Source organism: Castanea sativa, chromosome 11 (genome assembly GCF_040712315.1).
Source record: "Castanea sativa cultivar Marrone di Chiusa Pesio chromosome 11, ASM4071231v1".
NCBI lineage: Eukaryota > Viridiplantae > Streptophyta > Magnoliopsida > Fagales > Fagaceae > Castanea > Castanea sativa.
Window position 1 is genome coordinate 57,878,511 of NC_134023.1, and position 254,893 is coordinate 58,133,403.

At 37.0% G+C, this 254,893-nt stretch overlaps 15 protein-coding genes, 1 long non-coding RNA gene and 4 pseudogenes across 23 annotated transcripts; 6 read left to right on the forward strand and 14 right to left on the reverse strand.

Annotated features, from left to right (window-relative positions):
* Window positions 1-4,697: 4,697 nt before the first annotated feature.
* On the reverse strand, window positions 4,698-5,892 carry LOC142616791 (F-box/kelch-repeat protein At3g23880-like; annotated as a pseudogene).
* A 6,667-nt stretch (window positions 5,893-12,559) lies between these two features.
* On the reverse strand, window positions 12,560-21,643 carry LOC142617460 (F-box/kelch-repeat protein At3g06240-like). Its single transcript, XM_075790334.1, has 7 exons — window positions 20,435-21,643; window positions 15,627-15,834; window positions 15,420-15,512; window positions 14,000-14,101; window positions 13,477-13,911; window positions 13,325-13,390; window positions 12,560-12,810 (listed from the first exon to the last, which is right to left on the reverse strand). The coding sequence occupies exons 1-6, from the start codon at window positions 21,580-21,582 to the stop codon at window positions 13,376-13,378; spliced, it is 2,001 nt and encodes a 666-aa protein (XP_075646449.1). The 5' UTR covers window positions 21,583-21,643; the 3' UTR covers window positions 12,560-12,810; window positions 13,325-13,375.
* An 8,645-nt stretch (window positions 21,644-30,288) lies between these two features.
* LOC142616792 (uncharacterized) lies at window positions 30,289-31,644 on the forward strand. Its single transcript, XM_075789571.1, has 2 exons — window positions 30,289-31,002; window positions 31,348-31,644. The coding sequence occupies exons 1-2, from the start codon at window positions 30,289-30,291 to the stop codon at window positions 31,642-31,644; spliced, it is 1,011 nt and encodes a 336-aa protein (XP_075645686.1).
* A 9,619-nt stretch (window positions 31,645-41,263) lies between these two features.
* LOC142615472 (putative LRR receptor-like serine/threonine-protein kinase At3g47570) lies at window positions 41,264-45,875 on the reverse strand. Of its 3 annotated transcripts, none has more exons than XM_075788210.1 (3): window positions 43,081-45,875; window positions 42,444-42,726; window positions 41,264-41,572 (listed from the first exon to the last, which is right to left on the reverse strand). In XM_075788210.1, exons 1-3 carry the CDS (start codon window positions 45,767-45,769, stop codon window positions 41,518-41,520), a joined length of 3,027 nt encoding a protein of 1,008 aa, XP_075644325.1. In that variant the 5' UTR covers window positions 45,770-45,875; the 3' UTR covers window positions 41,264-41,517. The 3 variants fall into 3 exon arrangements, with proteins under 3 accessions (XP_075644325.1, XP_075644324.1, XP_075644327.1); XM_075788209.1 differs by having other exon boundaries at window positions 42,444-42,864; XM_075788212.1 differs by lacking the exon at window positions 41,264-41,572 and having other exon boundaries at window positions 42,477-42,671.
* An 8,305-nt stretch (window positions 45,876-54,180) lies between these two features.
* Window positions 54,181-59,050, reverse strand: LOC142617570 (F-box/kelch-repeat protein At3g06240-like; annotated as a pseudogene).
* A 7,010-nt stretch (window positions 59,051-66,060) lies between these two features.
* On the reverse strand, window positions 66,061-66,560 carry LOC142616793 (uncharacterized). Its single transcript, XM_075789572.1, has 2 exons — window positions 66,286-66,560; window positions 66,061-66,244 (listed from the first exon to the last, which is right to left on the reverse strand). The coding sequence occupies exons 1-2, from the start codon at window positions 66,558-66,560 to the stop codon at window positions 66,061-66,063; spliced, it is 459 nt and encodes a 152-aa protein (XP_075645687.1).
* A 2,450-nt stretch (window positions 66,561-69,010) lies between these two features.
* Window positions 69,011-89,702, forward strand: LOC142617226 (uncharacterized). Its single transcript, XR_012840940.1, has 3 exons — window positions 69,011-69,213; window positions 70,506-76,881; window positions 89,289-89,702. It is a non-coding gene; the product is annotated as an uncharacterized LOC142617226 (long non-coding RNA).
* On the forward strand, window positions 76,899-80,606 carry LOC142617225 (uncharacterized). The gene is made up of 4 exons (XM_075789996.1): window positions 76,899-79,004; window positions 79,095-79,265; window positions 79,370-79,815; window positions 79,899-80,606. The coding sequence occupies exons 1-4, from the start codon at window positions 78,206-78,208 to the stop codon at window positions 80,412-80,414; spliced, it is 1,932 nt and encodes a 643-aa protein (XP_075646111.1). The 5' UTR covers window positions 76,899-78,205; the 3' UTR covers window positions 80,415-80,606.
* An 11,483-nt stretch (window positions 89,703-101,185) lies between the features above and the next one.
* Window positions 101,186-103,831, forward strand: LOC142617583 (DEAD-box ATP-dependent RNA helicase 21-like). Its single transcript, XM_075790488.1, has one exon. The coding sequence runs from the start codon at window positions 101,433-101,435 to the stop codon at window positions 103,503-103,505; it is 2,073 nt and encodes a 690-aa protein (XP_075646603.1). The 5' UTR covers window positions 101,186-101,432; the 3' UTR covers window positions 103,506-103,831.
* A 2,177-nt stretch (window positions 103,832-106,008) lies between these two features.
* Window positions 106,009-109,921, reverse strand: LOC142617740 (F-box/kelch-repeat protein At3g23880-like). Its single transcript, XM_075790695.1, has 2 exons — window positions 108,740-109,921; window positions 106,009-106,486 (listed from the first exon to the last, which is right to left on the reverse strand). The coding sequence occupies exons 1-2, from the start codon at window positions 109,903-109,905 to the stop codon at window positions 106,075-106,077; spliced, it is 1,578 nt and encodes a 525-aa protein (XP_075646810.1). The 5' UTR covers window positions 109,906-109,921; the 3' UTR covers window positions 106,009-106,074.
* A 5,153-nt stretch (window positions 109,922-115,074) lies between these two features.
* On the reverse strand, window positions 115,075-119,927 carry LOC142617812 (F-box protein At3g07870-like). The gene is made up of 3 exons (XM_075790772.1): window positions 118,626-119,927; window positions 115,416-115,645; window positions 115,075-115,295 (listed from the first exon to the last, which is right to left on the reverse strand). The coding sequence occupies exons 1-3, from the start codon at window positions 119,825-119,827 to the stop codon at window positions 115,279-115,281; spliced, it is 1,449 nt and encodes a 482-aa protein (XP_075646887.1). The 5' UTR covers window positions 119,828-119,927; the 3' UTR covers window positions 115,075-115,278.
* Window positions 119,928-123,603: 3,676 nt separating this feature from the next.
* Window positions 123,604-128,866, reverse strand: LOC142615593 (F-box protein At3g07870-like; annotated as a pseudogene).
* Window positions 128,867-133,187: 4,321 nt separating this feature from the next.
* On the reverse strand, window positions 133,188-134,998 carry LOC142617813 (F-box protein At3g07870-like). Of its 2 annotated transcripts, none has more exons than XM_075790774.1 (2): window positions 133,735-134,998; window positions 133,188-133,588 (listed from the first exon to the last, which is right to left on the reverse strand). In XM_075790774.1, the coding sequence occupies exons 1-2, from the start codon at window positions 134,889-134,891 to the stop codon at window positions 133,579-133,581; spliced, it is 1,167 nt and encodes a 388-aa protein (XP_075646889.1). In that variant the 5' UTR covers window positions 134,892-134,998; the 3' UTR covers window positions 133,188-133,578. The 2 variants fall into 2 exon arrangements, with proteins under 2 accessions (XP_075646889.1, XP_075646888.1); XM_075790773.1 differs by having other exon boundaries at window positions 133,188-133,661.
* A 14,647-nt stretch (window positions 134,999-149,645) lies between these two features.
* On the reverse strand, window positions 149,646-153,779 carry LOC142616794 (F-box protein CPR1-like; annotated as a pseudogene).
* Window positions 153,780-167,526: 13,747 nt separating this feature from the next.
* On the reverse strand, window positions 167,527-172,822 carry LOC142615315 (F-box/kelch-repeat protein At3g06240-like). The gene is made up of 4 exons (XM_075788052.1): window positions 171,645-172,822; window positions 168,213-168,543; window positions 167,925-168,047; window positions 167,527-167,802 (listed from the first exon to the last, which is right to left on the reverse strand). The coding sequence occupies exons 1-4, from the start codon at window positions 172,784-172,786 to the stop codon at window positions 167,719-167,721; spliced, it is 1,680 nt and encodes a 559-aa protein (XP_075644167.1). The 5' UTR covers window positions 172,787-172,822; the 3' UTR covers window positions 167,527-167,718.
* Window positions 172,823-179,342: 6,520 nt separating this feature from the next.
* LOC142614869 (F-box/kelch-repeat protein At3g23880-like) lies at window positions 179,343-185,241 on the reverse strand. Its single transcript, XM_075787513.1, has 2 exons — window positions 184,005-185,241; window positions 179,343-179,695 (listed from the first exon to the last, which is right to left on the reverse strand). Exon 1 carries the CDS (start codon window positions 185,189-185,191, stop codon window positions 184,034-184,036), a length of 1,158 nt encoding a protein of 385 aa, XP_075643628.1. The 5' UTR covers window positions 185,192-185,241; the 3' UTR covers window positions 179,343-179,695; window positions 184,005-184,033.
* A 6,215-nt stretch (window positions 185,242-191,456) lies between these two features.
* Window positions 191,457-195,847, forward strand: LOC142617523 (anaphase-promoting complex subunit 1-like). 4 transcript variants are annotated; one of them, XM_075790416.1, is made up of 7 exons: window positions 191,457-191,608; window positions 191,713-191,785; window positions 191,949-192,007; window positions 192,119-192,195; window positions 193,380-193,465; window positions 193,550-193,645; window positions 194,088-194,225. In XM_075790416.1, exons 1-5 carry the CDS (start codon window positions 191,586-191,588, stop codon window positions 193,382-193,384), a joined length of 237 nt encoding a protein of 78 aa, XP_075646531.1. In that variant the 5' UTR covers window positions 191,457-191,585; the 3' UTR covers window positions 193,385-193,465; window positions 193,550-193,645; window positions 194,088-194,225. The 4 variants fall into 4 exon arrangements, with proteins under 4 accessions (XP_075646531.1, XP_075646530.1, XP_075646529.1 ...); XM_075790415.1 differs by having other exon boundaries at window positions 193,400-193,465; window positions 194,057-194,173; XM_075790414.1 differs by having other exon boundaries at window positions 191,458-191,608; window positions 193,400-193,465.
* LOC142617524 (anaphase-promoting complex subunit 1-like) lies at window positions 195,817-201,100 on the forward strand. The gene is made up of 9 exons (XM_075790417.1): window positions 195,817-196,028; window positions 197,574-197,672; window positions 197,983-198,123; window positions 199,391-199,484; window positions 199,569-199,651; window positions 199,823-199,876; window positions 200,018-200,094; window positions 200,228-200,349; window positions 200,439-201,100. Exons 3-7 carry the CDS (start codon window positions 197,989-197,991, stop codon window positions 200,081-200,083), a joined length of 432 nt encoding a protein of 143 aa, XP_075646532.1. The 5' UTR covers window positions 195,817-196,028; window positions 197,574-197,672; window positions 197,983-197,988; the 3' UTR covers window positions 200,084-200,094; window positions 200,228-200,349; window positions 200,439-201,100.
* A 19,542-nt stretch (window positions 201,101-220,642) lies between these two features.
* LOC142615084 (F-box/kelch-repeat protein At3g23880-like) lies at window positions 220,643-226,532 on the reverse strand. 2 transcript variants are annotated; one of them, XM_075787771.1, is made up of 2 exons: window positions 225,228-226,532; window positions 220,643-221,002 (listed from the first exon to the last, which is right to left on the reverse strand). In XM_075787771.1, the coding sequence occupies exons 1-2, from the start codon at window positions 226,406-226,408 to the stop codon at window positions 220,954-220,956; spliced, it is 1,230 nt and encodes a 409-aa protein (XP_075643886.1). In that variant the 5' UTR covers window positions 226,409-226,532; the 3' UTR covers window positions 220,643-220,953. The 2 variants fall into 2 exon arrangements, with proteins under 2 accessions (XP_075643886.1, XP_075643887.1); XM_075787772.1 differs by having other exon boundaries at window positions 220,643-221,007.
* Window positions 226,533-235,243: 8,711 nt separating this feature from the next.
* LOC142616795 (putative F-box protein At4g22165) lies at window positions 235,244-237,460 on the reverse strand. Its single transcript, XM_075789574.1, has 3 exons — window positions 237,456-237,460; window positions 236,795-236,823; window positions 235,244-236,445 (listed from the first exon to the last, which is right to left on the reverse strand). Exons 1-3 carry the CDS (start codon window positions 237,458-237,460, stop codon window positions 235,244-235,246), a joined length of 1,236 nt encoding a protein of 411 aa, XP_075645689.1.
* Window positions 237,461-254,893: the final 17,433 nt, after the last annotated feature.

The following is a 254,893-nucleotide window of genomic DNA, read 5'->3' on the forward strand; positions in this document are numbered from 1 at the left end:
ATGAATTTGACATCCAGATAGCCCCACAAAATATCATATTAGGAAACAACCCATCATTGAAATCATCATAATCAAAATTTTAAAACAAATAATAGTAAATAAATAAAAAGGCAAATAAGGTCTTACATTCGAACTACCACACTAACTGTCCATTGAGTTTTAGAAATATCTCTTGGACAAGAAGTGGAATAGTCTGGTCAAAAGTTAATATTATTTCACAACTTTTTTATATCAAGAATAAGAGAGAATGCTTAAAATCTTTTGGTCCAAACTTGTCCAAAATTAAGAGATCATAATGTGATGGAGTAAAGAGACACAATCATGTTTGTGGTTTCAACAAGCAAGTGGTATGAACTAAAGTTCATGTTCTCATATTACATAAACCATCATATGTTTGATTGGAGTGAGAAGGGAAAGGACAGAAAAAGGGGTAGGAGAGGGGGATATAATCTCCCTAAAATAGATAGAAAAGAAGGGGAAATTGGATGTGAATTAAAGATGAGTAATAAGCCTTTTATCCAAGTTATTGTCAGTTATTATTATTTTCTTTCTACTACAAATTATCATTTCTTATATAGTACCAGTATAAATAATAATTCTCTTGGAATGTATCTTTTATTTCCTTTCACTTTTCCTCCCAACTAAATAAAGCAAAGCTATATTCGTTTTCCATCATTCTACTTTTCTATCCCTTCAACCAAACACACATCAAGAAAAATACAAATATTTTCTTTCCAGTAAGATGATTACAACAAGTTGTTCAAATACATAAGAATACAAATGAAAACATGATTACAACAGGGTTTTTTGTATTTTTTTTTTTTAGTACAACAAGTTGTTAAAATACACATGAAACAAATATGAAAATTTCCAAGTTCAGCAATAAGTCATAACCTTTTCAGATTATTATTTATTAGTTACAAAATATAAATTGCTCCACACTGAATGATTGTTGTGCTAAACCCACAATTTATATTTCTTACCTACAACACAAAGATAAAATTGATTAGTATCTTATTTATAAAAAATAACAATTTCAAACATAATTCAAAAACCACAATAACTTTGCTTCTCCTATAAATTAATTGCACATTTTATCACTATCAAACAAGTCCAACATTATTAATTGCATAATTCATTACTATCAAACAAGATATATGATATTTAACTCAAGACATAACTAAGCATATTTATTAATGTAAAATGAATTTATTATTGTGAGACATAATTATCCATCCTTCATTTATTAACCAAGCATATTTATTGCAAAAAATTTAATACTTGGACATATATATTGTAAGACAACTTTATTATAAGATATTCATTATTAACAATTTTAATGAAATACTAATTATCCACTTTTCTCAGCAAAAAAAAAAAAAAGTATCCACTATACTAATAGTAAGATACTACTGTATCCAAAAAAAAAAAAAGTAAGATACTAAAAATATGGTCACTTCTCTATAACCCCTTCCAATTGAACAACCATTTAGACGAGAAGTGGCCCAAAATCAAAATAATCATATAGTGAATTACCTACAAGAATGAACACTCAGTGTTGGTAAAAGCGAGGAGTGCACTTAAACGCAAAGACCTCTTGGAGGCTTGGTGCAAAGCGGATGCATGCTTGATTAAAGTGAAGCAAACATTTTCAAAGAATAATTCTTAAAGAGAAATGCAACAATCAAATTATCATATAAATTGAAATAAAAAATTTCATATAACATAAAAATTGCAATCAAGTCATTTTATTTTATTTTTATCAGCAAGATATGAATACTTCACTTCCATGTAATATCCTTTCTTAAATCTCAGATGCCCATAATTTCCTATGACTATTGAATAATATTAGTTAATGTTTTCATACTTTTTTTTTTTTGCATGAATAAGGTAAGAATATGAGGACGTAGTAATATGGTAATTGGTACTAAGCAAATATCCAATAGGGGGAAAAAAATTAGAAGAAGAAGCTGGGCAGGTTACTATTTCAAGGAGAAAAAAATCGAGAAAAAATAAAAATAACAGTAGAGAAGAACGAGGTTTTGGGTTTCAAGACAAGTCACACTCAATTTTTTTTTTTATAAGTTACATTAAATATATGCCAAATCAATGGTTTATATCAATAATGTCAAGATCCTATAGTTTTACTCTAGTTTTGGTTTATTTTTTGAGAAATATAAATAAATAAAGAAACACCGAAAATCACGCCTAAAGAGTACTTCTTTGAATGAGCCTAACTTTTGAGGCAAAAACGGTGGAGCCTTAGGACTTCTCGCTTTGAGCTTAAGCACGCTTTTTCCAACATTGTGAACAATGTCATTATCCTTCAAAAATCCTTCTATAATTCTTGACCAAAAGGCAGAAATTTTTTTTTTTTACAGAAATACTACACTCTAAAAAAATTCAGTAGCAAATGACCTTCAAAATGAAGGATGTTAATTCACCACTTGCCACCACAGTATAATGAACTAGTGAATTTAAATAACAATCCCACACATAATCAGTGTCCCAACAAAATGCCAAGTAGAAAAACTGAACATAACCCGTAATCCACTACAAAAGTACTACTTCGATATAAGAATAGAAAATGAAATATAGAGCTCCTAAGCAAGACAAACAAACCAATCAAAGAAACTTTTGTATACACTAGATTGTAGCAAAGGAAAAAAAAAACTGAGAGAGAAAAAGAAAAGCATACCCTTCTCCCTTTCTTTTTCTATACCTGTTTAACTCTTATAGTACACCATAAAATGGGAATACAAAATACTACTTAACCAATTAGTCACTCACTCACGAAATGGTTGAGGAGAAACTGGAACAGTGACCTTGAGAAATGAGAATCATGCATAACTATATCAAATAAAAATCATATCCAATAAAACAAATTTACAATATATAATATGGAAACCCATAAAATTACCAGATCCATAGATAAAATAGAGAATACGATCAAAACCTACATCCGAATGCTCAATTTTAAAACTTGCAATTCTAGTAGATCATCCAAATCCACCCAAAATTGAAATTGAAGAACCCAAATTGATGTTTTGTATCAAAAACAAGAAGCAGCTAGACTCAATAATAAAATTTCCAATATCTGAACAACGGATTCAAACTCAAAACAAAAATCAATGAAAAGATTCATATAAGTTAAAAGGACCAAATAATGTTGTAGATAACCAAATATTGGTACACATTACTCAAAATATTCACAATCAAACCCACCAAAACCCAACATTCAAAGTCCAAATTTGAATGAATAATTACTGCAAGGACAGATAAATAACACATTAGATTTTTATTAACAAACCAAAATGAATGCTCCTATTAACAAAAAATCTGTATGTTTAGACATAGAATCAATCACTACATAACCGGTTACCCAAGGTGAAGAGCCACTTCTACTTCACTATTCACTAAAGCCGTGTTTTCTTCAATTTTCAATGTGTTTGGAAATGACAATTGATATTCAGAAAATAAACGCATACTCTTTGTTTATAATTTTTTTAAAATGCTCTTAACACATCTCAAGGCACATTAATAACCTAGAAGCATCAATTTATGCTGGTAGGACAATGTTTTCAAAAATAAAATAAGGGAAAACATTCTCCATTATCTTCTGACTTTTTATGAATTTTTCTTCACTGATTGACCTAAGTTCCTACCATCAAATAAATAGAAAATATCCCTCAAATTGATTTTCTTTCCTGTGATATAAATGAAACAAACAAAGCCAAGGTGCAATTAGTTCTAGTACAAGAAGTCCCTGCCTAGAAACAAAATTAGGAAGTAATGAACATATATAAAAAAATATTAGCAAGAGGAAACAGAAAAACTGTCAAACTATGTTAACTCTTAAGGATAAATGAGTATGTTATGAATTTTAACCAAACAAAAAAGATTAAGCCAACATGTCCAAAGAACATAAGAGACCCACATGACTTGATAAAAGCTACATGAACTTTATCATTATACGCTGCTGGCAGCAACAACAACTAAAAAATAAAGACTTGTAAGAGGCAGGGAAGGCTAGTTCCAACCACAAAGTATAGGTTCAGGCCAAACATTTTGAAAAATTTTATCTATGTAACTGCAGGTAGTGTCATGACATCTTGTTATGGGTTTAGAGTTGGAACTAGAGTCAACGATATAATTTAAATATAGTATTCAAGGTCCTCTCATAAACAACCATCAGGAATACCTAAAATTATAGGTCATTTTCTGATAATGTATTTTGCATCAATGTAAAGTCATGAAACGGAAATAGAAAAACACATTTTTAGATTGAATGCAAAGCAATGTCACGTACAGAACACAGTATCAGAAGGCAATGATAGACATATCAGAAAAGCCATAGCAATACTAAAGAAATGGAAAGAGTAAAACACATTTTCAGATTGAATATGGATTAGATTTGACAAGGTCAGCATATAGAAAAAGATAATAACATTAGTCTTTAATTAATAATTATTGCTTCCATCTTGCAAATATTTAATCCCATCATCAACCACAACCACAAGATAGAATTTAATAATTGTGACCAATCTTGTTAGCCATTCAAAAACAAATTAATATCCAAAAGCATTATATTGAGGTTTGAAAGTTAATGATTACTTATATCCACAAAACAATACCGATATATACAAAGAATAAATAGAAGGAAAGTAAATGATAGAATTTTGAGTTGAATTATGATTTTACCTGCATTTCCTCTTCCGGGTCACTCCCCTTTGAGAAACTGCATCATTTGGTTTGTCAAGTAAGACAAGGTTCTCCAGATAATTATTAGCACAATAATCTATTGTTGCCCCATACATCTCCAACTTCTTAACTTCTCGATTCTTTGGGTCATATGAAGCCAACCCAACAGAAAGCGCTCTTGCTGTTGTCACTAACATTTGACCACTCTTCCGGAAACCTAATACCCTCGTGATTCCTCCAGTAAGATTAACATTGCAAAGTTTAGTCCAAGAATCAACAATGCCATACTTTCTCATCACCCAAATGGAACAAACATCATAGCACTTATTCCCCTGATATAATAAAGCATGACATAATATAAAAAGTGCTCCCCTGATCACTGAAGTGTCCAACGCATATGAATGTATCATCCCTACTGGCAACGACATCACACGAAAAGCCTCATTACTTAAATCAAAGGACAGAACTGATGGACGAATCCTCGGTCCACAGCCATTGGCCAAATCATTCACCGTATAATGGACAGCCCCATTTAAAAATGCTGCTGGGAAACAACCGAAATCAAATATGATTCGAGGCGGAAAAGGAACTCTAGTACTAGTTATTCTCCAAGAACCCTCCTTAAGAGAATAAACCTCAACCAAAGTTGGCTTGCCTTCAGACTGATCATTTTGATCAGTATGTTGAAAATCAATTGTCACCACCTTATAATCATTGGATTGTGAATCAAACCCGAATGTAGAACGACAATAATGGTGGCCGCGTATGAGCGTAAGGGAAGAACTGGGAAGGGTGATACATTTTCTAATAGAAGGATTCCAAAGAACATAATGGTCTTGCATATAAAGTCAGAAAAAGCCATTCACGTAGCCAATTAACTTAGAGAAACTGGTTGATGAAAACTCAATATTCTGAAATGGGTTTAACAAGGAGTCATCGTTATTGTCATCGTGAATGAAATTGTAGCTCTCTACTACCTTGGATTCAGAAGCGGTGCAGCTCCTAACAACTAGTGTGTTGGAGTTGGGAACAAGTGAAAGTGATCGAGTGAGGTGGGAATTGATGAAGGAAGAGGCTGTGATCAGAGAGTTCCATGATTTGGAAACGCACCTGAATCGAATTAGGGATTTGACAGGCAGTCTGTTCAGAATCTCTTGAACCACTTCTTTTGGGAGATGGTCAGACATTGCTTTCTCTTTCACCCAAATTGAAAAAAAATTGTAAAACTAAAATGGATTCTGAACAGAGAACTTTGACTTCTTCAGCTCTTCAAGACACTGTCACTTTCATTTTATCCCTATATTTATAGTTCGGTTCAGGAAAAATATGTGAATGTGTGCGTTTTTTTTGCTTTGCTTTTGTTTGACTAAGTAGACAGAATGTATTTTGTTCAGTTTCCGGTCTGGTGAGCTAGTGTGCTAAAGCTAAAGCCTACTAGTGTTCTTTTTTATGATTTATCCTAAAATATTTTCTTCCAAATTACAGTAAACTCATGATTATAGATATCTTTTTGTTTGGCTTCCGTAGTTCACCTCAACTTCCCATTAAAAATAGAAAGAAAAAAATAATAATAAAAACAAACACATCAAAATGGGGAAAGGAATGGAACCACCACCTAAGGTGGTGGCCGTGCAAGCTTGAGGTGAAATCGGCAATGGAGTTTGGTAAACTCGTGTTTCAAAAAGATGTTATATAACTAAATGAGTTTTGTTGGGGGGGTTTTCAGTAAATTTACAAAAACAAAACATTTGAGCAAAAATAAATGCCAAGTTTTACATTTCTTTTTTTTTTTTTTTAGGTAACTGATAGTATAAATCATTGAACCAGGGAAAAAAAACATATTAACAAAAGAAGGGAATGAACCTTCTCTTTCCATTTTCCCAAGGCAAAAATCTAGAATAGAATATATATGGGAATCATTCAATCTATTGTCCTTACCTGTTGTCGAATATCCTATCCAATGGAGAAATTTTTGACAATATTTTTCTCAACCTTTTGAGTAAATCACCCAAGATAAAACATAAATATATATATATATATGGTCACTCTAAACATGGTGGAGAGAGAAAATTTCTCTAGGTACAAGCTAATAATATGTTTATAAGATAATTTAACATATGTTATTTTTGGAGAAAATTACACTTTGCACCCTATACTTTTTAAATGTACGTTTTGCATCATAAATTATGCCTCTTGTTACACTTTACACACCAACGTTAAGTTTGCTGTTAATTTGAACAGACATTCAAAGTTTAGGATGCAAAGTATAATAAGAAATATAGTTGGGGGTGGTAAAGTGTAATTTTTGCTTTGTTTTTATGGAATTGAAAAGAGGAGCAATTACCACTTTTCACACGGTGTTATACTTTTCCATCCAAGTTAATGACGAACTTAGTATCAAAGAGTAAAGTGTAACAAAGATCATAGTTTAAAGTGCAAAACATGCATTCGAAAAGTTTAGGGTTTAAAGTGTAATTAGGGGTATAGTTAAGGTGGTAAATTTTTTTTTTACATTTAATAAAGTATTTACGTCATATATATATTAATATATCATTGTGTGGGCCTTTTTTGCAAGTGTTGGGCTGGACCGCCTATTGCTACACTAGGCCCAAAGTTTTCTTCTAGATTGAAGAGTCGGGACCAGTCCAAGAGCAAACCTTCCTGGTCCGGCTTGTGCGCAAACAATGCCCTTTGGTAATCAGATCTTTACAGCAGGCAGAACTATCATGTTAACTACAACAGGCAGATATAATAAAAATAATAGGAATTTAAGCAATATAGTCAGTGGGCCTTGATGAATAGTGGCCGTTTTACACTATGGTATCAAAATAATGAGCATTAGATAAAGAGTAATGAACGTATTAGAGAAAAACAAATGTCAGCCTGCCGCGACAAGCTATTCTGTGGAGCTTGCGTCAGGAAAGGGAACCACTCCTTCAACGCGACTAATTTCTCTAAGGAGGAAATTAGCTACTTTGAAAGAACGGACCTAAGTGACTTGGGTTGAATGAAGTTTCCTCCCTTTTGTTACCAAAGAGCATGGGTTGGACGGGAAGAGGAGGATTAACCCATTTGGTACATGTCGATCATTCTATTAGCTTCATTTTTTTTTTTTCCCTCTCCCTCTATTTCTTTTTAATCTTTTTTTTTCTAGTTCCCCTGTTTTCGTGATTCTAGCCCCTTTTTCCTCCCCAAGTTGTCGTCCCCTTAGCTGTGCATTGTAGGGCTCCTTATATAGGGCTAGTCGTGCTTGGATTTTTACCATTTTAGCCTTTAACCATTTTTGTCTAGCATGGGTTCCTTTGCCGACCATCACTGACTGGTCAGTCACCCAGCCAATGCCATTCCGCCTCAGTCAGAGAAGGCTTTTTCGTTTTGTTTGCTCCTTCTGGCATTCTTACCTACCATGGTGTGAATACTCTCCTTCCCTCTATCTCTCATGGCATGTACCTAGTGGTTCCCACTCAACCTTGCCTCTTTTGGGTCGTATGCCTTCCCAACAGGACATTGCTTTGAAGAAACGGGCCTAAGTGACTTAGGTTGAATGAAGTTTCCTCCCCTTTGTTACCAAAGAGCATGAGTTGGAAGGGGAGAGGAGGATTAACCCATTTGGTACATGCCGATCATTCTATTAGCTTCGTTTTTTTTTCATTTCCCTCTCCCTCTGTTTCTTTTTAACCTTCTTTTCTTTTTTTTTTTTTCTTTTTTTTCCTAGTTCCCCTGTTTTCGTGATTCTAGCCCCTTTTTCCTCCCCAAGTTGCCGTCCCCTTAGCCGTGCACTGTAGGGCTCCTTATATAGGGCTAGTCATGCTTGACTTTTTACCATTTTAGCCTTTAGCTGTTTTTGTCTGGCATGGGTTCCTTTGCCGACCATCACTGACTGGTCAGTCACCCAGCCAGTGCCTTTCCACCTCAGTCAAAGAAGGCTTTTTCGTTTTGTTTGCTCCTTCTGGCATTCTTACCTGCCATGGTGCGAATACTCTCCTTCCCTCTATCTCTCACAACATGCACCTAGTAGTTCCCACTCAACATTGCCTATTTTGAGTCGTATGCCTTCCCAGCAAGACATGGCTTCCAAAAGGGTTTGAGCAAGAAACACAAAAATGGGTTTTCCCCCTCCCCACCGCCAGACCATACCCCCTTACCTCTGACCCATAACCTCACCATTTCTTGTATTGCCTGGGCACAAGCTGGTGGTGCCTGGGCCTTGTGCGTGTCTTGCCTCCATGCTTATTCAAATTTCACCTGCTGCTCATCTGTCGCAGTCTGAAGGTCAAACTGCTCAGTCTGCTGCTCGTTTTTTGACTTCTTTTGGTGTGGGCTGTTTTCGCCTGACTCATCATTTATGGCTACATCATCTAAGGGCTAGGCCATGCTTGTTCATGGGCCATTCCAAGCCTTTGTTCCTAACCCATGTTACTTGCTTCCTGCCAGACAATTCTGTTATGTCTGCCGTGAGGCCTACTTAACTTGAGCCTACTGAGCCATTTTAGACATTTTCTGTTTATTCTTTCTCTGAGGGCCTAATGATCTCACTGGGCCCTTTGCTACTTGCGGGCTCCCATTGTCTTGCCTGCTTCCACTTGGGTGTCCTTAGCCTGCTTACTCTCTTGGGCGTCCTTGGCCCTTTTTCAATTCTATATTTCCCATGAGTTTTTACTAACTTCTTGGGCTTCCTTGACCCAAGTATTTCTCACCTTTTTCTTGGGGCTCATGGTTTTTCCACGGTCCCTTACTTTCTTTACTTGCACTACTTTGGACCTACTGTAGCAGCCGTGACCCATTCTCACTTTTTCCATATCCATACAGCCCATGAGTTTGTTGTTACTTTCTTCCGGGCCTTTCTAAGCCCACTTACTTCCACAGGATCCATTTATCTACTCCTTAGACTCGTTATCAGTTATTCCTGCCACTTGCTTAATGGCATTTTCACAATATTTTCTTTTGCCCATGACTTTGGGCCTTCCTTCCTGCTGGGCTCGTAAAAAATGAGCATCTACAAACATTAATAAAAATTAAAGGATTCTTAACCCTTAAGTCCTAACCATGAAATCCACAATTATGGTTTTTTCTAAAAAGAAAAAATAAATAAAGTTTGTATCTCTATTTTTTTTAATATAAAAAAAATTATATTAAAAATATTTACTAATATTTTTCTTCGATGTCTCATAAATTTATTTGGTTCAATGAGCAATTATGGCATAGGAGTAATTACTAATTAGAGGAAAAAAAAGTGCTTTCATAATTTATAATTTTTTCCATTATGAAATACATTAAATACTCTTCTCAAAAAATAAATAAATAAATAAATGCACTTTATATGAATGAGTTAGGTATGGTATAAAAGTAATTTTAGGAAACAAAAATGATATATTAGTCATAACCAGTAGGCCATTATTTAAATTTTTATATTTTTACCAAAAATAGAAGAAAGAAAAGGAATTTTTGGAAAGTCAAGAGAGCCATGATCTGTCCTAGCACCCCCCCCCCCCCCTCCCTCTTTCTGTCCCTGAATGTATTTAGAGAGAAGAAAGACAAGTGCTTTGGAGATGATAATAGAATATATATATATATATATATTGTAAGGTTGAATTTATTTAACCATGTGTTGGCTTTATTCCATGTCAAATTTGCTTATAATTCAGCATTTAGAAACCTTGTATTTAGGTGGAAATTATGTAAGGGTTGTGTGTGATAAAGTGTGAAGAATTGATCAAGAGTGTGTGTCAAAGAGGCAACTCGCGACTGGCCACCCGTCGGAATCAGGCACACATGTGGAGCATGCAGGAAGTTGAAGGGTCAAGATAGTTGGATCACTACAGGACAAAAAGCACAGTCTGACCATTCTGTTTTCTGGCGACTAAAACTCACGACTCATTGACTCACCAAAACATCATGTTATGCAGAAAAATGACTTTTTACATTCCTTTTCATACCCTACTATAAATACCCTTATACCCACGAAATGTAAAGAGCTTCTAGAGAGAATTTTGAGAGAGAAACCCTAGAGAAAAACAAGATTGACTCATTCACAATCTTACACATTTGATTCTCCAAATTTCTCTACTCTCACCCTCTCCATTGTCATACCTTTGAGAGGATCTTTAGCCAAATCCTTACCTCACCACATTCATAGCTGTGAGAATTTTTTTTGGTGCTTGAGAAGCAGTTTAAGAGAGAACCAATTCATTTCGTTGATACAATAGGCTAATTGCGGGATCTGGTAAGCTAGAGAAGACAAAATTTGGCGTAACCCTATTGGAGCAAGAAGCTTAGAGGGCTCAGGTGCATCAGATAGATTAGGCTTAGAGGGTCTATTGTTATTCATGTATCCCAACTGATTTTCTAGTGGATCATTTTACCGCTTGAGGGTGGCAAAGAGGTTTTTCACTAAATACTTTGGTTTCCTCTTCGATAACACGTGCTGGTGTTATCTTATGTTTGATTCTCTCTATCCCTTACTCTTTACTGTTAGTTACTGCTGATTTGTGATTAAAATATGGCTTAGAGTAGTTTGCATATTTGGATATAGCTTATATTTATCTTTCCGCACATATATTGTTTGAATATAAGCTTGTAAAGTAAAATTTGAATTTGAGGTCTAAACATTCACAAGTGTTTTATACACTAAGTGAGTTTTCATATATATATATTCTATCATCACCTCTTTGAAATGAGGAAAATCTGCATGGGTAAGATGATTACACAATTTGGGACATTTTTACCATCCCACCCAAGTCACAGAGAGAGGAGAGAAAAAGTGGTTGTAAATATAAAATGACTTATGCCATTTACTCAAGTCAATGTTAGAAAATTTTTTTCACTGCAATTTATCATCTATATATGTAATTATATATTAATAGGCAACATTTAGAGAAAGTTCAATTAGAATCTGAAATTAGAATCTAATTTTGCACTATATGTCTCAATTTATATGGGATCCACACCATAATTATCTACTTAAATTTTTTAATTTTTATGTCAAATGAGTTAATGGGTGAAAAATACTAAAAATCTAACATTAATGAACTATAAAATTATAAAAAAAAAATTAATCACATATACTCAATAAAAAATTAATCACAACAAAAATTACCACACATTTATCTTATTAAAAATTAGAAAAAAATGATTATATATAGTATTAAATTTAAGTAAAAATTTTAATATATGACTAATTACGTTTACGTTTGAAAAAAATAATTTGACTAATTTTTAATATTTTAATGATAAAAATTGTGTTTAATTTAAAATTTATCTATGCGTATACATGTATTACAACTACTAACATACTATTTTTTTGTAATTTGACTAATTATTTATATTTTTATAATAAAAATTGTGTTTAATTTTAAATACATCTATGCATTTACATGAGTTACATGCTAGTTTATTACATAATAGAAGCATCACAATAATTCTCGACAAATTATTAGTTATGTCCTTTCATTTTTTGTCTAAGTAACACAATTGCAAATACTAAACAATAATCAAACAATTAAACTTAAAACACAGCTATAGCTTATAGCTGCGTTTACTATAGCCGCGTTTACACGTGCGGCCTTCTCAACGTGACCATCGGTCAAACAAGTCTATAGTTGTGTTTTTTTAAACATGGCTATAGGCGGAGTCCTATAGCTGCATTTTTAAAAACATGGCTATAGACCTTGTTTGTGCTGCATTTAGAACCCACGACTATAGGTAATGTTTTGGCCACATTTTAAAAACCCAACTATAAACTTGTGTTGTGCTCCATTTAGGACCCACAACTGTAGGTAGAGTTTTGACTGCGTTTTCAAACCGCGGCTAAATCCTCCTACATATTTTGTCTATAGCTGCGTTTTTTTTTTTTTTTCGTTGCTAAATCACAATTCCTGCCCAAATTTTCATGCATCACAAACAACTAAATTTTCATTGCCAAAACAGCTGAACCAAATAACTATATACATGCATCAACAAACTTTGCATGCTCCCAAAACGGCTGAACCAAATATATACATAACCAAATATACATCACAGCTGAACCAACAAGTTTACAAGTGCCCCGTACATTTCAGCTATCTTGACATCTTTTACTTTCAAAATCACCAACAGATGAGGGGGGTGCATCTGCATAGAATGAGTAGAGAATTTTAAATTACATTTAAAAAAGAGAACCACAGTACTTAGAGTAGAGAATTTGCTTAAAACATTATGCATACCTTTCTGGAACAATTTTAACATCAAAGATAAGCACCAGTTCAATAAATACTTGAAAGAAATGCATGAAAAGAGCACAAAATAATTAAAGGAAACCATCATGAAAGCTAATCACATGCATAGATTGAGTATATCTTAATGAATGAATGCACAATTGACCACAACCAAGCACCAATAATATGAAGCACTCCCCCTCCAAGATGATATGTGATGCATGAAGTTCATAAAATTATAAACTCACAATACTCATCAAGCTTATATCATAAATTCATTGAGATTCATGTAACACAGCAAACAAACTATAGAAATTTAAAAATAATGAGCACCAAGCACTAAATAAAAATTTTAAAATAATGACATCTCTCACTACTTGTAAGGTTTGGAAAAACATGACAGTGTATATGTTTAGAAAATTTTGTTTTACCTAAGGATTACAATTTCATTCCCATTATTTCTGTACCACAGAGAGTCCCCATCAAGCATTGCCACCCTGAATATATTAAAGGCATCGAATTAATATCACATAACAATGCATTGCAAAAAGTTGTGTTTTGCTAAATAACATTTGTTTGCTACCTGAGAAGGATTAAAATCACGCATATGTGAGCTAAGTTTGGCGAACATTTCTCTCATGTGCGTCAACACTTCAGCCATTTGCTGTTTGTGCCTTGCTTTTGCTTGGGAGAGTTGCTCTTCATGCCTCACCTTAGATTGAGCTAGTTGCTCTTCATGCCTCGCCTTAAATTGAGCTATTTGCTCTCTAAGGGAAGTCTCCAACTCCGAAATCCTTTGGGTCGTTCCGCTTGACGACGGTGAAGTTGATGTAAACCGTGAAAGGTTTGTGGCACTTCTTCCTGATGGGGTTCGTCCAAAACCAACCCCACGTACACGTCCAGCGTGCTCTAGACCGATTGCCCGAGCATACGCATCGTCTTTGGACGAGAGGATTCCACCACCAAGCTCTCCTTGTAGTCGCATGCCGTCTTCATTCAAAAGTTCTCTCATCCTCGCCTGTTTTCCCACAAGAACCAAATAACATATTACACACCATAAACAACACACACAAAATACACTATAATTCGATTCAAATTGTGCTTACAATGTTCTCCTCTGCTTGGGGAGTAACAGCAGCCCCATCTTTGGTAGAGTATACTTTCTCATACACATCTGCATGCTCTACTGGCACCCCTTTAGATTTCGCCTACATCATGAACGGAATCCATACAATAAACACAATTGCTCTCATAATTGTCATGTTTATCATTTGCATTGACTAAGGCGTTCATGAATTCTAAGTTTATAACTACCACTAGCAAGAAAGTTTAAAATTATTTTCAACATTCAGTGTGATTCAGAAGCATAAAATCAACTTATGTTATACATGATGAAAGTAAATTAGGTAGTAATTATACATCAAAGTAAATTATAGAGAAATGCTAACAAATGCCCTTAAAGCAATGATTAACAATCCTTTTAACGAATGCCCTTATTGGAATTCTAATTCTTGAGGCTTCTCAAAATGGAAATTCCGATGAAAGTTTTAGGCTTTCGAGAGTATTATAGGAAGTTAATATCGAAGAAGAAAGACGCTACTTAACTTTACAACGACATCGGATAAAGAGATTTGTCAAGTTAAAGCCATGTTTTTTCTTTTTTCTTTTTCTTTTTTGGCGAATTAAAGCCATGTGAGATAAGGCAAAGTTCAGTAAAGATATTGGTCCCTGCCCCAACCTCTTTGCGGCAATGTTGTTTCACATTTGCTGATTATAAACATAAAAAAAAAACAACTGTTTCTCATGTGTTTGTAGTCATATTTTCTTATTTCAAAGATTGTAAGAATATAATAAACAAGTTGCAATTTAAATTCTCAATTTTGGTCCCAACTTATACGAGTTTATAAACTAAAGCCTTAAATCCTTGAATATATAAGATGCAATTATAGTTGAACTAAAGCCTCAAAATGACCCATTTAGGCCATTGTAATGGATTAAAAGCAATTTACTTTACACAAACTAAAGGCTAAAGGTGTGAGCACATAGAATAGGAAGGCTTTTCATAATGAGTCAACATACATTGCTATCATAGTCCATCAATTTGAACCTAACTATTTGCCACGTTCTTCCATAATTATTCATTTTGTGATGCTTAGGGCCTATTTGGTTAGCTGGAAAAAAAAAAACACTATTTTTTGTTTTCATTTTCAGTTTTTAGTGGGTCCTACCACTAAAAATGATTTAGTTTTAACATTTGTATTCATTTTTCATTTTCAGTATTCTAAAAGTTGGATTTGAATACAAAAGTTTGAAAACGCGTTATATATATGTCAGTGGAGTTCTTTCTTCCCTCACAAAGGGATGTGGGTCTCATTTGGGACCCATAAATGGAGCCCACACCTCTTATGAGAGGAGAAATAATTCCTTTCACGATTATATAGAACACAATCATTGTATAGAACTATGGGGTAATTGATAGGCAAAATATACTAACATGGGCTTTTGATTAATTAGAAGCCATCTTACCATTACATTAGAGATTTGTGCAAAACTTTTGGGCCCAGACCTTGCTATCCCCTTTTGTTTACCACAACTCTCCTTGTTCTTCTCACTTAATGTCTGCGACCACATTACCGTAAAAAAGAAAAAAAGAACAAAACATCACTTAGGGAATAATCACTGCTGAGGGCTAAACTAAGATGATGATGAGATAGATGAAGAAAGTAGCAGTACCTTTGTTACTATCATAACCTGGTTACTCAATTGTTGAACAACCTGTAAGGCCTGTGATTTTAAAGACGCCATTTCTAACTTTAGAGTGGAAATTTCCATCACTTTTGCTTTTAAAATGGCTATATCATGCTCTAGATGTAACATTTTCTTTTCGAGTTCACGGCTTGTTTCTTTATCTCGTCTCTCTTCCTCTGATACCAGCATTAAACTATGCCAAGACAAATGAATTGTAAGAAATATGATATTTAAATCAAGACAATAATAACTAAGCATATTAATTTAATGTAAGAAAAATTCACTATTGTTAGACAGAATTATTCATCCTTCATTTACTAAGCAAGCATATTTATAGCAAAACATATAATAACCGAATATATATATATTGTAAAAGAAAATCATGCAAAGCTGTCTCAAATAAAAACCATATCCAATAAGGCAATTTCTAATCCACAACCATAAACCATATCCAATAAGGCAATTTATAATCCACATTATAAATAAATATATAACCGATAAAATCACCCCATCCATTGATAAAACCAAGCATGCAATCGAAACCCATATCCAAAAGCTCAAATTTGAAATTTGTTATCCTAATAGATCGTCTAAATTAACCCAAAATTGCAATTGAAGAACCCAAATTGAAGTTTTGTATCCCAAACAACAAGCTAGAACCAATATAAATTTACCAATATCTGAATAGTGGATTCCAACTCAGAAAACATCAATGAATAGGATTCATATTTATTATTTAAAAGGACCAAATAATGTTATAGATAACCAAATATCGGCTCACATTGCTAAAAACATCCATAATCAAACCCACCAAAACAGCAATGCATTATTAATACGTACAAGACTCTGACACCCAACCCCCATTTCTGAATGGCTTACAAACTGTCTTCCAGTTTTTGATTATTCAATTGGTACAAGTGGAAGGGGGAATTAGAACCACGGTTCTCCTTATAAAGGAGACAAGGCAGTGCCACTGAGCTACAAGGCTCTTGGCCACAAACTGTCTTCCAGTTGAACAAATGAAATTTGACACCATCCCCTAACCCACCACACAAATAATCCCATTTTAATTTCTCAAGACGATGAGAAACACTTACTAGAATGGGGAATATAGATAGGTAAACTAGATAGTGTGCTCTTTATCAAGGTGATTCTGCCTCCTTTCGATAAATAGAAATTTTCCCACCCTGCTTACCTTCTCCCCCTTTTTTTTCCAAAATTGGATATGGGACTAAGGTTTTTTTGCTATTGGTGTTGTTGAAATCAAATAAAAATAAAATAAAACTACATTATTTTAGTGTCACTAATGGCATAATCTCAAACAGCAACGAACATAAGGGCCAAATTAATAGTGATTGCAAACTTAGAAGTATGAAATTGAAATTAAAAAATAAAAAATTCAGAGACCAAAATAACAATTGACCCAAACTTAGAAGGTGTAATTTGAACTTTAACCTAAATAATTATAAAAAAATACCATTATTCTTTTCATGAGAGCCAATGTCATTCACATCAATAACAATTACTTCCAAATTTGCAACTATCCTTATACAGAGGTTTATTCACGCCCCTTAATAACCTCAATCCAGAAAAAAGTGAGCAGCACCAAAAACAAAAATAATTAAAGGGACATAATGACATATAACCAATCAGGTTTTTATTAGCAAACCAGAACAAATGCTCTTATTAACAAGACAACTATATGTTTGGACATAAAATGAACCACCAAATAACTGTTTTAAGCAACCTAAGGTCACAGTGACAAAGAACCACTTCTACTTCACTATTCACCAACGCTGTGTTTTCTTCAATTTTCAATTTGCTTGGAAACGATAGTTGATATTCAGAAAATAAATGCATTGATAATCTTCATTTATTATAAACCTTTTCTTAATGCATCTCAAGGCACATTAATAACCTAGAGGTTCCATGTTACACTAGTAGGACAATGTTTTCAAGAATAAAATAAGGGAAACCATTCTCCATTATTTTCTGACATTTTAAACCTATATTGCACGATTGACCTAAGTTCCTACCATCAAATGAATAGAAAACAAATTCCCGAATTCATTTTCTTTCCCTTGATTATACAAGAAACAAACAAAGCCAAAGTGCAATAACAGTCCATTAGTTCCAGTACAAGAATTCCCTGTCCAGAAACAAAATTAGAAAGTAATGAACAATTGAACATATATACAACAATATCAGCTAGAGGAAGCAGAGAAAGTGTCAAATAATGTTAACTCTTAAGGATATATCATACTTTGTTGTGCATACATTTGAAATTAGTATATTATGAATTTTAACCAAACAAAAATGCTTCTTTCAACATGTCCAAAGTTTATAAGGGACCAACATCACTTGTTAAAAAGTTACTCGAACTTTACCATGACACAAACACGGTGCTGGCAGCAACCACTAAAGACTCATAAGAGGCAAGGGAAGGCTAGTTCCAACCACAAAGTATGGGTTCAGGCCAAACATTTAAATGTTCTTTTTAACCACATAACTGCAGGAAGTGTCATGATGCTTGTTATGGGATTATCTCAATGATATAACTTAAATATAGTATGCAAGGTCCTCTCATAATGACCATCAGGAATACCTCAAATCATATGTCAATTTCTAATACTGTTTTCTGTATATGATTTTTTTTTTTTTTTGATAAAGTAATAAAAATAAATAAATCAGAAAAAAGAGTCATTCAAGAATACAGGAAGTATACTGGGCATTTTGTACATGACATATTGTTTTGCATCAATGTAAATTCATTAAACAGAAATAGTAAAACACGTTTTTAGATTGAATGCAAAACATGTCATGAATGAAACTCAGTATCAGAAGGCAATGACAGACATATAAGAAAAATCATAGCAAGCCTAATGAAACAGAAAGAGTAAAACACATTTTCAGCATATAAAAAAATATAATAACTTCAGTCTTTCATTCATATTTATGAAAGATTATTGCTGAAGTGTTTTGAGTGGGTTTTGTGGAAACAAAGCTCTATAATGACTACAAGTTTGAGAATTTTTTTAATGTTAAATGTCACTTAAATTCCAAAAACAAAATTTATGGTGTTAATATCAAGGATTTTCACCATATTAGCTTGGTTGGAAATGTCTATATGCTCATGGCAAAGGTGTTGGCTAATCTCTTTACCTAATCCAAAAAAAAAAAAAAACAAAAACAAAAAAGGTGTTGGCTAATCACTTAAATGAACAAAAGGTGTCTTGTGTTAGACCCAAATGCTTTCAATAAAGTTTGAAAAATCCCTTATTTGGTGTTTATTTCCAATAACTGTCTTTGAAAGCAAACTTGATGGCAATGCTTTTAGAGTAATTTGTAGGCTATACACTGAAATGAGATGTGATTATGTTAACTAGGGCTATTTCATATATCTGTTAGACAGACTCAAATTTGGTGAAAGTAGGAAGTGGGTTTGGATTTCTATTTGGACAATTCAGTTTTCAATCATGGTATATAGAACCACAATTTTCTTTTCTAATAGTTCAAGAGGACTGAGACAATGAGGCCCTTTCTCCATGCTTCTTTTAATTTTGGTTATGGGAGTCAATGATATGATGTTACGCAAGGCTGTGGAGGGTGGGAACTTGGCTGCATTTCAAATTGAAGGAGAAAGTGAAGGGTTTATGGAAAGCTCTCCTCTTTTGTTTGCTCATGATACAATATTATTTGTGATGTAAATGCTGATCAACTTGGCTATATCTGATGTTTTCCTTCTCTGTTTGGAAGCAGTCTCAAAATTAAGGGTTAACCTAAGTAGAACAGAGCTTGAACCAACAGGATAAGCGGAGTGTGTAATGAAGCTAGGCTTAGTTTTGGGTTTTAGGGTGGTGACTCTACCTACAGTATATTTGGGATTACTCCAGGTTTGTCCTTTATGACACAACCAGTTGGGAAAGCAATCATTGAAAAGGTAGAAAAGAAACTAGCAATTTGGAAGAAGCAATATTTATCAAAAGGAAGAATGATCACTCTTATCAGAAGTACATTTATCTACACCACCAATGTGGGTAAATAATCTTTTCCATATCAACACATAACCAAAAATAAATAAATGCAGTGCTGAAGATAATTCTATATCATCTATTCAGCTAAACAAAACAGTACTTATTTTTGGCAAACCCCATATTTATTACGTTTTTACAACAAACCTTGGGGTTGCCACTAGGGTCATGCCAATGCAACTCCCATGCTCCATACTCTGTGATACATTTAATCAATTAAAACCATAACAAAATGTCATGACTCTACCTGCAGTTACATGGTTCTAAAAACTTTTAAATGTTTGGTCTCATCTCTTTATATTTTTATAGTTTCATCGTATACTTTGTTGAATGTACAATGGTGCAAAATAACATGTCATGTACAAAACACAAAAATCAGAAGGCAACGGCTGATCATCTCAGAAAAATCTAAGCAAGTCTAATGAAACAGGAAGTGTAAAACACATTTTGATATTGAATATGGATTAGTTGTGACAAGTTCAGCGTATAGAAAAAGATAATAACATCAGTATTTCATTTATATTTACTGTTTCCAGCTTGCAAATGTTTAAGCTCATCATCAATGACAACCACAAAATTGCATTTAACAGTTCTGACCACTCTTTATAGCAAGTCGATAAGAGATCAAGATCCAAAAGCAGTATATTAAGATCTGAAGATGTTTACTTACATCCACACAACATTTTCTAGCATATGCCAAGAATAAGATAGAACTGAGGAAAGTAAATGCTGAAATTTTGAGTTGAATCAAGCTTATTATACCTGTATTTCCTCTTCCTGCTCACTCTCCTTTTGGGAACTTTGTCATTCGGTTTGTCGAGTAAGACTAGATTCTCCATATAATTATCAACCCAAATTTTGAATCCCCTCCTACAAATTCCCAAATTCTTAACTTGTCTGCTCTTAGGATCATATGAAGAGATCTCAGAGTTAATTGGTGTTACTGTCTCCACTAATATGTTACCATTCTTCAGAAGACCTAATAGAAGTCCTCCATTGCAATCAACAGTGAACTGTTTAGTCCAAGAATCAACAACACCATACTCTTTCATCACCCAAATGGAACAGCACTTCATATTGTTCTCAAGAGTATCATGACATAAAAGAGAAAGCAATCCCCCAATTACTGAGGTACGAACATAATCACTCGTACTGAATGCACCATTTGGCACAGATATCACGCGAAAAACCTCATCACCCAAGTCAAATGACAAAACTAACGGACACGACTTATTGTCCATATCCTTCACTAAAAAATGGACAGCCCCATTTACAGAAGTTGCTGGCTCCCACACAACAAAACTAAACCCGGGTGATAAAGAGTTGCCAGCCCTTGTTATTCTCCAAGAGCCCTCATTAAGAGAGTAAATCTCAACCACAGGTATTTTGGCTGCTTCAGACGTTTTAGTTCCATCTTGAAATACAATCCTCACCACCTTATAATCATTAGTCCGCGGATCAAACCCGATTGCATTACGACTCGCTGTCTTGACAGTAATGCAGGGTTTTGGAAGGGTTATATATTTTCTAATAGAGGGATTCCAAAGAATATAGCGCTCTCGTTCATATAGACTGAACAATCCATTCACGGAACCGATTAAATTAAAATGGAATAAAAATTGACACGTTAGTGGGAAATCAATGTGTTGAATTTGATCAGATGAGGAGTCAATGGTATCGTCAATTAATTTGTAGTACTCTAAATGGGGAAACAGTTTATCAACGCGTTGCCTAAAAATTAATTTGTTGGAGGAAAGTGAAAGTGATCGAGTGAGATGGGAATTGATGAAGGCAGAGGATGTGATTAGAGATTTCCATGATTTAGAAACGCACCTGAATCGAATTAGGGATTTGACGGGGAGTCTTTGCAGAATTTCCAGAACCACTTCCTCCGGGAGATAGTCTGACATTCCTAACCCTAACCCAATTTCAAGCTTTTTCTGAAATTTTCGATTTCAATTTCAAGCTAATTTCGTTTTTGCATTGTTCTGCTTTGTTATAATCAAACAAATTAGCGCCAAGATTTTTAACTTTTATCTCAAAAATTGGGGGCAAGACTCCCGCCATTGAAAGTTGAAAACCCTCTAACGTACACAGTTATTTATTTTATTTTATTTTTATATCCCCATCTATGCATCATTTATAAGGTTGAGACTGTGTATGGATACCACTTATTTTGTTGAAATTAAAAAAATTATTGCTGAAAGTACTGTATATAAAAGTAAAAATTAGTTGAAATAGGTCATGAATAATGTCAAAAAGTGCAATGGAATCCATGAATAGTAGTAAAAATAAGTTGAATAGTGAAATAATTTTAATTTTTAATCTTAACTCAAACGCACACTTAGCGTGCTCTTGGCTCTAACTTAAAAATGCAGTTTATTTTTGCTACTATTTATGAGCCTACTGTACTTTTTGATACTATTTGTGAATTTTACTGAACTATTTCAACTAACTTTTACCTTTATCTACAGTATTTTCAGCAAATTAATTTTAGTTTTAACAAAATAAGTGAATCTCAAACAAACTTTTAGTATGTACTCACCCTGAATAAATTAGAGTAAGATAAACCGAATGAATCAAAGTGGATTAAGTTCAACTGAACTGGACCAAATTGGACAAAATTGAACCAAATTGGAGTAATCAATTGTATTGGACCAAATTGGACCGAAATGGGTATGTTATCTTTATTCTTGAAGCTGATGAAAATGACATGTGTTTCTATAAGTAAGAGTGGAATTGGGCTCTTCAACCTTGTCTTGAAAACTACATATATATATATATATATATATATATATATATATATATATATATAGTACTTTTAACAAAAAAAATTCAATTTCAACAAAATAAACGAATCTCAAACACATGTATCTCTTGGCCATCACAAGGGATACATGTGTTACTGTATGCTCACTAAACTGTCTTAATTGGTTTTTGAAATATAAAATTGATTAAACTTTCTTGTTGGAAGATGTTTTTGAAAGCTTAAAATGTTGTTTGGATCTTTGGTTGAGTAGCTTGCTTGATTGCATTCATTTCTGTCTTTTTTTATTGCATTTATTTCTATGTTTTTCCTCTCTTTGAAAACCTGTTTTTATCAAGCTCGACAGCTTCTCGACAGATCTTGACAGATTACTATCTATCGAGACCCTTGTACTTCTTTTCTTGATAGATCTTAATGCATTTTCTATCCATTGAAGCTTTTTGGAATTTGTCTCGATAGCTTCTCGATAGATTCTTGATCCATCGAGAAAGGTTCTGCCTGGCTGATAGCTTCTCAATAGCTGTTCAATCCATCGAGGCACTTTTGTCGTCGACAGATTCTCGACAGCACCTCCACAGATTCTCGACAGCACCTCGAGAGATTTATCTATCGAGAATTAGTGATCAAAAGAATCTCGATAGATCCTCGATCTATCGAGACACGTTTTCGTTAAACAGCTTCAGTGCGAAATCTGTTTCATTTCTCTCATTTTCTCTTCGACGAAAACATTTCTTTTTCTCTCCCAAACTCTTTTCCCTCAACCCCTTCATCTTCCCCACTTGGATTTCGGCCTAAACATTGCATTTGCCCTCTTGTATGCTTCTTCCCCATAGGTTTTAGGTTTTCTTGAAATTGTTGGGGTTTTTGAAAATCTTTGAGTATTTTGTGAAAATTTTGGGTTGAGTTTTGCTTATGTGATGTCATATGCTCATGCATTGCATTACATTTGCATTTTCACAATATTTCATGCATTATAGATGTGTGTTTATACGTTGAAACTTGTGTGTTGTTAGGATTGGATTGGGTTGAACCCATGATGCAATTTTCTTTGTATGTCACATGCTCATGCATACGTACCTTTTCATTTCCATTTTTTGGTACTTTCTGTTGATGGTGCTTTTCTGTCTATCTGTTTGTCTCTCTCTCTCAAATAGTTTTCTCATAGCACCCAAGCGCAAATCTGCTTCGTCCCGGAACCCTCTTCGTTCCGGGGCATCTTCTTTTGATCCTACTCCTCTTCACGTTCGGTTCCATGATAAGAAGGCCTAAAAGGACTTCTCTGAGAACTTCTCCAGACATGGTGTTCATTCGAAGCGCCGTGTGATTCTATTGGATTTTTTCGATACTACTTTACCCACTGTCATTCACAGTAGGGGATGGGAGTCTCTATGTGAGATACTCGTGATTTGTCCCATCGTGATCATTCACGAGGTCTACTCCAACATGTATGGTTTCGATACCTCTATACCTCAATTTGCTACACGCATTGGAGGTACACGTATCCTAGTCACCCCGGAGATCGTTTTCGAGATACTACACGTTCTGAGGTTATCACATCCTAATTACCCTTCATGTCCATATTTGAGGATTGTTTCCAAAGACAAACTTCTGTCTCTCTTTTGTGAGACACCTTCATGGGGTGATTGTCGAAACACCTCATGCTCGGGCTTTGCAAAAGGTCCGAGGTTCCTTAATATGGTGATGACATTTGTTCTCCATCCCTTGTCTCACTATAACTCCATTACAAAGTCTCATGCTTAGTTTTTGCTTTCCCTCATTGAGGACCTTACTATAGACTTTTCCTCTCATTTCATTCTCTCCCTTATAGATGTCTATAAGGATACGACGACCCATAATAAGCTTATCTTTCCTTCTACTTTCACAAGGATCATCTACCATTTCTCTGCTCCTTATTCTGAGTCTTCTCACTTCACTGTCATGGGTGCCATCAGCGTGGCGTCTGTTCAATGGAGTAAGGCCCAACTTCAACTAAAGTGGTCGCGGACCGAGACAGTGACTCCTCCAGCCCATTCCGATCCATCCACCTCTACTCCTTCTTCTTCTTCTACAGGTGGTGTGACATTTGAGGCCATCATGGCGCAACTTGAGAGCATGGATCCTCGCCTTGATACACTCACTACTAAGTTGTATCAGGTGAACACCCGTGTTAGTCGTATCGCATGACGACAAGCTTGCATTGGTGGCTTCACCGCATCTCCATCTCCCTCTCCACCTTCACAGGCTTCAGAGGACGAGGATGATGATGATGGTTCCAGTGATGATGATGATGAAGAGGATGAGGATGCTAGCTATTCCGGAGATGAGGAGATGAAAACTTCTCAGTGACTTGCCCTTTGTCATTCGTGACAAAAAGGGGAAGTAGTTTTGGTATGAGAGTAGTCATGTACTTAGGGTGAGAGTTAGCATAGAAATTTTTTATTAGAGAGAGTGTTTTAGTTTTTTTAGGGATGTAGTGAGGATTTATGTATCTTTTCTTTTCTTTCTTTTTGTACATCAGTCTTGTGACCATTTAGTGATAGCAAACATTGTACTTATATATCTTTTATATATATGATGATGTTGTTATCATTTCACCGATCTCTTCATGTGTTGTTTCTTTTCTCTCTTTATACACATGTTTCTTATTATGTATGTAATCTTATATTTCTGTTTCACACTAAGATGTCTTGATGAGTTTTGTTTAAAGTGTTTCAGGAAGATAGGTTGTCAAAATCTATATTGCCATGAACTCTCTTTCAAGAGTTTGTGTTAGGATTAGATTTTATTGTATTTAACAAGTGATTTTGAGTTTAGTGATTTATGACTTCTCTCATACTTCATTTGTTTGTTATGGTTTTGTCACGGATTGCCAAAGAGGGAGATTGTTGGACATATGTGGAACTTGTTAGAACATATGTCATGTAGAATTAGCTAATCTTTTTACAAAACACACTTTACTTGTAATTGGGTAGATCTATGATGTGTTTAATACTTCAAGGAATAAGAGTTCAAGTCCAATATTAAAGTCATGCAAGTCTGTCCAAGAAACAAGTGAAGAAGTGATGTTCATTAAAGGTTGACAAATAGCTCGACAGATGTATCTATCGAGATTTAATGTTTAATTCTTGACAGCTCTCAACAAAAGCTATATCTATCGAGAATTACAAAATTTAGATTTTCAGATCTGTTTTTCACGCATATACAAACTATATGTGTAGGATTTCTTTTCTCACAACCCTAGACATATATAAAGATTATTTTAAGAGCTGTAAAAGGTGATGCAACTTGATGGAAAGTGATCATTCACTAAAATTGTGACCGGAGACAATTACCTTAGGTCATCTTCTTTGTAGAAGTTACTGCGTTTATGCGCTAAGGGTTTTATAACCAATGAGCTTCTTGATCTTCATCGTTTGGATGAACTGAAGAGCTTTTTAGCCAATATCTTTCTCAAGTTGGTGTGTTAGTCACATACTGGGATCTGTGCATCAATTGATTAGTCACATATTTGGAGTTGTGCATTGAAAGGAGAGATTGTCACTACATTGCAAGTCCAATTGTGTATTAGGGTAAGGGTTCAACTGTAAATTGGTATTAGGTACTGGAATTCCTTTTACTTGTAACTGCTTGTTTTGATAATAGTAAATTCTCAGGAATAGTAACCTTAAATTCACTTGGTGGGGTTTTGCCTGGTGGTTTTTCCAATTCGTAAACAAATCACATGTGTCAAATTTTTTTTCCGCTGCATTTAACTTAGTTGGTGATTTGTTCGTGCTACCACGCTTATTGCATGTAATTGAATCTAATTAATTAACTTGGCTAATTAATTGATTAATTTACCAAAAAGGTCAATACGTTATTGGCCTATCATTAACCAAATCCAAGGGCATCTTCCTTTGGGCATAGGTATCACTTTACCAAATTTAGAAACATTTACCATCGGCAACAACTAGATTATTGGATCTATACCTATTTCAATATCTAGTGCCTCGAATTTACATATACTAAATTTGGCCAGGAATAAACTAACTGGAAAAGTTCATTCTTTAGAGAAGCTAAATAGAGTAAGGTTGTTTTCCATTGCTGAAAACCAACTTGGAAATGGAGGAGCAAATGACTTGAGTTTTCTCTATTCTTTGTCAAATGCTACCAACCTAAGTGATTTGGAGATAAATACCAACAACTTTGGGGGGGAGTTGCCTAAATGTATTGGCAACATCTCAACTACTCTTAACTTTTCTATTTGAATGATAATAAAATTTCTGGAAATATTCCTAGTGTGATAGGGAATCTGATCAACCTGGAGTATATAGAAATGTGGAACAATAAATTTTCAGGTAACATTTCCTCTATACTTGGAAACCTTCAGAAATTACAATTTTTGGATTATCTCAAAACAATTTCATTGGAAACATTCCATCCTCTCTTGAAAATTTAACAAATTTGTTGGAGTTGTATTTGGGAGACAATGATCTTCAGCGAAGCATCCCTTCAAGTCTAAGTTAATGCCAAAATTTTGATAACTTTTCATCTTCCCCAGAGCAATCTTAGCAGTATTATATCCTCGCAAGTTATTGGTTTCTCATTTTCACCAAATAGCCTTGACTTGTCTAGAAACCAATTCACCAGTGTCCTTCCCATGGAAATAGGAAATTTGAAAAATTTAGAACATTTGGATATTTCTGAAAACTTGTTGTTTGGTGAAATTCTTGCAACTCTTAAAAGTTGTGTAAAGCTAGAATTTCTAGCCATGAGAAGAAATTTCTTCCAAGGGGATGTTCCTTCATCTTTGGAGTTGTTAAGAGGCCTTACACATTTTGACCTTTTTGACAATAAGTTTTTTGGAAAGATTCCAAAATTTTTGGAGACCTTTGATTTCTTGCAATTATTAAATCTATCATACAACCATTTTGATGGTGAGGTACCAACAAATGGGGTTTTCAAGAATGCAAGCGCAATTTTGCTTAAGGGAAATGATGAGCTTTGTGAGGGCATACCAAAATTTCAACTTCCTAAATGCAAAACAAAAAATTCAAAAATAGAAAGTTGACTCTTACATTGAAGTTAATAATAATTTCTAGACTCTTCGGGCTTAATTATTGGAGCAAATTCGGTCTTATCATTTAAATTTCTTAGTTCTTTAGGAGAAAAAAGGAAAGAAAATACCTCAAGTGATTCAATAAATTTGCTTGTGAATGTATCTTACCAAGGTCTCTTAAATGCAATTGGTAGATTCTCTTCTGCTAATTTAATTGGTGTGAGTAGTTTTGGGTCAGTGTATAAAGGTATTCTTGATTAGTATAAGCATACTATTGCTATCAAGGTAATGAACTTAGGGTGTCATGGAGCTTCCAAAAGTTTCAAAGCTAAGTGTGAGGCTCTAAGAAACATTAGATACCGAAATCTTGTAAAGGTGCTCACAGCATGTTCAAGTATTGGCTATCAAGGTCACGATTTTAAGGCATTGGCATACAAGTTCTTAGAAAATGGAAATCTAGATGAGTGATTACATCCAACTCCAAGAAAAAATGAGGCTCTTGTGAAACAAAGGAAGCTAAGTCTTCTTCAAAGATTGAATATTGCCATTGATATTGCTAGTGCATTGGATTATCTTCATAATCATTGTGGCAACCAATTGTTCATTGTGACCTCAAACTTAGTAATGTTTTTCCTGATAAGGAAATGATTGGACATGTAAGTGACTTTGGCTTGGCAAGATTCCTTCATGATATCATCCACAATTCTTCTACTAATCAATCAAGCTCCATTAGGGTTAAAGGAACTGTTGGTTATACTCCTCCAGGTAAATATAATTTACATTTATAAAATTTAATTGCTTTTCTTTTTCCTATATTTTCTACCATAAAAGATATAAAGCATTATAACAAATTTTCTAGATATCCTTTTTTTTCTTGATTTTTATTTTATGCCATTGAAAAAGTGTGTGTGTGTGTGTGTACTGCAATATAGGTTATGTGCACTTGTAGAGTATGGTATGGGAAACGCGGTATCAACATATGACGATGTTTATAGTTACGGTTTATTATTATTCGAGATGTTCACTAGAAAAAGGCCCATCAATGACATTTTCCATGATAGCTTAAATCTTCGTGACTATGTCAAAGCAAATCTCCCAAAAAGAATAATTGACATTATAGTTCCTATTCTTCTCCCAAAAAGACAAGAGGGTAAAAGAAGGATGAATGACACTTGTAATGAGAATCAAAATGGGAGTCTCAAAATTCAAGAATGCTTGACTTTGATACTTGGAATTGGAATTGCTTGTTCCAAAGAATGTCCAAGAAAAAGAATGAACATCAGTGTTGTTGTAGTCAAGTTGCATTCAATTTGGCAAAGCCTTCTTAGAATTGTATACACAGACAATGAGTTCAAGCAACAGGTAATTTTCCTTTTTTAATTTTTAATCTTTTGTAGATATAATTCGGTAAAGGCCAGTCCAAATATAATAGGGAAGAGGGAATCATCTTGCGATTAGAAAGCCACAGGCCTTCGTGTTAATATTTTTGTTAATCTATCAAAAATGAGAAGATTGGAGCCACTTGCAATTTAAGAAGCTCATCCTGCTATACATAGGATTGGAAATGAGCCCTGTAGGGATAAAGGGTCCATAAGTCTATATTGGGTCATGGGCCCTGTTCGAGGACGTCTATTAGTCCGAGGACCAGGAGATAACATGGAGGAAGTATAAATCAGAGCATCACGGATAGTCTTTTAATGGAAAGACTTGGGAAAGTAGTTTGAGGAGGAGTGCCTCCTCGGCTAAATAAGGGAGAGGTCAGAGGGATTGGTCTACCCTTAAGGGCAACATTTCGAAGGGTTCTAGATAAGGATAAATATCAGGGAAGCAAAGTACAAAAGGAAGCTAAGAAATATCTAACGGAAAGCTACTACCACCACATTGAATGCTCTGCAACTAACCCTCTGGCCGCATTAATGTGGAGGTCATGCTTGAACAGTGGTAAGCAGCCTTACAGCTATTCCCAAAGACTTCAGGAATGTGCTGATGGGACAAGAATCAAAGCCAACAGCTTGACCTACACGTGGAGGGTGGAGATGAGGAAAAGAGGGGTATATATGGGAGAGGAAGTCCCCTTACGGGGGAGGATCGAAAAAGAGAGGAAAAAATACTATAGCATAAGGAACAGGACTTGTAATCAAAATCAAAAGAAGCATATATATGATTTAGTCTTCTTGGACTATGCCAAGGATGATTTACTTCATGCAAAACAATCATATTCTTGTTTTCTTTTCATCTGGGCTCACTATAGTTATCTTCTGATTCATTAAAACCTAGTTTTCCAGCCCACTCTTTACAAATTCATTGTATTGGGATCTTTGGGCCTAAATCTTTTTCCCTTTAGGCTTAGGAACCAAATCAAGTCCTTACAATTGGCGCTGTCTGTGGGAAATACTTGAGCTTTAGTGAAAACAACACTGAATCATGGTGGGCTCAGGGCTAAATTGGGAGGAGTCTGTTGGGTGCCAGCATCAAGTTCAGTTTCTCAATCTTGGGCAAAGGAGGGACTGGGAAGTTAGTGTCCATACCATACATACCAGTAGGAGCCAGTCTAGGAGTGGAAGCCACATCTTTCATGAGGCAACTACCAAAAACATGCAATTGGAGATTGATCGTTTAAGAAGAAGGTTGCGCCAAGAGTGGCATATAGGAACTCCTTCAAGTTCTAACCATTTTTTTGATGATGATAATGATCATACCTACCGGCACAGGTCAAGGACTCCTCCTAGTGAATCTTTCTCCTATGACGAGGAGCATCATGATAGGTAGGGGAGGAGAAGTCTGTCACGTAAAGGCTTGGGCAACAATGTCATGAGTAAGGCTCTGAATCAGATCTCCAAGTCACCTTTTACCCAGAGAATTGAAGGAGCGAGGCTTCCCCGGCGATTTACTCAGCCAATGTTTACCATATACAATGGTAGAACGGACCCTGTGGAGCACAAAAGCCATTTCAACCAAAGAATGACCGTTCATTCTAAGAACGAGACTTTAATGTGCAAGGTCTTTCCATCTAGTTTAGGGCCTGTGTCAATGAAGTGGTTTAATGGCTTGAAGGAGGGATCTATTCACTCTTTTAAGGAGCTTACGAGGGCTTTTGGTTCTTGGTTTGTAACTTGTAGTAGGGTTCCTCGGTCTTTGGACTCCTTGCTGTCTATGGCCATACAAGAGGAAGAAACCTTAAAGATATACTCTAACCGATACTGGGAGATGTTTAATGAAATTGATGGAAATTTCGATGACGTAGCTATAAGAACGTTTAAGGTTGGCCTGCCTGCTAAGCACGATTTGAGGAAATCGTTGACAGGGAAACCAGTTAGTAATGTGTGTCAGCTCATGGACCGCATTGATAAGTATAAGCGAGTAGAAGAGAACCAACAACTAGGTAAAGGCAAGACTAAGGTGGTCCCTCAAGATAGAAGGGACTTCAGGTTGGACAAGTATAATAGTAATTGTCATCGGCGGGATTTTTTTGAGCAATTCGGGGCTGCTGCTGCTCAAGTGGCTAACACTGTGTTCCAAGAACCAGTGCATCAAATCTTAGAAAAAATTAAGAATGAGCCATATTTTCAATGGCCAAATAAGATGGGAGAAGACTCCACAAGGCGCAACCAAAGCCTTCATTGCCAGTACCACTAAGAGCAAAGGCATACAACAGAGGACTATAGAACTTTGTGGAATCACCTGGAGCAACTAGTCCGAGGTGGCAAGTTAAAACAATTTTTGTATCACCCCAATAGACATAGAGGCCAGGTAGGGTTAGAATCTTAGAAAGACGCTTCTTCAAAACCACCTCTGGGTACAATCAATGTTATTCTTGCCGCCCTGGGAAGGACTAGTTCTCACTTCTCTAGGATACTATCCATAGCTCAGCCACTTACGGAGGACTTATCCCCTGAGTCGGAGAGGAGTAAGATGAAGGTCCAACCAGCGCTGTGTTTCTCTGATGAGGACAAGGTTGGTACCTTGCAGCCGCACAATGATGCACTGGTGGTTACCTTTAGGATAAGGGGGTATGATGTGAAGCGATTGTTGGTTGACCAAGGCAATGGGGCAGAGATTATGTACCTTGATTTGTATAAGGGGCTGAAGCTGAAACTAGGGGATTTGACCGGTTATGATTCACCCTTGGTAGGTTTTGATGGGAAGGTGGTTATACCAAAGGGCTAGATCAAACTACCAGTCCAAGTAGGGTTAGAGGTAGTAGAGGTGAACTTCATTGTAGTGAATGCTTACTCTCCTTACACTGCCATCGTGGCAAGACCTTAGCTACATGTCATAGGAGTCGTCTCTTCCACTTTACATTTGAAGGTGAAATATCCATCTGGTGAGCAGGTTGAAGAATTGATTAGGAGCCAGTCTATGGCTAGGTAGTGTTTAATCTCTGCTATTAGGCATCAGGCTGAATGTGAGCCCTTGGCCTCTACCGAGCGAGGCTTATAGTAATCAAGGAAGCTAGTGTTATTTATAGATATGGTAGTAGGGGTGAAGTGTGAGGAATTAGAAAAGGTTGTTATAGGTGATGATGGGGAGAAGTTCTTCCAGGTCGGAGCACAGCTGCCTCTTCGGGAGAAGGAAGAACTAGTGGCATTTCTTAGAAAGAATATTGATGTGTTTGCATGGAGTGCTTACGAGGCTCCTCGAGTGAGCCAGAATTTCATTTGCCACCATTTAAATGTCAACCCGGCGGCCATCCCCAGAAAGCAACCACCTCGGCGCTTGTCTAAGGAGCATTCTGATGGTATCAAGGACGAGGTGATCAAGTTTAAGCAGGCTGAGGCTATTAAAAATATTTTTTACCCCGATTGGCTGGCTAACACAGTGATGGTAAAGAAAAAGAATGGAAAATGGCGAGTGTGTGTAGATTTCACATATTTGAACAAGGCTTGCCCCCAAGGACCCCTTTCCCATGCCTCGTATAGATTAAATGGTAGATGCCACTATAGGCCATCCTCGAATGAGCTTTTTAGATGCTTTCCAAGGATACCATAAAATACCCTTGGCTTTGGATGATCAAGAGAAAACAACTTTTGTTACTCTTACTTTTGGTTTGAAGAACGCCGGATCCACCTATTAAAGGATCATGACCAGAATGTTTGAGCCACAACTATTGAGATCTATATAGATGATATGGTGGTAAAGAGCAAGTTAGAATTTGAGCACATTGGTGACTTCAGAAACATCTTTGGAATATTGAGGAAACACAAGCTGTGCCTTAATGCCTCTAAATGTTCTTTTGGTGTTGGTTCAGGAAAGTTTTTGGGATACATGGTCACTCAACGTGGAATTGAGGTCAATCTTGATCAGATTAGAGCGATCAATAGTTTGCAGCCACCTTGGAACCCTCAAGAGTTCCAAAGATTAATGGGGATGACTGTTGCCTTGAACCGATTTATCTCTCGGTCAACCAAAAGGTGCGGACCTTTCTTCCAATTGTTGAGTAGATGGAAGGGATTTGAGTGGATCGAGGAGTGCGCCTTGGCCTTTCAACAGTTGAAGGAATACCTCTCTCGACCACCCATCATGTCCAAGCCCGAGGAGGACGAGATCATGTTTGCTTACATTGCTGTAGCTCTCCATGCAGTTAGCCTAGTACTGATACGAGTTGATGATGGGGTTCAGAGGCTAGTCTCTTATGTAAGCAAGTCCCTACATGAAGCAGAGGTCCGATATCTACCACTGGAAAAAACCATATTAGCAGTAGTGCATGCAACACGTAAGCTCCCCCATAACTTCTAAGCTCACACGGTGGTGGTGTTGACTCAACTTCCTCTTCAATCCCTACTTCAGAGAGCCGATTACATGGGGAGGATTGCTAAGTGGGGTACAATTCTAGGGGCCTTTGATATCAAGTATATACTTCTCACCTCTGTTAAAGGTCAAGTTCTTGCCGACTTGGTGGCCGAGTTTGCTAAACCTTCTATAGAAGAAGAAGGGGAGAAGTAGAACATGGATGAAAAATCAGTTGGAGTGATCTCTTTACAAGAACCTTTATCTTGGAGGGTATATGTTAATGGTGCTACCAACCAAAGAAGATCCGGCGTGGGGCTGGTTATAGTATCTCCTGAAGGGATTTTTATTGAGAAATCCTTGAGGTTAGATTTCTTAGCCATGAATAACGAGGCTGAGTATAAGGCCTTGCTAGTGGGAATGACTATGGTTTAGAAGATGGAAGGAAAGTTGGAAGTGTTTTTAGATTCTAGGCTAGTTATTGGACAGGTAGGGGTGAATTAGAAGCTGGGGATCCAAGGATGCAAGAGTACTTGAGTCAGGTCAGACATTTACGATCAGGGTTTAAGTCTTTCATCTTACAACAAATCCCTAGAAGTAGAAATACTCATGCAGATTCTCTTGCCATGCTTGCAACCTCCTCGGTTCAAAGTTTGCCTCAAGCCATCCTGGTTGAAGATTTGTGTAAACTTGCTGAGGTAAGGAAGGACATGGTTCAGGTTCATCAAATTAGGGTGAGACCTAGTTGGATGGACCCAATTGTTATGTACCTCAAGGATGACATCTTACCCAAGGAGAAATGAGAGGCTGATAAGGTGCGAAGAAAAGCTCATCGTTTTTGGTTGTCCGAGGATAAAAAATTGTATAAGTGCTCTTTCTCTGGACCGTACTTGCTATGTATACATCCCGAGGCAGTAGAACCCCTTTTGGAAGAGGTGCACGAAGGGATTTATGGGAGTCATACAGGTGGTAGATCTCTATCTCATAAAGCCCTCACTCAAGGGTACTAGTGGCCAAGTATGCAAAAGGAAGCGCAAGAGTATGTGAAGAAGTGTGACCAGTGCTAGAGATTTGCCCCAACCATTCATCAGCCTGGGGGAGTCCTTAACCCTCTTTCTACTTTCTAGCCTTTTGCTCAATGGGGCTTAGATATTGTAGGACCTTTTCCTAAAGCAGCTGGAGACAAGAAATGGCTTTTGGTTGGCACTGACTACTTCACCAAATGGGTTGAAACTGAGCCCCTTAGAGACATAGATGCTAAGAGATTCGTGTGGAAAAATATTGTCACTCAGTTTGGGATTCCCTACACCCTTATCTCAGATAATGGGCTTCACTTTGATAGCAAGGCTTTCAAGAGGTACTGTTGCGAAATGGGCATTAAGAACAGATATTCAACTCCGGCTTACCCCCAGGGAAATGCGCAGGCCGAGGCTGTGAACAAAATTATAGTCAATAGACTCAAAAAGAGGTTGGACAATGCCAAGGGCAAATGGGTGGAAAAACTACCCAACGTTCTCTGGACATATAAAACTACCCCTTGTAGGTCCACAAGCGAGACTCCTTTCTCTCTGACTTATGGGGCTGAGGCTGTAATCCCCCTGGAGACTAGATTCCTAACACTGAGAACGTGTTTGTTTACTCTGGACAGTAATAAGGGGTTACTAGAGAAGAGCTTGGATCTAATTGAAAAGCGAAGAGAAGATGTCATGGTTCAATTGACATATTATCAACAAAAGCTTAAGTAAGGGTATGACTCAAATGTGAAGTTAAGACCATTAGCCCCTGGAAATTTGGTATTGCAAAAGGTTTTGGGTACTGCAAAGAACCCAGCATGGGGAAAGTTAGGACCCAATTGGGAAGGGTCATACCATATCACCTCGGTAGCTGGGATAGGAGCGTATATCTTGAAAGGTCTAGACGAAAAAATTATACCATGCCTCTAGAATGTAAATAACCTACGAAGGTATTTCTATTAATAAAAGGTATTTTTGCCATGTTTTATTTATGACATTATTTGTTGTACTCATTTTTTATTTAAGTGTTAAACAGAACCTTAGTCATGCTTGGCTCCTCGGACCACATACCTTGGGTAAATTAATACTTCTTATCATTTCTCTAAATGTTAAACAGAACCTTGGTCATGTCTGGCTCCTCGGACCACATACCTTGGGTAAATTAATACTTCTTATCATTTCTCTAAGTGTTAAACAAAACCTTGGTCATGTCTGGCTCCTCGATCCACATAGCTTGGGTAAATTAATACTTCTTATCATTTCTCCAAGTGTTAAACAGAACCTTGATTATGCCTGGCTCCTCGGACCATATATTTCTCTAAGTGTTAAACAGAACATTGGTCATGCCTGGCTTCTCGGACCACATACCTTGGGTAAATTAATACTTCTTTTTATTTTTCTAAGTGTTAAACAGAACCTTGGTCATGCTTGGCTCCTCGGACCACATACCTTGGGTAAATTAATACTTCTTATCATTTCTCTAAGTGTTAAACAGAACCTTGGTCATGCCTGGCTCCTCGGACCACATACTTTGGGTAAATTAATACTTCTTTTTATTTCTTTAAGTGTTAAACGGAACCTCGGCCATGTCAGGTTTCTTGAACCACAGGCGTTGAGGGAATTAGTAATTAGCCCAGCTATGACGGATAAGCCAAGCATTTGCAAGTAATTAGTCTAATTATGCCACACATGAGCATCACTTAAAGCATTTGTGAGTGTATCCATGATCAGATCATGAGCTGGGAGTCCTCTGCAATTCCTTAAATCTGTTGCTAAGGGGTAGGGTATGTAAAACTATGGATGGTACGTAGGGTCCTTTAAGTGGGCTATGTTTAAGGTATGGTTTTAAAGTTAATAGTCTATTTTGTTAAGATTATGAGCCTGGTTGGTCCTGCCAGATCTGTTGTTGATTGTATGGGATGTGGCAGCTATATTACCCTGATATCAGAATCAGGTTATATTTTGTTTGTGTATTAACTAAGTGTAAAAAGTATTTCTTCTAAGTTAAAAGTCACCTCTTGTTGAAAAATTTAAGCTTGGAAAGCTTCATTTATCCTGTGATTAATTATTTAAAGGATGATTATGCTGTCACTTGCACCAAAGATCATCAAAGTTAAATATGTGAGTGTGTGTTAAGTCAGATGCTATCACCCTTTATTCTTAAACTAATTAAGTGTAAAGAAGAACATAGGAAATGTCAAAATTTGCACAAAACATCTATAATAAAAAAATTTAATTGCCATTAGATTAGACCTTGAGAAAGGCAAAATGATTACAAGAGATGAAGGTTTCAGAAACAACAGTTAAAAAAAAAAAGACAATTGCTCCAAGAATTACTTAAGCTTAATTACAAGTTTATCTTTCGCTAAGGTCTTAGAAGGCTGGTCAGAAGTTTTTGTTGAAGAAGCAGGTTCTTTACCCTTGAGGTCCTCCTTGGTGGGCATAGGTAGAGTAGCAAGGACGAGCTTCATAGTGTGGGAGGCCTCTTTCTCCTTGGAAGGGTCCTTGGGGGCAACTGGAGGTTGAGTGACATCACGGGCCACTTCCTTGGTTGTATCAGCTACTTTTCCAGTGACCTCAGGCTGCTCGGCCTCCTTAGACGGATTGCCAGAAGAAGGGGGGACCTTGGTTGGGCTGTTCTTGCCAGTATCTTCTTCCTTGGAGGCAGCATCAGCTTTGGGACAGAGAAGCTGGAAACCTGAATGGCAAGAGGGTAGTACACACTCTCTGCTCTCTTTAGGGTAGAGGAGGCCTCAACCCCAGCTTGGTTGAGGGCCTCATTCCACACTTAGAGGCAATAGTATCTACATACCTCCAAGACCTCAGCCCCAAGGGCCTTATCGGTCTCTGCCACCCCTGCTTTATACCCATCTCGCTCAGCTTGGTCCTTGGCCTTCTCGGCCTCCTCCTTGGCCTTCTCAGCCTCTTCCAATATCTTCTTTAGGGGCCTTTATTTAATCTTTCGCTGTGACAAGTTCATCCTCAGCCTAGCGGAGCTTCTTGCGCTGAGCCTCCGCCTGCCTCTCCACCCCTTCTAAAGCGGCCTAGGCGCTCTTCTTTTCCCTCTCGGCCTTGGTTAGCTTGGTATTGAGCTCTTGCAACCTTTTCTTTACTACCTCGAAGGCCTTCACGGTAGCAATGCGCTTAGACTCCTCCTCCTTCATTGATCTATGAGAGTTGACGACTATCTACTCAGCTCTGTCGGTAGCTTGGACGGCCTTTTTTAGGAAATAAAGAAAAAGTAAAGAAACATCCAGGTTGGTGAAGTCAAGTATAAAAAATATATAATTAAAAAAAAAAACAAGTATATACAATGATAATAAAATAAAAAGGGTAGTTAGTAGTCTTACCAGTGCTAGGTCCTTCTTCAAAGTAAGAAAGACCTCATGCTTCCTCATTGCCTTCAGGTCGGCCATGTCCCCGGGCAGTAATAAAGCCTGCTCCACAGCATCGGCCACATAATCAGCTTTCCCTTGCTAGAAATCCTTGATGGAGGCATCGGCAGTTAAAGCAGCTTCATCCAACACCATGGTAGGAGACCACGCCGGAGCGGCTACCTGAGCCTTGGTTCTCTTCTCCACTACCGTTTGTGTTGTCTTGGCATGTTTGGCTCCCTTTTGGGGCTTGGCCTCTTTGAAGGAATGACTTTTTCCTCCCTCCACCACCTCCTTACCTTTAGGCTGATCCATTTTCCTTTTGTGATCAGCAGGGTTGGGACGTTAGGCTTGGGTGGGTAGAGGGGCGGGAAGTTTAGTCTGGACAACTTTCTCCGACTCTTGGCCTCCTGCCTAGGCCTCCATCAGGTTCTGGAGACTTGATCTGGTCCTACGTTAGATTTGCATTGCTTCCGGGATGGCAGGGTCTTCTTATGAGTGGCTAACTTGTGCTGAGGGTAGAAGGCTAAGGTCACTGACCGGGCTTTCCGAAGAGCAGGGTAGGTTAAAAACTTTAAAATCGTCTTTGAAATCCGAGATGTCAACTATTTCTTCTTCTTCTTTGATAATAGGCTGGGAAGAGGTGGCTTCTTTGGCCATATACTAAGATGGCAAGGTCACTTCAAATAAACCTTGTGGAATGAGACCAGTGGTGAAAAACCCGGAGCAGCAACACTTATCAGGGGCAAGCGTGGGTCTTTCGCTTTGATCACGTTCTTCGGCGCTTGAAAATTGGACGAGAGGGGTTTGTAGCCCAGGATGAGGTGGGTTGCCCTCAATTGACTGTCGCTGTGAACGAAGACCTCGGCTTTGAGTATATTGTCTAGGTCTGACTGGTTGACAAGATTTAGGTTGGGAATAGGGGCTTGCTTATCTACAAAGCCATTAGAAAAGAAACTGTCAGAAAAATGACATGATTCAAAGAAAAATTCAAACTGCACACACAAATAAAAAGAAACAAGTGCAAAGAATATTAGAGAGAAAAGGGGGTGACATTAGAGTAATAAACCTAGACCAAAGAACCCTACTTGGTATCCCATCTCTCGTCGGGCAATGGAGGCCATCGTGCCACTTCTCTTAGATGATTAGAAAATCTTTATTCATGCCTTTGTTGGAATCAGGGAGGCATGAGATTAGCTTAACCTCAAGAACCCTAGTATTTAAATAATACCCCTGCCCTTTTAAGAGGTGGAGGTTGTAAATCCAGTTGACATCGTGGTGGGTGAGGTTCAAGCCCATCCTCTCATTGAGGGCGTCTACACTACCTTGGATCCTAAACATGTTTGGAGCACACTGGGTGGGGGAGAGATGGTGAGCTATTAGGTAATCCCTAGTGACTCTACCTATGGAGATTCTCATCCCTACCTCTATAAAGGCAATCATAGGGATTACCACTTCTCCCTCTTGCCTCATAGCATGCCACTGCCCTTGTTTACAATATCTAATGGAAACCCTTGAGGGAATTCGGTATTGGGTTTTAAAATCTTCTATACCCTCTAGGGTGTTCACCAAGTAAGCAAATCTCCCCATATATGTAAAAGGGTTAAGAGAATTAAGTGGCCGAGGTGAAATTATACGAGTCGAGGAAAGGAACAGGGTTTAACTACAAAGAATGATAGAAGGGATTGGAAAAAGAAAGAAGGAAAAAGTCACTAGAGGCTACTTACGGAAATGTATAAAGTCTCCTCGGACTAGCTCTTGAGTTTGGAAAGTGCAAAAGTGAGATATGTGAGGTTTCTAAATAGTATTTATAAGAAAGAGAAAAGCGGGCAGGATAATTCCCGCCCAAGTTCCAAATAGAATCCTTAATCATTGGATCTTCATCGTGTTGTAAAACGTGGGAGACATGGAACTGCATAAATTTAATATAGGCACACCTCAGATGCCGAAGCGTCAGGGACGTGCGTTGGGCAATGGAAAAGGAATTTGCGTGGACAAGAAATGACGTGTGATAAGAGGAGGATAATGATAATAATATCAAGATCTCATTCTTTTCTGAGGAGCAAAAGATGGTAATTTTGAGGGGCTATTGTAGGGATAAAGGGCCCATAAGTGTATATTGGGCCATTGGCCTTGTTCGAGGACGTCTATTAGTCCGAGGACCAGGAGATAACAAGGAAGAAGTACAAATCAGAGCGTCACAGACAGTCTTTTAATGGAAAGACTTGTGAAGATAGTTTGAGGAGGAGTGCCTCCTCGGCTAAATAAGGCAAAGGTTAGAGGAATTGGCCTACCCTTAAGGGCAACATTTCGAAGGGTTCTATTGATAAGGATAAACATTAGGGAAGCAAAGGACAATAGGAAGCTAAGAAATATCTAAGGGAGAGCTACTACCACCACATTGAATGCTCTGCAGCTAACCCTCTGGCCGCATTAATGTGGAGGCGATGCCTGAACAGTGGTAAGCAGCCTTACAACTACTCCCAAAGACTTTAGGATGGTACTGATGGGACAAGGATCAAAGCCAACAGCTTGACCTACACGTGGATGATGGAGATGAGAAAAAGAGGGATATATAAGGGAGAGGAAGTCCCCTTACGGGGGAGGATCGAAAAAGAGAGGAAAAAATACTATAGTATAAGGAACAGGACTTGTAATTCAAATCAAAAGAAGATTTGGTCTTATATATATAAAAGATTTAGTCACCTTGGACGATTTACTTCGTGCAAAACAATCACATTCATGTTTTCTTTTCATCTGGGCTCACTATAGTTATCTTCTGATTCATTAAAGCCTAGTTTTCCAATCCACTCTTTACAAATTCATTATATTGGGCTTTTTGGGCCTAAATCCTTTTTCCTTTAGGCTTGGGAACCAAATCAAGTCCTTACAAGCCCAGTCATTCTGCTAAACATATATATATATATATATATATATATATATATATATATATATATATATATATAATCCAAAATGGACCAAAAATTCATTTTCATTTGGTTGATCTCCACTACCGGATTGATCGTGATCACAAGGAATTGGCTTATATTCTATTACTGTAGACAGAGGTCTCATTATTGACATAAACTTAAATTATTGCTAGATGTAATGAATTTCTGACACAGACATGTAAAGACTACTAAGTCAAATAATCTATTGTAGAAACATTGCTTTTTTATATTCTAAATATCTTTCAAGTAAATAGATTGCCAATTCCATAATAATTGAATGAGATGGGACTTCATATTCCCACACAGATTAGCCTTAAAAGGTTAAAAAAAAAAATATTGATACTAAAATTACTAAGTTGTAGGTAATGAATTAAAGAATGTCATTTTTTTTTATGACTATGCATAATAAAAATTGTCTAGAGTACATAACACACCAAGCATTGAAAAAGAATATTGTGTAATGGGTATATGTATTGAAAAAGAATTGTCTCTCAAAATTTTGTTAAAATACAATTTAGTCCCTCAAAATTTTCGTGAGTTGTTAATTTGGCCTGTGCAACTTTTTAATCTACATTAGGTCATATGCAACGTTTCAAAAGCTGAGATTATCTAATTGAAATTTTCTGTCCTGGCAGCCTGTTATCAATTTTATTTTGCAGAGTTTTGTTATCAATTTTATTCAAAATCGGATGGAGCATGTGGATTTTGGGCAGCAGGGAGAAACTTTATTATATAATTTATAAACTATAACATCATAATTTATAACATTCATCACCAACAGACCCAGTTGATTCTCAAAAAAAAAAAAACAAAGCAGCAACAGACCCAGTTAGTTGTGGAGACTGAGAATGACTTACAATATATTACTGGGGACACTAACTTGATACAAGAAAAAAAAAAGTGCTGAATTAAAAAACTAGGGTGCTACAAATTATTTGCTCCGAATCCAATGTTACAAATCATAAACTTGGCAAACTATGATGGCAACCTCCATGATAAGTCATCAGCCATGTGCACCTGTGCATCTCCGCTGAAAGAAGATAAATTCCAATATAGTAATAAGCTTTGGATTTCAAATAATGATGATGTGGTGAGTGAGGTCTTTCCAATCAGTAAAAAAAAAGGAAAAAAAAGAAGAAGATAATTATTAACTCATTACCTACAACTTAATTTGTAAATTAAATATTAACTTTTATTTTACCTTAAGAAAATTCATGGTACAAGAAAACAAATTCGTGCAATTATATCAAATCTCAACTCATTTTATATTTATGGAATTGGCAATCCATTTATTTAGGAGATTTAGAATTAACACGTTAAAAAAAAGATTTAGAATTATAAACAAGCAAGATGTGGATTTTAGTTAGCTCAACTGATAAAGTTTATTTTCTAATCATTATAGAGTGGGTGCCATAAGTTCTATAAAAAAAAAAGCAAGAAATTAATTTATTTTATTTTTCTTTTGAGAAAAAGATCATTGTTCAACAAATTAGTTAACTTTGTGATCTCCCTCGTTCCAATAGTGGAAATCACCCAAATGACAAAGCAATTTAGGCCGCTTTGGATTTTTTTGTTCTTGAAATTTTTTTAAACAAGCTATATATTTAAAGGACAAAAGACACATTTAGGTATTAATTGGGCTCATTCCTAATCCTATGTAGTATGTATAGCTGAATGACCATATCAATTTTTAAGTGGCTTCATTCTTCTCAGTTTTGCTAGGAGAAAAAAAAAAAGCACTAATATGAAAGAACGTGGCCTTCTAAATTCTAATCGATCACTATATGATTCCTTATCCCCATCTTCCCATAAACATTTGGAGTTGCCTCGTTAAGTTATATCATGTGGTCTGGGTGGATACATTACCAAATTCTATATCCCAATGAGAAAACAAAATTTACCTGTAGCTTGAAGTCGCGCGTTGCGTTGCGTTGTGTATGCTAGTTTTAAGAATGTTTTGTCGAATTTTATGCAGCTCAACTGCAACAACATTGATATTCATTCTTTCTCTTGGATATTGTGTGGAACAAGCAACTCCAATTTCAAGTATCGAAATCAAGCATTCTTGAATGTTGAAACTTCCATTTGGATCCTCATTTCGAGTGTCATTCCTTGTCTCTTCCTCTTGTCTTTCCCAAAGAAGAAAAGGATCTACAATGTCAATGATATGTTCGGGCAAAGCTGCTTTAACAAAGTCATGAAGGTTTAAATTATCTTGGTAAATACTATCAGTTGGCCTTTTTCCTGTGAACATCTCTAATAATAATATGCTATAATTATAGACATCACCATATATTGAAACTTCATTTCCCATACCATACTCTGCAATTGCAAAAAGAAAAAAAAAATTATAATATAGGCATGTTTTCATACAATTAAAAGTGGGGAAAGAAAAAAATCTAACAACTTTTAAAGATTATACCATATTCTATTTTCCAGATATAATACATCCTTACTAAAACTTTCTTTTCATGCTTGAAATAATAGTAAGGAACCATGGGAGAGAAGGGAAAAAAAACTTAAGAATTAAATATATACCTGGAGGAGTATAACCAATTGTTCCTCTAACCCCAATGGAACTTGATTGATTAGTAGAACAATCCTGGGTAGCATCATGAAGGAATTTTGCCACGCCAAAGTCACCTACATGTCCAACCATTTCATCATCGAGAAGAATATTGCTTGGCTTGAGGTCACAATGAACAATTGGTGTCTGGCAATGATAATGAAGATAATCCAATGCACTAGCAACATCAATGGCGATATTCAGTCTTTGGAGAGGACTCAACTTCCTTGGTTCCTCAAGAGCCTCATTTGTTCTTGGAGTTGGATGTAACCACTCATCTAGGTTGCCATTTCCTAAGAACTCATATACCAAAGCTTTAAAATCACGACCTTGATAATCAATACCGGAACATGTTGTGAGTACCTTTACAAGATTTCGATGTCTGATGTTTCTTAGAATTTCACACTCGGCCACGAAACTTTTGGAAGCTCCATGACGCAAAAGGTTAAGCACCTTGATGGCAACCGTATGTCTACCTTGATCAAGAATTCCTTTATAAACGGACCCAAAGCTACCCACACCAATTAAATTAGTAGAAGAGAATCCATTGGTTGCATTTAGGAGACTTTGGTAAGATACATTCAAATTTGAATCACTTGAGGTACTTCCATTCCTTTTCTTTAGTAAAGAATAAAGAAATAGAAGCAACAAAATCAAAGTTACTCCAAAAAGCCCAGAAGCTGTTGAGATTATTATCTTCAAGGTAAGAGTCATCTTCCTCTTCTTGGAATTTAAGTATTTGCATTTAGGAAGTTGAAACTCAGGTATGCCTCCACAGAGTTTACCATTTGCCTTAAGCAAAGTTGCACTCACGTTTTTGAAAACTCCCTTTGTTGGTACCTCACCCTCAAACTGGTTGTAAGAGAGATTCAATATTTGCAAATCCCAAAACTCCAAAAATTTTGGAATATTACCAGACAAATTATTGTTCGATACATCTAGAACTTTAATACCTCTCAATAATTCCAAAGATGAAGGAATGACTCCTTGGAAGAAGTTTCTTCTCATGGCTAGAAATTCTAGCGTCACACAACTTCCAAGAGTTGTTGGGATTGTACCAAACATCATGTTTTCAGAAATGTCTAATTGTTCTAAATTTTTTAAATTTCCTACTTCTATGGGAAGGACACCTGTCAATTGGTTGGCTTTCAAGTCTAGAATAATGAGGGAGACTGAGAGAGCAATAACTTCCGAGGCTATGGTACCACTAAGATTGTTATTATTAAGATCAAATCTTAGCAAATTTTGGCACTGACCTAGACTTAAAGGGATGCTGCCTTGAAGGTTATTATTTCTTAAATTCAAAATTATCAGAGCTGTTAAATTTCCAAGGGAGGATGGAATGTTTCCAGAAAATTTGTTTTGGGATAAATCTAAATATTGTAACTTATGAAGAATTCCAATTTCAAAGGGAATATTACCTGATAATTTATTGTTCCAAGTCCGCAAGTCCTCCAAGTTGATTAGATTTCCTATCTCAGCAGGAATGTTTTCTGATATTTTATTATTGTCTAGATAAAAAGCGGAAAGAATAGTTGAGAAGTTGCCAATGCATTTAGGCAACTTCCCCCTAAAGTTGTTGCTATTTATTTCCAAAAAGGTGAGATAAGTAGTATTTGTCAAAGAACAGAGAAAATTCAAGTCATCTGTTTCCCCACTTCCAAGATGGTTGAGGAAAAGGCTTAAAAATGTCAATCTATTTAGCTTCTCCAAAGAAGGAACTTTTCCACTTAGTTCATTAATTCCCATTTCAAATCTATCTAGATTTGTGGCATTAGATATTGAAACAGGGATAGATCCAGTAAATTGGTTGGCAGCAAAGATAAATACTTCAATATTTGGTAGAGTGATACCAACGTCGAATGGAAGAGACCCCTGGATTTGATTTCCAGCTACAGCAAAAGTCAATAAAGAAGAGAGATTGTACATTGAGCGAGGAATGGTTCCAGAAAACCTATTAACCTCCACACTAATAGCTGAAAGTTTCATCAATTGACCAAAAGAATTAGGGATACTCCCACCCAAATTATTATAATATGCAGAAAAAGATTTTAAAAATGATAAGTTCCCGAAAAAAGGTGAGACAGTTCCTGTAAGATTATTCATATTAATAGAAAAGAGTTGGAGTTTTGTCAAGGAGGTAAGCGTAGTAGGAATTTCTCCTACCAATTGGTTATAACCAAAATGAAGGGCGACAAGGTTGTTGCAACCAGATAGATTGCTCGGAATTTCCCCCTGTATTGTGTTATTTTGCAGTTCTAAGACTTGCAATCTAGTCAAACGACCAATTTCTGGAGGGATTTCTTTATGAAGTGTGTTGTTTTTTAGGCTTAGATTCCTTAAAAAACTTAAATTCCCAACATATGGAGATATAGAGCCTACCAGTTCTAGAGATTGCAAGTTCAATACGGTGACCCTTTGGTGTCGGCGGCCACATGTAACCCCTTGCCATTGACAAAAGTGGATGCTGTCATTCCAAGAGCTCATAACCCTAAAAGGATCATGGATTATCTTGGCTTTGAACTCAAGCAGTGCCAAACGGTCCGTCTCATTATTCCCGCTGACCACTGAGGTGACAAATATGCCCAGGCACCAAAGAAGAACAAAAGCGTGCATGGAAAAAGATGAAGATGGAGCTGAACTCATTTGCAAAAGCCCCATGCACTATCTTTGAAGGAACTTAGTTTAGCTAAACGTTCTGGTGATTATATTTTGAAGGAAAAAGATTAGTTTACAAACAAGCAACTGTGTATGTAGTCCAGAGAGAGGGCTGATTTGGCTGTGTAGCACCTTAAGAACAAGCAAATATATAGCACGGGCAAGGAGAAAATTGGTGCAAGAATTTCAGTGTTCGGACCCACTCCAAAATTGCAAGAATAACTAGAGGGTAATATTCAGGAAGCATATTGAAAAAAGTGTAAAGGACACTTTCCCCAATTTTTTTTTTTTTTTTTTGGATGGTGGGAGAGTGAGATTTCTTAGTTAGAAATATCACCAAACGCCAGCTAAGCTATAAGGTTTTTAACTTTGCACAATTGTAAAGTTTGCATTTAGATTCAAACATAGCAATTTTTGTCTAACTTTTAAGGGCATACACCGGTAAAACCCAGCTTTTTATAATGAAAACTTTGCAGCCGATTCTTATTTTTATCAATTTAATGAAAATTTTATTTTATTTTGTTTGTTTTTTTATTTTTATTTTTGAATTTGTATCTAGACTCACACCTTCACCATTTTGTTATATATATATATATATATATATATATATATATGGAAGTATTGTCCTGGCTTTAAATTAGAGTATTTCATATTCCATATTTATGAGACACCTTGAAAATTTCATAAACCTATGGTGTGGTGAAATAAATATGAGACTTCAAAGTTTATGTCACGTCCCAACACAATAAGTACTCCACCACCAGGGTACTTTCATGGTGTCATTTGTATTAGTTAAGGGTGGATATTGAAATTATTAATACTTAATAGTGACAAATTACAATACATCATTTTATTTTTTTGTCAGCATTTTTTAGCTCTTATAATTGTGGTAAATTACAATAGACCATTATTATTATTAATATTATTATCGTATATTAATTTTACCATAACACGGTATTCCAATCCAAAAAAAAAAAAAAAATTGTTTGCCACAACACATTTCTACTAATTACTTTCTTCTTCTTTTTTCCTTTTGGTTTTACATAAATCAATATAAATAAGTTGCCAATATTATTTGCAAAACAAATTTTTAAAAAATAATAGCATATCAATCCAAAATAAAATATGTGTCATCATTTCCCCAAACCTCAAGAGAGGGGATGAATGCAAATATCCCAAATTGGTATCAAGTCGCTACTATTTGTTACAATAGTTATTACTATCATTTTTTAATGGAACCCAGCATGAAAGAATTAACGGTGTAAATGTTCTCATTTTATTAATTCAATTATATATATATATATATATATATATATATATTCTCATTTTTGCGGCAAACTGTTGGTCAAAGATAAACTAAATAATAAATGTTATTTTTATACATCTCAACATATACTATATAATATAAAAAATAATAACAATAACAAAAACTAAATGACAAATTATTCTTTTTATAATAGATAACAAAGAACATGTTCCAAACGTTTAACCATAAAACCCATAACATCTTCTCTTTCTATATAGTGGAAAGAAAAAATATTATTGTATTCATACACCCCAAAACTCTCTAAATTAATGCAAATGAAAATGAGATTGTTTTTGGAAGAAAAGTACCTTTTATTAAGGATATATATATATATAACCAAAGATAGTTGTGCGTAAGTTTGTTTCTCCCACGTTGCTTAAAAGAATGTGTTGTATGAAGTTACCAAGACTTTTTAGTAGAATTTGTGGCGTGACTTTATGTGAAATCACATTTCCCTCGCTTTTATGTGAGTGTGGGTTTTCTTCTTAAAAAAAATTAATATGAAAATGAATATAATTTGTAGACTTCAATCACATTATAAATGAATATTTGAATTACCTTTAAAAAAAGTTCCTTGATATGAAAATGAATATAATTGGTGGGTTTCAATCACGTTATGAATGAATATTTAAACTGATTTTTTGTAATTTGTGACATTTTAGTTTGTCAACTCCATATAATAAAGTTATAATATTTTTATAAAAATATATTTTGAATGTTCCTAAAATTATTGAGATATATATGTTGCAAAATAATGAATAATAAAAGAAAAAAAATGATACACTAACACTTAATGAGCATTTATACTTGAAAAAAAAAATTGAGGAGGGCCATTACCTCAAATATTCACTCATTATTTAGAAATTTTAAAAATAAAATAGAGGGAGAGGGAGCAATTTTGAAAAAGACAAGGAGGGTTAAAGATTCAAAATTGATTGCCTTATTCTAGCTCTAACCAAACACGATTTCAGAGTGAAAATAACAAGATGATATTAGGCATTACAACTGTCACAACTACCGTCATCTAAAAGTGCTGGTGCCTTTCAACATTAAAATTAAATTAAAATGGACCACTAGCTTTTGTAAAAGTCGCATGGTGGGGGTAGACTATGAACTGCAGAGTTAATACGGCATGCAAAAGATAGATATATATTTAATGTCAACCTATCGAAAGAAAAAATTGTCACAAATTTTATGATCTAAGACATGTTGATTGATGAGTTTATGAGAGTTTTCTTTAAATATTTTTATAGGAAATGTAGGGATACAAATTTTTTCTCAACTTGTTATTATAGTAAGTTTTATTATTTTTGAATATCTTTACAATTTAAAATGAGATTTTTCATATTTAATATCATTCAAATAAAGGTTTTTAATAAAATATCATTTAAATAATATTTAAAAATTTTATAATATTATTTTTTATTAAAATATTTTCTTAATATTTGAATTTTACATGAAATTCATTTTTATCATTAAATATTGAAAATTGAAGGAGCATAATTTTTTTTTCAATAGTTAAGAGATAAAAAAAAAATTAAGTGAAAAAGTGTAAAATTTTAATTAATTTAGATGTGAAAATCGAATTTTTTAAAATTTTATGGACAAAAAATGAATGCAAACTTTAGAGATGAAAACAATATTTTTAGCCAAAAATTTATATTTTATAAATATTATAAATAAAAACTATCTAATGGATATTTAAATAAGAAAAGTGTCACTTAAAATTATCACGTTGAACCTCAAACTGTATCAACTGTCAACTATCAAGTTGCTCTTGTTACAACGATTTTTACTATCATATTTTGTTTTTATAGATAATATTTCGAATTTATAGTGTTTGGTGTTCATTCTATGATAATTACTTTTTATTATTAGGTCAAAATACTCATTAGTTATTTTTATCATTTTTGAATAATGGAGTCGGGCATGAAAGCAAAGCTGTGAACGTAGTCTCATTTCTGCGGCTAAACTACTCAAGCGTACCCAGTTGGTCTAATGGTCCTCAACTTTCTAAAAATCCAGAGCTGGTTTGTAGCCATAAGTTTAGTCCTCTGCCTTCATCCTTACGCATTTTTCATCTAATCAAGATATTTTTGTAAATCTGTAGGGGAGTTGGTATAGCAAGACAGGTCTTCTTTGTCATGTCGTAAGGATAATAATACGCTAGGTGGGGAGTTATTGTCAATGTCACTGTCTCACGGATGCAGAGAGGATGATCTAGATATGTTTGAATTTGAAATCTTTGCCACCAAAATTTCAATGGTCCTTGCTAAGTTTTCCTGCATTAAACATGAAAGGTTATTATGAAGAAAGAGATTTGAGAGCAGGGGTTTACATCATAGTGCCAAGTGATGGGGACGAGCGTGATAAATTGGGGGAAAATGGGAAGAAATAAATAGCTAGCTGAGGGGATAAGGTAAAAACTAAAAGGTGGAAAAAAATAAATATGACCAAATCAGTGAAGAAAAATATGTGGAATAAAAGAAAAATAAATATGACACTTGTAGATTTAGAAGGTATAGAACCTCTCAGATCTCACGAGAGTAACTCACAAATCTTCCAAGAGTCTTCAAAACATAGTTGGAGTTTTCATTTTATACTTAGGAATGTTGGATTGAAACCCTAAACGTTTTTGTGGGCTTGGGCCTAATTTAAATTCTGTAGAAATTATTTTTTTGTGATTTTCGATCGGTCAAGCCTAATCTTCGATTAATCGAGCTTCACTGAAATTTAATTCTTTTTCCTGCAGCTTGAATATTTTTGAGACTTGACATAAAATACTTTGAGCAATGTCTAACACTTATTCTAGACATGTTTTTGTCTTCGGTTTGCCAACATATACAAATTAGGACTCTAAACATTTAATTCTAAATCTTTAAAACCTAACATTGCAATCTTTAAGGATAGTATGCATACAGTTCTTGCATGGGAGCTTCAACTTTGGGTAGGCGTGGAGTTGTGAAAAATATTCTCCTAACATTAGTCATCCACTAATTAATATTGTTTCCACTTTGGTTACATATAATAATAATAATAATAATAATAGTCTCTACCTTAAAATGATTAAGATTTTCTTGAGCAAAAAATCTCGGACCCACACACTTTGACATAATTTAGATACATGACAAGGGAAAAATAGGTTTTCTTTTTTAGTAAATATTAGTGGTGGGCTTGTATATAAATGATATGGTCCAATCACACATTTACAAATATGTAAATCATTAAAGTGTGAACAAATGTGTGTCAATAGAAGAGGTGTTTTCTTAAGATATCCTAGGGAAAAAGAAGAAGAAACATTTTTACTTTGGATTCCATACTTTTTGTTTAAACCTCAAATTTCAAGGTCACGCCTAACTATGTTGAATTTATGGTGGGAGTTGGTAGGAATTTTGCTGTCATTAGAAAGAATTATTTATAGAGGCGAGCTAAAAGTCATAGATTGAGATATGTATTGAAGAATTGAAACAAATTGGAGTAATGAATTGTATAGGACCAAACTGGACGGAAATGGTTGTATGTTATCTTTGTTGTTGAAGGTGATGAAAATGACATGTGTTTCTCCAAGTAGGAGTGGAATTGGGCTCTTCAACCTTATCTTGAAAACTTATATATATAATGGATGGAAAGAAAAAGTTGATATGATCGTTGGTGTCGGCTAGGCTCAACATAACTGTAGGAATAATGAATGATAAGCTTTAGCTTAAGATATTTTATGTGTAACCATTTTGGTCCAATTCTCTCTCTCTCTCTCTCTCTCTCTCAGAAATGAAATATACAAGTCACTATTGCTTATGCAACACGATTTTTTTTTTTTTTTTATATATTTCTATTCAACTTCCAATTTTTTTTATTTATTATTTCTTTGTGTTTCTCAAGGGTGAAGAAAGAAACTGAATCATGCATAGTGTGTAAAACAGAGCATGAAATAGATAATCAAGTGTGAGTATTTTGAGAAATGATTAACTAAAATAAAAAGACAGTTTTTTTCATAAAATAAACAACAATTTTTACATAAGTTGGTGTGAATGCCCTTATAGTATAATTTATTAAACAAGAAAAAGAACAAATTACTAAAGAAAGGAATTAGAGCCTTCATTTTCCACTTCCTCAAGGCAAAAATCTGGAGAAATTACATTTTTAACTCCCTAAATTATAGTCCATATTACACTTTGCACTATAAACTTTTCATATGCACGTTTTGCACCCTAAATTATAACATTTGTTACACTTTGCTCCCGACGTTAAGCTTGCTGTTAACTTGAATGGAAATCCAAAATTTATGGTGTAAAGTGTAATCATAAGTTTAATTTAGAGTGATAAAGTGTAACTTATTTTTTGTTTTTAAAGCATTGGGAAGAGGTCAATTAAGTCTTTTAGCGTAATGTCATACTTTTCCATCCAAGTTAACAATAATATTAATGTCAAGGTGCAAAGTGTAACAAGAATCATAGTTTAGAGTGCAAACCGTGCATTCAAAAAGTTTAGGATGCAAAGTGTAATTAAGAATATAGTTTAGGGTAGTAAAATGTCATTTTCCCCAAAAATCTAGAATAGAATAGGTGATAATCATTGCATCTATAGTCCTTACATGTTGTCTTTTATCCCTTTTCAAGAGAGAAATAATATTTTCCACTACTTATTTAATAATGTTACAGGTATGATAATTTTCATAGTATTTTTCATAGCAGTTGAGTTGGTGAATTTTTTATAGTTCTCATATGGATTCGTGACTAACATCACTTTATCACCTTATCACTTCAGCAATTGTGAAATTTTTTGTGAATTTATGCTTTTTGCAACTTTATTTTCACAATTGTTGATTTTTTTAAAAGGAAATTTTGTTATAGTTTGTTGTGATTTGAACATCACTTTCACCTTGGTCTAGCACTAAAACCACTTTTATTGTGAAACCAAACCCATGCTAATAAGAAAAACTAGAAATTACAAGTCAGATTTCATTTTATTCAATATAAATTATGAAAAAATATCAATATATCATCCACATCAATAAATTGTGAAAAATGTTATAATAGAAGTTTTGTATGAAGCATTATTATTTGATAAAACAATCTAAAATAGTTTCTAACCTCACCGACTCTTGCTCCACTCCATGTGCAAGTGCATGGGCTATGTTGTTTCCCTTCTTTCGTGTATGTCTATATGACCACTTGAAGCACTTCATCTCCTCATTAATATCGTCTATAACTAGTCCCTTTGAGTGATCTTCCCGTTTTGTTAAGAGCCACTGTTATGGTTTTCAATTCTCTTCCAGGACAATCCCTGATACACCTATTTCTTTCGCAAAGATCAGAGCATTGCTCTCTTCCTGCTGCCATAGCCTCCACTGCTTTTGCATCTTCCACATTGGTGTGCCTTTCACTAAGAGCTACAATCATTTAGCCTTCACTGTTTCGAATAATCACCCCAAAGCCAGCTTTGTTTTCATCTTTGAAGATGGCCCATCAAAGTTGGCCCCATAGACTCCATTTCCAATGGAGCTTCCCACATTGTGTTTGTTTGTTATTCCTGCTTAACTTTTCATTGACTTGGGGTTTCATTTGTCAGGTTTTGATTCTCACACATCCATTATTCCACATCTCTTTGTTCACATCCGCTTGATATGTTAAAGAGTGGTTTTTAAATCAATTACGGATGTGTGAAATAATGGATCTGAACTAGTGTGAAAGAATATTTTTTCTTTTCTTGCCCCTTGCAACTCATTTTCATGCTTCTAGATTATCCAAGCTATTATGACAAAGAGCTCTAACCGATCTGAAGAGTTTACACTTACTTCTTCCATGCGTAACTTCTTGTTCTTGTGTCCACTTATGCCCCCCTCTAGCTTCTGCATTCCTTCTCCTTTATCAACATAGAATACACACTTTGATTATGTAGCTACCACTTAGAGTCATCATCCAAATCTATTTAGCTTCAGGTAACCTATAGCTCAATGGAATTTCCTTTATTGCTTTTCATCTATGTCAATGTGGCATGAAGATGTAGTCTATCAATCTTCGATTCTACTCTGCTGCTATGTTCATCTATGATCAATCAGTGAGCTCACTACAGCTTCGGGGTGGACCTTTATTGGTGAGACTAGCATATAAGGCATTGGGGTGGGGAGCTATTTGTCACTCCTCACTTTCCTTCCATCACCCATCTCATACCTATACTGAGCACCATTCGGGGCCCCAAAGATAATTCTCCAAGCATATGAACTAGCTCCATTCATATTCGCCTCCATAAATTTGCTTGTTAGAAAATATCTAGCTTTATTTACTCTATAAAGAAGTGAACGGCTATCACTCATTAAAACTGCCACCCTATTTGCTAGTAAAGCTAAATTAAACTCACGAAGTGCTTTAAATCCAATTCCCGCTTGTGACTTGGGTGCCCACATTTTGTCCCATCTAAACTAGTGCATTTTCCTTTCTCTGTCCATATGAATCCACTAGAATTTTCACATCTTAGAAATCAAGTCTTGCATAATTCCTCTGAGAGCCTAAAACTGAAACAACTCATAGGGTATGGAAAATGACAAAGGCCACTATCTTGATTAGTATCTCTTTCTTGGCTTGAAAGAGTAGCTTCTCTTTCCACTTTTAAAGCTTCTTCGTTACCCTTTCTTGTATTTCAACAAACACTTTTTTACCTCTTACTACCCTCATTGAATTTGAAGATAAAAATATATTAAAAAAAAAAAAAAACAAACAAACAAACAAACGCTTTTTTACTTTTTAAATTTTTATCTTCAAATTCAATGAGGGTAGTAAGAGGTGTTTTTCATATTGATTCAGTGCTCTCAAACACCTAGCAAGGTTATGATTACATCCTGACTCTCAACTAATATATTTACACTTAAAAATATATATTTTCTTCTCACAGATTACTATATATTACCTGAGGCCTCTTTATATTGTCTGAAGATATCATGGATTTCTATGTACTTATCCGTGGTGGCGGATGCTCAGGTTCTCCATTTAACAAAAATAAGTAGCAATAGAGACACGTTCCTTTACAGTTGATATCCATTATTCATGAAAAAACCCATGCTTCTTATCAATTTTTCAAGAAACACATCACCTTTCAAGAAACCTATCTAAAATAATATCCTCTCATAACGCATAATTTACTAAATTCATTGAAAACTTCTTTTTTTCTCCTTCTAAACTTACAAAAAAAATACCTTTTCATATCAATCACAAATTTTACGAGTGTCAAATCAAGACCATAATTTCCCAATAATAACAAAATATGAAGAAAAAATCTCATTCCCCCCGCAAGGTCACATTTCCTGACCTGCAGAAGAGGATCCTTGTTGTACTTGTGTTGAACTTTGATCTCCAGCACCACTAGACATGTCCCCAGCCTAAAAAATAAGATAAAGAACTCCAATCAACATTATAACAGAACTCTAAATACTGCATAAAGTAATGCATTTACATTTAAAAAATGAAATATATTTATAACAAAAGCACAATGAAGTAATAACCTGGCCCCGGAATTGTTGAATCAAAAATACCACTTTTGATTTTATAGTGTCCATTCTCTCCAATTGTGATTTTAAAGAGGTCATTTTCTCCATCTTCTGTTGTAATATTGTCTCTTCTTCAGCCTATAATATAAGATAAATAACTCCAATTAACAATATAAGTTGACTCTATATACTGCATAAAGTAATACATTTACATCAAAAAATATATAATATATTAATAACAAAAGCACACCGAAGTAATAAACTGGCCCCTTAATTCTTGAATTATAAAGACCAATTCTGATTTTACAGTATCCATTTTCTCCACTTTTGATATTAAAGTGGCTATTTTATCCATCCGCTGCTGTAGTATTGTCTCTTGTTGACGTAACAATGCCTCTTGTTGCTGACATGCTCCCTCATCATGTATCATTGCCTCTTGTAGAGTCATTAGTATTGTCTCTAGTTGATGTAGTATTGTTTCGTGTTGATGTAGTATTGGCTGTAGTAGCTGGCACAAGCTCTCTTCTCCTTGTATTGCCTTTTGTAGCAGGCGTACTCTCTCCTCTTCATCTAAAGTCAACCTGGAAATTTGGTAGCAATAAATACACTAAAAGGCTTGGATGGTTGAAATACAAAAAATGATTTGAACAATTAGTAAAACCAACAAATATCAAATTAGAAAGCAACCCATTATAGAAAATCCACACAATCAATCATTTAAACAAGAGAAAAAGGAAGTTATGAAGATGTCTACATTTTCAAATTTCTTGCATATTAAGCTGCGAAATTACAAACATAGGAAGGAATGAGGTGGATAACTTTACCCATTCCAAATGTTTTGGGCATGAAGAAGAATCAAATTTAAGCGTGAATGACCTCTATCTGAAAAAAAGTGAAGTCAGAGAGAGAATCCTCTAAATCCTTCGGGCATGAAGAGTCATCAAATAGAAGCTTTACTAAAGAAAAAAAGAGATACAAAACCCTGCTAGAAAATAACTAGAACCCCAAATCCCAAACACTAACATAAACACACGTCTCTATCAACTTAATAAATCTCAAAAACCCAATGAAACCAAGCCAAAATAATTGATAAAAGAGGAAAGAAAACCTGGGAAAAAAAGGTACCTGAAAAGCATATAAAGATTTGGAAAATCAAAATAATGTCAATAAACAATATTAGGAATAAAGCCATGTGAAATCAATAAAAAAAGAAAAAAGAAAAATGTGGATTAAAGAGAGTGGTGGATTGGCTTTCGTACCTTTTGTTTTGGGGACCAAAATTTTAAGAAAAGCACCAAGAAGCAGTGCAATTTTATTTATTTTTTTCCTTTTTTTCTTTTTTAAAATCAAGGAAACTCTTCAAGCAACCCCTCTTGAGTAAACCCCGGATACACAACCTTGCCCATAAGAACTGTGTATCGGGTAATCTCGAGCCTAGATCTATAGTTTGGGGGGGAGGGGAATGGGGAGGGGGAAGGAGGTGAGGTTTGAGCCAGAGATATCAGGCACCACAAAGGATGGCACTACCGCTATGCTATCACTTAAACCCTGTGCAATGTAACAATTAAGAGAATAGTAACATGAAAAGTTTGGCTACCAAAGATTGTGGCCAGAGACTAAGTGTTAGTAAACAATGAAACAAAAAAAAAGGTTATTACTGAAGAGGCTTGAGTGGGTTTTGTGGAAATGGAGCTCTATAATGACTAAAAGTTTGAGAAATCTTTAATGCTTATGTCACTTAAATTCCAAAAGTGAATGCTAGGTGTCTTCTGTTAGACCCAAATACTTTCATTAAAGGTTGGAAAATCCCTTATTTGTTGTTTATTTCAAATAAATGTCTTTGAAAGCAAACTCGATGGCAGTGTTTTTAGAGTAATTTGTAAACTGTACACTGAAATGATATGTGATTATTTTAACTAGGGCTATTTCATATATCTGTTAGATGGACTCAATTTTGGTGAAGGAGGAAGTGGATTTGGTTTTCTATTTGGACAATTCGGTTGTCAACCATGGTAAATAGAAACACACTTTTCTTTTCTAATAGTTCAAGAGGACCAAGACAATGAAACCCTTTCTCCATGCTTCTTTTAATTTTGGTTTTGGAAGTACATAATAGGATGTTACACAATGCTGTGAAGGGTGGGTACTTAGCTGCATTTCAAGTTGAGGGGGGAAATGAAGGGGTTATGGACAGCTTTCCCCTTTTGTTTGCTCATGATACAATTTTGTGACGTAAATTCTGATCAACTCGGCTCTATATGATGTTTTCCTTCTCTGTTTTGAAGCAGTCTCAGAATTAAGGGTTAATCTAAGTAAAACAGAGCTTGGACCAACAGGAGAAGTGGAGTGTGTAATGAACCTAGGCTTGGTTTTCAGTTTTAGGGTAGTGACTCTACCTACGGTATATTTGGGATTACTCCAGATTTGTCCTTCACGACACAACCAGTTAGGAAAGAAATCATTGAAAAGGTAAAAAATAAACTAGCAAGTTGGAATAAGCAATATTTATCAAAAGGAGGAATGATCACCCTAATCAAAAGTACATTTATCTAGACTACCAATGTGGATAAATAATCTTTTACATATCAACACACAACCAAAATAAATAAATGCAGTGCTGTAGCTAATTCTATATCATCTATTCAGCTAAACAACACAATACTTATTTTTGGGCAAACCCCATATTTATTACATCTTTGCAACAAAACTTGGGGCTGTCACTAGGGGCCACCCCGATGCAACTCCCACACTCAATACAATGTGATACATTTAATCAATCCACTAACAAAATGTCATGACTCTAGCTACAGTTACATGGTTCTAAAAACTTTTAAATGTTTGGCTCATCTCTTTTTATTTTTATAGTTTCATCTTATACTTTGTTGAATGTACAACAGTGCAAAATAACATGTCAGGTACAAAACACAAAATCAGAAGGCAATGGCTGATCATATCAGAAAAATCTAAGCAAGTCTAACGAAACAGTAAGTGTAAAACACATTTTGATATTGAATATGGATTAGCCGTGACAAGTTCAGCATATAGAAAAAGCTAATAACATCAGTCTTTCTTTTATATTTACTTTTTCCAGCTTGCAAATGTTTACGCTCATCATCAACAACAAGCACAAAATTGCATTTAACAGCTCAAACCACTCTTTATAGCAAGTCGATAACAAATTGACATCCTAAAGCAGTACACTATCTAGTATATGCAAAGAATAAGATACAACTGAGGAAAGCAAATGCTGAAATTTTGAGTTGAATCAAGCTTATACCTGCATTTCCTCTTCCTGCTCACTCCCCTTTTGGAAACTGCATCATTCGGTTTGTCAACTACGACTAGATTCTCCATATAATTATCAACGCAAAAATAGTATGGCCTCCCACCAATTCCCAAATTCTTAACTTGTTCGCTCTTAGGCTCATACGAAGTGATGCCCCAATAATGTGGTAGTTTTGCCTCCACTAATATATTACCATTCTTCTGGAGACCTAATACCCTTGAAAGTCCTCCATTGAGATTAACAGTGAACAGCTTAGTCCAAGAATCAACAACGCCATACTCTTTCATCACCCAAATGGAACAGCATTTGTTGACCGTGTTTTTATGAGTATCATAACATAATAGAGAAAGAGATCCCCCAATTACTGAGGTATGAAAATAATCAATCCTAGTGAGTGCACCATTTGGCACAGACATCTCGCGAAAAACCTCATCCCCCAAAGTCAAATGACGAAACTAATGGACACCATTTATTGTCCCTATCCTTCGCTACAAAATGGACAGCCCCATTTAAAGAAGCTGATGGTTGCCCCCAATCTTCAAAACTAATCCCGGGTGAAAAAGAGTCCCCAGCACTTGTTATTCTCCAAGACCCCTCATTAAGAGAGTAAACCTCAACAAGAGGTATTTTGGCCTCTTCAGAGGTATCAGTTCTACATTGAAATGCAATCCTCACCACCTTATAATCATTAGTCCGCGGATCAAACCCGAATGCTGAACGACATGTAACACGGCCGTACTTCTTGACAGTAATGCAAGGCTTTGGAAGCGTTATAAGTTTTCTAATAGAGGGATTCCAAAGAACAAAGCGATCTTGTTCAAAAAGACTGAACAAGCCATTCGCGGAACCGATTAACAGGAAATGGTTTATACGACGATTCGTGAGTGGGAAATCAATGTGTTGAATTTGATCAGATGAGGAGTCATTGTTATTGTCAATTAACTTGTAGTGCTCTACATGGGGACTATCAACGCACTGCCTAACAATTAATTTGTCGGAGGATTTGAGAAGTGATCGAGTGAGATGGGAATTGATGAAGGCAGAGGTTGTGATTAAAGAGTTCCATGATTTGGAAACGCACCTGAATCGAATTAGGGATTTGACGGGTAGTCTTGGCAGAATTTCCAGCACTACTTCCTCTGGGAGATAGTCTGCCATTCCTAACCCTAACCGTAACCCAATTTCAATTTCAGTCTTTGGTTCGACTGTCTCTGTTTTATTTCCTTTTTACACCGCTCTGCTTTGTTATAATCAAACAAATTAGCGCCAAGATTTTTTAACTTTAATCACAAAAATTAGGGGCAAGATTCCCGCCAGTGAAAGTAGAAAACCCTCTCAGTACACATTTATTTATTTATTTATTTTTATACCGCCATCTATACATCATTTATAATTTTATATTTTACTAGCCTTTGAGTACTTTTTTGTTTTTTTGGGAAAAAAATAATAATATGTATCTATTATAATTTATACTATTATTTAAGGTGTTTTTCTTGTTTAGATTCATCATTTTTTAAGCTTAAAAATGTCTTTAAGTAGAGATAAAACTAAAGGACACTTCGGTAAAAATGCAACTCTAACTCCCACTAAAACAATGCCTAAAAAATAGGACCACTCTCATGTTAATTTTTAAATTGCTTTATCCACTTATAAATTAGATTTTCATATAAAAATTATATATATATATAATAAAAATACAGAGTTTTTTCTTTTGGCTAAAAAAATCCTCATCGCACGCGCGAAGCGTGTGTGATGAGGCTAGTTTAGGATTACTATATTTTCCAATCACCAAAATTCTTAAGAGTGTGATGAGATTTATGCGTTTGTAATTAGAAAATGCTAAATCTCATCGCTCTCATAGGATTAGTGGCAGAGGCAGAATTCTAGTACGAGGGCAAAATTAATTTGAAATTATTAAGAAATATTTATAACAAAACAAATATACAATTGTAAATCAGTAAAAATTTATTAACTCAACTATTGTAAAAATATTGTGTTTCTTACAATTTAAATAAATTAAATAAAAAATAAAAGGAAAAAATATTATGAGTCTTCAACAATATATTAGTGAGAAAGTGAAAATGTGGGAGAAGCCAAAGCTAAAAGTTATTTTTGACTTGTTAACTTTGCTGTGTCTTGATAAAATAAAATAAAAAAAGACTTTGACATGTCAGGTAACTCCTTGCTCTCATTGTTACAGTGCCATGTTCATTTTTTGAGGAAGATTGTGTCAGTTTTTGGTTCCTTTTACTGAGTGTTATTTTGTTTTTTTTTTTTCCTATGTTAATGAATCAGAGAGGGCAAGCTTTTCTCATATGCCTATAGCTAAGAAAGTTTCGGAGGAGTCAGGGGTAATTGCCCTCTCTTGACCCCCCTGGCTTCACCTTTGCATATGATTTTGGTGATTAAAAAATGCAACAATCCTAAATTAGTATACTTAAAAAAGTTTTGTGCCTTTAAAAAAATAGCAGAGCCGTTAAGGGTGAGCACATGCAACGAATGTGTGTAGATGCTAGTTTTTCTAATGACAAAAAAATGTGTGATTAGTGTTGATGATGCGAAGAAAATCAGTAGGCTGGATGCTTCGGACTTGAAATGACTACTTGCTCTCTCGATGGCCTGAAAAAAGAAAGAAAAGTGATTAAATGTGACCAGGACCACCGGCCAAGAACCCTCCGATGGCAAAGTTAGTTTTCTCTCTATATTTTTAAAGTTCCAACTTTTTGGGAAATGTAAAAACATACTTTTGTTTTGTCTGAATGAATGTTTATATAGTGTCCTAAGAACAGTTATCAAACTTGTAACCTCCCCTGAATTTGAGGAGGTGTGAGGGTTCAAAGATAACTTCCATAACTGCTTGGGAGTTACATATTTCTCACCTAACTGTTATTGGAAGTTACGCGTGTAATAAGAAGTTGTACTACACGCTCAAGAATTTTCCTAAGTGTCTAGGGTTCGTCCAGGGGTCCTCGTCCTGAGGACTTCCAGCCGAGCGTACCTCGCATCTAAGGGAGGTCCTTCCTTTATGGACGACCCCTTCCATGGACGAGGCTCATGATGACCCTGGTCGACATGATGGGGTTCTTGTGAAACTTGACCACACAAAACCTCATCAAAACATCTTCCTGCATGAACGAGCTTCATGGACGAGCTTCTTACAGCCTTCGATTGCTAGCTCTTACCCTGGACGACCTCCATGGACGATTATTGGAGTTTATCCCCCATCAGTTGCCCTCTTGTCTATGGGTCGTCTAGGAAGCATATAAAACGATGTCATGCTTTGGACGCGTCTTTATGTTAGTTGTATGCGTGCCACGTGTCGTAGCTTCATTGGCAATTTGTCATGTCGATTTAATTTCTCGAGGGAAATGCCAGGTGACGTGTCTTGATTGGTCATGTAATTCGAGACACCATTTTTCAACGCCTATAAATAGTGGATTTCCTCTCATCCCTTTGCACTTTTTCAAATTTTCTTTTTTGACATCCTCGTCTTAGCGCCTCATCTAGAAGTTTCTTGCATCCGTAGTTCCCCTTCATCTAAACTCAAGTATTTTCTATATCCTCGTCCTCAGGTTTTAAGCTTTCTCAAAAAATATCTGCAGAGCTTTCTTCGTCTAGCAATAGTGTTGACAAAGCTATAGACGAGTATCATGACCCTAGTAGTTTTAGTAGGTCTAGTGATAGTAGTAGTGGTGATAGCAATAGCAGTAGTGAGGGAAACACCACAGACGAGTATAGGTCAGGTGTTCCTGGGATTCCTTTAGAGGAATTTCAGGATAGCCTTAGGACGAGGACTAAGTCTGGGTCTAGGGCTGGCATAAGTGCCCTTTCGTCTTCTGCTCAAGACAAGGAAGAAGTGGTCTATAGTTGTGCTATTGGGGTTGCCTCCAAGATAGATGAGAGAAAGTTAGGCCTCCTAGAGTAGCTGTGCGTGATGAGTGGTGTTGTCAGCCCCGTTTTGGCATTGGCAATTATGAGGCTTACCTCTTGGGGGGGGGGGGTTGAGGTTGCCCCTCAATGCCTTCACCAAGGAGTTGCTTTCTAGGTTAGGCTTAGGTATTTGTCAGTTCAACCCTACTGCATGGAGGCTAATAATTGCTATGCAAGTTTTATGGAGGAAGGTGTTTGAGGGGGATCGTCCTCTTATTGTGGACGAGTTCCTCTTTTGTTATAAGCCCTCAAAGATTAACCAATCCCTTGGCTTTTACCAATTTACAGCCAGAGGGAGAGATTATAGGCTGATAAAATCCTTAGTCACCTCAGATAGAAAATGGAAGACGGAGTTTTTCTTCGTCTCTGGCTTTTGGGCTGGACGCCCTATTGAAGTTGACAGGGATTCATTCCCTCCCTACACAGGAGAATTAGGGAACCTTCGTCCTGAAGATACGTCTGTGGCTAAAGCTTTACTTTTTGTTATTTTTTATTGTAGTCATCTAATCACTTTCCTCTCTTTTTTGCAGGTGCTAGACGGCCTCACTTGAGTAGGTTTTACCTTGAACGGGTTCAGAAAGCTCGTCTTCACCCTGAGAGGGACTTCCATTCTTTGGTCACTTTCCAACGCCTCGCTACTTAGGGATTTGGTCCTGAGCCTTCTCCTGAAGCCACAGACCACGAATGTATAGTCCGTAGACGTAAGTTTTTACTTTGAGTGATCTCTTGTCATTTCTAGAAGTGATTCTAATGAATTTCTCTACAGGAATGGCTACCATGAAGGAGAACAAAGGGAAAGAGATAATGGACGAGGCCGTGGGGCCAGAGGTTTAGCCTCAGCCTCGTCCTATTCTTGAGGAGTCTCAGTAGCCTCGTCCTTCCTCTGGGGATAAAAGAAAGAGTTTGTCCAAGGCTAAAAAGACTCAAACCCAAGACGATCGACCTAACCCTTTCCTCGTCCCCCAGTGTCCCATCCAAATTATGGATGTTGATTCTGAACCTAAGGATTCCCCATCCGTGCAGATCTCATCTAAAGCTGCCCCTCCTTCCTCGTCTTAGCCTTCTGAACAAGCACCTCAAAACCTTTTTCCAACGAAGGCTTGGCTTGGGAAAGGTTTGAGAAGGTTGTGATGGACGAGGATGTGATGGCGTGCTATGACATGTCTTTAAAGGATTTTGAATGTTCTAGCATTCATGACCTTTTTAAGGTATGCCCCTTTCCTCCTTTTTTTTTTATTTTTTTTATTTTATGTATCTTGCCAGTTTTGTGTATATGCCCATTATAATGAAATTTTTAATTTGTGCAAGCAGTGTTTAAGTTTATCACCGCGTCCAAGCAAGCAACCGAATTGGACAAGATGAGGATTCTGTTGGAGAGGACGATCAAAAAGGGAAAGGACGAGTCTACAAGGTGGGTTGAAGTAGTTGCTAAGGCTAAGGAGGATGCAAAGAAGCTAAAAAGCAATGTCGAGGAGTTGAAGACAGACGTCCAAGAGAAGGACGCTCGTCTTGAACTCCTCCAGAAGAAGAATGACGAGCTAAGCGCCCTTCTTGAAAAGGTTAGGGAAAATGCGGTTGCAGAGTTTAAGTCGTCCAAAGAATTCACCAATCAACTAGACACCAATTATGCAGTTCGGTTCGAAGATTTTAGGATGGAAGCCATGGAGAAATTCCTTGAAATTGACTTTAGCCTCATTAAACTTAACCTGGGTGAGGCTGCTTCAAGCTCCCTCCTCCAGACAAGCTCAGAGGATGTCAATGTTGAGGACGATGCCTCTACGAGGCCACCTCAGGACGACCCTGATGCCAACACCCCTCCTACTTAAAGACAAGATTGTTAACTTAGTGTTTTTTTTTTTTGGTCCATTGTTTTTAGGACCTTTATTAAAATGTATTTGAAAACAATTCTCTCATCTAGAGTGTTCTAGATGAGTTTGTTAACAAATGCTTTTTAAGGCTTACTTTGAAAGGGTTTTTGGATGACGGTCGTCTACCATTGTTTTAAACTTGTATACAATTTTATCCAATATTTAATTTTATTGTATGGACGAGTTTATGCTCTTTTTTCACCATTAAATGTTATTGTCTTTTAAACAGTGAGTATTCTAAGTAATGACTGGTCGTCCGTGCATTTTGCTCATGGACGCCCTACTTATACACGGACGTCTTTGTTAACCATTTAAATTTTCCTAAGTGTAACTCGTCTCAGAAATGGCAATGATGGTCACACGTTTTTTTTTTCCATCCACAGGCTAGGCAGTTGGCAATCGTCTTTCGCCTAGACGTTTCTAGTGTTTGTCTCGTCCTAGAACACCTGGGCGTCTTGGCGAGATGCTCGTTCATAGACAAGCTTCATTGTATGCCCTTTTCTTGTCCGTTTATCTTCAGACGAGCATGCCTTAGTTTATTTTTCTTTTTTTTATCCTCATTTCGAGGGAAGCTTATGAATGTTACATCCCTGCGTCCAGAGATTTTCATTCGTCTTATGGTTTTGCCCCCCTTGTGGGTACTATTATGGAAATTAGATTTATGCATTAAATACATTTAGAAATCCAAACCATATTATTATATGAACATTATCCACAAGTATGGCATACGCTTAGAAGCTGGTGCCTTAAGAAAATACTTAAATATATAATCTCGTCTTTCACAAACTTGTCTGTAGATGGTGCAAAAGTTTATGAACTAGTGCACTTTTTATTCTTAATACACACCATAGTAGTAATAGAAACACAACAGTAAATATTAGTAAACACCATAGTTGTGACCTCGTCCATATCTGTAACCTTGTCCTTGGTGAATCTTGTCCAAGCTCATTACTGATAGTACCTCCTTAGGTGCTCCACATTCCAGGGGTACTCTAACTTTCGTCCGTCCAGAGCTTCTAGGTAGTACAAACCCCGCCTTTTGCAGTTGATTACCCTGTAAGGTCCTTCCCAATTGGGTCCCAATTTTCCATGAGCTGGGTTCCTGGTTGCCAAGGACACCCTTTTAAGAACAAGGTCTCCGATGTTGAAACACCTGGATTTTACCATGGCATCATGCTGCCTAGCCATAAGATTCTTGTATCTTGCTGTCATTTGCTCCGCATCCATCCTTACCTCGTCAATGAGATCGAGGTCAAGACGAAGTTGCTTCTCATTTTCTCTCTCCTAATACTTCATCACTAGATGATTAGCCATATGAACTTCTGCCGGTATGACGGCTTCACTTCCATAGGCTAGCTTGAAGGGGATTTCTCTTGTTAGGGTTCTTACAGTTGTCCTGTAGGCCCAAAGAAAACCTGGTAACTCGTCTGGCCATATCCCCTTTGCCCTCTCGAGCTGAGTCTTGATGATTTTCAGCAAGGATTGGTTCGCTACTTCTGCTTGGCCATTCGCCTCTGGGTGGGAGGGTGAGGAATAGTGATTCTTGGTTCCAAACTGTTCGCAAAAGTCCCTGAAAGGTGTGTTGTCAAACTGTCGTCCGTTGTCTGATACTAGTACCCTAGGTACTCCAAACCTGCACAGAATATTCTTCCAAACAAAATTCTTAACATTTTGCTGAGTAATTTTGGCAAGAGGTTCGGCCTCCACCCACTTTGTAAAGTAGTCAACCCCTACTACCAAAAATTTCATTTGTCTCGTTCCTAGGGAGAAAGGACCCAGGATATCCAATCCCCACTGTGCAAAGGGCCATGGGGCCATCATTAGGGTCTGGTACTCCGACAGCTGCCTAGGGACGTTGCTATAATGCTGACACTGGTCACAAACCTTGACATAGGCCTTAGCATCTGCTTGGATTGTAGGCCAGTAGTAGCCTGCACGGATGACCTTATGGACAAGCGATCTTGCTCTTGAGTGATTTCCACATGCTTCTTCATGAACTTCTCTCAAAACATAGTTTGACTCGTCTGGAGCCAGGCACCTTAGGTAGGGCTGAGAAAAGCCTCGCTTGTATAGTACTTCGTTTATGAGAATGTATTTGGCTGCCCTGACCTTCAGCTTCTTAGCCTCATCCTTGTCTTCTAAAAGCCTTCCTTCTTTAAGATAGACTACTATTGGACTCATCCAATTTTCTCCCCCTCTTATTTGCTGTTTATCTAGGAGGTCTATACTTGGAATGTACTGGATTCTGTTGTACGCGTCCCTAACTTCTCCCCCCAAAGCTAGTTTCGCCAAGGCATCCGCTTCCATGTTTTCCTCCCTTGGGAGTTGAACGAAACTCACTTCCGTAAAGTTTTGGACAAGTCGTCTCACTTTGTTAAGATATTTCTTCATCCTATCTTCCTTAGCATCACACATTCCATTCACTTAATTGATCACTAGCTGAGAATCTCCTTTGACTATTATTGACTCTGCCCCTAAAGACTTAGCCAATTCCAGCCATTTGAGTAGGGCTTCATACTCAGCTTCATTGTTGGTGATTTGGTACTGTAGACGGGCTGCGTACTCCATTTTGTCTCCCTCTAGGGACTTGAGTATGACTCCAATCCCCCTGCGTATAAGGTAGACGATCCGTCTACATTGATAACCCACCTTTCATCTCCTTCGTCTTTGTTCAGCTCGTCCTGGCTGGGAGTGAACTCCATAATGAAATCCGCCAATGCCTGTGCCTTGATCACACTCCTTGGCAAGTATCTGACATCAAACTCGCTAAGTTCCACTACCCACTGGATTAATCGTCCTGCAACTTCCGATTTGTTCATTGCCTTCTTTACGGGATGATCCGTCAGGACGTTGATAATATGAGCTTGGAAATAATGTCTCAACTTCCTAGAAGCCATAATCAAGGCAAAGGCTAGCTTTTCCATCATCAGATATCGTCCTTCTACCCCTCTTAATGCGCAGCTTGTATAGTACACCGATTTCAAAACTCGTCCTTCCTCTCTAACCAACACCGAGCTTACAGCGTGTGGGGACACCACCAAATACAAATATAATTCCTCCCTAGGTACAGATAGACTTAGCAATGGCGCTGTCATGAGGTAAGTCTTCAGGTCTTGGAAGGCCCTTTGACACTCGTTCGTCCACTCAAATGCCTTCTTGAGGATTTTAAAGAATGGAAAACACTTGTCAGTAGCTTTCGAAACAAACCTATTAAGGGCGGCAACTCGTCCGGTAAGAGACTGGACTTCTTTGATGTTCTTCGATGGTTCCATACTCAGTATCGCCTGGATTTTGTTTGGATTTACTTCAATTCCTCTGTGTGAAACCATGAACCCTAAAAACTTCCCCGACAAAACTCCGAAAGCATACTTGCTTGGATTTAATTTCATGTTATATCGTCGAAGTGTATCGAAGATCTCTTGAAGGTTGTTTAGATGCTTTCCCTCGTACAAGCTTTTTACCAGCATATCATCCACATAAACCTCCACATTTCGCCCGATTTGAGGGCGGAACATGTGGTTAACCAGTTTTTGGTAAGTCGCCCCTGCATTCTTCAAACTGAAGGGCATTACCTTGTACCAAAATAACCCTTGGCTAGTAATGAATGAGGTATTTTCTTAATCTACCTCATCCATCTTTATCTGGTTGTAGCCTGAGAAGGCGTCCATGAAGCTCAACAACCTGTGACCTGCCGTCGAGTCCACCAGCTAGTTGATGCGTGGCAACGGATAACTATCCTTGGGGCAAGCCTTGTTTAAGTCAGTAAAGTCCACGCATATTTGCCACTTGTCGTTGGCCTTCTTTACCATGACTACGTTCGCCAATCAGTTCAAATAATAAACTTCGCGGATGAACTCCACAATAATCAACTTTTGGACTTCTTCTTTGATGGCATTATCTCGTTCAAGAGCAAAAAGCCTATTCCTCTGACACACTGGTTTGGAGTAGGGACACACATTCAGACGGTGAGTAATGACATTCGAATCAATACCCGGCATGTCCTTATGACTCCATGCAAAGACATTAAGGCTTTTCTTCAAAAACTAAACCAGAGTATGCTTCGCGTTTTCTTCCATGTTCATTCCAATTCTAGTGAACTTCTCGGGTCTGCTCTTATCCAAAGGGACGTCTTTTAACACCTCAGTGGGTTCGACTGCGACCCTTCTCTCGTCTATGCTCATTGTCTGTACATGTTCGTCCATTGCCAACATGGCTAGGTAGCACTCTCTGGCGGTTAACCGATCTCCTTGTACTTGGCCCACCCCATGCTAGGTCAAAAATTTGACAGACAAATGATAGGTAGAGGTTACTGTCTTCCAACTATTCAAAGTTGGTCTTCCAATAATACCATTATATGATGATGCACACTCAACGACAAGGAAGTTTACCTCTTTGGTTATCTGTTGTGGATATGCTCCCACCACCACTGGTAATGTGATGGTGCCCACAGGCTGCACCTTCATTCCTCCGAATCCCACCAATGGCGAATTCACTGGTAGAAGTTGATCTCATCCTAGCCTCATTTACTGAAAGGCAGGGTAATACAAAATGTCCGCCGAACTGCCATTGTCTATCAACACCCTTTTGGTCATGTAATCAGCAATGAGTAGAATGATGACTATCACGTCATCGTGCGGGTGGTGAACTCGTCCAGTGTCCTCGTCCGTGAAAATAATGGCTTGCTCATCTGCTTCCCTTGTCCTGGGAGATCATCCAAACAGCTGAACGTTTTGCACCACCTTCAGGTATGTCTTCCTCGACTTGGACGATTGCGCTGTCGAGGTTCCTCCTATAATTACTCTAATTTCTCTAAGTGGGGGTCGTGATGACTCCTCCTCCTTAGCCTTCAGTTTCTCGTCCCTCTGGTCTCGTCCAAGGAAATTCCTCAACTTCCCTTGTCTGATAATATTCTTTATCTGCTGCTTTAAATCAAAGCACTAGTCTGTGTCATGCCCATGGTGTAACACCCCGACCCAACTTTATAATTACACTATGTGATTGAATGGTTAATTACTATTTTAAGCCACTTTCTTTTATAATTATATAAGAGTATTTAATAAACATATTATTTTATAATTCCTCTGAATAAGATTTATAAAGATTATAAATAAGTGAATGGCTATTTGTATTATAAATATATACTAAGTATGTACAAAACTATTTTAGGTGGTTAAGTTATTAGATATATAGTTGTTTGTGTTTAAGGTAAGGGTTAATAATGCAAAGTTATTTTATAGTTTGAGCCTTTCTAGAATATAGAACTTGGAGGGTGAAAAGTGTTAATACCAAAAGTTGAAAAAAAAAAGAGAGTCAACCTTTTCTTTTCCTTGTCAACACATGTGCCCCACCAATTCTTCTCACTTATCTTATCTTCTTGGATGCATCAGAAAGTCCAGCCCTCATTCTTCTTTCCCTTTTCCTTTTTCTTTGTTCTCATCTCTTTCTCCTTCTCTTGTCCTCACACGGCAGCCCCTTGCTTCTCACCAACAGCTCTCCCTCTCTCACCAAAACAATAAATCTCACTCTACAGAAGAAATTAAAAGATTGACCCTAAGATTTCAGCTTCAAATTTTGTGGGTAAGTAAAAAAAAAAAAAAAAAAAACCTCATCTTTTTATGGGTATTTTAATGGTGGAATGGTTTGGCTTTAGTTTCACTTCTATGTTTTCTAATATGATTGTTAGAAGCTGAAATTTGTGGTTTATGAAATTAGGAAATCATGAACTTGTAAATTTATATTTATATGTTGTTCTAAGAAGCTTTGAAATTGTGTTGATGGTTTGTTGAAGTTAAATTAGGGTTTTTACTAATTAATGATTGTATATGATTAAGGAAGTAAGAAAAAGTTGGGATGAGTACTTTTGATGTTATTGCTGGGATTTTTGTTGTATTTTATTTTGCTCTAAATGGTTAAATGACTGAATATAAGTGTTTTCTAACATGTCTAATGAGTGTATAAAAATCCCCATGTGATAATAAGACTATTTGCAATCATTTTACAATTTTATAAGAAAAACATTTCAAAGCTGTCACTGTGACAGATTCTGTGTTTATGCATGATAAATTATGTATTAAATTGTATACAGTAAATTAGGAAGCTAGGAATAGTTCTTATGAATTCTAAGACACATATGGTTGTAATGGAAGTAGTCTCAAAGCATTTTGATCAATATAAAAATAATGGTTTAATTTTTAAGTTGCATAAAATTCTGTCAGGACAGATTTGAGTATGCTGTATTGTATGATTTTTAGTAAATCATGGTTGTATGCTTTGACTCCGAAATTGATATGGTATTTACCAGACATCCATAGGAGTTTCTCTGTAAATTTTCATGAATTTTGGATGTGAATTGTTATCCCATTTGTATTTTATAATTGAAGTATATGCTGCTAGAATAAAACAGTGAATAATAAGGGACATGCCTAACTTTGAGGATTTAATTCTAAAGTTAGGGTGAATGATTTGAGCTATAATTTATTATGCTCATCATTTAGTATGTCTAGATCATAGATAAATTTTGTATAACTTGGTTCAAGGTTTAATACTCAAAGGTTTTTCATGTTACCATATGAGTGTATATGGTTATATGACTATGCTTAAAAGAGTTTATGTTTATGCATGCATTATTGCCCTAATCTCAAGCACCTTTTGAAATGAAATTGGCTCTCCTAGAGATATGATATAAATATGAGAATGTTGGTTTTCTTTAGTTTGGTACATCATTTGTTGATGTGTGTATAATATGTTTGTGGGAACCTCGTTGAGGTGGGATTATGATTTCCTTGATTTTAAGATATAGGCTTTGAGATGAATGCGTAAGCTTATGATAAGGTATAATTGATAGTAATAAGTTTTGATATTTGGTTTAGGTGTTACCAGTACCCAAGTTTAAGCTCATTCGACTTTAGGCTCTCAGTTCCTCTGCTTTCAGGTAAGGGATAAGTTATATAAGCATTTGGTAAGTCATGAGGTTAATTTAAAGTATATTATGCATTAAAAAGTTTTTTTTATTAGAGATATGACATATAATCATGTTTTAGACAAAGATATATTCGTGAGTTCTCGAAACTTTATGTATATGATTTAAGCATATTGATGCTGTTACTAATTCCACAAACATGATGTTTAAAGAAAACAATGAAAATACTTTTATTATGAAATGTTATCTAAACTATGAATTTCAGTATAATGTATAAGTATGAAATGTTTTTGGGTTATATTCTCTGATGATCTGAACTCTGCCAGTAGGGGTTAATTACTGTTTATGAAAAATGTTATCTGTTTGGCCATTAATGTGGGACTGACTTTGCTGTATCCGCCCTTATTGGTTACAGCCAACTTGTGGAGGAAGTCAACCTACCCCCATGGTTGAAAGATATGTATTATGATGTGATCCTGGGAATACCTGGTATTGTGGGGAATGCTGGATGCCTAGCACAGTGGTGTTAGAAGCCTCCCAAATAAGTACAAATTTATTAGATATGGACTAACCAATATGTTATGAACAGCTATATTATTTTATAGATCATAAGAGAAGGAATTGTTTAAATGCATTATGAAAAGTTAAAAACTCTCATGAAAAAAAGTTTATGATGAAAAGAAAAGCTGCTCTTTAAAGATAAAAGTTTCTGAAGTTCTGTTGTGCTTTAAAGATAAAGCTTCTGATAAAAGTACAAGTTTACGTTAAAAAAAATTATCAGATATCTGTTCTTTATGAAACGTTAAGTTTTATGACTATGAAAGTTATAATATTTTATGAGAAGAAGTTTATAAAGAAAAGTCTTCTTATTTGATAAAATATTTCTAATTTAAGACAAAGTTACCAATTATTTGATTTAAGTTGAAATGATTGTTTTGTAACAAAATACACACACACACACACACACACACACACACACACACATATATATATATATATATATGTATATGTATGTATGTATATGATTTTTAAACAATCAACATTATATTTGGTGACTTTGTAAGAAACGAAAGAAATTCAATCCGAAAGGTTTTGGTAATACTAATCTGATAAGAAAAAAGAGAACAATTATTTTCCTACAAAGAGCGTATAAGTTATTATTATAAATAGTATAAAATACTATGCATGAAAAGATGTTCTCCTATCTAAACATTTAAAAAATGAAAAGTTTTGATTTACGTGCATTCTTATTAAATTCTTATGTATCTTACCCTTACTGAGCTTTGTAGCTCACCCCTTCCACCCTTTCAGTCACAGGTTTTATTTTGGAGCAGAGGGAGCCTTAGTCGAGTTTTGGAAGGAGCTGATTTTAGTTTTAAAAGCATAGATCCCAAATTAGCAATTTAATGTTTAGTTTTACAGTATTGTGTATTTTAGGATTTAATAAAATTTGTGTACCTTAAAGTATTAAGAGATGTATTATGTGAATTTAGAATTTAAGTAACTGGTGGATTATGTTATTCTTTGAAGTACAATGTAGATGCTCTGAATGTCCAGTGAAAAGTTATATCATTTAAGTAAAAAAACAAGAATGAAAAGAAAGAGGGAAGCTTTTGTTAAAAGTTAAGTTGGTTCTTGTTAATATCAAGTTTAAGCTTAATATTAGCATGCCGGTTATGGTCACAAATCCGGGTATCGAGTTTGGGTCGTGACACTTGGCCTCTGTGAAAGTGGCAATACTTGTTCCTATTGCGCTTGTTAGGATCTCCTTTCATTTTATCTGACCACTTCAAGGACGGATCATCCTTGATCTGCACAAGCACCTGCTCTAGTGGCATATTCAGGGGTGTGTATTGCTGATTTCTCGCTGAGGAACTCACCTTCTTACCATCTCTTTCTTTTTTCTCTTCTGCCCGAGCCTTCTTTGGACGAGGATCCTGATCTGGATAATGCTGGTGACTTGCTTCCGAGCGCTCTGATCTCTTTCTCTTCTTGGCTATAACAGCGTCCTCAGCATTCATGAAATTTTGGGCTGAATGGACGAGTTCGGCCATAATCTGCGGTTCCTGCTTGTAGAGCTTATGGATGAACAAGTCAGAGTTAACCCTATTATGGAAGGAGGCCAATAACAACTTGTCATCCATTTCGTCTACCGTTAAGGCTTCTCTATTAAAGCAAGTAATGAAGGACCGTAAACTCTCATTCTCCCCTTACTCAATAGTTAGTAAACTGGAAGAGGAACGCTTGTGACGTTGTCCTCTAATGAAATTATTAACAAACAACTTACTCAACTCCTCAAATGATCCCACCAAGTTTGAGGGTATTTTGCTGAACCACACCGATGCTGGTCCCTTAAGTGTGGTAGGGAAAGCTTGCATATAATCTCGTCTGGGACCCTTTGGAGATGCATGGTCATCTTGAAGGTAGTGATGTGATCACACGGGTCACGATTTCCATCATACGAATCTAAGGAAGACATTTTGAATTTCGGGGGTAGGGGGTGACTGTTGATGGAAGCCGTGAAAGGGGAGTCCGTTCGGTTAACTAAATCATCCACACCCGCCTCATATTCTCCTTCATCTCATCCATGGCTTTTCTTATCTGGTCCATCTCCCTTTCCAAGTGTGGAATTCTTCTTGAAGCAGTACCCTTTGTCTGATTTTGGATTCAACATTTTTCCCTCCACCTTCCTGACTCTGGGCTCGTCCTTCCGTGTGTCCATCATGGCGCTGCCTCCTTTGATTGATTTCCCTGTTCAACTCTTGATAATGACGGGTCAATTCCACCATAGTGGCAACCATGGACTATATATGTTGAACAAAAGGCGGTTGCATGACAGGCGCTGACTGATGATCGCGGAGGGGATTACTAGAAGCATCCCTACTCTCCTGGTGGCTTGGGCTGGTAGCCCTTGATCATGTTCGAACCATTCAGCCTTTTGTCTAGGAAAGGCTAATCGTTGAAAACAATCAATCGAACGAAAAGAAAAACACCTCCTTCCCCACAATCGGCGCCAACTAATGATGCGAAGAAAATTAGCAGGCTGGATGTTTCGAACTTGAAAAGACTACTTGCCCTCTTGATGGCCTGAAAAAGAAAGAAAAGTGATCAAAGGTGACTGGGGTTGCCGACCAAGAACCCTCCGATGGCAAAGTTAGTTTTCTCTCTATATTTTTGGAGTTCCAACTTTTTGAAAAATGTAAAAACGTACCTTTGTTTTGTTTGAATGAATGTTTATATAGTGCCCTAAGAACAGTTATCAAACTTGTAACCTCCCTTGGATTTGAGGAGGTGTAAAGGTTCAAAGATAACTTTCATAAATGCTTGGGAGTTACATATTTCTCACCTAACTGTTATTGGAAGTTACGCGTGTAACAAGGAGTCATACTACATGCTCAAGAATTTTCCTAAGTGTCTAGGGTTCGTCCAGGGGTCCTCATCCTGAGGACTTTCAACTGAGCGTACCTCGCATCTAAGGGAGGTCCTTCCTTTATGGATGACCCATTCCCTGGATGAGGCTCATGATGACCCTGGACGACATGGTGGGGTTCTTGTGAAACTTGACCACGCGAAAGCTCATCAAAACATCTTCCTACATGGACGAGGTTCTTACAGCCTTCGATTGCTTGGTCTTGCCTTGGACGACCTCCATGGACGATTATTGGAGTTTAGACCATCAAGTGTTATTTTTTAGACCATCAAAAAATAAATTATAAAAATTTACATCAAATGAAAATGTATAATATGATTTGAGGCTTACACATTTTTCCACTGATAGTATACATCTAAATCTACTAAAACAGTCAAAATAACATTGAAATTATTTGTGATCACTTGCAATTCCATAGCGTTGATATACATTTTTAAATAGCCGAAGTACAATGCACCCGCTAGTGCAATTGAGTTTTGCTGAACCCAAAGATGTTGACGCCTATTTTCCTATGCTTCGCAAGTACCAGGCTTTAGTGCTTTACCCCATTGACGCTATACTGTTATAGTAGCCTAAGTTTTTGCTTCCTAATTTTGTAAAAATAAAAAAATGTTATAACTTTAGCATTAAAAAAAAAACACATCGCTTCAACAAAAAAAAAAAAACACATAACAAATAAATATATGTAGTAAAACTCCTCCCACAATAAAGAGATAGAGGAGTTTGATCATGAGATTTCTTATTTGGATTTTTTGAGAAAAATGAGTGTGATGAAACTTATGCATTTTTTGAGTGTATTAATTACTCTAGTAACAAATTAGATTATCATATAATGTATTAATTAGATAAGAAACCATTACAAAACCAATATAAATTGACAGAGCCCCTTAGAGAGCTAGTTAGTAAAAACGTGTACTATACGTGTACTGTACGCGTATGTCCGAAACTTTTAAAAAAACTTTCATCTCCCGTTTTGATTCCAACAATATGGAACTAAAAAGTTTAAATCTTCTGTCTCATTCTTCCTGCTACATTGTATACTCCACAAACAAAAACATACCACATGTCCATATATTATATTTGACAGGGTTTTCCACGGGTCGAGTTGGGTTTGGAGTTGAACAAAAACCAGCCCGATCAAATTGAGTGAACAAAAAATAGACCCACAGTTGATCGAACATTCGGGTTGGACTCGGTGGCTAGGGTCATCGGGTGATTTCGGGTTCGAAATACAACAACTCAGAAGAAATCAAACCCAAGAAAAACACTGACCACAACCATAATCCAAAGCCAGAGAAATCAATAGCACAACATAAAAAATACCACAAACCTAGATCTAAGACTAATACGAAGAGAATCTGATTTCACAATATTAGAGCCTCGAAGGAGATCTAAGCCACACAACGACCACTCCCTCTCCCACCATCACTGCATCCATCACAAGATCAATACAACCACCATCATATTTCACAAGATTAGAGCCTCAGAGGAGATTTGAAGTAGATTAGACGATGATTTACGACAAAGGTCAGATTGTACAAGATACGTACGTCAACCATCGATGGATCTTGAGAGTGACTCGGCCTAGGACACTGGCAGTTGGGAAAGTTGACGACAGCGGCTAGGGTTAGTGATTTGTGAGAGAGATGAGAGAGCGCGAAAAGAGAATCTGAAGTTTTGGCCCAAAATAGATCCAGACCCCTTCAATTCTTAGGTGTGAATAATGATGGAAACAAAATGATTTCCTTTTAAATTTATGGGCAGTCGGGTCGGTTTCTATGGGTCAAGAAGTGTGAGACACAAATTTTTGAACTAAAAACTTGATATTTTAAACTAACAGACCCGCATCCGACCCGTCTAAGCATTCGGGTCCGACCATGGGTCTTCAGGTCAGGTCAGTTCAGTCGAGTGGGTCGGGTCTTCCGGGTTGATGGACAACCCTATTTGACACCACATTATCACCTACCATGAACAACTTGTCACTTTAACAATTGTGAAATATTTTGTGAATTTAGACTTTTTGCAATTATTTTGTTCACAATTGTTGTTTTTTTTAAAGGAAGTTTTGTTATAATTTGTTGTGATTAGAACATCAATTTCATCTTGGTCTTGTACTAACTCCACTTTTATTTTGCACCCAAACCCATGCTAATAAGAAAAATAAGGGATTGCTAGTCAATTTTCATTTCACTCAATATATAACATAATGGTCGGAACTAAGACTCTGAAGGCTTTCCAACTCTCTCAATTACAACAAATCATATCAATATATCCTTAACTCATAAATTGTGAAAAATGCTATAAAAGAAGTTGTGTATGGAGCATTATTGTTTGGTAATACATGTTGGAAAAATAGCATGGAGTGAATACGAAATTGATATTTTCTATGTTCACTTGAAGATGTTATTAAAAATGATAAAAATCCTGAGTCCCACATCAGAAATGAAAGAGATAATATATGAGTTTATATACTCATGAGTTGGACATTAGGTTGGGCTTTTGGCATATGTGAACTGGGCCTACTTGTCCAACTAATAATATTTTATTATTTTAATTTTTGAGTCAATTAGTCTGTGCACAGCAATTATTACTGAAACAAAATGTTTGTTTAGTAACGTATAATTTTTTATAGTCCCTCATTCATAAAAACCAATTTTTTTCAAAAAACCCTCCCAGTGAGAATATTTTGCGTTAAAGCGAGAGAAAGAGACATTGAGTAGTTCATAGAGCCTGACCTTGTGTGCTTCGTTTTCGTGTTGTAGAACATTTTGTCCTGAGAGACAGACGTCCGTGAGTTTCAAAGCACCACAGTGATTGTGTGAGGGGCGAAATCTACTTTAAGGAAATTGTGTCAAACACAAGACTTAATCTGAATCATTCATCCTTCACACATTTGGTCGGTGAATTTTTAATTATTTGCAGATTTCTTCTTATATATATTCAGTATTTGTTTATTGTTTTTGCCTATCAAATCTATTTGTATTATTGCTTATTTTTAGATCTGTGTATTTTTCCTTTTGCTTTATCACAAAGGTAAATTGTTGAAATATATCCAACAGTCTTAAAGCAGATTTATATATTTAATTTATTTTTGTGATTCATAGTGAAAGGAATTTTGTGGTTATTGAAAAACACTAAATTGGCAGTTGCATATACTTTGCGCAAAACTTGGAAAACTGGGGTTGTGTTCACCGCTGCATAAATATCCACTTATTTATATTATAAATTGATGATGCCAAGAAAATCAGTAGGCTGGATGCTTCGGACTTGAAAGGACTACTGGTTCTTTCTACGGCCTGAAAAAGAAAGAAAAGCGTATCAAAGGCGACCGGGGCTGCCGGCCAAAAATCCTCCGATGGTAAAGTTAGTTTTTCCCTTTTAAGTAATCTGAGTTCCAACTTTTTTTGGAGTGAAAATGAACATACCCTTGCCTTATCTGAATCAGTCTTTATATAGTGCCTTCATAGACGGTTATCGAAATAGGAACCTCTCCTGGATTCGAGGCTTAAACGTAACTGCCATAACCGTTCAGGAGTTACACTTCTATTTCACAACGGATACATGACCGTTATGCGTGGGATAAGGGATTGTCACATTATATTCAGAGATTCTCCAAAGTATGATACCCTCGTCCTGAATTTCCTTCGTCGAGTGCACCTGCTGATTCCAAGTGTAAAATCCTAGTCCATGGATCTTTGCGTGGACGAGTCCTCTCAGGGTAGGCTGTGCGCATCTCACGGACGAGGGATGTAGCTTCGCTATCACCCTCTGGACGTCCTTGTTCGTTACCCTCGTCCTGAGGATAACTTCTGGACGGCTGCCGAGGTGATGACCATCCATGGACGGTTTGGGTGGTTTGAGTGTTTTCATCCCACATCAGTTGCCCCTCGTCCAGGAGTTATACGATGTATCAACAGATTTTAAAACGCACCACGTGTCGCACATCCATAGGAGGTTAGTCAACTGGTTTACTCCTCCGAGGCATGCGCCACGTGTCACCTTATAATTAGGTCCGTCGTTGCGGTTACCGAAACCTTTCTGCTTATAAATAGTGGTTTCTCTCTCATGCCCCTCTCACTTTTTCAAATTTTCCGCTTTGACACTCTCGTCCGTCGCTTCATCTAAGAATATCCTCAGCGTCCTTAGTGTCCCTCGTCTAGAGCCAGGTAATCTTTCTATACTTACTTTAGCTTTCCTTGTTAAGTGTTAGGACATTTTCAATGGCCTCCTGCTCGTCTAGCGACAGTGTGGTCAGGGCCATAGACGAGTATCGCGACGACTCTAGTTATGACACCTCTAGTAACGTCAGTAGTAGTAGTGGTCACACAACTGAGGAATACACATCTGGTGTTCCTGGAATCCCTGTAGAAACTTTTCAAGAGAGTATTAGGACGAGGACAGCCTCTGGGGCTGACACCTCGACGAGCTCCCCGCCGTCCTCTCCTTTAGACGAACAGGAAACCGTATATAGTTGTGCTCTAGAGGTTCCTTCCAAGACAGACGAGAGAAGGTTAGATTCCCTTAGGACTTGGTTTCAGATTCCTGATGATCTAAACCCTAGGCTAGCTGTCCGAGGTGAGTGGTGTTGCCAGCCTCGTTTTGGAATAGGTGTTTATGAAGCCTATTTGTTAGGGGGGCTTAGACTTCCTTTAAATGCCTTTGCTAGGGAATTACTCACTAGGCTGGGCTTGGGGGTGTGTCAGCTTAACCCTAACGTATGGAGACTAATTGTCTCCATGCAAGTCTTATGGATGGAGGTGTTTGATGGGGACCGTCCTATTACCGTGGACGAGTTCTTGTACTGCTATAAACCCTCCGAAATAAATCAATCTCGAGGCTTCCATCAGTTCACAGCCAGGGGCAATGACTGTAGACTGATTAAGTCTTTGCCCTCGTCTGACAGAAACTGGAAGACGGAGTTTTTCTTCGTCTCTGGTTTCTGGGCGGGGCATCCCGTTGAGATTGGTAGAGACTCATTTGCTCCTTATACTGGAGACATAGGGAACCTTCGTCTAGAAGGTATGTTACGTTCTTCTTTTTTTGTTTCTTTTATATTATACTTTCTGTTTGGACGATGGTCTGACCTTAATTTCTTTCTTCCCTTTCCAGCCGTTGGACGACCCTCTTTGAGCAAGTTCCATCGTGACCGCGTCCACAGGGCCCGTCTACATCCTGAACGAGACTTTCACTCGTTAGTGACCCTTAAGCGTCTACACAAGTGGGGACTCGGCCCTGAACCGTCCGTCGAAGCTTTAGCACACGAGTTAACTACCCGTAGACGTGAGTGCTCCTCTTAAGATATGCACTTTTCATTTTTGTTTATGATTACTATTTATATTTATTTATTATTATTTATTATTATTTATTATATATATTTTTTTTAGGAATGGCAACCATGAAGGGAAACAAGGGGAAGGAAGTTGTCAACGAGGTAGCTAGGCCTGAGCCTCAGCCCCAGCCTCATCCTGCTTCTGGAGAAAAAAGGAAAAGCCTGTCCAAGCATGTGGACTTGGCTAGCTTGCCAAGTCGTCGGGGGAAGAAAGCTAAGTTCGGGCCGTCCAGGACTGAAACCGTTAGGCCTGAACTTCCTCCTCAGCCACCCGTCCTGGTCGTTGACGTAGATTCGTCCACGCCCCTCAGCGCCACTCCGTCCAAGTCCCCTGCTCCTGACTCGTCCCAGCCTCCTCAAAGGACTTCTACTAATTTATTGGAGAACGAGGATCTGGCTTGGGAACGATTCCAAGAGGCTGTGAAGGGCGAGGACGTAGCTGCATGGTACGACATGTCCTTGAAAGAGTTCGAGCACTCTGGCGTCCACGATCTCTTCAAGGTAACCATCTTTGCCTCGCCCTGATTTGTCCATGTTTTCCCAATATTACTTCTATCATCTGAACTTCCTATTCTTCTATGTAGGCAATGTCCAAGTTCATAGCTGCGTCCAGGCAGGCCACAGAGATGGACAGGACGAGGGTCCTCCTGGAGAAAAGAATAGAAGAGGTCAAAAACGACTGTAGGACGTGGGCAGAGGTGGCGAACAAGGCCAAGGACGAGGCTGAGGAGTTCAAGGCTTTGGTGGGGGAGCTGAAGTCCGACACTGCCAGGAAAGACGAGCGTCTTGAACTTCTTCAAAAGGAGAACGACGAGCTGAATCTACTTTTGAAGAAGGCTAAAGACGAGGCAGTGGAAGAATTCAAAGCGTCCAAAGAGTTCACTGACCTGATGGATACAAACTATGCAGCAGGGTTTGAGGACTTTAGAATGGATGCTATGGACAACTTTCCTGAAGTTGACTTTAGCACCATTAAACTCAACCTTGCTGCTGCTACAAGTTCCCTCGTCCACACAGGCTCAGACGATGTCAACATCGAGGACGACGCTTCCACCAAACCAGCTCAGGACGACCCCAACGTTAATGCCCCTTCCTCTTGAAGAAGTTGTTATTGTTGTTTAGCTTTCTTCTTTTCTCTTTTTCTCTTTTTTATTTAAAATGTATTTGAGAATTTGAAATGTTATTCAAGTACAATTTCCTCGTCTAGAGTGTTCTAGACGAGCTTATGAACAATGTCTTTTACTGTTTATTTTATAAGGGTTTTTGGACGGTGGCCGTCTACCCTTTTCAAGTTAAAGAATATCTTCTTTGTTTGTTATCATTTATGTCATTGTCCTTCAAACTATGCTCTAAGTGTTGAATGACCGTCTACAATCTTTTTATGGACGACCCACTTAGGACTGATGATGACTGCATTACTTTAGCTTGTCCTTTAGGCAATTATTATTCGCCTTCTCGAAAGCAGTTTATAATGTTTGTGTTTTCTCGTCTTGACGAGTGCTCGTCTCTGGAATGTTATATCTTAAGGCTTACTTTTCTTCCTTAGACGAGTGGGCCTTGGCTTCTTTCTCTTGTTTTTTTTTTGAAGGAAAGCTTTGGACGAGCAGTCCTTGGCTTCTTTCTCTTGCTTTATCCTTTTTTGAAGGAAAGCTTTGGACGAGCAGTCCTTGGCTTCTTTCTCTTGCTTTATACTTTTTTGAAGGAAAGCTTTGGACAAGAAGGCCTTAGCATTTTTTCTTTGCTTCATCATCATTTAAAGGAAATCTTAGACGAGTTTGCCTTCGTCCCGAGATTTTATTTGTCTAAGGCTTTTGCCTCGTCCGTGGATATTATCAAGGAAACTGGAATTCAAGTACATAAGAAATCCAAACCATATTATTACATGAACATTGTTCACAAACTTGGCACACGCTTACAAGCTAGTGCCTTATTAAGATATCAAGTACATAGCATCGTCTTTCATAAGCTAGTCTGTAAGTAGTGCAAAAGTTTAAGAACTAGTGCACTTTTATTCATAACACACCATAATAGTAGTAAAAGCACAAGTAAATATAAGCAAACACGCAAATCACAACTGTAATTTTGCCACTGACTTCCCTTGTCCCCGCTCATCACTGATAGTACCTTCGCAGATGTTCCACGTTCCAAGGATGCTCTAACTTCCGCCCGTCTAGGGCTTCCAGGTAGTAGGACCCTTGCCTTTTGAAGTTGATTACCCTGTAGGATCCTTCCCAATTGGGTCCCAGTTTTCCATGAGCTGGGTTCCTGGTCGCCAAGGAGATCCTTTTGAGGACAAGGTCCCCTACACCGAACCGTCTGGGTTTCACCATGGCGTCATGCTGTCTGGCCATGAGATTTTTGTACCTTGCCGTCCGTTGTTCCGCATCCATTCTTACCTCATCGATAAGATCGAGGTCGAGGCGAAGTTGTTCCCCGTTGTCTTTCTCCTGGTACTCCATCACTCGGTGACTCGCCATGTGGACCTCCGCTGGTATGACAGCTTCACTCCCATAGGCTAGTTTGAACGGGGTCTCTCCTGTTGGAGTTCGTGCGGTCGTCCTATAGGCCCAAAGAACACCCGGTAGCTCGTCTGGCCATATCCCTTTTGCCCCCTCAAGCCGAGTCTTGATGATTTTCAGCAAGGATCGGTTTGCTACTTCTGCTTGCCCATTTGCTTGTGGATGGGAGGGTGAAGAGTAGTGATTCTTAATTCCAAAATGATTGCGAAGTCCCCGAAGGGTGCGTTGTCAAATTGACGCCCGTTGTCGGATACTAATACCCCGGGTACTCCGAACACCGCATAGGATGTTCTTCCATACGAAATTTTTCACGTTCGCCGAGTGATTGCCGCAAGAGGCTCGGCTTCTACCCACTTGGTAAAGTAATCTATTCCAACCACCGAAATTTCATCTGCCGGATTCCTACGGGGAAAGGACCCAGGATATCCAGCCCCACCGTGCAAAGGGCCATGGGGCCGTCATTGGGGTCCGGTACTCGACGACGGCCGTCTAGGCACGTTGCTATAACGCCGGCATTGGTCACATACCTTGACATAGGCTTTAGCGTCCGCCCGCATTGTTGGCCAATAGTAGCCGGCACGGATGACCTTATGGACAAGGGACCTTGCCCCTGAATGATTTCCACACGATCCTTCATGAACTTCCCTTAGAACATAGTTTGACTCGTCAGGAGCCAAGCATCTTAAGTAGGGTTGGGAAAAGCCTCGCTTGTACAACACTTCATTAATGAGGACATACTTGGCCGACCTGACCCTCAACTTTCTCGCCTCACCCTTGTCCTCTGGAAGCCTCCCATCCTTGAGGTAAATTATTATCGGACTCATCCAATTCTCTCCTCCTCCTATCTGCTGTATGTCAGGGATGTCTATACTCGGCATGTACTGGATGTCATCGAACTCGTCTATGACCCCTGCCGAGGCGGCTTTCGCCAAAGCGTCTGCTTCTGCATTCTCCTCCCTGGGAAGTTGAATAAAACTTATGGCTGAAAATTTTCGGGCAAGGCGTTTCACTTTGTTAAGGTACTTCTTCATTCGATCCTCCTTGACATCACACATCCCATTTACTTGGTTGATGACCAGTTGAGAGTCTCCTTTGATTGTTAACGACTCCACCCCTAAGGACTTGGCCAATTCCAACCCCTTGAGTAGAGCCTCATACTCAGCCTCGTTGTTGGTAGTTGGATACTGCAGACGGGCCGCATACTCCAGCTTGTCACCCTCAGGGGACTTCAGTACAATTCCAATCCCTCCTGCATACATTGTGGACGATCTGTCTACATTTACCACCCACATTTCATTTCCTTCGTCCTTGTTCAGGTCGTCTTGACTGGGGGTAAATTCTGCAATGAAATCTACCAACGCTTGCGCTTTTATTGTGCTCCTCGGGAGGTACCTGACATCGAACTCGCTGAGCTCAACGGCCCACTGTACCAGCCGTCCGGCAGCTTCCAACTTGCTCATCACCTTTTTTATGGGATGGTCTGTCAGGACGTTGATGACGTGTGCCTGAAAATAATGTCTCAGCTTCCTGGAAGCCGTGACTAATGCGAAGGCTAGTTTCTCCATCATCGGGTATCGTCCTTCTGCCCCTCTCATCGCGTGGCTTGTGTAATAGACCGGCCTCTGGACTCTCCCCTCTTCTCTGACCAACGCTGAGCTAACTGCGTGTGGGGACACCGCCAAGTACAAGTACAACTCTTCCCCAGGTACAGACGGACTCAACAATGGGGCCATCATTAGATACGCCTTCAGGTCTTGGAAGGCCTTTTGACACTCGTCCGTCCATTCAAAAGCCTTCCTAAGGACTTTAAAGAAAGGTAAACATTTGTCAGTAGCTTTCGATACAAACCTGTTGAGGGCGGCGACTCGTCCAGTAAGAGACTGGACTTCCTTGATATTTCTTGGTGGCTCCATGTTCAGTATCGCCTGGATTTTATCCGGATTCGCCTCAATTCCCCTGTGCGACACCATAAACCCCAAGAACTTACCCGACGAAACTCCGAAAGCACACTTGCTCGGATTTAACTTCATGTGGTACCGTCGTAACGTATCAAAAGTTTCTTGAAGGTCGTCAAGATGTTTATCCTCGTCCTGGCTCTTCACCAGCATGTCGTCCACATAAACCTCCACATTTCGCCCGATTTGAGGACGGAACATATGGTTAACTAGCCTTTGGTAGGTCGCCCCTGCGTTCTTCAAACCGAAGGGCATAACCTTATAGCAATACAACCCTTGACTTGTGACGAATGAGGTCTTCTCCTGATCCGCTTCATTCATCTGAATCTGGTTGTATCCTGAGAAAGCGTCCATGAAGCTAAGTATCCTGTGACCTGCCGTCGAGTCCACTAACTGGTCAATGCGCGACAATGGGTAGCTATCCTTGGGGCAAGCTTTGTTGAGATCAGTGAAGTCCACGCACATCTGCCACTTGCCATTGGCTTTTCTGACCATGACTACGTTCGCCAACCAGTCTGGGTAATGAACTTCTCGGATAAACTTCGCGGCGACCAACTTCTCCACCTCTTCCTTAACGGCATTATCTCGCTCGGGAGCAAAAACTCTTATCTTCTGACGCACTGGTTTCGAATAGGGACACACGTTCAGGCTGTGGGTAATGACGTTTGGATCAATGCCAGGCATGTCTTCATGACTCCATGCGAAGACGTCGAGGTTTTTCCTCAGAAACCGGACCAAAGCGTGCTTTGCCCCCTCTTCCATGCTCGCCCCAACTCTGGTAGACTTCTCGGGCTGGTCATCGTCCAAAGGGACGTCCTCTAATGCTTCAGTGGGCTCAGCCACGACCCTTTTTCCGTCTATACTCATCGTCTGCATATGCTCGTCCATGGCCAGCATGGCTAAGTAGCATTCTCTGGCAGCCAGCTGGTCTCCTTGTACCTGGCCTACTCCGTGCTCGGTCGGGAATTTAATGGACAGGTGGTAGGTAGAGGTTACCGCTTTCCAGCTGTTCAAAGTTGGCCTTCCAATAATTGCATTGTATGACGATGCACAATCAACAACAAGAAAATTCACCTCTTTGGTTATCTGCTGCGGATACGTCCCGACGACCACTGGCAACATGATGGTGCCCACAGGTTGCACCTTCATTCCTCCGAATCCCACCAACGGCGAGTTCACTGGTCGAAGCCGATCTCGTCCTAGCTTCATTTGTTGGAACGCGGGGTAGTAGAGAATGTCTGCAGAGCTGCCATTGTCTATCAATACCCTCCTGGTCGTGTAGTCAGAGATGAGTAGGGTGATGACTATCGCGTCATCGTGTGGATGGTGAATTCGTCCTGCCTCCTCGTCCGTGAAAGTAACAGCCTGTTGGTCTACCTCCCTCGCCCTAGGAGGTCGTCCAGACTGTTGGATGTTCTGCACCACCCTCAGGTATGTCTTCCTTGATTTGGACGACTGCGCCGTCGAGCTTCCTCCTATAATTACCCTTATTTCTCCTAGTGGGGGGCGTGATGATTCTTCCACCTTGGCCTTCATTTTCTCATCTCTCTGGTCTCGTCCAAGGAAGTTCCTCAATTTCCCCTGTCTAATGAGATTTTCTATCTGTTGCTTCAAGTCAAAGCACTCGTCTGTATCATGCCCGTGGTCCCTATGAAAACGGCAGTACTTGCTCCTATTACGCTTGTTGGAGTCTTCCTTCATTTTTTCTGGCCACTTCAAGGACGGATCATCCTTGATCTGCATAAGAACCTGCTCTAACGGCATAGTCAGGGGCGTGTATTGCTGATTCCTTGCGGAGGAACTGGCCTTCTTACCATCCTTATCTTTTCTCTCGTCTACCCGAACTTTCTTCGGACGAGGTCCCTGGTCCTGGTAGCGATGGTGGCCCACCTCCGAGCGCTCTGCCCTTTTTCTTTCCTTGGCTATGATGGCGTCTTCAGCATTCATAAAATTCTGGGCCGAATGGACAAGCTCGGCCATAGTCTGTGGTTCCTGCTCGTAGAGCTTATGAATAAACAAGTCAGAATTGACCCCATTGTGGAAAGCGGCCAGCAATAGCTTGTCATCCATCTCGTCCACCGTTAAGGCTTCTCTGTTAAACTGGGTGATAAAAGATTGCAAACTCTCATTGTCCCCTTGCTCTATGGTCAGCAGGCTAGAGGAGGAACGCTTGTGACGCTGTCCTCCAATGAAGTTGTTGACAAACAGCTTACTCAGTTCTTCAAATGATCCCACTGAGTTTGGGGGAATCTTGCTGAACCAAACTCGCGCTGGTCCCTTGAGTGTGGTGGGAAAAGCTCTGCACATGATCTCGTCTGGGACCCCCTGCAGGTGCATGGTCGTCTTGAAAGTTGCAATGTGATCGCAGGGGTCGCGATTTCCATCGTACGAGTCTAGAGAAGGCATTTTGAACTTCGGGGGTAGAGGATGACTGTTGATGGAGGCTGTGAAAGGGGAGTCCGTTCGGTGGACCATATCATCTACTGGGTTTGGTCGCCTCATGTTTTCCCTCATTTCATCCATGGCTTTTCTCATCTGGTCCATTTCTTTTTCCAAGTGCGGCACCCTTCTTGAAGCGGTACCTCTTGTTTGATCTTCGGACTCTACATTCTCCCCTCCTCCTTCATGACTTGGGGCCCTTCCCTCCATGTGTCCTTGACGCTGCCTCCTGAAGTTGATCTCCTTATTCAATTCCTGGTTCTGACGCGTCAGTTCTGCCATAGCGGCAGCCATGGATTGTATGTGCTGCATAGAAGGCGGTTGAATTACAGGTGCTGATCTGCGATCACGAAGGGGATTTCTGGAAGCATCCCTACTCTCCTGGTGGCCTGGGCTGGTAGCCCTTGATCTTGTTCGAACCATTCAACCTTTTGTCTGGGATAGAATAACAAGTTTACTCTTTCCCACAGACGGCGCCAACTGATGATGCCAAGAAAATCAGTAGGCTGGATGCTTCGGACTTGAAAGGACTACTGGTTCTTTCTACGGCCTGAAAAAGAAAGAAAAGCGTATCAAAGGCGACCGGGGCTGCCGGCCAAAAATCCTCCGATGGTAAAGTTAGTTTTTCCCTTTTAAGTAATCTGAGTTCCAACTTTTTTTGGAGTGAAAATGAACATACCCTTGCCTTATCTGAATCAGTCTTTATATAGTGCCTTCATAGACGGTTATCGAAATAGGAACCTCTCCTGGATTTGAGGCTTAAACGTAACTGCCATAACCGTTCAGGAGTTACACTTCTAATTCACAACGGATACATGACCGTTATGCGTGGGATAAGGGATTGTCACATTATATTCGGAGATTCTCCTAAGTATGATACCCTCGTCCTGAATTTCCTTCGTCGAGTGCACCTGCTGATTCCAAGTGTAAAATCCTAGTCCATGGATCTTTGCGTGGACGAGTCCTCTCAGGGTAGGCTGTGCGCATCTCACGGACGAGGGATGTAGCTTCGCTATCATCCTCTGGACGTCCTTGTTCGTTACCCTCGTCCTGAGGATAACTTCTGGACGGCTGCCGAGGTGATGACCATCCATGGACGGTTTGGGTGGTTTGAGTGTTTTCATCCCACATCATAAATTAATTCATGATCTTCAAAAGTTGATTACGTGTTTGACTGTGCTGGTGATATTTATTTTTCAATATCTATCCACCTTCTTTATTTATATTATATGATATTAAGATATTTGTCTCTTTGAATTTTTGATTAACTGGGCATGGTGTAGAGCCATGTGTGTAGATTGTGATAATCATAAGGCTGATGTGTCTACTTCAGAGTCAAATACTGCCAGCCAAAAGTCCAAACATATTGCCATAAAAGAATCCAATTCAAATTCAAATACTTGCCAAACATAAGTCAGCCAATAAGTCAGCCAATATCACATCCCTTGATTCTAGCTGATTCATACTGCCAGCCATAAGTCAGTCAGCCAATATCACATCCCTTGATTCTCTCCTCCGTAGCACATCCCTTGATTCTAGCTAATTCTCTATTAATGTAAATCTGTTGTAATTATATTCTCTACAATGTAGGGAAGTTTGTCTATAATCTTTTAGTATAAATACAAAGCAAGACACGCCTCACTTGGTGTGGTTTTTCAACCCAACATAAACTCTATACTATCTATTCCTTTATGGTATCAGAGCTATATGTCCAACGACCTTTAAAAAAAACACACACACACACAATTTTTTTCCAGCTTTTCTCTTGTCTTTGCTTTAACCAATCTCAATGGAACACACCAATTCTTCAACTGGTGTTGTTGTACCTAGTCATTCAGGGTTCATGTCAATTAAACTAGACAGAACCAATTATCCTCTTTGGCTTGCTCAGATTGTTCCTATTTTGAAGAGCAAGAGTTTGATGGGATTTGTAGATGGTACAAATCGATGTCCTCCAGAATTTAAACGGGACAAAGATGGAAAGGAGACCACCGAAGTGGATCCATCTTATATTACTTGGCATCAACAGGACCAAATGATCCTCAGTTGGATCAATAATTCTCTCTCCCCACCAGTGCTATCCACAGTGGCTCGTTTCACATCAGCACATGCAACCTGGTCCTCACTAGAGAAGAGGTATGCTTCCCACTCAAAAAATCGTATTCAATAATTGAAAAATGATTTATGTAACACAAGAGGAGATGGTCTTTCAGTTTCTGATTTTGTGGACAAAATAAATCATATTGCTGACAATCTTGCCTTGGCTGGCAAACCCATTGATGATGATGAACTTGTTACTGTTATTATGAATAACATTGGTTCAGCATATGAAATCACTATTAGTACTGCATAAGCACGTGACACTCCTATATCATATGATGATCTTGTGGCATTACTTCTTAGTGCTGAAACAAGGATTCAGAAACAACAAACACCTTTGCTTGACAATACTCCAACTGCGATGTATGCTCCCAAATCTAATAATTAAACCACTCGAGGTCGAGATTCCCTGCATAACCGAGGATCTAATATGAGAGCCAGAGGGTCCTCTGGTTCACGTCGACCTCAAAATTCTTGGTCCCATTCCAACTCTGGTTCCACGAATTTTGGGTCTTCTAGTAATAATTCTTCTTGGCCAACTTGTCAAATTTGCAATCGTCCAGGACACGGTGCCCGTGACTGTTTTCACCGAATGAATCATGCTTATAAAGGACGAATTCCAACTCAAAAACTGATGGCTATGGCAGCTGCTGCATCCTTGAACAATTCTCAAACCACATGGCTTTTTGATATTGGTGCATCGAATCATATCACTTCGGATCTTGCAAATTTGGCTATTCACAATGAGTATCATGGCCAGGACCAAGTTGCTGTGGGTAATGGTGCAAGTTTGAATATTGCTCATATTGGTTCTAATAAAATTCCTCATGGTTCATCCTTCCTTGCTATGAATAATATTTTACATTGCCCATCTGTCGCTGCTAATCTTCTTTCAGTTTATCAATTTACTCGTGATAATAACTGCTATTTTATTTTCTTCTCTGATTGTTTTTATGTGAAGGATCTAAGCACAGGGAGGACGCTTTTCCGCGGGAAGAGTGAAAATGGTCTCTATCCTTTCCATATTCGCAACCAGATTTCTACCAAGTCCAGTCGTCCACTTGCATTTGTTGGTGTCCGTGTTGGCGCTCCAGTTTGGCATTCTCGGTTGGGCCATCCTGCCTCCAACACACTTTCGCGTCTTATTTCAAATAAATGTCTTCCTATGAGTGGTAAAAGTTCAAATCAATTTTGTAATTCATGTCCTTTGGGCAAGAGTACTAAACTACCTTTTCATTTGTCGGATTCAATATCCAAATTTCCTTTGGAATTGGTGCATTCAGATGTTTGGACTTCTCCCACTGTTTCTATGAAAGGATCCAAACATTATGTGTTATTTGTGGATGATTTTTCTCGTTATTCATGGATATTTCCTATGCAATTTAAACATGGAGTCTTTGATATTTTTGTCAAATTTAAGTTGCATGTTGAAAATCTTTTCTCATCCACAATTAAAGCTTTCCAAGCAGATGGAGGTGGTGAATATACTAATATTGCCTTTCAAAAGTTTTTAGCTAATCATGGTATTAGTTTTCGCTCCTCATGTCCAAATCACCCTAAACAAAATGGATTGGCTGAACGAAAACACCGGCATATTGTAGAAACTGGTCTCACTCTTCTTGCTCATGCTCATATGTCAAATACCTATTAGGTTGATGCATTTAACACTACAGTGTATTTGATTAATAGACTTCCAACTTGTGTCTTAAATTATCTTAGTACTTATGAAAAATTATTTCAAAAATCTCCCACTTATGATAGTCTTCAAGTGTTTGGTTGTGCATGCTTTCCTTATTTGCGACCCTATAATACAAATAAGCTGCAATTTCGTTCTAAACGGTGTGTGTTTTTGGGTTACTCTCTTCATCATCAGGGATATCGATGTCTTGATCCAAGCACTAGTCGTGTCTATTTATCCCGTCTTGTTATTTTTGATGAGTCTTCATTCCCATTTCAAGAGACCATTAACACTATTTCTGCAGAGAAGGGCCCCCTGGAATCTGTGATACCTACACTAGAAATGATTCAGCTACCTTCACTACATACACCACCTTCTTGTTCTAGACCTCCACCCACTTCTCCTACTATACCTCAAACTCCTCAAATACCTACGCCACCAGACCCACCTATAGCTTCTCATCCCAACCCCATTATACCACCTACCTCTGCATCTTTCATTCCAAATCCATTACCACCTAATCCCACATCACAAACTCTCCCAGAAAATTCCTCCCACTCCATGGTCACTAGAAGAAAAGATGGCATTTGCAAACCCAATCCAAAATATGCAATGAATGTGGTATATGATTCTCATTTGATTGAACCCACCTGTTATAGCCAAGCAGTTAAACATGCAGAATGGCGTCATGCTATGGGGGCTGAATTTAATGCCTTGCAATGGAATGGCACTTGGTCCTTGGTCCCTCCTCGCTCAAATATGAACATCTTGCCTAATAAGTGGGTGTTTAAAATCAAGAAACGATCTGATGGTACTATTGAGCGCTATAAAGCGCGTCTTGTAGCAAATGGTTTTCATCAAAAAGAAGGGCTTGATTATACAGAGACTTTTAGTCCAGTTGTGAAACACTCCACTATTCGCATTGTTCTTGCTTTAGCCATTCATCAAAAATGGCCTATTCGACAATTGGATATTCAGAATGCATTTCTCCATGGCCAATTATCTGAGGAAGTGTATATGCGTCAACCTTCTGGGTTCATTGATCCTAATTATCCACACCATGTCTGCAAGCTTCATAAGTCTCTCTATGGCTTAAAACAAGCTCCTCGACAATGGTTTCAATGATTTTCTGATTATTTAGAGGAGCTCGGTTTTTGTGAGTCTAAAGCTGATTACTCCCTCTTCACATTTTGTAAGGGTGCTTTGATCATTATTCTACTTATTTATGTTGATGATATTTTGATCACAGGGAATAGTTCATCTCATATTTTCCAGCTTATACAGAACCTTGGGAAACTGTTTTCTATGAAGGATTTAGGTCCTTTGCATTATTTCCTTGGTCTTGAGGCCATATACAGTTTTGGTGGTTTATACCTAACTCAAAAAAAATATATCATGGATCTATTACATCGCACAAAGTTTCAGGATGTCAAGCCTATTTCTTCTCCTGCTCATACTGGACATAAATTAAGCCTTTATGATGGAGATCCTCTTCCTGATCCTACTGAATATCGAAGTGTTGTTGAGGCGCTACAATATTTGACACTCACTCGTCCTGATATCGCTTTTGCAGTAAACCAAGTGTGTCAATTCATGCATCAGCCTACCACAACTCATTGGATTGCTGTCAAAAGAATATTGCGTTATTTGAAGAGCACTCCTACTCATGGTCTGTTTTATCAACCTGGTTCTCTACGTTTAGAAGCCTATTTCGATGTTGATTATGCCGAAAATCCGGATGATCGTCGCTCAACTGGTGGCTACTGTATTTATCTTGGATATAATCCCATATCTTGGAGTGCCAAGAAACACCGTACTGTATCTCGCTCAAGCACAGAAGCAGAATACCGTCAATTGGCATAAACTGCAGCTGAGATTTCATGGCTGCGATCATTGTTCAAGGATTTGGGTGTCTCTCTTTCAACTCCACTTATTTGGTGTGACAATATTAGTTCCATCTCTTTAGCCTCAAACCCGGTGTTTCATGCACGCACTAAACATTTGGAAGTAGATTACCATTATGTGCGTGATAAGGTTGTTCGCAAGGAGTTGGATGTTCGCTACATTTGTACTACAGATCAGGTAGCAGACGTGTTCACCAAAGGGCTTTCTTCTGCTCGTTTCAAATTATTGGCCAACAAGCTTATGGTACGCTCTTGTCCCATTAGCTTGCAGGGGTGTGATAATCATAAGGCTGATGTGTCTACTTCAGAGTCAAATACTGCCAGCCAAGAGTCCAAACATATTGCCATAAAATAATCCAATTCAAATTCAAATACTTGCCAAACATAAGTCAGCCAATATCACATCCCTTGATTCTAGCTGATTCATACTGCCAACCATAAGTCAGTCAGCCAATATCACATCCCTTGATTCTCTCCTCCGTAGCACATCCCTTGATTCTAGCTGATTCTCTATTAATGTAAATCTGTTGTAATTATATTCTCTACAATGTAGGGAAGTTTGTCTATAATCTTTTAGTATAAATACAAAGCAAGACACGCCTCACTTGGTGTGGTTTTTCAACCCAACATAAACTCTATACTATCTATTCCTTTAGATTGTATGATAGATGTTTGCTTTGTATCTATAATCTCTGGTCTCTTTTTCCGTGTTAGCATCATTGCATGCAATTTCTTGTGTATTCTATAAAAGCTGGAAAAAACTGGTTTGAGTTTATTGGTTATTGTGAAAGGTATTTTGTGTTTGTTCGTACTATGTGTGCTCTGTTTCTGCAATTTGGTATTTTAAATATTAGTTGAATACAATATTATATATGCTTATGACCTTATAGTGATTCACGTGGCTCTATAACCTCCTTTCTTTTGCTGGCTATGTATTGTCTATTTTATAGAGTGATTGTCAAACTTTGATTTGTCTTTAGTGCAGATTTTGTTTTTGGTACCGTGTAGAATACTTTTATCTTTATATATCTTTTGTACATTATGACATTACACAATGACTATTTGGTTTTTTATATAATATATGTTTATTTTTCCTTAAAGTAATACTTGAATGTAGTGCAGTGTCAATTTTTTCTAGATTGTTGTATTATATAAAACAATGCTTCAATTGGATTTTGAGAATTCAATCTGATGGAGTTTTATTTTGACAGAAATGTCGAATGAAATTGTGCATGTTGCTGCCCCTATTACTGTTCCTGTTAATCACAGAGAATAGCCAGAAAAATTCAATGGTACTGAGTTTAAGAGATGGCAACAAAAAATGCTGTTCTATCTCACAACATTGAATTTGGCAAAATTCTTATATGAGAATGCTCCAAAACTCAAAGAAATTGAGACAAATAAGCAAGTGGTTGCTACTGTGGAAGCATGGAAACATGCTGACTTCCTCTGCAAAAACTATATTCTGAATGGATTGGACAACACATTGTATAGTGTGTATGGTTCAATCAAGACAACAAAAGAATTATGGGATTCCTTGGATAAGAAATACAAGATAGAAGATGTTGGAACTAAAAAGTTCATTGCAGGCAAACTTCTGGATTAAAAAATGGTGGATTCCAAAACTGTGCTTAGTCAAGTGCAAGAGCTATAGGTAATCTTACATGTTATACATGCTGAGGGTATGTCTATAAGTGAATCATTTCAAGTGGTTACTATCATTGAGAAACTGCCTCTGTAAGGTCACAATTTGGTTCCCAAACCCAAAGGATAGATGAACTTCGGCCCAAAGAGCCCGATACAATGAATTTATAGAGAGTGGGTTCAAAAGCTGGGCTTTAGTGAGTTAGACAATATGTAAAGTGGATCCAGATGACAAGAAAATGGAGATGGACTGGTTTAAAATAAAGAAAAATTACCCTTGGCACAGTCCGAAAACGTCAGTTCCTATATATATATATATATATATATATATATATATATATTTTCCTTCTCAAATTTGATTACAAGTTCAAATCTAGATTGCAATAGTCTTCTCCTCTCAATTTCTCGATAGTTTTATACCACTTTCTCCTCCTTGTTTCCCCTTCCACGTGTAGACCTAGATTGCTAGTGCTGATACTTGTCCCATTAGCCCCTTCTTGAAGTCTTTGAGCAACAGTTGTAAGGCTGAAAATCACTGTTTAAACATCACTTCCTCATTAATGCGGCTAGAGACTTGGATACAGAGTATTTAGTGCAATGGTAGTAGCTTTCTCTTAGATATTTTATAGCCGTTCCTTTGCTCTGTGCTCCCTTGAAACATATCATCATCAATAGAACCTCCTGAAAGATCATTCTAGACAACCAAGACATACCATTTGACCTTTGCTTCACCTAGCCGAGGAGACACCTCTCCTCGGCCTACCACCCTTAGCGTCCTTGGTCACAACTTGCTCGTGGACCCCTAGGTCTGACGTCTTTATTACCATTAGTTTGTCCTCAAACCAATGAACACCTTTGGACAAAGCCCATGGCCCAATATGCATTTTTGGGCCTTTTATCCCTACAGCCTCAATTTTGGAAAGATTTTAAAAATTACCTAAAGCATAAGCGCAAGGAAATGCGGCTAAAAGACTTGATCGTAAGATTGAGAATTGAGGAAGACAATCATTCTTTCGAAAAAAGCCGTAGGGAATCACTACATGGAATCTAAAGCAAACATTGTAGAGCATAATAAGAATAAGAGGAAGTACACTAGTGAAAGTCCAGATCAAGGAACTAGTAGGGGTAACCTTACAAAATTCAACAGAAAATGCTATGTGTGTGGCAAGATGGGGCATTATGCTAAGGACTGCCATAAGCGTAAAGATCAAGGGACCAAGAAAGCCTTTCAAGCCAACATTACAGAAGTGGAAAATCTTTCTAAATATGCGAATGATATAGACATTTCTGCAATGATTTCTTAAGTGAACTTGGTAGGAGGAGATACCAAAGAATGATGGATGAACACTAGGTCTACTCACCATGTATGTTTAGATCATAATTTGTTTTCATCATACCATCTTGTAGGCAATGGAGAAGAAATATTCACGGAGAATTCCTCAACCTTTAAGGTTGTAGGAAAAGGAAAGGTAATATTGAAGATGACTTCAGGCAAGAAACTTACTTTGACTGATGTGTTGCATGTGCCAAATATTCATAAGAATTTTGTTTCTTGCTCACTGTTGACTAAGAATGGTTTAAATTGGTCATTGAATTTGACAAGTTTGTACTCACAAACAATGGTATGTACGTGGGAAAAGGTTATATGAGTAATGGGCTATTCAAAATTAATATAGAGTGAATCTAGAATATTGCAAGTGTAGGTGGTTTGTAAAAATTTAGGTGTGATACCGTAGCCGTGTGATATATATATATATATATATATATATATATATATATATATATATATATATATATATATAGCTTGTAGTTTATGTACTTTTGTATTGTAAGAGTATAGATATAATACTATATGTGTTTGATGTTAGATATCTATAATTACTTTATTACTATTTCGGCTTCTCTTTTACTTTATTATTATTATATGTGTTTGGTGTTAGATATCTAGAATTACTTCAGGAGGCTTATATGTGTCTAAGCACTCTAATCAAAAGAATTCAGTTATTTAGTTTACAACTTCACGTCTACAATTTGTTGTTTGAATTTTATATTTGCCCTCACATAACATATAGGTTGTGTTTGTTATTATTGCTTAAATAATAGTTTTTAGTATTTAGACAACATTACACGTATTTTCATACATTTTTCACCTACACGTATTTCTACAAAACAACAATAATGTTACTAAACGGGCTCTAATAACTGGGACTTCTAGAACCTTTTAGACATGAAAAGAGTTTAGCCTCATCATTACCACTAAAGGGGTTTGACAAAATGTCTGAGAGAAATTTGAAATTACTTCAATTATTTTCTTTTATATGTTTTGATCTATTCATGTAGAGAGTAACGAGGGTGAAAATGGCCAAATACCACAATTTTCAGAAATTTGTAGCAATTAAGCACAGTTTCGGAACTAAATGGGAATCTACCACTTTTAGGTACACAAGCTCACTAAACTCGAGTTCTAAATGGTACTCGACTTTAGTAAACTCGAGTTTCTAGTTTCATTCAACCGTGGCGCTACTAACCTGGAATTTGTGCAATTAAAAAAAATAATGTGGTACTCGAGCTTGGTAAACTCGACTTCCATGCAACACAATACTCGAGCATACCAGGTTCGAGTGTGTTTATTTTTATGTTTGTGTTAATTTTTTTTCTACGGTACTCGAGCTTGGTAAGCTCGATTTCATTGTAAAATGGAACTCGAGTTTGCTAAGCTCGAGTTCCTTATAATTTTTTTTTTTGAATAATCGACAAACAAACATAAACATAACAATAAGTAGTTTTTTATGTTTTTATTTATTTAAATAGAAGTATTGTAAAATATAGAGATTTTAATTTCAAAATATGAATTTTTAGACCACTCATACCCCTTGTTCATTCATTTTTAACACACTCATCAATTTCTAACTTCTCGAAAGTATTATGGTCAAATTGTTTAAAAGATTGGGAGTTACAATGAGAAATTAGAACAACATGTAAAAAAAAAAAAAAAATCTCACTCCATTTTTAGCCATGCGCACACCGAAAGAAGTTTAAGCTACATCTAGATGTGTAAGTTCTTGACTTGCAGTATTTTTAAGAGGAATGTTAAACATTTTTTTATGTATACCTAAATGTTTGGCTGATGATGTGAAAGTCGCTTTGGCAACTTTTTTTCTTGGCGAGTTGTAGCACCCCATGTTTAGATAACTTGTGACTGTTTTCTCATAAAACACCTAGTGAAATCGTGTTTTCTAAATTTAAAAACTAAATCTGAATGCTTTTCATGTTTAAATTTCACAATAATCGAATCTATTTTTCTCCATTGATAAAATTATCTTTCTAATATACACATGTTGTATCACGATTGACAGAAAAGTGCTCATTAGGTGTCCTCTCTTTTCTGTGGAAGACCACTCTGATAGATATAGCAACGATGTCGTAGATAAAAGACCTAGTCCAAGTCCAAAGATCACTCTGCTGAAGATGACCACATAAAAAGAATTTGAAAGGGAGAATGATATCGACCCCAAAATGACCACAATATTTTCCCTCAAAAATCACAAATTTTCTGAGAAAAATTTATTCGATTATTGTGAAATTCAAACATAAAAAAGCATTCAGATTTGGCTTTTAAATTTAGAAAACACAATTTCAGTAGGTGTTTTATGAGAAAACAGTGACCAATTTATGCAATGAATAGTAAATAATTTATGCGGAAAAGAGAGTGAACAATTTTTTAAATAATGCTGAACATAAAATAATTTTATGCAAAATACTAGAAATAGTTTATGCAAAAAAATGTGAACAATTTTTATGAGAAAACAATGAACAATTTTAATTAATGAAGAAAACAAATTTTATGAATGCAATAAGCAGATTTGAATATACAGTAAACATAATGTGTAGAGAGCAAATTTTATTAATGTAGAAACACATTTTATCAATGCAGAAAAATAGATTCAATTATTGTGAAATCCAAACATGAAAAAGTTTTCAAATTTGGCTTTTAAATTTAGAAAACACGATTTCACTAGGTGTTTTATGAGAAAATAACAAGTTATCTAAACATGGGGTGCTACAACTCGCTAAGAAAAAAAAGTTGCCAAAGCGACTTTCACATCATCAGCCAAACATTTAGGTATACATAAAAAAATGTTTAACATTCCTCTTAGAAATACTGCAAGTCAAGAACTTACACATCTAGATGTAGCTTAAACTTCTTTCGGTGTGCCCATGGCTAAAAATGGAGTGAGATTTTTCTTTTACTAACCCCCAATATTTTAACCAATTTGACCATAATGCTTTCGAGAAGATAGAACTTGATGAGTGTTAAAAATGAATGAACAAGGGGTATGAGTGGCCTAAAAATTCATATTTTGAAATTAAAATCTCTATATTTTACAATGCTTCTATTTAAATAAATAAAAACATAAAAAAAAACTACTTATTTTTATGTTTATGTGTATTTGTCGATTTTTCCAAAAAAAAAGTTATAAGGAACACGAGCTTAGCAAACTCGAGTTCCATATTACAAGGAACTTGAGCTCACCAAGCTCGAGGACTGTAGAAAAAAAATTAACATAAACACAAAAATAAACATACTCAAGCCTGGTATGCTAGAGTATTGTGTTGCATGGAAGTCGAATTTACCAAGCTCGAGTACCACAATTTTTTTTTAATTGCACAAATTCCAAGTCATTAGCGCCACGGTGGAATGAAACTAGGAACTCGAGTACTATTTAGAACTCGAGTTTAGTGAGCTCGAGTACCTAAAAAGTGATAGATTCTCATTTAGTTTCGAAACAGTGCTTAATTGCTACAAATTTCTAAAAATGGTGGTATTTGGCCATTTTCACCCTCGTTACTCCCTACATGAATAGATCAAAACATGTAAAAGAAAATAATTGAAGTAATTTCAAATTTCTCTCAGACATTTTGTCAAACACCTTTAGTGGTAATGATGAGGCTAAACTCTCTTCATGTCCAAAAGGTTCTAAAAGTCCCAGTTATTAGGGTTATATGAGTAATGAGCTATTCAAAATTAATATAGACTGAATCTGGAATATTGCAAGTGTGGTTTGGTTTGTAATAATTTAGGTGTGATACTGTAGTCGTGCAATATAGAAGTGACTTACACACGCACATATAGCTTTTAGTTTAAGTACTTTTGTATTGTAAAAGTATAGATATAATACTTCAGGAGGCTTATATGTGTTCGATGTTAGATATCTAGAATTACTTTATTATTATTTCGGCTTCTCTTTAACTGTGTATATGATTCTTTACACTTTTCCTTTTGACTGCTTTTTGAAAACGTTGTTTGGCCTATTACCAAAAGAAAAGAAAATTATATGGCCTGGATATATAAAGTGACAGGCTAGACTAGTCAGATCTTTTAATATGCTTAAGTTAGCCATGTGAATTTGTAATATAAATCAAAGCTAGTAATTTACATATATTACTTTAACTTTTTATGGACGTGATGAACTGGATTGGCCATCATTTGTATTCACGGTTTTGTGAAATAGTTTCTTTGCAATAACTATTTATTGACTTAATGTTATATTATGATTTTAATGCACGTATGTGATTATGATCATTGATAACATTGAGTGGAATTGAAATGGTTCAGCAAAACGGTGATGTGTGGAGCAAATGGTGCAATCCATTTGGACAAAACAAAGGAGGAATGATAGAAAATATGTAATTAGTTGCCTCAAAGAAAATATGTAAGACACTATGAATTATGGAAAGGTAAAATAACTTTTTTATAATTCTTTAAATGTGGGGGTGTCTTCTTAAAAAGAAGGTGGTAGGATCAAAACTCATGTGAAGGCTGATTTAAAGAGGTTTTGTTTGAGATACAAAACAATGAACAATGACATAAGAAATATGCTACCTATTTCTAAATGTGTAATTACCAACTAAGTGTCTTGGTAGTACACATAATTATGGTAGGTCTTGATATATTCGTCAGAGACATATTATCATGAGGCAGTTGCTCTCAAATGGAAGTTGTTCCAAATTATAAAAATGGATTTGTAATCAGTTGTTTGAATGGAGAGCAAGTAAACTACTCATCAAGAGGAATGAGGTTAAAGTCTATGACATAAAAGTCTCTGGGATGACAACCTAACCTAGCTGACTGGAGATTCCAAGATCTAAGTTCAAAGGGACAACCGAATCATGAAGACTAGTTTTTATCACTATAGAGGTTACATCTCACATCCGTTCCTATGATGAAATAGTGATGCATGTAAGCAATGTTCAGGGTAAGCTTTGTTTTTAATGATTCTTATATCTTAAAATTCCAAGTGGGGTATAACAGGATACTTTTAATAAGAATCACCTATATGAGTGTGAAGTGGGTCGCTTCCATTAGAGTTTCAAGACTGAATTCTCTAAAGCACTTCATGAATTTACCAGGATATGTTTAGGACCGAACTGAACACAACTATAAGAACGAAATATGTTTGAAAAGGAGCTGTGTGAATTCTATTGTCTTGGTATACACAAACGGTTGACAGTTCAAAAATATCGTGTTCACTGATTAGCTAGTATATCTGATAATCTTTTACAAAGGAAAGTTCAAGCCAGAAGCTACTTCTCCCGATACAGTAACTTTTCTTTTACTCTCTCTGTGTCTGCATCATCATTTGCATTGCGTTTATCAATTTCTATTCATGTGGGGGATTGTTGGAAAAATAGCATAGAGTGAATAAGAATGATATTTTCTATGTTCATTTGAAGATGTTATTAAAAGTAGTAAAAATCCGGAGTCCCACATAGGAAAGGAAATAGATAATATATGAGTTTATATGCTCATGAGTAGGATATTGGGTTGGGCTTTTGGCATATGTAGACTGAGCCTACTTTTATAAATAATAATATTTTATTATTAAAATTTTTAAGTTAGTTAGTCTGTGCACAATAGTTATTACTGAAATAGAGTGTCTGTTCAGTAACATATAATTTTTCATAGTCCCTCGTTTTCGTACTGTAGATCATTTTATCTCAAGAGACAAATGTCTGTGAGTCTTAAAGCACCACAGTAATTGTGTGAGGGGCAAAATCTGCTTTAAGGAGATTGTGTTAAACGCAAAACTTAATCTGAATTATTCATCATTCACACATTTGGTCAATAAGTTTTTAATTATTTGCAGATTTTTACTTATATATATTCAGTATTTGTTTATTGTTTTTGTCTATCAAATCTATTTGTGTTATTGTTTATTCTTAGATTCGTGTATTTTTTTTTTCTCTATCACAAAAGTAAATTATTAAAATATATCCAACAATCTTAAAACAAATTTATGTATTTAAATTTATTTTTATGATTCACGGCGAAAGAAATTTGTTGTTATACCCTACACAAAACTTAGAAAAATAAGAGTTATGTTTACTGCATAAATATCTACTTATTTATATTATAAATTAATTCATGATCTTCATGTTACGTGTTTGACTGTGTTAGAGATATTTATTTTTCAGTATCTATCCATCTTCTTTATTTATATTATATAATATTAAGATATTTGTCTCTTTGCATTTTTGATTGACTGGGAGTCATGTGTGTAGATTGAATGATTTGTTTGCTTTGTATCTGCAATCTCTGATGTCTTTTTCCGTGTTAGCATCATTGCATGCAATTCCTTGTGTATTCTATAATAGCTGGAAAAATCTGGATTGAGTTTATCGGTTATTGCGAAAGTTAAATTGGGCCAAACGCAAGAAATAACACAGCCCTAATCCGATTCGGGCAGGCACAGTCCCACACCGACCTGTGTTTCTGGAAGGCTCTAGAACTTGCGCCACTCACTATATAATCTAATCTTTTCCGCTCCTGTACTTAACCAACAGATCTCTCTCTCTCTCTCTCTCTCTGACTTCCACCATGAAACGTAGTTTCAGTGATGACGTTTCCGCCGTCAACGTCAAAAGCTCCGCCGTGAAACCCGTTTTCCTAGCCAGAGCGGAACGTGAAGCCTTAGCCCTAAAACGCCGTCAACAAGAAGCCGACGAAATCAACAAAAGCCGTCAAATCCTCCTCTCCTCCGCTTTCAACAACAACAACCACAACCGCCACAACAGCAGCGATCTCAACAAACCCTCCGATTCCGATCGCCACCGCGACCGTGACCGAGATCGGCGCAACAGAGACCGTGAGCGCGAAGAGGATGCCAAGTCTCGCGAGCGTGCGCGGGTGGAGAAGTTGGCGGAGCGAGAGCGCGAGAAAGAGCTCGACTCCATTAAAGAGCAGTACTTAGGGTCGAAGAAGCCAAAGAAGCGAGTTATCAAACCCAGCGAGAAGTTCAGATTCTCGTTCGATTGGGAGAACACGGAGGACACTTCTCGCGACATGAACGCACTCTACCAAAACCCTCACGAGGCTCAGCCCTTGTTCGGACGAGGCTTCCGCGCCGGCGTCGATCGCCGCGAGCAGAAGAAGCTCGCGGCCAAGAACGAGAAGGAGACGCGAGAGGAGATTCGCCGGAAGGATGGGGTGGAGGAGAGGCCGGAGGAGGCTGCGGCTCAGAAACTCAAAGAACAAGCTGCTGAGAAGTACGGCAATTTGGACATGAGAGTCGATCGACACTGGAGTGATAAGAAGCTCGAGGAAATGAGGGAGAGAGATTGGAGGATTTTCAGAGAGGATTTCAGTATCTCCTATAAGGGTTCGAAGATTCCTAGCCCTATGAGGGCTTGGGACGAGAGCAAATTGAGTCAAGATCTGTTGAAGGCGGTCGAGAAAGCCGGGTACAAGAAGCCTTCGCCTATTCAAATGGCGGCCATTCCACTCGGCCTACAACAGCGCGACGTGATTGGGATTGCAGAAACTGGTTCTGGCAAGACTGCTGCTTTCGTTCTCCCTATGCTCAGTTACATTACTAGACTACCTCCTATGAATGAAGAGATCGAGGCCGAAGGGCCTTATGCCGTTGTAATGGCACCCACTCGCGAGCTTGCTCAGCAAATTGAGGAAGAAACTAATAAGTTTGCTAAGAATTTGGGGATCAGAGTGGTCTCCATTGTTGGTGGGCAGTCTATTGAGGAACAAGGGTTTAGGATTAGGCAAGGGTGTGAGGTTGTCATCGCTACGCCGGGGCGTTTGATTGATTGTTTGGAGAGGCGATATGCGGTTCTCAATCAGTGTAATTATGTTGTTCTTGACGAGGCTGATCGGATGATAGATATGGGATTTGAGCCACAGGTTATGGGTGTGTTGGATGCAATGCCTTCTAGCAATTTGAAACCTGAAAACGAAGATGAAGAGCTTGATGGGAAGAAGATTTATAGAACCACTTATATGTTTAGTGCCACCATGCCGCCTGCAGTGGAGCGGCTTGCTAGAAAGTATCTGAGGAATCCTGTTGTGGTAACTATAGGTACTGCTGGAAAGACCACCGATTTGATATCCCAACATGTGATGATGGTTAAGGAATCCGAGAAGCTTTCTAGGTTGCAGAGATTGCTTGACGAACTTGGTAATGATAGGACTGCAATTGTGTTTGTTAACACTAGGAAGAATGCAGATAATGTTGCCAAGAACTTGGATAAGGCAGGCTATCGTGTTACAACCTTACATGGTGGAAAGTCGCAGGAGCAGAGGGAAATTAGTCTCGAGGGGTTTAGGGCGAAGAGATACAATGTCCTCGTTGCCACCGATGTTGCGGGGCGTGGGATTGACATACCCAATGTCGCCCAAGTCATAAATTTTGATATGCATGGGAGTATTGACACCTACACGCATCGTATTGGACGAACAGGACGTGCAGGCAAGACGGGTGTGGCCACTACATTCTTGACTCTTTCAGACTCTGATGTGTTTTATGATCTCAAGCAGATGCTTATCCAGAGTAACAGTAGTGTTCCTAATGAACTTGCAAGGCACGAGGCTTCCAAGTTCAAGCCAGGTTCAGTTCCTGATAGACCACCAAGAAGCAAAGACTTTGTTTTTGCCAATTGAGAAAGTTTTGAAGCTTGTGAAGACACTTTTAGGCGAAGTCTCCGTGTCAATTGTGCCATATGACAGTTTTTAGTAGCTTAAACTTAGTGATTCAGGTAAGGAACTGCAATAGATAATAGGATTTCTGGGACCTGATTGTTAAGACCTGCCTTCCTTGAAGGGGGAATTGATTGTTAAGACCTGTTTGTTCTGCTGATTATTTATTGTAGGAATATCTTCACGATGATATCAGTTGAGAATGTTGTATATAATCTCTGTTTTTATTTCAACTGTAGTGTGGGTTTGTTTATTCAATTTACTTTGGTCCAATACGGTCCATTTTGCTCCAATTTGGTACATGGCGGGAGTCTTGCCCCTAATTATTGTTATAAAAGTTAAAAATCTTGGCGCTAATTAGTATGATTATAGCAAAGCAGAACAGTGCAAAAAAATAATTAAATAAAACAGAGAAAGTCGAACCAAAGCTTGAAATCAGGGTTAGGAATGTCAGATTACCTCCCAGAGGAAGTGGTGCTGGAAATTCTGCAAAGACTAGGTTTTTATTATAAAATAAACCACGATTTTTATATAAGCTGATGTAAATACTCTTTATTGAAAAAGGAAAATAAATTACTAAAGAAAGGAATTAGAACCTGGATTTTCCACTTCCTCGAGGCAAAAATCTAGAGTAGAATAGGTGGTAATCATTCCATCTATAGTCCTTACATTTATCCCATCCAAAAGAGGTATAATATTTTACACAACTTATTTAATAATGTTATAGGCATAATAATTTTCACAATATTTTTCGTAGCAATTGAGTTTGTGAATTTTTATTTCTCATATGGGCTAGTCACTGATTCTACTTTATCACATACCATTAACAACTTGCTTGCCAATTTAACAATTGAAGTAAACTAGTGTGAAAAAATGTATTTTCTCAACTCTTGCAGCTTATTTCCATGCTTCCAGAAAGTGCCGAAACCGATCTGAAGAGTCTATATTTACTTTTTCCACAACTTCTTGCTCGTGTCTACTTGTGCAGTTGTGCTCCCCTCTAGTTTTTGCATTCCTTTCTCCTTCATCAAAATAGAATACACACTTTTGACTATGTAGTATCCAAATCTATTTAGCTTCAGGTAACCTACAACTCAATGGAATTTCCTTTATTGTTTTTCATCTCTGTGGCATGAAGATGTAGTCTATCAATCTTCAGTTCCACTCTCTGCTATGTTCATCTATGATCAATTAGTGAGCTCACTACAGCTTCGGGGTGGAGCTTTCTTGGTGAGACTAGCATATAAAATATTGGGGTGGAGAATTATTTGTCACTCCAAATCTTGACATCACCTATTCTACATCTCATACATATACTGAGCATCATTCGCGCCCCTAAAGATACTTCTCTAAGCATATGAACCAGCTCCATTCAGATTCGCCTCCATGAAATTGCTTGTTACAAAATATCTGGCTTTGTTTAGTTTACTCTATAAAGAAGTGAACTGCTGTCACTCATTAACTGCCACCCTACTTTGCTATTAAAGCTAAATTAAACTCACAAAGCTCTTTAAATCCCATTCCTGCATGTTACTTGGGTACCCACATTGTCCCATCTCAAAGTTTTATTTTTTTTTTTTTCCTTTCTCTGTCCATATGAATCTACTAGAATATTCACATTTTAGAAACCAAGTCTCGCATAATTTCTCTAAGAGCCTAAAACTGAAACAACTCATAGCGTATGTAAAAATGACATAGGCCACTACCTTGATTAGTGTTTCTTTCCCAACTTGAAGTAGCAGCTTCTCTTTTGACTTTTGAAGCTTCTTCCATATCCTTTCTTTTACTTCAACAAATGCTTTTTTTTTTTTTATCTTCAAATTCAATGAGGGTAGTAAGAGGTAATTTTTCATATTGATTCAGTGCCAAACTCCTAGCATAGTTAGGATTACATCCTGCCTCTCAACTAATATATTTCCACTAAAAATATATATATATATATTTTCTTCTCACAAATTACTAAGTTGAGTTCTCTTTATATTGTCTGAGGATATCTTAGATTTCTATGTACTTATCCATGGATGGCAGATGCTCAGCAGAACACAGGATTGTCACTTGCAAAGAAAATGTGAGTAATTTTTGGAATTCGTCCATGCAAGCTTTTTTTAGTTCACACCCAATGCAAATGCATGGAGAGAGAGAGAGAGGGCCTTATTTCAAACCCCTCGTGGGATAAACACATCCCTTTGGTTCTCCATTTAACAAAATAAAATAACAATAGAGACATTTCTTTACAATTAATATCCATTATTCATGAAAACCCAATCATCTTATCAATATTTTCAAGAAACACTCATTTTACCCTACCATCAGTCTTATTCAAATCGAGTTTTAATGCCATATGACCCCATCTATCCATTCTCTATTAATAATATAGGTATTTGACTACTAAATAAGAATGCGTAGGCATGTTACTTGAGATGGAAGCTAGTTCACTATAAATACTCATATTATTTAATTGTTTCATTGTCATCATCATCATCATGAATATCATCCTCTACATGTGTAGAATACTCATATTGAGCATTTGGAGCTATAACCTATAACTTGTAGTTGTTTGTTGGAATTCTTCAATACCAACTTCTGCACGCGGCTCCAACTGTATGTACAACTCAATCATAGTCACTTCGGATATTCTCTCCAACTTGTCAAACATGATCTTTACATGTTTGTCTGCTTCTATTGCCATATACTTGTAATTAATCCGGTCTTTTAATACTTCATGTGGCATACGATAAGTAATTTGTACGTTGTGCACAGCAGAATTCATACACAATTCTTCCATAACTGTCTTCTTCAATTCATCAAGAGTCTTCAACCTTCGGTCAATTTGGATAAACTCCAACTTTATACCTGGCCCTTCAAATGACAATCCCTTGTTCACATTGGCATTCTTAAGCGGACCACCGTAGTATAGGATTATATCAATTACAGTCATTGTGAACCTGTTCAAGTCAAGTTATTATATTAGTTAAAAGAAACATTTTATCTAGTCAAACTACACAAAGTGCAAATTCCCATTCATTCAAAGGGCATGAACTTTATTACACATTCATTACACATTTCATACCCAAATCCTTTTTCCGTCATGCTAAGACTACCCATTTCAAAAAAAAAAAAAAACCAAAATCCTTGCAAAAGTATACAACATTTTATCTAATCACATTTACATACCCAATACAAAAAAAGTCATTTCATTACACATTCAAAGGGCATAAATTACATACCTATTTCATTACAATTCATTCGAAGGGCATGAGTAAGTCACTCATTTCATTACATACTCATTTCATACCCATTCAAAGGGCATGAATTACATACTCATTTCATTACATTTCATTCACTACCAATTTCGTACCCAAAACAATGATGAATAAAGTCAAAAACCTTATAAGATCATGATAAAAATAAGAGCCTAGAAATGATGAATCTTGATAACAAAAATCATGCAAATAAATACTCAAAAAATTAACACTAACAAAACAAAGTTCTATAATTCACAATATTGGTATCTTAACTAAATTATGTTAACTATCTACAAAATAAATAGTCAAATTCTTTAACCCACACCCAACAACAAATAATACCCAACTACAATGACAAAGTCCTCAAAAAATCCTTACTTGAGATATGAATTTGTTGAGAAAAAAGAGCAGTGAGAGAGACAATGTGGTGAGTGAGAGTGAGAGGCAATGTGGTGAGTGAGAGTATGAGAGTTATGAGTGACTGAGGAGTGTGAGGCTGAGTGTGGGTGAGAGAGTGAGAGCAAAGATTGTTAGTGATTGTGTATGCTAAGTGTGGGTGAAGAGAGTGAGAGTTATGAGAGTGACTGCATGTTTATAAATTTTGCCCAGCAAAACTCAAGTCTATAAGACTCGAGATCTAACTAAATTTTAATTAGATTTCAAGTCTTATAGACTCGAGATCTATGTGTCAAAAACATTATTCCCTTAGAAAATCAAGTCTTAAAAACTCGATTTTTATTTGGTAGAACTCGAGTCTTAATCTATGTGGCATTTTCCTGTCTAGGTCATCAAGTACAAAGCGATACAAAGCAAGTCTTTGAGACTCAAGTTTTAAATACATCTCGAGTTTCTAAAACTTGAGATGCTAGTTTTCTATATCCTTTCAAATGCGTGTTAACTTACTATTTTGTCCCCCCCGTACAATGCTAGAAGCCAAATATCCTCAAGAAATCATTGAAAAGGTAGAAAATAAACTAGCAAGTTGGAAGAAGCAATATTTATCAAAAGGAGGAATGATCACTCTTATCAAAAGTACATTTATCTAGACTACCAATGTGGATAAATAATCTTTTCCATATCAACACAACCAAAATAAATAAATGCAGTGCTGAAGCTAATTCTACATCATCTATTCAGCTAAACAAAATAGTACTTATTTTTGGGCAAACCCCACATTTATTAAATTTTTACAACAAACCTTGGGGTTGTCACTAGGATCACCCCGATGCAACTCCCACACTCAATACAATGTGATACATTTAATCAATCGAAACCCCTAACAAATGTCATGACTCTAGCTACAGTTACATGGTTCTAAAAACTTTTAAATGTTTGGCTCATCTCTTTTATATATATATATATATATATTGTTCCATCTTATACTTTGTTGAATGTACAACAGTGCAAAATAACATGTCATGTACAAAACACAAAATCAGAAGGCAATGGCTGATCAAATCAGAAAAACCCAAGCAAGTCTAATGAAACGGTAAGTGTAAAGCACATTTTGATATTGAATATGGATTAGTTGTGACAAGTTCAGCATATAGAAAAAGAAAGTAACATCAGTCTTTCTTCTATATTTACTGTTTCCAGCTTGCAAATGTTTAAGCTCATCATCAATGACAACCACAAAATTGCATTTAATAGTTCTAACCCCTCTTTATAGTAAGTCAATAACAAAATTAACATACAAAAGCAGTACAGTATCTAGTATATGCCAATTCCAGTCTTTCATTTATATTTACCAATTCTAGCTTGCAAAACCAAAAAATTGTATTTAAGGATTCTGACCACTGTTTTTGATAACAACTTAACATCCGAAAGCAGTATATTGAGGTTTGGAACTTCATATTTACTTATAACCACACAACAGTATCTACTACATACCAAAAAATTAGATAAAACAGAGAGAAGTAAATGCTGAAATTTTGAGTTAAATCAAGCTCATACCTGCATTTCCTCTTCCTGCTCACTCTCCTTTTGGAAACTGTGTCATTTGGTCTGTTGAGTAAGACAAGGTTCTCCATATAAATATCAACACAAAAATAGCATGGCCCACCACAAATCCCCAAATTCTTAACTTGTTCACTCTTAGGGTCATATGAAAACAGCTCCGAACCCAATCGTCCGTTTGCCTCTAGTAATATATTACCATTCCCTTGGAGACCTAATACCCTTATAATTTTTACTCCATTGAGCTTAATGGTGAACTGCTTAGTCCAAGAATCAACAACGCCATACTCTTTCATCACCCAAATGGAACAGCATTTGTTGACCGTGTGCCTATAAGTATCATGACATAAAAGAGAAAGCGATCCTCCAATTACTGAGGTATGAACATAATCACCCGTATGAAATGCACCATTTGGCACTGATATCACACGAAAAACCTCATCACCCAAGTCAAATGACAAAACTAATGGACAACCGGGCTTGTACTTATCATGTACCGCAAAATGGACAGCCCCATTTAAAGAAGCTGCCGGTCGACACCAATCAGAAAAACCAATACCCGGCGGAAAAGGGGCACTAGTTATTCTCCAAGAGCCCTCATTAAGAGAATAAGTCTCTATTAGAGGTGGTTTGGCCTCTTCAGACATATCAGTTCTATATGGAAATGCAATCCTCACCACCTTATAATCATTAGTTCGCGGATCAAACCCGAATGCTAAACGACATGTAACTTTGCCGTGTGTCTTGACAGTAATGCAAGGCTTTGGAAGGGTAATAAATTTTCTGATAGAGGGATTCCAAAGAATAAAGCGCTCGTGTTTATGAACACTGAACAAGCCATTCGCGGAACCAATTAACACAAAATGTTGGATACGACGACTCGTGAGTGGGAACTCAATGCTTTGAATTTGATCAAATGAGTCATTGTTATCGTCAATTAATTTGTAGTGCTCTACACAAGAACTATCAACGAAGTGCCTAACAATTAAATTGTTGGAGTTGGAGGGAAGTGAAAGTGATAGAGTGAGATAGGAATTGATGAAGACAGAGCTTGTAATTAGAGAGTTCCATGATTTTGAAACGCACCTGAATTGAATTAGGGATTTGACGGGAAGTCTGTGTAGAATTTCCAGCACAACTTCCTCTGGGAGATAGTCTGACATTCCTAATCAAATTTCAAGCTTTTCTGAAATTTCAATTTCAAGCTTTGGTTCGAGACTCACTGTTTTGCTTTGTTTTTGTTTTTTGAAGTGCGGTTTTGTTGTAAACCGTGCAATTTCTTTTACTCAAAAAGAATATTCAAACAAATTAGCGGCAAGATTTTTCTTTTACCAAAAAAAATTAGGGGGAAGACTCCCGCCATTGAAACCTCTAATATTTGCTTGGTCACGTGTGTGTGTGTGTTTTTTTTTTTTTAAGACCAAGCTTTTTTGGATTTCTTTTTGGTTTTTTTTTTCTTTTATAAAAAAATTAAGAAACAAACTCGCATAACAAATAAAGGAATGAAGAGAGGGTATGAGATTAAAAAAAAAAAAAAAAGAATAGTTACAATGCATGGTAAAGTTTTACATGATATAATTAATTGTTTCAATCTTTTATTATTATTTTTTTCTAATTGTAAAATTTAATAATTATGGTTATCATTAATAGTTGAGTTGTCCATGAGTTGGGTTTGTACCCAACTTAGAATCAACACACTCACTTCGGGTCTCTCATACTTGGACTTGCTATCGATCGGTGGAAGGAGGCAGTTTGGGTGGTCAGATGTCTTCAATTTTCGATCATGTCTCAGTCGATTTCAGATTGTGTGAAATATCGTCGGATTTTGCATAAATTGGCCAAATTTTGCCAAAATCTATTGGTTTTAGTCAAATCTAATCAGATTTCGATAGATTGGACAAAACCAGACCAACCAACCACTTCAATCAATGGAGAACAACAAGTTTCTAGTGTGTAGATAGTAGGGATGGTTGGAAATCAGTTTTCAATGCTTAGACTCGTTAACTGACCCGCTGGTCTTAAGTTTTAGGGGTGGAGAGTCGTTGTTGATCGTTATGTCATCAAGTCAGTCGATTTTCGATTCGAATCGGCCAAGTTAGGCAGGTTGGTCACATACTAGGTTTGGTTGGACACCCCTAATTAACAGGTATATATTACAATTTTGTTTGTAAATGAAATATGATTTGGTAAGATTTCAATAGATATTTAAATATAAGGTATAATAAAATTTCAATTAAAAAATATATAATGGAATAATAATGATGTATTAAATTATGAAAAGTTTTAAGTTTATATGACAAAATATTATAAGATCAACTAATAGTCAAAAGTTTTTTATTTCATATATTATATATTTCATAGATATGTCTAGCATCTAAATATCATATGTCAAAATGCTTTAAATACTATAACACTCTTTTTTTTAATTAAACAGTAAACAATATCAAAAGAAGATTTTTTTTTTTTTTTTTTGTTGAGAAAGAGCACTGTAATTTTATTTAACGAAAGACTAATTTGGCTTGAATTATAGCGCAAAGGTGTGGAGGAATATCCTCCATCCACACCAATAACTCGCTAACATGTCTAGTAATGTTGTGAACCATACTATTATCCTTTCTTTTGACTAAACTCCATGGATTCAATCTGGTTTGCTAACCTCTTTGCACCATCTACCAAGTGTCCGTAGTCCGCCAACAATGATCCCTCACATCAGAGTATCTATAGTGTTCTTGGAATCTCCCTTGAGGACAATAGGTGAGAGACCGATATCTAGAGCCAACCTGAGTGCTCTCTTAGCTGCAATCACTTCCACAACAGTAACCAAGTAGGGCAAAGTGATTTTCTCATCCGTGGATTCTATGACCTGGCCTTTATCATCTTGGATTACAACTCCCACCCCCGCTAAATATTGTTCTCGGAAAATAGCACCATTAAAGTTCACTTTCAAGATCGACCATGGAGGTGGTTTCCAAATGGTGCAATGTGGAGGCCGATTGGACTGATCTAGCTCATTACCCCTAATTGCTGTTGTTGAGAGTTTTTCCTTGTCTGGAATATTGACCGCATTAAACACTTGCCATTGGGATTGCTATGAATTAGAGTTAATAGGAGCAATAATTGGTGAGTTGTCATGCGTGGGTAATGCTGCTTCAATATCACTTATTTTTGCTGCCAACGTATCACTCTTTACTTCCACAACCAAAATAAGAGGTGCATTAAATGGGCTGGACTCTTTAATGATTGGCTGGGATTTCGAACTTTCAGAAATTCCCATAGTAGTTGTAGAGTTTGAAACCACCGCCAGCGATGTCAGCATTAATGAGGAGTCAATTCTACAAAACTCAGATTTCATAACTGATGTATCGTCCTCTTGCACCGTCTCAACGTTTTCTTGCACCATTTCATCGCCACCTCCCTCAGTCGAAGCTGCTATGCCGGATTCACTATTGTCAACAGTCTCCTTTTCGCTCCATGCAGGTTGAGATGAAGTCCTCTCAAACATCTCAGGCACCACGATTACACCTTTCCTTGCTGAACAGTGTGGAGAAGCCCGAAGTGATGGACCAACTTGTGGTTTAGAAATTCATAAAGTGACTTTGCTTCGAATCCATAGTTCACAGCTCTTGTCATCTTGACTCAGCTTGCCACGCCAATAGCAAAGATTCAAGATGAACTTCTTAGATCGCTGATCACTTCGAAGGGTAAAACCTAAATCCTCCCTCTCCAAGAGAGACATATTTCGCAAAGTATCTGTGAGTTCCTCCATTAAGACAAGTTGAAAGAGAGAATGAAAAAGAACTAAACAATACCATATTATGATAGGATTAGACCTAAGGGATAAATCGTAACTTTCGTTAAATCATTATGAACTGTAACTTTTTATAGACGGTATGTTTTGTCATTGAAAGTTTGCAAGTATTTTTAAATTTTTTTTTAATTTTCCTTTCAAATTTAGATTAAAAAAAAATTATCAGATTAGTTGAAATTTAACAGGTCTTTTATAAAAAGTCTGGGCAAAACACCCGAATTGAGGGGAGAAATAATGTACACCCACCTCCACAGCAACTTAAAATCGTTGATCAATCAATGAGCTCACTACAGCTTCGGGTGGAGCTTGTACTTACAAAAGAAATAAACCTAAAACCTTCACAAATTATGGAGATGTTCATCTATGATCAATCAATGAGCTCATTACAACTTCGAGGACCCGAGGTGGAGCTTTACTGTTGATACTAGCATATAAGATATTGGGGTGGAGAGCTATTTGTCACTCCAAATCTTGACTTTTATTACATCAACTATTTTCCATCTTTTACGCATACTAAGCACCATAAGCTATCCTCCAGGCATAAGTCCTTCCCTTAAAACTTTGGGCTTTAAGGGATGGGCTTATGCTTTGTGTTAATTTAAACCGGTTGGCTGTTGAAATTGAAGTTGATGGTAAGTTGTTCTTGGTTGGGTGACGGAAGAATTTAACTATATTTTACGCCATGCTTCTCTTATCATGGATTGTAGGGCCCTTATCAACCGGATTCCTTAGGTGAAGACGAAGTATTGCTTTTGTGAAGCCAACAAGGGTGTAAACTTACTGGCTAGGAAGGGATTGAGCACTGACCAAGACTTTCATTTATTTTGGTAGTCCTCCTGTTGATTTATCATTTTATCTTTACTTCTCCTTTATGTTTCTACTGGTTTGTATTATGAGAGGGTGTGCCCTTTAAATCTCTATTTGACTTTCCTCTTTTGTTTTTCTATATAAGCAGCATTTTCTACCCAAAAAAAAAAAAAGCATATGAACCAGCGTTATTCAGATTCGCCTCCATAAAATTGCTTGTTAGAAAATATATGGCTTTGTTTACTCAATAAAGAAGTGAATTGCTATCATTCATTAACTGCCACCCTACTTTGCTAATAAAGCTAAATTAAACTCATGAAGCGCCTAAAATCCCATTCCCGCTTTTGACTTGGGTACTTAAATTTAGTCCCATCTAAACCAGTTGATTTTCCTTTCTTTGTCCATATGACCCTACTGGAATTCTCACATTTAGAACTCAACTCTTTGCATAATTCTTTTTAGAGCTTAAAACAACTAATAGCGAATGTAGAAATGGCTTAGGCTACTACCTTGATTAGAATTTCACTTGAGATAGCAGCTTCTTTTTCCACTTTGAAGCTTCTTCCGTAGTCCATACCCTTTCTCTTATTTTAATAAATGCTTGTTTTTTTATCGTCAAATTCCTAAGGAAAATTCAAGGAATTTTGCATACCACTTCATTGTTGGAACCCTAGCAAGATTTTGATTTCTTCTTGCCTCTTAATTAAGAACAAAGTTTGGATACAAACTTGGTTGTAACCTGTAACAACTAATAATAGGAAGATGATATGTGTCTTTATCATGTGCAATACACATGACTCACTTAAAATAATTGTATACATCATTTTAGTGTGGTTTAGTAAGTGAACACATGTCATCTTCATATTGTTAATTATAACATTAAGTTACAACCAAGTTTATAGTCAAACTCGATCCCTCAACTAATATATTTTCACTAAAGAAATTTTTTTTTTTCTTATGGCTTAATTTTTGACATAAGGCGTCTTCATATTGTCTAAGGATATCTTGGATTTTAATGCCCTCATTCATGGATGTTCGGCTAGAGACTTATTATACGCAAAGAAAGTGTGAGTAATTTTTGGAGCTCTAATACAAATGACCACTCCAGGCAAACTTTTTTCAATCCTCACTTGATGCAAATGCATGTAGTCCCCTCTGCACAAAAAGAGAAAGGTAAAGGAGAGAGGGTTACCTTATCTCAATCCCCTCGTAGCATAATATATCCCTTTGGTTCTCCATTTAACAACGTAGAGTAACAACAGAGAAACATTCCTTAACAAAAATACCAATTTTCCTCCTTTTAAAAAAAAATAATAATAAAGAATGATATTCTCTTTTATTGATGTAGTGAGTTGGTGTATCAAGCATAGAGTCAGACTCCAAATCATGTTTGCTATCATCCTACCACAATGAGGCTTTTGCCCCTTCTTTCCGGAGTTCTCATCTCCTTTGGTCTCAGATTCATTTTTAATGCCAATTTTCCTTTTACACTTTCATGTGTCATGATTTTATATATTCAAAATTTTGTGTGGTAAATGCATCCGAAGTGGCTACCATTACATATAGTTTTTGGTCAAAAAAATGAATTTCTAAGGTAAAGAAGGCTAAACAGAGTACACGGTATGAAGAGGAAAATATGAATTGGACATATTTAAATTTAATTATATGCTATAGGAGGTAAATTGTAATTTTCATAATCATCTAACAAAGGATATTCTATCAGAATACAAATTTTACTAAATTTATGAAGACTACTTAACATACGACAAGCTACTTTTTACCAGTGTCAAATTAAGACCATAATATCCCAAGTATAACAAAATATTAAGACAGAATCTCACTCCCACCGCACGGTCACATTTCCTGACCTGCAGAAGAGGATCTTTGTTCTTCTTGTGTTGCACTTTGATCTCCAACACCACTAAATACGTCTCCAGCCTAAAACATAAGATAAATAACTCCAATTAACATTATAACTCAACTATAAATACTACATAAAGTAATTAACATTATAAAACACATAATATATCTATAACAAAAGCACAACAAAGTAATAACCTGGCCCCCCTAATCGCTGAATCAAATGGGCCAATCTTGATTTAAAATCGGCCGCTTTCTCCAATTGTGATTTAAAAGAGGCCATTCTCTCCATCTGCTGTTGTATTGCCTCCTGTTGATATAGCATTGCCTCTTGTCGCTGGCGTACTGTCTCTTCAAGTTGTACTACCTCTTGTTGCTGTTCTCTTGCCTCTTGTAGCAGGTGTACTCTAGCTTCATCAGATGTCAACCTGACAATTTGGTAGCAATATATACACCAAAAGGCTTAGATGGTTGAGAAACAAAGTTAATCGAACAACTGAGTAAAACCAATAAATGTCATATTAGAAAGCAACCCATTATAGAAAATCCACACAATCAACCCACTTAAACAAGAGAAAAATGAAGTCAAGAAGATGTATACACATCAAATATCTTGCAAGCAAGATTACTAATGAATGAAGGGCTGAGGTGGATGACTTTATCTCAAAGTGAATTTAGAGAGAGAGTCCTCCAAATGTTTTAGGCATGATGAAGAATCAAATTTAAGTGTGAATGACCACATCTTAGTTAAAGTGAATTCAGAGAGAATCCTTTTTGGGCATGAAGAAGCATCAAATAGATGCATTACCGAAGAAAAAAATGAAATACAAAAATAACTAGAACCCCAATCCCAAAAATAAACACACATATCTCTATCATCAACTTAAAAAATGTCAAAAACCCAATGAAACTAAGTCAAAGCAATTGATAAAAGAAGAAAGAAAAACTGAGGAAAAAAAAGTGCCTGAAAGGCCCTAATTGGCTAGTGAGAAATGAACCAAGTCATAAAATTGGAAAATCAAAATAATCAATAAACAAAAATTTTGAAGAACAATATGAAATAAAAATTTAAAGGGATAAAAAATTCAGATCAGTGAGAGTGGTGGATTGGCTTCCACACCTTTCTTTTTGGGGAACTAAATTTGAAGCAAATGTGCAATGCAACTGTTGGAGAGAAGAAAAGAAAGATAATTTTTTTTGCTAATAGAGATGGTGGCCAGAGATTAAGAGTTAGATATTAATGTAAAATGAAGGTTATTAGTGAAGTGGTTGGGTGAGTTTTGGGGAAATGGTGTTATATAATAACTACTAGTTTGAAATCTTTAAATGCTATTTATGTCACTTTGATTCCAAATAAAAATAATAATAAAAGTGGTGGGATCAATATCAAGGATTCTCGCCATATTAGCTTCGTTGGAAATGTCTATATTCTTATTGGCAAAGGCGTAGGCTAATCTCTTCACTTAAACCAAAAACAAAGTGTTGGATAATAGTTTAAATGTGCAATAGGTGTCTTGTGAGAGACCGAAATGCTTTCATTGAAGGTTGGAAAATCCCTTATTCGGTGTTTATTGCCAATGAATGTTTTGATAGCATAGCATACTCAATAGCAGTGTTTTTTAAGTAATTTGTAACCTGGACACTGAAATGTTATATGACAAAGTTAACTAGGGCTATTTCATAAATCCATTAGATGGACTCACTCTAGTGAACATGGAGGAAGTAATACAACATTGTGCAGGGTGGGTACTTAGCTGCATCTCAAGTTGGGAGAGAAAGTAAAAGGTTTATGAAAAATTCAAGTTGTGACTAAATTATATGCCAGCCATTAACCTAACACAACCTTCCATTTTTTTTTTTATTCAAGTTGTGTACAAAATTTAGGATACTAAGTTGACACAAACAGAATTGATACACAATCACATGCATTCACAAATAAGCTTTAAAATGTCAATTACATCTACTAGAATATTAAATCCATTCTACAAACACCGATAATTTAATGGCAGTAAAGAGGCATAACAATTGAGCATTTGCCACTAATTAAACAAGTCAACATCAGTTGGGTAATAGACAAATAGATTAATAATGTAATAGATTGTTCAAGGAAAAGATTTGATTCAATGAACAAAAGCAATACAAGCTGATTAGACAGCAGCACATAGATAGATAAGGAATCATAAGCTGGTCCTTTATGCTTCATTAAATATTCCTTTAATTTTTATTTTTTTATTAGTAAAATTTCATTGAATAATGAAAAGAGATCACCCATGAACAAAGGGGGCATACAATAGGTACACCAAACTAAGTGAATGCCATTCACATCAATAATACTTATTTTCAAATTTTGAATTATCCTCATTTATAGGTTTATTCATGCCCCTCAATAAGCTCAACCCAAAAAAATAAGTGAGCATCCCCCTAAATAAATAAAGAGAGAAAAAAAATAAAGAAAAGAACAACTACAAGGACATCTAACCAACACTTAGCAGACTAAAAAGAAAATGTACTATATATATAATGAAATTTTATGTTAAAAGGGAATTACCTCAGATACAAAGATGGACACAAAGTAAATCCCAAAGAATCACAAGAGAAAAAAGTTCCAGTCTAAGAGAAAGAGAATCAACAAAGTCTACAATAATGTATCTCACTATGACCCAAAACAAAAGACAATTCAAACAAAGTTCATAGGAAAGATGATTTTGGGTGACTAGTGGCTTCCATGACCACAAAAGTACGTAAGTTTCTTTCTCTACAAAATTCACAAAGGAGATATGTTCCATACAACCAAGGAGTAATTACTAAACCAATTGCTCCATCAAAATTCACATGAGCCTTGGAGCTTTTGTGTTTCCCTTTTCCTATTTAGTTATATTAGTTTCTAGCTTAGTGTTTTTTTTTAAATTAAAAAACAAAACAAAACAAAATCCTTAGCAAAATGCTATGACTCTACCAAAAGTTACATGGTTACAACAAATTTTAAAGGTTTGGCATCATCCCATAATTTGTTGAATTTACATTAGTGCAAAACAACAAGTCATTTACAAAACAAGGTATTAGAAGGCCATGGCAGATCATATCAGAAAAATCTTAGCAACCCTAATAAAACGGAAAGAGTAAAAAAAAAAAATTGATATTGAATATGGATTAGATATGACAAGTTCTTTTTTTTTTTTTTTTGATAGGAAAACATAAGTAAAAATATATGACAAGTTCTGTATATAGAAAAAGATAATCACATCAACCTTTTATTTATATTTTCCATTTCCAGCTTGCAAATTTCTAAGCTCATCATCAACAACAACCACAAACTCGCATTTAACAGTTCTGACCACTCTTTATAGCAATTCGATAACAAATTAACATCTGAAAGCAGTATATTAAGGTCTGAAAATGTTTACTTACAAGCAAATGCTGAAATGTTGACTTGAATCAAGCTTATCTCTGCATTTTCTCTTCCTGCTCACTCCCCTTTTGGAAACTGCATCATTCGGTTTGTCAAGCAAAGCAAGGTTCTCCATATAATTATCAACACAAAAATAGTATGGTCTCCCACAAATTCCCAAATTCTTAACTTGTTTGCTGTTAGGGTCATATGAAGATAGCTCCCAATGAAGCGGTAGTTCTGCCTCTACTAATATATTACCATTCTTCTGTAGACCTAATACCCTTATAAGTCCTCCGTTGAGATTAACAGTGAATTGTTTAGTCCAAGAATCAACAACACCATACTCTTTCATCACCCAAATCGAACAGCAGTTGTTCGCTGTGTGCCTATAAGTATCATGACATAAAAGAGCAAGCGAACCTCCAATTACTGAAGTATGAACATAATCACTCGTACGGAATGCACCATTTGGCACTGATATCACACGAAAAACCCCATCACCCAAGTCAAACGACAAAACTAATGGACAAAAGTTATCATCCCTATCATTCGCTACAAAATGGACAGCCCCATTTAAAGAAGCTGATGGTCGCCCCCAATCATCAAAACTAATCCCGGGTGAAAAAGATTCACCAGCACTTGTTATTCTCCAAGACCCCTCATTAAGAGAGTAAACCTCGACCAGAGGTACTTTGGCCTCTTCAGTCCTTTTAGTTCCGCATCGAAATGCAATCCTCACCACCTTATAATCATTAGTCCGGGGATCAAACCCGAATGCTGAACGACACTTAACGCGGCCATGCGTCTTGACAGTAATGCAAGGGTTTGGAAGGGTTATAAATTTTCTAATAGATGGATTCCAAAGAACATAGCGCTCTAGTTCAAAAAGACTGAACAATCCATTCACGGAACCGATTAACATAAAATGGTTTATACGACTACTCGTTAGTGGGAAATCAATGTGTTGAATTTGGTCAGATGAGGAGTCATTGTTATCGTCAATTAACTTGTAGTGCTCTAAATAGGGTTTATCAACGCAGTGCCTAACAATTAATTTGTTTGAGTTGGAAGAATTGGAGGAGAAGTGGGAATTGATGAAGGCAGGGGTTGTAATTATAGAGTTCCATGATTTAGAAACGCACCTGAATCGACTTAGGGATTTGACGGGAAGTCTGTGCAGAATTTCCAGCACCACTTCCTCCGGGAGATAGTCTGACATTCCTAACCCTAACCCAATTTCAAGCTTTTCTGAAATTTTCGATTTGAAACACTTGGGAATGGTGTAAATAGATATAGAGATAAACAGTGTTCTGAAAAGTGAAAACGATATCGCTTTGGTTGACTGTCTCTGTTTTTTTTTTTTTTTTTCTTAAAAAAAAACTTTTGAACTGTTTTGTTTTACCGGCAATTACTTTTTAATCAAACAAATTAGCGGCAAAGATTTTTTTAAAAGTTTTATAAAAAAGTAAAATTAAGGCAAGACTCCCACCATTGAAACCCTCTAATAATAACTTCAAGTTTTAGTGAGGACGCCATCGCACAAACATTTACTTGGTTTTGAAAAGCAACACTTTTTTTATTGGTAAAAAATTTAGGGTTGTTCATGGGTTATTTCAAGTTGTGTTTGTGCTCAATCCAGACTCAATCCAACTTCGTCAAGTGGCAAATCAAAGGACCTATTGTCAACCAAGATGGTTGTCAAATTGGTTCGAGTTGGACTTTGTATGAGTCAAGTCGATTTCAATTGGAATCAAGGAGGAGACAATCGTCAAATCTCGTTGAAGACTTTAATTTTCCTCCTCATCTTGTCAAAGATCACAGGTAGAGATTGCAAGATGTCAACCAGATCTGAGTAGAGATCACAATATTTTTGCCAAATCTAGGCAGAATCTTGGACAACAATGTGATTTTGGGTTGAATTCTTGGGATTTCTAAGATGGTGGCGGGTTGGTCAAGTAAGTTTATATCAAGTTTCAAAAGGGAGACCCACCACTCGACCTACTCCCAATGGGTATTGGAGGACACTTATCGCCAACTACCATAGTCATTGTTTTGGGCAGCGATCAACTCGATTCTGGCAGTTAAGGTGGGTGGAATGTGGGTGATCAATGGATAGCCTAGGTAAAATATAATTAACACCAATAAAATTTAGGCTAATTCTAATCTAGTTCAAGACATGCTTACTAAAAAAATTGTAAATATGGATGTTTTAAGAAGAAAATTTAAGGCAAAGCAGACTTAAAAATAAGGGATAATAAGGAGAAATTTTAAATTGGGCGTATTTTTTCAATTATATGCTATTGGTATTGGAGCTTAATAATAATTTTTTCTAAATCATTATGAAGTATGAACCATAACTTTTTGCATAGAATATTTGGTCATTGAACGTAACCATGTAATTAAGAACAATAACTCTAGGTGTACAAAATATTTCACAAAATAATTTACACTTAGAGACAAATTGTTAATTGTAGATGATAAACTGTAACGTCCCAATCAGCCCCAAAATATATATATAAAAAAAAGGAGAGGAAGTCATAATTTTTCTAGTTCCCACACGCCCCCACCTAACACCACTCCCCACCACTCATTTCAATTTATCTCACCTTCTCATGTTCGGCCATCTCTTTTCTTCCTTTCATTTTCTTTCTTTTCTCTTTACTTAAACACACACACTCACTTTCACACTCACCCACTGGACTCCACTCTAAACCACCATATCACCATCATTTTTCGGCAAGATCACCGGAAAATTCTTGAAAACCCATAAGCACCTTCACATTTTTTTTTAGGTAAAAATTTCTAATCTTTTTGGTGGGTATAGGGACATTGGGCCTAGTAATTTATAAAGGATGACCCAAAAAATCTCTTGGGCTAAAAACCCAATCCGAGGACATCAAATGATCTAGGGGTACATGAATATACCTCGTAAAGAAAATGCTAGGTAAAGATGTGATAACGTGTGAACAATTATATCCGAGGAAAGCTTTATCCTCGGATAGTAAAGCCGAGGTCATAGGAAGAGAGGTTTAATATCCCCAGGCTATGTTATAGAAAATCCTATGGTTACGGGAAGACACGGTATACGTGGAGGACAATAGAAAATGCGGTGGAATATCTAAGGTAAAGCTGCTATCACCGCCCACACATTAAAAACTCTGTAATTGATATACTAACTGCATTAATGGAGAAATGAGACCTGAGCATGAGGTTTAGAACTTGGTCCCTGACCCTAGAGGACTTCAAGGAAATTTGATGGGACAAGTATCTAAAACCAGCGTTATAACCATGAGGTGAAAGATGAAAAGGGGAGGAAGAGGAAGTATAAATAAGAGAAAAGACATTCGGAAGAGGGGGAGGCTTTTTCTTTGAAAGGAGAAAGAATAGTATATAATAATCTGATAATCCATAATTGTAATCAACCTTGAGAAACAATATTATAAACCATCCTCGGATTGTGTCCGAGGAGAAGTTTTCATTCATATTCTTACAGATAACTCCTTGTTTGTACCATTGGGCCCGAGACCCGTTCTTTCTTTGTTGAAGATGCATTATATTTGGTATTGCATTTGGGGAAATGCATGAATTGTTGATATGTAAAAATAAGCATCTTTTATTTGATCTTTGATAAAGAAATCATGGATTTTATGGTATATTATAAAATTCAAAGATACATATCTTGTCTTGTTATGTGGGAAATTGATAGAAAATCTCTTGACAATAATGAAATTGAAGACCTTACAAACTTTGTGGAAGTTAGATTATTTAAGGTTTTTCTGAAACTACTTAGTTATAAACTATGTATTTGAAAGGAAATGTATACCTGTGAGTTTTAAATGGTTTTAACTCTATGCCATGTGTGATTTCCCAATGATTACTCGATTTGGTTTCCGTAGTCTTTGTGACAACGGAATCAAATCCAGAGTCAATGCTCTTTCACTTTGGATGATGCGTTATTCCTTGCTACCCATGAGAGGAAGAGATTTCTTGATTGTGTGTGGGTGAGGCTACTGCCCATGGGGCCAAGAGACCACATGCAAGAGAGGTCCTATTTAACGCGCTCTCTCTATTGCTCATGGGGGGAGAGAAAAACCTTGAGGATATGGGTGAAACTGCTGTTCATAGGGCCAAGAGTCTGCATACTAGAGAGTACAATATCATACCAGTTGTGAATGGGTGGATCACTTGATCAGTCTATGTGGTAATGTTGTATATTTGTGATAAACTACCATATATTAGATTTTATGGTTTTGGAAATTATATTGTTAGTGCTCACAGATTATAGTGTATAGTTTCAAGGTATTTATTTTGAGAAACTGTGTTTCATTATTCAATCATTCTTGTCATATTATTATTATTGCAGATGAAACTTGCATTCCCCCACCCTCATTAATTATGCTACTTACTGAGTTTTGTCTCATTCCATTTTTTTATGAACTTTTAAGAGTAGACAACAATCTTTTAAGACAATTTTTTGGTGGCTAATAGTAGTTAAACTAACTACTAATGAAGGCTGAACTTTTGTAATGGAGATTTTAAATGATGTACATCTTAGAATAGACTTGACTTATTCTTTTGTATGTTAGAGTGATTGTTACTTTATTCCCACCGATGGGACAAGATGTTGATATGTAATTGTTTATTCAAACCTCTATTCTTTTGTGACTAATGGTCTTTGTAACTAATGCTTAGAGCTCTGACTTACTTTGAGAGTATATTCAATGGAATCATTATGATAATTCTTGATGTTAATACTTGATACGATTTATGTTGATTAAATTGTCAAAAAGGAAAAATTTACAGGTACTTTGAGACATATTCCTCATGCTTTGGACCCTTTGGAGTTTGGGGCGTGACATAAACACCTCCCTACTTAACCATAGTGTGAAAAATGTTGTTGTGATTATAGAACTACACAATAAAGAACATCCTATCATAACACAAAATATACTAAAATTTCATTGAAGACTACTTCTAAACATACAACAAACTACTTTTCATATCAATCACAGATTTTACGAGTCTCATTACGAGACTCAAATTAAGACCATAATTTCCCAACTGTAGCAAAATATCACGACAGAATCTCAGTCCCACAATAAGGTCACGTTTTGCCAATTTTCGTTCATCAAAATAATGTCACGTTTCCTGATTTGCAGAAGGGGATGCTTGTTGTACTTGTGTCGCACTTTGATCTCCAGCACCACTAAACATGTCTCCAGACTAAAGGAAAAAAAAAAAAAACTCCAATTAAAATTTTAACACAAATCTAAAAACTGCATAAAGAAATACATTTATTTTAAAAATCACATAATTTATTTATAACAAAAACATAACAAAGTATAACCTGGCCCCTTAATTGTTGAATCAAAATGATCGTTTGTGATTTTAAGTGTTCATTTTCTCTGTCTGCCTTGCCATTTCCTGTCAGCTGCTTAAGTATTGTCTCCAGCTGCTGCATTAATGTCTTCTGTTGGCGTAATCTCTCTTTAAGCTGGCATACTCTCTCGTCATCAGAAGTCAACCTGGAAATTTGGAAGCAATATATGCAACAAAAAGCTTAGTAGTTGAGATATAAAAATGAATTGAGCAACTAAGTAAAACTAACCAATACCATTTTAGAAAGCAACCAATTATATAAAATCCACACAATCAACCATTTATACCAAAGAAAAAGGGAGTTATGAATATGGATGCAACTAAGTTGTCAAATTTCTTGCAGATTAAGCCACTAAATTACAGAAGTATGAAGGGATGAGATGGATGACTTTACCTCTGAATGAATTCAAAGGAAGAATCCTCTCAATCTTGTGGACATGAAGAAGAGTCAAATTTAAGTGTGAATGACCTCATTTCAGTTAATGTAAATTCAGAGAGAGAATCCTCTTGACACTTTTGGGCATGAAGAACCATCATATAGAAGCTTTACCCTAGAAAAAAAAAAAAAAAAAACCCTACTACAAAAAAATAACTAGAGACCCAAACGAAAAAAGAAACACATCTCTCTACCATCAACTTAACAAATCTCAAAAACCCAATATAACCAAGTTGAAGCAATTGATAAAAGAAGAAAGAAAACCTGGGGACAAAAGGTACCTAAAAAGCCCTTAGTGGCTAGTGAGAATTGAACCTAATAGTAAAAACTAGAAAATAGAAACAATGCATGAATCAGTAAACAAAATTTGGGAGAAAAGCATGTGAAATCAAAATTTAAAGAGAGAAAAATGCAGATAATTGAGGGTGGTGGATTGGCTTCTGTACCTTTCTTTATGGGACCTAAATTTGAAGCAAAGCAATAAGAAGTAAAAGTGCAATGCAAATGTTAGAGAGAAAAGACTAAAGAGTATGATAAATTGTCTTGCTACGAGAGATGGTGGCCAGGGACTAAGTGTTTGAGAACAATGAAAAATAAATGAAGCTTATTACTGAAGTGATAAGAGTGAGTTTTGTGGAAATGGAGCCCTAAAATAACTTCAAATTTGAGAAAAAGTCCAAGAAGTCTTTCAATTCTATTTGTCACTTTGATTCCGAAATACCAATTGGTGGCATCAATATCAAGGATTTTCTCCATGTTAGCTTGGTTGGAAACAGCTACATGCTTATGGCAAATGTGTTGGCTAATCTCTTTACATAAACCCAAAAAAGAGAGAAGGAAAAAGCAAGTGCAGGCTGATTGGTTAAATGTACGATAGGTATCTTGCGTTAGACCCAAATGCTTACAATGAAGGTTAGCAAACTCGATAGCAGTGTTTTTGGGGTAATTTGAAAGTTGAACACTGAAATGATATATGATCGTATTAAATATATGTGGACAGACTCGATTTTGGTGAAAATGGAGGAAGTGGGTTTGGTTTTCTATTTGGACAATTGGTTCTCAATCATGGTTAATAGAAGCAGAATTGGCTTTTCCAATAGTTCAAGAGAACTAAGTCGAGAAGACCCTATTCCCATGCTTATTTTAATTTTAGTTATGAAAGTACGTAATGGGACATTACATAAAGTTGTAGCCTGCATTTCAAGTTGAAATGAAAGTAAAAGGGTGGTGGAAACTCTCCTCTTTTGTTTGTTCATGATACAATACTATACAGTACATGGGTTGTTAAAGTCAATGAAAAGTACAGAGTCCAAAAAAATCAGCATAGTAGAAAATGAAGACCGCTTAAAGCAGCTCATTTCTTATTTTATATCCCTGCCCTCCATGTACTCCCTCAAGTCCCCACTATCTATCCCAACATGACCATTCAAGTCTCCCCAATAAAAACCTTTATCCTTTTTGATATACTTTGAATAAACTCATTCACACCCTCCCAAAATTATTTCTTAATGGATTCTTCTAAATCTATTTGAGGAACATTAATGCTAACTGAGTTGGTTGTCACTTCCCCTCGACAAATTCTATTAAAATAAGTCTATTTCCTATTTCTTAATTTGACAACTTCCACTTTACAGCTTTTCTCTACAACCATCCCTACCTGAAATCTATTGCTCTTTTTCCCTGTATCTCACAATTTATACTTAGTATGCTTAGTGTCTCTAGATTTGCCACCTACCCACTTAGTCTTCAAGACTATCTTCTTTACCCACACCCCTACATTAAAGTATGGGACCACTTGCCCACTTCTCACTGCACCTACGTCCAATGCTCATTCAGAAAAGAGATTTGGGTTTTTGAAGCTTGGTTTGTTTCAATCAAGCCTTGCTTGGGAAGTGGCTTGGTGACATTTGACTGAGAAGAATGCCTACTAGCGTATAGTAATTGCTTCAAAATATGGTAGCACGTGGGGTAATTGGATGACAATTGAGTCACTGGTGTCAATGTCCCATGGGGTTAGCATATAGAAATGCATTCGAAATGGGTGGAATAGGCTGGTCCAGATTTTAAAGTTTGTCGTGGTGAGTGGTGCTAATATTCTTTTTTGGTTCAACTGTTGGCGTAGGGACATGATGCTTTTCTGAACCTATTCCGGTTGGCCAGGGATAAAAATGCTGCAGTGGCAGATGTGATGCAGTCACAAAATGGGTCTGTTTTTTGAAATGACATATTTACAAGGCCCTGTGAAGACTGGGAGTTGGAATCTATGCAGTCTTTCTTCAACTATTGATATTCTGCAAAAATAGGAGCTGGAGAGGATCTTTTTAAGATGGCCCCCTGACTACAAGTGGAGGTTTTGAGGTTAAATCTTATTATAAAGCTCTATCTCCTACTGGTTATTATTCTTTTCCTTGGAAGCCTACATGGAAGGCAAAGGTCCCAAGGAAGATAGCTTGCTCTACATGGACAACCACTGAGGGGAAAATTTTAACCATGGATAATCTCTGTATGCAAGGATTGTGTGTGGTAGATTGGTGTTCCTTGTGTAAACGGAGTGGTGAGTCTGCTGATCACCTGTTACTCCATTGTTGTTTTTGCGTATGATATTTGGTCAATGGTGTTTGGTATGTTTGGGTGATGCCTCAGAGTGCTTTGGCATCCTGGTGTGTTGAACAGGGAGGTTTGGCCATTGTCAAAATACAGTTATTTGGGGTTCTATACTGTCATGACTCTACCTACAGTTACATGGCTAATACAACTTTTAAATGTTTGGCATCATCCTATAATTTGTTTAATTTACAATGAAGCAAAACATTTCGCGAACAAAACAGAGTATCATAAGGAAAAGGCAGATCATATCAGAAAAATCTTAGCATGTCTAGTGAAACGGAAAGAGTAAAACACATTTGATATTAAAAAGGGATTAGATACGACAAGTTCAGTATATGAAAAAGGGAATAACATCAGTCTTTCATTTATATTTCCCAATTCCAGCAAAACAAAAAAAAAAAAAAATGCATTTAACAATTCTGACCACTCTTTTGATAACAAATTAACATCCAAAAACAGTATATTGAGGTTTGGAACTTCATGTTTACTTATAAACACACAACAATATCTAGTATATACCAATAATTAAATAAAACTGAGAGAAGTAAACGCTGAAATTTTGAGTTAAATCAAGCTCATACCTGCATTTCCTCTTCCTGCTCACTCTCCTTTTGGAAACTGTGTCATTTGGTTTGTTGAGTAAGACAAGGTTCTCCATATAATTATAAACACAAAAATAGTATGGCCTACCACAAATCCCCAAATTCTTAACTTGTTCACTCTTAGGGTCATATGAAGACAGCTCCCAACCAAATGGTTCTTTGGCCTCTACTAATATATTACCATTCCCTTGGAGACCTAATACTCTTATAATTTCTCCTCCATTGAGATTAACAGTGAACTGCTTAGTCCAAGAATCAACAACACCGTACTCTTTCATCACCCAAATGGAACAGCATTTGTTGACCGTGTGCCTACGAGTATCATGACATAAAAGAGAAAGCGATCCTCCAATTACTGAGGTATGAACATAATCACTCGTATGGAATGCACCATTTGGCACTGATATCACACGAAAAGCCTCATCACCCAAGTCAAATGACAAAACTAATGGACAACAGTTATTGTCCCTATCATTCGCTACAAAATGGACAGCCCCATTTAAAGAGGCTGATGGCTGCCTCCAATCATCAAAACTAATCCCGCGTGAAAAAGAGTCGCCAGCACTTGTTTTTCTCCAAGAGCCCTCATTAAGAGAGTGAATCTCAACCAGAGGTATTTTGGCCTCTTCAGAGGTATTAGTTCTACATTGAAAAGCAATCCTCACCACCTTATAATCATTAGTTCGCGGATCAAACCCGAATGCTGAACGACATGTAACTTTGCCGTGTGTCTTGACAGTAATGCAAGGCTTTGGAAGGGTAATAAATTTTCTAATTGAGGGATTCCAAAGAATAAAGCACTCTTGTTCATAAAGACTGAACAAGCCATTGGCGGAACCAATTAACTCAAACTGTTGGATACGACGACTCGTGAGTGGGAACTCAATGTTTTGAATTTGATCAAATGAGTCATTGTTATCGTCAATTGACTTGTAGTGTTCTAGATAAGGCTTATCAACGCAGTGCCTAACAATTAATTTGCTGGAGTTGGAAGGAAGTGAAAGTGATCGAGTGAGATGGGAATTGATGAAGGCAGAGCTTGTAATTAGAGAGTTTCATGATTTAGAAACGCACCTGAATCGAATTAGGGATTTGACGGGAAGTCTGTGCAGAATTTCCAGCACCACTTCCTCTGGGAGATAGCCTGACATTCCTATTCCTAATTCTAATCCAATTTCAAGCTTTTCTGAATTTTCAATTTCAAGCTTTGGTTTGAGCCTCACTGTTTTGCTTTGTTTTTGTTTTTGTTTTTTGAAGTGCGGTTTTGTTGTAAACCGTGCGATTTCTTTTACAAAAGAATAATCAAACAAATTAGCGCCAAGTTTTTTCTTTTACTAACAAAAATTTAGGGGGGAAGACTTCCGCCATTGAAACCTCTAATATTTATTTGGTTTTGTGTGTTTTTTTTTTAAAGAACAATCTCCTTTTCTTTTTCTTTTTTTCTTTTTTTTTCTTTTATAAAAGAATTAAGAAACAAACAGGCATAAGAAAGGAAGGAAGGAAGGAATGAATAGAGGGTATGAGATTTAAAACAAAGAATAGAGACAGTGCATGGTAAAGTTTTACATGATTCAATTAATTGTTTCACTCTTTTATTTTTTGTCTAATTGTAAAATTTAATAATTATGGTTATTATTAATAGTAGGGCTGTCCATAAGTTGGTCCGGGTCAGATTTATGTCCAACCCAGAACCAACCTAATCACTTCAGGTCTCCCATACCTAGACCTGTTGCTGACCAATAGAAGGAGGCAATTTGAGTGGTTGGACTTGGATGTCTTTTATTTTTGTTCGAGTCTTGGTCGATTTTAGATTGTATGAAACATTGTTGGATTTTGCATACATAGGCCATTTTTTGCCAAAATTTGCTGGTTTCCATTGGGTAGATGGTTAGGTCGATTGGAAATTGATCTTCCATACTCATACCCGTCAACAGACTTGTCGATCTTAGGTTTTGGGGGCAAAGACCTGCCATTGATGGTCACTAGCGTCAAGTTGGCTAGTTTTAGGCCCGAATTGATCGGATTGGTTGGGTACCAGGTTTGGTTGGACACCTCTAATTAATAAGTATTTATTACATATTTTTTAAAAATGGAATATGATTTGGTAAGTTTTTAATAGATATTTAAATATAAAGTATAATTAAAATCAATTAAAAATATATAATAGAATAATAATGATGTATTAAATTATGAAAAAGTTTGAAGTTTACTTGACAAATATTATAACATCAAAAAATAGTCAAACGTTTTTTTATTTTATATATTATATATTTTATAGCTACATCTAGCATCTAAATATGCTTAACAATTTTGATTATCAAAAAATGATAACAACTACAAAACACATATCATTTGTCAAAATGCTTAAAATATTATAACACTTTTTTTAGTAAATAGTATCAAAAGAAGAATTTAAAACAATTAGATATCATTTTTTATTATTATATGACTAAACAATACTATATTATGATAGGATTAGACCTAAGGGATAAATCGTAACTTTTGTTAAATCATTATGAACCATAACTTTTTATAGACGGTATGTTTTGTCATCAAAAGTTTGCAAGTATTTTTGATGTTTTTAATTTTCGTTTCAAATTTAGATTTAAAAAAAAAAAAAAAAACTATCAGATTAGTTGAAATTTAATAGGTATTTTATAAAAAGTCAAGGCAAAACACCCAAATTGAGGATAGAAATATTGTACACCCACCTCCACAGCAACTTAAAATCATTGATCAATTAGTGAGTTCACTGCAGCTTCGGGGTGGAGCCAACAAGTGTGCAGCCTTACTGGCTAGGAAGGGATTGAGCACCGACCAAGGCTTTCATTTATTTTGGCAGTCCTCATGTGAATTTATCTTTACTTCTCCTTTATGTTTGTACTAGTTTGTATGATGAGAGGGTATGCCCTCTGAATCTGTATCTGACTTTCCTCTTTAGTTTTTCTATATAAGTAGCATTTTCTACCCAAAAAAAAAAAAAAAAGCATATGACCCAGCGTCATTCAGATTCGCCTCCATAAAATTGCTTGTTAGAAAATATCTGGCTTTGTTACTCTATAAAGAAGTGAACTGCTATCATTCATTAACTGCCACCCTACTTTGCTAATAAAGCTAAATTAAACTCATAAAGTGCCTATAATCCCATTCCCGCTTTTGACTTGAAAACCTATATTTTGTCCCATCTAAAGCAGTTGATTTTCCTTTGTCCATATGACCCTACTGGAATTCTCACATTTTAGGACTCAAACTCTGTGCATACTTCCTTTTAGACCTTAAAACAACTAATAGCGAATGTAGAAATGGCTTAAGCCACTACCTGATTAGAATTTCACTTGAGATAACAGCTTCTTTTTCCACTTTTGAAGCTTCTTTCGTGGTCCATACCCGTTCACATAAATGCTTGTTTTTTTATTGTCAAATTCATATTTTTCATACCACTTCATTGTTGAAACTCCTAGCAAGATTTTGATTTCCTCTTGCCTCTCAATTAAGAACAAAGTTTGGATACAAACTTCGTTGTAGCCTGCAATAACCAATAATAGGAAGATGACGTGTGTCTTTGTCATGTGCAATACACATGACTCACTTAAAATAATTGTATACAATCACTTCAGTGTGGTTTGGTAACTGAACATATGTCATCTTCATATTGTTAATTATAACATTAGGCTACAACCAAGTATATAGCCAAACTCGATCCCTCAACTAATATATTTCACTAAAGAAAATTATTTTTTTATTGCTTAATTTTTGACATGAGGCGTCTTCATATTGTCTAAGGATATCTTGGATTTTTATGCACTTATTCATGGATGTTCGGCTAAAGACTTGATATACGCAAAGAAAGTGAGTAATTTTTGGAGCTCTAATACAAATGACCACTCATGCAAACTTATTTCAATCCTCACTTAATGCAAATGCATGTAGTCCCCTCTGCACAAAGAAGAGAAAGGTTAAGGAGAGAGGGTTACCTTACCTCAATCCCCTCGTAGGATAATATATCCCTTTGGTTCTCCATTTAACAACGTAAAGTAACAACAGAGACACATTCCTTAACAAAAATACCCATTTTGAGTTAAATCAAGCTTATACCTGCATTTCCTCTTCCTGCTCACTCTCCTTTTGAAAACTGTCTCATTTGGTTTGTCGAGCTCCATATAATTATAAACATGAAAATCGTATGACCTCCCACAAATCCCCAAATTCTTAACTTGTTTGCTCTTAGGGCTCTTAGGGTCATATGAAGAGAGCTCACAATGAGATGGTCCTGATAATATTGCCACCACTAATATATTACCATTCTTTACCTAATACCCTTATAATTTCTCCTCCTCCGTTGAGATCAACAGTGAACTGTTTAGACCAAGAACCAACAACTCCATAGTCTTTCATCACCCAAATGGCACAACACTTGTTGTCTGCATGCCTACCATAATAAAATAATAGAGAAAGCAATCCCCCAATTACTGAGGTATGAACATTGTCAGTCCATTTGAATGTAACATTTGGCAATGGTATCACATGAAAACCTCATCACGCAAATCAAATGACAAAACCAATGGGCCACAAGGGCCACCGGGCTTGTGCTCATATTCCACTACAAAATGGACAGCACCATGAATAACCTAGAAGTTGCCTAACTCTCATTAATAACTTAAAGGTTGCCTTCTATGCCAGTGCAACATGTTTTGCTACTTTTTAAAATCCTATGTTACAGGATTGGCCAAGTTCCTACCACCAAAAGAACAGAAAATATTCCTGAAACACACTTTCTTTCCCTTGATCATCCATGAAACAAACATAACCATAGTGCTTACACTTTCATCATCTTCCTTTTATATAACATAACCATAGATCTGATTTTCTCCCTAGAGTAGACCGGACTGTGTAACAATCAAAAAAATCCAATCCTACACTTTATTTTATCAGTAAAATAAAAGTTTTACAGACACATTAAGGGGTGAGGCCCAATGAAAAGCCTATTCTATATGCATAGTTCTATTTCAACATTTTCTTGGAAAAATCCTAATAAAATTCAATTGAAAAGCCAAAAAAAAAAAAAAAAAATTATTGAATAAGCTGAAGAAGGTCCAATTTATCCTCCCAGAACCATTAATATCAATAATCTTTCCATATCAACACACAACTAAAGTAACTCAATGCAGTGAGGAAGCTAAGTCTACATCATATATTCAGCTAAACAAAACAGTACTTATTTTTCTGGGCAAACCCCATTATTTATTATATTTTTACAACAAACCCTAGGGTTGTCACTAGGGTCATGCAACTCCCACACTCAATACAATGCAATAAATTTAATAAATCAAAACCCCTAACAAAAGGTCATGATTCTACCTATAGTTAAATCGTTACAAAAACTTTTAAATGTTTGGCCTCATCTCTCTCTCTCTCTCTCTCTTGATAGGTTCTTATACTTTGTGAATGTACATTGATACAAAATACCAAGTCATGTGCTGATGTACAAAACAAAAAATCAGAAGGCAATGGCTGATCATATCAGAAAAATCTAAGCAAGTCTAATGAAACAGGAAGCGTAAAACACATTTTGATATTGAATATGGATTAGTTGTTGTGACAAGTTTAGTAATAGAAAAAGATAATAACATCAGACTTTCTTTTATATTTACTGTTTCCATCTTGCAAATGTTTAATCTCATCATCAACGACAGCCTCAAAATTGCATTTAACACTTCTGACCACTCTTTTTTCAACCAGCCACTTTATGCATGAAGAAGCAAACCAAAATTTACAATGGAAAAACAAAAGAGAAGAAAACAATGAAGAAAACTAATTACAAAAGTGGAAAGAACAAAGAAAATAAGGGAGAGGATCACTAGATGTGAGTCCCCAAGCCTGAGACCAAGCAAAAAGAGATCCACTAAAGAGCACAAGCAACTGATCTCTGGAACTTCTGACCACTCTTTATATCAAGCTGATAACAAATTAACATCTGAGAGCAGTATATTGAGGTCTGAAAGTATTTACTTATAGCCACACAGCAGTATCTAGTATATACCAAGAAAAAGATAGAACTGAGAAAAGTAAATGCTGAAATTTTGAGTTGAATCAAGCTTTTACCTGCATTTCCTCTCCCTGCACACTCCCCTTTCGGAAACTGCATCATTCGGTTTGTCGAGTAAGACAAGGTTCTCCAAATAATTATCAACATGAAAATATTCTGGCCTACCACAGATCCCCAAATTCTTAACTTGTTGGCTCTTAGGGTCATATGAAGAGAGCCCCCAACCTCTTGGTAATTTTGCCTCCACTAATATACTACCATTCTTCTGGAGACCTAATACCCTTGTAATTTCTTTGTTGAGATCAGCGGCAAACAGTTTAGTCCAAGAATCAACAATGCCATAATCTTTCATCACCCAAATGGCACAGCGGTTGTTGTCTAAATACCCATCATCAAAAAGTAATAGAGAAAGGGATCCCCCAATTACTGAGGTATAAACAAATCTCAGACTGAATGCTCCATTTGGCCATGATATCAAGCGAAAAACCTCATCACTCAAATCAAACGACAAAACTAATGGACAGTCGCAATTGTCCTTATCATATACCGCAAAATGGACAGCCCCACCTGAAGAAGCTGTGGGTCGATACCAATCAGTAAAAGCAATACCCGGAGGAAAAGAGGCACTAGTAATTCTCCAACACCCCTCATTAAGAGAGTAAACCTCAATTAGAGGTGGTTTGGCCTCTTCAGAGGTATTAGTTCTACATCGAAATGCAATCCTCACCACCTTATAATCATTAGTCCGAGGATCAAATCCAAATGCTGGGCGACATGTAATGCGGCCATGTGTCTTGACAGTAATGCAAGGCTTTGGAAGGGTAATAAATTTTCTAATAGAGGGATTCCAAAGAATAAAGCGCTCTTGTTCATAGAGACTGAACAAGCCATTCGCGGAACCAATTAACACAAAATGTTGGAAACAACGAGTCGTGAGTGGGAACTCAATGTTTTGAATTTGATCAAATGAGTCACTGTCGTCGTCAATTAATTTGTAGTGCTCTACATAAGGACTATCAAGGCAGTGCCTAACAATTAATTTGTTGGGGTTGGAAGGAAGTGAAAGTGAACGAGTGAGATGGGAATTGATGAAGGCCGAGCTTGTAATTAGGGAGTTCCATGATTTAGAAACGCACCTGAATCGAATTAGGGATTTGACGGGAAGTCTGTGCAGAATTTCCAGCACCACTTCCTCTGGGAGATAGTCTGACATTCCAGAATTTCAAGCTTTTTCTGAAATTTTCAATTTGGAAACGAGAGTTTTGAAAACGGTATCGTCGTCTCTCTTTCCTTTTTGGGCACTGTTTTGCTTTGTTTTTATTTTTTGCACTGCGGTTTTGTTGTAAAAAGACAATTACTTTTACTAAAAAGAATAATGAAACAAATTAGCGGGAATATTTTTAACTTTTATCTTAATAAAATTTAAAAAAAGGGGGAAGACTCCCTCCATTGAAACCCTCCTCCAATATCTCACTAATATTTAGTTATTTATTTGGTTTTGTATTTTTTTTTTCAACTTCTCTCTAGCCTTATATTGGTGTGTGATACTTCACAATGTGTTGCTTTGTGAGCTAGGATGCATGTAAACTGACAATGGTATGAGAACAAGTGTAAGTATGATCCGATGACATGAGTTATTTTTTTAAAAATTATAACATAAAACGGTTGATACAACACCAATATGACATAGATACAACACGAGTACAACACCCTAAATGAAGTACACGTGCTTCTAAGTTCGTGAAATTTGCTAGGGGTTGTAATTGAAACTATAATTGCTATAAGGATAGTTGATTGGAACAAAATTTAAGGCTTCTGTTATATATAAGAAGTGCATTGGCTACAAGAGCAAATGAGTTAGTGGAGTGGTGCAGTTGAAAACCAATATGAGTTTGCTTGTGGATTTTGGAAGGAGGTAGCTAAACCTGTTATGACTATAAATTTTTTAGATAGGTAATTGAGATTATTTAGAAAGATTATTATCAAAATATTCATTATGATTTCTTAGATAGAAGATTATCAATGACAAGAGCAGACCTAGGATTTCTAGCTAGGGGGGCCGAAGCATAAGGGAAAAAAAATCCAAATAGGTATCCATATAATACTAACAAAATATCAACTAAGATAAATACATAAAATTATTGTTTCTTAATACATTAAGATGTAATCATCTACCAACAAAGACAAAATAATACAAAATAATATTGTTTCTTAAGAGCATTAGCGGTTGCAAAAAAAAAATTATTTTCACAAATTAAAACTTACTTTTGCTACTTTAATATAGCATTTGAAATGTCTTGTATAGAGGTGTTTTTGGTATTTAGTGTTCTAAATACAAAATATTTATCATTTAAAACATCTGATGCTAATACTCTAATATTGGGCTAACTAAGATTTTTTTGTTTTTTATTTAAAATTTTTGTTAAGTTATTGAGTTTGATAGTTGCTAGTTAGGCTAAGCTAATTAAAAAGGAGGAGGTTTGAGTTTTTGGAAGCGGGAAGTGCAGCTGTACGTATAAAAAAATATAACAAATAAAAAAAATTCTCTCTTTTTCTTTGGGCCAGGGGGCCCAAAAAATAATTTTACTTTTTTTTCTTTGGGCCAGGGGAATCCAGGCCCCCCTTGGGTCTGTCCATGATCAATGATTTCCATTAGTCATAAAAACTCATTTACTTATCCATTTTCAAGAAACACTCATCCTACCTTGTCATAAACCTTATTCATATATAGTTTTAGGGCCATATGAATCCATCTACCCATCTACTACTTTAGGTCTTTTACTACTAAATTAGAATGCATTTTTCATGCTAGTTGATATAGAAGTTAATTAACTTTATAAATGAATCAGACACCACATCACTATGTTCAAATCTTTTTTCTATTTCTTCCTCTGGCTAATATGTCAACAGAATACTCTATTATTGCTATATTAACCGAGCTTGATTAGCAAATCTTTCTTAAGTTGACATAGCAACTTCTCTTTCCACTTTATAAATAAATTTAGGCACTGCAATACTCGGTTCAATTTTTTTTTTTCTTTTTATTTCTCTAGTTAATAGGTCAATAGATAAATGAAATTAGGAGCCATATACTAGGTTCAAATCTTTTTTCTTTTCTTTCTCTAGTTAATATGTCAATAAACAACTCTTATTGACATATTAACCAAGCATGATTAGTACATCTAAGCCTGACATAGTAGCTTCTCTTTCCACTTTGAACCTACTTCATACCGTATGTTTTTTTTTTAATTATTATATTAAAAATTTTCAGCAAACACATTTTTTTTATTCTTCAAATTCAATGAGGACAATAAGAGCTCAAATTCCTAGCAAAGTTTTTATTACCTCCTATCTCTCAACTAATATACTTTATGCAAACTTTTTTTTTTGTTCTCATCTAACGAAAACGCATGTAATCCTTTTACATAGAGACGAAAAAGGTTAAGGGGCATAGGTCGTCTTATCTCAACCCCTTGGTTCTCTGTTTAAGTAACAATGGAGACACATTCCTTAACAATTGGTATACAATATTCACGAAAACACATTCTTTTTATCAACTTTTCATGGAGCACTCATAACTACCTTATCATAAGTCTTAATTATATCTAGTTTTATGGCCATATTACCCCATCTATCCATTCTCTATAAATAATATAGGTCTTTGACTACCAATAAGAATGCATAGACATGTTACTTGAGATGGAAGTTAATTAACTTTATAAATGCTATATGGTAGCACAATACTAGGTTATTCTTAATTTCTTTGTAGGGACTTTAGGGGAGTGTTTTGTCACTCTTTTTTTTTATGCTAGTCAATAAGGGTATCAAAGTATTGAGACAGATTTGAAATCACATTTATTACCACTTACCAGCTTACCACAATGACGTTTTCCCCATTCATATTTCATTTCAATTTAACTTTTACACTTTCATTTGCATTAATTCTTTGGTTAATATATCAATAGATATTCAGCAAAACAAAATTGTCAGTAGACACTTCTGTTGTTAATTATTAGAAACAATTAGGAACAACTATTGTTATTGAGTTGATGTGGATGTCAGATGATGTAATGCATTTTTATCATAGTGGTAGACTCTCATTGATTGGTACTACAAAGTCAGCGCTGACCTTGCAGTGGTAGACTCTCATTGATTGGTACCCAATAATTTCCTATTAAACATACTATTGATAATGCATGTCTCCTATGTGGCATCTGCAAAGAGAGAGAGAAAATAATCTTAACTCTTAAGCCCAAAGACATGTATCATGATTTTATATATTCAGTTGTAAGACAGTTACTAAAAAAAAAATTCCATGGTAGTTGCAATAAATTGAATTTGTAAGGTCAAAAAGACTAGACAAAGTATACTCTACCAATAAGAGAATTTAAATTTGGACATTTTTTGTTTCCCCTAATTATATGCTATATGAGGTAATTTGTAATTTTTCCTGTGAGGATACTTCTCCAATTAATCGGATTTATCCGCTTTGGGGAGCCAGTCCCTCACGGTTTATCGGCTCAGTACCGAGTGTGGAGAGCGTACGGATTTTCACCCTCTGGGGGCTTGACACCGCAGTCCCACATCGGCAAGAGTTCCCTCCCACATATGGTTTATAAGCTTCTGGAGCAACCATATGTGTACCACTACAACACATGAGTGCTAGTAATGGTACACACATGGTCGCTCCAGAAGCTTATAAACCATGTGTGGGAGGGAACTCTTGCCGATGTGGGACTGCGGTGTCAAGCCCCCAGAGGGTGAAAATCCGTACGCTCTCCACACTCGGTACTGAGCCGATAAACCGTGAGGGACTGGCTCCCCAAAGCGGATAAATCCGATTAATTGGGGAAGTATCCTCACATTTCCTAAATCATTATGAACCATAACTGTTTAGCCAGTTAGGCAGTACGTTTCATCATTGAAAGTAGCCTTATTGTCTTTTATTTTATTTATTTATTTATTTATTTATATCGATTTTAGTATAAAAAAAAAAAACTAATCAAATAAAACCATCTTTTTTTTTTTTGAGAAAAAAAAAGAATGTCCTATCATAATACATAATTTACTAAATTCATTGAAGATTACTTACAAAAAAAACTACCTGTCATATCAATCACAAATTTTACGAGTGTCAAATTTAAGACCATAATTTTCAAAAAAAAAAAAAAAAAAGTCCATATACTGCATAAAACCTTACTGCCCACCGCAAGGTCACATTTCCTGCCCTGCAGTAGAGGATCTATGTTGTACTTGTGTTGAACTTTGATCTCCAACGCCACTAAACATCTCTCCAGCCTAAAATATGAGATCAACTCCAATTAACATTATAACACAACTCTAAATACTGCATAAAGTATTACATTTACATTAAAAAAAAAACAATATATTTATAACAAAAGCACAACAAAGTAATTACCTGACCCCTGAATTATTGAATCAAAGATTCCAATTTTGATTTTATAGTGTCCATTTTCTCCAATTGTGATTTTAAAGAGGTCATTTTCTCTGTCTGCTTTTGTAGCATTGTCTCTACTTCAGCCTAAAATATAAGATAAATAAATCCAATTAACAATATAACAAAATTCTTATAAAGTATAACTGCATAAAGTACTACATTTACATTCAAAAGCACATAATATATATATATATATATATATATATATATATATATATATATATATATATTAATAAAAGCACACCGAAGTAATAACCTGGCCCTTCTATCGTTGAGTTAAAAAGACCAATTTTGATTCTGCAGTCTCCATTATCTCCACTTGCGATATCAAAGTGGCTATTTTCTGTGTCTGCTGCTGTAGTATTGTCTCCAGTTCATATAGATATGCCTCTTGTAGCTGGAGTGCTCTCCCGTTGTGTAGTATTGCCTCTTGTAGAGGCCATAGTATTGCCTCTTGCTGATGTATTGTTGTCTGTTCTTGATGTAGTATTGTCAGTTGTAGCTCTTGTAGCAGGTGTTTTGCCTCTTGTAGCTGGCATCTCTCTTTTTCTGAAGTCAACCTGGAAATTTGGTAGCAGTAGATACACCAAAAGGCTTGGATGGTTGAGATACAAAAATGAATTGAACCACAAAGTAAAACCAATAATTATCATATTAGAAAGCAACCCATTATAGAAAATCCACATAACCAACCATTTAAACAAGAGAAAAAGGAAGTTCTGAAGACGTATATAGTTTTCAAATTTCTTGCAGATTAATCTGCAAAATTACAAACATATAAAGGGATGAGGTGGATGACTTTACCTACTCCAAATGTTTTAGGCATGAAGAAGAATCAACTTTAAGGGTGAATGACCTCATCTCAAAAAAGTGAATTCTGAGAGAGAATCCTCTAAGTCTTTTGGGCATGAAGAAGCATCAAATAGAAGCATTACTAAAGAAAAAATGAGATACAAAACCCTACTACAAAAATAACCAAAACCCCCAGACATAAACATAAACACACATCTCTATCAACGACTTAACATATCTCAAAAACCCAATGAAACTAAGTCAAAGTAATTGATAAAGGAAGAAAGAAAACCCTGGGGAAAAAAAGGACATGAAAAGCTCTAATTTGCTAGTGAGAATCGAACTTAATCATAAAAATGGAAAATCAAAATAATGCATAAATTAATAATCAAAATTTGGAATAAATCTATGTGAAATCAAAATTTAAGGAAAGAAAAGGGCAGATCACGGAGAGTGGTGGTCCTGGCAGATTGGCTTTCATTCCGTTCTTTTTGGGGACCAAAATTTGAAGCAAAGCACTAAGAATCAATGCAACACTTTATCTAAAAAAAATTAATAATAATTACCATTATTATTTTTATCACAAGGAACCTCTTCAAGGCAAGGCCACTTTGTGTACCCCCATCTAGACTAAACCCCGGATACACGACCTTACCCATAAGAACTGTGTATCAGGTAATCTCAAGACTCGTATTGGACAACTTTAGCTAACCCGTGCAAGCATGTGCAATGCAATTTTTGAAATTTTATAAACATGTTCATCCAAGTCCCACTTGCCTTCTTTAACCATTCTATTTTTATACACAACTTATTTACCTCCCTTCAAATTTGAGCACCTTATTCTTTAGTTTCCCCTTCCTTTATCCATTATTTTATATCTAATACAAACATCAAGTGTCACCAACCCATATTGTGTGGTTACACCGTCTCTTGATATTATTTTAAAATTTTACAATCTTACAATATCCCCTATCAATCTTTGGAATAATTATTAAATTTACCTAACTAATGTTAACCTATTCTAAACATAAGTGTGACTCTCCCTACACTGTTGTCCAAACAAAGAAAGCAGCCTTTTTGAGGCCTTCACTTTTTTTTTTTTTGATAGGTAATCAGAAAACTTTTATACAATGGAAAGTATTTTGGAAGAAAGAAATGCTCGGAGTTTTGAAGGGCATGAAAGATTGAGGTGGCTACCTTAGATTATTGATTCTACTTTGGAGGCCCGGCTACCTCTGTTTAGCCAGATATTCTACTTTTTTCACTTTTTCCGATCAGTCATGGGGGGATCTCGCAGTTTTTTCATTGAATCCAAATTTTTTCAACTAGTTGTAGAGGAAGGGGGACGCTATTTCTCGTTACGGATTTTTGAGAGGGGCAAATACTTCATGAGATCAGTCTTCATGGGCAAGAATGCAGCACAATGGCTGATGAATAATATAGAAAACATTGTGGTTGGGGCTAACTCCAAACAGTTTTCCACTCTCAGAGATGGTGACAGTGCCTATACTCTCCAACGAAGTACCAATTCTTTTGGTCAGTTCTTTCTATTGACTGAACTCAAAATTGGCGGGTCTAGGAGGTCGATTTTTGTCCCAGAAGGCAAAGAGAAAAGTGGTTGGAGGGTGTTTGGCCTTGAACTAAGAAGGATGTTGTTCCCTTCCCAATATGCGGTTGGAAACAGTCATCCAAATTTTATTCCTCAGGTGTATAGGCATTCATTGGAGGCTCAAAACTCTAGAACTTATGTTGATGTTGTGCAAGGCTACAATGGAAAAGCAAAGGATAGACAGCAGCTGCAGCAGTTAAGTATCACAGATAAGGGGAAGAGGACACAGTTAGGAGAGGAGAAGAGGGCGGTGAATCCAAGTTCTACAGGTGCCAAGGGGGGGGGGGATTTTCCGGTGGGCAAGCTTAAGAAGATGGTATTAAGAGAAGGGGAAAGGAGAGAGCAGTGCATTAATGAGGATTCAGAGTTGGGTGAGCAAAACCCGGCAGGTTTTAGGCTACGTTTCCCATCTTTTTCAAAAGCAAATGAGCATGGGGAATTGAGTGATGTAAGGAGACCATGCTGGACAGGGAGCGGTCTAATTGTGGAGGTTGACGTGAGAGGGAGGAGGCGGGTTTCTTGGGATAGAAGGAAAAGGGGAGTTCAGAAGTTTAAATGGGTACCACGGGCTGGGAAGGCTTTGAGCAAAGGCAAGCTGGTTCTGGGCCCTAATAAGCTAGCAGCCCAAAAGCCAACTGGAAGCTTAAGTCTACGCCCAATCTTCACAAGCCCAATACATTTAGAGTTGGGGGAGTGCTCTACTCAGTGTGGAAGGCTTTTAGGCTCAGCTGATACTCAAGAGAAGGACGGGGTGAGTCCAGGGGCGAGTATGAAGTATCCCGAGAGGCCGACACAGGTGGCCGGAGGTCTGAGGAGGTCACCGACGGCACGGTTTCAGGCCGAGATTGGTGGCTCGAGCTTCTCGGAGCCTCTGGTGACTCCGATGTGCTCGGTTTTGCCGGTACTGGAGGTGCGTTGTACCGGACTGAGCACGAGGGGCTCCGAGATGCCACTACTGGTGGCCGGAAGTCCTGTGAGGTCACCGAGGGCTCGAACTCAGGCCGAGATTGGTGGTTCGAACTTCTCGGTGCCCCCGATGGGCTCTGGGTTGCCGCTACAGGAGGTGGGTGGTACCGGGTCTCAGGTGGTTTCGATGGTAGGAGTGTCGGGGTGTACCGAGCCTTCTCCGATGATGGTCAGCAGGCTTATTGTTGACCGGAACAGTTTTTTGGGCTTCTCTTTATTGCTGGGTGGGTTGGCCTTTGAAGGTAAAAGGATGTTGACTCTCAATTTAGTGCCACGGTCGTTAGGACCTTTTCTCCCTGACCTCATTCTGGAGTTGGTGCGAGCTAGACCAAGGGGCTTGGGGGTAGTGGGTCAGGAGGTCAATTCTTCTCATGGGAAGGAACTCTGCCTTCCTAGGGAGGTTATGCTTGTGGAGGAAGCAGCTGTTTTTTATGCGGGTGTTGGTGAAACAAATTTGTCGGTTGCCTTTCCTCTGCAAATTTTTGATCCAAATGCGCCGACAACCTTGGCAGAGCTGGAGGAGGTCGATGAGGTTTTAAGTATTGAGACTAACACAGATATTTCTAGGTGGGTGAAATACAGAATTCCTGGTTTTAGTAAATTGGTTGGGTTATCTATGACTTGACATAAGGAATTGTGCATTGCTTTCTTACAGAGGCTTGAATCAGAGATGGAGGCAGCCAATGTGTTACACAGGAAAGTAATGGGCAGCAAAAAGGTGGCTAAGTCCAAGAATAAGGGATGCAGAGAGCTGCATAACTTGATTTCTTCGGTGAATTATGACAGAAGATAGAGGGTGGTCTTGTGATGGTGTCTGTAGTTGGGGATTTTTTAGTGTTTATGAAGATATTTCGTGGAATGTTAGAGGTTTAAATGATCCTCGGAAACGTCTTGTGGTGAAGAACTTGTTGCGAGAGTGGAGGTGTGATGTTGTTTGTTTACAAGAGACAAAAATTGCTAGCATGAATAGACAACTAATTTGTAGTTTGTGGGGTTGTCCTTATGTGGATTGGGCTGCCTTGGAGGCTGATCGGACTGCTGGTGGTATTTTGCTTACGTGGGACAAAAGGGTTTTGGATAAGGTGGAGATTATGGTTGATATATTCTCAGTGTCGGTAAAGTGGAAAGGGGTGGGGGATGGGTTTATTTAGGCTTGCTCAGGCGTTTATGACCCAAATGAGAATGTTGAGAGGGGTCTCATGTGGGATGAGTTAGTGGGAGTTCAGCAGTGTTGGAGGATTCCGTGGTGTTGCTTTGGGGACTTTAATATAGTTCGCTTTCCTAGTGAGCGCAGGGGCGAGACTCGTTTGACCACGGCTATGAAAATATTTTCTGAATTTGTTGAGGACCTTAACTTGGTTGATTTGCCTTTGGAAGGAGGTAGCTTTACTTGGTCCAGTGGTTTTGATCAACCTATGATGTCTAGGATTGACAGAGCTTTGGTTACCCCAGATTGGGAGGATCATTTCCCAGATGTTACTCAAAGGATTTTACCCCGTACTGTTTCAGATCACAGTCCAATTCTCTTAGAGGCAGGGGGAATGGCAAGGGGAAAAAGTCCGTTCAAATTTGAAAATATGTGGTTGAAGTCGGAGGGATTTGTGGATAGAGTTCAAACCTGGTGGAATCGACATTCCTTTGTAGGTGCTCCTAGTTTTGTGCTTGCGAAAAAATTAATGGCTCTGAAACAGAATATTGTGCAATGGAATCGTTGAGAGTTTGGTAATGTAGCGCGTCATAAGAAGCAACTACTGGAGGAGTTGATAACATTAGACGCTAAGGAGGGGGATTTTGGTCTCTCCGATGGGGAGAAAGTTCATAGGGCTGGTTTGCGGTCCCAGGTGGAGCATCTTCTATCCTTAGAAGAAATTTCCTGGAGACAAAAATCTAGGATGTTATGTATCAAGGAAGGAGATAATAACACCAAGTTCTTCCACAAAATGGCTAACTCCTATAGAAGGTCTAATCATCTAAGGAACTTGGAGGTGGATGGGGTGGTTTTTAAGGAGGCCTCCGAGGTAACTTATCAAGTTGTACAATTTTATAAAAATTTGTACAAGGAGACTGAGGAGTGGAGGCCTTTGGTGGAGGGTTTGAATTTTGATCGTATTGGGAATTTGGAGAGGGTTTGGCTTGAAAGGAAGTTTGAGAGAGAGGAGATTCTTCAAGTTGTTAGGGATTTGGAAGGGGACAAAGCGCCAGGTCCGGATGGGTTCACTATGGTGTTCTATCATCATTGTTGGAAGGTAGTGGAGAAAGATGTCCTAGCGGTCTTTAAAGAGTTTTTCCATCATTGCAAGTTTGAAAAATCCCTCAATGCGACCTTCATTGCTTTAATTCCTAAAAAGAATGGTGCCTCCAATATTAGAGATTTTCGACCTATAAGTTTAGTGGGGAGTGTGTATAAAATTTTGGCTAAGGTCTTGGCAAATCGCTTGAGAGTGGTTTTAGATCAGTTGATTTCTGAGAATCAGAATAGCTTTGTGGGTGGGAGACAAATCCTTGACTCGGTTCTTATTGCGAATGAGTGTGTGGATAGTCGTAGGAAGAGCAGGGTTCCTGGAGTCATTTGTAAGCTCGACATGGAGAAAGCTTACGATCATGTGAATTGGGAGGCGTTATTGTATCTGCTGAATAGGATGGGTTTTGGAGTGAAGTGGTGTAAGTGGATTCGTTCTTGTATATCCACAGTTCAGTTCTCTGTTTTGATTAATGGGTCTCCAGCTGATTTCTTTGGCAGCTCAAGGGGTTTAAGACAAGGAGATCCGCTATCTCCTATGCTGTTTTTGATCTTGATGGAGGTGTTTAGTAGGATGTTGAGAAGAATGGAGGGAGCTGGATTGATTCGCGGTTTTAATCTTGGGGGTAGGAGGGATGGTGGGGAACGTGTTTCACATCTATTATTTGCAAATAATACTATCCTCTTTTGTGATGCAGATGCGGAGCAAATTCTTCATATTCGATTGTTGCTCCTTAGTTTTCAGGCGGTAACAGGTTTGAAGGTCAATGTGCATAAGAGCGAAATGGTTCCTATAGGGGAGGTTGGTGATGTGCATGCTCTGGCTGATATTTTGGGCTGCAGAGTTGAATCTTTACCTATGTTGTATCTTGGCATGCCGCTGGGGGCTTCTCACAATTCCCCTTCAATTTGGAATACAATTTTGGAAAATTTTAAGCGGAAATTATCTGGGTGGAAGAAGTTGTACCTGTCTAAGGGGGGTCGATTGATGTTACTTAAGAGTACGCTTTCTAGTCTTCCGACTTACTTTCTATCGTTATTCACAATTTCTACTCATGTGGCTAATAAAATTGAAAAGTTGCAAAGAGACTTCCTATGGGAAGATAGCAAGATTCATTTGGTAGGATGGGATAAAGTTTGTGCGCCTATAGCCAATAGTGGCTTAGGGATAAGGAAACTCACTACCTTTAATAAGGCTTTATTGGGGAAATGGTTGTGGCGGTTTGGTAAGGAAGATGGTCGGTTATGGAGGCGGGTAGTAGCCTCAAAATATGGGGAAGACTGGGGAGGATGAACCTCAAAGCTGGGTAGGGGAGCTCATGGGTGTGGTTTGTGGAGAAGTATCCGCATGGGTTGGGAGGATTTCAGCAAAAATTGTCAGTTTGTGGTTGGGTTGGGGAATAGGGTGAGGTTTTGGCAGGATGGGTGGTATGGGGATCAACCTTTTCAATTGGCTTTTCCAAGGCTGTATGGCATAGCCATTGATAAGGAGGCTTCTGTTGAAGCTTCTCTGCATAGGCAGGGGGCGGAGGATAGAAGATCTTGGAATGTTCGTTTTAACAGATTTTTTAATGATTGGGAGATGGATGAAGGGCTGCAATTTCTTCGCTTATTGGGTGCTTTAACCCCTCTTATGGATGTTGGAGACCGGATGAGATGAAAATTGAAGTCTAATGGGGCTTTTGACATCCGGTCGTACTATTACAAATTAAGAAACTCCCCTTCAACCATCTTTCCTTGGAAAGCTATTTGGAGAGTAAAAGCCCCTAGGCGAGTTTCTTTTTTTGTTTGGTGTGTAGCTTGGAATAAGATTCTAACGGGAGACAATCTGAGATTGAGGAGATTGGATTTTGTGGATTGGTGCATTATGTGCCGTCATTGTGGAGAGACGGTAGATCATTTACTTCTTCATTGTGAGGTGGCCTATTGGTTATGGAGTTTTGTTTTTATAACTTTCGGCCTGGCTTGGGTGATGCCTAGATCGATTCCAGACTTGCTTTTTGGATGGTGGAATTGGCTAGGGAAGCATTCGTCTCAGATCTGCAATTTAGTCCCGTTGTGCATCCTTTGGTGTATTTGGAAGGAGCGGAATTGGAGGACTTTTGAGGATTTGGATTGCTCTAGTGATCAGTTGCTTGTTTCTTTTAGTGGATCTCTTTTTGATTGGTCTCGGGCGTGGGGACTCAAGTCTAGTGATTCCCTCCCTTCTTTTCTCTGCTCTCTTTTCCTTTTATAATTTCTTTGTTGTTTGGTTTTCTCTCTTGTTTCTCTTTGTTTTTTCTTCTTGCATTTTCTGGGTTGCTCTGTGTTTTTCAGGCATAGAGTAGCCGTTCGTATATATATAATTCTTACTTATCAAAAAAAAAGAAAACTTTTATAAATGATAGAAAAAAGAGGAATACAATGAGTTCATGATGATGAACAACTATAAAAAACAAAAAAGGAACAAACAGCACAACAAACAGAAAGAAGTCAGGAAACTAAACTAAGGGAGGACAAAAACACAAAGAGAGAAGAACAATTAGTAAAATCCCAACACTGAGACCACTCCAAAAGGCTACGATGGCATAAAAGCTTTAATTCATCCAACGTCTTCTCTTTGTCCTCAAAGGATCGACGATTTCGTTCCAACCACACAATCCACATTAAGCACCCCGGAACCAAGTTCCAAATGTCCGAGTTATGCTTCACATACCACATACACTTCTAGGGAGACGTCATGGCCCTTTTTTCTCAAACAAAAAAATAAAGACATCTGTATATTCAGACATATAATGAACCAGCAAATAACTAATTGAGCAACCCAAGGTAAAAGTGAAGTAAAGCAACTTCGACTTCATTATTCATTATGGATATGTTTCTTAAATTTTCTAATCCCTTGAAAATGACCACTGATGCTTAGAAAATAAATGCATTAATACTCTTCATTTATAAAAATTTTGCTCTTAACATATCTCAAGATACATTAATAACCTAGAAGTTGCCTTCTATGCTGGTGCAACATGTTTTGCTAGTTTTTAAAACACTCTGTTACAGGATTGGCCAAAGGCCCTACTGCTAAAAGAACAGAAAATATTCTTGAAACTCACTTTCTTTCCCCTGATTATCCATGAAACAAACATAACCATAGTGCTTACACTCTCATCTTCTTCCTTTTATATAACATAACCATAGATCTGATTTTCACCCTAGAGTAGACCTGACTGTGTAACAATCAAAAAATCCTATCCTATACTTTATTTTATCAGTAAAATAAAATTTTTACAGATACATTAAGGGGTGAGGCCCAATGACAATCCTATTCTATGTGCATAGTTCTATTTCAAAATTTTCTCAGCAAAATCCTAATAAGATACAATTGAAAAGCCAAAATAAAAAATTATTGAATAAGCTGAAGAAGGTCCAATTTATCCTCCCAGCACCATTAATATCAATAATCTTTCCATATTTTTTTGGGCAAACCCCATTATTTATTACTCTTTTACAACAAACCCTAGCATTGTCACTAGGGTCACCCTAATGCAACTCCCACACTCAATACAACGTAATACATTTAATCAATCAAACCCCTAACAAAAATTCATGATTCTACCTATAGTTAAATCGTTACAAAAACTTTTAAATGTTTGGGCCTCATCTCTTTCTCTCTCTCACTCGATAGGTTCTTCTTATACTTTGTGAATGTACATTGATACAAAATAACAAGTCATGTACAAAACACAAAATCAGAAGGCAATGGATGATCATATCAAAAAAATCTATGCAAGTCTAATTTTTTTTTGATTAGTAAAATCTAAGCAATTCTAATGAAACAGGAACCATAAAACACATTTTGAAATTGAATATGGATTAGTTGTGACAAGTTTGGCATATAGAAAAAGATAATAACATCAGACTTTCTTTTATATTTACTGTTTCCATCTTGCAAATGTTTAATCTCATCATCAACAACAACCACAAAATTGCATTTAAACTTCTGACCACTATTTTTTTGATAAGTATGAAAGATGTATATTCAACTGGCCACTTTATGCATGAGGAAGCAAACCAAAAATTACAATGGAAAAACAAAAGAGAAAAGAAAACTAATTAAAAAGTGGACAGAACAAAGGAAAGAAGGGAGAGAATCGCTAGAGGTGAGTCCCTAAGCCTGAGACCAATAAAAAAGAAATCAACTAAAGAGCGCAAGCAACTGATCTATGGAACTTCTGACCACTCTTTATATCAAGCTGGTAACAAATTAACATCTGAGAGCAGTATATTGAGGTCTGAAAATATTTACTTATAGCCACATAGCAGTATCTAGTATATACCAAGAAAAAGATAGAACTGAGAAAAGTAAATCCCGAAATTTTGAGTTGAATCATGATTTTACCTGCATTTCCTCTTCCTGCACGCTCCCCTTTTGGAAACTGCATCATTCGGTTTGTTGAGTAAGACAAGGTTCTCCACATAATTATCAACATGAAAATAGTGCAGCCTCCCACGAATCCCCAAATTCTTATTGAGAATTTAAATTTGGACATTTTTTGTTTCCCCTAATTATATGCTATATGAGGTAAATTGTAATTTTTCCTAAATCATTATGAACCATAACTGTTTAGCCAGTTAGGCAGTGCGTTTCATCATTGAAAGTAGCCTTATTATCTTTTATTTTATTTTATTTTATTTATTTATTTATATCGATTTTAGTAAAAATATAAATAAAAACTAATCAAATAAAACCATCTTTTTTTTTAGAAAAAAAAAAAGAATGTCACATCATAATACATAATTTACTAAAGTCATTGAAGATTACTTACAAAAAAAAACTACCTATCATATCCATCACAAATTTTACAAGTGTCAAATTTAAGACCATAATTTTCAAAAAAAAAAAGTCCATATACTGCAAAAAACCTCACTGCCCACTGCAAGGTCACATTAGCTGGCCTGCAGAAGAGGATCTTTGTTGTACTTGTGTTGAACTTTGATCTCTAACGCCACTAAACACCTCTCCAGCCTAAAATATGAGATTAACTCCAATTAACATTATAACACAACTCTAAATACTGCATAAAGTATTACTACATTAAATATATATATATATATATATATATATATATATATATTTATAACAAAAGCACGACAAAGTAATTACTTGACCCCTGAATTGTTGAATCAAAGATACCAATTTTGATTTTGTAGTGTCCATTTTCTCCAATTGTGGTTTTAAAGAGGTCATTTTCTCTGTCTGCTGTTGTAGCATTGTCTCTACTTCAGCCTAAAATATAAGATAAATAAATCCAATTAACAATATAACATAACTCTTATAAACTGCATAAAGTACTACATTTACATTCAAAAGCACATAATATATATATATATATATATATATATATATATATATATATATTAATAAAAGCACACTGAGATAATAACCTGGCCCTTTAATCGTTGAGTTAAAAAGACCAATTTTGATTCTGCAGTCTCCATTATCACCACTTGTGATATCAAAGTGGCTATTTTCTCTGTCTGCTGCTGTAGTATTGTCTCCAGTTCATATAGATATGCCTCTTGTAGCTGGAGTGCTCTCCCGGTGTGTAGTATTGCCTCTTGCTGATGTAGAATTGTCAGTTGTAGCTCTTGTAGCAGGTGTTTTGCCTCTTGTAGCTGGCATATCTCTTTGTCTGAAGTCAACTGGAAATTTTGTAGCACTAGATACACCAAAAGGCTTGGATGGTTAAGATACAAAAATGAATTGAACCACAAAGTAAAACCAATAATTATCATATTAGAAAGCAACCCATTATAGAAAATCCACATAACCAACCATTTAAACAAGAGAAAAAGGAAGTTCTGAAGACGTATATTGTTTTCAAATTTCTTGCAGATTAATCTGCAAAATTACAAACGTATAAAGGGATGAGGTGGATGACTTTACCTACTCCAAATGTTTTAGGCATGAAGAAGAATCAACTTTAAGGGTGAATGACCTCATCTCAAAAAAGTGAATTCTGAGAAAGACTGCTTAAAGCAGCTCATTTCTTATTTTATATCCCTGCCCTCCATGTACTTCCTCAATTCCCCAGTATCTATCGCAACATGACCATTCAAGCCTCCCCCAATAAAAACCTTTATCCTTTTTGATATACTTTGAATAAACTCATTCGTACCCTCCCAATATTATTTCTTAATGAATTCTTCTAAATCTATTTGAGGAACATTAATGCTAACTGAGTTGGTTGTCACTTCCCCTAGACAAATTATATTAAAAAAAGTCTATCTCCTATTTTCTTAATTTGACAGCTTCCACTTTACAGCTTTTCTCTACAACCATCCCTACCTGAAATCTATTGTTCTTATTCCCTGTATCTCACAATTTATATTTAGTATGCTTAGTTTCTCTAGATTTGTCATCTACCCACTTAGTCTTCAAGACTATCTTCTTTACCCACACCCCTACATTAAAGTGTGGGGCCACTTGCCCATTTCTCACTGCACCTACGTCCAATGTTCATTCAGGAAGGAGGTTTGGGTTTTTAAAGCTTGGTTCGTTTCAATCAAGCCTTGCTTGGGAAGTGGCTTTGGCGACATTTGACTGAGAAGAATGCCTACTGGCGTATAGTAATTGCTTCAAACTATGGTAGCATGTGGGGTAATTGGATGACAGATGAGTTACTGGTGCCAGTGTCCCATGGGGTCAGCTTATAGAAATACATTCAAAACAGGTGGAATAGGCTGGTCCAGATTTTAAAGTTTGTTGTGGTGAGAGGTGCTAATATTCTTTTTTGGTTCGATTGTTGGTGTGAGGACATGATGCTTTCTGAACCTATTCCAGTTGGCCAGGGATAAAAATGCTGCGGTGGCAGATGTAATGCAGTCACAGAATGGGTCTGTTTTTTGAAATGACATATTTACAAGGCCCTGTGAAGACTGGGAGTTGGAATCTATGCAGTCTTTCTTCAACTATTGATATTCTGCAAAAATAGGAGTGCAGAGGATACTTTTAAGATGGCCCCCCCCCCCCCCCCCGGGACCACAAGTGGAGGTTTTGAGGTTAAATCTTATTATAAAGCTCTATCTCCTACTGGTTATTATTCTTTTCCTTGGAAGCCTATATGGAAGGCAAAGGTCCCAAGGAAGATAAATTGCTCTACATGGACAACCACTGAGGGGAAAATTTTAAACATGGATAATCTCCGTGTGCAAGGATTGTGTGTGGTAGATTGGTGTTGCATGTCTAAACAGAGTGGTGTGTCTGCTGATCACCTGTTACTCCATTGTTGTTTTGCGTACGATATATGGTCAATGGGGTTTGGTATGTTTGGGTTAGTTTGGGTGATGCCTCAGAGTGCTCTGGCCTCCTGGACTGTTGAACAGGGAGGTTTGGCTGTCGTCAAAATACAGTATTTGGGGTTCTATACCGTCATGACTCTACCTACAGTTACATGGCTAATAATACTTTTAAATGTTTGGCATCATTCTATACTTTGTTTAATTTACATTGAAGCAAAACATTTCACGAACAAAACAGAGTATCAAAAGGCAAAGGCAGATCATATCAGAAAAATCTTAGCATGTCTAGTGAAATGGAAAAAGAAACACATTTGATATTAAAAAGGGATTAGATGTGACAAGTTCAGTGTATGAAAAAGGGAATAACATCAATCTTTCACTTATATTTACCAATTCCAGCATGCAAAACAAAAGAATTGTATTTAAAAATTCTGACCACTCTTTTGATAACAAATTAACATCTGAAAACAGTATATTGAGGTTTGGAACTCCATGTTTACTTATAACCACACAATAGTCTCTAGTATATACCAAGAATTAGATAAAACTGAGATAAGTAAATGCTGAAATTTTGAGTTAAATCAAGCTTATACCTGCATTTCCTCTTCCTGCTCACTCTCCTTTCGGAAACTGTCTCATTTGGTTTGTCGAGTAAGCCAAGGTTCTCCATATAATTATCAACACGAAAATCGTATAAACTCCCACAAATCCCCAAATTCTTAACTTGTTCACTCTTAGGGTCATATGAAGAGAGCTCACAACGAGATGGTCCTGATAATAGTGCCTCCACTAATATATTACCATTCTTTTGGAGACCTAATACCCTTATAATTTCTCCTCCTCTGTTGAGATCAACAGTGAACTGTTTAGTCCAAGAATCAACAACTCCATACTCTTTCATCACCCAAATGGCACAACAATTGTTGTCTGCATGCCTACGATAATAAAATAATAGAGAAAGCAATCCCCCAATTACTGAGGTATGAACATTGTTAGTCCATTTGAATGTAACATTTGGCAATGATATCACATGACAAACCTCATCAAGCAAATTGAATGACAAAACCAATGGGCCACAAGGGCCACCGGGCTTGTTCTCATATTCCGCCGCAAAATGGACTGCCCCATTTAAAAAAGCTGCTGGGCGACACCAATCAGTAACTTTAATACCCGGAGGAAAAGAGGCACTAGTAATTCTCCAACACCCCTCATTGAGAGAGTAAACCTCAATTAGAGGTGGTTTGGCCTCTTCAGACATACTAATTCGACTTGGAAATGCAATCCTCACTACCTTATAATCATTAGTTCGCGGATCAAACCCGAATGCATGGCGACAAAACCCAATGAATGAGCAAGGCTTTGGAAGGGTAATAAATTTTCTAATAGAGGGATTCCAAAGAATATAGCGCTCTTGATCATATAGGCTGAACAAGCCATTCACGGAACCAATTAGCATAAAAGATTTGATACGGCGATTCCTGCGTGGGAGCTCAATGTTTTGGATTTGATCAAATGAGTCATTGTTATCGTCAATTAATTTGAAGTAATTTACATAAGAATTATCAAGGCAGTGCCTAACAATTAATTTGCTGGAGTTGGAAGGAAGTGAAAGTGATCGAGTGAGATGGGAATTGATGAAGGCAGAGCTTGTAATTAGAGAGTTCCATGATTTAGAAACGCTCCTGAATCGAATTAGGGATTTGACGGGAAGTCTGTGCAGAATTTCCAGCACCACTTCCTTTGGGAGATAGTCTGACATTCCTATTCCTAACCCTATTCCAATTTCAAGCCTTTTCTGATATTTTCAATTTGGAACACTAAGATAGATGGAGAGAACACCCTTTCCAAATAACAATACTGTGCTAAAGATTTCGTTAGATGGCTGGTTTTGGAAGAAAATGGGAAACTAACAACTTGAGTTTCTAAAACTCAAGATTAAACTGAAAATTGAGTTTTTAGTACTCGATTATGGGGTTTTTCATTTACTGACGTGGACAAATTTTTCCATGTGGATTCTTGCAAAATCGAGTTTCTAAAACTCGAGATTAAACTAAAAATCGAGTTTTTAGTACTCGATTATGTTTACAAAATCGAGTTTCTAAAACTCGATATCTAGTCATTGTTTTTATACCCCCCCCTTTCAGAAACACGCTTTTGACCACTTCAAATCTAAAATCTCACCTATACCTGTCTAGAGCTCTCTCCTCACTCCCACTCAGTTACTCTCACTCGACTCTCTCTCTTTGATGCTCACTCTAACGGATACTCTCCTCATTCTATTCTCACACCAGTCCCTTCAAGATTCAGACTTTCTCTCCGATTCGGTTTATTCCACAGTATTTGTACCAAGGTAAATCCTTTTCAAATTTTCCCTCTTGAATGCTAAGAAAGTTTGATCGTTGAAAGTTTGGTATACACCGTTGCATTAAAACTATTGTTTATATTTTTCATCAAGCCTAATCAAGCATTACTTATTATTATTATTTCTGTGCGTCTCTCCCATGCTCATTCCCGAGTAAGCCGCCATTGTTTGCTTTTGCAACCCCAAGCTTTTGCTTTTGTTTTAGTTTCTTTTTTGCTTTTTCAAATTTTGATTGAGTTGGAGAGTGGAGACCCAGTACAAATCAGGAAAGAAAGGATTTTTAGTTCAGTGTTGTTTTTCTGATTTGGGTCTTGTTTATAATGGGTCGAGTGCTTCGTTTGGAATGAGAGTTTCCGTTTAGTCGTCGGAGAGTGTTGTTATAGAATAAAATAATACTAATAATTGGAAATTTGGAATGAGAGTGGTCGGAGAGAGTTTTTTTATTTATTTTTTATTTAGATATCTCAATGTTTCAAAAGCAAATCATTACAACTAGTTTTTTTGCTGTTGTTTTCTTTTCAGCTTAGCCCTCCATTTGGGCAGAGGGTAGAAATTGTTGTTATTAGGGTGAAATGCCACTCAAACCCAGAGATAGATGATTTTCCTTGAAATGTGTTCAGGCACATTAGTTGATTGGACATTAGGGGCAAAGCATTGTGCAGGCCCCAAGAGTGGTACTAATTCAAGGAAAACTCTTAATACTAAATATGATCTCAAAATAACAGGGATCAACTTATCACACATAAAAATTGGCAAATTCTCTATCACAAAATTCAGGTGGAACAAACCTTGATGAGAAGATTTTCTTTCCTATCAGCTATAATTATGTAGTATTGCCAACAATAGAATGTGAAAAAACAAAAAACTTCCTTAGCAAATCTGCTTGCCACAAACATGAAAAACCCACCACTTGGCACACCTATTACTTGGTATTAACTATTAAATCAACAAGGAATGGTTCATATACATGGCAGTAGAGTCCTTTTATTGTAGCAACAAAAATTTTAAACACTAAATACAAAGCTCTTGGGCACTAGCTTATGTGATTCATATGCATATGTTGCAAAAGTTTACAAGAAAATAACCAAAACATCCTTACGTAAGTGCTTAGTTGCATTAATAAGGGTGTAATTGAAAAGGGAAACTAGATGTATTAGTCAATTTATGTTGAGGAACATTTTTAGGAGAGGGCTTGGATACAGGTATTGGCAAGCAAGTTTTAAAGCATTTGCATGTAGAAGTGACAAGACAATCGTGATTTTCAATTTATCAGCAAGTAGATTGTTCCAGGGAAATTTTATTCAAAAATATAATGCAGCTTATTCAACCATGCAGGGGGGGTCAACTTTTTCATATTTATATTGAAGACAATAGTTGCCTATTTTTTGACCAAATTAAGACAACCCTTATGGAATTCTACTCTAGACTCTGGTGGATTTGTTTATTCACAAGGTTGTGTTTGATGATTTTATGTGATAAAGCAATTTGAGATGGTGTTATTATTAATTTGTATATATAAAAAAAAGGAACTGATAAATGCAGCTAAGAAGGCATTGTTCAAATTGAATCTCCTCTTAACAGTTATGTTATGGTTTCATCTTATTTTAGTGACTTCAACATCTTACCTAACCAAAAAAAAAAAAACCCATCAAACTTTCATGGGATTTTTTAATTGCACAAGCTCTAGATTTCTCCATAGGAATCCATTAAAAAGATGGCCATAATCAAGCAGTAACTAAATTAGAGTGCTTACTCACAATTACCAAATTATCCTATTAACCAGCTTGAGACATCAAAATTTTTACTGTTTCAGTCACTAAGTAACAAATGTCAAATGAAACCAATTCAGAAATAATCAAAAAGTCTGCAAACCCAGATAGGATCAATTCAGTAAATTCAAAAAACATCCACAAAAAAAAAAAGAAAAAAAAGTGAATAGGTAAACATAGGAACATAAAAGATCAAGGCTGTACTTCTTCTTGCTTTCCATTCTTTTAGCATCCTTTTTTAAATAATGCCAATAAGCTGCTTTTCAGTATAGATTTTCGTTGTATGTAGAATAGCATTCCTTTGCCCCCACACTATTAATGATCTCACAGTTGAGTATCTGAATGTTTGCAGTATGGAGCCGCGGATTGATGACGAGCCACAGATCTTGCACCCTGGTCCGCTTGATGAGTCACTGTTGACGCGACAACGATATCATCGATTAGAGGACATTTGGAATGGCGAGGTGAAATATCTAGTTCTAATAACCGTTTTAATTTTTACGTTGTCTTTGACTTTTAGTTGGCAAGTTCTTTCAAAGTTGTATTTGTAGTTGTAACAACCGCTATAATTTTTATGGATTTTGCAGGACTCGGGCCCACTTACGTGCTGTGGTCGCACTAAGGAGATGACAAGCATTCAGATGGGAGATAATCGGGTGATTGACATTATGAAGTTGCTAAGGCTGGAAGGATTGTTTAGGGCCCCTTCCAGAGAGATAGATCATTGCCTAATATCGGCTCTAGTTGAGCGATAGTGGCTGAAGACGCATACGTTTCATCTTCCACATGGTGAGATGTCAATCACCCTACAAGATGTGGAGGTCATTTTCGGACTTCCTATAGACGGTGAGGTCTTGGTTGGGCCGACTGCTGTGGTGGATGGGGATTGGGGAGATCTGTGCATGGAGTTGCTTGGTTTTACTCCGGCGAATGACAACAAAACTTTGGCGGGGCAAAGAATTCTCATCAGCCGCCTTGTTGACGCCATTGCAGTGCCACTGCCTCATGACGCAACGGAGATGCAGATACACCAGTATGCCCGGTGCTATATTTTAGCGCTGCTAGGGGATAAGCTTTTCATGGACAAGTCGGGAGATAGGGTGCATTTGATGTTCTTGGCGTTCCTGCGTGACCTTCGTGATCTGCCACAGTATAGTTAGGGTAGTGGTTGCTTGGCCTAGTTGTATAGAGAGTTGTGCCGGGCAAGCGAGAAAGGGGCATCGCAAATTGGTGGGGCGTGCACATTGGTCCAGTATTGGGCATGGGCAAGGTTGCCATTCTTGTGCCCGAGGATAGAGCCCCCACCTAGATGTGATTATGGCCCATGGCCATATGCTCCACTTGTATTTAAGTAAATATTTTTCTGATATTGTGTGTGTTCTGCAATGTACTCTTCTTAGTAACTATAACATGGGTATTATCTTATCTTATGTTATTCGCTCGTAACTGTAGGTGGGTGCGGGTGCCAAGCTCGAAGAGTAGGCCATCCGGCATGGCCTTGATCCACTATCGCGAGCAATTAGTTAGAATGCAACCAGACCAAGTATGGCAAACAAAAATTCTGTTTGGTTATGTTAATTTTCCTTAAGAATATGATTGCTTCATCCTTTAACATATCTTTTGTTTTAATTTTTGTTTTTCCCTTTATCGATGTATTCTCCCTTGTTTCACATTCCTTGATGTTATGATAATTGTTTTTTGTTTCTATTGTAGATTGTGTGGCAGCCATACGAGGCAGACTTCGGCCACCTTCCTGACTTTTGCGTTGCAGGGAGGGATACATGGACGGCAATGGTGCCACTTGTGTGTTTTTGCATAGTAGAGATGCACCACCCAGATCGTGTCCTTCATCAGTTTGGGTTGGCGCAAGAGCGGCCCGACCATGTTATGTACGATGAAAGATTGCATAGAATAGACTTGCGTGGGAAGGTGGAAAAGAATTGGAGGGAGGAGCATGGATCGTATATCCTTACATGGGATATGAGACAACAACGACTTTGCCATGCACCTCCTCAGACTGGTGAGATGCCTCGCGATCATGACTATTACCGCTGGTACCGTTCGATCACTCGAAAGTATGTCGACCGCAACAGCACAAAATTAGATATATCGGTAATGTGTTCTAATTAGATATATCTTAGTTGAGTATTTGGGTAGATTAATAAGTACTATATTATCCATTCTACAAAATATTTTTTTTCCCAACATAAGCATGCTCTGTTTCAGGCAGAGAGGCATGCCCTGTTTCCATGTTTATTGTCCAGTGGAACTCGAGTTTTACTGGGAATTTTTTTCCCCCCAACAAAAACATGCTCTGTTTCAGGCAGAGAGCAATGCTCTGTTCCCCCCCCCCCCCCCAAACATGCAGCAAACCAAAAATTGAAATGTGTGCACACACCTGCTGGGAAACATAGATAGAGAAGCTAAGAATGTAATCCACAAATACTCATTGAGAGGAAGACAAGTTGAGAATGTAAATGCACTTAAATTACATCAAAAGGCGTTCTCATTAGGCACCAAACTATAGAAATTGTTACGCTCTTTGCATAACCATAGTTTTATAATGTAAATGCACTCAAATCACAACAAAAATCATTCTCAATATATCACCATTCTAAACATGTCCAACCACGCTTAATTTGCAATTCTAACCATACTACTCAAATCACAATCTTCATAGAGGTACATTGGATTGAGAATTACAAGTATATTCAACAAAAATCAAAAAGTTCACATAAAGCCAATACAACGTAGTCACTTTTCCTAAGATCAGCGGTCCGCATGACAAAAACGTCGTCCATGGAAGCATGCCTGAAAAACGTAGAGTATTTACGTTAGGAGACAAGATAGTAAACATTAGGTAAACATCGAATGAACAACAATTATTTAACCGATGCATAACTTTTTGCCATCTACCTACTGAGTGTGGAACATGGCCACTTGTGGAAGCGCCACGGGACTGCGAACATTTTCTGTGGTTATGCCCGGAAGCATGACACAGTCCACATGTCTGCTTGGGTTGACTCTCTATCAAATCTGCGTCCTCCCTCCGCCATCCCGGTTCTCGATCCTTATTCCTCACTCCATCCATCTCGTTCCTTATTCTTGACTTCACCGGTCGACCTTTGGCCCGCAACAATGCTGGATTAGGCAACCACTTTGGCCCCATGGGATCCCTCCATAATAACTGTGACTTAGGAACCACAAATGCATGCTCATAAGTGTTAAGGGCATGGTTCAAACCATAACATGGGTGAATATACGTGGTCGAATCAATATGTAAATAGTCACAGACTCTAATTGCATGTGAACACGGGATCCCTATATTTTGTCATTTCCCACAACTGCATGTTTTTTCCCGTAACTGAACTTCATAACTGTGGTTTCCCCCTCCTGCGCTACACGTGTTGAGTTGGGTAACTACTTGAAATATCAGCTCTTCATTGCTAAATGGCTTGAGATAGTGTTTCTCAGATTTACGCTTATTTCCATCCCACGTGGATAAGGCATATTCACTACATTTCTTACCCTCTGACAACTCATAATGGTATTCTTTGTGCCGGTCGTGGAAATATTGAACAAGTTTGTTCCAAGTGAACTCAACCAACGCGTCAATAGAAAGGCCCCGTGCACCTTTCAGTACACCATTGAAACACTCTGATATATTGGTTGTCATTGCCCTAAAACGTCTCCCACCATCGTGTGACTAGGTCCACATATCCACAGACTCGCTCATTAGGTATGTGTATGGAAGATAATCTTGATTCTTTTCCTTACCATCCCTCCCCGTCACCTTCTTCTTCTTCCTAATGGCCTTAATTTCCACCTGCTTAATGGACTTTATTATGGTAGCAAATTTAACTACCTGACTAGCATATCCCGCTTTCAACACTGCTGACTTTAGAGTCGAGTTCTGAAAATGGGTGTTGAAGTTGCTAGCAACATGTCGAAGGCAATATCTATGAAATACCCTTGCTTTTCCATCATCCCTTTTAGGCCAGTTTGCAATGGCGTTTATGATACCGAGATGTCGGTCAGAAATTATGCAAATGCCTTCGTCAGGTATCAGGTGGCCAATCGTTTCTCTGAGGCATAGTAAAAACCACCTCCAACTGGACCTTGACTCACAATCCACAACAGCAAAGGCGAGAGGGAATACCTTGTTGTTAGTATCGGTTGCCATTGCGACCAACAACTTTCCCTGATATTTACCATACAGATGTGTCCCATCAATACTGATAACCGGCTTGCAGTATTTGAATCCTGATATGCATGGACCGAAAGACCAAAACACATAATGCAACAATACGGTGTGATCTTCATCGGTGGGTGTGACACGATAGCAAAACTGGGTAGTCAAGTCCTGATCAATATATGTCATTAGCAACTTTTGCAGCATTTGGTAAGACTCTTCCCAATCTCCAAACATAAATGCAATCACCTTTTGTTTCGCATCCCATACCTTGTAGTAAGAAGGCTTATGGCCATTATATTTCAACTCTATCAAAGATCTCAGATGCTTAATTTGAGTAGTGTGATCCTCACGTAACTTGTTATGGATTTCTGCTGCAATAAAATTACAACTCATCATTCTACCATCATTTCGCACCCCAGTCGGTATACACATGTGAGGACCCACATACACGGTGACCATCCATAGATTTTGGAGCTCGGGCTTCATAACTGCGTAGACATACCACTTGCATGACTCATGCACGCATTTCGCACAAAGATTTTTCCTCGTCGACCTAGTGATCTTAAAGTGTTTGTTTTCCTTAAGGGCACAAATTGTTAATACGCGCTTCACCTCCACTTTACTGCCAAAAGTCAACCCTTTGCACAAATCCATCCCCTCTCTCCAAGTAGACACAAATGGCATCTTAATATGCGAAGGATCAACCATATTTTCCCAAGTATTTGCAGAGAATGACAACGCAGGAGGTGCGTAGGCAGGGATTGTGTTTGTAATGTTTTGGACACTAATAACATTGTTTGCATCAGGTTCACCACCGTCCAATGTCTTATCGTCATCAATGTCTCTCTCAAAGTCCCGAAAGTCCCCTCTGTCAATCATGTCTTCATAGTCATCTTTATCGGCAAAATCTTCACCGTTAATGGCAAGATTCTCATCAACATAGTCGTCATCATCATCGTCATCATCATTGTTAACGACAGTAGTCTCATCAACATAGTCGTCGTCGTCGTCGTCATCATCGTCATCATCATTGTTAACGGCAGTAGTCTCATCAACATAGTCGTTGTCGTCGTTATCATCATCATCATCACCATCGACATGAATATCATCATCCTCTACATGTGTAGAATACTCATATTGAGCATCCGGAATCACAACTTGTAAGCTTGTGATTGTTTGTTGGATATCCTCTTGTCATACTGCACGCGGCTCCAACTGTATGTACAACTCAATGTTACTTACTTCAGCTATACTCTCCAACTTGTCAAACATGATCTTTACATGTTTGTCTTTTTCTATCACCATATACTTGTAATTAATCTGGTGCTTCATGATTTCATTTGGCATACGATAAGTAATTTGCATGTTGTACGCATTAGGATTCTTACACAACTCTTCCATGACAAACATCTTCAATTCGTCAACGATCTTCAACCTACGATCAATTTGGGTATAATAGGTTTTCATACCCGGCCCCTCAAATGGCAATCCCTTGTTCGCATTAGGATTCTTAAGCGGACCACCGTGGTATATGATTATAATAATAGCAGGCATTGTGAACCTGTTCAAGTCAAGTACTATGTTAGTTAAATCACATAATCGTAAAGTGGGGGAAAAAAGTAATGCAATCTTAAGGTTGAACATATTCAAGCCCGATTATAGAGTGCCCCATTGCCCATTAATATCTAAAGGCCAAGATGTAAACCTTCTAATCCTAGTGGATGGAGAGACGAAATTATCTATTACTCCATTGTATGGTGACCTATAATGCCTAAAAGGGTTTTGAAAGAACTAGGTGGGTAGAGGAGCATGATTACATACCCATTCATTACATTCATTCATTACCCATTTCATACCCAAACCAATGATAAATAAAGTCAAAAAAACTTGTAAGATCATGATAAAAATAAAAGCCTAGAAATGATGAATAAAATTTTGATAATTACATACCCATTCATTACATCCATGCATTACATTCATTCACTACCCATTTCATACCCAAACCAATGATAAATAAGTCAAAAAAACTTGTAAGATCATGATAAAAATAAAAGCCTAGAAATGATGAATTAAATTTTGATAACAAAAACTATGCAAATAAATACTCAAAAAATTAACACTAACAAAACAAAATAAATTAACTATCTAACAAATAAATGGTAAAACTCTTTAACTCACACCCATAGACAACATACCTAACTACAATGACAATCAAATTATGCAAACCCTTACCTGAGATATGAATTTGCTGAGAGGAAAGAGCAATGAGAGTGGACAAAGTGGTTTTGTGAGAGTGAGAGGCAATGTGGTGTGAGAGAGTTAGTGAGGCTGAGAGGAGCTCTGTTTTTAGGTTTTCTCTGTGAGTGTTAATGTGAGAGAGTCTCTGTGAGTTAACATGCCACGAGCTGTGTTTTAATATATTGTCCAGTGGAACTCGAGTCTTATAGACTCGAGTTCCATGCGTAGGATAAGATATTTAAAAAATAAGATATTATGGAACTCGAGTTTTATAGACTCGATTTTCATGTCGTGTAAAATGAGTTTTTAAGACTCGAGATCCAGGTGGCATTTTGTCCAACTTAACGAGCGCAAAGCGAGCATAAAGCGAGTTTCTGAGACTCGAGTTTTTATGTATATCTCGAGTTTCAAAAACTCGAGTTGTTAGTTTCCTTTATACTTTCAAACAATGCCTAACTTACTATATTGATGCCATCCACACCGTTAATCTGCACATTCCCCCTAGATGGAGATGAACGAGTGTTTTGAAAACGGTGTCATCGTCTCTCTTTTCTTTTTTGGCACTGTTTTGCTTTGTATTTTTATTTTTGGCACTGCGGTTTTGTTGCAAAACGACCATTACTTTTACTAAAAAGAATATTGAAACATATTAGCGGGAAGATTTTTAATTATTATCAAAAATAAAATTAAAAAAAGGGGGGAAGACTCCTGCCATTGAAACCCTCCTCCAATATCTCACTAATATTTAGTTATTTGCTTTGTTTTGTATTTTTTTTTCCTCTCTCTAGCCTTATATTGGTGCTCGTGTGATACTTCACAATGTGTTGCTTACGAGGTACAACTATACGGATTTGTGAGCTAGGATGCATAGATACTGACAATGATACAGGTACAAGTGTAAGTACAATACGGTGACGTGAGTCATTTTTTAAAATTATAACATAAAACAGCTGATACAACACCAACATGACATAGATACGATATGAGCACAAAACCCTAAATGAAGTACATGTGCTTCCAAGTTCATGAGATTTGCTAGGGGATGTGATTGCAACAATAATTGCTATAAGGATAGTTGATTGGAAGAGAATTTAAGGCTTCTATTAAATATATGAAGTGCATTGGCTACAAGAGCAAAGGAGTTAGTGGAATGGTGCAGTTGAAAACCAATATGAGTTTGCCTGTGGATTTTGGAAGGAGGTAGCTAACCCTGTTATGGCTATAAATTATTTAGATAGGTAATTGAGATTATTTAGAAAGATTATTATCAAAATATTCATTATGATTTCTTAGATAAAATATTATCAATGACAAGAGTGGACCTAGGATTTCAAGTTAGGGGGGGCAAATGATAAGAAAAAAAAATCCAAATAAGTATCCATATAATACTAACAAAATATCAACTAAGATAAATACACAAAGTCATTGTTTTTTAATACATTAAGATGTAATTATCTACCAACAAAGACAGAATAATAATGTTACATAAGACATCAGCTATTGCACAAAAAAAAAAAAAATTCACAAACCAAAACTTACTTTTGCTACTTTAATATAGCATTTGAAATGTCTCGTATGGTAGTGTTTTTGGTATTTGGTATTCTAAATACAAAATATTTATCATTTAGAACACCTAATGCTAGTACTCTAATGTTGGGCTAACTAGGATGTTTTATTTTTTATTTAAAATTCTTGTTTTTGTTAAGTTTTTGAGTTTGATAGTTACTAGTTGGGCTTAGCTAATTAAAAAGGAGGAGGTCTAAGTTTTTGGAAGCGAGACGTGTAGCTCTAGAAAAAAAAAAAAAAAAAAAAATATATATATATATATATATAACGAATACAAAAAATTTATCTTTTTTTTTTCTTTGGACCATAGGGGACCAAAAAATTTTTTCCTCTTTTTTTTCTTTGAGCCAAGGGGGCCCAAGCCCCCCTTGGATCCGTCCTTGATCAATGATATCTATTAGTCATAAAAACTCATTTACGTATCCATTTTCAAGAAACACTCATCCTACCTTGTCATAAACCTTATTCACAGATAGTTTTAGGGTTGAATGAATCCATCCACCCATCTACTAATTTGGGTTTTTTACTACTAAATTAGAATGCATTTTCATGCTAGTTGATATAGAAGTTAATTAACTTTATAAATGAATTAGGCACCACATCACTATGTTCACATCTTTTTTTCTATTTCTTCCTCTCGTTAATATGTCAACAGAAAACTCTATTATTGCCATATTAACCGAGCTTGATTAGTATATCTTTCTTAACTTGACATAGCAACTTCTGTTTCCACTTTATAAATAAATTTAGGCACCGCAATACTAGGTTTAAATATATTTTTTCTTTTTATTTCTCTAGTTAATATGTCAATAGATAAATGAAATTAGGAGCCATATACTAGGTTCAAATCTTTTTTCTTTTCTTTCTCTAGTTAGTATGTCAATAAACAACTCTCTTATTGAGGTATTAATACATAGTATATCTAAGCTTGACATAGTAGCTTCTTTTTCCACTTTGAACCAACTTCATACCGTTTGTTTGTTTTTTTTTTTTTTTTTTTTTTTTGGTTTTTCAAATTCAATGAGGACAATAAGAGCTCAAACTCCTAGCAAGGTTTTTATTACCTCCTATCTCTCAACTAAAATACTTTATGCAAACTTTTTTTTTTTTGTTCTCATCTAACGAAAATGCATGCAATCCTTTTACATAGAGGCGAAAACGGTTAAGGGACATAGGTCGTCTTATCTCAACCCCTTCGTTCTCTGTTTAAGTAACAACAAAGACATTCCTTAACAATTGGTATACAATATTCACGAAAACACGTTCTTTTTATCAGCTTTTCATGGAGCACTCATAACTACCTTATCATAAGTCTTATTATATCTAGTTTTATGGCCATATTACCCCATCTATCCATTCTCTATAAATAATATAGGTCTTTGACTACCAAATAAGAAAGCATAGACATGTTACTTGAGATGGAAGTTAATTAACTTTATAAATGGTATATGGTAGTACAATACTAGGATATTCTTTGTAGGGACTTGGAGGGAGTGTTTTGTCACTCATTTTATTTTTATTTTTTTTATGCTAGTCAGTAGAGGTATCAAAGTATTGAGACAGATTTGAAATCACATTTATTACCACTTACGAGCTTACCACAATGACGTTTTCTACAGTCATATTTCATTTTAATTTAACTTTTACACTTTCAATTGCATTAATTCTCTCGTTAATATATTATTAGATATTCAGCAAAACAAAATTGTCAGTAGACAATTCTGTTGTCACTTATTAGATACAATTAGGAACAACTATTGTTATAGAGTTGATGTGGATGTTAGATGATGTAAGAGCATCCACATCAGTTTATCTAAAATTATGTATAATACAAATTTTTTTCAATTTTACACATTTTGAGCTACATCAGTATATCTAAAACTGGGTAAAAATGTGGAAACTCATCCACGAGCTACAGTACCGTGTAAATATACACGGTTACTGTAGCTCGGCTAAACAATATTTTACTATTTTCCCTTCGCTCCTTTTTTTCTCTCTCTGATCCGTTCTCAACAGACTCCATCACTTTCTCAACACAGAATACAGAGATATACTTTGCTCAAAAAAAAAAAAAACACAGACATACACAAACAACCACAGATCGGTGCTTGACTTGTAGATCGGTGCTTCACTGGTCGGAGCTCGTGGGTCTTGCCGTGGATCGGAGCTGGCGGACGCTGGATCGGAGCTCGGATCGGCGATCGGAGCGCTGGATCGGAGCTCGCGATCGCGCTCGGAGCGCTGGATCGGAGCTCGGATCGCGCTGGGGGCGGGGGGTCGGGGCGCGCGAGCGCGCGCGGAGCGCGGGATCGGAGCTCGCGATCGCGCTCCGCTCGCGGGATCGGCGCTCGTATCGCGCTCGGAGCGCTGGATCGGAGCTCCGATCGCGCTCGGACCGCTGGATCGGAGCTCGCGATCGCGCTCGGAGCGCTGGATCGGAGCTCGCGATCGCGCTCCGAGCGCTGGATCGGAGCTCCGATCGCGCTCGGACCGCTGGATCGGAGCTCGGATCGAGCTTTGATCTGGGTAGAGAGAGAGTGAGAGAGATGATCTGGGTAGAGAGAGTGAGAAATGAAGAGAAGAAATGAAGAGAAGGAGAGAGAGAGAGAGAGAGAGAGAGAGAAATTAATCAGAACGGAAGAAAAGGAGAAATGAAATAAAGACGCGCCACGGTAGTTGAGGAAATTAATAAAAAAAGTGAAAAAATTATTATTTAATTAATAGAGGGTGTAGGATAGATGAACTGATGTGGGTAATTTGTAAAAGTGAATGTGTAAAATTTTAAAAGGAGTTTTTTGTGTAAAATAGAGGAAATTTTTACATAGACTGATGTGTTTGCTCTAATACATTTTTATCACAGTGGTAGACTCTCATTGATTGGTACTACAAAGTCAATGCTGACCTTGTAGTCCAAGACTGCCCAATAATTTCCTATTAACAAACTATTGATAATGCATGTCTCCTATGTGGCATCTGTAAAGAGAGAGAGGATAATCTTAACTCATAAGGCCAAGGACACGTGTCATGATTTCATATATTCAGTTGTAAGACACAGTTACTAAAAAACAGTTGTTACAGAGACATGGATGTATTGGTTTGGGAAGCTGAAATCAAAATTTTTTCCATGGTAGTTACAATAAATTGAATTTGTAAGGTCAAAAAGACTAAACAAAGTATACTGTATCAATAAGAGAATTTAAATTTGGAAATTTTTTGTTTCCCCTAATTATATGCTAAATGAGGTAAATTGTAATTTTCACTAAACCATTATGAACCATCACTGCTTAGCCAGTTAGGCAGTACATTATTGAAAGTAGCCTTATTATCCTTTATTTAATTAATTTATTTATTTATATCGATTTTAGTAAAAATAAAATAAAACCATCTAAAAAAATGTCCTATCATAATACATAATTTAAAAAATTCATTGAAGATTACTTACAAAAAAAAAAAAAAAAACTACCTATCATATCAATCACAAATTTTACGTGTGTCAAATCAAGACCATAATTTTCAAAACAAAAAAAAAGTCCATATACTGCATAAAACCTTACTGCCCACCGCAAGGTCACATTTCCTGCCCTGCAGAAGAGGATCTTTGTTGAGCTTGTGCTGAACTTTGATCTCCAACGCCACTAAACATCTCTCCAGCCTAAAATATGAGATAGATAACTCCAATTAAAATTATAACACAAACTCTAAATACTGCATATTGTATTACATTTACATTAAAAAAACACAATATTTATAACAAAAGCACAACAAAGTAATTACCTGACCCCTAAATTGTTGAATCAAAGATACCAATTTTGATTTTATAGTGTCCATTTTCTCCAATTGTGATTTTAAAGAGGTCATTTTCTCTGTCTTCTGTTGTAGCATTGTCTCTACTTCAGCCTAAAATATAAGATAAATAAATCCAATTAACAATATAACAAAACACTTATAGAGTATAAACTGCATAAAGTACTACATTTACATTAAAAAGTACATAATATATATATATATATATATATATATATATATATATATATATTAATAAAAGCACACTGAAGTAATAACCTGGCCCTTTAATCGTTGAATTAACAAGACCAATTTTGATTCTGCAGTCTCCATTATCTCAATTTGTGATATCAAAGAGGCTATTTTCTCTGTCTGCTGCTGTAGTATTGTCTCCAGTTCATATAGCAATGCCTCTTGTAGCTGGAGTGCTCTCCCGTCGTGTAGTATTGCCTCTTGTAGAGGCAATAGTATTGCCTCTTGTTGATGTATTATTGTCTGTTGTTGATGTATTATGTCCAGTTGTAGCTCGTATACACTTGCATGTTGTAGTATCTCTTCTAGCAGGTGTTTTGCCTCTTGTAGTTGGCATATCTCTTTGTCTGAAGTCAACCTGGAAATTTGGTAGCAGTAGATACACCAAAAGGCTTAGATGGTTGAGATGCAAAAACGATTTGAACCACAAAGTAAAACCAATAATTATCATATTAGAAAGCAACCCCTTATAGAAAATCCACATAACCAACCATTTAAACAAGAGAAAAAGGAAGTTATGAAGATGTATATAGTTTTCAAATTTCGTGCTAATTAATCTCCAAAAGTACAAACGTTTAAAGGGATGAGGTGGATGACCTTACCTACTCCAAATGTTTTAGGCATGAAGAAGAATCAACTTTAAGGGTGAATGACCTCAACTCAAAAAAGTGAATTCTGAGAGAGAATCCTCTCAGTCTTTTGGGCATACAGAAGCATCAAATAGAAGCATTACTAAAGAAACAATGAGATACAAAACCCTACTACAAAAATAACTAGAACCCCCAGACCCAAACATAAACACACATATCTCTATGAACAACTTAACATATCTCCAAAAAAAAAAACAACTTAACATGTCTCAAAAACCCAATGAAACCAAGTCAAAGTAATTGATAAAAGAAGAAAGAAAACCCTGGGGAAAAAAAGTACATGAAAAGCTCTAATTTGCTAGAGAGAATCGAACATAATCATAAAAATGGAACATCAAAATAATGCATAAATTAATAAACAAAATTTGGAATAAAGCTATGTGAAATCAAAATTTAAGGAAAGAAAAGTGCAGATCACTGAGAGTGGTGGTCCTGGTGGATTGGCTTTCATTCCATTCTTTTTGGGGACAAAAATTTGAAGCAAAGCACTAAGAATCAATGCAACACTTTATCTTAAAAAAGAAGAAAAGAAATTACCATTATTATTTTTATCACAAGGAACCCCTTCAAGGCAGGGCCACTTCGTGTACCCCCATCCTGAGTAAACCCTGGAAACACGACCTTACCCATAAGAACCGTGTATTGGGTAATCTCAAGACTCGAATTGGACAGCTTTAGCTAACCCGTGCAGGCATGTGTAATGCACTTTTTGAAATTTTATAAACATGTTCATCCAAGTCCCACTTGCCTTCTTTAACCATTCTATTTTTATACGCAACTTATTTACCTCCCTTCAAATTTGAGCACCTTATTCTTGTGTTTCCTTTATCCATTATTTTATATCTAATACAATCATCAAGTGTCACCAACCCATATTGTGTGGTTACACCCTCTCTTGATATTATTTTAAAATTCTACAAACTTACAATATCCCCTATCAATCTTTGGAATAATTATTAAATTTACCTAACTAATGTTAACCAATTTTAAACGTAAGTGTGACTCCCCCTATGTTGTTGTCCAAACAAAGAAAGTGACCTTTTTGAAGCCTTCACATACCTCATACACTTCTGGGGAGACGTCATGGCCCTTTTTTCTCAAACAAAAAAATAAAGACATCTGTATATTCAGACATACAATGAACCATCAAATAACTAATTGAGCAAACCAAGGTAAAAGTGAAGTAAAGCAACTTCTACTTCACTATTCATTATGGATATGTTTTCTTCAATTTTCTAATCCCTTGGAAATGACCGCTGATGCTTAGAAAATAAATGCATTAATACTTTTCATTTATAAAAATCTCGCTCTTAACATATCTCAAGATACATTAATAACCTAGAAGTTACCTTCTATGCTGGTGCAACATTTTTTACTAGTTTTTAAAATGCTATGTTACAGTATTGGCCAAAGTTTCTACCACCAAAAGAACATAAAATATTCCTGAAACTCACTTTCTTTCCCCTGATTATCCATGAAACAAACATAACCATAGTTCTTACACTCTCATCATCTTCCTTTTATATAACATAACCATAGATCTAATTTTCACCAGAATACACCTGACTGTGTAGCAATCAAAAAATCCTATCCTATACTTTATTTTATCAGTAAAATAAAATTTTTACAGATACGTTAAGGGGTGAGGCCCAATGACAATTCTATTCTATATGAATAGTTCTATTTCAAAAATTTCTCGGCAAAATCCTAATAAAATTCAAGTGAAAAGCCAAAATAAAAAATTATTGAATAAGCTGAAGAAGGTCCAATTTATCCTCCCAGCACCATTAATATCAATAATCTTTCCATATCAACACATAACTAAAGTAACTCAATGCAGTGCGGAAGCTAAGTTTACATCATATATTCAGCTAAACAAAACAGTACCTATTTTATTTGGGCAAACCCCATTATTTATAACATTTTTACAACAAACACTAGGGTTGTCACTAGGGTCACCCTGATGCAACTCCCACACTCGATACAATGTAGTACATTTAATCAATCAAAACTCCTAACAAAATGTCATGATTCTACCTATAGTTAAATCGTTACAAAAACTTTTAAATGTTGGGCCTCGTTTCTCCCTCCCTCCATCTCTCTCTCTCTCTCTCTCTCTCTCTCTCTCTCTCATTAGGTTATTCTTGTACTTTGTGAATCTACATTGATACAAAATAACAAGTCATGTACAAAACACAAAATCAGAAGGCAATGGCTGATCATATCAGAAAAATCTAAGCAAGTCTAATGGGACAGGAAGCGTAAAACATATTTTGATATTGAATATGGATTAGTTGTGACAAGTTCAGCATATAGAAAAAGATAATAACATCAGACTTTCTTTTATATTTATTGTTTCCATCTTGCAAATGTTTAATCTCATCATCAACGACAACCACAAAATTGCATTTAACACTTCTGACCACTGTATATTCAACCGGCCACTTTATGCATGAAGAAGCAAACCAAAAATTACAATGGAAAACAAAAGAGAAAAGAAAACAATAAAGAAAAGAAAACTAATTTAAAAGTAGAGAGAACAAAGGAAAGAAGGGAAAGAATCATTAGATGTGAGTCCCCAAGCCCGAGACCAATCAAAAAGAGATCCACTAAAGAGGGCAAGCAACTGATCTACGGAACTTCTGACCACTCTTTATATCAAGCTGATAACAAATTAACATCTGAGAGCAGTATATTGAGGTATGAAAATATTTACTTATAGCCACATAGCAGTATCTAGTATATACCAAGAAAAAGGTAGAGCTGAGAAAAGTAAATGCTGAAATTTTGAGTTGAATCAAGCTTTTACCTGCATTTCCTCTTCCTGCACGCTCCCCTTTTGGAAACTGCATCATTCGGTTTGTCGAGTAAGACAAGGTTCTCCACATAATTATCAACATGAAAATAGTGCACCCTCCCACAAATCCCCAAACTCTTAATATGTTGGCTCTTAGGATCATATGAAGAGAGCTCCCAATCACTTGGTAGATTTACCTCCACTAATATATTGCCATTCTTCCGGAGACATAATACCCTTATAATTTCTTTGTTGAGATCAACGGTGTACAATTTAGTCCAAGAATCAACAACGCCATACTCTTTCATCACCCAAATGGCACAACATTTGTTGGCTACAAACCTATCATCATAAAATAACAGAGAAAGCGATCCCCCAATTACCGAGGTTTGAACATTACTCCAACTGAATGCACAATTTGGCAATGATATAAAATGACAAACCTCATCACCCAAATCAAACGACAAAACTAACGGACGACTGCCATTGTCGTTATCATATACCGCAAAATGGACAACCCCACCTAAAGAAGCTGCGGGTTTACACCAATCAGAAAAACCAATACCCGGCGGAAAAGAGGCACTAGTTAATTTCCAAGAGTCCTCTTTAAGAGAGTAAGCCTCAATTAGAGGTGGTTTGGCCTTTTCAGATGGAAATGCAATTCTCACCACCTTATAATCATTAGTCCGCGGATCAAACCCGAATGCCGGACGACACGTAATGCGGCCGTGCGCCTTGACGGTAATGCAAGGTTTTGGAAGGGTGATAAATTTTCTAATAGAGGGATTCCAAAGAATATAGCGCTCTTGTTCGAAAAGACTGAACAATCCATTCGCGGAACCAATTAACCTAAAATGTTGGATACGGCGACTCGTGAGCGGTAACTCGATGTTTTGAATTTGATCAAACGAGTCATTGCTATCGTCAATTATTTTGTAGTGCTCTACGTAGGGTTTATCGAGGCAGTGCCTAACAATTAATTTGTTGGAATTGGAGAGAAGTGAATGTGATCGAGTGAGATGGGAATTGATGAAAGCAGGGGTTGTGATTAGCGAGTTCCATGATTTTGAAACGCACCTGAATCGAATTAGGGATTTCACGGGTAGTCTGTGCAGGATTTCTAGCACCACTTCCTCTGGGAGATAGTCTGACATTCCTTCCTTGAAAAAGCAATTGTTGCTTTTGGTTCGACCGTCTCTGTTTTTCTACACAGCGGTTGTATTTGTAACCGGCAAATCAATTACCATATCTTGTAATTTTACTTTCCCTCTATTTTTTCTAGAAAATTTTTACTTTCCCGCTCAAAAGAAATAATTTAGCACCACGTTTTACTTCTTAAATTGTTATTGTTTTTAATTTAAATTCATCATTTAAATTATTTTTTCCCCACTCATTACAATCAATAAGTAATAACATTATTGTAAAAAAAAAAAGTAATAACATTTTATTATCTAAATTATAAAAATATTATAGACATAACATTTATCATGTTGCTGTCATCAATGCAATTCAAGCATTCATTTAAGACATAGTTGAACTTTAAGCTATTATATCATATTAATTGTCACATTAATTTATAAATTAAAACTTGTAATATTTTTAATATTTTTCCAACAAAATTAGGGATAAGCTTCTTAATTATTATTTTTTAAATCTCCACTTATTAAACCATCCAAATCTTTTCAAGTTTTAGTCATAAGACACTTATAAAATTTATTTGATTTTTTATTTTTGTGGTTTATATGAATTTTTTAAAGCCATTGATTTTTTTTTTTTGAAGTAAAATAGAAAGATTGGAATGGAAGGGGATTCTTTCTAAGAAAATTAATTTGTGCTCCTCTTTTGCAATGATTAAGGTGCATTAATACTTTATTAAATAATGTTTTTATATGATTGTTAAAAAATAAGTCAAATCTGCACATATGTCCAAGAAAGTATACACAAGTACAATAAATTTGTGTGTGTGTAAGATGAATTAGGAGAGGAAGAGAGTAAGCTAATAATATTTATTTATTTGAGAGAGAGAGAGGGAGAGAGAGAGCTAATAATAATATTAAATACTTAAATATGAATTTTGTGGTTTTAAGTGTGAATACACAAGACAATTAATTTTAAATTGTAAGTAAATGTTATGGTTCTGCTAGTGAATTGGGGTAAAAATAGTGTTAGTCACTTCAAGGGGACTTGACCTCCATGGAAGATTAGAGAGAAGAATGAGCAATGTATTATTCATCAATCAATGAATGAATTTGTTATAATGATTCATCTCTTATACCCGTGGGTCATCCTAACTAACTCACAGTGCAGTACAACTAATTCACACTCTTAATCACCCATCACTCTATTAACTAGTATGGTAATCTTAACCCAAAGTAACTAACTAGTAACTACCTATTTGTTACAAACATTAAAGCTCACATGTGTAATTACAATGCAATCAAAATATAGATTCCTAACATTACCCCTCCTATTCAAAACACCTTGCCCACAAGATGAGGGAAAGAGAGCTGTAGCTGATGAAGGGGTTCCTAGGTTGCATCATCAGGAGAAGCACCCAACCATTGCACCAACACTTTAGTGATGACCCTAGACCTCAAGGACTTAGTCTTTTTTTGCAAAATAGCAACGAGTTCAGTGAACACTTGACCAGAATCATCAACAAGAGGCAAAGTAGGTAGAGGTGTGACATGCTTGCCCAACTTCAGCTTCAGACATGACACATGGGATACATGGTGGATTTTTTACTCTGGTGGCAAATCCAGCTTGTAAGGCACACTTCCAATCTTCTGCAATACCTGAAATGACCCAAAATATCATGGGGATAACTTCCACCTACCCTTGGAAGCCAATGACTGCTGCTTATAAGGTTGCAATTTCAGAAAAACCCAATCCCCAACTGCAAAGGACTTGTCCTGCCTGTACCTATCAGCTTGTGCCTTCATTCTAGCTTGAGCAGCAGCCAAATGAACCTTTAAAGTGTCTAGAATAGCTTTCCTCTGACTCAACAATGAATCCAAAGCATCCACCCTAGTTGTACCAAGCACATAACTTTGGAGCTTGGGGGGAGGGAAGCCATACAAAGCCTCAAAAGAAGTAAACTTCAAACTAGTATGAAATGAGGAATTGAGCCGGAATTCAGCTAATGGTAGCCAAGAAGCCCATTGATGAGGTCTATCACTGGTGAAAGCCCTTAAATATTGCTCCAAACTTTTATTCACAATCTCAGTTTGCCCATCTATTTGAGGATGGTAGGCACTGGACATCGCCAAAACAATGCCTTGCAATCTAAACAACTCAGACCAAAACAGGAAAGTAAAAGTGGCATCCCTATCACTCACAATGGAAGAGGGCATACCATGTAGTTTAAAAATATGTTACATGTAAAGAGAAGCAATCTTGGCTGCACTATATGGATGTGAAATAGGAACAAAATGTATATACTTTGTTAATCTGTCCACCACCACCAAAATAACCTCAAGCCCCATAGACTTAGGAAGGCCCTCCACAAAGTCTAATCTCACATCAGTCCAAGGTGTAGTAGGGATAGATAGTGGTTGATGCAGTCCAGCTATAGAAGATGTATCAGACTTGCTCCTTTGGCAAGTATCATAATCTCTAATGAACTTCTTGAGGTCAAACTTCATCCCATGCCAATAAAAGTCACTCTTGGCCCTCTGATAAGACTTCAAGAACCTAGAATGTCTAGCTAAGGGGCTGCTGCAGACATGATGCAAAAACTAAAGCTTAAGAGGACAAGATGGACCAATGTAGAACCTGCGCTTGTTGAATAGGACCCCATTCTGAAAAGTGAAGTCCTTAGGTGCAGTACCAGCTTGGACAGCAGCAATGAGCTGTTGGACAGACTCAACCAATGAATAACTATCCTTCAACACCTCCAACCAAGTAGGGTCAAGGACTGTTAAGAGCATCAAGCAACTTGCTTTAGAGTTAAAATTAGAAGTAGGCAAATCACAATTAGTCCCAAATTTTCGAGACAAAGCATCAGCTACCCTATTATCACAACCCTTTTTATATTCCACTACAAAGCATAACCCAAAAGATTAGCAAGCCACTTCTGCTAAGATGGGGTAGCAATTCTTTATTCAAGTAGAAACATAAGACTTTGGTGATCAGTTTTAACCACAAAAGGTTTTTTGAGCAGATAAGATCTCCATTTTTTTACTGTAGAAGCTAAAGACATCAATTTAGTTTCATAAGTGGATAAATGGAGGTATTTGGCTTTCAAAGCTTGACTATGAAAGGCTATAGGTCTTTGATCTTGCATTAGTACAACCCCTAGACCCCTTCCTGAAGCATCACACTCAATTACAAATGGTTTAGAAAAATCAGGAAGAGCCAACACAGGGGGTTGAGTCATAGCCTCCTTCAACCTTGTAAAAGCTTCCAAAGCCTTATCACTCCAATGAAAAGAATTCTTCTTAAGGAGATCAGTTAAGGGTTGTGCAATGATCCCATGACCCTTAATGAATTTCCTATAATATCCAGTTAGCCCTAGAAAACCTCTCAAGACATTGACAGAATCAAGTATTGGCCATTGCACCATAGCTGAAATTTTCTTAGGGTATGCCTTAACACCCTCTTCAAAAATGATATGACTTAAGTACTCAACCTCAATGCACCCAAACACACACTTAGACTGCTTAGCAAATAGCTAGTTTGACAATAACACTTCCAAAACAGTCTTAAGATGGGATAAATGAGCATCCATGGACTGACTATAAACTAAGATGTCATCAAAGAACTCTAGGACAAATTTCCTCAAATAAGGTCTAAATATAGAATTCATTAGAGCCTAAAAAGTGGATGGTGCATTAGTCAACCCAAAGGGCATAACCAAAAACTCATAATGCCCTTCACGAGTTCTAAAAGTAGTTTTATGAACATCCTCACTCCTCATCCTAATTTGATGATAACCTGACCTTAGGTCTAACTTAAAAAACACAGAGGCACCTACCAGTTCATCTAATAACTCATCCACAACTAGAATTGAAAATTTGCCTTTAATAGTAGCTTTATTAAGAGCCCTATAGTTTATACATATATGCTAGCTACCATTAGCTTTCCTTACAAGCAAAACAGGTGAAGAAAATGGACTCTGGCTTGGCTGGATTGACCCTACTTCCAACAATTCATTCACTATCTTTTCAATTTCAAATTTTTGGAAATGAGGGTACCTGTATGGTCTTTCACAAACAAGCAGGGTGCCCTCCTTGAGGTTGATGCTATGCTCATGGCCTCTGATAGGTGGCAGGCCAGTAGGGATAGCAAAGACTTTGGAGAATTCACACAACAAGTCAGTCATCATTGGTGGAAGGTGTGGTTGGAATTTTCTAGTTGACCCACTAAAAAGGTTGTTAACATTAGAAATGGTAGAGGGAGTAGGCTGCAACCCTTGAAGGAATGCACTCTTTCTCAAATATAGGAACTTCATAGTCAACAGTTGAACCTTGAAGACCAGCTTACAAGGAGAGGGTGCCTAAGAGCTTATAAACACATAGTTAAGCTTACACTTAACCAATGTGGGACACTAGGATCATAACATACCACCACGCTTCAAAACCAACATTCACAACAGCTCACTCTAGCGACACTGACCTGTTGGTAGCCCTTTCTCTTTTTTGGTGGCTTTACTCAACTATCAGTAATTTTAATCTAGCCTCTAGGTCGCCCTTTCTGGGATCCGACCACAAAGTCACAACTTATTTGATCTCATACTCAATGAGCTACACCCGATTAATCGAGGTGATGGTGGTTCTGCTAGTGAACTGGGGTAAAAATGGTGTTGGTCACTTTAAGGGGACCTGACCTCCATGGAAGATTAGAGAGAGATAGAGAAAAGAATAAGCAATGTATTATTCATCAATCAATGAATGAATTTGTCATAATGGTTCATCTCTTATACCCGTGGGTCATCCTAATTAACTCACAATGCAGTACAACTAACTCACACTCTTAACCACCCCTCACTCTATTAACTAGTGTGGTGATCTTAACCCAATAGTAACTAATTGGTAACTATCTATCTGTTACAAACATTAAAGCTCACATGTGTAATTACAATGCAAATAGAATATAGATTCCTAACAGTATACAACCACTAGGCATTATCATGGTGGATAGCTATTAGGGCTGTCCACGGGTTGGGTCGGATCAGGTTTGTGCTTAACCCACATCTGACCCAATCTAATTAGGTGGAGTAGCCATCAATCCACCGCCGATCGAGAGACTAATCAGGTTGTGTGGATCAGACCTCTAACAAGTGGTGGGTGGGTCAGTTGGAGTTAGAGATTTGAGAGAATAACAACATGTCTATGAGATTTCGTTAGAACTAATCGAAATCTCACGGGATCAACCTAATATCTCGTCGAAATGTGGAAAATTTTTGACCTAGAATCTGGAAATTTTCATAGGGAAATCTTAGTACGTTGGTCAATTTGGGTTTTGGGGGGGGGGGGGGGGAAATTGAAACCGACTTGCCGAAGTTGGTTTTTGGAGTTAAAGACTTGCTGCCGACTGCGAAGTAGTTGAGTCGGACAACGTTGGATTGGATTTGGTTGGTTTCTTTGGGTGGGTTGGGTCTTCGAAATTCGGATGGGTTGGACAACCCTAATAGCAATCTCAAACTGATAGAAAATATTATTGCAGCTCACTTGGTAAATTTATGAAAGCAAATTTTATAATTTGGTCTACTAGGTAATTTGCTGGGCATTATTATGGATAGCAATTTTAGAATTTAAAGGGAATTATTAGCAAACTTTAGAATCTCGGCCTAGTGATAAATCTTTATCTAAATAAGGTAGTAGTAGATTATTATTGTTATTTTCTTGTATTCAAATTGATCCTTATGTTCCTATGTTTTAAGATTTGTTGATGGGATTATCTCATACTTAGTTATTTATGTACGGTAAATGCACCAATGAGAATTAAGCAGAAAATTAATCAGAAATGTCGATTTCCGCTCTCTAGTTTAGGAGATTGGTCATCTCGAATTAATTAACTAACTTTTACATTTAGTAAATTTCTTGGTTCACAACAAAAAAGGCCTGCTAGAGAGTCAAAGAAATTTGAAGAGTAAAAATACATCACAAAATTAAAAAAACAAGAAGGATGACGGTTTGTGTTAATCTTGGGTTTTTGTTGTCCTAGTACTTGTGATTCGGTTATTGATGGAGTACAAGTGATGAACTAATGTATTTTGAGCAGTAATATAATGTTTGGAGTGTGTAATGTGACTTCTAATTTAAAGTGATCTAAACTAGTTTTACGAATTATGCAATGTTATGGATTGTTGGCCTAAAGTTTTGAATTAACTAATATTTTGGTGTATGTAACTTGTAAACTTACGGATTGTGATATGTGTGCACAATAGGCTATAAGAAATTACAATTTAGCTAGACGTATGATTTGCTGATGAACGTAAATTCAAATGAATATTTAATAGTAGATTGTCTTGGCTTAATAAATATTGTTTGATTATTTCTCGAATTTTATTGACCACACATCCTCTTCCTCTTCTACTACTATATATGTTTAAGGGAACTTTATTTTTTGAGAATCTATAACAGTTCACAATGCAATTGGTAGCATTTTTAGGGCTTCTACCATCATTCTAAAAGAAAATAATCCAATGAGCAGTATCGTCTAACACGCAAATAATATAAAAACATAATAATAAGGAAGCATTCTGAATTCCACAACCAGGAACATAACCCAGCTGAACATAAATTGGGCATAATCATGAGCATGGATTTCACAACATAATTTTAACTAACTGAATTTAGTTTCCACCTACTGATCAAAAACAAAAGCTGTGACCTATTGACATTGTTCAGTTAATGTTATATACATAGAATTTGGTGTTATGGATTGTTCCCTGAATAGATCACAAAACACATAACAATTACTACACCCCATACAGACTTCGACTGAACGCTTTTTTCTTTCCCTCTTCCTTTCTTGAAGTTGATGTTGTCCCATCCTTGGCACTCTCACCTTTCACTTGGCCTCACAAAGGCTGATGTCCCATTCTCTTTGCTTTTAAACTATCAAACCAGAAATAATAAAACCAAAAATTTAGTTATGAATATGAAGATACAAATTATGATCACATTTAGCACGCATTCTTTACATTTAGTTTTTGCCTTTTGTTAGGAGCAATTGTTGATGGGTCATCAGTTACAATTGGCTTCTTCTTTGCCTTCTTTTTATAAATTTTTCTTGTTGGGTTTTCTGGTTCTTTGCAGGTCCTTGCATTATGACCCCATGCATAACAATTCCCACATCTTACTGCTAGCCCCTTCCTAATGATTCTATAAGGATGCTTGTAAAAGTCAATGTTGACTTATCAAAAATAATTATTGCTTTACTATATAACGAAACAGATAATATATATATATATATATATATATATATATATATATATATTTAAAATAAAGCATAACAAACAAACATTGAACACACCAGAGTTAATAAGAGGCAAGATGAAGAAGAAATTGAGAGAAAGTCCAAGAGAGTTTACTGTGTCCAAACTACTAGCTGAATATTTTGTTGCAAAACCAACAAAAAGAAAAATACCAAACAAATATTATAAAAGAGATTAGAGGGGAAACTCAGAATTGAAAAATGCAACAAAAGAGCACTTAAAAATTATGAAAGCATAGTTGATTTGCAAAACTTAAGGCTCCATGCATGCATCAAATTGAAACCCAAGAGCTTATACCTAAACAGTATTAAACTTTATAAATGATCAATAATTCTGGCTTCAAATCCATAACCAAATTTGAGGTCCAAAAAAAATCCCAAAGAGGAGTACAATAGCCAATTTGTACTTAATCCCACATACCTCTAACTATCTTAATCCCAATTGGTTACAATGCCACCTTATTGACCTCAGCACTAAAATGCTTTTGATGAAACAGATGCTGTGAAATTGGTTAAAATTTTGTAATAATTTACCTTTCCTTCACCATTTCCAAATCCACACAATCAACTATTTAAAGCAGAGAAAAAGGAAGTTATGAATATGGATGCAACTAAGTTGTCAAATTTCTTGCAGATTAAGCTGCTAAATTACAGACATATGAACGGATGAGGTGGATGAGACTTTACCTCAGAATGAATTCAGAGGAAGAATCCTCTAAATCTTGTGGGCATGAAGAAGATTCAAATTTAAGTGTGAACGACCTCATTTCAGTTAATGTAAATTCAGAGAGAGAATCATCTTGATTCTTTTGGGCACGAAGAACCATCTTATAGACACATTACCCCAGAAAAAAAGGAAAAAAAAAAGAGGTACAAAAACCTACTACAAAAAATAACTAGAAACCCAAACCCAAAAGGAAATACATATCTCTATCATCAACTTAAAAATTCTCAAAAACCCTATATAACCAAGTCGAAGCAATTAATAAAACAAGAAAGAGAACCTGGGGACCAAAGCTACCAAAAAAGCCCTAAGTGGCTAGCGAGAACCGAACCAAATCATAAAAACAATAAAAAAATAAAAAAACAACAGATGAATCAATAAACAAAATTTGGAAGAAAACCATGTGAAATCAAAATTTAAAGAAAGAAAAGTGAAGATAATTGAGGGTGGTGGATTGGTGGCTTCCGTACCTTTCTTTATGGGGACCTAAAATTGAAGCAAAGCAATTAGTAAAATGTGCAATGCAACTGTTAAAGAGAGAAGAGTAAGATAAATTATCTTGCTATGAAAGATGGTGGACAGATACAAAGTGTTAGAGAACAATGCAAAATAAATGAAGGTTATTACTGAAGTGATAGAGTGGGTTTTGTAGAAATGGAGCCCTATAATAACTTCAAGTTTGAGAAATCTTTGAATCCTTTTTATGTCGCTTTGATTCCAAAAAACTAAGTGGTGGCATCAATATCAAGGATTTTCTCCATGTTAGCTTGGCTGGAAACATCAATATGCTTATGGAAAGTGTAGGCTGATCTGTTAAATGTATGATAGGTGTCTTGTGTTAGACCCAAATGCTTACAATGAAGGTTGGTAAACCCTTATTTGGTGTTTATTGCCAATGAAAGTCTTGATAGAAAACTCGATAGCAGTGTTTTTGCGGTAATTTGAAAGTTGAACACCAAAATGATATATGATCATGTTAACTAGGCCATTTCATATACGTAGACAGACTAAATTTTGCTGAAAATGGAGGAAGTGGGTTTGGTTTTTCTATTTGGACAATTGGTTCTCAATCATGGTTAATAGAAGCAAAATTGGCTTTTCCAATAGTTGAAGAGAACTAAGTCAAGGAGACCCTATCCCCATGCTTATTTTAGTTTTGGTTATGAAAGTACATAATGGGACATTACATAATGTTGTAACCTGCATTTCAAGTTGGGGAAGAAAGTAAGAGGGTTATGGAAACTCTCCTCTTTTGTTTGTTCGTGATACAATACTATACAGTACATGGGTGTTAAAGTCATTGAAAAGTACAAGTCCAAAAAAATCTAGCATAGTAGAAAATGAAGACTGCTTAAAGCAGCTCATTTCTTATTTTATATCCCTGCCCTCCATGTACTTCCTCAATTCCCTAGTATCTATCACAACATGACCATTCAAGCCTCCCCCAATAAAAACCTTTATCCTTTTGATATACTTTGAATAAACTCATTCGTACCCTCCCAATATTATTTCTTAATGAATTCTTCTAAATATATTTGAGGAACATTAATGCTAACTGAGTTGGTTGTCACTTCCCCTAGACAAATTATATTGAAAAAAGTCTATCTCCTATTTTCTTAATTTGACAGCTTCCACTTTACAGCTTTTCTCTACAACCATCCCTACCTGAAATCTATTGTTCTTATTCCCTGTATCTCACAATTTATATTTAGTATGCTTAGTTTCTCTAGATTTGTTATCTACCCACTTAGTCTTCAAGACTATCTTCTTTACCCACACCCCTACATTAAAGTGTGGGACCACTTGCCCATTTCTCACTGCACCTACGTCCAATGTTCATTCAGGAAGGAGGTTTGGGTTTTTGTAGCTTGGTTCGTTTCAATCAAGCCTTGCTTGGGAAGTGGCTTTCGCAACATTTGACTGAGAAGAATCCCTATAGTAATTGCTTTAAAATATGGTAGCATGTGGGGTAATTGGATGACAGATGAGTCACTGTTGTCAGTGTCCCATGGGGTTAGCTTATAGAAATACATTCAAAACAGGTGGAATAAGCTGGTTCAGATTTTAAAGTTTGTCGTGGTGAGTGGTGCTAATATTCTTTTTTGGTTTGATTGTTGGTGGGGGACATGATGCTTTTCCAAACCTATTCCAGTTGGCCAAAATGCTGCAGTGGCAGATGTAATGCAGTCAAAGAATGGGTCTGTTTTTTGAAATGGCATATTTACAAGGCCCTGTGAAGACTGGGAGTTGAACTCTATGCAGTCTTTCTTCAACTATTGATATTCTGCAAAAATAGGAGTGCAGAGGATATTTTTAAGATGCCCCCCCCCCCCCCCCCCCGGGGCGACCACAAGTGGAGGTTTTGAGGTTAAATCTTATTATAAAGCTCTATCTCCTACTGGTTATTATTCTTTTCCTTGGAAGCCTATATGGAAGGCAAAGGTCCCAAGGAAGATAGCTTGCTCTGCATGGACAACCACTGAGGGGAAAATTTTAATCTCGGATAATAATAATCTCCAAGTGCAAGGATTGTGTGTGGTAGATTGGCGTTCCATGTGTAAACAGAGTGGTGAGTCTGCTGATCACCTGTTACTCCATTGTTGTTTTGCATATGATATTTGGTGAATGGTGTTTGGCATGTTTGGGTTAGTTAGGGTGATTCCTCAGAGTGCTCTGGCCTCCTGGAGTGTTGAACAGGGAGGTTTGGCCATCAAAATACAGTTATTTGGGGTTCTATACCATCATGACTCTACCTACAGTTACATGGCTAATACAACTTTTAAATGTTTGGCATCATCCTATACTTTGTTTAATTTACATTGAAGCAAAACATTTCTCGAAAAAAACAGAGTATCAAAAGGCAAAGGCAGATCATATCAGAAAAATCTTAGCATGTCTAGTGAAATGGAAAGAGCAAAACACATTTGATATTAAAAAGGGATTAGATGTGACAAGTTCAGTGTATGAAAAAGGGAATAACATCAATCTGTCATTTATATTTACCAATTCCAGCATGCAAAACAAAAGACTTGTATTTAAAAATTCTGACCACTCTTTTGATAACAAATTAACATCCGAAAACAGTATATTGAGGTTTGGAACTTCATGTTTACTTATAACCACACAATAGCATATAGTATATACCAAGACTTAGATAAAACTGAGATAAGTAAATGCTGTAATTTTGAGTTAAATCAAGCTTATACCTGCATTTCCTCTTCCTGCTCACTCTCCTTTAGGAAACTGTGTCATTTGGTTTGTCAAGTAAGCCAAGGTTCTCCATATAATTATCAACATGAAAATGGTATGACCTCCCACAAATCCCCAAATTCTTAACTTGTTTGCTCTTAGGGTCATATGAAGAGAGCTCACAAAGATATAGTCCTTCTACTTTTGTCTGCACTAATATATTACCATTCTTTTGAAGACCTAATACCCTTTTAATTTCTCCTCCGTTGAGATCAACAGTGAACTGTTTAGTCCAAGAATCAACAACACCATACTCTTTCATCACCCAAATGGCACAACACCTGTTGTATGCATGCTCACTACAATAAAATAACAGAGAAAGCGATCCCCCAATTACTGAGGTATGAACACTTTTAGTCCATTTGAATGTACCATTTGGCAATGATATCACATGAAAAACCTCATCACGCAAATCAAATGACAAAACCAATGGTTCACAAGGACCACCGGGCTTGTACTCATATCCCGCCGCAAAATGGACTGCCCCATTTAAAGAAGTTGCTGGCTGACGCCAATCAGTAAAAGCAATACCCGGAGGAAAAGAGGCACTAGTAATTCTCCAACACCCCTCATTAAGAGAGTAAACCTCAATTAGTGGTGGTTTGGCCTCTTCAGACATATTAATTCGACTTGGAAATGCAATCCTCACTACCTTATAATCATTAGTTCGCGGATCAAACCCGAATGCTTGGCGACAACACCCAATGTATGAGCCATGTGCATCAAAAGTAATGCAAGGCTTTGGAAGGGTAATAAATTTTCTAATAGAGGGATTCCAAAGAATATAGCGCTCTTGTTCATCATATAGGCTGAACAAGCCATTCACGGAACCAATTAACAAAAAATATTGGATACGGCGACTCATGAGTGGGAGCTCAATGTTTTGAATTTGATCAAATGAGTCATTGTTATCGTCAATTAATTTGTAGTGCTCTACAAGAGGATTATCAACGCAGTGCCCAACAATTAATTTGTTGGAGTTGGAAGGAAGTGAAAGTGATCGAGTGAGATGGGAATTGATGAAGACAGAGCTTGTAATTAGAGAGTTCCATGATTTTGAAACGCACCTGAATCGAATTAGGGATTTGACGGGAAGTCTGTGAAGAATTTCGAGCGCCACTTCCTCCGGAAGATAGTCTGACATTCTCAAGCTTTTTCTGAAAATTTTCAATTTGGAAAACTAAGATAGACGGAGAGAACACCTTTCCAAATAAATATAATATTTTAACAATTTTGTTAGTTGCCCGGTTTCGAAAGTACGTATGTTTTGGTCCTGCTTTACCTGGACAAAATTGCCACGTAGAGCCACGTAAAAATCGAATTTATAAGACTCAAAATCTAAATTGCCACGTAGAGCTCGAGTTTCTAAAACGTGAGTTCAAAGTTTGTGTGTACCTTATCTAGACAAAATTGTCACATGGAGTCACGTAGAAATCGAGTTTATAAGACTCGAAATCTGTAGAATAAGATGAAATCCACACTTTCAAATGGCTCATTACAAAATCCTCAAAGTTCAAACACTCACTCACTTGAACACCCTTTCACTCCGCCCTCTCAAACTCACTCACTCATTCATAAAGCAAATTCGTAGCCCAGTGTTGAAGCAAATTCGTAGCCCATTGTCACAAAGGTAGTCTCTGAAGCAATCGTAGCTCATTGTCAACACCGTTTGTAGCCCACCGTGCCGAAGGTACTCTCTCTTTCTTCTCAATACTTTGTCTTTTTTGCTTCTCAGATTCCTCTATCTCTCTCTCTCTTTCTCCAATTTTAGATTCTTGAATTTCATGATATGACCTAGGATTTTTCAGATCTTTTTAAGTTTTTTTTTGTGTGTTTTTTTTTTTGTTGGTGAATTATGGTAGTTAGAGAAGAATCTTATTACTCCCTTCTGAAAAAGATGTCACTGCAATATTCTGATCAATACTAGTTTTTGTGGGTTATATTAATAAAGATTTGATTTTATGGGTGTCGTTTTGGGTCACTGCAAAACCTGCTGTTGGGAGGTTTTTAGCAAAATGAAAGTGAATCCATGTTAGCAATTGAAGGTTTTGCAGAGACCTACATAGTTATATTGAAGAAATCAACAGCTTTTTGATGGGTTATATTAATAAAGATTGGAATGTGTGGGTGACTGCAAAAACCTGTTGTTGGTGCAAAAGAAAGGTGTAGGGATAGTGAAGTTTCTAGCTACTTAGCTTGATGTTCTATGGCTGGGTTTGGTATACACAAAGAGAGAAGAGAGAGGGATGAGAGACAAGAGAGAGGAAAGAGAGAATAGAGGGATTAGAATAATTAACGGCACTAACAGTGTTTAAAGACCAAATTGGGTTTAAGAACCAAGTTGGTCAATTTTGAAATGTCTTTGACTTGATTGACATTAGCCCAAACCTCAGGGTAAGTTACTGAAATTACCCTAAAAAAAATGTTTTATGAGTTAAACTTGAGACCTGCGTTCCCGATTAATTTCATTAAGCTTTCTTGTTGTGTTGTTGTACTCCTTTTCTAGAAATGGAATGATAAGTGGAACACTATCCATATACCTTATAAGCATAATCTTAGCAAATATTTAGCCACAAAATATTGCAGGAAAACTTAGAGTACTTTGACTAGAATAGGGGCAAAAAATAAAATGTAAAATGAAGAAACAAATGTACCTGTTCTTGGCCTGTTTGGTTGCTTAGAAAGTGTGTGTGTGAGAGATATATAAAGACTCCTGGTCAAATCCATTAAAGCATATTACATGTGTATGTGTGTGTCAGAAAAGGCTAGAGAAATAAAGGATTCCACTTGTATTGAGGTATTATTTTTAAAAATAACTTACCAATTACATAGGAACAACAAAGATCAAGGCTGGATTGAATCCTTAATTACAGCAAAGTACTCTATTTAATCCTGAGTTATAGATGTACTTTTTCTTGCTTTTCATTCTTTTAGCATCATTTTTTAAATAATGCTAATAAGCTACTCTTCAGAATAGATTTTTCTTGCATGTAGAATAGCATACCTTTGCCCCTATATTATTAATGATCTCACAGTAGCACTCTTTGCTGTATGGAGCCTGGGATCGATGACAAGCCACAGATCTTGCACCCTGGTTCACTTGATGAGTCGTTGTTGACGCAACAACAATATCATCGATCAGAGGACATTTGGAATGACGAGGTAAAATATCTAGTTCTAACAACCGCTTTAATTTTTACGTTGTCTTTGACTTTTAGTTAGCAAGTTCTTTCAAAGTTGTATTTGTAGTTGTAACAACCGCTATAATTTTTATCGATTTTGTAGGACCCGGGCCCACTTACGTGTCGTGGTCGCACCAAGGAGATGGCAAACATTCAAATGGAAGATAATCGGGTGATTGACATTATCAAGTTGCTAAGGCTGGAAGGATTGTTTAGGGCCTCTTCTAGAGAGATAGATCATTGCCTAATATCGGCCCTAGTTGAGCGATGACGGCCGGAGACTCATATGTTCCATCTTCCACATGGTGAGATGTCAATCACCCTACAAGATGTGGAGGTCATTTTCGAACTTCCTATAGACGGTGAGGTCTTGGTTGGGTCGACTGCTGTGGTGGATGGGGATTGGAGTGATTTGTGCATGGAGTTGCTTGGTTTTACTCCGGCGAATGACAACAAAACTTTGGTGGGGCAAAGAATTCTCATCAGCCGCCTTGTTGATGCCATTGCAACGCCACTGCCTCATGACGCAACGGAGATGCAGATACACCAGTATGCCCGGTGCTATATTTTAGCGCTGCTAGGGGATAAGCTTTTCATGGACAATTAAGGAGATAGGGTGCATTTGATGTTCTTAGCGTTCCTGCGGAACCTTCGTGATCCGCCACAATATAGTTAGGGTAGTGGTTGCCTGGCCTGGTTGTACAGAGAGTTGTGTCGGGTAAGCGAGAAAGGGGCATCGTAGATTGGTGGGGCGTGCACCTTGGTCCAGTATTGGGCACGGGCAAGGTTGCCATTCTTGTGCCCGAGGATAGAGGCCCCACCTGGATGTGATTATGGCCCATGGCCATATGCTCCACTTGCATTTAAGTAAGTATTTTTTTGATATTTAGTGTGTTATGCAATGTACTCTTTTTAGTAACTATAACATGGGTATTATCTTATCTTATGTTATTCGCTCGTAACTGTAGGTGGATGCGGGTGCCAAGCCAAAGAGTAGGCCATCCGGCACGGCCTTAATCCACTATTGCGAGCAATTAGTTAGAATGCAGCTGGACCAAGTAATAGTATACAAAAATTCTGTTTGGTTATGTTAATTTTCCTTAAGATTATGAGTGCTTCATCCTTTAACATATCTTCTGTTTTAATTGTTGTCTTCCCTTTATCTATGTATTTTCTCTTGTTTCACATTCCTTGATGTTATGATAATTATTTTTTGTTTCTATTGTAGATTGTGTGGTAGCCATACGAGGCAGACTTTGGCTACCTTCCTGATTTTGCGTTGCAAGGAGGGATACGTGGATGGCAAGGGTGCCATTTGTGTGTTTTTGCATAGTAGAGACACATCACTTAGATTGTGTCCTTCGACAGTTTGGGTTGGCGCAAGAGCGGCCCGACCATGTTGTGTACGATGATAAACTGCATAGAACAGACTTGTGTGGGAAGGTGGAAAAGAATTGGAGGGAGGAGCATGGACCGTATATCCTTACATGGGATATGAGACAACAACAACTTTGCCATGCACCTCCTCAGACTGGTGAGATGCCTCGTGATCATGACTATTATCGCTGGTACCGTCCGGTCACTCGAAAGTATGTCAACCGCAACAGCGCTAAATTAAATACAACTGTAATGTGTTCTAATTAGATTTTATTGCCTACTTTGTTTTTTCTTCAGTACATGTAGGAACGTAGAATCAATTGATTTCTTTTTTCAGCAAATCTGGTTTGATCTGACTGACTTCCAATTAAAAAGACTTTCTATTACATATAGTATTCTAATAACACTTTTAGTTCTTAGTTGAGTATTTGAGTAGATTAATAAGTACTATATTATCAATTCTACAATTGATACATAAATGTCTCAAATCTGATTGTACTGGTTCTTTCTCGGTTTCAGATTGAAAGCCATTTTGCGCTGTTGGAGATGCTTCCTGTAGGCAGTCGAGCACACAACCATGTTCGACACGTCCTAAATGATGTGGCTGGGCTTAGTGGTGGTCTTGCAGCAAATGGGTAGGCAAACAATGGGCATGAGATTGAATCAGCAGCTACTGCAACCCCAAGCACAAGCGCAACACCCGTAAGTACGTCGACCACGGGTTAGTGTGCTACTGCAAGCCTAAGCACAAACGCAGTTAGGGGCCGTGGTTGACCTGCTACACCAAGCCCAAGCACAAGTGCAACTAGGTGCCATGGTCGGCCTGCAACAACCCCTCGGGTTGTAAGTAGTCCTGAGATACCTGCACCCATCCCGCACGCATCTCCCCTGCCCGAGGTCCCTCCACCCATCCCATATGCATCTCCTCAGTCCGAGGTCCCTCCACCCATGGTAGATGCATCTCCTCAGCCTAAGGTCCCTTCACCCACCCCACCTTTGCAGCCCAGCTTCGATCTCGATATTCATTCTCAGTTGACCCCTCCTATGCACCCCGAGACACCCTCAAATCCACCCACCAGCTCCAGTGCACCCACTTTGCCCGTAGACCCACCCTGTACTGAACCCATGACAATGATCCCCACTCCTGGCCTCTACACAAAGCATCATTACCCACCTACCTCATCCTCATCTGACCCTCTAGGACCTTCGGTTGGGATTGACACTCTATAGCCATATACTAATGTACCGGACGAGCATTCCCCTCATCAGCCCTCACCCCCACGAGGTAGACCGCAACGTGCTAGAACAGCATCCACTTGTGGGACAAGTGGACACAAAATAGGACACAAAGGCAGCTCTATGGTACGATAACATTAATTACGATGTATAGGCCTATTTTGTAGTTCACTTTTTCTTATCATTACACCGAATATTGATTGTATGCATTTAATGTCTTTGCAGCACGATGATGAGCCTAAGGATGATGCCCCGCAGCCTCCTCCCCCGCCCAAACAGGGTTAAAAAAACGCAAAATTGATGAACCTTGAAAAAGAGGTTTGTTACAGAGGTAATGTTAAATGGCTTGTTTTTGGCATGTAAAATATCTAGGTAATTATGTTGCCATGTACTGGACAATGCATACTGTGTGTTCAAACTCTGTATTTTAGAACATGCTTGTATCAATGTGCAATGTTATGGTTTCAATGGGCAAAACTGGTGATTGCAATGTCTCTATAATCATTTTTGTGTTTTCTTGAGAGGATTAACTATACTTATTTGTTTAGTTTGCTGGATTTTAGCTACCCAAGTCAATTTCTTTGGGCTTTCCAAAAGAGATAGTCAACCTATGTGTGTTTTTTTATGTGCCTTATCCTATAACCATGACTAAGTGTCTTATCCTCCTGTAATAGTTGCTTCTTGAAATTCCAGGCATTGTGATCACTATCTTTATTTCCATGAAAAAATTCACTTTGTACGCATTTCTGTGTTTTCATTTTCTGAATCCTACATTGGGTTTTTTTTTTTATTGTTCTTAGTCCTCTGAATAGTGAATCGGAGAAAATATTAAAATAGCATTAATTTTCAAACAATATAGTTAGTAGTTCAGTTTTACAAATTATATTTTTTACTAGCATCTCGAGTCTTAAAGAGTCGATTTTGGGGTATAAATCTCCACGTGGCGACTACTTGGAAATCGAGTCTCTAAGACTCGATTTACAAGCCAAATGAAATTTGCACTCCACCAAAAAAAAAAAAAAAAAAAAAAAGAGGACCAGGCAGCGCGCTGCCTGGGCTCGCGGTGGCCTGGGTCGCGCGCCCAGGCAGCGCGACCTGGGCGCGCGGTGGCCTGGGTCTCGCGCCCAGGTCGCGCCGCTGGGGCGCGCGACCTGTGCAACCGCGCGCCTAGGTCGCGCCGCAGGGCGCGCGACCCAGGCCACCGCGCCCCCTAGGTCGCGCGCCCAGGCAGCGCGGCCAGGCAGCGCACTGCCTGGTCCTTTTTTTTTTTTTTTTTTGGAGTTAGAGCAAATTTTATTTGGCTTGTAAATTGAGTCTTAGAGACTCGATTTTCAAGTAGTCGCCACGTGGAAAAAATGCCACGCCTGCCACGCCACATCAGACAGTAACAGATCATAAAAATCGAGCATTAAAGAGTCGATTTATACCCCTAAAATCGCCTCTTTAAGACTCGAGATGCTAGTAAAAAATATAGTTTGTAAAACTGAACTACTAACTATATTGTTTGAAAATTAATGCTATTTTAATATTTTCTCCGAATCTTACATGAGCTTTATTCTGTCATGTTGTTTTGGGTGCAACAATACTATGAGAAATTGTCAAGCAAGGCTCGAGCGAAGCCCAGAAGCCCATCACGGTCCTCATCTAATGAGGAAGATCTTGGTCAGTGAGTTCCGATCTTATTTCTGATTCATTTGTGGTATCAGGATAGAAACTATGTGACAACAAAAAGCCGTGTCTTGTATGCAGAATTTCGTGGCCGCACGGTAAGTTCTGGCCTTTTCACTGAAGGCTTTCCAATTGTCCATTTTCTGATTCTCTTGACCACCTTTTCTATTATCCAATTTTTGTTTGATTATATCTAATCTAGGTGTCAGCATTTCTTTTGTCACCATTTTTCTGAGGTCACAGAATACAGTTTCACTGCTGATATGGAGACTGAGGTAATTTTTTTCATTGTTTTGTTACATATTCTGTTTTTCATTACCTTTTGTAATTTATTTGTTTGGCTGATGTTGCCACGTGAATTTTTAAACACACTAGCCTCTTTTGCTTCAGCTTGATAATGTATCTGCTGGATTGACTGAATGGAAAGCCTTCTTATAGATTATTGGACATGATTCAGCTCGTACTGTGACCTTGCTAATAGTGTCCATATTCATCAGGTATGGTTGCTTTCTTTGGAGTAGGCTCTGATTGTGCTGTTCAGAGATGATAGCATAAGTTTGCATAATGTTCAGGAATTTTCAACTACTATGGTTGTATAATATTTGCAGGTGGAGAAAATGTTGGAGAAAAAATTTGGGGATTTCTTGTTTGATTCTCTCCCTGATAAAAGTAGGACCGGTCCCAGGTATGTATATGCTTCCATTTCTACTTTGGAAATGGAAATTGAAATGTGCAGTAACTAAATGATGAATTGACCTTTATCTGAACTGGGTAATGTTATATTGCTGTTGTTTTAGGTAATACAACTCACACACTTATACAGTATTGAAATTGTGACCTAGCACTCCAGCCTTTGTATATGGGGGAGGATATGTCATTTGGTCTAGAGACCATTGGGTTTATTGTTTCGCATGCATGTAAATTCGCATGTATGTAAATTCTTCTTTTGTTGACATTTTGGAACCCAAAATCCTGGGTTTTTGCAAATATTTGTTGTTGTGGATCTTAAAGATGTTATCTTTGTGTCTTGCATGTTTCAAGCAAACATCATCATTCCTTTTGGTTCTATCAATAGGCACACACCATGCTTGTTCTTCTGTCTTTGCCTTGTCTTATCATCTAAATTCACTTATATGCATACATTGTTCAGCACCAACTTAACTAAATGGTCTTCTTCTAAAGAAGTTATTATATGGTCTCAGATATGGTAATTGAATATTGATGTTCCTTTAGAAATAGCCGTGTCTATATATATATATATATATATATATATATATATATATATATTATAGTATGTATGTTTGTGTGTGTGTAATATGTATATGTAATTCTGTATCTAGCCCCAACATGCACTTCACTTGCCGTCTTTGCCCAATTTTGTCTCTAGATTCTCTTATATGGATATTATTTGCATCCAACTTTAATTAATTGGTCTTCTTATAATATATAAAATAAAAATTCTATGGTCTCAGATATGGCAAAACTGAATATTCAGTCCTTTTGAAAGAGTTGTGTGTGTGGGGCTGTGTGCACATCTATACTTTTGGCTCCAGTATCTGCTTCAGTGACCTTGCTGTCTTGCTGATTTTGTCATTAGATTCTCTTATATAGACATATTTTTCAGCACCCAACTTTAATTAAATGGCCTTCTTATAAATAAAAAAATTAAATGGTCTCAGATATGGCAGAACTGAATCTTCTTGGTCCTTTTTGCAATAGCTATTTTTGGTATGTATGTTTGTATATAATTGCACTGATCTAACCAATACCAATTCGTTTTGTCCCTATTCTTTCCCTAGTTTTTGCTGTGTCAATGCACTTAATGACATACTTTTAACTGGATTTTATAAACTTTTCATGCTAAAACAGGTTAAATTCATTATTTTCAGATAAAGAATGTGGACTCTATTACCCTTGAAGATGCTAATGAGTTGCTGCGTTACCCTATCACATTGGTATGCATGTCATTTTCTGAAACGAATTTTGTTTCATTTATATATTTTTACTTATTACTGAACTCGTTCATTTTAACTTCTTAGGAAAACCATCCAAAGGATGGCCAACTGGTGATCTTAAAGCTTACAAAACCTGGATTGAAAATTAGACATCGACGCACAAATGCTCCAGTCCCCAAGGTACACGACTATTTGTCGAGCATTCTGCTGTTAAATGATATTCAGAAATGTTGACCAAAAAAAAACTTAGTAGCTCCTTGTCAATTTCTGCCTCTATGTAGTTCAAAGCATTGTTGCTGGTTCATGTTGTAGTTATTGGTGACAACATAGGACGTATGAGCACCAAATTTATATATGGAAAACATGAGAGTGGGATTTGGCATGCAAAAGATAATACCCTACCTAAGGATATGTCAAGGCATGCAGCAAATGTGGTTAAGATGACAAAAAAAATTTGCATATTGGATCTGGAGAATTTATGTATCAGATGGTTAAAAGCTTGACAAATTTAGCAAAATTTTGTTTTCTTAATTTACCGTTGGCCATTATGTTGTGAACTGGGATAAATTATCTAAAACCTGTTATTCTAAGGATTGATCCTTGCACTTTCAAACGATGACAGCACGATGATGAGCCTAAGGATGATGCCCCACAGCCTCCTCCCCCCGCGCTCAAACATTACATGAGGGTTAAAAAACACAAAATTGGTGAATCTTGAAAAAGAAGCAATACCTGAAATGTGGTGGATATGGATGTGGATAATGCGAGGCAATGAGTTACAGTAAAATTAATTCCAAGGATAGACTTACAAGCTCTTGCAAGCAAATTGGTAATTCATTTCCTGCCTTTGTGTTTGATTTGCCATTTGATAAGTTGTGTGTGTGCACGTGCAAGTAACCTATAAAAAAAAGTGTGTGCAAGTATCAACCTTCTATTAATTAATTATTCAATCATTTCAAAGGAATTGAATTGTATTGATTTTTTGGTATATCCTGGTAATCACTAACTTAATTAATTCATGATGCACGAGGGCAGAGAAGTTGTGAAGAAGAAGGCATTTGTTCCTCCTCCACGTTTTCTAAGTTAATTATATACCTATAGAGCAGTGTAAAACTGGATGAAGGCTTAAAGAGAAATTTTCTCATTAAGAAATTGCACTAAATACTAGAAGGGAGAAGCTGAATTGGCATCTTTGACCATGCAGTGGATTAAAGGCCAAACATGAAACTTGCTTCCAAATGGTTCAAGGTCCAATGAGGCAATGACTATTTGGGTCTGTTGGATTAGATCAACATAAGTGTCATTGCTGACATGGGTTTGGTACTTAGCTTCTTGTGAGATGTCACTTGATGTGCTGGGATTTTTACCTAGGTCACATTCGGATGCTACACAAAGTTTGCAAAAATCATTTTACTCAGAAGTATTGATGGAGTGTTTGGATTCTTTGCATGCAGTTTATGAGAGTCTTAAACTGGATATTCTTCGCAAAAGGTAGTCTTTGTTTCTTGTGTAGATTTATGTTGGTTCTTATCATTAGGATTTGGAATGGACCTAAGTTATATACTTCTGGCAAGCTGAATAGCTTGCAATAACCATTGAACTAAGTTGAATGATAATTGAAAGCATATACAGTCTACTTCTTCAATTTTTGGAATTGCACGGTTCTTTGTCTAATTTACAGGCGTAATCAAGATTTAGTAATATGATAAGGGATTCACATATGTGTTTGCCTTACTTTCTGCTGAAAAATTTACTGGTGGATTGCGTTGGCTGAACTGATTCCTTGGTACTTCTATTACTAATCATTGCATTTACTGCCTGCTCTATGTAATTGGGTTGAGCTGTCCTAGATATGATTTCTTATCTTCATTGGATTGCATCAATGATTAGTGATACATTCTTTTTTGAGTTTTTGTTTTTGTTTTTGTTTTCTGTTTTTGTATTTAAATAATGCAATTTAATACTTAGTTGTTGACTATAGGGACTTGGAGCTTTTGGCGGTTCTATTGTGTAATATTGCCAATTTCCTGGGTGAGGAAAGCTATTTAGATCATTATGTTCGTGATTTTCCTGGTCTCTCTAAGAAATTGGGAATGGACATGACTTCTTGCTCCCGGAAAATTCCTCCCAGTTTATTCCGATGGCTTGAAAACTGTTTGCAACATGGAAGTAGTGTTGCTAATATTGATAATCTACCATCTTTAATTTGTAAAGATGGGAGTCCTGTTGTAAGTTGGGCCTGAAAGATAGTCTCCTTTTATAGCTTATTACCTGGTGCTAAACGGATTGGGAAAAAGCTTTCAACTGGTGTTTACTTTAACATTGCCATGGGATCACATTGCACACATGAGGAGCTCACAGTTTTGGCAATGGTTGGCGAAAATTTTGGACTGCAACAGCTAGACTCACTGCCATCTGGTGTATCTCTTCCTCTGTGACATGTAAGTTGTGTAACAATAATGCATCAAATATATATGAACTTCGACGCCTTTTGTGCTCTACAAGACCCGTGGCAATTCAAACAGCTGTTAACCCTAGTGCCTCTGATCAGGACCTCCAACAGGTATGCTTTAACCAATTATTAATTCTTTTCAATGATATATCATAGCTCGCTCTCCCACCATAGTAAATTGAATTCTTGGTTGAAATTGTATGATCTTTAGTGAAGAAGAATAAGTACAATGATAGGAATTTGCCGCATCCTGATATGGCTTAATGACTGTTATCTTTATGGGGGAAAATGGAAAAATATCCTTTTTATGTTTGTTACCTAGGCACCAATATAAAATTTCTTATTGCTTAGTTTATTTCAGGCTTCAGCATTGGTTAACATAATGGCATCTGGTTCTTGAATTCAAATGTCTGATACTGTGAGGATGAAGAATTATAGAACACAAAATGATCTTTTACTTTTTAACGAATATGAGCCCTTACAACCCAATATGAAGGTTCTTGACATATATGCTGTAAAGAAGGTAATACTATGACAAATCTGTCTGGGCATCACTTATACTTCAGGACACACCATATCAGAATGCCTTGCCATAGGCAATCCAGTAGTTAGAATAAATGCTTAATTAATGCATTTTTAACAGTTTAAGTTAAAAAAATAAAAATGCTTGGTGCTTTTAGTATTCTGCATGTGTCATATCTACTTAAGTATTATTTTGATGTGGGTAACAGAACATTCAATGTTTGCTTTCCTTGGAATCTCAGACTTATGATAATCAATCATGGGAATCATAACTATTTTGTTATTGATCAGTTTTGTAATTCTCAAAAATTATGAGAGTATTGATGTATAATTCTGCTGATTTTCTGTATTTTGTGATTGATGTATTGATGCCCTTCTTGTTTCTCCTTCTTAATGGACATAATAGTTCTCATGGCACATTGCCTCTTTTTGTTTGTAAAGGCTTAGCTATGGAACCTTGCTCAGAGGACCACTGCTCTTCCTTTTGGTCGGGGGGCATTTACCCTTGCAACCATATATACTCTGTTAACCAAGGTACTCCCTGATTAGCAAATCTCTCTCTCTCTCTCTCTCTCTCACACACACACACACATCTTATGGAGAAACCTCTTTTGTGAAATGTGTTTCTTGTCGTACTCTTTCATTTCCTGATAGATTGTCTTTCAATGTTTTGTAGGCCTTTACAGTTCCGAAGCTTGTTTTAGCAGGTCGGTTGCCTGCCCAACAAAATGCAACTGTATGTTCATATTAAGTTCTGCTATTAATAAACCGGTGTTGTTCTATTGTCTGTCCATGCATGGTTATCTGATGTGCCATGTTTTTAAGAATTCTTTGTTGCCTTGACTGATTTATTACTACATCTATTATCATGAACTGACAACAGAGATCTCTTTCAGTGAGAGATTGATTTATTTTTTATGTAAAAAAAAAAAAAAATTTATAGTTCCATTCTAATATCATTTCACCCTAGGACTTTTGGTTTGACAAGAAGGTATTGCCCTTCTTTAATTTGTTTTTAATTCTATTACTGGAAAGCATTTGTTGACATGTTCGTGTGTTGATTTGCTGTTTTGACATGTTCTTACCTTTTTTTTTTCTTTTTATTATTTTATTATTATTTTTTCTTCTTGATAGGTTAATCTAGACCCGAACTTACGGAATATTCAAGAAATTAAATCTTGGCCTGAGTTTCACAATGCTGTTGCTGCTGGACTAAGGCTGGCCCCCCTTCAGGTTTATATTTATCTGTTAATTTAGGATACGTTAATTTATGCTGGTGATGTTTGTTATTTTGTGGAGGATGTTCTTGTAGTTGGTTGTTTCATCCTTACCTTGCAAAATAGTTTAATAGAATTTTTTCTGCGGTACATTGAATTTTTAAAATATTCTAGTGCAGTCTATTTTAAGTACAGTGAAAGGATGAAAGCACGTTTATGTTTCTGTTCATTTTGGCTCCCCACCCAACCTGGTTTTCTTATGTAACCTGTATTATCTTTTAAATTGTATGATTTTTATGTGAAATGTGTATGCCTTTCATTTGCAGGGGAAAATGTCTAGAACTTGGATAATATATAACAAACCTGAGGAACCAAGTGCTGTTCATGCTGGGCTTCTTCTTGCATTAGGATTACATGGATATCTGCGTGTATTGAATCTTACTGACATATACCAGTATTATCAGCAGGTTTAGTTTCTATGATCTTTGTTATTTATCATCATTGGCTTTAGTTCCTTGGGTATTATTTTTGAGAGGTGAAATTTTGAAATATTTTATTTTGCTGATATTGATGTTATACATTGTTCTGTTCTGAGGAATTCATATTTGCTTAAATTAGTCTCCATAAATCTGAGGTTTTTCAGTAATATTTGTGTGGCTTCTGCAAGGATCTTTTGGGTTGTTAAAGTACATTTTTCACTCCTGTTTGATGCTTTTAACCAGATGTAGCCTATGGTGCAATTAGATATGCTGCATCGCTATTTTAGTGGAGCTATGTAAAGTTCCATTTGAATGCTAATTTACAGCTGCTGCTAGCTAGATGAAATCTAAGTTGGTTTTTCTATTTTTTTTTTGGTCAAGAATATTTGAAGCCTGTATTCCAACCTAACCTTGGTTGGATAACACCCAAAAAGTTTAAGCTGAAAGACCACGCCAATAATGTATATCTAGCTTAGCACACAGTAACACTCCCCTTATTGTGCAGACTTGCTCACAACCTTAAACATGCGGGCTTTGGTATGTAGAATTGAAAAGTTATTAAAAAGACCTAGAGATAAAATAGGCTCTAATACCTTGTTGGTTGACCGACTGTCCAGAAACTTAGGTTGATGGGATTGGGTCAACAATGTATATCAAGACCTACTTGATAAGACAGTGTTATGAAAGTGAAACCAAAGAGTTGGTGTCCATATGCACTTATACTTCTAAGAACCTCCACACATGCACTTAAAACACAGCCAAGTTATTACAACAACCTTGGCACTGTGTTCCTCCCTACTTCCTGCCCCAAATAATTGCTGCCACTCCATAGAGAGATGTTGTCATCAATACCAGTTTATTGCTATCAGTGCCACTCTCCATTCAATTTCACTTGTTTGTTCCCACAAGCACCATGGTGCAATAGATTGGACATTACTTATAGAGAGACATTCTCCAAAGATGTTTGATCACCGATTTTTCCTTGGAATAATGGTTTGATTGGCATAAATGGATATTTTCTATAGTTGTCTTAGTATCACTTTGGTTAAACCATTAAAGGCATTTAACAAGTCTGTATTTTGCATTACAAGAACCTGTATGATGTAGTCATTAAAACCCAATTCTCGTAGGGACACACTTTACCACACACTTTGCCACAACTTACACATTTGCCAGTTTGTGATTGGATTGCATCACTTACACATGGGACTGCTATTGCTATTTACCACACCTTATATTATTTCTTATTTGACAGGGTGAAATTGGTCGAAGAAGTGGCGGTGATAACGTACTTGAAAGGGAGGGTTATGCAGTTTCGGCAGGATTTTCATTGGGTCTTGTTGCTTTGGGTATGAATAATAACTAATAAGACACCACTATTAATCAAATCTTGTGAATTTTGTTCTTAGCTAACCATGCTATGTTAACTGAAGGTCGGGGTGGAGACACACTTGGTTGCATAGACTCAATGGTTGATCGATTGTTCCATTATATTGGTGGCAAAGAAGCTCGTAATGTATGCTGTTGAATTAATATATTATTTCTTTTTTTTTGGGCAGAAATCTGGATTAGTACTCTTGAATCTTGAGTTTTATTTGGTTGCTTTTAGTGTATCTGAAATATCGTAGTCATAACTTAGATTATTAATTTTTTTTTTCTTCCACTTTCTGGTTTTATTCTTCATCAGGAACGATCTTTCTTGACCCTATTAACAGAGGAACAAAATCGTGGAACTGCTCAGGTTGTGTGATTTACATAGCTTCAATTGTTCACTGTCCATAATTTAAAACTTGTGTCCAAAACATATTGTGGATTTTTTTTTTCTCCTTTTTCCTGAGTAACTGATGTTGACATTTCTTATAATGATGATTTTTTCTTGTAGATGATGGATGGAACATCAGTAAATGTTGATGTTACTGCACCAGGAGTAAAATTGCTCTTGCTTTAATGTTTTTAAAGGTAACTTCCAGTAAAGGACCTTCTGAGTTGATTTGAGTGAACTTTCATTAACAAGTGCATCAGTCTCTGACCATTCCAATCACCAAATGCCTTATTACCAAGATTTTCTCACTTTGCCCCTTGTTCCTAACAGACTGAATCAGAGGCAATTCTGTCAAAGCTTTCTATACCTAATACACGTTTTGACTTGCAATATGTGAGGCCTGACTTCATAATGCTTCGTGTCATTGCTCGGAATTTGATAATATGGAGCAGGTAGTGCTGATATTATGAACTATTCACATAACTTAATTTGTTAGTATTAGTTTCTCTTTGGATCCAAGATGATTAGCTGTTTGTTGTAGGATCCATCCTTCTAAAGATTGGATTCAGTCCCAGAATCCTGAAATTATCCAAAATAGTGTCAAAGGCCTCAGGGATGATTCCGGTGATATTGATGACATGGATGCAGAAGCATTTGTCCAGGCTTATGTTAATATAGTGGCTGGATGAGGGTAAATGTGCTGGTAGAAGAAAATCAAAGGAAGGGCCTTCAAGGCATAATTGGGAGTAATTATTTGATTTTTATGATGTGTATATGGAGAATATGGTGTTTTTCTTAGCTGAACTAGGTCTACTGACCCCATTTAGGATGCTATGATTTTTACTATTTGGCTTAAATTTTTTTTACATCTTTAATTGCAAACAACTGCAAATTAACTCAATTTGATTGAGGACGTGCCATGGTATTGCAATCATTCTATTGTTTTCTGCAAAACATGCTGATATAGAAGGAGATATAGACGTGGAAGGTGCAAGTTTTTAGAGAGAGAGAGAGGCGGAAGGTTGGAGAGATCTGGTGTTTTCAGGGAGAGAGGTGAAGGCACAAGAGGTTGAAGATAATGAATAAATGAAAATAAAAGTAGGTGAGATGTACGCGCACTGTGAAAGAGAGGAAAATTGTGTGTGTATGTAAATTTTCATATTTTCAAAAGTTTAACTATGATTTCTAATAGTTACTCACAAATGGAACTATACTTCCTTATTTAAAGTGATTGAAAAATAAGATAAATATAGAGGAAAATTAATTGGTCTATTAAGACATTTAAATTGCATGTCAAAATTATATTTCCACTAAAAATCCCATTTAAATTGATTGCCAAAATAAAAGATGCCAACAACCATATCTTTTGCACTTTCTAGTATTTGTTAGTGTTAGAAAAAATGAATAAAAAGAAAATTATAGTTGCTCAAAATAAAAAGTATGGTTTATTCTGTAGAGATTATTTTTCACTAATTTTTTTTGAAAAGCAACTCCATTTATGAAAAGCTAAATAAGAGAAGTTAAAAGATAATTTTTCAACACATTTAAGGTTTCTACGTAGGAAAACAAGATAATTTTATAGAAAAATATTTTGTAAAAAATGACTCATTTTGTAGAAAATTTTAATGTCAACACAAACATAGTGTATTATTTATCCACTGCCAATTGAGTTATCGTCATCCATGAAATCAACATTGCCTCACCACCGGTGTTGAACCAAAAGCACAATAACCAAGTTTTGCAATGATGAGAGAGTCTATTCTAGTTTACAGAAAACAGTGTCTATGGGCTAGGCTTCCAGCATGATGGATTATTGGTACTAAGTTGTGGACCGGATGCACTTAGAGAGAAATAATTGACTTTATCCATATGCTGATATGCATATACCATTTGAGTTTAACTTGTTGAATTAGATGTGTATATTATGTGAGTTTAGACCATAATTTTCACCAAGTACTTATAATTCTTGCAAACACTAATACAATTACACCTTTTCATTCTATACCAACAAAGAACAGCAAGGAAAAAATGAGTAAGTGATTTCATATAAACTTAGCCACAAGTTGTGTGCAATTTATCTTTAGATTTGCAACAAGTGAACGTACGGTGACATGATTTGTTAGACATTAACAACAACATTTAAAAATTGCAACAACATGTGGACTTTAACAACAACGTTGAATGTTCGTAGGTAGAAATTATTGGAAATCATCATTGCTTGAATCTGAGAAGTCTGAAATATCACGTTCATCATCTAACGTAGTAATTTCATTAATAGACTTCATGGCTCGCTCTTGCGCCTTTCCCTTTAGATGCTTCCTAGCTTTTTGGATTGCATGAAAACGGTCTAGTCGCCTTTGCATTTGATTGTTCTCTCGTTCAAGGCGAGCAAGTATGCTAGCAGGTTTATCTCTAGGTAACTCGGCTGAACGTGCCTTAGGAACTCGTAACCCGTGCCGTCGACAATACACCTTCAACTCACACCTCTTCTCGTATAGGGTTGACCATGGTGGTTCTACTACGGTGAACTCTATTGCGGTGGTATCTGTACTTAGTTTTGTAGGTTTGCCGACCATGATGTGCCCGATGCTTCCAAGACTCTCGTACGTGTATATTGGTATATTAACGAAATCTCTCTTCTTTCCAACCCATTTCCCTCCATAGTGGTCTGTGTATGTTTGTAGTTGTTAATCTGCTGGAACTTGTGATAATCCATTTGTTGAAGTAGATCGAAACTTGCTTCTATGTGTACGAGATGATGTTGAGGCGTTGCGACTCATAGCTTAGTCAACCTACGAAGTTAGTGGTGTAGGAATAAGATCATTATTGTGGTGCATTTATAACCTCATTTCACTGTGTATTCAAGTATTAAAATTTAACATATTCGGGCTTGTCATGTCAATACAGGCTGGAAAACCACGATATGAATTTTTTGTTCAAATGTTTCCAATGTCACAATGAGATTCTCTTATTGTGGGCAGTAGTTGTAGTGTACTACCATGACTATTCAGCACTCCTGCCCCATTCACGTGAAGAGTATTCAGCATGCCTGTGCTTCATCTGACATGACTTAACGAGACAATACCGAGTTGTGTTAAATGCATCATAAACTTTTCAAGGGTTCTCTACATCCTAGAAAACAGTGTATTGCAAAAGGATGCATATCTGTGTATTGACGTGAGTGTGGATGATATGACTGGATAGGGTTCAACAATGCCGAGCTATTGATCAGCACATGTAGCACTGCAAACATCAGTGTAGCAATGGTGAACAATTGACCTCCAAAATTGATGCATAAACTTCTTACAGATGCTCTGCATCCTTGAAAACGGTGCATTGCAAAGGGTATGCATATTTATGTATTCACGTGAGTGCGGATGGGTTGCATATCTATGTATTCAAAGGGTTGTCCCGTATGACATTCAAATTATAAAATCTATTTCGTTTTACAAAATTTCTCAAAATTAATTGTAGCTCAATTTGCTACCTTCTTTTCTATGCAACCCATATTTCCCAAGGTGTTTTATTTTTATTTTCGAAACACAGTGGTAGAGCCATATGCAATAATTAGATAGTAAGTTTTGTGAGTAAATAGTGGGACCCCTAATTTTTAGCTCAATTTCAAGAAAAAAAGGCTTATATGTCTAAAAGAAAAATAAAAGTGACATTTTTTTAAAAATTGTGAAAGGAACTCAAGCCTTTGAAACTTGAGTTTATTTTTAACAAATTTAGATTTGGAATAAGAGCTCTCAACCTAAACTTATTGTTTCCCATTATATATGTAAGTGCACAAAGATAGATCGAAATTGACCAAAATGGACGAAAGTGGTCTGAATGGACCAAATTGGACCACAACTAGAATTGAATGATTGCATAAGACGAAAGCTGACCAAAGTTGACTAAATGGGACCAAAGTATATTTAATGGACCGAATAGGACCAAATTTTCACTGAATGGACCAAAAGGACCAAAGTGGACTGAATTAGACCAAAAGGACCGAATTAGACATATTGGACCATAGGAAACATGTTGAGAAAAACTCAAGTCTTTGACACTCGAGTTTTATTGAGTAAAACTCAAGTTTCTAAGACTCGAGTTTTAATAGCAAAACTCGAGTCTTAAAAACTCGACTTTTTTCTTGGCTTTTTTTTTTTTTTAAAACACAGCAGCATACCCTGTTTCAGGTAGAGAGCAATGCTCTGTTTTTAGAGGATTTAACTAGTGGAACTCGAGTCTCTAAAACTCGAGTTTCACTGGGAAATTTTTTTTCCCAACAGAAGCATGCTCTGTTTCAGGCAGAAAGCAATGCTCTGTTTTTAGAGGATTTAGCCAGTGGAACTTGAGTCTCTAAAACTCGAGTTTCACTGGGAAATTTTTTTCCCCAGCAAAAGCATGCTTTGTTTTAGGCAAAGAGCAATGCTCTGTTTTTAAAGGATTTAGCCAGTGGAACTCGAGTCCCTAAAACTCGAGTTTCACTAGGAAATTTTTTTTCCCAACAAAAGCATGCTCTATTTCAGGCAGAGAGCAATGCTCTGTTCCCCCCCCCCCCCCCCAAATATGCAGCAAACCAAAAACTGAAATGTGTGCACACACCTGCTGAGAAATAGAGATAGAGAAGCTAAGAATGTAATCCACAAATACTCATTGAGAGGTAGAGAAGTTGAGAATGTAAATGCACTCAAATTACATCAAAAGACATTCTCAATAGGCACCAAACTATAGAAATTGTTACGCTCTTTGCCTAACCATAGTTTTACAATGTAAATGCACTCAAATCATAACAAAAGTCATTCTCAATATATCAACATTCTAAACATGTCCAACCACGCTTAATTTGCAGTTCTAACCATACTACTCAAATCGCAATCTTCATAGAGGTACATTGGATAGAGAATTACAAGTACATTCAACAAAAACCAAAAAGTTCACATAGAGCCAATACAACGTAGTCACTTTTCCTAAGATCGGCGGTCCGCATGACAAATACATCGTCCATGGAAGCATGGTTGAAAAACGTAGAGTGATTACGTTAGGAGACAAGATAGTAAACATTAGGTAAACATCGAATGAACAACAATTATTTAACCGATGCATAACTTTTTGCCATCTACCTACTTACTGTGGAACATGACTGCATGTGGAAGTGCCACAGATTGTGGGCATTTTCTGCGGTTATGCCCGGAAGCATGACACAGTCCACATGTCTACTTGGGTTGACTCTTTATCAAATCTACGTCCTCCCTCTGCCATCCCGGTTCTCGATCCTTATTCCTCACTCCATCCATCTCATTCCTTATTCTTGACTTCACTAGTCGACCTTTGGCCCGCAACAATGCTGGATTAGGCAACCACTTTGGCCCCATGGGATCCCTCCACAATGACTGTGACTTAGGAACCACAAATGTATGGTCATAAGTGTTAAGGGCATGGTTCAAACCATAACATGGGTGAATATATGTGGTCGAATCAATATGTAAATAGTCACATACTCTAATTGCATGTGAACATGGGGTCCCTATGTTTTGCCATTTCCCACAACTGCATGTTCTTTCTCGTAACCGAACTTTATAACTGTGGTTTCCCCCTATTGCGCTACATGTGTTGAGTTGGGTAGCTACTTGAAATATCAGCTCTTCATTGCTAAATGGCTTGAGATATTGTTTCTCAGATTTACACTTATTTCCATCCCATGTGGATAAGGCATATTCACTCCATTTCTTACCCTTTGACAACTCATAATGGTATTCTTTGTGCCGGTTGTGGAAATATTCAACAAGTTTGTTCCAAGTAAACTTAACCAACGCGGCAATAGGAAGGCCCCGTGCACCTTTCAGTACACCATTGAAGCACTCTGATATATTGTTTGTCATTGCCCCAAAACGTCTCCCACCATCATGTGACTGGGTCCACATATCCACAGATTCTCTCATTAGGTATGTGTATGGAAGATAATCTTGATTCTTTTCCTTGCCATCCTTTCCCATCACCTTCTTCTTATTCCTAATGGTCTCAATTTCCACTTGCTTAATGGACTCCATTATGGTATCAAATTTAACTACCTAAGTGGCATATCCCGCTTTCAACGCCGCTGACTTTAGAGTCGAGTTCTAAAAATGTGTGTTGAAGTTGCTAGCAACATGTCGATGGCAATATCTATGAAATACCCGTGGTCTTCCATCATCTCCTCTAGGCCACTTTGCAATGGCATTTTTAATACCGAGATGTCGGTCAGAAATTATGCAAATGCCTTCGTTAAGTATCACGTGGCCAATCGTATCTCTGAGGCATTGTAAAAACCACACCTAACTGGACCCTGACTCACAATCCACAACAGCAAAGGTGAGAGGGAATACCTTGTTGTTTGCGTCGGTTGCCATTGCGACCAACAACTTTCCCTGGTATTTACCATACAGATGGGTCCCATCAATACTGATTACCGGCTTGCAATATTTGAATCCATCAATGCACGAACCGAAAGACCAAAACACATAATGCAACAATACGGTGTCATCTTCATCGGTGGGTGTGATACAAAACAACACCTTGGTAGTCGGGTCCTGATCAATAAATGCCATTAGCAACTTTTGCAGCCTTTGGTAAGACTCTTCCCAATTCCCAAACATCTTCGCAATCGCCTTTTGTTTCGCATCCCATACCTTGTAGTAAGAAGGCTTAGGACCATTATATTTCGTCTCTATCATAGATCTGAGATGCTTAATTTGGGTAGTGTGATCATCACATAACTTTTGATGGATGTCTGCTGCAATAAAATTAGAACTCATCATTCTACCATCATTTCGCACCCCAGTCGGTATACACGTGTGAGGACCCACATACATGGTGACCATCCATAATTTGTGGAGATTAGGTTGCATAACTGCGTAGACATACCAATTGCATGACTCATGCATGCATTTCGCACAAAGATTTTTCATCGTCGACCTAGTGATCTTAAATTGTTTGTTTTCCTTGAGGGCACAAATTGTTAATACGCGCTTCACCTCCACTTTATTGGCAAAAGTCAACCCTTTGCACAAATTCATCCCCTCTCTCCAATTAGACACAAATGCCATCTCAATATGTGAAGGATCAACCATATTTTTCCAAGTATTTGCAGAGAATGACAACGCAGGAGGTGTGTAGGCAGGGATTGTGTTCGTAATGTGTTGGACACTAATAACATTGTCTGCATCAGGTTCACTACCGTCTAATGTCTCATCGTCATCAATGTCCCTCTTAAAGTCCTCCAAGTCCTGAAAGTCCCCTCTGTCAATCCTGTCTTCATAGTCATCTCTAGCGGCAAAATCTTCACCGTTAATGGCAAGATTCTCATCAACATAGTCATCATCATCATCGTCATCATCATTATTAACTGCAGTAGTCTCATCAACATAGTCATCGTCATCATCACCATCGGCATGAACATCATCATCCTCTACATGTGTAGAATACTCATATTGAGCATCCGGAATCGTAACCTGTAAGCTTGTGGTTGTTTGTTGGATATCCTCTTATTTGTTGGATATCCTCTTGCCAGACTGGACGGGGCTCCAACTGTATGTACAACTCAATGTTAGTTACTTCATCTATTCTCTCTAACTTGTCAAACATGATCTTTACATGTTTGTTTGTTTTTATCGCCATATACTTGTAATTAATCTGGTGCTTCAGGATTTCATTTGGCATTCAATAAGTAATTTGTATGTTATGCACAGCAGGATTCTCACACAACTCTTCCATGACAAACATCTTCAATTCGTCAAGGGTCTTCAATCTACGATCAATTTAGGTATAATAGGTCTTTATACCTGGCCCTTCAAATGGCAATCCCTTGTTCGCATTGACATTCTTAAGCGGACCACCGTGGTATAGGATTATATCAATTTCAGGCATTGTGAACCTGTTCAAGTCAAGTTACTATGTTAGTTAAATCACATAGTCGTAAAGTGGGGGAAAAAAACGTAATGTGATCTTAAGGTTGAACATATTGAAGCCAGATTATTGAGTGCCCCATTGCCCATTAATATCTAAAGGCCAAGATGTAAACCTTCTAATCCTAGTGGATGGAGAGACGAAATTATCTATTACTCCATTGTGTGGTGACCTATAATGCCTAAAAGGGTTCTGAAAGAACTAGGTGGGTAGAGGAGCATGATTACATACCCATTTCATACCCATTCATTACATTCATTCACTACCCATTTCATACCCAAAACTATGATGAATAAAGTAAAAAAAACTTGTAAGATCATGATAAAAATAAAAGCCTAGTAATGATGAATAAAATTTTGATAACAAAAACCATGACAACTAACTATGAAACCCATGTAGATAAATGCAGGTTATACATTGAACGTCGCTAACTATCTTGTCTTTTAACCTCAAATAACTCTGTTTCTCAAACACCATACAAGCATATAGATAAAGTGACCAACACCATTGTCTCACCCTCAACCACTCAATCATTTAGTTAACAGGGCCTATTCAACCCAAAGAAAAAAAAAAAAAAGACACAATAAACACGTAATTTATCCAAAGACAGAAGATAATAAGCCAATTCAAATCTCCATAACATAATACAAACTACCAAGTTCACAATTTTACAACAACACATCTCAATATTATAATACAATATTGGTAAATTAACTAAGTTATGTTAACTATCTACAAAATAAATAGTCAAACTCTTTAACCCACACCCATAGACAACATACCCAACTACAATGACAATCAAATTATGCAAACCCTTACCTGAGATATGAATTTACTAAGGGAAAAGCAGTGAGAGAGGCAGTGTGGTGAGTGAGAGTGAGAGGTAATGTGGTGTGAGAGTTATGGGTGAATAAGAGTTAGTGAGGGTAAGGGTTAGCGAGGCTGAGAGACTTAGTGAGGATGCTCTGTTTTTGGGCGAGAAGGCTATATTGATCTATGTTTATAGCACTTGTGTTAAATACGGGTTGAGTGTTATGCGTGTGAGCTTTTATAATTTTGCCTAGTGAAACTCGAGTCTTTAAGACTCGAGTTCTTTGCAAATTTTAATTAAATAGTGCTAGTCGAAAACATGTTTTTCCCTAATAAAATCGAGTCTTTAAGACTCGATTTTTAATATTTTGCTAGTGAAACTCGAGTCTTTAAGACTCGATTTTTATTTTGTGCAAAACGAGTCTTTAAGACTTGAGATCTGGGTGGCATTTTTGTCTAGGTCAGCTAGCACAAAGCGAGTCTCTGAGACTCGAGTTTTAATGTAGATCTCGAGTTTCTAAAACTCGAGATGCTAGTTTCCATTATACTTTTAAACGTTGCCTAACTTACTACATAGAAGCCCCTCACATTGCTAGTCTGCACATTCCCTTTAGATGGAGATGACTGAGCATTTTGAAAACGATATCACCATTATATTTTTCACTGTTTTGCTTTGTTTTTGTTTTCTGCGCTGCCATTTTGTTGAAAAAAAAAACTTTAACTAAAAAGAATAATCAAAAAAATTAGCGGGGAGATTTTTAACTTTTATTAAAAATAAAATAAAATAAAAAAAGGGGGGAAGACTCTGGCCATTGAAACCCTCCTCCAATATTTAGTTTTTTTTTTTTTTTTTTTTGGGATAGAAAACTGAAATTCCATTAACTTGAACTAGAAACAAATACATCAGTTGAGAGAGTATGTTCTAAGAAACAAGGGCTCTCCTCAATCCAAGCAACATATTGCTCAACACCCTGAGCATGTTTTGCTAACAAGTGGGCTACCTGATTACCTTTCCTACCAACATGTGAAATAGAAAACCTACGAAAAGCAGTTAACAAAGAACTAATTCCATACACAATTGATGCAATCGAAGTCGGAGGAGGAGAAATGCCAGCAATAGCATTTGAAACCATAACAGAATCCCCCTTAAGAATAATCTCATGAAATCCCATATTTAGTTATTTACTTGGTTTTGTATTATTTTTTTTCATCTCTCTAACATTATGATTTAACCCATGATTTAACTTATATTGGTCTAGGGAGGACTATATGGATTTGTGAGCTAGGATGCATGGTATACTGACATTGGTATGGATAAAGGCAGTGGTGGAGCCACGAATTTAGGTTGGGGGAAGATTAAAAGACAAGATTAAAAGTAAAAAACTAATCTTAAAAAATTAATCAATATTAATAACAAAATAAATAAGTAACTGTATGCTAATGTAATTGTCATATAGAATCTAACATAAAATGTAAACTTTAATTTGACTTTTCACACCTAGCTTAATTTACTCAATTGCCCTTGACAATTTTTCATAATTTGAAATCATTGCATGATTTTTTCACACTTAATAGTCTTATATATGTCTTTCTAAACAATCATTCATTTATTGATTTCCCATTCGATTGCGTAGTTGATTTTTAATTATGTTTATTGTTGAAAAAGCTCTTTCAATAATAGTTGTTGCAACTGGTAAGATCAATGCCAAGGTTACTAATGAGTAAATCAATAGATATGAAACATCATTTTTAATTTCTACCATCTTTTCAGCAAGTTGTCCAATTCCTTTAAGTGCTGAATACTTTTAAAAACTCAACAAAAACTCTAAGGTACAAATCGAAAGATACTGGTATCAAAAGATATATATATATATATATATATATATATATAGAGTCCTATTAGTATTAGTATTAGGTTGTGTAATTCCTTTTTCATTTGGCAGGAGGATCCTCTTATTTTTTATTTTTTAATCATTATTAGGTCAGCCCCATTCCCCTATGATTCCTATTTCCTTATGGTAGTAGGATTTTCCTATGGCTCGTTTACTTATCCATTTTCAAAAAACACTCATCCTACCCCGTTATAAACCTTATTCATATACAATTTTAGGGCCATACGAATCCATCTACCCATTCTCTATAAATAATTTAGGAATGTTACTACTAAATTAGAATGCATTGGCATGTTAAAAGTTTATTCACTTTACAAATGAATTAGGCACCACATTACTAAGTTCAAATCTTTTTTCTATTTCTTTCGCCAGTTAATATGTCAATATAAAACTCTATTATTGACATATTAACCGAGCTTGATTAGTATATCTTTCTCAGCTTGACATGGCAACTTTCCTTTCCACTTTATAATTACCCTATATGGTCCTTCCCAATTGGGTTCCAATTTTCCATGAGCTGGGTTCCTAGTTGCCAAGAACACCCTTTTAAGAACGAGGTCGCCGATGTTGAAATGCCTGGGTTTTACCATGGCATCATGCTGCCTAGCCATAAGATTCTTGTATCTTGATATCCTTTGCTCCGCATCCATCCTTACCTCATCAATGAGATTGAGGTCAAGACGAAGTTGTTCATCATTTTCTCTCTCCTGATACTTCATCACTCGATATGAACTTCTGCCGGTATAACTGCTTCACTTCCATAGGTTAGCTTGAACGGGGTTTCTCCTGTCGGGGTTCTCACAGTCGTCCTGTAGGCCCAAAGAACACCTGGGAACTCGTTTGGCCATATCCCCTTTGCCCCTCGAGTCAGTAGGGATCGATTCGCCAATTCTGCTTGTCCATTTTCTTGTGGGTGGGATGATGAGGAATAATATTCTTGATTCCAAAACTTTTCGCAAAAGTCCCTGAAAGGTGCGTTGTCAAACTGTCGTCCGTTGTCAGATACTAGTACCCTAGGTACTCCGAACCTGCACAAAATATTCTTCCAAACAAAATTCTTAATGTTTTGCTGAGTAATTTTTGCAAGAGGTTCGACCTCCACCCACTTGGTAAAGTAGTCAATCCCTACTACCAAAAATTTCATTTGTCTCGTTCCTAGGGGGAAAAGACCCAGGATATTCAGTCTCCACTATGCAAAGGGCTATGGGGCCATCATTGGGGTCTGGTACTCCAACGGTTGACGGTTGTCTAGGGACGTTGCTATAGCGCTGACACTGGTCACACACCTTGACGTAGGCCTTAGCATCTACTTGAATTGTTGGCCAGTAGTAGCTTGCACGGACGACCTTATGGATAAGCGATCTTGCTTCTGAGTGATTTCCACATGCTCTTTCATGAACTTCCCTTAAAACATAGTTTGACTCGTTTGGAGCCAGGCACCTTAAATAAGGCTGAGAAAAGCCTCGCTTTTATAGAACTTCGTTTATGAGGACGTACTTGGCTGCCCTGACCCTTAGCTTCCTAGCCTCACCCTTGTCTTTTGGAAGCTTTCCATCCTTAAGATAGAGTACTATTGGACTCATACAATTTTCTCGCCCTTCTATTTGTTGTATATCCGGGAGGTCTATGCTAGGCATGTATTGGATTCTGTCGTACTCTTCCATAATTCCTCCTCCCGAAGTTGCTTTCGCCAAGACATCTGCTTCCATATTTTCCTCCTTTAGGAGTTGGACAAAACTCACTTCTGTAAACTTCTGGGCAAGCCGCCTCACTTTGCTTAGATATTTTTTCATCCGATCTTCCTTAATATCACACATTCCATTCACTTGATTGATCACTAGCTGAGAATCTCCCTTGACTATTATTGACTCCGCCCCTATATACTTAGCCAATTCTAGCCCTTTGAGCAGAGCTTCATACTCAGCTTCATTGTTGGTGGTTTGGTACTATAGACGAGCTGCGTACTCCAGTTTGTCACCTTCTGGGGACTTGAGTATGACTCCAATCCCCCCCGCGTATAAGGTGGACGATCCGTCTACATTGATAACCCACTTTTCAACTCCGTCTCCTTTGTTTAACTCATCCTGGCTGGGAGTGAACTCTGCAATGAAATCCGCCAACGCTTGTGCCTTGATTGCGCTTCTTGGAAGGTATCTGACATCAAACTCACTAAGTTCCACCGCTCACTGGATTAATCGTCTTGCATCTTCTAACTTGTTCATTGCCTTCTTTATGGGATGATCCGTCAGGACGTTGATAATATGAGCTTGGAAATAATGCCTCAGCTTCCTAGAGGCCGTAATCAAGGCAAAGGCTAGCTTTTCCATCATTGAGTATCGTCCTTCCACTCCTCTCAACGCACGGCTTGTGTAATAAACTGGTTTCTGAATCCTCCTTTATTCTCTGACCAATGTTGAGCTTACTGCGTGTAGGGACACCACCAAGTATAAATATAGTTCTTTTCCAGGTACAGATGGACTTAGCAACGGTGCTATCATGAGGTAAGTCTTCAGGTCTTGGAAGGCCTTTTGACACTCTTCCGTCCACTTGAATGCCTTCCTGAGGACTTTAAAGAATGGCAAACACTTGTCAGTAGCTTTTGATACAAATCTGTTAAGGGTGGCAACTCGTCTAGTAAGAGACTGGACTTCTTTGATATTCTTTGGTGGTTCCATTTTTAGTATCACCTGAATCTTGTCCGGATTTGCCTCAATTCCTCTGTGTGAAACCATAAACCCTAAAAACTTCCCTGATGAAACTCTGAAAACGCACTTGCTTGGATTTAGTTTCATGTTATATCGCCAAAGTGTGTCAAAAGTCTCTTGAAGGTCGCCTAGATGCTTCCCTTCATCCAAGCTCTTTACCAGCATATCATCTACATAAATCTCCACATTTCGCCCGATTTGAGGACGAAACATGTGGTTAACCAGTCTTTGGTAAGTGGTCCCTGTGTTCTTCAAACCAAAGGACATTACCTTGTAGCAAAATAATCCCTGATTGGTAATGTATGAAGTCTTTTCTTGATCTGCCTTGTCCATCTTTATTTGGTTATAGCTTGAGAAGGCATCCATGAAGCTCAGCAGCCTGTGAACTGCCGTCGAGTCCACCAGCTGGTCTATGCACGGCAATGGATAACTGTCCTTAGGGCAAGCCTCGTTCAAGTCAATGAATTCCACGCACATCCGCCACTTGCCATTGGGCTTCTTTACCATGACTACATTTGCTAACTAGTCTGGGTAATAAATTTCTCGGATGAACTCTGCGGTGATCAACTTCTGGACTTCTTCTTTGATGGCATTGTCTCGCTCAAGAGCAAAAACTCTCTTTTTCTGATGCACTGGTTGGGAGTAGGGACATACATTCAAACGGTGAGTAATGACGCTTGGATTAATGTCCGGCATGTCCATATGACTCTATGCAAAGACATCGAGGCTTTTCTTCAAAACCTAGACCAGAGTATATTTTGCCTCTTCTTCCATGCTTGCCCCAATTCTAGTGAACTTCTCGGGTCTGCTCTCGTCTAAAGGGACATCTTCTAACACCTCAGTGGGTTTCACTGCGATCCTTCTCTTGTCTATACTCATTGTCTATATGTGTTCGTCCATCGCCAACATAGCTAGGCAGCACTCTCTGGCGGCCAACTAATCTCCTTACACTTGGCCCACTTCGTGCTCGGTTGGAAATTTGACAGACAAATGGTAGGTAGAGGTTACCGCCTTCCAATTATTCAAAGTTGGTCTTCTAATGATAGCATTATATGATGATGCACAATCAACAATAAGGAAGTTCACCTTTTTGGTTATCTACTGTGGATACGCTCCAACCACCACTGGTAATGTGATGGTGCCCACAGGCTGTACTTCATTCCTCCAAATCCCACCAATGGTGAATTCACTGGTCAAAGTTGATCTCGTTCTAGCCTCATTTGCTGGAAGGCGGGGTAATACAAATTGTCCACCGAATTGCCATTGTCTACTAACACCCTCCTAGTCATGTAATCAGCAATAAGTAGGATAATAACTATCGTGTCATCGTGTGGGTGGTGAACTCGTCCAACATCTTTTTCTGTGAACGTGATGGCTTGCTCATCTACTTCCCTCGTCCTGGGAGATCGTCCAAACAGTTGGACGTTTTGCACCACCTTTAGGTATGTCTTCCTCGACTTGGACGACTGCACTGCCAAGGTTCCTCCGATAATTACTCTTATTTCTCCAAGTGGGGGTCGTGATGACTCCTCCACCTTAGCCTTCAGTTTCTTGTCTCTCTAGTCTCGTCCAAGGAAATTTCTTAACTTCTCTTGCCTAATAAGATTCTCTATCTGCTGCTTCAAATCAAAGCACTCGTTCGTGTCATGCCCATGGTCTCTGTGAAAGCGAAAATACTTGTTCCTATTGCGCTTGTTAGGATCTCTTTTCATTTTCTCCAGCCACTTCAAGTACTGATCATCCTTGACTTGCATAAGCACTTGCTCTAGTGGCATATTCAGGGGAGTGTATTGCTGATTTCTTGCTGAGGAACTTGCCTTCTTACCATCTTTTTCTTTTTCTCTTCTGCCCGAGCCTTCTTTGGACGAAGACCCTGATCTAGATAATGCTGGTGGCCTGCTTCCGAGCGTTCTGATCTCTTTCTCTTCTTGGCTATAATAGCGTCCTCAGCATTCATGAAATTTTGGGCCGAATGGACGAGTTCGGCCATGGTCTGAGGTTCCTGTTCGTAGAGCTTATGAATGAACAAGTCAGAGTTGACCCCATTGTGAAAGGCGGCCAATAACAACTTGTCGCCCATTTCATCCACCGTCAAGGCTTCTCTATTAAACCGGGTAATGAAGGACCGCAAACTCTAATTTTCTCCTTGCTCTATAGTTAGCAAGCTAGAAGAGGAACACTTGTGGCATTCTCCCCCAATGAAATTATTGACAAACAACTTACTCAACTCCTCAATCGATCCCGCAGAGTTTTGGGGTATTTTGCTGAACCATACCCACATTGGTCCCTTAAATATGGTAGGAAATGCTCTGCACATAATCTCGTCCGAGACCTCTTGAAGGTGCATGGTAGTTTTGAAGGTAGCGATGTGATCACACGGGTCATGATTTCAATCATACGAATCCAAGAAAGACATTTTGAATTTCGGGGGTAGGGGTGACTGTTGATGGAAGCTGTGAAATGGGAGTCCGTTCAGTGAACTAAGTCATCCACGGGGTTTACCCGCCTCATATTCTCCTTCATTTCATCCATGGCTTTTCTCATTTGGTCCATCTCCCTCTCCAAGTGTAACACTCTTCTTGAAGCAGTACCCCTTGTCTGATTTTCAAACTCAACATTGTCTCCTCCACCCTCCTGACTCTGGGCTCGTCCTTCCGTGTGCCTATCATGGCGCTGCCTTCTTAAATTAATCTCCATGTTCAACTTTTGATTCTGATAGGTCAATTTTGCCATAGCGGCAGCCATGGACTGTATATGCTGAACAGAAGGCAGTTGCATGACAGGCACTGACTGACGGTCGCGGAGAGGGTTACTAGAAGCATCCCTACTCTCCTAGTGGCCTGAGCTAGTAGCCCTTGATCTTGTTCGAACCATTTAGTCTTTTATCTGGGAAAAGCTAATCATGGAAAACAGATAATCGAACGAAAAGAACTATGATTCCCACAGACGGCGCCAACTGATGATGCAAAGAAAATCAGTAGACTAGATGCTCCGAACTTGAAAGGACTACTTGCTGTCTTGATAGTTTGAAAAAGAAAGAAAAACAATCAAAGGTGACCAGGGTTGCCGGCCAAGAACCTTCCGATGGCAAAGTTAGTTTTTTCTCTCCAAACAAAGAGTTCCAACTTTTTGGGATGTGTCAAAAACGTACTTTTGTTTGGTCCGAATGAACGTTTATATGGTGTCCTAAGAGTAGTTATTAGACTTGTAACCTCCTCTGAATTTGAAGAGGTGTGAGGGTTCAGGGATAACTTCTTCAACTGTTTAGGAGTTACATTTTTTTCACAAAACGGTTACTGGAAGTATGCGTGTGATACGGATTTGTTGTACTCACTTAGGAATTTTTCCCCAAGTGTCCAAGGCTCGTCCAGGGGTCTTCGTCCAGGAGCCCTCCAGTTATGCGTATCTTGCTTCCAAAGGAGGTCATTCCTTTATAAACGACCTTCTTATGGACGAGGTTGATAGTTCCCTTTGGATGACATGGCATGGTGTTGTAGAACTTTGACCATGCAAAGCTTCGTCCAACCACCTTCTTGCGAGGACGACCTTATCCTAGACGAGGTTGTTACAACCTTTGCCTTCTTGGTTTGGACTTGGACGACCCCCATGGACGAAGCTAGAGTATTTTTCCATACCCCATCAGATAGCAATTTTAGAATTTAAAGGGCATTATTAGCAAACTTCAGAACTTTTTGGGCATTATCATGGATAGCAAGATTAATGTTGCCTACTTGTTAAGCCAAGATCACAAGTTAATAGCAAACCAACATGAGATAAAGATCAACAACTAATTATTTGAGCTATCTTGTCAAAATAATTGTTGTGGGATGTTCTTAAAGTTCTTAGATTGTGGTGTGAATTAAAAAAAAAAAAACAAAAGAATGAACCTCTAAGACTGTTTAAAATTCTTTGTTTATTGTTCAAATTGTTTTTGGCTAATATAATCTGCAAATAATCTTAAGTTGGCAACTTGGCATGAACTTTACAAAGTAGCTTAGATGTTCTTATTAATTTTGTTATGCAGGACAATTCTGCTTGCACTTTTCTTTGCTTCGTGTGATGATGAACTCCATGTAGCATATCTTAAATTGTTATGACCCTAGATAATGTGCTGGATAAATTGTTATTTGAATTAGAAGTGTTTAAATTTAGGCCTAGTGAATTAGAATTGTTATTTGATAGATCTTTATCTGAATAAGGTAGTAGTAGATTATTATTGTTATTTTTTTGTATTCAAATTGATCCCTATGTTTTAAGATAGGATTAGTTCCTATGGTCTAAGATTTGTGTTGATGCCCACTTGGCAAGGAGGCCTAATAGCAGGAAGAAGCTCAATAGACAACAATACAGGAGGAAAATAATTAGTAAATTGACAAGAAAAACCATTAAGCCTGAATGACAGGAATAATGGATCATAGGCCTAAGAAATAATTAAAGGGCCTCAAAGAAAGCAAGCGGGCCCAAAAGAGCCCAGAGAAAGAAGTAGTAAACCCATGGGCATTATGAGAGATAAAAAGCAAGCAAGAATGGGTCAAAGAAGCTCAAAGTAAGGGATTGGTGGAAAAGCCCATAAACCCCAAAAGTAAAGGATATGGTAATTTGGGCCGGGGTAATACTAGGCCACTAGAATTAAGCAAAGGGAAAACATATAGTAGGCCCAAAAGACACCCAGCAAGCATGAGCCAAATAATAGCATGGTAGGATTGACATAATGGCATGACAGAAGTGCTAATTGACTCGCAAAAGGGGTAAAGAGTGGATTGAAGAAAGAAAAACCCACAATCAAATAAGGCCCAGCCCAGGAAGGATGTAAGACATAAAGAACGAAAGCTTAGAGACTCATTCATGCCACAAGAGGTCAAGAAAGAGCAGCATAATGTGCAGATGAGCCTTTAGGTCATGGCAAACGCATGAATATCAAACAGGCCAAGGACACACATGGAAGTGGAGCACGAACAAGGCTCCTAGCTAATACAGAAGTGGTGGGCCATGGGCCAGAGGTAAGAAAGGGTATGGTTTTGCAGTGGGGAGAAGGGGAGAGCCTATTCTAGGGTTCTCGCTCAAACTCTTTTGGAGGAAATATCCTGCTGGGATGACATACTACCCAAAAGAGGAAAAGATTAGTTGGAATCACTAGGTGTATGTCATGAGGGATAGTGAGAGAGAATGTCGACCCTTATCCAGATGGGAATGCTACGGTGAGTAAGCAAACAAAATAAGACTCTTTGTTTGGGAATGAGATGTGGCTCGGCCAGCACAGGTGAGTGGTGGTGGCTGGACAACTGACAGACCAGTGGGTGGTTTGGGAAGGAAACCCATACCAAGACAAAAGTGGTTAAGGGGTAAAATAGTAAAAACCCATCACGGCAAGCAGCATAAAAGGGGCCTCAGCTGTGCACAGTGGAGAGAACATAACAACACTATGGAGAACAACGGAACAAGAGAGTGAAAATTAGAGCAGAAAACTTAGAAAGGAAAAAGAATTAGAAAGAAAAATAGAAAGTAGGTAAGAGTGTGATAGTCGGCATTGCACCAAAAGGCTAATCCCTTCTCTCCCTCTAAAAACCTACCCTCTAGTAAAGATTAAGGAATCTGAGGATAAGCCATTTTGGCCCATTTTTTCAAAGTGGGCAATTTCTGTGGTAGGATCTCCCTGTAAGGTTGCCCACATTGAAGAGTAGTTCCCTTCTTGGATTTAACTTCATAGAGAAATCAAGTATGGCAAACTGACCATTCTTCCTCCGTTTTACTAATCAAGCATTACTGTGATTTCATTTGTTTCTTATTGTTATCATCTTATTTATGTTGCATTTATATTGCTACATTGCTTCTTCCTTTATTGAGATCATCATTTAGTATTTTTCTGTTTTCTAGCTGACAGTAAGCATATTTCTTTTGATGTTGTTATATTATACCTGCCTGTTATAACTCTTTTGTAACAGTTTCCTTTGCTATGGGCATGTGACCAAAGTTTTAGCAAAGGGGCTTTAGTTTGTGTACAAGCCAGCTTGGAGTGTGTTGTAGTCAAGCCGGTCCTGACTCTCCTTCCTAGAACCATTGGGCCATAGAGTGGTAGGAGGCAGCCCAGCCTGCAGTTGCGAAAAAGACCCACCAGAATTTGTTGATGAGGTTATCTCATATTTAGTTACTGTATTTATGTACGTTAAATGCATTAATTAGAATTAAGTCAAAAATTAATTAAAAATGTCCATTTCCTTTCTCTAGTCTAGGAGACTGGTGTGGGTTCCAGTTAACTCAATTGTTAAAGTTTTGATAGTTGTATAAGAGATTTGAGATTCAATTCCTGCTTATACCAAAAATTGATTGGTGTCTTAGTTTGATGAAAAAGAGCTATCATCAAGAGTGGACGCTATAGGTTCAAACTCTTTCTCAAAAAAAAAAAAAAAAAAAAATTCAGGAGATTGGTTATCTCGAATGAACTAACTTTTACATTCAATATATTTCTTGGTTCACAACATAAAAGGCCTACTAGAGAGTCAAACAAATTTGAAGAGTGAAAATACATCACAAAATTAAAAAAACAAGAAGGATGATGGTTTGTGTTAATCTTGGGTTTTTGTTTGGCCTACTTGTGATTCGGTTATTGATGGAGTACAAGTAATTAACTAATGTATTTTGAGCATAATATAATGTTTGAAGTGTGTAATGTGACTTCTAATTTAAAGTGATCTAAACTAGTTTTATGACTTATGCAATGTTATGGATTGTTGGCCTAACGTTTTGAATTAAGTAAATTGCAAACTTATGGATTGTGAAATATGTGTACAATAGGCTATAAGAAATTACAATTTAGTTATACGTATTATTTGCTGATGAATGTAAATTCAAATAAAGAATTAATAGTAGATTGTCTTGGCTTAGTAAATATTGTTTGATTATTTTTCGAATTTTATTGACCACACTCTCTTCCTCTTCTACTACTATATATGTTTAAGGGCACTGCACAGGAGTCTTTCAGTGAGTTAAGAGTGATAATCACTTTCATAGTTCCAATGGAAAATTTTAATCCATAAACAGTTCACAATGCGATTGGTAGAATTTTTAGGGCTTCTATCATCATTCTAAAAGAATATAATCCAACGAGCACTAGTATCGTCTAACATGCATATAAACACTGAATTTCAAAGAAATAAATAAGAAAATTCATGATATTGATGGCTGGAAAACAAGATCTTTGAATGGATGCAAATTAGAACGTTAAAAAGGTGGGGGGGGGGGGGGGAACTTAATTGTTGAAGAATGAAACAAATTAGAAATCTATCAGAACAAATATATAAAATCATTAATTAAATTGATCAAACCAGCTCTTCAGTGCAGCAGCAGATGGACCTGGCAGAAACATATGGAAACATAATATTAAGGAAGCATTCAGAATTTCACAACCATGAACATAAACCAGCTGAACATAAATTGGGCATAATCATGAGCATGAATTTCACAACATAAATTTAACTAACTGAATTTAGTTTCGCCATGAACATGTACCTACTGATCAAAAACAAAAGCTGTGACCTATTAACATTGTTCAGTTGTCAATGTCATATACAGAGAATTTGGTGTTATGGATTGTTTCCTGAATACATCACAAAACACATAACAATTACTAAATCCCATCCAGACTTCAACTGAACACTTTTTGCTTTCCTTCATTCCTTTCTTGAAGTTGATGTTGTCCCATCCTGGCACTCTCACCTAGTCACCTTTCACTTGGCCTCACATAGGCTGATGTCCCATTCTTTTTTATTCTAAACTATCAAACCAGAGATAATAGAACAAAAAATTTAGTTATGAATATGAAGATACAAATTATGATCACATTTAGCATACATTATTCACATTTAGTTTTTGCCTTTTGTTAGGAGCAATTGTGATGGGTCATCAGTTTCAATTGGCTTCATCTTTGCCTTCTTTTTATAAATTTTTCTTGTTGGGTTTTCTGGTTCTTTGCAGGTCCTTGCATTATGACCCCATGCATAACAATTCCCACATCTTACTGCTAGCCCCTTCCTATTGATTCTTTAAGGATGCTTGTAAAAGTCAATGTTGACTTATCAAAAATAATTATTGCTTTACCATATAACGAAACAGATAAAATATATATATAAAAAATAAAGCATAACAAACAAACATTGAACACACCACAGTTAATAAGAGGTAAGATAAAGAAGAAATTGAGAGAGTCCAAGAGAGTTTACTGTGCCTAAACTACTAGCCGAATATTTTGTTGCAAAACCAACAAAAAGAAAATTACCAAACAAATATAATAAAAGAGATTAGAGGGGAAACTCAGAATTGAAATATGCAACAAAAGAGTACTTAAAAATTACAAAAGCATAGTTGATTTGCAAAACTTAAGGCTCCATGCATGCATCAAAATGAAACCCAAGAGCATATACCTAAACAGTATTAAACTTTATAAATGATCAATAATTCTGGCTTCAAATCCATAACCAAATTTGAGGTCCAAAAGAGGAGTATAATAGCCAATTTGTACTTCATCCTACATACCTCTAACTACCTTAATCCCAATTGGTTACAATGCCACCTTATTGACCTCAACACTAAAATGCTTTTGATGAAACAGATGCTGTGAAATTGCTTAAAATTTTGTAATAATTTACCTTTCCTTCACCATTTCCAAATCCACACAGCAACTATTTAAAGTAGAGAAAAAGGAAGTTATGATTATTGATGCGACTAAGTTGTCAAATTTCTTGTTAATTACAGACGTATGAAGAGATGAGGTGGAAGAGGCTTTACCTCTGAATGAATTCAGAGGAAGAATCCTCTCAATCTTGTGGGCATGAAGAAGATTCAAATTTAAGTGTGAACGACCTCATTTCAGTTAATATAAATTCAGAGAGCTTGATTCTTTTGGGCATGAAGAACCATCATATAGATGCATTACCCCAGAAAAAAGAAAAAAAAAAAGAGGTACAAAAACCTACTACAAAATATAACTAGAAACCAAAACCCAAAAAGAAATATATCTCTATCATCAACTTAACAAATCTCAAAAACCCTATATAACCAAGTCGAAGCAATTAATAAAAGAAGAAAGAAAACCTGGGGACAAAAGGTACCAAAAAGCCCTAAGTGGCTGGCAAGAATCGAACCAAATCATAAAAAATAGAAAATAAAAACAACGCATGAATCAATAAACAAAATTTGGAAGAAAACCATGTGAAATCAAAATTTAAAGAAAGAAAAGTGCAGATAATTGAGGGTGGTGGATTAACAGCTTCCGTACCTTTCTTTATGGGGACCTAAAATTGAAGCAAAGCAATTAGTAAAATGTGCAATTCAACTGTTAGAGAGAGAAGCGTGAGATAAATTTTCTTGCTACGAAAGATGGTGGACAGATACAAAGTGTTAAGAGAACAACGCAAGATAAATGAAGGTTATTACCGAAGTGATAGAGTGGGTTTTGTAGAAATGGAGCCCTATAATAACTTCAAGTTTGGGAAATCTTTGAATTCTTTTTATGTCACTTTGATTCCAAAAAACTAAGTGGTGGCATCAGTATCAATGATTTTCTCCATGTTAGCTTGGCTGGAAACATCTATACGCTTATGGAAAGTGTAGGCTGATCTGTTAAATGTATGATAGGTGTCTTGTGTTAGACCCAAATGCTTACAATGAAGGTTGGCAAACCCTTATTTGGTGTTTATTGCCAATGAAAGTCTTGATAGAAAACTTGATAGTGTTTTTGGGGTAATTTGAAAGTTGAACACTGAAATGATACATGATCATGATAACTAGGCCATTTCATATACATAGACAGACTTGATTTTGGTTTAAATGAAGGAAATGGGTTTAGTTTTTCTATTTGGACAATTGGTTCTCAATCATGGTTAATAGAAGCAGAATTGGCTTTTCCAATAGTTCAAGAGAACTAAGTCAAGGAGATCCTATCCCCATGCTTATTTTAATTTTGGTTATGAAAGTACATAATGAGACATTACATAATGTTGTAGCCTGCATTTCAAGTTGGGGAAGAAAGTAAAAGGGTAATGGAAACTCTCCTCTTTTGTTTGTTCATGATACAATACTATACAGTACATGGGTTGTTAAAGTCATTGAAAAGTACGAGTCCAAAAAAATCTAGCATAGTAGAAAATGAAGACTGCTTAAAGCAACTCGTTTCTTATTTTATAACCCTGCCCTCCATGTACTCCCTCAATTCCCCACTATCTATCCCAACATGACCATTCAAGCCTCCCCCTATAAAAACCTTTATCCTTTTTGATATACTTTGAATAAACTCATTTGTACCCTCCCAATATTATTTCTGAACGGATTCTTCTAAATCTATTTGAGGAATATTAATGCTAACAGCGTTGGTTGTCACTTCTAGGCAAATTATATTAAAAAAAGTCTATCTCCTATTTTCTTAATTTGACAGCTTCCACTTTACAGCTTTTCTCTACAACTATCTGTACCTGAAATCTATTGCTCTTATTCCCTGTATCTTACAATTTATATTTAGTATGCTTAGTTTCTCTAGATTTGTCACCAACCCACTTAGTCTTCAAGACTATCTTCTTTACCCACACCCCTACATTAAAGTGTGGGACCACTTGCCCATTTCTCACTGCACCTACGTCCAATGTTCATTCAGGAAGGAGGTTTGGGTTTTTGAAGCTTGGTTCGTTTCAATCAAGCCTTCCTTGGGAAGTGGCTTTGGCGACATTTGACTGAGAAGAATGCCTACAGGCATATAGAAATTGCTTCAAAATATGGTAGCATGTGGGGTAATTGGATGACAGTTGAGTCACTGGTGTCAGTGTCCCATGGGGTTAGCCTATAGAAATACATTCAAAATGGGTGGAATAGGCTGGTCCAGATTTTAAAGTTTGTCATGGTGAGTGGTGCTAATATTCTTTTTTGGTTCGATTATTGGTGTGAGGACAAGATGCTTTTCCGAACCTATTCCTGTTGGCCAGGGATAAAAATGCTGCAGTGGCAGATGTAATGCAGTCACAGAATGGGTCTGTTTTCTGAAATGACATATTTACAAGGCCCTGTGAAGACTGGGAGTTGGAATCTATGCAGTCTTCTTCAACTATCGATATTCTGCAAAAAGAGAAGCTGGAGAGGATCTTTTTAAGATGGCCCCCACGACCACAAGCGGAGGTTTTGAGGTTAAATCTTATTAGAAAGCTCTAACTCCTACTGGTTATTATTCTTTTCCTTGGAAGCCTATATGGAAGGCAAAGGTCCCAAGGAAGATGGCTTGCTCTACATGGACAACCACTGAGGGGAAAATTTTAACCATGGATAATCTTTGTGTGCAAGTATTGTGTGTGGTAGATTGGTGTTCCATGTGTAAACAGAGTGGTGAGTCTGCTGATCACCTGTTACTCCATTGTTGTTTTGTGTATGATATTTGGTCAATGGTGTTTGGTACGTTTGGGTGATGCCTCAGAGTGCTTTGGCCTCCTGGAGTGTTGAACAGGGAGGTTTGGCTGTCGTCAAAATACAGTTATTTGGGGTTCTATACCGTCATGACTCTACCTACAGTTACATGGCTAATACAACTTTTAAATGTTTGGCATCATCCTATACTTTGTTTAATTTACATTGAAGCAAAACATTTCATGAACAAAACAGAGTATCAAAAGGCGAAGGCAAATCATATCAGAAAAATCTTAGCATGCCTAGAGAAATGGAAAGAGTAAAACACATTTGATATTACAAAGGGATTAGATGTGACAAGTTCAGTTTATGAAAAAGGGAATAACATCAATCTTTCATTTATATTTACCAATTCCAGCATGCAAAACAAAAGAACTGTATTTAAAAATTCTGACCACTCTTTTGATATCAAATTAACATCCGAAAACAGTATATTGAGGTTTGGAACTTCATGTTTACTTATAACCACACAATAGTATCTAGTATATACCAAGAATTAGATAAAACTGAGATAAGTAAATGCTGAAATTTTGAGTTAAATCAAGCATATACCTGCATTTCCTCTTCCTGATCACTCTCCTTTCAGAAACTGTCTCATTTGGTTTGTCGAGTAAGCCAAGGTTCTCTATATAATTATCAACATGAAAATAGAATGGCGTCCCACAAATTCCCAAATTCTTAACTTGTTTGCTCTTAGGGTCATATGAAGAGAGCTCACTACAAAGAGATGGTCCTTCTACATTTGCCTCCACTAATATATTACCATTCTTTTGAAGACCTAATACCCAATTAATTTCTCCTCCGTTGAGGTCAACAGTGGACTGTTTAGTCCAAGAATAAAAAACGCCATACTCTTTCATCACCCAAATGGCAAAACACGTGTCGTCTGCATGCCTACCACAACAAAATAGTAGAGAAAGCGATCCCCCAATTACTGAGGTATGAACACTGTTAATCCATCTGGATATACCATTTGGCAATGGTATCACATGAAAAACCTCATCACGCAAATCAAATGACAAAACCAATGGGCCACAAGGACCACCGGGCTCGTACTCATATGCCGCAGCAAAATGGACTGCCCCATTTAAAGAAGTTGCTGGATGACGCCAATTAGTAAAAGCAATACCCGGAGGAAAAGAGGCACTAGTAATTCTCCAACACCCCTCATTAAGAGAGTAAACCTCAATTAGAGGTGGTTTGGCCTGTTCAAACACATTAGTTCGACTTGGAAATGCAATCCTCACTACCTTATAATCATTAGTTCGCGAATCAAACCCAAATGCTTGGCGACAACGCCAAATGCAATGTGCCTTGACAGTAATGCAAGGCTTTGGAAGGGTAGTAAATTTTCTAATAGAGGGATTCCAAAGAATATAGCGCTCTTTTTCACGGAGACTGAACAAGCCATTGGCGGAACCAATTAACATAAAATGTTGGATACGACGAGTCGTGAGTGGGAACTCAATGTTTTGAATTTGATCAAATGAGTCATTGTTATCGTCAATTAATTTGTAATAATCTACAGAAGAATTATCAATGTAGTGTCTAACAATTAATTTGTTGGAGTTGGAGGGAAGTGAAAGTGATCGAGTGAGATGGGATTTGATGAAGACAGAGCTTGTAATTAGAGAGTTCCATGATTTAGAAACGCACCTGAATCGAATTAGGGATTTGACGGGAAGTCTGTGCAGAATTTCCAGCACCACTTCCTCTGGGAGATAGTCTGACATTCCTAATCTTAACCCAATTTCAAGCTTTTTCTGAAATTTTCAATTTGGAACACTAAGATAGATGGAGATGAACGAGTGTTTTGAAAACGGTGTCTTTTCTTTTTTTGGTACCGTTTTGCTTTGTTTTTCTTTTTTGCACTGCGGTTTGGTGGTAAAATGACAATTACTTTTACTAAAAAGAATATTGAAACAAATTAGCGGGAAGATTTTTAACTTTAATCCAAAAAAAAAAAAAAAAAAAAAAAAACCGGGAAAGACTCCCGCCATTGAAACCCTCCTCAAATACCACACTAATATTTAGTTAGAGCAACTACATTAGTCCGTTTTAAAATTTCGTCTATTTTACACTAAAAACTTACTTTTTCTATTTTTCACTATCACATTTCTAAAATACTCACATCAGTTTATCTATTTTACACTTCTATTCTAATTAAATAATATTATTTATTATTATTATTTATTAATACTCATACTCATTCTCACCGGTACACCATTTACATTTTCGGCTCTCTCTCTCCTTCACTCACTCTCTCCATCACAGCCGCCTTACCCAACCCGCCTTGCCGCCAATCTAGCTCGCCGCCTCAGCCCTCTCTTTCCTTCGCCCCTCCCTAGCTCCGATCCACAAGCGCCGATTCGCCTCCCACCCCTAACCGACGAGCATCGATCTCCCTAGCTCCGATCCACAAGCACCGATTCGCCTCCCACCCCCAACCGACGAGCACCGATCATTCCACAAGCTCCAATCTGTGTGTGTATCTCTGTTTTTTTTTTCCCCTGAGCAAATGTGTATATCTGCGTTGATTCTCTAATTTTTCTGTGTGGATGTGTTTGTGTTTGTGTTTGTGTGCATCTGAGGAAAAAGAAGAAGATGGGGAGAGACATTACTGAGTTTGTTGAGCTCTGAAAAGAGAGAAAAAAAAGAGCGAACCGGAAATTGATAAAAAAATAAATGAAGGAGCTATAGTAGCCGTGTATATTTACACGGTTACTGTAGCTCATGGATGAATTTTCACAATTTTGCACAACTTTGCACTTACTGATGTAGGAGATTTTTTGCTCAAAATGTGTAAAATTGAGGAATTCTTGTATTGTACATAACTATCCACCCACTGATGTGGATGCTCTTATTTACTTTGTTTTGTATTTTTTTTCCTCTCTCTAGCCTTATATTGGTGCTCGTTGTGATACTTCACAATGTGTCGCTTTGTGAGCTAGGATGCGCTGGTGCTCGTGTGATACTTCACAATGTGTTGCTTTGTGAGGTAGGATGCACAGATACTGACAATGGTATAGGAACAAGTGAAAGTATGATACGGTGACGTGTCATTTTTTTTTTTTAAATTATAACATAAAACAGTTGGTACAATACCAATATGATATAGATATGACACGAGTACAACACCCTAAATGAAATACATGTGCTTCCAAGTTCGTGAGATTTGCTAGGGGTTGTGATTGCAACAATAATTGCTATAAGGATAGTTGATTGGAAGAGAATTTAAGGCTTCTATTATATATAAAAAGTGCATTGGCTACAAGAGCAAATGAGTTAGTGGAGTTGTGCAGTTGAAAACCAATATGAGTTTGCTTGTGGATTTTGGAAGGAGGTAGCTAACCCTGTTATGGCTATAAATTTTTTAGATAGGTAATTGAGATTATTTAGAAAGATTATTATCAAAATATTCATTATGATTTCTTAGATAAAAGATTATCAATGACAAGAGCGAACCTAGGATTTCAAGCTAGGGGGGCCGAAGCATTAGAAAAAAAAAAAATCCAAATAGGTATCTATATAATACTAACAAAATATCAACTAAGATAAATACACAAAGTCATTGTTACTTAATACATTAAGATGTAATCATCTACCAACAAAGACAGAATATTACAATATAATATTGTTTTTTAAGAGTATCAGCTGTTGCAAAAAAAAAAAAAAAAAAATCACAAACCAAAACTTACTTTTGCTACTTTAATATAGCATTTGAAATGTCTCGTATAGTAGTGTTTTGGGTATTTGATGTTCTAAATACAAAATATTTATCATTTAGAACACCTAATACTAGTACTCTAATATTGGGCTAACTAGGATGTTTTATCTTTTATTTAAAATTTTTGTTTTTGTTATATTTTTGAGTTTGATAGTTGCTAGTTGGGCTAAACTAATTAAAAAGGAGGAGGTATGAGTTTTTGGAAGCAAGAAGTGCAGCTCTAGAAATATATATATATAACGAATAAATAAAATTTCTCTTTTTTTCTTTGGGTCGGGGGGGCCAAAATTTTTTTTCCTTTGGGCCAGGGGCCCAAGCCCCCCTTAGGTCTGTCCTTGGTCAATGATATCCATTAGTCACAAAAACTCATTTACTTATCCATTTTCAAGAAACACTCATCCTACCTTGTCATAAACCTTATTCATAGATAGTTTTAGGGCCGTATGAATCCATCCACCCATCTACTAATTTAGGTCTTTTACTACTAAATTAGAATGCATTTTCATGCTAGTTGATAGAGAAGTTAATTAACTTTATAAATAAATTAGGCACCACATCACTATGTTCAAATCTTTTTTCTATTTCTTCCTCTAGTTAATATGTCAATAGAAAACTCTATTATTGCCATATTAACCAAGCTTGATTAATATATTTTTCTTAACTTAACATAGCATCTTCTCTTTCCACTTTATAAATAAATTTAGACACCGCAATAGATAATATGTCAATAGAAAACTCTATTATTCCATGTCAATAGATAAATGAAATTAGGAGCCATATACAAGGTTCAAATATTTTTTTTCTTTTCTTTCTCTAGTTAATATGTCAATAAACAACTCTCTTATTGACATATTAACCAAGCATGATTAGTATATCTAAGCTTGACATAGTAGCTTCTCTTTCCACTTTGAACTTACTTCATACTGTTTGTTTTGTTTTTTTGTTTTGTTTTATTCTTCAAATTCAATGAGGACAATAAGAGCTCAAACTCATAGCAAGGTTTTTATTACCTCCTATCTCTCAACTAATATACTTTATGCAAACTTTTTTTTTTCGTTCTCATCTAACGAAAATGCATGTAATCCTTTAACACAGAGACGAAAAAGGTTAAGGGACATAGGTCGTCTTATCTCAACCCTTTGGTTCTCTGTTTAAGTAACAATGGAGACACATTCCTTAACAATTGGTATACAATGTTCACGAAAACACATTCTTTTTATCAACTTTTCATGGAGCACTCATAACTATCTTATCATAAGTCTTATTTATATCTAGTTTTATGGCCATATTACCCCATCTTTCCATTCTCCATAAATAATATAGGTCTTTGACTACCAAATAAGAATGCATAGACACGTTACTTGAGATGGAAGTTAATTAACTTTATAAATGGTATATGGTAGCACAATACTAGGTTATTCTTTGTAGGGACTTGGGGGGAGTGTTTTGTCACTTTTTTTGTTTTTGTTTTTATGCTAGTCAGTAGGGGTATCAAAGTATTGAGACAGATTTGAAATCACATTTGTTACCCCTTACCAGCTTAGCACAAAATGACGTTTTCCCCAGTCATATTTCCTTTTAATTTAACTTTTACACTTTCAATTGCATTACTTCTCTGGTTAATATATTATTAGATATTTAGCAAAACAAAATTGTCAGTTTACAATTCTGTTGTCACTTATTAGAAACAATTAGGAACAACTATTGTTATTGAGTTGATGTGGATGTCAGATTAGCATTTTTATCACAATGGCAAATTCTCATTGATTGGTACTATAAAGTCAGCACTGACTTTGTTTCCCCTAATTATATGCTATATGAGGTAAATTGTTATTTTTCCTAAATCATTACGAACCATTACTGTTTAGCCAATTAGGCAATACCTTTTGTCATTGAAAGTAGCCTTATTATCTTTTATTTTATTTATTTATATCGATTTTAGTATTAAAAAAAACTAATAAAATAAATCCATCTAAATGAATGTCCATCGTAATACATAATTTTCAAAGTTCATTGAAGATTACTTACAAAAAAAAAACCTACCTATCATATCAATCACAAATTTTATGAGCGTCAAATTAAGACCATAACTTTCAAAAAAAAAAAAATGATGTCCATATACTGCATAATACCTTACGGATTGAGATCTCGTGCAATACCCTGCAATAACACAAATCTTAGCCATCCATTTAATCTAATGACTCATTATTTCGACACCTCACCAAAATTAAAATTACCCTTTTACCCTTAAAATTTTTGGAGTCCTGCCGTTTCCTTTGTGTTGATGCGTTTAAGACTAGGATTGAGATTTGATAATATCAAATTTCTCTCTCTCCTGCGTAGCTCCTCTACAATTGCCTTCTGCCTCTTCCTCAACCCACTATCACTGCTGCCAGCATCACCCAACTTAGACCTATCAACCAAAACAAAGAAAATACTACATCTTACCATTTGAAATTTCTTAACCCCCAAACACTCACACTTACACTCTCCCTCTTTCTTTGTCTCCAAGTGTTTCAACTCTCAAGGATTGAAGCTCTCTCTGAAGCAACGCAGCCAATGGCCATATTGGTGGTTCCAACGGTTCTTGGCCATTGTATCATTGGAAAATCCCCAAAATCCCATTTGGCACAGTCACCGTGGGTCCATCTTTGATTCTTAGGTTGCTTCCGACATAAACCGACTCAAGGAGGTGAGTTCTCTCTTTTGTATACATTGAATCAAAATAAAAATTATTTTTTGGGTAAGTGGAGAGTTAGGTCCAGGGTCAAGATAATTGGGGTTTGATTTTAGTTCTACTAGTGATATTTATTTCACCATGGAATCATTATTTAGTTTATGTTTTGAGAAATATTTTTTGGTTGTTTTTTTGCTGCAACTTGAATATTGTACATTTTCAAATGGATATGTGAAATATGGTCTAGCAAAATAATAGAAATGGATGGTTAGTGATATGAAGAGATCTCAATGAAAAAATTCAGAAGTTCATGTGGGATTAATTGAGTTAGCATCCTCTTCTGGAGTCAAGCCAAAAGCAGCACATGAGTTGATGAGTAGAGAGGCTAGTGGGAGAACTAATCTTGGATTCATTGAGCTTGATCAGAAAAATTATCTTAGAACAAGATAGCAAGAAAACTTGATATATGGTCAAGCTGCATGTTTATTAGGGTACTTTCAGGAACAATTGACTAAAAATCCATCATTTCAATATGGAGTACAATTAGATAACATTGAGCAGATAACTAACATTTTTTGGGCTGATGCTAGAATGGTTATTGATTATGCTAATTTTGGTGATGTGGTGACATTTGACACTACATATGGTACTAATAAAGTGCTAAGACCATTAGGGTTGTTTAGCGGTTTCAATCACCATAGAGGGTTAACGGTTTTGGGGTTGGTCTTTTATATGATCAAATCTAAATGCTTGGTGACAACACCGAATGTATGAGCCATGTGCCTTGACAGTAATGCAAGGCTTTGGAAGGGTAATAAATTTTCTAATAGAGGGATTCCAAAGAATATAGTACTCTTGTTGATAGAGACTGAACAAGCCATTCACGGAACCAATTAATATAAAATGTTGGATACGACAACTAGTGAGTGGGAACTCAATGTTCTGAATTTGATCAAATGAGTCATTGTTATCGTCAATTAATTTGTAGTAGTCTACAGAAGAATTATATCAACGTAGTGTCTAACAATTAATTTGTTGGAGTTGGAGGGAAGTGAAAGTGATCGAGTGAGATGGGAATTGATGAAGACAGTGCTTGTAATTAGAGAGTTTCATGATTTAGAAACGCACCAGAATCAAATTAGGGATTTGACGGGAAGTTTGTGCAGAATTTCTAGTACCACTTTGTCCGGGAGATAGTCTGACATTTTCAAGCTTTTTTTGAAAATTTTCAATTTGGAAAACTAAGATAGATGGAGATGAATGAGCTTTTTGAAAACACGATATCGCCTTTTTTTTTTTCATTGTTTTGCTTTGTTTTTGTTTTTTGTGCCACGGTTTTGTTGTAAAATGCCAATTACTTTAACTAAAAAGAATGATCAAACAAATTAGTGGGAAGATTTTTAACTTTTATAAAAAAAAAAAGAAAAAAAAAAAGGGGAAGACTCCAGCCATTGAAACCCTCTTCCAATGTCACACTAATATTTAGTTATTTATTTGGTTTTATATTATTTTTTTCCTTTCTCTAACATTATGATTTAACCCATGACTTAGCTTATATTGGTCTAGGGAGGATTATATAGAGGACAAAACTTAGCTACAAAATTGGTTGTAGCTTAAGGCTACAAAATTGGTTGTAGCCAAATTCATTCAATAAAATAAATATTACAACATATTTTAAAATTTTAACTGTTGAATTACATGTTATTTACCTTTTTAATATACATGTTAAATTTTGTATCAATCAAATATTATTTATTATATGATTTATAAGCTTATATTTTGTGTATAATTTTAAATTACAAAAACTTGCAATTTAAAGAATTTATTGATGACATAACTATTGATCTTTAATTTTCTTGAAATTTTGCAAGTATAGAGGATATAAGAAGAAGATGTAATCCAATAGTGGATTTGTCAAAATTCTCCTCCAATGAAAAAATATTAAGTAAGTTTATAACCTAAGGTTATAACTAATTTTGTAACTAAAATTTGTCCCTATATGGATTTGTGAGCTAGGATGCACGGATATCGATAGTGGTTTGGGTACAGGTACAAGTACGGCACAGTGATATATGTCATTTTTGAAAATTATAACATAAAACAGCTAATATAATACTGGTATGATATGGATACGAAACAAGTATGACATCTAAATAAAGTGCATGTGCTCCCTAGTTTGTGAGATGAGTTTTGATTTTTAAATATTTTAGCATTTTTTTCATATTAATATTTTAGCATTTGTTTTATTGACACATCGCTTTCTTTCAGACTTTAGGCGACCGACTATAAATACCCCTATAATTATAATGGTTCTCAAACTTTTCATCACTAGTGTTTCACTCAATGGAGAGTTCTGATCAGTAAAGCTTTTGATCAATTGAGGACGGCGTCGTCCTCAATGGGTTCGCTTGGTTTTTATGCTACATGGACTCGATAGCAAGTCGGGTATGTAAGGCACCTTTTTTTTCTGTTTTTATTTTATTTTATTTATTTTTTATTTATGAAAATCCTTACGTACTTTCCATTTCATCCAGTTTTAAAGGACCAAATGAGAATGCTCTAATATTCTCTCTATTAAACTATAATTTCATACTTGTAAGTGTGAAATTGTCGTGTCTTGTAGATTTCAATTTAAAATTATAATCATCTATCATTCTATACCAAATGCATAAACTAATCTAGTTCAAATCAGATAGATGAAAATCAAAATGATTATCTAGGAAAAAATAATTATTGATATGTTGCATTTGTCATGTCCTTATGGACATTTTTGAGCATGCAAAATTGGAATAAAATATTGCATTTATATCTTTTTATCCTTACAGACATGTTAATATTTTTTTAAGGATGAAGCATTTCTTGAAAAGCCAAATGAAGAGTATAGTGCTTGGATTCTTGACCCATAGAAGTGGGGATGTTTGAGAGACTTTTGGTTCTTGATCGGGTAAGGCTTCATTGTCCATAAGATGTAACTGAAAGCATATGGGTTTAAATAGAAATAATGATTGTGTGTGTAGAGGTTTATGCTTTTCCATGGACAAAGTGATGTCTGGTTTTGCTACAGGGCTTGAAGGCCTTACATGAAATTCTTGGTTTTAACTATATTATCTTGCAAGATATTCACACAATATAACCAACGAAGGTTGGCCTAAGTGGAAGGGACTCTAGTCACTTAAGCAAGTGGTCTCAGTTTTGAGCCCTTGTGGATGCAACAAACTTTCTTGGAAGAGGTCCTCGCATTGGCACCCGACAGTACCTCAAAGGATTAGTCCTGGGATAAAAACCTGGGGACACCTTGGGAAACCAAAAAAGATATTCACACAATATAAATTTATATGTTCATGCCTATTTCAGTCAAGTTTTCTTTGATTTTAATTTAGCTCTTTATCAATGTTGATTCTTTTTCATTTTTAAGGGACATGCCTTCCATTCCCAAAAAAAGAAGATATTAATCCTTTCATTCTTGATCAATTTTGAATGTTATTTGGATGTAATTAAGCATCAGGGGAGTAGATCTCATATTAGTTCATGTTGTTCTAAATGAACTTAGTGTAAGAAAATGAGTTAAAAGGTCTAAGTTTAGTTGTGCTGAAGAAGAAATTTATGCGATCTTCCTTAGAAGATGGAGCATTCGAACAATGATGCTATAATAATTTAAAGATTGAAAATTACATTCCTAGTTTCTAGCTAGAAGAGACTTTGCCTTCTTAATTAATAATAACGTATAGTTTTAAGGCATGTACATGCTTATATTTGGCAAGTTGCTATGTTAGAGTACAAAATGTTCTATGGCAGACAAAAATTAGAAAGTTTTATTGGGGCATCCAAATATATGTGTTTTGGAATCACTTTTCAACCATTGTGGATTCAGTTTGTTAAATGACTGCATATTGCAAAATTTCATATGGGAAACCAAATTTCTTTTTGTTTCTTGTTTCTTTTCTTAATACATGTTGACAGTCAAACAGTAATATATTATAACATTATGTACAATTACTATTTCTTTAAGAAAGAAAAAAAAACACACACACACAATACTGTAAATTTATAATAATAAAAAAAATAAAAATATATCCACAAAGTCAATTTATTCAAGGGGAAAAGAAAAGGAATACAACCACAAAGATTCAAGAAAAAAAAAATACAACCATATAGCTCAGTTTATCACCACGGATTAGGAGTAATCCAAAAAGGTGGCGGATCAAACTTCTCCAAATCAGAATCGTAAATTGGCCTAATTTCTTCATTATCTAAATTGAACAATCCAAAATCATGGCCACCATACAAGTAGTCCACATCCATCTCAGACCATCGATCATCCGAGAAATAAATTGAATTTGATATGCACTCTGAAAAATCATGACTAGACAATGACATCGACTGATTTCCGCCCAAAAACAGAACTTGATCCTTCAAAGACTCCACCTTTACCAACAGTTTCTTGCTCAAATCTAACTTGTAGACACGAAACAACATTGTACGGTATGGACAAACCAAAGGTTGTGTGTCACTGGAACTGAGTAAGTAAGATTCATCAACAACATCTCCTTCTGCATTTACAAAATTTCCAATGGTGCGTTGGATGATCAAGAAGTCACTTGATGTCTTCACCAAATACAACTGAGTTGAAACTTTGTCTCTGGGAAGATTACCATCAACATATTTCAGTGTTGTTCTAGGTTCAATGCTCAAGCTTTTCGTTGGAAGAGCACTCTGAAACTCCCACACTTCCACTGAACAGTTGTATCTTAATGCGTAAAGCCGATTATCGTGGCATATAATGTCATAGTAGCCTCGATTTTCACCCACAAAGTTGGTCCATGTTGTGTCTCCTTGCTTACAGAATGCAAGGCTTGAGAGAGTGCCATAGATCATCACCACCACCCCAAAGTCGTTGGAATGTGATGGGTCTGCAAACAAGATAGCTTTGCTGATAAAATATTTCTTAATTTGGGCAAATTTGGACCTATCAATTGGGTTGAAGAATTCAACAGGAATCAATGGCAGTTGGATGTGAACTCTGGAGAAGGGATTAAAGATAACTGGGTTGGCTTCATCATCCAACATTACCAGCCAGCCGTGACAAGAACCCACGCACCAAACATCATCACCAAAAGCCCCAAACACATCCTTCATCTTGTAAACCTTCTTTTCTGCAAGATTAAAGAAGTGGCTTGTTGTAAAGTCACCTTCTTGGTCACTAGGAAGCATGAGCCATGGAGTACTTTGAATGGAATGAGACTGTGCTTGTAATTGTGTAGCTGCGGATCTCCAGGAAGAACAGACAGCTTTGCAGCGAATAGTGTCAACAAAGGGAAGCTTTCTTAGGATGAGTCCTAAGAGTTCAGCAGGGAGATCTGACCATGAAGATGATGATGATGATGAGTACTTTGCTTCAGTTTCAGCCTTCCATGCTTTGCTTGAAAATTTTCTTCTTCTTCTAAACCTCTCACCCAAAATTTTTCTTCTTTTTCTAAAGCTCTCACCCATGATTGATTTTGTGTTCTATCGACTACGTATTTCCTATCTGGAGTTTTTCTTTTAATTTGTACTCAAGACTGACTTATTTATAACTGAAAACACTACTGAGCACCACTTTGTTTTTGGTGTTTTGATACGCCGACTTTGATTCAAAAATTCTAAGTGGGAAGTTTCGTTTTTTACCGGACTTTCCTAATCCGTTTAGGACTAGGATTGGGACTAATTTACTATTCCTTCTAGGATTAGGAGTAGTAATACTACTTCTTTTAGCAATAGGAGGATAATTATTTTTGAATAATTATTCTCTGTTTAGTATTTTTAAAACAGAGTATTTGTTTAGGAAAGGTGATTATCTTTATCACTTTGTTAAATAAGTGTTTAAGTTTATCTCGATCTCATTGTTACTATGGAATTTCTATCATTTAAAGGTCCTATTTAAGACCCACAACTAATAGTAGAACGTAAGCAGAAATTATCTCAAAACCTCTGCTTCTCAATTCAATTCAGCTTTATCTCTCTCAATTTTTGTTTTACTTCTAGAAATCTCTTTGTCAATATACTGAAATTGCAAGTGGGTCTCGAATATATTTTGCAAATTAGGTTAGAAATATTTATGATTAAGTCGGAGAAATGGGTTCTTTTTGGATAGAATATAATTAAATTGTTAGTATTTTGATGGGTTGGGGTTATTTATATTTATTTATCGAGTTTAATCTGAAATTTAATGGGTCTTTACACAAATTGTGTTAGGTTTTACTTGGATAATACATGTGTTCTATTCCTCCTATGTAGCATCTTGGGATGAAGCTTATTGATAGTGACTGTAATGTCTTGGGATGAAGCTATTTGGGAAGGGTGGCTGATGTTTGTAGCTATAAGAATAGAGGATACCAACAGCATAATTTTCAGCCGCTATTAGTACTTTAATTTTCAATTAGGATAGAAAGAGCTCTTTCAAACACTATAACGCTACAGTGGATTTAGACTAGAATTTAAGAGCATATAAATTCATAGTAGAATTTAGGAATATACTCAGCCTTTGTAACTGTTGTTTCAGATCCATAAATTTATTAATCAATTTCTGCCAGTCAAACTTGCAGGAACACCAACATGGGTTGTAAAGAATTGTTGAATGCATCAGATTTAGATTGGTTTGCTTTCTCTTTTTTATTGTGTGTTTTCCTTTTTTTTATTGATAAATTTATGCATGCACCTAGTGGGTTTTGAACCAATGACCTTCCCCTCCCTTTTTGTGTGTTTTTCTAAAATTAATGCGTGACCTAATACATGATACAAGTGAAAATTTATGTAGAAGTACTCAAATAAAGTAACAGAATTAGTCCTAAAGCAGTCATGTATGGTGCTGCTGGTTTAATTCGACAGTGTGTGTTCTGTCCTTGTATGGGTTTCCCAATCTTGTTTATCACACACAATATCATGTGATTTAAAAAGGCTTCACAGTAGCATCTTGTTGCCCTTAAGTGGGTTAGCTATTTGTGTTGGTCTAGTTGTTTGCTTCTAACTTCTTGTTGTTCAGAAAGCTACTTGTACCTTTGTATTTTGGGTAAATCAAGGATTTGTTACTTTTCACCAGTTTTACTTTTACCCGATTGTGATAGATGAAATGCAGTCGCTTACTTGTCTGAAAATAAAAATTTGACTACTTTTCAGCTCAATGACTACTTTATTTATGAAATGTTCATACTTAATATCACCTAATTGAAATGAAATAGAAGTACATTTGCTTGCATCAAATTAGACTAATCAATTTTCATTATCACTTTTTGTTGTAACCTATGGTTTCTACTTTATGTAATTGGTACAGGAGGAAACCGTTTGGAAAATTGAGTTTGTTTTTTTTGAATTAATTATCATATATGTATTCCACTACTTGGAATAAATTTTTAATATGCTTCTATTTTTAATGTCTTCAAGCTTTTCTAGTCCCTTCAAGCCACAATAATATTGGTTCTGCAAACCTTATTAAATATGATAAGTATAGTATGCTGATATTAGATTATGCCTTGACAATGATGCAGAGGTGGAGACAATTATGGCAAATAAACCTTGGACTTTTGACAAACACCTTATGGTGCTTCAACGATACAGTAAGGACTCAGAAGGGGAGAATATGTCATTTACCCATACTCACTTTTGGGTGCAAGTGCATGATATCCCGATCAGATTCATGAATCCGAGAGTGGCAGAAGGGTTGTCCTAAACAGTGGGGCGGGTACTATATGCCACCCAAACACTCCAACTGACGGCAGGTACTATATGCCACCCAAACACTCCAACTGACGACGGAGGTGGCTTCATGCGAGTTCGCATACGGGTCGATATATCACAGCCCTTATGTCGAGGTAGGGTGGTGGCCCTTGGAGATAAAAAGGAACAATGAACGTTTGCCTAATCTTTGCTATTGGTGTGGTTGTCTAATACCTTCTGGCAGTGCAGGTACCCTGGAGGAGAAAGATAAACGCTATGGTTCTTGGTTACGAGCTGCTCCTTTCATGGGTTCACGCAAGGCAGTGTTAAGGGTCCCAGGTTTCTATGAGAGAAAGGAGGCAGCCGCAGGTCGAAACGGCCCCACACGCACTCCCCGGCGGACGCCGGCGGCGGAAACAGGGACATTAGACCAGACACATACTGACACGGAAAAGGCAAGTGCATTGAAGGCGGACACGTCGGTTTCAAATTTCAAATCACCTTTCCAAAAAGAGAGTAACCCAGCTGGCCATGCCCAACGTTCTCAGGAGTTGACGCCCACACTTAAAGCCACAGACACGTTTGAGGAACACATTAATGACATTGATTGCACCTTGAAGAAGTTGGATATACCTGATGGAGGAAATCTCGCCCAAAATGATATACCAGGTGCCATGCCTTCCCAAAATAACCCCGCAAATACCCAAAAAGCCCTCTCGACCACTCAGATAACACCTCAGCCCGAAATTCCCTCCCATATCCCACGTTTTCCGGCCAAAATGGGTAATTAGCCATAATTGCTGAAGAATATAGTTAGTAGGTATTGGGTTGAAAGTAAATATAATTCTAACATCTCGAGTTTAAGAGAGTCGATTTTGGGCTATAAATTGAGTTTTTGAAAGTTGATTTTTATGGTCCGATTTCGTCTGATGTGGCATTTTTTCCACGTGGCGTCTACTTGAAAATCGAGTCTTAGAGACTCGATTTATAATTTGACATTTAAATGCTCGATTTATCCTACAAGACTTATACGAAAAAAAATAAAACCAGAAGCCACAGAGGATAAGGAAAAAAAAAAACCCAGCTGTTCTTCTTCTTCCTCCCAAGTCTCTCCATGCTTTTGTCTCTAATTTCCCAAAATACAAAGTGATGAAAACCCCAGAACCCACAAGAATCTGCATGTGCAGGAAGAAGGCATGGGTTCTTTGGAATCAGAGCAACACAGCCAACGGCGATCTTCGATGGCGTGTGGGTCGATGACAAAACTTCAGGCCGCATGTGGAGGCGCGTCAGGCTGAAGATGGACGCCTGCTTCTTGGGTTTTACACATCGGAGGTCGAAGAAGAGATCCATGGCGTTGGTTTCATGAACCACCAGTCGATTGGAAATCTGTGACGGCTCGTGGGTTGACGGCCACCACGCATGGCGGCGCGTGTTTCCTAAATAGAGATCGAACTCTTGGGTTTTGCAAATCGGAGGCCAAAGAAGAGATTTGCAACGTCGGTTTCACGAAAGGATGGAGAAAAACTAGCAAATTTGAAGGGAGGCTCGAACTGTGGCTGTGGCTTCTTCTTCTTTGTTTGTTAAACTCAAGTGAAAGAGACAAAGGGGAAAAGAAAGAGAAAGAAGGAAAAATAATGAAAATTGTATTTAAAGTTGTTATGCTCTATCCCGTAAGAATGTTTGCTTATAAATTGAGTCTTAGAGACTTGATTTTCAGGTGGATGACACGTGGAAAAAATGACACATCAGACAAAATCAACCATAAAAATCGAGTCTATAAGACTTGATTTTGGCCTCCAAAATCGACTCTCTTAAACTCGAGATGTTAGAATTATATTTACTTTCGAACAAATGCCTACTAACTATATTCTTCAGCAACTATGGTTAATTGCCCATTTTAGCCCACGTTAATACCTTCCCAAGTTCCCATGCACCAACGTTACCACCTATCTCTTATCCCGAAACTCTCCCTGACATCATCGCTCCAAACAAACTTCGTAACAATACTCACTCCCCAGGTACATGGAAGAGACTCACCGCAACCTATGAAGCACGGATGTGTTTTAGAATTCGGGTGAGTGTGAGTACGGTGTGAGATTCGATAATTTTTAAAAAGTTAAGATACGGTGTAATAAGATATTGCGATTAAAAAATTATTAAAACTGTGAGGACGATTATGGCGCATTGGGTCGGGAAATTCGGTGCAAGTGTGGGCGATAACTGGCTGCCTAAGCTTGGATGTCCGAAAGTCATTTCACCTATGGCAGAGGGCTGTGAGACGACTAAGATGGGAGATTTCATTGATCAAGAGAACAGGACATGGAGAGAAGACTTGACTGACAGAGTTTTCTATGATTTTGAAGCCTCAACTACTAAAAATATTCCACTTTGCCGATCCTTACAAGATGATGTTCTGATTTGGCCCTTTAATCCGGATGGTGTACACTCGGTCAAGTCGGGTTATAGATTCTTGCAGGACTCGTGCCTAGCCCGACAGCCTAGTTCATCAACATCAAACCCCCTGAAACATTTATGGAAGCAGCTCTGGAGCCTTGATGTTCCTAATAAGGTAAAACACCTTATTTGGCAGGCATGCAAAGACTCACTTCCCACCAAAACAAATCTGGTCCGACGTAAAATCGTCTCCGATGGCCTTTGTGAGATATGTAAGCAGCACGAAGAGGATACCCTCCACACCCTTTACCACTGCCCAGAATTGCAGACTTTGTGGACGACGACACCGTCTTCGAACAAGGATACCCTCAAGCAGAACACATGCTTCACTGACTTTGTTGTTTCTGTGTTTGCAGGTCAGAAGGAACCCGAGCTTCTCATGGTGGTGTTATGGAATTTGTGGAAGCGTAGGAATAATCTCCGCTTAGGCAAGCCTACAATCCCACTTAATAAGGCGCTGGAGCACTCTCGGGAGCAACGGATTGAGTCCCACTCCAGCCCCTTAGCATCAACCACACTGGGGAGTAAGCAGCAAGCCACTTGGACACCGCCTCCTGAACACTGGTACAAGTTTAATTTTGATGGCGCCACATTTGCAGACAAGGACAAAGCAGGAATAGGGATCGTTGTTCGCAACAGTGATGGCCTCGTCATGACGTCTCTGGCACAACAAATCCCACTGCCATCTTCAGTTATCGAGGTCGAGACCCTAGTAGCAAGACGGGCTCTAAAGTTTGCCTTGGAATTGGGTTTTGAGTGGATCATTCTTGAAGGGGATCTAGAGACACTGGATAAAGCTATGAAGACAAAGAGCAGCAACTTCACACCGTACGGACACATAATGCAAGACTTACTTTTCCTCGGTCAACATTTATCAGACTTTAAAATATCTCTGGTATAATTTGGCGCACTCTTCAGCAAGGAAATCACAATTCCTACTCCATATGTCAGTCTGGATGAAAATGTACCACCAGAGTTTATATCTATTGCAGGCTGATTCCACTAGCCTTCATTAATAATACGTTGGGTCCTCTTTCTCAAAAAAAAAAAAAAAAAAAGATTATGCCAGGGCATCGAGTCTCTTATTCGACGTTTCTTTTGAGGACAGAGGGGTAACAATAGAAAAATTCGCTGGGCTATGTGGCAAGAGCTGTGTTGGCCAAAATCCCAAGGAGGGCTCGGCTTTAAGGACTTGTCAAGCTTTAACGACACACTTCTAGCAAAGCAGACATGGCATTTTCTCCATGATACTTACTCTTTGTTTTGCAGGGTACTTAAACCTAAATACTTCCCAAATTGTTCGGTTATGGAAGCTAAGAACCCAAGCTCTGCATCTTACGATTGGAAGAGTATTATCAAACGTAGGGAGGTGATTAGAAGGGGGGCCATTTGGAGGGTTGGAGATGGACAATCTGTTCAGGTGTGGAGGGATAATTGGTTACCAGGAAAAAATATGGCTAGGATCCTATCTCCTTGTAGGGACGAAGATGGAGATGTTAAGGTGAGCACGTTTATTGTTTCTGAAAATTGCAGGTGGAAGGAGGAAATTCTGGACTACTACTTACGGGATTTCGAGGTAGATTCGATTAAAGCAATTCCCTTGTGTCAAACTCAGCAGCAAGACTCCCTGATGTGGCCCCATAATCGAGTGAGTATACCTTAAAATCAGGATACAAGTTTCTGCAAAATGAGCATCAATACCAGCAACCCGGTTCCTTAAATCCAGAAGCTGTGAAACACTTTTGGCAAGCTATCTGGAAACTTAATCTTACTGCCAAAGTAAAAAATTTGGTGTGGAGAGCATGTTGGGACTCTCTCCCTTCGAAGACAAACCTTGTCAAACGAAAGGAGATTACTGATGCTAACTGTGATTTTTATAAATTGCACCAAGAGGATGTGGCACATGCTATATACTTCTGCCCGAAGCTGATGGAACTTTGGAATAAAATTCCACAACGGAAACACAGCAAACTGCAACATTGCGAGAACTTCATAGACATATGGCTTTTATCTTCACTGAAGATAAAAATCCTACTTTATTTTCAATGACTGTTTGGGCACTTTGGAATCGCCGTAATAACATAGGACTCGGCGAAGCAACTATTTCACTCACAGCTCCTGGATCAAGCAAAAGATAGGTTGCTGGAATTTTTCAGACACCTCAATCCTGCTCCTTCATCCACGATGAGGACAAATTCATGTTGGAGACCTCCAGATAGCTCCAGTTTAAAGATAAATTTTGATAATGCACTTTTCAGTCAGGAAAAACGTGCTGGTATCAGTGTGGTGATAAGAAACGAGGCTGGCCTGGTCATGGCCTCCCTCACGCAGCAAATTCCTTTGCCTTCAACTGTTCTAGAGGTCGAGACCCTAGCGGCATGAAGAGCTCTGGAACTAGTAATTGAGATAGGAGTAAACAGAGTCATTCTTGAGGGGGGATTGTGCAATTCTCATCAGCGCTCTCCAACGCAACAGCCACTCCGCAGAGGAATAAGACCAAATGGACCAATGTGGACAGAATAAGACCAAAGGGACGGAATAAGGCCAAGTCGACCGACAAGAACTCAATTGAACATAATGGACCGAGAATGACTAAATTGGACTGAATGGATGATGTGGACCGAATAAGACCAAATGAACCAAAGAGGACTGAATTGAACATAATGGACCAAATAGGACCAAGTGGACAGAATAGGACTGAATAAGACCAAGCGGACCGATGTGGACCGAATAAGACCAAATGGAACGAATAGGACCATTGTGGACCGAGAATGACCAAATTGGACTGCATAAGACTGAAGTGAACTGAATTGAACATAATTGACCAAGTAGGACCAAAGTGGATTGAATAAGACCGAATTAGACCAATTGGACCGTAGTGGACCAAGAATGACCAAATTAGACCGAATGGACTGGATAAGACCAAATGGACCGAACTGGACCGGACCCAAAGTGGACTGAATAGGACTGAATAAAACCAAATGGAATGAAGTGTATCTAATACGACCAAATATGACCAAAATTTTCATTACTAACAAAATTCTATAATAATTATGTTATGTAATATATGTATAGCATTCTTTAAAGCTATCTTAAATAAAGCATTACAACATTATTCGTGCATCGCACGAGCAACTTATTAGTGTGTATGTATATATATATAAAAGCAAATGCCTCATGCGAGAGTACATGTGGTTTCGCTATGTGGCACTCTATATGAGTTCTTTGCAATCGTTTTTATTATGAAACAATATCGTTTCATTCCAACCTCAAAAATTAAAACAATGCCATGTTTATGTTTAGCACTTATTGCTTCAGCAACAATCAATTCACTTTTTTCTCTCTCCTAACTCTTCACTTCTTCTAGACAAAATAAAAAACAAGAAACTCTTTCATTTCTCCTTTCAAATTTAAATGCACCCTATGGATAAGCTCTTGGCAAAGCAATGACGGCTCCATGAATTTTTTTTAGGATGGTCATTAAAGGTCTTAAATTAAACAAAATTTAATAAAATAAAACTTAAATATATTGACTTCACAAAAAAACAAAAGTGCAAATACATAAAGTTTAGGATTAAATCGATGCAATACTCCATTAATTTCTTTTTAAAGGAAGTTATGGGCAAAAGGTTGAAAGAAGCCTCTTTGTAAATATAATAGTTTTATTTCATCTTGATCATTAATATGAAAAGACAAGACATTTTCTTATAGCTTAAGATCTAAAAGAAAATTATTTAAGTAAATACAAATTTGCTTAGAAGATGAATCTTGTAATATAAGTGACTTCTTTATAAGAAATTTTTCCATAGTGTTAGTAAAAGAGTAAAGGATAAACTATAAATTCGTTCAACATATTCAATTTAGGCATTCAACCATTGTATTGTTCAATATCGTATCCAAGCATTATTTTAGTGCATATGCATGTATCACATAAATCCAACAAACTTAACTAAAGATTAAAGCAAGAATTAATAGACTAACTATTTGAAAATGTGTGTTTTAAAAAATAGTGATTTTAAATTATGCCTTAGAAAACACAATTTAAAAAATCAAAATTAAACATTTAATTTGGGCTTTTAGGCTAATTTGTTTGTTTGGGCAATTTTTGATTAGTGCTACTTCTACAATATTTTAGCAACACTTTCACAATGAAGTTTAAATGAAAAGTTGTTATTGGTTCTAATTTAATCCTATCACTGAAATTACTTTATTGCAGGGACAGACCCAGGATTTTAAGTTAGCGGGGGCCAGAGTATAAAGAAGAAAAAACTCTAATAAGCATCCATATAGTATTACAAAATTATAAATACACAAATCGTTATTTCTAAATACATTAAAATGTAACCATTTACCAACAAAGACAAAAAAAAAAAAAAAAACAAACAAAAACAAAATAATGTTTTTTTTTTTTAATACTAGGTTGGCTATGATTTTTTGTTGTTGTTGTTGAAGTTAGAGTATTCACGGTGGTATTGTAACAAATTTGAGCTTTTAACACCTCAAAAAGCTATTTTATTTATTTTACCATGTCACTTTACAATACACCCAATATCAAATATTCTATTTTTTTTATCACTCCATTTAAAATAATATAAACAAATCATTAAAATAATAAAGGAAGAGAGATAATTTGAGTTTTTTAATCGAAGGAAGATATATAATCTTAATAAAATATTTTATTTTTTTAACAACTTGTTACAGTCAACTGGTATTTATACCAGTTTACTGTAATTACAAAAAATTTAGCTTTAACTTCTCCAATAAAACATAATTTTTTGGTTCTTTGGTGGTAATATAGTTTTTTTTTTTTTTTTTTTTTTTTTTTTTTTTTTTTTTAAGTTTTTGGGTTAGATAGTTGCCATTTTTTTTTTTTTTTTGAGAAGGAAGACTTTTTATTAAGAATACTAAAGAGCGGCCAAATCTGCCTGAACAAAAGGTAAGGTGCAAGGTGGAACATCCTCCATCCACACCGTAGAACTCTGTGTTGTCAAAGCTAGTCTAGCTAAACTATGAGCAACTTTATTCCCATCTCTCTTAACATGAGAGTATGACAATTGAAGATAAAAACCTGAAAATAGGGACACGTCATTCAACAGCTGGTTGTAAGGAGTCAACCCACATTCCTTGCTTGTTAGGGACTTAACTACCACTTCCGAGTCACCCTCAATAATGGCTCTCTGAATACCCAACTCGCTGCCAAACTCCACAGCCTTACAAGCTGCCATTGATTCAACTTCCACGGGTTGGTAAGCTTGGTCTAGCTGCTGAATGAGTGATGCAATGATCTCTCCATGACAGTCACGAACCACTATGCCAATTCCAGATTTGTTGTCCGTGGTGGAAAGTGCTCCATCGTAGTTGATCTTATAGCTGTCAGGTGCAGGTGCTGTCCACATTCTCTGATGCGTCGGGCTTGAGCTGAAACGGTTCAGCTGGAGATTGTGTCTACTAATTTCTGTCCAACTATCTTCTGCCATCTTTTGCAATTCTTTGGTAAGGCAGCAAGGTTGATTCAATCTCATTTTATTTCTTTGATTCCATATACTCCACACCTGAATAGCAAACAATTCCAGCGGCTTCCCATTTCCAAGTATCCACTTGCACAGCTGTTTGAAGTCTGCAAAAGACATCCTTGAGCGGAAATTCCATCTGTCACCTACCCAAACTTCATTCAAGCTCGTGCAACTCCATAAGGCATGTAAGGTATCTTCGGTTGTATCCTCTGCTTGTAGGGAGCAACGGTCACAACTGGGATTTTGTATGATAGTTCGCCTTACCAAATTCTGCTTAGTTGGAAGTGAGTTTCTACAAGCCTGCCACAGCAGATTTTTATATTTGTTTGGAATTGCCATGGACCAAATGCCCTTCCACAAAGTCTTTTCCTCCTCCGAATGATTGTCATCCCCTAAGTTCTCCTCCAAATCTTTTAGGAATTTATATCCGGATTTGCAAGTGTACTGCCCATTAGCAGTGAAGGGCCAATACAAAACATCTTCGGTTTGGCGATGAGGCAATGGAATCCTTTGAGCAAGTTCCGCTTCAGCAGGTATGAGCACTCCCTTAAGAATTTCAGCATCCCATTTACCGGTTGTATGGTCTATAAGGCAGTCCACGGTGGCATCTTCCATAGACTCTATGATTGGGGATGAGACCAATGGAGGGTGTTTTATGGGCAACCAATGATGCTGCCATATTTTGATGCTCTTCCCATTACCCACCCTGAATCTAGCTCCCAATTGTATCACCTCTCGACCCTTCAAAATGCTCTTCCAAGCGTAGGAACCGGTTTTCGATTCCTTTGCTTCCATGAAAGAACTATTGGGAAAAAATCTTGCCTTAAAAATTCTGTAAAATAGAGTATCTTTATTGTGTAGGAGGCGCCATGCTTGTTTGGCAAGGAGTGAGTCATTGTAAAGAGCAAGTTCTCGAAAACCCATTCCTCCATCTAGCTTAGATTTTGTCAACTCCGACCATTTAACCCAATGTATTTTTCGCTTGTCACCTCGTTGCCCCCAAAAGAATTTTTTAATCATTGCTTCAATATCATGGCAAAGGCTCAAGGGTAATTTGAAGCAACCCATGGCATAAGTAGGGATGGCTTGCACAATAGCTTTGATTAGGACTTCTCTGCCGGCCTGAGATAGGAGCTTCCCCTCCCACCCTTGTAATTTCCTCCACACTCTCTCCTTGATATAGTTAAAACTTTCTTTTTTTCTTCTTCCTACAAAAGAGGGCAGCCCCAAATACTTCTCATAAGACCTTATCTCATTCACCCCTAACATATTTTTAATCTCCTCTTTAACATCATCATTTGTGGACTTGCTAAAGAACAGAGAAGTTTTTTCTTTATTTATTTTTTGCCCCGACACCTCCTCATACTCCGCCAAAATTTTGAGCACGTTTCCACAATCTTGCGGATTTGCCTTACAAAAAAGCAAGCTGTCATCTGCAAAAAATAAGTGTGTTAATTTGGGACCTCTTTTGCATATTGAGAAGCCATTGATCTCCTTTGCCCGTGCAGCTCTTTTGATTAAGCCATGTAATCCTTCTGTACATAATAGGAAAAGGAAAGGAGATAGTGGGTCGCCTTGTCTTATGCCTCTTGTTGGATTAATTAGCCCCTTTGGATCACCATTCACCAGAATTGAGTATGAGACTGTACGAACACACTCCATAATCAAACCGATCCACCTTGAGCAAAAACCCATTTTTTCCATCAGCTTTTGGAGATAATTCCATTCCACCCTGTCGTACGCCTTGCTCATGTCTAGTTTTAGCGCCATAAAGCCTGTTTGTCCTGATTTATGATTTTTCATACAGTGCAAAGTTTCAAAAGCTACTAAGATATTATCAGAGATAAGCCTATACTTTGCAAATGCAGATTGATGCTCAGTTATAAGATCTGGCATGAATTTTTTTAATCTGTTTGCAAGGACTTTTGAAAATATCTTATACAATACATTACATAGACTGATAGGGCGATATTAAGAAACTGAAACAGGATTCTTCACTTTAGGAATTAGAGTAACAAAAGTATGGTTTATTGGGTAAGGTAAGTTACCTGAATTTAGCCAATCTAGTATTGTGGAAGTTACCTCTCCATTCATAATCCCCCAAAAGTGCTGATAGAATAATGGTGGCATCCCATCAGGGCCTGGTGCTTTTAGGGGCTCCATTTGGTTTAGTGCTTCCTGAATTTCCCACTCCATGAACTCTCCCATTAGTTGTTCATTAACCTCATCTGTGACCAACCTTGGTATAAAGGAGAGAGCATCTTCCTCAATTACTGAATTCCTTGCGGTGAACAATTCTGCAAAATACTCCACAATGATGTCTCCAATCGCTTCTGGTTGTTCTTGCCAGTTCCCCCTTTTATCTTCTATTCCACTAATGGAATTCTTTCTGAATCTCTGAGTTGCTTTGTTATGGAAAAATTTTGAATTACTATCCCCATGTTTCAGCCATAAAACCCTTGATCTTTGGCACCACATCCGTGTTTCCTTATCCATGAGGTCATGAATGTCGGCTTTCAATTCTCTAAGCCGTGAATTATCTCCCCCTCTCATAGTCTTGGCCTTAATCCTGGCCAACAATTTCTTTTTATCTTCCAGTTCTCGCCTTATACTACCAAATTCATTTTTTTCCCACTCTTCCAATGCCTTACTACATTTTTCAATTTTTTTCATGGTATCCCCGCCCTCCTCATTCCTCCAAACGGCCTCCACAATTTCTCCACATCGAGTGTTCGATAGCCACATCTCCTCAAAGCGAAACACTTTCTTCCTGGGTGGAGACTCCAAACCCGTAAGGTTGATTAGGAGTGGAGTATGATCTGATGACATACATCTGAGATGTGACACCCTTGTACCTGGGAATCTCATGAGAAACTCACTATTCCCCAATCCTCTATCCAACCGTTCCCACACTGAATGACCATCAGTAAAATGCTTACTCCATGTGAATTTTGATCCCTCAAACCCCAAATCAATGAAACCACACTCGTCAATTACATCTCGAAATTGTTGCATTTGGTTGTGGTTTCTCAATGCTCCCCCCAGTTTTTCATCTTGTCTACAGATTTCATTGAAATCTCCCGCACAAAGCCATGGACTGCCTTCTTTATTATTCAACCTCCTTAATTTATTCCAAGCCTCCATTCTCCGATGAGTTTCCGGTTCTCCGTAGAATCCAGTAAACCTCCATTCTGACTCCTTATTTTTATTTAGGGTTACATTAATAAAGAATCTATGTGACTCCTCCACAGTTACATGAACATCTTTTTTCCAGAATAACACCAATCCTCCACCTCTCCTCCCACTACAAACCTCCCATTTGTGATCAAAACCTATGCTATGAAGTACTCGTTCTAGCCTCACTTCGTCTGCCCATGTTTCGGCCAAAAACACGACAGAGGGATCTTTTGCTCGGATAATATTTCCAAGCTCCTTCTCTGTACGTAGGTTCCCAAGCCCACGACAGTTCCACACTAAGAGATTCATGGCTCTTGGCGGGGCTGTTTAACAGCCTCCACCATTTGAGAATAGAATTCAGCATCATCCTTCAAAACCTTTTTCTTGTTGCAAGGTAATTCAAAATGATCTCCTCTTGTTGATATTTTTCTTTTACACGGACCAACGGTGTACCCCTGTTCAACCGGCTGCACCTGCTTGTCTCTGTCCAGCCTTGTCCATGTGCCATTTTTCTTTATTGCCCTATTAAACTCATGGTGCTCACGTGGCAAATGAGGAGGGTTGAAAGGTTGATCATCAGGTTGTGCATGGGCCGCCTCCCATAATTCATTGTAATTGGAACATTTACTAGTATTAGTGATTGGAATAATTCCAATTTGGGCCGTTGGCTTCGTTGGACAGCTAGCATCAATAATTCCCTTTTGATTGCTTCCTGAAATATCTGCATTGAATTGGTCCGGATTATGAGGAGCTGTGATATGATTTTGGTTGAAAACTTCAGTGTAGCCGTTTCCTAATTGAATAGGTGCTTTAACTTTGTCGGTTTCCTCCTTTGAATGAGCATTGATTGTGTTGTCCTCCTCGTCCAGATTTTGCACCACCGTGACCTCCTCCATGGCTTGTGATCCTCCACCGTCTACACCACCACCAGCTGCTCTATTCTCAGTGACATGATTCCTTGCTGCTGACCGTTTCTGACTGTAAAAGCCTGGAACATCTACCACACTTCGCTTTGACGGAAAGAATGGTGGTGCACGAAGTGTAGGTCCAAACTGTTTTTGCGAGTCTACTAGAGTTCCTTCGCTTTCTATCCATATCTCACAATCACGATCTGAATGATCCATTTTACCGCACCAATAGCAAATATTCGGTAATCGTTCATATTTGAACGTTACCCAAATTTTTTTTCCGGTATCCATGGACACTACTCGACCACGACACAGCGGTAAGGATACATCCATCTCTACCCGAATCCTCATAAAATTTTTACCCTCCGTTTCAGCTGGATCAGTAGAAGGTATAATTTTTCCAACAACTTCACAAACCTTCTCGGCTGCCTTGACATTCATGAATTTGTAGGGGAGGCCATGAACTTGCACCCAAAATTGAGTCTTCACAAATTTCAATTCTTCCATTGCCATACTCTTGTCATATTTCTGCATAAGCACTAAGTACTTATCAAAACACCATGGTTCAGCTTTAAGGACCTTCTCTACTTCAAGCTCGTTTTCAAAAATGAACAGCATCACATGGTCACCCAAGTTCTTGATCTTGAATCCACTTCTTGAGTGCCATAATGGGGTAAATGTTTTTGCAATGGCTTCCATATTAAGTGCCCGTTTCGTAAGGAATTTTGCTGCTATGATGTGTTCTGTGGAGCTGAATTCATCCTCCAAACAGCAACCTGGTCCCTCCCTTTCCGAAAGCGATAACCTTGTCCAGCTTTGTGATAGTTCTTCCATGTCAAAATTTGTCTAGGCAGTGAATAGAAAGCAAAAAAAACAAAGTGTTTCCCAAGTCCCTTGAAGAAAAACCCAACTAGCCAACGAACTAACACTGTTAGATCGTGGAAAACAAAACAGCCTTCAAAGAAGGTACGGCTAATTCTACTGCCTAAGAGAAGTATAGAGACCTTTCTTAGCTACAGAGAAACAAATCTTTTTATAACTTGATATTAGGGGTGTCAAATGGATGTGTTTTAACGGTTTGTAATTGGTAGTAGATAGTTGCCATTTGAGTGAAGCTTGCTAGGCTTATTGAGGAAAATGGAGGACCTAAAGTTTTAGAAGGGACCACAACTAAAAAAAAAAAAAGAAAAAAAAATTAAATACACAATAACTAAAAAAAAATAATTTGGTCCGTAATCATAATATGAAAAAGTTGTGAAAGTATTGTGAAAATATTGTGAACATAGCATTTTTTATAATTTCTTTGATTCGACCTTCAATGGACCAAAATTTTGGAGAGGTCAAATTTTTATTTAAGGTGTTCAAGGTTTTTTTAGGGCAGTCAAGTGTGTTTTCTAGGGTGGTCATCAACACATATTAATTTAAAATTCAATTATTTAAGGTATATATATTTAAAAAAACAGGTCAGGATGGTCAAGTGACCACCCAAAGTAAGGCATGGCGCCGCCCCTGCTGGCAAAGTGAGACCAAGATTTGCACTATTGCACCTTTACAATAATATTATACTTTCCAAGTAATTTCTGTTTAGATCAAACCCATCTTTCTTTTTTTTTTTAATTTTAATTTCACTCATTCTCTCTCTTAACTTTTCAGTTCTCTCCCTCTCTCTCTAGCAAAAAAAAAAAAAAAAACTCTTTCACTTTCCCTTTCAATTTAAATGCACACTAATGTACCTGTTTCTTTTGACAATTATATATTGATGGATCTTCCTTCTTTTGATGGATCAACAATTCCTCTACGAGTTCATGGACAAAGAATCCTTTCTCAGTGTCTGTAAATAAATAAATATTGCAGACTCTCTCTCTCTCTCTCTTTGTTTCTTTCATTTTTTTTTTCAAAATTTTATTTGAGGTACCAAGTTTGTGGTTTGCAATGTTTGAGGGAAGACAGACTCAAGGAGATTGAAGCTTCAAATTTATCAAACCCTTATTCAGTATTCAAGAGGTACAAAATACTAATACTCTACATTAGTATCTAAGAGGTAATGGGTTTTTAATAATCGAACTAGATGGTGGTTTGTTTCTTTTCATTTGAACTATTTACTGGTTGAGATTTTACTGAGCCACACCGTTTTTGTAATTTATGGTTTGGCTTTTGGTGAGTGATTTAAATATGTTACATGAGGATGTGATTAAGAAAATTAGTTGAATTGGGTACTATTTAGACCCAAAGGCAAAGATAAGTTGAGTAAATAATTTGGTTTTGTTGGGCAGGTAGAGAGATCAATAAGGAAGAAGCTTAATCAACAAATCAAGCTCCTCCATGTCACATGTAGTCGGAGCACATACCATGTATCTATATGGATTGGGTCACATTCGAAATGCCAATTGAGACAAAACTTTTGTGAGATTCGAAGTGCTAAGAGCCTAGGAGTAATTATATAATTTATTTTGAATCCATAGTGTTTGATAAAATGCTTGACAAAAGCTTATAATTTTTAGGGAAAATTTCACTTTACCTACTTGTGGTTTGGCTCGTTTTAACAGTGCCCACCCGTGATTTAAAAGTTATCACTTAACCCACCTGAGGTGGCCTTTGTTAGACCTCCGTTACCCACCTCTGCCCTTTTCATTAGAAAATCCCCTTTACTATATACGCCAAAATTAGAACCCAAATAAAACCCTAAAAGGAAGGACGAGTTCTCTCCCTCTCTCTACCTTAGAATCCCTAAAAATCCCCAAACCCATAATCCCTCTCTCTTCACTTAAATTGCCAAAGTAAAATCTAAACACTTGCAAGCAACCTCATATAAAAGCAACCTGATCCTTTTGTGTGTTATATTTTATTGAACTCAAGCACCAATTGATTTCCTTGTAATCACAATTCAAACCCATAAAGTTGGTTTCCTTAGAATTTCAAAAATAAAAATTTCACAATATTTAACACCAATTGTGGAATTAAAAGAATAAAGAAGAAATTATATTAATAGGTAATTTTTTTTTTTTGGCTGAATTATATTAATGGGTATAGTCAATACCATGATAAAACACCTAAACCCAAAAAAACATAGAACGAACACTTGTAATTTCTAAAACACCAAAACGGCAGCGGATACTACTACAGCCACAGATCCAGTAGCGAACCTAACTCTGTTCAAAACGGCGCCACTTTGAGCCGGTCCAAGAGCTTCAGTAGGTGGAGTACTAATCGAAGATGGAGGACTTACTGGAGCCTTAGAAGAAGCTAGAGGAGGAGATGGTGGAGAGTTCACCATTGCCGGAGACGGAGCAGGCACTGGAGTTTTTCTAATTGTAGGCGACGACGTTGAAGCTTTAGTAGTAGGTGCTTGTGTTGGCGACTTTGATGGAGAGTGTGAAGGGGACTAGGCTAAAATTAAATTCACGCACCTCAAATCTTGCGATTCTGAACTGTATTTCGCATCGAGGCCTTCAACTTGGGACTTGAGGGTTGATATCTTGAAATTTTGAGATGCGATCTTTTGGTCGAGTATCAAGCACCTTTGCTCCATGGCCCTGATATTTGCGTGCTTTGACGCCAAGACCTAAGACTTGCTTGCTTGCAATTCTCTCTCTACCTGCAATCTTTTTTTTTTTTTTTGGGGCGTGGTGAACACAGGTTGATAAAATTAGGGATTTACTCTTGTTTGGTTGGTGAGAAAATTTATAGGAGAGGAAAACCCAAGCTTCAATACACCTCCTTGCTTGCAAGTGTTCAGATTTCACTTTGGCAATCTAAGTGAAGAGAGAAAGGGATTTTGGGTTTGGGGATTTTTAGGGATTCTAAGGTAGAAAGAGGGAGAGAGCTCGTTCTTCCTTTTAGGACTTTATTTGGGTTCTGATTTTGGCTTATATAGTAAAGGAGATTTTTTAACGGAAATGGCAGAGGTGGGTAACGAGGGTCTAATGGAAGCCACCTCAGGTGGGTAAAGTGATAATTTTTAAACCACGGGTGGACACTATTAAAATGGGCCAAACCACATGTGGTAATTTCCCCTAATTTTTATTTGGTTGTATGATATAGCAGCCTATATAATTGACATGAGTGAAACA

Bases quoted from the DNA above. Each gene is read 5' to 3' on its own strand.
- LOC142617460 (XM_075790334.1), bottom strand. From the start codon at position 21,582: ATGTCAGACTATCTCCCGGAGGAAGTGGTTCTGGAAATTCTGCAAAGA. The intron at 15,835-20,434 runs GTATAATAAGCT...GTCTTGGCATAG, and splicing joins AGCAGGAAGAGGAAATACAG to TTTAATGCTGGTATCAGAGG. The intron at 15,513-15,626 runs GTACTGCTACTT...ATGTGGTCGCAG, and splicing joins AGGTTATGATAGTAACAAAG to ACATTAAGTGAGAAGAACAA.
- LOC142616792 (XM_075789571.1), top strand. From the start codon at position 30,289: ATGAGTAAGGCTCTGAATCAGATCTCCAAGTCACCTTTTACCCAGAGA. The intron at 31,003-31,347 runs GTGCATCAAATC...TCCATAGCTCAG, and splicing joins ACACTGTGTTCCAAGAACCA to CCACTTACGGAGGACTTATC.
- LOC142615472 (XM_075788209.1), bottom strand. From the start codon at position 45,769: ATGGGGCTTTTGCAAATGAGTTCAGCTCCATCTTCATCTTTTTCCATG. The intron at 42,865-43,080 runs GTATATATTTAA...TTGCAATTGCAG, and splicing joins AATTGGTTATACTCCTCCAG to AGTATGGTATGGGAAATGAA. The intron at 41,573-42,443 runs GTAAATTTTGTT...ATCTTCTTTCAG, and splicing joins CGCGCGACTTCAAGCTACAG to CGGAGATGCACAGGTGCACA.
- LOC142616793 (XM_075789572.1), bottom strand. From the start codon at position 66,560: ATGGAAAAGCTAGCCTTTGCCTTGATTATGGCTTCTAGGAAGTTGAGA. The intron at 66,245-66,285 runs GTGGGTTATCAA...CCTTATACGCAG, and splicing joins AAAGACGAAGGAGATGAAAG to GGGGATTGGAGTCATACTCA.
- LOC142617225 (XM_075789996.1), top strand. From the start codon at position 78,206: ATGGCCTCCTGCTCGTCTAGCGACAGTGTGGTCAGGGCCATAGACGAG. The intron at 79,266-79,369 runs GTGAGTGCTCCT...TATTTTTTTTAG, and splicing joins CGAGTTAACTACCCGTAGAC to GAATGGCAACCATGAAGGGA. The intron at 79,816-79,898 runs GTAACCATCTTT...TCTTCTATGTAG, and splicing joins GCGTCCACGATCTCTTCAAG to GCAATGTCCAAGTTCATAGC.
- LOC142617583 (XM_075790488.1), top strand. From the start codon at position 101,433: ATGAAACGTAGTTTCAGTGATGACGTTTCCGCCGTCAACGTCAAAAGC.
- LOC142617740 (XM_075790695.1), bottom strand. From the start codon at position 109,905: ATGTCAGACTATCTCCCAGAGGAAGTTGTGCTGGAAATTCTACACAGA. The intron at 106,487-108,739 runs GTATGAGCTTGA...TGACTTGAACAG, and splicing joins AGCAGGAAGAGGAAATGCAG to GTTCACAATGACTGTAATTG.
- LOC142617812 (XM_075790772.1), bottom strand. From the start codon at position 119,827: ATGTCAGACTATCTCCCGGAGGAAGTGGTGCTGGAAATTCTGCACAGA. The intron at 115,646-118,625 runs GTAAGTAAACAT...CCAAATTGTCAG, and splicing joins CAACATTTCAGCATTTGCTT to GTTGACATCTGATGAAGCTA.
- LOC142617813 (XM_075790773.1), bottom strand. From the start codon at position 134,891: ATGTCAGACTATCTCCCAGAGGAAGTGGTGCTGGAAATTCTGCACAGA. The intron at 133,662-133,734 runs GTAAAAGCTTGA...GGTATATACTAG, and splicing joins TGCAGGGAGAGGAAATGCAG to ATACTGCTGTGTGGCTATAA.
- LOC142615315 (XM_075788052.1), bottom strand. From the start codon at position 172,786: ATGTCAGACTATCTCCCAGAGGAAGTGGTGCTAGAAATCCTGCACAGA. The intron at 168,048-168,212 runs GTTATTACTTCA...CTTATATTTTAG, and splicing joins TTCAACGATTAAAGGGCCAG to GCTGAAGTAGAGACAATGCT. The intron at 167,803-167,924 runs GTAATTACTTTG...CTCATATTTTAG, and splicing joins TTCAACAATTTAGGGGTCAG to GCTGGAGAGATGTTTAGTGG.
- LOC142614869 (XM_075787513.1), bottom strand. From the start codon at position 185,191: ATGTCAGACTATCTTCCGGAGGAAGTGGCGCTCGAAATTCTTCACAGA.
- LOC142617523 (XM_075790413.1), top strand. From the start codon at position 194,237: ATGAGTTACAGTAAAATTAATTCCAAGGATAGACTTACAAGCTCTTGC. The intron at 194,295-194,919 runs GTAATTCATTTC...CTTTGCATGCAG, and splicing joins AAGCTCTTGCAAGCAAATTG to TTTATGAGAGTCTTAAACTG. The intron at 194,957-195,446 runs GTAGTCTTTGTT...TGTTGACTATAG, and splicing joins CTGGATATTCTTCGCAAAAG to GGACTTGGAGCTTTTGGCGG.
- LOC142617524 (XM_075790417.1), top strand. From the start codon at position 197,989: ATGTCTAGAACTTGGATAATATATAACAAACCTGAGGAACCAAGTGCT. The intron at 199,485-199,568 runs GTATGAATAATA...TGTTAACTGAAG, and splicing joins ATTGGGTCTTGTTGCTTTGG to GTCGGGGTGGAGACACACTT. The intron at 199,652-199,822 runs GTATGCTGTTGA...ATTCTTCATCAG, and splicing joins GTGGCAAAGAAGCTCGTAAT to GAACGATCTTTCTTGACCCT.
- LOC142615084 (XM_075787771.1), bottom strand. From the start codon at position 226,408: ATGTCAGACTATCTCCCAGAGGAAGTGGTGCTGGAAATTCTGCACAGA. The intron at 221,003-225,227 runs GTATATGCTTGA...TTGATAGTTTAG, and splicing joins ATCAGGAAGAGGAAATGCAG to AATAAAAAAGAATGGGACAT.
- LOC142616795 (XM_075789574.1), bottom strand. The intron at 236,446-236,794 runs GGAATAGTAAAT...CATCATCATCTT, and splicing joins TACTACTCCTAATCCTAGAA to CATGGTCAGATCTCCCTGCT.